The following is a 281,557-nucleotide window of genomic DNA, read 5'->3' on the forward strand; positions in this document are numbered from 1 at the left end:
GCTCAGCACAGGGGCTGGACTAGATGACCTCTCAGAGTCCCTACCTTTCGATATCACTGCATTGTCCAAACAGCCAGTTACACCTCACAGCACCTGCAGGCATTTTCTCCAGGCACAAGGAGGTGAAGTGACTTGGGCAAGGTCACAAAGCAAGTCAGTGGCAGAGACAGGAATAAACGACCCCCCCCCACATGGCTCCTGACTTCCAGTCTCCTGCTCTGTTAGACCCTTTACCTCTGACAGGTGAGGAAACTGAGGCACAGAGAAGGGAAGTAGCTTGTCCAAGCTCACAGATGGAGCCAGTGGCAATATCTGGGAGCCAGTGCAAGAATCCTGACTCCCAGCCCTTTGCTCTTATCCCCAGAGACAAGGCACGCACGTGGTGCCTGCAAGAGAGGATCTAGACTTAGTTTACAGGTAGGCTTGCTAACACAGATAGGTGATTGTTCTGAAACGGGAGCAGCAGCTTCCCCTCCTGCTGGGCTTGCATTCAGAATCCAGTGTTGATGTATTTACACACGGTAGGATGTTGTCTCTGTTCGAAGCACCTTCCATAAGTTCTCTCCCTTCTCAGGCCAGCCCTGGGTGCCTAGGAGAAAAGGTCATGTCACACCTAGGGAAACAGAGAAGTGGAGGAACTTTCTCCAAGCCCCTGACTGAGGTGGGGTCAAGGATTAGAAATCAGGTCTGTCCAGTTTCTAGTCCTATGTTTCCACCACTAGAGCATACGTCTACACGGAGACAGAAGCCCAGGTGGCTACGGATTTGGGGTGCCCATCTTGAAAATCTGACCCAAATCCTCAGCACCCCTAACTAAGCCCAGATTTTCAAGTGCTCAGCACCCATGTGGGCACCTGACTAAGAGCTCAGCACCCAGCTACTCCTTCTAGGACACTTGCAGCCAGATGGTCATTAGAGGTCAGCACACAACACACAGAGCACTTGTGAGAATCTGGTCCTGTGGGGCTGATTTTCAGTCCTCATGAGCGCCCCCCTGGGAGCGGAGGGGGCTCAGCACGCCTAAAAAATACCATCCAAGCTAATACCTTGTGACCTAAAATCACTGGCCTCTTCTGAAAACTTTGATCCTAGTGTATTTACTCTGTCATGCCTGACTGAGCTGCCAGCAGATTAAGAATCCGCATCTCCTCCTTTTTTTCAGATTCCCCCCACACCCCCCCTACCCCAGAGCCTTTCTAATCCATGCCCCCCACCCCTACAAGCCCTCTCGCACACCGCGCCAGCTGCCAAAGGAACCTGCCAATCACATGTACAGATGTGCGTACACATCACATTTTAAAAGGCACCGTGTTCAGATCGACGACGTTTTACATCTCCTCAGTATGTCTAACACCCAGCTAGAACATTCAGAGGCGGTGTGGGCAGAGAACCAGGCACTGGTCTGAACGCCACGAGACCTGGTTTCTATTCCCAGCTCCGGCACTAACCTGCTGTGTGATCTTGAGCAAGTCACTGCCCCTCCTCTGCCTCAGTTTCCCTCCCATCCTTTCTCTGCTCTGTCTATTCAGACTGTAATTTCATTAGGGCAGGCCCCATCTCACTAGGTGTCTGTGCAGCACCCAGCACCATGGGGCTCCTGGGCTTGGGTGGAAGGTCTACTTAATGCCAGCACTGAGAAAGCGGTTAAGCAGAAAGGACATTGAGAAATGACCGCTGTCCTGTGCAGGGCTGCTGTCTGACTTTCTGACATGCCCTTTTTCTCAGTTTGCAGAGATATGCAGTGGGTTGAAGTCTGCATTAGTCAAACCCAGGGACAACTAGCCGAAATGCGACGGTCTGTGCCCTGCAGGAGGTCAGACACCAGGAGCTAATGATCCCCGCCTGGCCTTAATATCTCTAATCAGAGCCCTCAGCCACCCTCTTGGTTCGCCGTTATGTTTCAGTTTCTCACTCCCCAGAAGAATTTTTAAACTCCCACAAACCAGTTTCTTTGCAATTAAAAGTAAAATTCTAGACAAGCCACTCAGTCCCGTGTGTGTGTATGTGCGGGGGAAACGTTGTTCCGGCTGGGTCCTGTCCCCTTGGCAGGGCCCCCTTTCAACCCCCAGAGCTGGCCGCAGTGCTCTGCCAACACCAGGTCAGAGTTAAGCATCGGGCTCCAGCACCAGCTCCAGCCTTTCACCCTCCTGCTGATGGCTGTGCAGGCGATGGCAGCAGACAGGCAGAGCATGGGCATATTTTATTGACTTGTCCTGACCCAGCTACACTCGGGCCAAGGGAAGGAGAAAACAGGCTTTCCATGGGGTGGCTCCTGCCCCACACATCTCTGGGGAGGGAGCAGGAGACTGAGAACCAGGTTTGCAATGCCAGCCTTTTGAGAGCTGCACTTTGCAGGGCCGGGACCCTTCTCTCTGCAACGGGACAGGCTGGGAGCGAGGCGTGCAATGCTATAGCTTTACCGTCCTGCTCTACCCCCTTCATTGCAACAGGTCACCCGCTCCTCTCTCTTCCCCCCCCACCGTGGGCTGCCGGGCTGGCTCAACCAGTCAGACCCACCCCTCCCAAGCACCGAGCCAGGAGCTCCCCCCAGCCACCACTGGCTTCTTTTGCCTAGCATGTGAATACAGAGTTAACATACTCCATCCCTAAGAGCTACAGGGAGGACAGGACAACCTCGGGTGCCCAGTGGAAGATTTTCCTCTGTTGCAGGAGAGCTGTTCCCCGTAGAGCACTGAGGTCTGACCTGGTGGGGGTAGGGGTAGGGGTGAGATCCCTTGCAATCAATACCTGTGCTAGCATCATCCCAGTTACCCCCAGCTTGCACCACCCAGGGGTGTTGAGGGCACCAAGCCCTGCGCTGTGCGTTGGCCTCGCTTTTTGGCTGGGAGGTGGAAAAAAAAAAAAAAAAAATCAGGCTGCGCATTGAGATCCACGCCAGGCTGCTGCTGGCCCTTTAACGTGCAAGGGACAGAAAATAAAGTTGAAGAGGGCAGGAGATTAGAAGTTCCAACAAACAATCTCAGCCTGCCCTTGGCAGAGCAAACACCCCGGGTTTGTGTGTGTTTCCATCGGCCATGTGCCCACGCGACGTGGTTCTTCCCAGGGCTGGAGCGAGGTTCCATGGAGGGAGAGCTGAGGTGCTGGCACTGGGCAAACCAACCCCCTCACCTTCACCCCGACAGCGGGTCAGCCATACAGTGGGGCAGAGGCTTGTAGTGACTGTGATGTACTGTCCTCCCAGCATGCCCGCTGCCCTGCAAGTCCATCTAGCACAGCATCCCTGCCTCCTGCATCACAGAGCTGCTGGGTTGGGGCACCCCAGGGCCCACTGTCCCAGTGGCCAATGCACCCCCAGAACCCAGCTCGGTGACTGCTTAGAGACTAGAACTGGAATTTTCTAAGTCTGGCCACGAATCTGGGGGGAGTCTCACATTTCCTGGTTCTCTGCTTGAGCCACCTCAGAACATGGAAGGGGGTGGACCTCCCCAAATACAGGCCTCAGCACCAATGAGAATCAGGCCCTACATAGCTCATGTTGGGCCCCCAAAGGCTGAGGTAGCCCAAACTAGCATTCACTTTAGAATGGCCGGGCCCAAGCGAAGAGGAGTCGGGAACACAGGCTGAATGGAGCCTCCTGGGGCTGGTCCAGCAATGAGCCACCTCACCCCTGCCTTAGCCACCTTCTTCCGGGACCCTTGAACCAGGAGCCCAGCAGGACTGGCCCGGGCCTGACAGCTGGAGCTCTCATATTCTACCTGCTGTGCAGGTCCCTGCTTCTCTGTGTCTCAGCTTCCCCAGCAGGAAAGCGGGGGATCTAGGTCCCCAGGTGTAGAGGAGGGAGGCCCTGACCTCCATAGAGCCCTGGGCCTCTGGCCATGGCAACTTCCCGTCCCACAGCCTGAGCCCTTTGCTCCAAAGCCATCATAACAAGCCTAGAGCCAGCCAGGAAACTCCTTGTGCTCTCTGCCTCACACCACGGCTGCCCCAAACTGGCCCTGCTGTTGGCACAAAAAACTCAGAAAGCCCACACGTTTAGAGCCCCTTGACCCAAAGGAGAATCTCCCTAGGCAGTTAGCAGTATAGGGCCTATGATGCACAAGTGTCTTACACAGATTGTAAGCGCTTCAGGGAAGGGACTTTTTGTTCTGTGCTTGTACAGCACCTAGTTTGGGACAGAGGAGAGGGTAAAAGGTACAGGGAAGTGGAAGGAAGGCTCTAGAACCCAGTGTCAGAATGCATCATGGGTCCCATGAACAAGCCAGCCATTCCCACCAACTCCTCCCCAGGGACTACTGACCCCTGTCATAGTGAGCTCATGTCACAGAGGAGAGTCAATTAAAGCCATGCCAGAGACCTCCAGCAGGGAAGCTCAACATTCATCAGCGCCTGGGCAATTAGAGCTAATTATTTTAATAAGGCAGACCAGGTCAGCATCCTCCTCCTGTTCAGTGTCCAATGCCTCGCCCAGGGCTTGTAGGGTTGCTAGGAGGAGATGATGTTTGAGCCTGCAACTATGCCAACTCCTGCTGGGAGATTGTGAGCGCCACCAGCTAACCTGGGGCAGGCTGGTTTACTATTTGAACGGGAGACCACCAGCCCCACTCACAGTGGAGATAGCCCTTCAGGGGGGACCTTGCTCTCTCTAAACCAGTGCTGGGGGACCTCATGCCGACAGAGGCATCTGCTTGCAAAGGATCTGAGGGTAGAGTTTAAGCATAGCTGTTTCACTTCATATCCTAAATTGTTGGGCAGTGTTGCTGTATGCTGTTAACAGCTGCCCAGTTCCCCCTAGAAGTGGGTGCATTTCAGCCATATGCAACATGGTTTCCTTAGGGGGCTGCAGTGGTGCACGAATGCTAAGTCAGCAACAGCACCTTTCAGCTGGGGTGGGGGGCTGCTATGTACATGCACCAGCATGCTGACACTGCTTCTTTACACCCCCATTAGGATCAGCATCTACTTAAAGAGACATCAGCCCAAGAATCCTCCACTGTTTCACATATGCTCCATTCAAACAAAGCCAGCAGGTGCCTGCTGGGGCCAGTATCAGATGGCAGAGAACAGCCTTGACGCTCATTAGGAAGAGCTAGTTCTCATGGATCCACGCCCAGGGGAGGAGAAGGTCCTGGGCAGTTAAGCTGTGGGGGTGGATACGACCCGTACAACAGCTGTGCAGAGATCAACCCAGAATCAGGATCCTCCATCATGCAGGTTCTGTCCAGGTTTCACAGAAACCTCCTGCTTCTGACCCACCACCTCCTTCTTCAATCTTCAGTGCACCAGGACAAGTTGTTGCTCATTCTTTAGGGAGCTGGCACCCTCTCATTTAACACTGGACTGAAGGGGAGTCTATCCTTCCCCTTCATTGTGCAAATTGGGGGAGATATGATCACACAGGCAGCAGGGTGGGGCATGAGGCTAGGGTAGTGAATATCGCACAGCCTGGCCTGTCACTGCAGAGCCTAAGGAACAGCCAGGCCTGGAGCCAGCAAGGTTTTGCCAGGGCTGGCCAGACCCCCCAGCCCTCCTGCTAAGCCTGTGAGATACAAGCAGCCTCCCAGCAAACAGCCAGGCCTGGCTGCTTCCAGATTCCAGAAGGCTCCCCACCCCGGGGCGTATGAGTCAGGGCAACTTCGTAAAAGGGAGCTGGGCGCAACACCTGGAAAACCGGTGGAGTAATCAAAGCGCTAGCGCCGTGACCCAAAAGGGAGAGCAGGCAGGAGGCTGCCGGGGAGGGTGGGGTGGGAAGAGAGAGATGGGGGAAGAAAGAAGAAATAGTCCAGTCCCCAGAGCAGGGTCCCACCTGGCTTTGTGCCACTGCTCGAGCACAGATGTCACAGCCAGAGAGTGAGGGGAACAGTCACCGCAGCCCTGAAGAAGGATCCAGGACCTGCTCCAGCACTCCATGAGGACAGGGGCAGGACTCCCCTTGACTCCACCTCTCTGGTCCCTGATTGCTCAGTTGGACACACTTTTCCTTTCAGGCTCTGGCTAGCCTTGTGCCTAAATCACAGAACTGGGAGTCAGGCCTCCTGGGCTCCATTCCCACTGACTTATTGGGTCAACTGGTCATTGCCCTTCTGTGCCTCAGTTTCCCCACACAGAGGCACTGAGTAGCTTAGATTAACATTTTAAAACAGGCTTTGAGACAGAGCTAGAGCCACGTCCATTCTTCTCTGTTCAACTGATACAGGCCCCAAAAGAGACTTGCAGCAGAAAAAGGTTATTGCTCCAACCCCTCTAGCAATATATGATGCTTTATGACAAGGCTTAGAACCCAAGGCCTGGGTCCATTAGAACAAGTGTCTGCTGCCAGGCCTTGATCTTTGTTTTTCCCTGGTACGGCAGCTGACTGATTTATGTAAATCCACTACAGTGGAGTCTACTGCAGACAACTCCCTGTAGGTCACGCCCACACGTGGGCAGAATCAGGGTCAAAATGATCCGTGGGGACAGGCCACTGGAGTGGGACGGAGGAGCCCCGCGTTCTATTACTGGACAGCCAGGACTGAGCACGTCATCAGAAAGTCAGCCCCTGCCCGAGGGCAGAAGGCAGATATGAACACGCTGGCTCTTCCGTTTGAGAGCCTCAACTCAACTGAGCCCCACCAGGAGGGCGCATCCCTTTCACCTCCTTGCGCAGGCCAGTTTGACATTGTCACACTGACAGCAGCAGAACGAGACAGGTACAACAGGCAGAGGGGGATACACCCTAGGAAACTCTGCTGGCCAGCACTGAGTGGGGTTTGAGTTCTAGACAGAATAGCCACATGAAGCTGGGGTTGCCTCTATCTCCCCCCTGACACCGGGAGAGGAGCGGTCCAGGAGGAAGGGAGACGAGAGGATATATTGCACTCCAGGATGATGGTGGCATCGCTAAGGGAGGCTCAGGGCTGGGACACAGATTTGGGCTCATTTCTTGGCTCTGCTTCAGATTCCCTGTGTGAGTGAGTGTGGGCAAGTCACAACCTCTGCACCTCAGCTGCCCCTCCAGTAAAGGGAGGATAACGATTCTCTACCTCTCCCAGCCGTCTTCGGTCTTGGGTGCCTGTAAACACCTTGCAGCAGGGGCTGTCTGATTCCAGATGAGTATAGCGCCTGGCACAATGGGGCCATGTTCTCAGCTGAGGCTGCTAGATCACAAGTAATAACCCTCTGCAGCATCTGCCCAACTTCCCACATGCTCTGTAGCCAGCTTTCTACAGCCAGGATCAATTCAGGCACCCAGGCGATTGGAGAGACTCCAAAGAGCTTGTTTGGATCCTTTGGAGAGGCAGGGTTGCCTCCAGAGAAAATTAGGGATCGCGCTAAAAATAGTTCCGTTCTTCTCCTAAACCCAGTTTAGGGAGCGTGCAGACGGCCCCTAGTTTCTGAGCATCAGTCTGCCCACCTAGCATCAGAGAGACCACACGTGAATGTGCACTGCCATCTGCCGGCTGGAACTCCATCTGCCTCCAGGCCAGCGTCCTGCTGTGTCACCCACCTGCCATGAACATCAGTGTCCCCGGACCCTTACAAGTGAGTCCTGCCTCCTCCATCCTTTGGGCATGCTCCCAGTCTCAGGACTACCCCCTATGGGCCTCGCTCTGCAAGGAACAGCAGCAGCAACTAGCCTGCGAGTGGGCTCTGCAAATGCCAAGCGGAAGGGCCCTAGACTGCTACTAGCTTTGGGTTTGCACTACCAGCTTCAGCTGCAGCATGACAAGGATGCTCTAGGTTACTGCTCATCTTAGGTGCATCAACAGCCCTTGGTGGCGGAGATCAGCGTAGTGCTCCAGTTCCAGAGGTAGGGAAGAAGCAAGATAAACGATGCAACCCCCAGGCAGACCATCTGGCTGTGGCTATTAAAGGGAACGTTTGCAGTACCTAGAGCAGAGCAGAGCAGAGGAGTGAGGAGGGCCTAGCGCCAGCCCTGTTGCTGATTCACATGTTAGCATTTGGCAAAGTGCAGCCAGGGTAACTCTGTTTCCTCAACTGCAGGAGGATAGTATTTACCTACCCACAAGGTGGTGGGATGGCTACTTAAAAGCGCTGCATTGAGGTCTTTGACTGGAAGCTTCTAGAGAAGAGGGTAGAAGGGTCCAAGGTCAATGAAAACCACTAAAAATTAACATTAATTTATTAGAATAGTCATGAAAAAAGATCATCTTTACAGGTGTTTTATACAAGAGAATTTTCATTGCTTAATTATTCCTCCTGGAGGCAGAGTACTGCACACGCCCCCAGAGACAGGCACGTTCCTGTGGACTCCCTGCTTCTAGGCGCTCCGAAGCCATGAGCTGCAGAGACCCCTGCGGCAGACAGATATTGCACGTCAGAGGAAAACCCTGCCGCCTGCCCCCTAACCCTGGCCCTGTGAACGGGCTGGGTGAGCAGGCATGCGGGAGGCTCGCTCTTTGGATGGTGGAATGGATTCACAGATGGAGCAGGCTGGGTTAAGGCATGCGCCCCAGCCAGGCCCACCAAGTCACTGGACACACACACAGCATTTACTAAAGGCAGACAGGCTAGGAGGATGCTGTTTGCGCAGGCAGACATCGTGTGGCTAAAAGGCACAGCGCAGGGCACAGAGCAGAGCGCTCCAACGGGGTTGTCTAAGTGCTACTGGAGGAAGGCAGGCACCAGAAGAGCTCGCTAGGTGGCAGATGTCCTTAAAGCCATACTCGCAGCACGCCCTGGAGTGCCCTCGACAGGAGGGGCAGCACCTACGAGGTCTCAAGAACTGAAGAAGGCTTTCTGCCTGCTCCAGAATGGACAGCCTGGGCCCTTATCCCCTCCCCCATGCCTGCCTCCTCCTGGTCCCAATTTTACATACACGGCCCCAAAGCAGTAGCTGTTCTATGCGACAGCCCCTTGACGGGCAGCCCCAAGGATCCCCCCGGCCACTAACAACCTAGGAGCTCCTCCCTGAATACAAAGGAGGGGAGCAAAGCTTTGCAGCCCAGGAGAACTAGACCCAGACTCCCACGACGGGGGGAGCGTTGCAATAGCCAGTTCCAGATTCTCCCACCCAGCGTGGGAGGAAAGCAGCCTACCAGCAGCACAGGGGTGGGGATGGGACAGCCCAGGGGGTAGTTTGGAGCAGGAAGCTGTACTACATGTCAGGAAGCAATCAGAGATGCCCCTGAACAAGTCCATCAGTGAGGGAGGAGGGATGCCAGCTCTGGGAACGGTCTACAGACCCCAACCTAGAAACACAGGCAAACCCCAACCCCTGGAGCCTGTGCGGTTGTGAGGCCATGGCCCCGTTCCCCTGGACTTTCCCCTTTGGCGGAGAGACTTCCCTGCCTGTCAGAGGCCATTAAAGCTTTACATTAAAGAATGTGCAGTGTGAGGCCACGGAGGAAGCATCCCCAGCCAGGCTGGGGGAGTGGCTTGGACATCCCAAGGCCCAGCCCAGATTCATTAAGTCACCAGGTAAGAAAATATCCACAGCGTTTAAAAAAGCGCATTCTCTATGTACAATAAACCCATCCAACCATCTTTGGTTCAGAAACACTCCTTGCTTTTATACAGCTCTCTCTCTCTCTGTGTGTGTGAGTGTGAGAGAGTGTGTGTGAGTGTGTGTGAGAGAGAGAGTGTAAAAAGAGGCACCTAGATCATCAGATCAGAAAGTCCCCAACCAAGTGGGGTGGGGGTCAGGACATTCCACACGGTGACCATGCCCAGAATAGGGAGGGAATGTGCAGCACAAGGGGCTGACCCTGGAGGGGACGATGGATGGGCTGGGGCTCAAGCTCTCCAGCAGTAGATTACTAGCGATAGCTTTTAAGTGAGAGAGAGAATGCAAAGCGAAAGGAGACTTTCAGGGCATGGAACCACAGTGACCCCCTCTGGCTATATGGGGGTTTTACCCATCCCCCCATTGAAGAATCTAAAATGCTGCATTCGCCCCAACCCTGAACAAAGACATTTAAAAATCTGGCTGCCGGGGAGGAGGGCGACAGCCTAGCAGATGGAGGCACCAGCCAATGCAAGGCGACAGAGGCCACAGCACCGACTGCAGTTCTAAGCCAAGCTGGGCCCCCGCTGAGCTGGGGGAGAGGGTGAGCCGCGCACCCTTGAGGCTGCTGGAAGGAGATGGGCTGCGTGTTAGCACCTGCAGCAGAACACGAGCAGGACAGCGAGGGGTTTCCAGCTCCTCTGCTAAGGGTCACCCTCTGGTTGCAACAGCCTCAGCGGCAAGGCAGGCTGCTGCGCTGGCTCTGGGACAGGGCCGTGAACTTACAGCAGGTAATCAAGCTGGGCAGAGGCTAAGCCCAGAGTCCTGCTTCCCTCATGCAGACCGTCTGGGGAGTAACCCACAGCCACACACGTTGCAACAGTCCCTGAGTTGGCAAGGATTGGGGTTGCATCTGAGGCAGGGTAAACCGCACAGATCTGCCCTTGGGGGAAGTTTCTCCAACAGCTGCGAAGCGCCTGTGTAAGCCAACGCCGTTGGTAAACAGGCTCCTGTCGAGCAGGGCTCCTTTGGGATTCCCCCCCAGTCAGCGAGCATCGCGGCACTACCAAGGGAAAGCAGGCCAGGGTGGCGCATGAAAGTTGAAGAAACAGGCTGGAATGCATGGGCTCCCCTTCTCGCCGAGAGTCACTGGGGTCTTCTCCTCTGCTTGGGCAAGGGATTCCTCGCCGGCCATAGCCAACGCTCACTCGGCAGCGCTGCCCGGGCAGCAGCCCCATTCCACCCTCCCAAACCCAGAGCGTCGCACCAGGGGAACCAATGGGAAAGAAAAGAATCCGTGCGTGTGCAAGCAGCTTCCCCTGCAGGCCAGATCTGGCAACGCACCCACTGCTACTGCCCTTTGCGGATGAACGGCTCGCCCTCCTCGGGTTCGGGCTGAGGCCCAGGGTCACTGAGGCACCGCAACATTCGCTGGTTGCTGGGGCTGTCGCCGGCCCCTGGGGTGAAGACGTCGTCAGTGCCCGGGGAGGAAGACTCCTTCACGTGCATCACGAGCCCTTCCTCGTCCTCCTCGGGCGAGGGGGGGAGGCAGCTCAGGCCCTTCAGCTCCTCGTTCACCAGGTCGACGGACTCCGGAGACTGGGGCGAGGCCGGGTCGATCGTGATGATAGGTAGGTTCCCCGAGTCCGACTTGGGCTCATACGCCAGTGGGTCTGGAGAGGGGGAGCGGGGCGAACACAGTCACCATCTCGGCACCAAACGCAGCTGCCCTCAATTCACTCAGAGGGCCAGGTGCAGTTTTCTTAGACCACTCATTTAAAAAAAAAAACAGCGTGAGGGAAGTGGAGTCTAGAGGTTAGGGCAGGGGGGGATGAGAGTCAGGACTCCTGGGTTCTATTCCCTGCTCTTGAAGAGAATATGATCTAGTGATCGGGGCTGGGGGAAGTGGGGGGAACGGACTCAGAGTACAGATTCTTGGGATCTGTTCCCACTGCTGGGAGTGTGAGCAAGTGGTTGGGGGGTGGGGTGGAGGGCTGGGGAAATGGGAGTCGGGACTCCTGGGTTCATTCCCGGCTTGTTGAGACTCTGGGCAAGTCACTTAACCCATTGCTAGCCTTGCTTAACTTGTACGTAAAGAGTTCACGATACTACTGACCGACCACACGGGCAAGTCTGAGGCTTCAGTCAAGGTCTGTAAAACGCTTTGAGATGACAGTTTTATGCATGGCAATAAATCGTCACAAACCTCATGCCCAGAGCGAGGGCAGAGTTTACTTTCTGAAGAGCGAACACTCAAGGCTTAAAAAAACCAAACGCTGAGGAGACGGGACCCTTTAAGGCAGCCCCACTCACCCGGCTGGCTAGGAAGCCCAGGAGAGAGGACACTGCTAGCTCAGCACAGATGTCGGCTACGTAAAAACAGGGCTTGAGCTGCGTGCACCTTTTCAAGTGTCCCAAGAATATTTGCTCTGCCTGGGGCTTGGGACTGTGTATGGGAATCTACAGCGTATGGTCCCTGCCTACAGGGCCCAGTTTGAGCTGCATGCACAACACCTTCCCCGAGCAGGAGACTCGGTTGCAGACTCAGGGCCTCATCTTCAGGGTGATGAGCACCCCCTGCTCTAACAGAAGTCAGGGGGAGCTCAGCATCCCCAGGAACTGGGCCCTGAACTGCACCTTGCCAGGAACGGCTCGCTCCAGACAGCTGGAAAGGCTGCCCCCTGGTGGCCATGGGTGGAAATTGTCAGCATTCCTGACAATTTCCTCTATACTTAACGTTCTCACTCCAAATGGCAATGTGGGTCTCTTTTCTACTCCCTGGGTGTTTGATTCAGACCTTGCCAATAGAGTGTTCCTCAAAGTGTTGGACATGCTTTGGGGAGGAGGAGGAAGAGGGGGAAACGACACACAGGACTAGCTGGTGGGGGGCCTGGACTGGTGGGCGTGGCAGTTTCCCCAGCACTGTCCTGCTAATGTGACTGGGCCCAAGGGAGGGGCAGCAGGAGTTCAGCTGGATTTTAGGAGCAGTTTGTTACACTGGGAACTGAGCAAGACTGGTCTGGAAGCAAGAGGAACAGGAAGCTGCAGGGGCTGTGTCATCATGACCAGAGCTGGCCTTTAAAAGGGAAGTGTGAAGAGCAGAAGGGGTCATTATCAGCACAAGTGCAGCAGAACAGTTGCTGTAAACAACACCCCATCACCAAGTCCCCCATGTCATCTCAAGCCACCTTTTACCCGCCCCCACGTACCTGAGCCGATGCGTGCCCTGGACATCGTGGGAGAGTCGAGCTTGTGTGCTGGGACTGTCAAGTAATTGTTTATCTGAAATCAGAAGGCAAAGCGGGCGTGAGCTCACATTTCTAAAGGGCCAGGACGGGGGTCTTGCTGGGGGCAGCGCCCCATTGGGGATGGGGCAAACAGAAGCAGCGAGGCTCCCAGTGGATCCACAGGAATCAGATGCACCATCCCCAGCTGCACAGACAGCAGACAGGAGCTCTGGGCCGGCTCAGCTGCTCTGGTGAGGGATGCACCTTAGGAACAGCCAGCGGGGTTACTTAAATGCCCTAAACCCCACCGTTGTCGGGAAGGAGAGCCACGGAAGGTCGCCACAATTCACTGGCTGCCACTTGGGCCCAGCTTGTAACGTCTCCTTCAGCAGGAGAGAGAAACACTCTGTGCAAATGCCCCCTCACCCCGCCCCGCCCACCACAGTCAGCCATCAGCTCCCGCCTCTCCAGCGCACCTTCTGCTCCAGCTGCCGGGCCTTTTGCCTCCTCAGCAGCATCTGGTTCCAAGCTTCCTCGTAAGGGTCAGCCACCAGCGTGTGCCGGTTGTATGATCGCAACTGAGGAGGGACCCAAAAGGGATCAGGGTAAGAAACATGGGAAATATGCAACGCACCCACTCTCAGATGCAGAGCCCTGGATCCTGCCGTGCAAGAAGCTGAGCATGTTCCCCAGCACAGGGACAGGGCTGTCGGCAGGTTTCCAAGGAACTCCCAGCATGGTATTTCCACACGTCTCCTGAGCTGGCCGCAAAAGTCCATAGATTTCATCACAAAAACCAACGAGACTGGTGCTCCTAGCTCACCAAGGAGCCCCCGAGGAATGACCCCCACTCACCCCCCTGGCTGGCAACAATAGCCCAGCCATGATCAGAGTTTGGCAATGCCTCTCCTACAGCAGCTTCCCTCCTCCACGCCCCTCTGGCTGTGCAAGGCATTTGCCCACTACTCCACAGCTGAGAGGCTTTCTGCAAGCCCCAGACTCTTCCCACCTAGAGGCCCCAGCTGAGATCAGGTCACACTGTGCTGCACCAAAACATAGTTCCTGCCCCCAGGAGCTTACAAGCCAAGGGCACGATTATTTTCCCTGTTCTACAGCTGGGGAACCAAAGCACAGTGAAATGACATGACTTGGTCCACATCACTGACCGTGGCAGAGCTGGGGCCTTGAACCGAGATCTCCTGGGTCCCAAACCGGGGCCTTAACCACAAGGCCAGCTTTCCTCCCCACACCAAGTCAACCTCCAGCCCAGCTGTGTGGTTCTTCAGGCCAGTGGGGGTCCCACTTCAGGCTCAGTACAGCCTAACAAGGGAAGGGGAGGAAAGGACTGGGAATTGTGAAGGTAGACAATGGGGACAAGGCAGGTAAGTACACTAATGGGTGGGTAGGAAATGCAACACAGGTCGCAGCTGCCCAAGGGGATGGGCTGAGCCGTAAGGGGGTAGCCTGAGGGTAGATTCGGGTCATTACCCTCTGCCTGGTTTTCTGGAGATTGTTGCGAAGGATTTTCCGGATCTCCTCCTCTTTGTCCTTGGACAGCGCTGGCAGGATGCGCTTCACAGGCAGGGCTTTGGGATTGATGTTCCTGGACAGACAGCAAAGATAAGGGAGGAAGCAAGCCTCAAAGCCAGGCTTTACGGCAGCCGAGGGGGGAGGCGCTGGGAAGAGGAGACTGGGCAGAACGGCTGGAAGGAGGGATTTAGAGCCAGTGGGAGCCACTGACAGAAGTTAGCTACCCCTGTAAAGCAAATAGCAGGGTGTACTCACTGCATGGAGACCGTGGAGATGGCAGAGGGGATCTTGCCCAACCCTCCACTCTCCACCAGCTCGATGGCTTGTTTCATCTCCATCTTGTGGTAGAAGGCAATCAGCTGTGGCTCCTTGGACCGCTCGCCTGCGATCAGGCACTTCTTCATGTACTTCTTGTTGAAGCGATTCAACCTACCCGGGGTGCGGGAATGGGGAGAGAGAAGGAGATGCATCAGGAAGTGACCCTAAAGTCCCCCGCCCCATTTGATTAGCGTCATGCCCAGCATCCTCGTGTCTTTCCATAGAACCAACGAGCCCAGCAGATCGAAAGGGTTCGGTGCTTCTGGGTGCGGAGGATTCTGGGCCCAGGGGTCAGACACGCTCCCCCCGTGCCCAGGGCCCCAGTATGCCTCAGAGACTGAAGAGCTGCACATGCCCATCATTTACAGGTGACACCAAGACCAGAGGGCTACCCGGGACCGGCCGGCGCATCTCCTGCAGCGTTGGCATCGGATCCACTGAGCACAGCAGAGGGCTGCTGGGTCACGCAGCGAAGAAAACAAGAGCAGAGATGCACCCTGCTGCCTCCCTCCACCAAGGAGCTGGTGCTGACCCTCCCATGCCTGGCAAATCCTTCCCTCACTCAGTAGCGAGTCCCCCGCTCTCTGGCAACCCCACTACACAGAGCAGGCAGCCAGGAGGCAGAGCCAAAGCTGAACTTCCCATGCAGTTTGGGTACATGCTCTGGGCTGCAATTGGCTGGGTGGAATCAGAGGGCATCCTGGCTGGTGAGGGGAAGAGGACAAGGAAATACAGGCCTCTGGCACAGCATAGCTCCATGCGGCTGCACCGCCTCCCTGTGCTTCTCACCATGGGCTCCTGGAACGAGGCGGAGCGGGCTTTCAGGGCATTGCGGGAACTGGGGGACCTGAGCTTGCTAGGCCGCATCTAAAACTCTCGCTTCTTTCCCCAGCTTCCCCCCACCGCCCGCATGCCTGCCTCCTGCCGGCGTTGGAAAGCCTGCACACACGGGAGCCGCACTCACTTGTCTTTCCAGTGGTGGTGGCCGTAGTGACCACATATATCCTCGATGCCAGTCAAGAGATGATCCAGGAACTGGAGAGGGCGCAAAGCAAAAAGCGTGTGTTCAGCCTCGGGAGCGTGCACCGGCCAGACCTCTCCCCCCACCCCTCCCAGGTAACCCAGGTCTGGTGGGCTGCCATGCTGAACCTTGCTCAGCTCCAGGAGGATCGGCCTCTGGGTGCAAGCACGGGCCTATCCTGACTGGCTGCTCTGCTACTCGTTACAACAGAAAGGTCTTGGTTAGAGAACGTGCACTAAAAAACAACAGGGACCCAGCAGTGTCCTTTAACTGCCCCCCTTACTTTGGATACCAGTTCTCGGGCAGTGTCCACTCTGCCCGCCTACCTGGGTTACAGCCTCTGGGGCAGGGTAGCAGGAACAGAAGAGGACTAAGGCAGAGAAGCGCAGGAAAGCAGCACCAGGGAGGGACCCTGGGTTGGAAGAGCCATTACCTGGGTGTGAATCTCTTCGTTGATGGAGCGTTTTGTCTCTTGCTTCTTCTTCACAGCCAGCAGGTCCACCAGGGGGCGAATGGTCATCCCCTAGGGAGGAGATTATACCCCCATGAGAGCCCTCACCCGGCTGAGAGCGCGAAGAACTGGCATCAACCCTAGTGGTGGCACTATCCTTACCCTGGAGCAAACCCTGCCCTCTGGAGTCAGTCCTGTTACATGACACCATGGACCCAGGCACTCCAGGTCTCAGGACTGCCATTACTAGAGATAAGAATCAGGCCGTATATTTTCTAGCTGGGTCGTACCCCTCTGCCTGTGAGGTGCAAGCCGCCCTCCTGTTCCTTCGTGTCATGGGAATCCAGCGGTTGGCCCCAAGGAGGCTGACATTACAGGGGGACCCTTCCCTACGATAGGCACCGAAGCACAGAGGCTGGAGCCACTCTGGACTTATCACGGCCTTTGAAAGCTGCTGAGAATCACGAAGCTCAAAAAATGACAAATCTTCAGCACACATGGCGCTTCGCAGCCAGCGATCACGAAGAGCTGGACAAAGGCAGACAAGTGTCACTATCCCATTCTACAGACAGGGCAGCGGAGGCGCAGAGAGTGGAAGGGATCTGCCCACAGTCATGGAGTGAGTCAACAGCAGAGCGAGGAACATCCAGAGTTCCTTGCCCGGATGGGTCGCTGGGCTGTCCCACAGGTCATCCTTGACAGCAGTCATGGAGCCCAACATCTGCTCCTCAGCCAGAAAAACAACATTCCTGACTGACGCCCATCACCACATTGTCAGGGTGCCTGGCTATGCACCAAGGCCAGGAAGGGGAGTTCCGTCTACCTGCACGAAGACCGTGAAGAAGATGACCGTGATGATGGCTGTGAGGAACATGTCTCTCATGCCAAAGTGCTCGTAATCCAGGAGGTAACCCAGCGAGAAAGCAATGGCCCCTCTCAGGCCACCGTAGGCGATGATGAACTGGTCCTTTGGGGTCAGTTTCACAATGCGGAATTTATTGATGAACCAGGTGAGACCCAGGACACCTAGAGAGCGAGCAGGGAGGACAGGACAGACCTCCTCCAGGTTACACAAGCAGAGTCACATTCACACACACACGCCTCGCCTGTCAGCCCCTGACAGATACCAGCCATGTTATTCCATCCGCAGAACCGGCCACATGCAGTACAAATCATTTCCATTGGGGGAAGGGGTGAAACACAGAGCACTCCAGTGAAAGCAAAAGGCTGACACTGCTAGAACCCCCATGCTCTGTGGGGGTCTCTCTCCCCTGTCCCAAATCTTGGCTTGCAACCCCCAGCTCTAACCATCCTAGTCCCCGGCCTTTAGACACAGTATATTGTCTGGTACAGCCTGTGTTAGAAACTCTCACGGGTCTGAGCCCAGCCCAGGCTGACAGTAGCCAGATACCCCCACTTGAAGGCTGCTCAGGGCTTGGGCAGGGCAGGTCTCAGTCCAGTTCTCCATGGACAAATGTCTACAAAGGAACATCCCAGCTGTCCCTTGCCTGAGGGCTTAAAGGGGCCGCGCAGACTGAGCAGCCTCCCACTGGGGGGCTCTGTAGCCCAGGTCAGAGGCAGCGTCAGAGAAGGGAACGGCGACGGGCCGTGCGCTCCTGTTCTGTGGATATGCACAGGCCCCTTTGGGCTCCAGGGGAGTCAATCCAGTGTTCGGCTCACCCAAGGGAGAGCACTGGGTGGGATCTTCCTAACAGCGGGAAAGTGGTGTCTAGGGACCAGTCTGGCCCCTAGCCTGGTTCAGCCTGTGACCAGAAGCAGGCTGGAACCCAGCCCTCCAGGGGCAAAGTGCTGGGCGTGAATGCAGCCTGGCACTGCCAGAAGCCCCAATAAATGCTCCTCCCAGCCCCCCTCCGCAGTGCTGCATGCTCCCTAGAAACCAGACACGTTGCTGGGAGGCTGCAGTTGCTCTACCTAGCGAGGACGAGAATAGCAACAGCCCCTATCTAAAAAGAAAAGGAGTACTTGTGGCACCTTAGAGACTAAAATGTATTTGAGCATAAGCTTTCGTGAGCTATAGCTCACTTCATCGGTGAAGTGAGCTGTAGCTCATGAAAGCTTATGCTCAAATACATTTGTTAGTCTCTAAGGTGCCACAAGTACTCCTTTTCTTTTTGCGAATACAGACTAACGCGGCTGCTACTCTGAAACCAAGCCCCTATCTAGGGCTCCGAGAGGAGCCAGCTTCACATGGCAGTACCACTGCTCTCCGGCTCCGGGGGAGTCTGCGTGAGAGTGACCCCACCAGAAGGGGCAGTCCCCAGGGCCCTGGCGTCTCACCTAACACCCTGGCGATGAGGCAGAAGATCAGCGTGCTGATGATGAAGGTCCAGTTCCAGTAGTGGTTGCCAGCCACGGTGGAGACTCCCAGGAAGATGAAGATCAGGGTCTCACTGACGCTGCTCCACATCTTCAGGAAGTACTTGATGGTGGTGTGGGACTTGTGGGAGATGTTCGCCTCCACGTAAGGGCGCATGACCACGCCGGAGGCGATGAGCCTGCAGGGAGGAGGGGAGAGGACTTAATACACCCATGGAAACCAGCACCCAGCAGGATTGTCCATCAGCTCCTTGCCCTGGGAGCGGCACTGGCCTCAGCAGCACCTTAGGGCTTCTCTGGCTTATCACAGCTCAGCCATGTCAGCAGAGACCTGATGAGTGAAAGGCAGCGCTGCACAGCCTGAAGGACAAACACCAGTGCAGGTGGGGCCGGAGTCTGGGACCCACCTGCAGCTACTTGGAGCCACCAAGGAAAGCAGGAGAGGAGTTCCCGGGCAGGGCATGGCTCAGGAACGTGACTGGACGCAGGCTGGTGCTGGAATTCAGCCCTGCGAGGCACAGGGTGCTTTGTTAGCGGAGGGCCCAGCATGCTGCATCTGGCATGCTGGCCTCTCTGGCAACAAAGCACTGCAGTGACTCACCAGGCCCACAATGCAGCTAATAGGGCTCCATTCACAGCAGGAGTGACAGGCAGGGGAAGGAGGTGGCAAGGCCTCTCTCTAGCCCCAAGGCCAGGGCAGGAGAGGTTGCAGAAACAGCCTTAGTGTGTGTAACACAATGAGAGCTCAAGCCACCTGCAGTAAAAGCAAACTTCAGGTTCGCCAGGATCACTAAAGGTACGGGCTAAGCTGCAATAAAAGACTCACAGCACGGCCACAGCTAGCCCGAGTCAGCTGACTCTGGGAGCACAAGGCTTGGGCTGCACGGCTATAAAACTGCACCATAGACTTTCAGGCTGCAGCCTGGGCTCTGAGACCCTCCTGGCTCGCAGGATGTCAGGGTCTGGGCTCCAGCCCCAGCCCAAAGGTCTACACTGCTATTTTTAGCCCTACATTCCGAGTCAATTGACCTGGGCTCTGAGATTCGCTGCCGCGAGTTCGCAGTGTAGATGTACTCTAAGGGGCTCAGCATCCATCCACGGGTGGGAATGGAGCAGCGAAACTGACCATGCCTACTGTTACAGGCCTGCCACAGAGCTAGAGTCGCTGGAGCAGGAGGCTACGTTCTATTGCTAGCTTTGATTGGTGTGAGCTTGAGAAAGACTTCTCTTATGCCTCAGTTTCCCCGTCTAACATGCCTGGAGGCCTTCTGATGACAGTGCTACCCGAGTGCAGAACAATATTACTGCTGAGAAGGAATTAAGTGGTCCATCCTCAAGTTCACTCTCCAGGACAGCTTCCACTTCTGGAACTAACATGACGGACATTTGAATTCCTGTCCCCATGCAATTTAAAACCCTGAAAAAGCCTCTGATCCCTGCAGGGTTTGGTTCTTGCTGGCGACCACCGTAGGCCCGACTGACTATCAGAAAATTCGCACTCGGGTATCACGGTGATACAGTTCGTAGCTGTCCCTTCCGGCCTTGGAATCGACGGTCACTAGCCTGAGACTTCCCAGAATTACTTCCTGTTTGAACTAGAGCATGCCTTAGAGAAATCCCCAATCTTGAATTAAGAATTGCCAGGAAGGGAGGATCCGTAAATTGCTCTAATGGTTAACGACCTCACACCCTATTTCCAGTTCATTTCCTCTAGGTCATGGGTTCTCAAACTTCATTGCACTGCAACCCCCTTTGGACAATAAAAATTACTACATGACTCCAGGAGGGGGCAGTGAAGCCCGAGTCTGCCTGATTTCCACTGCCCGGGTTGGGGAGCCAAAGCCAGAGCCCCACTGCCCTGGGCGGGGAAGGGGTCAAAGCCGAAGCCCAAGGGCTTTGGCCCAAGCAGGGGGTCTGGTAATCTGAGCCCCATCGCCCAGGGCTGAATCCCTCAGGCTTCAGCCCCGAGCCCCAGTAAGTCTAAGTGAGACCTGGCAACCCCATTAAACTGACCCACAGTTTGAGGATCGCTGCTGTAGTGCAAACCCCTGATATAGATGCACTGCACCGGCATAACACAGGCTTCCCCCAGCTCAGCAAGTCTATGCTAGGGCCCTGCACTAGCCGAATCAATGTAATTCAACTGGGGCAAGCGCATAGCAGGTATCACTTGGGCCAAGAACACGGCCTGATTCAAAGAGGGACTGGAGGTTTCTGCAGAGAACAAGACTATCTGGAGATATTGCAGGAAACCCTAGAGCACGCCGTGAGGGATCGTAACCTGTTGTGTCAGGTTAACACAAGCTTTAACAGGGGTCAGGAGGAGATTTCCCCAAGGGCAGATTATCCCCTAGCTGCCTACTGCGGGGTTTCTTCCAGCCTCCTGTGAAGCCGCCATGAGAGAACGGATATTGGCTTAGATGGATCAGGGGTCTGATCCAGCGTGGCCACTGTTACATCCCTAATTATGTCACTACGGTGCGTCTACACTTAAACTCCAGTGGCCCAGCGGCACTGCTCTAGTGTAGACTCCCTACGCCAGCATAGGTCTCTCCCAGCGCTGTAAATAACCCACCTCTCTGAGAGGTGGTAGCCTGGTCAATGGAAGAACCCTACTGTCAACCCAGGGACTTAACGTTGTTGCTCGGGGGGGGGGGGGGTGAGGGGGATTTTTCACACCCGAGTGACTTCATTATGCCGACTTAGTTTTCTAGTGGGGGCCAGGCCAAATGCAGCTCGACCCAGACAACTAAGCCCGGGCAGAGAGCAGATCAGTCCCGCCCAGCCCGTACTCACGCCATGATGCCAGAGAGGTGGAAGAGCTCGGCCGACAGGTACGCCATGTAGCTGTAGAGGAAGACGAAGAGGGGCTCAATGACGCGGATGTGGGAGGTGAAGCGGGAGGTGAAGGCGGCAATGACTCCATAGATCACACCGACGAAGATGCCTCCCAGGGACACCACGAAGAAGCTGAGGAAGCCCAGGATGATGTCAATAACAGTCACCTGCTCGAAGTTGGCATACTCTTCGAAGAGGTGGTAGAGCACCTGGAAAGGGAGGGGGCAGGTGAGAGAGTCAGGGCTATTTCAAGCAGTCAGCCACTCTCCTGTAAAGCACAGGGAGGGTGGGCTCTCCCCCTCCAGGGGAGCCCTGATCAGAGGCTGCCAGCACAAGATCTGCATCAAAGGGACTAAGCATTAGTCTCTGACATGGCAAGGAAACATAGCGAAGCCCCTGGTTCCATAGCCAGCACCCGCCCTGCTGTGTGCAAACCCTTTGGTAACTGCTGTCCTGGAACATTTGTTCAATCAAATCGAATGCAAAAGTAAGTGGCGCTCGGCTGCGTGCGACACACCAACACCCCAGGGACGCAGCAGCTGGGAAAGGGTAGGGGGGAAAAACCAGCCCTCGGGGCTCCCTTCCCTTCTGATTCGCTGGTGCTTCCCTTGATCTCAGCACCCTGCCTGCAGGGAGCACGGCTCTCCAAAGCAAGCCTCGCAGCTCTTATTGTTTGTATCCCTGGAGGGCCCAGAAGCACCAGCTGTAACACAGGCCTCCTTGTGTCTGTACAGCTCCCAGCACTGAGACAGAGCCCCTGCTCCCAGGTGTTTGCAGTCTAAAACGGACAAGAGAGATTAAGCGTGGGGTCCCCCCGGGCTATGGAGATTGAAAAGTCAGATGCTCCTGTGGGCTGCACAGTGTAACAGCAAGTGGGAGACCGTCAAAATCCAAGAATCCCTGCTCAAGTTCAGCTATCTCGGCTGCAGGCACAAGGTTGCCTGGTTAGTTCATTGCACACTGTGGCTGATCCACTAGCCAAACCCAGTGTAGCCGAGATGCCTTTCAGGGCTACGGGATTTAGCTCCAAGTACTGTGTCGGCTGCAGCAGAGCAATGGGCTAAGCACTGTCAGCTGCAGCATTCGCCCCGGAACAGCGCTTTACCACCAGGCCGCCATGAGTGCAAAGAGCTGGCAAGAGCAGTTAAGAGCCTGTGGGGTAGGGAGTCGCAGGCAGCGTGGGGCAGACAGCGGGACAGTCACGACTCCTCTCTCTCCGCTTGCACAAGTTTCCTCATCACCCTTGGTAGGCTGCTGAGCAACCCATGCTCCGAAGCGGACAGAAGGGACATACAGTAAGAGCCGTTGTACCCAAAAGGAGCACAGAAGATTAGAAGAAAGAGGGAGGCATTCTGCTGTCTGTAGCACTAACCTCTAGACACCGAGGCAAGCCAACGCCTGCACTCTCACAGCCAGCCCTTGGACTGGGATTTCCCTTGGAAACACTCAGGCCAAGAGCCCTACGTCATTCCCTGGGGCGCTGCTATTGCTTCCCTGCCGAAGGCATGCGGGGAAGAATCCGCATCTCGCCAGAAGAGACACTTGCCCCGAAGATTACAGTATAGGCCAGTCTCTTCCTCTTCGGGGCTTTATCTACACAAACCCCACAGGGCCAAGGTGTAGCTTAGCCCCACAGAACCTTAACCCTGCCCCCAAGAGCCTTCCACCGCAGTCATCCTTCTATAGCCAACCCCCTTGCTCAGTGTTCTAGAGCAGCCCAGGGGCCAGGCTAATGCAGATCCCTTTTCTTTCATTTCACACCTGGGACACAGGTGTGGGGCAATCACGCTGCTAGCCAGGGTGGCTACAGCATCAGTCAGGAGGGAGACCCCAGCTTCTGCTTAGCTAGAGCATCCTGATAATTTTTTCCTTTCTATTGCTCGGCGACGCTCCTGTGCCAGTTTCCATGGTACTGGGCTGCAGTTTTACAGCCTCTTCTCCTGAAAGGTCGAGCTGTTTATTCAGAACTGGGCTCCTAAAACAACTTTCTGGAGGGAAGGCTTCTTAAGAGCAATGATTGCAGAAGCAGAACAGGTGCCCCTGGGAGGGACTGGTTCTGCCCTGTGTAAACTGGGGGTGGAAGAGAGCCATGATCCTGCCCTCCAGGCAGTCAGCCGCACCTGGGCACCCAACAAAGGTATAAACCTGTTAGACAAGTTGCTATCTGCAGAGCTGGAGGCCCTTCTCCAATACAGGAAGGGCCAAAAATCTCATACATCCAGCCTAGCCCAGGGTGGGTCAGCAAACCCCATTCCTTTCCTGCGCCTGCCCCCCTGCTGCAGGGCCGGCTGCAAGAGAAGAAAGGCAATGACCAGCACTGTAAAAACACAGCAACCCAGGCCCAGCCGACAATTGGCCCGTAATCCCTTTACTGCCCCAGGCCCAGACTTTGCCCAGGCTGCAGGGAAGGGCAGGGCAGGTAGGCTCCCTGGGTGTGTGCACATGGCAAGCGGCAGGCTGGCAGCCAGAGCTATGGAAGCTCGTAAGAGGCCATGCACACGGTTCTATATAAAGCTAAATGTCGAAAGTGAAAGTGAAGCCTCCTATAACAGGCCTAAGCGCTGGCTCATCCTGAGAGACCCCAGAAAGGATGCAGCCAGTCACTCCTGTATTACACAGAGCTGCCGCAGTCAGTTCTCTTGCAAAATGCACAGTTAAGTGGTTGCTAGAACGCTCCTGCAATCGGAAGGCAAGAGTCTCCCCAGACTCACATCCCTGGTCCAAAGGCCACAGCAGACCTCACGTTCTGACGGATGCACAGGCCACGACTGGTGCCACGCTTCCTCCACCCAACCGAAGGCCCCTGAAATGTTCTTTGCACGTCACACCTAACGCAAGGCGGGAGCGTGCGTGGGTGGTGCATTGATCCTTGCAGACCACTATTTATGGTTAGCCCCCACGGACAGACTGTCTGGTCCCAGAAATGCTTCGGAGCAGAATGCCAAGTCCCAGGTGAGCTATCCTGCATGCTTTATTCACATGACTCAAGGGGAACATTGTGTGAATAAGGCAAGCACAATTTTTGGCTTTGATGGACAGCAAACTTAAGAAAAAAAATTGGGATGTTAGATGGGGTGGGATCTGAGTTACTACAGAGAATTCTTTCCTGGGTATCTGGCTGGTGAATCTTGCCCATATGCTCAGGGTTCAGCTGATTGCCATATTTGGGGTCGGGAAGGAATTTTCCTCCAGGGCAGATTGGAAGAGGCCCTGGAGGTTTTTCGCCTTCCTCTGTAGCATGGAGCACGGGTCACTTGCTGGAGGATTCTCTGCACCTTGAAGTCTTTAAATCATGATTTGAGGACTTCAATAGCTCAGACATAGGTGAGAGGTTTATCGCAGGAGTGGGTGGGTGAGATTCTGTGGCCTGCGTTGTGCAGGAGGTCAGACTAGATGATCATAATGGTCCCTTCTGACCTTAATAGCTATGAATCTATGATGCCAATAATGTAGCAAACTGCTGAATGGTTTCCAAATATCTACCCCCTTCGGTCAGTGTTAAACACCCCACACCCTTCCCTTCTCTCCCATGATCAACCGGCACTAAGATCTTCTGCCGCTACTCCCTTGACTGCTGGGGAGCTCTGTTTGCTCCTGTTGCCACCAGCAAACCCAGCCTATCCCCTGGGGCAAGGAGTACACAGGCAATCTGCTGGGGAGCTCGTGCTAGATGGATGAGACCCGAGCGCATAGAATAAGCCTGCACCAGCTAAGCTGGGCCTCTGAGCCCACGCACAGCCCAGCCCTGGGAGGGGTTTTCCCAGGGCTGCCTATCCAGGTGGCAGTGGTACACAGCAAAGCAGGTCTCCCCTTGCCCTTGTGGGAGAGTTTAGCCAGGCCTGCAGTTTTGCCCTTATCAGAGAGCTCAGCAGAGTTTATATATACACATTAAAATAAATCTTCTGGCACTGCGTGGGAGGGAGGGAGGAATTTGAGGCTTTGCTGAGCGCTCTAAACCATGCATGTCCTCGCTCAAGTTTAAACCAATAAAAAAAAACCCACCGGTCCCAGGCAGCATTGACCTCTCCAGATGAAGAGGTCAGAGCGGGCTACAGGATGGGGATAGGAAAGGAGAGACGAGGCCGCTGCCCTGGGCAGGGAAAGGCTCACATCAGGCCCTGCTCAGACTGGGGTCCTGGGAGGAACTGAACAACTTTATGCAAAGAAACAGGAGTTAAAAATAGTCAAGCAAACTCCAGCCAGAGGAACCTTTGGGGTAGGGTGGGAGAAAGTGTAGCTGGGTTGCTTCATTACCAAGTGACAGCGTGTGTATCAGAGGCCGTTTCCAGTCTGGCTCCTCTCCAGCCCAGCTGCAGCCCGCAGAGAGGGATAGATGCATCACTTCCACCATACAGCGGAAGATCTCAGCTACAAGCTGCCCCCATCCACTGCCCACTTACCCTGACTAGAGGGCATCAGCGCTGCCAGGGATCAGTTCAGAGAGCGGGAGCGGAAGTTGTGGGGGACACTACTATTGATGATTGCTATTATCACAGCACCAAGGAGCCCCAGCTGTGGGTCAGGGCCATGCTAGGTTAGGCACTTTACGCGTGCAGCCCTGCCAATGGAGTCCCGAATTCTACTCTTGCCCCGACACTGACCTCAGGCAATTCACTTACCCAGTCCCCCCCGCTCCTGATATGCTTTACCTGAGATCTCCAGATAAGCCCTATAGACGGGCTAATAGTATCATCACCACATGTAGCTCAAGCTATGTCTACACCAAGGTGGGGGGATTGATTTGCAGCACACAGCAATGAGAACCTGGTGGCACAGACTGCACAAGATCATTTGATACCCTCCCTTCCCCGTATGCACTCACTTGTGCAGCCTGCACTGAAGTTTGCATCATCACGTCCTCACTGCTCACTAGCTAGCTAGAGCACAGCAAGCTTCAGCACCTCTACACAAGCTGCAAGTCACACTCCAGGCTAACCCCCCCCCATCCACTTCCGAGTCAGAGTCTAAGGGGAGATCTAAGTTAGTGTATCTCATATGCCAGGGTTTAGCAAGCAAAGCATCCAATCCAGTGGTTCCCAAACTTTTTATTATTAATTATTTATCATTACAGTATTTTTATTACATTATGAAAATGGCAACACTTCCATAATCTCACTTTCGTAGCTTGTATCACTTGGAATAAGCCTGTTATAAGACAAGGCTCCTATGTTTCATCCAGGAGTATCAGATGTGAAACAGCATGAAGGTATTTAAGAAGCCAACTCAAGAGTTCCTCCTACACAAGCATTTGGGTCTTGAGCAGTCCGACGCACATTAAAACAAAGCTTAAACTTGTTCTTCATAATAATTTTAAAAAACACCAGCTGCCTATTTAATTTTAAAAACAGCAAAAAAAACACCACCTCCCTTTCCATTTCTTATAAGGAGTCTTGAAATTTAAAATCTCCTCAGTGTGATAGATATGCTTGCTTTGATCTGCTTAGCTCTTGGAAGTCCAGGGGCACTGGGCTGCTGGCCCCAGGCTGTCCGGGGTCCCTAGGGACAGCTCTGTTTGCTATTAGGGAATTTCCCCCCCCCTCGAGAACCCCCTGTAACATTTTGCAAACCCCAGTTTAGAAACCACTGATCTAATCCAATCATATCCACCCCGCTCTCCAGTCTAGATTCTGCTGCCCTCGAGGGAGCTCTACCACCAGACCAAACACAGGGCCTTACAAGCAGCTTGACATGTGCTTCACTCACCACAGTGACGGCGTCATTCAGCAAGGATTCCCCAAACACCAGGATGTGCAGGAGCTCATTGATGTGGATCTCCTCGAAGACAGCCAGCACCGCCACCGGATCCACCGCCGAGATGATGCTGCCGAAGAGCAGATTGGCCAGCAAGCCAATGTGACCCAGGCCAGTGCCGCTGATCTGGCACACGGCGTACATCAGCCCGCCCAGGAAAAAGGCGTTCCAGAGCGTCCCCACCACCGCAAAGATCAAGATGGTCCCCAGGTTCTCCGTGAACTGGCGCAGGGGCAGGAAGTAGCCGGCATCCAAGATGATGGGCGGGAGGAGGAAGAGGAAGAAGATGTCTGACTTCAGGATCGGGGGACTCTCCCCGACCCCCTTGATGAGTCCCCCAACCAGAAGCCCCACCACGATGAGGAGGCAGCTCTCCGGCACGATGTTGGACACAGAGGGAATCACATGGAAACCTAGGCAAGGGAAGACAGTTGCAGCCATGTTACAACAGGCAGCCTGCCCCCATGGCAGCGAGCATCAAACTGAGACATGTGTTTGCCGATTAAAGGAAGGGTGGTCTTGTGGCTAAGGAACTGGCTATGGACCCAGGAGACCTGGAGTCCGTTCCCTATTCTGCCACCGACTCAGACACCTTGGGCATGTCACTTCATCTCTGTGCCTCAGCTGTAAAATGGGGATATTAGCACTGCCCTACCTTACAGCTGCAGACAAACGTATGCGAGCGGCTCAGATAGGAGGGTGATGGACTAAGATGACCCTGCAGATCTTTGTTGTTCATTTCCAGGCCAGGGAACAGAAGAAGCTATGAACTTCCACGGGCAGGAGCAGCTACCTGTTAATGGCGTGGCTTTATGGCCACCCCAGTGCTGCCGCACACTCCACCACTGCTAATCTGAACGGCTCAAGCTGCTGACTGCTTCAGCTCTGCTCATCAGACCTACAAAGCTTATACCCAAATATGCCCCTCGTGGAGAGTGCGCTGCCCACACAATGCTGCTACAAAAGACACTAGGCCAGCACAAGTTGGCTTTTGCAACACACCCTTAATACCCCGGCTGCCAGTCTCCTACTCAAGGAGCCCAGCACCTCTAGCATGGACACCAGCCACTGACTCAGAGGCAGATCCTCTGCTCTTTTGAGGCCAGTCAGAGCGGCTCCTTAGCCCTTCCTCTGCAGCAGAAACTAGCTGAAACGTCCAGCTCCTTCCACCATAGAGACGGGAGGGTCGCTCGACATGAAGAACTGGGCAACACATCCTCATGGACCAGGGTCGCTCCTTTGTTTTGGGAGCTGAGTCAGGGACTTGTTTTTAACTTGCAAACTCACCCTCACTTTGGGGCGTAGGGGAACAAAGGCAGGATGTGAGCTCACTATATGCCTAGATCCAGCATCCCCTTCCTCTGGTGTAGGAATCGTTAAACCAGATCCAACCAGTGCTCCAGAGAGGCGTTTTATAATCCTATTTTAAACCATCATTTCAACCAAGTTTCCGGATACTGATGCAATTCACTGGGTTTTACCCAGTGCTTTATTTTTAAGACGCGAGGTACATATGCTACCCTCCAGTTTCCTGGAACAGGAGCGGATTTTAAATGAGAAATCCCATCCTTTTGTTAGTAGCTTGGCCATTTCATTCTTCCGAGCTCTTGGCTGTACCATCTGTTCTTGGTGACATGGCAAACAGGAAGCTTTCCCTAGTGAGGGAAGGGGTCTAAGTTATCAATCGCTGAACCTAGATTTTTTACATGGATTGAAAGCTCTTCGGGACAGGGGACATTTTTGTTGTGTGTTTGTACAGAGCCTAGCACAATGGGGTCCTGGCCCATGCACTACAAATAAATATATAAGAAGTTGCAGCCCTTAGACGGCTGCAAAGATAACTTTCCAAATGAGAACCAGCACAATGCTTTCCTCTTGAATCTGTAGAGACACAGCCCCAGTGCTTTTGGTGCTGCCCATGGTTTCACCTTGCAGTTGCTTGAGGAAAGCTAACAAGGCTCTGGTCAGTTCTGTTATATTCAAAGGGCTTATCATGGGGGAGGATGACCCCCATTCCCCCCCTTTCTTCTCCCCACACCTCATCACCTAAAGTTTGAAGAAAAAAAAAATAGCATCCCCTGCAGGATGCAGGAGCCTTTTGGGCTAAAGGGCCCCAGAGGGGTGGAGGAGAAAAAAAAAGAACACATTGTCCCCTCTGGGGGCCAAAATGGGGAACCTACAGGTGGCTACAGGGAGGGACTTGAAATTTATCCACCCCCTACCAGTCAGAGACTGATATGAGAGCCGGAGCCTTGGGACAGACTCCTATCATGGATCTCAGGACCCTTCTCCTCTCCAGGAGCTTAGGGGGAGTGGAGCTTCTCACCAAAACATGGCTGCTGGAGCTCGGTGGAGATCCCGAGTTGCCTCCCCCGCTCCCCCCAATTGGCTTCTGGCTAACAGGTTTAGTTCTCTGGCTAGCAGACTTCTGATAGGCTTTTCAAGGTAAAAATTAAGGAAGAGACTAGTAACATTTTTAACACCTGCCTTAGGGAGGGAAACAAAATCCAACCCAACTTCATCTCTGCAGGTGCCCTAGCTGCAAGGTAAATTAGCGAGCCAGCAAGTCAGGTGCAGGGAAGACGACATCTGCAGCTTGTGTATCAAGCAGACGGGGGGCTTCCTGCCTTCCAGGGCAACCGTGCGACGCAAGCATCTTGCAGCGTGCGCAAACACAGATCTGGATGGTAAATGCCTAGTTCAGCTGAGAATGCGGAGCTGACAGCCTCTGCTCCGCAGTGACATCCCACTGCTGTCACCCAATTTGGGTGCTGGGACGGCTGAGGCACAAATTCGAACACATGGCTGACGGTCAAGCAGTGAGTCAGCAGTTTGCTCCGATCACCAGACTGGATCACGTACCCCCAAGTTAATAGGATTTACAATGAACAGGCCTAAAGGATGGAAATAGACTTAGAATTATGCTAGCTTCCACCACCTCCAAACTGTAGCCACTCCCCCACTGTGCAGGGGTTGCAGAGCTCTGATATGGGGCAGGGGTTATTTCCATAGCCACAATGTGAAATTAGCCAGTCTGGGGGTGGGGCTCTGGGCTGAACTAGGGGTGTGTGATGCTGCAGAGCTCTAATAGCAGAAGGGGTATTTGCAGACCTCAGACAGAGTTATGGCTAAACGAAGGAGGGAAGGAAAAATGCGTAGCACTCCGGCTTCGTTTCTTAGGGGGCTCGGCCCAGAATGACCATCACACCAGTGCCAACTGGCTGCTCCTAGGGGAGGGGCTCCTGCACACCCCCATCTATTAGAGTGCCTTAGTTGGAGTAAGCAGCCCCCGCGCATTGGTGACTTTTTTGGGGGGGGTGGGAGGGCGGTGGGTGTGCGAGACAGGCACTAGCACCAAGGGACATTTTTTAAATGGGGGAATTTTCGTGCTGGGAGAAAACGTAGGGTTGACAGCCCCAGAGAACAGAATAGCGAAGGCAAAGATTGCAGCCGCGCAAACTTCCTGCCCTGCCCACGAGCCTCAAGTCTGAAGCACATGCAAGCGTGGAACTGTCTATCCGTGAGGGGGGAGTTTGGTCTATGCAGCCCATTCAGTCCATGGCCTCTGCTGAAGCTAGCGAGGGGATCAAGAGGTGCCAGTTACAGTAAATCTGCGTGAGGTGGATACTTGGCCGCTGTCTAATTCATGTCACACAGGCCAGATAGTCATCTGATCATTACAGCCCTGGCTTTTAACCAGAGACCTGGAGGACAGAGGCTCTTAACCCCATTGCTAGTCCCCCAGTGCATTCGGTTACCTCTGGTACCAGCTGCCAAGAAGGCACATCCAGTGGAATTACTGTTAGACAGCTGCAATTAATCACCATGCACCAGACCTGCCATTGTCACACAATCTAAGAGTCTGAAGGGGACAGGAGGACAGAAGGCGTGGAGGATCTGGAGAGGAGGAAAAAGCATCCCCTGCCTTTCGCACCTGCTAGTGGGCAACAGAGGGAGGAGTGGGGGAAATCATTCAGCTCTTATATTAGGCACACTGAGGCAGTAAAATATAGCAGAAATGCAACCATGAAGACTAAACTGGCTTCAGCCTCCCACCCTAGGAAACGGGCCCCTCCCGAGGTGATGCACTATCGGAATTTGTCTACATAGTAGTAAAACACCCATGACGTGGCTGGCCCAGGTCGGGGGTTATAAAATTGCAGTGTAAACATGTGGGCTCAGGCTGGAGCTCTGAGACCCCATAAAGGGGGAAGGGTCTCAGAGCCCGGGCTCCGGCAGAAGCCCACATGTCTGCAGCCTGAGTCCCGCAAGCCCAAGTTAGCTGACCCAGGCTCTGAGACTTGCAGCACAGACACACCCTCAGGAACTGACTGGAGCTGTGGATGATCAGACCTTTGAAAACCAGGCTCTGGGACTTGAAGGCTAAAATCCCAACCTGGTTTCTGCCTTGCACAAAAAGCAGGGGTAGCAGTGGAGTATATCCAGGTCGCTGACCCGGCTAGTTACAGGACACATGGCTTTTGGTGCTTCCATTGCCACTACCAGACACAGCTACATCTCTCACTTACCTGAAGTCGTGTTGATCTTTAATAATGTGTCTGTTTCCCAGGAGAGGCGTTAAAGCAGAGGATTGAAAAGGTTTGTATTTCCACTGCATAGGATATTGGTGTTCCTCAACCTTTTTGATACCAGGGACCAGCTTGCTGCCTTCCTAAACTGTGTCAGGAAAATCTCAGGGAGCGGTAAGGAGGCTGCCATGGACTGGCACTGGTCCACAGACCTTCACTGAGAAACTCTGATCCAATGCACATCAGCCCTAGCCAGATCATGGCTTAAGCTACATGCATTGCAAGAAATCTGCAGTGAGTCAGTCAGGTGTCACTTGCTAAATATGTTCAAGTATTGAATAACGTCCTCTCCCCGCAACAATTCAGTGTCTCACTTTGTTCCTTTCACTCTCAGGATTCCATTAATCTGGAGCATCCATGTGCCAGTGCAAATTAAACATCTACAGCCTTTCTGTGAAGCCCTAAAAATAAACTTACATGGGCTGCGCATTAATTATGCCTTTGATCTCGCTAAATTTCAAACACATTCACTCCCCACCTTCTCTTCTTAAAGAGCGCATGAAAGCTTACTTCTACCAGGCTACTGCTGTGATCCCATGGAGACAATTACCAGCCTCAGCCCATCAACGATGGGAAGCAAGGAGCATTAGACCGCTCATCATGGGGAGGAGAGGGGGTAAAAACAGACAGTAATGGTAGCAGCGTACCCATTGCTGGAATGGAGAGCACACCCACCCTCATACTGCCCCAGGCCGGATGTGAGAAAGGGGAGACAGGGCAGTGAGTGGGAGAGAATGGCCCTTGCAGTGCAGGCTTGTGGCACACAAGCAAGGCCAAAGTTCTAACACCTCACTTCTAACCCCATCTCAGACACCGGCTTCCTGTGAAACTCTGGGCAAGTCATGTGTCTGTGTGCCTCGGTTTCCACATCTGTAAAGTGGGGATAGTATTTATCTCCCTGGACCCTCCGAGTGAAGCTGCAAGGGTTGATGATTTATTCCAGAGGAACTCTGCAGAGGCAGCTTGCTCCCCAAGAGCTAAGCAGCCATATCAGCTGGGGTAAGGCAGCTTTCCGGTACAGTTTACCCCAATAGCATGTGCCAAGCAGCAAGCTCGCCAGGGGAGCTTTGCGAAGCATGCAGAGCCTTGTTCATGCAGTGAAGAGCACCAAGGTATTTCGTGGGCAGCAGGTGAAAGGTGACAATTGGCCTTCTGATCATCCCATTGGAACAGGATTCCCAGCTTAAGCATCCGATGAAGTGAGCTGTAGCTCACGAAAGCTTATGCTCAAATAAATGTGTTAGTCTCTAAGGTACCACAAGTACTCCTTTTCTTTTTGTGGATACAGTCTAACATGGCTGCTACTCTGAAGCCTAAGGACTGCCACCCTCTGAAAGGCAGAGGCTAATCCAATATTAAAACGACTAGAGCAGGCTTTATAAAACCTTGCAGCATCCTCACCTCCCAGCTGGGTGGGGATCGTTCAAGAGAAAATTATGTACATCTTTCTCCCATTAAGTGAAGCAGGCACAGGACACCAGAGCTAAGGTTCCCCAGCACCCATTCACATAATTTGCTCATTGCTGTTACCAAGGGAACCTCCCCCTGCCTCATTAGAGGCTCGTCTTCTCTCAAGCTCTCTGCGTGCCATACGGCGCCGGTGGGAGTACGATACATCTGCGACATACAAAAGGACAGAGTCACTAACTCCAGCTGCTTTGTGCGGCAGAGCTCATTCTCCAAGATCTTTTAAGAAGAGGCAGAAGAGAATGCAGAACCTGGTCTGCTACCAATAGCTTCTGTCCAGAACACAGCCCTGAGCTTCAATGCCAATTCTCTTTTGGCCTCCCAGGACTGAACAATTTAGTCTCTGCTCCCTTCAGGAGAACATGAGCAGTCTAGCATTGCATGGATGGCCTGGTAGTTTCCATGTGGGAAAATTAAAGAATGCATGGACTTGCTCAATTGCTGATGGTGTTGCATAAGGGTTATACAAGCTATTTGTCATCTCAGGGCTGAACCCAGAATGGGTTCACTGGGGCACACAGATGCTACGTTTTGCTGCTCTCCAATCCTCCTGCGATTTCAAATGGATCATGTGTTCTTCACTTCCTGCTCTAAACTGTTGTGTTGTGCGCTCTTCAGCCCCTGTTGAAGCAGAGTCCTGTCTGTACAATGCATGGGCAGTGCTTTGGGACCCTCTGGGATGTCAGCTATGGAAGCACAAAATAGGGTAAGAGAAAGACATGGAACTGGCTGTAAAATGCCACATAACAAATAAAGTCAGGGCTCTATTTATTTTAACAATCCAAATTGAATACCTGGCCTAGGTTAACGCTGTTCTCGGGCTAATCTAGATGTATGACGCACATGGACTATAAGCATACGGAACTGGGCATATCTAGTTCAGGTAAAATATTAATTATTTGCAGTGCTTAATTTGTAATGAAAGACATGTCAGGGCTCAGGCCTTTTTAAAACAAAAAACCTTTCATAACAGAGGTGGCAAGCCCAGCGGTGCTGGGGCTACTAACGGCCAAACCCTGGGACAAAATTAAGCACTGATTATTTGTATTGTGGTAGTATCTAGGAGTCTGAGTCACGGACCAGGGCCCCATGACGGACAGGCACTGTACAAACAGGAAGATGGTCCCAGCCCCAAAGAACCTGCATTCCAGCAGCCCATTTCAAATGAATGAAACTGACATTAGAGACCATTGCTGCTCCTTGGCGCCCTGATTTCGGAAGTAAATCATTTTTTGCTGCAGCACAGGGCAGAAGCCTGATTTATTTATTTTTTAAAGTCTCCATAGGAAAAATCCCAGATGGGAAGGATCTCCCCAGGCAGAGCAGCGTTATTACAAAATGACTCACACAGGATGCCTGAGAAGGGTAAACAGCCTTCATTTGCTAATGAGCTAGGAGCATTAACAGCAAGCCAGCTTACACAGGAGTGCATGAAGCTCATTTAGGCTGCTGGCAGAACTCTGCGGGGGAGGAGAGAATCTCTGGGGCTAGTGACTTTTGTTATCAGACACGTCAAATGCCATAAAAACTATCAAATGCAAGAAAGCTGAGTCAACATTAGTGCTGAGAAATCAAGGAAAAGGAAATCCAAAAGATAGAGGTTTCTATTAAAACACTGACTTGGCCATGTCACATCCTGCATGTGTTCCGGCACATATGGGCAAACAGAAGTTAGACACATTTAAGGAGGCAGACAAAGAACCTATTACCCAGATGCAATGTGGTCAGGTTACAGCTAAGGCAGACCCTAATTTTTTCAAGTTCCCAACCAGCGTTCTCAACATTCACTTCAGGGAAATTGAATGCAACATAATCTCCTCTTGCCCTTAAATGCCTTGCACCTAAAATTTATGATTTTTAAGCAATTAAGGATGCCTCAGAGGCTGTACTGTCGCTGCAAAAACGGTGTGGATTTTACACTGAGATTGGTAACTCAAGATCATTCTCAAGGTAAAACCTTAGTGGAGGCAAGGAACAGGTAGTTTTTACCTGTGTGGTTAGTCAAGGTCAACCCTACACATTCCCAACCTGGCACTTGCCTCGATGTAGCTAGTCAAAGTAATAAACTAGCTGTGCCTTATCTCCACTAGGATTTTGCATTGAGATAGATAGGTGTACTCTTACGCTGAGTTGGCTATGTGTTGCCGTGAAGACAGCCCATGCTGATGAGTTTCAATAGACGCCCCATGTTCTAAACAGATTTACTGTCAGCCTGCCACTGAAAGGCAAACAGAAGCGGCTCTACTGAGCAAGTCCAAGCACTCAATTTTAAAATGTTTATAACTAAGGCCTTGCACCTACATTTGCTCACATGTGGGCAGACTAGCAGTGAGGGACCCTCCGCTTATGCAAAGGCCCATGGGAGAAGCCCACTTGTGTGCTACCCACTGCAGGAGTGGGGCCTAGCTCCCTGGTAAAGCGCTTTGACATCTGAAGATGGAGCGCCTTATAAATATTATTAAAATAACTTTAGCAAGACTGATCTGCTTTTCGACAGAATGGCATGGGGCGTTTTCGCACTGAGAATAAGGTTAAACAAGCCATGTTCAATGGCTGCAGCTAGCTACATCAGCATTATGCAGCTGCTTGATGTCAGCCAACTCCCGCTTTCTTTACTTGCTAATGACTCTGAAAACGGTTATGCTGATATTTCCTCAAACTTTCTAATCAGAAGTCACATTCGGGCTGAGTCCAAACCAGGTGACAAGAGAAGAAATGGGAGGTGAAGAATGAAAAATGGATCTCACGCTTTTTAGTCATGCCTGCTAACAGTGGACAACATCATAAACTGGCCCCTCACTATAGCAGGAGGTGAGTGATGGTGATGGGAGGTGATCTTTTAACTAGAGCTAACATTTGTACCACTGCAGCTAAGATAAAAGTGCTATTGAGGCTTAGTGGGTATTTATTATTGATCAGTAGATCGCAAAGCGCTCCATGATCTTTAACCCTTACAATGCCCTTGTAGGACACAGAGGTGCTATTACCCCATTTTACAGATGGGGAACTTAGGCATAGAGAGACTGAGGCCCAGATCCATAAAGGTATTTAAGTTTCCTAACTTCTGAATTCAGTGGATGACCTTTGTGACTCTAGGCCTGGGGGACTTGCCCAAGGTCACACAGGAAGTCTGTGATGGAACAGGGAATTGAACTCAGACCTCCCAAGTCTTAGGCCTAACCACTGGGCCACACTTCCGCTCTCTAAAGGCAGTCTAGTTGTACATAGTTGCCCATGGAGGGGCGGTCTGGAAGGTATTCTTTGTGCATTCTCCTATCCCATCCATGGACACAGTGTTTGGATCATTTATTTTTTCCTCCACCACCCACTGATGCATTAACAGCTTGCCAGCCACAGTCAGACGCAGCATCAGGATTGTGAACTGGCAGGACATGTGCTGTCTCTTGGGGTGCTGACAGCGATAGCCTGGATTATAGCTACTCATCAATTCAAAAAGAATCCTCCCAGTGCCATGGAACAGGTCAGATCTGGCAACAGACTGAGCAGGAAGAGGTAGCATGGGAGGCTGGAAGCTAAATATTATGGCTGAAGCAGAAAAAGTTCCAAAATCTACAAGGAGGGGGGAGAAACATTCTTTTTAATCTGAGGACAGGACAAGAAGCAATGGGCTTAAATTGCAGCAAGGGCGGTTTAGGTTGGAGATTAGGAAAAAATTCCTAATTGTCAGAGTGGTTAAGCACTGGAATAAATTGCCTAGGGAGGTTGTGGAATCTCCATCATTGGGGATTTTTAAGAGCAGGATGGACAAACACCTGTCAGCGATGGTCTAGATAATACTTAGTCCTGCCTTGAGTGCAGGGGACTGGACTAGATGACCTCTCGAGGTCCCTTCCAGTTTTATGATTCTATGAAATGCCTAGATTTCCTACCTTAACTTCCAAAGCAACTCTTTTGGTGGAATCCCAGAAGACAGCTCAGTAACAGTAACTGATGCTATGTCATTAATTCCAATGTGTTTTACTACTAGATTAGCTATGGTATATCTAGGAACCAGTTCACCCACCACTGAAATGGTACCACCTCTGGGTTGAAAAATAGCAGCTGTTTATATTTCTCTACAATATCCATGCAGTGTTGCTGTTAGACAGTGGGCGTCTATTTATCCTCAGTGCTGTACAAGAACAAGGAGTCCAATGAAATTGAAAGGCAGCAAGTTTTTAACTAATAAAAGCAAAACCTCTGTTTTACATGATGCATAATTACCCTGTGGAAGGTTTCAGAGTAGCAGCCGTGTTAGTCTGTATTCGCAAAAAGAATAGCTGTAGCTCACGAAAGCTTATGCTCAAATAAATTTGTTAGTCTCTAAGGTGCCACAAGTACTCCTTTTCTTTTTACCCTGTGGAACACTCTGCCACAAGGTCTAATTGGGATTAACAGTTTGGCAGGATTTAAAAGAGGATTACTCAAGTCTATTCTTAAAAACATCCACAATTATGTCAGATAGCATAAACCCACACCAGGTGGGCACTAGTCACTAACTGTCTGGGGTTCAGAAGCCATTCCCTCTCATGGCAAGTAAAGATTGTGACTTCTGCAGTTTCTTGCACCTTCCTCTGAAGCATCTGGTATTGGCCACTGTCAGAGACAGGACAGTGTACTAGAGGGACTACAGGTCTGGTTCCTACATACATTTCAGCAGCAAAGAGCACGGTGTCCCAGTGAAGCTGCCTAGGAATTTTAGGCAGGCAGAATGCATATGCTAGGGCCCCACAGTTACCATCCCTCCTCTAATGGAAAAGATTAAGAAACGAGGGAGGAAAAAGCACTTCACATATTCACTCTGCTTTTGTTAGATTCCAAGTCCCATAAAACCAATGTCTTGAAACAAAGCAGAGGGATGGGAAAGGAGCCAGAGTGTGCCAACTTCCATGCTAACGTTTGCATTTACATGGGTTGCTGCCCAATTGAACTGGAACGGAGATGGAGTCAGTCTGCCTCTCTGCATTGGGAAGGATGACCGCAAGCAAGATGGCTCATCCCCAGCATAGGCTGTTGCCCCAGCGCCATGAAGATCCTGCAAATCAGACAGCTTTGATGACTGCCATCCATACCATGGAGCAATGGGGCATCAGTCAGGCACATAGCTTCAGCCCTAGAGTTTCTAAGAGCCTGGAAACTCCAGCCAAGTCCAATGGAGTCTCTCAGATATAAACCGTTAACTACCTTGTAACCCTCCCTTTTCTACCTCAAGCTCCCAAGTGCTCACAGACAACAATGCAGGAGGACAGCAGCACGGGTTTCACTAACAGGACAAAGTGCATAATTGGATGTCCTACCATCAGCCACAAAGGAAAGGGGGCATCCCCTACAGCTAAGGGAAAGTTGCTTGAAAGCTCAAGAGCTTCCTTTGGTATCATACCTTTGGGAGCATCCTCTGACTAAGAGCAAATGTTGGGAGCAAGGGAGAAGAGGGAGAAAGATCCACAGGTAAATCAGGGCTTGATCCTGCTCCCACTGGAGTCACAGAGGGCTAGAATACTACGTCCATTGCAGCAGAGCAGACCCTCACCTGAGCAGAAGATGGAGGGCCATGGGAATTTTACTCCAGTTTTCTGAACTGAGAGGAGTCTAGGACAGTGGAACTCTAGACTGGAAACCTCACTTCACCAGAACTCCAATTGTGATCCCATGGATGGGGAGCCAGCACCTTTTCACTGTTTAATATCCTCTTCTCCCAAACACAGCACCCTGTCTACATTACAGTCAGGCAGGTGGGGATTACAGGGTACTCTAACAATGTCCTTCGCCAAAAACTGCAGGGCTTGAGCAGATAGATCTACTGAGAAGCTCTCTATCCACTTATGGTACTTATCTGGCCTCTGTTAGCATAGCATCTGAAAGCCTCACAGCACGTTTATCCTCCCAACACTCCAGCAATGTGGAGCAAAGTCACCGAGTGTAAGCCACTGGATCATCCTCTCTCTCTAAAGGCAACATAGGCTGTAGACAGACATCCAAAATTTGGAACAATTTCCATTGCCAACTGCAGCCAGCCACCATTAAAATTGTCTGAAACTTGTCATTAAAATTAGGTTCTCTAAATTCAGTGCTCTTAATAACATGCCCCACTATTATTGCAGGGAACACACTTCCATCTCCATACACATCTTACGAGTTACCGTTCCGCTTTCCCAGAACGGGAGAAACTGAGGCACGGGGGGAAGAATCTTGCCCACGACCATGCAATGACTCAGGGTCAGAGTTGGGAATAGAACCCAGGAAATTCTGATGCTCAGCCCACCAGCCCATGCTGCTTTTCAGTAGGTCAGATATTTTACAGCAATAGCCCTTTTTAGAGAGGACTGAATACCAAGGACAGGAAGATATTAGGGGGTTGGACTAGATGACCTCCTGAGGTCCCTTCCAACCCTGATATTCTATGATTCTATGTTGCTCTTTTGTGTAACTTCTGGATGACACTAAGGCACCAGACACAATGAAGAATAAAATCCCTGGGTCATCAAGTTCCAAACCGAAAGTGGAAGATCCCAAAGAGAGGATCCCCCCCACTCCTCCCAATTAACAACTGTGGTTATTCCTTTGCTGTTATAACTAGGATTGTGCCGCCCTTAGTCCCCTGATGGGAGGGTAGTCTGGATGCAATTTTAAAGGAGAAACATGGTTCCCTCTTCCAGTCTCTGCTCAGCCAGCTGATGCACACAGCACAGAACGAAGAGCAAAAAGTTAAGTCTGCAGCAAAACTGCAGCTCCCAGAGCAGCCCAGCTACTTGCAAGGAAGCAATACTCCCAACAAAACCCTGTGGCTCCCACCTCACTGGAGCTACACCATGGAACTAGATCCATTGCTGTTCTTAACACAGCACAGGGGGGGAAAGCCACGAACAGCTGGAAAATAGATTAACACAGGAGGAGAACGGAGCATGCTCAGCTGGGGCTGCCCTTCTGAAGGACACTGCAGATGTCTGTCTTGCTGGAGCAAGTTAGACAGCTGCACACACCTCAGGTCTCTGTGCAACATAAGAGTCTTCACAACAAGGCTACCTTAACTCTTTAGAAAAAGAACAGGAGTACTTGTGGCACCCACAAGTACTCCTGTTCTTTTTGCAGATGCAGACCAACACGGCTGCTACTCTGAAACTTAACTCTTTAGGAGGCTGCAGCTGGCAGGTCAACACCATCCAAAGAGGCAGCAAGAGACTATGAACAAGGATGCTGCTCTTCCTATACTCGACTGAGGGGAGAAATGCTGAAATGTATATGCATTTCAGCAACCAGACGGAACACCCTCTCCCAGTGTTATTTACTGCTTTCAGAGGGATTGACAGGTTCTTGCTCTCCTATACAAAAAGGATCAGTGCAGCTGTACAATTGACTGCGTTGACACCAGAGTCACTTTAGGAGGTGGATAAACTGATCCAGTCACTAGATGCCTGTGGCTGATTAACAGGGGAGCAAGCATGATCCCCTTGTAATACCATTATCCTAATTTTGGTACTTATATGGCCAGCCCCTGTTGCCACAGTAACCATGCACCTAATCCAGCTGCAGTCCTGCTACACCCACCACTTACAAATCCCAGCGTCCTCTTTCATCCTTCAGTTGGCCCTTTGAAGACCACTGTATTCCACGCCCATTTAAACTCCCCCTACCACTTCTATACCAGCTTAATGAAAGTGGCCTGCTCCCCGATGAACTAACCAGTGCACCCATTTCCCCAAAGAGCTTGCCAACCAAACTTTTTGCCCAGCATTAGGCAAAGACACAATTTCCACCAGACTATGTCCAGCTATGAACTTAAAAAGGCAGAGGTTAGAGTGGGGTTGGGGAGCTGCCGCTAGACTGGTACCTTCATTGTCTGAACGGACTAGGAGAGAATGCATGGTTTCTGGGCTAGGCAGGACAGACAAACATTAAGCCGGGTGACGTCTCTGATTGCACACATTTCTTTACTCCTATTAAGCAACTTGTCATACAACAGGGGAAGGAACGGTCTTTGGCAGGTAGAGTGGTGGGTCTGCGAGTCAGGACTCCTCCTGAGTACTATTCCCACTGACTGATTCCAAGGGTACAGTGACTTCTTCTGTTTTCCCATGTATCACCATAAGAATACTGCCACCTCCCAGAGCTGCAAGGCTTAGTGTTTACGAGTGCCTTGAGATCCACAGAAATGCAAGAGATTACTCTTAATTAAAATCCTGTATATCTGTGCATTTTGGAGTGAGGGTTTGTGGAATAAGCATCTGGGACTAATCTACTAGCTCATAGCTAGCATCCGATCATCATGTGGAGGAGGGAAAGCTGATTAGCTACTTCCTCAACTACTTTCCCTCCTGACTAACCCCGCCCTCCAGTTACTCATTTATCCAGACACTGAGTGAGTTTACAATGTCGTCCTTTACTCTGGGGAGAGGATCCTGGAAAATGTCAGTTGAAAGACATCCCCTGCCCCCTAGCTAATCTTCCCCGGACACAGGCGTGGCTATGAATTCAAAAGTGCTTCCTATGAAGTTATGGAGTGTTATACCCAGGTGCTTTAACAGAGTTCTACCTCAAAAATCCCTCCTGGAGCCTCCAGTAGGCAGGTGGGGAAATGGGACCAACCAGCCCACTGAAATGAAAAATAAAAGCCAAAGGAAGACTTAGGGCTCATGCAACCATAGCAGCATCAGGCAGTCAGCAGTAATCTAGATGCTTTGGGGTAGAGACAGAGATTGGATTTGCCCTGAGGAAACTAAACAGCTAGTGGTTTACACTTAACAATAGACCAAAACCAATGCTCATGTCCGCCCTGCAGTTAAGGCCTCAACACTGAAATTATATTTGTTAAACCACATTAGATCACTCAATCACCTGCCCCATCTCCAAAACCCTTATTTAATGAGGGATGAGCACCAAACCACATCATCCTAGAAAGCCATCATATACGCACTTCCCCCCCCCCCCCCCATCTCCAAACTTCTTGGCTTCTCCCGCCACTGCAGCTCTCCTTCCCCAGGGTGATATGAGGACTAGTGCAAGGCTGTTTGCTCCTCCAAAAACCTGTCATTAGTTGAGGGGCAAGAGAAAGTACCAATCAAGGGCTCTGGAGCCAGAATCAACCCAAAAAGCCTCGTTGAGGTGGGTAGTAGGAGTAGGAAAAGAAAAAAAAAAAGTCCTACGGCTCCCTCAGACAGAAGGATGCAAGCTCCATCCAAACTTTCCTTAACGCCCTTGGACTTTGACCTAGGCTGCTAACCAGCAATTGTTATTTCAGCCAGATTCAATCAGCTAAATGAACTGTGAACTCACTGAACCACCGCATGCAGTGGGCCCATTCAGTAGCTAGATAAGATCTACTAGTGTCAACATCCTGGTTTGTAGTTTCTAGCCATTTGCAGTCTGCAAATGGTAGGCATTGTACACATCAGCCTCATTTGCGGACGTTCACACCAACAGAGGATTTGGGTAGGTGAAGGGAAAAATACATGGCTGTAGCCCTGTCTGCAGAATTGCTGCCTGATGAACTTCATTAAACAGCTCTTAATTCCGGAATGGGGTACTGGACTAAAGTCTAGGAAAGACACATTGGCCAGTGTAACTTAGATCTGGACTGAGACCTCTAGGAGACAACCTTCCCATTTAGCTCGCGTACAGACCTTGGGCTCTCTTTTCTCACACAGAGCCAGATCCTTGGCTGATTTACACCGGCTGAGCACTAAACCCACAACATTGAATACAGAGTGTAAACCCACCCAGGCTAACATTAAGTGTCCAACTGGTTTGCCTTGACCAAAGCTACCAGGCATGTCTTGCCTTTGCACTGAATTCAAAAGAATGTCCCTGGAAGGTACCAACAAAGGAGAATGCAATGGTGTTTTCTGTTTAATAGCTAGGAAGATTTGTTGCCAGCTCCCCAAAGTATGATCTTTCCTCTCTTTCATTCGGGTCTCTCACCACTCCTTCCTGGAACAAAAACCAAAAAGTGCACAAATGTGCTCACACAGATCCCATTTTATAACAATAAAATGTTCCCTTGCTTTTCACACCTTTTATTACTGCAAACAAAGCCGCCAACGGATTAAAGGAGGCGGCGTTTCCCATATTAGCAGACTAACAGATACCTGATACAGTTTGCTTAACTTCACACACACTTACATGACTGTCTTACCACCTACAACAAACCAAACCCACATGAGAAAGCGACCCGCCCAGATCCAGTCACTTTGCAGAAGATAAAGAATGTTAATCATATCACACCAGCACCTCATGCTATGAATGAGTCCAAGCTTTAGACCTACCGCAGAACAGGAGAGAACTCCTGTAGATTACTGTAACCCAGCCACCCAAAGAAATGTACTCCCCACCCGAGGCATGTGAAACAGTCTTTTAATGACAGGTTTCAGAGTAGCAGCCGTGTTAGTCTGTATTCGCAAAAAGAAAAGGAGGACTTGTGGCACCCTGGAGACTAACAAATTCGTTAGTCTCCAAGGTGCCACAAGTACTCCTTTTCTTTTTATTAGTCTTTTAAGGAACAGTTATTCAGAGCTTTTGACGAATTCCAGCTGCCAGGATGAGCAAAGGCCACAGGGACGAGCAATAGCTGGAATAGGCAGATTGTATCTTTAAACAGTTGAATTTCACTGGGCGCTGAGGAAGGTCAAGCCATCTACACAGAAGGAAATGGGTACAGGCTGCCGATCCTCCCCTTTCAGAGCAACACAAGCCCCCTAGAAGGAGTGCCGATCTCCCTGCCATTTTTTTGAGAGCGAAAAGCCTGCGGGACCAGGGCTGAGTCAATAAGACAGAGTCTCTGTTCCAACACATTAAAAGCTGACTCCTCACGCTATTATTGAGCCATAGGAAGTCACTCCCTGCTACAGCTTCAGGGCAGGGTGCATCTGGACCACATCTCGGTCACAAGGGCCTTGTCTTCACCAGGGAATTTTTGTCTCAGATTTCCTGCCCATTTTTATCACTGGGTGCAGCTCCACCAATGGGAGAACTGGTGTACATGGGGCTCAAAGGCAGCTGCTGGACATTTTAAGCCCCATGTTGTCTACCACCGCTCAGAGTAGCATACAGCCACTGCCAGATTTGAAGTCCCGTCTATTATATCACTCCCACCAGCAGTTGCAAAGGTGGATAATTTTTAACAGAAAAATTTAGCACAGGACCATGCAAAGCTTAAGAGGGTGGGAAGAGCCTGGGAAACTGCACCATTTCAGCCTGCAAGCTACAACGCTGCCAGGTACCCACAGTGGTGGTCATACCATTTCAGGTAAATTCTGTCCATATGCAGCATCCCGACTGCTCTGCATTGTGGGTACTTATCACACAGTTCCCGGCACAAGACCACTATCCACTGCTTTGTCCAGTTTTCTCTTTGTAAAAAGCAAACTCATAGCAAATGCAATGTAAACAGGGCTGAGCACAGATGTGAGAGGTGTTACAGGTACAGTAGGTTCTTGTGACACCAATTCTCTAGCGTAGCCGAGCCTTTTGAGCTCCCAGCATCAGTTCCAAAATATCTTTATTCCCTGGAGGAACAGGCTCAAATCTCAGCAGAGTTGAATCAGTCCGTTGTCCTTCTGAGGAAGATAAACTGAGATGTAGGCAATTTCTGTGAGCTGTTCCATTAGATGAAATCTTAGGAGTATGTGCTATTTGTGGATACTAAAGATCAGATGGTAGAGGTTTAGCCATGCATCCATGACTAAAATCCCCCATCCCATTCTCTATTCAGTATATTGCATATTGCTTGTCTGCCTGGTGGCAGCCCTCCCACCCCAAAAGCAGCTGAATTTCAATGGCACTGCATATATTTTGTACAGGACTTTGGGATCCTTTAGGATGAAAATGATGTAACTGCAGAAAAAATGTACAATTAAACAAGGTATTCTGATCTCTTCCTTAAAAGGCTGTGAGATTAAGGCATTTTAAAAGCCGCTAGAAGGCTGGAGAGGCTTTGGTGCTGAACAGAACATCTATGAGCCCAGGAATCATTCATTTAGTGTTTGGCCTCAGAGTTTGGGTGGGAGGCTCCATTTCATCTGTGGTAACAGAGCTGAGGGCTTGGCTACACTTGCAAGTTAGAGCGCATTAAAGAAGCCCCAGGTGCCCTAGCTCACTACCCATCCACACTGGCAAGACACGTAGAGTGCTGACTCCACGGCGAGAGTGCTCCTGGTGCTCCATCTCGGTGAGAAGATTAACACTTGGTGTGCCTTGGCTGAAACTCCCAGGCGTCAACGTGAACGAGGTGTTGCATTACTGTGCTCTGATCAGCCTCCGGAAACGTCCCATAATCCCCTTAAGTCAAGTGGCCACTCTTCTCATTGTTTTGGAATTGTTGCAGGAATGCAGATATGCCCTTTGAAAACTCCGTTTGACAGCTGGCTGCTTATCTGATCCGAGACAAAGCAACCATTACTGTGGAATGCTGAGTGAGAGAGAGGCGGGGGAAGAGGGGGGTCTGTTGCTGTCTGAACTTACAAGACAGCATGCCGACATGTCCTCAGCCCCCCAAAAACCCACTCTCTCCTCCCACATACATACAAAACACTCCCTGTCACACTTCACACCCAACCCCATTTGAAAAGCATGTTGCAGCCACTCGCATTCTGGGATAGCTACCACAATGCACTGCTCTCTGCAGCTGTTCCAACAGCTGCTAATGTGGCCACGCCAGTGCGCTTGTAGCTGTCAGTGTGGACAGTTTGCAGCGCTTTCCTTACTGCGCTCTACGAAGGCTGGTTTAACTCAAAGTCTTCTACATCTACAAGTGTAGCCATGCCCTAAGTCTCAACACAGACCGAGACTAGAGGCTGACAGAAGAATGCTGCAGACAAGGTCAGTCAACCAGCCAAGAAAGAAATCCCAACCAGCAACAGATAGATGCTGTGATAAATGAAACTGGGCTGGGGTAGCTCCCTTTTATGGACACCCACCCAGCCAGCAGCTATAAAATCCCTCTTAGTAGCAGTTCTCCAATTGCTGTACCTATAAAGGGTTAAAAAGTCTCACTGATATGCATAGGTAAAAGGAAGCGAGTGGGCATCTGCCCAAAAGAGCCAATTGGAAGGCTAAAACTTTAAAATTGAAACACGACTCCCCTTTTGTCTGTCTGTAGTTCTCCCGGGGAGAGGCGGACAGGGCAGCAACTATGCTGTAAGAGCTTGGGTCAGGTATGAAGAAATCATCGGTATACCTAGAAACTATTAATTTAAAACCCCAGATATGCAAGTAGATCAGGAAATGTCTGGGAAAATGCGATTAGGTTTATTCCTTTTATTTCATTATAGCTTGTGGATTCCTCTGTTCTAACCCCAGCTGCTTTTATTTTGCTTGCAACCTTTAAGCTGGACCTCAAGAAAGCTATTCTTGGTGCTTAATCCTTGTAGTTGCTCTTTTAAAGCAATAGCCTGAGTTCCCAGATATATTTTCTTCCTTTTTTTGTTAATAAATTTGCCTTTAAGAACAGAATTGGATTTTTGTGTCTTAAGAAGTTTGTGCACATGTTGTTTAATTAGCTGGCAACAACAGCTGATTTCTTCCCCCCCGCTTCTCAGCTCTTCCCCAGAGGAGGGGTGGGTGAAAAGGCTTGAGGAAGGAATTCTCAAGTGCACCTTCCTGGGCTCTCAAAGGGGTTCTGCACTTGGGTGGTGGCAGCATCTACCCATCCAAGGTCAGAGAAAAGCTGTAACCCTGGGAGTTTAATACAAGCCTGGAGCGTCCGGTATTAATTTTTAGAATCCTTGCAGGCCTCCACCTTCTGCACTCGAAGTGCCAGAGTGGGGAATCAGCCCTGAAAGATGTCCTGGAAGGCAGTCCTGCTGGGGTGGAGGGAACAAAAAAAGTTAGTGTACATAAGCTTCTTTTAGTATAGGCCAGGGAGATTGCTTCCCTAGAACTCAGGCCAGAGAGGCCTTCTGCTGAATAGCCACATACCCAAGAGCCCCCTCAAATGGAAAGCAAGAAGATGGGGAGGGCGGAGGGGGAAACAATGTTTCATTTGTAACTTGTCATCAGTCACTTGCAACACACATTGTGGCTGTGACCTTTTCCAGGAGCAGGATATGCTAGGACTAGAGGGCCGAGTCGACTATTCCCACGCTCCATCCATCACATCTAACACCATAAACTCTAGCTCCATATGTTTAAAGCCTCACATGCCAAGTGCATACACTTAATCTCTAGAGCTGACAAAAGTCAAACCAAGAGAGATTTGCTTTCCAGCTGTCTCCAATAACCCCTAGAGTGCAGCTATCCCTCCAGTTGAAGTGACGGTAAAAGGCACTCAGGTACCATGGTGATGGGTGCAGTACAAGTGCCTAGATACTGTAGATAGATACTGTATTTCTGTTTCTAAAGCCACCAAAGGATTAGCTGGCTGTTGTGCCCAGAGGAGATGGAGCAATACTTGGCAGCTTTCCAGGATCCAACCACAACATACAGCAACCTTCATCCAAAGCAGCAAGATGGTCTTGAGGTTAAAGCACAGGACTAGGAGACAGGAGCTCTGGGTTCTTATTCCAGATATGGCACCTGGTTTGAGACTCTTTGTGCCTCATTGTGAAACAGGGCTAATACCTGCCCATCTTCAAGGATGTTGCATGGCTGAAGTTTGACGTTTGTCAAGGACATTGAGATCCTCAGACAGAGGGTGCTGAAGAAAGGCAAAGGGCTCTCAGTGGTTAGCAAATGTTAATTAAATCTAACACCGACTATATCCATCTCCATCAATGGGGAAATTGAGGCACAGAGAGCATCAGTGACTTACGCAGTGTCGTGCAGGAGGTCAAAGGCAAGGACAGAAACAGAATCCAAGAGTTAAGATTTCTAGTCTGCTGTTCTAGCCACTCAGCAATGTTAAGGGTTTTGGAGAAAAGGATCTGCTATTAGACCAGCAAGTTCAGTGCAATAATGGAACGTTTCAGTGTCCAAGCTCCTCACTTCCTTTCCTCCATCAAATCGTACATCTAGTGACTACTAAGTCAAAAAGCACCACACATGAACAAATTTCCTGTTTAAAACTAAAGCATGAGTGAGTTCTTCGGACTGATTGCTGTCCCTACCATCCAGCCCTCTATAAACATTGGCCTTGAAGTCAGATAACTGCAGAGTATAGCAGACAATTAAAAAACAAAAAACAAACAAACAAACAAACCATTTCCACCCACACTGGAAACCAGACAGCAAACCTTACTTGTGGTTTGTTCTTACAAGCCTGCAAATTTCCAGGCCAGCACTAAACAGGCACCCAAGTTTCCACCAATTAACATTATTATCCTGACATAGGCAGCTGCTCATCCAGACCAGCTAACATCTCTAAACAGGCCAGGGACAGTCTGACTGCTTCCTTGGTCCCCTGCCTCCAAAGTAATGAATGAATTTGGACAGATCAGTTACTCAAACGCTTCAAGAGCTGCAGATGTGAGCAGCTCACAGAACCACATTTGGTGCACCGGTCTCTTGCAGGAGACCATAAAGAGCCTGACTTGTTTACTTACCAACTCAGCTACACAGTTTTTAAGGTTTCAGAGTAGCAGCCGTGTTAGTCTGTATTCGCAAAAAGAAAAGGAGTACTTGTGGCACCTTAGAGACTAAAATTTATTTGAGCATAAGCTTTCGTGAGCTACAGCTCACTTCATCAGATGCATTTGGTGGAAAAAACAGAGGAGAGATTTATATATATACACACACACACACACACACACACACACAGAACATGAAACAATGGGTTTATCATACACAGCAGATACACATAGACAGACCAGTCCTTGCTTACAGACAGCCCCCCAATCTGAAGCAAATACTCACCAGCAACCACACACCACACAACAGAACCACTAACCCAGGAACCTATCCTTGCAACAAAGCCCGTTGCCAACTCTGTCCACATATCTATTCAGGGGATACCATCATAGGGCCTAATCACATCAGCCACACTATCAGAGGCTCGTTCACTGCACATCTACCAATGTGATATATGCCATCATGTGCCAGCAATGCCCCTCTGCCATGTACATTGGCCAAACTGGACAGTCTCTACGTAAAAGAATGAATGGACACAAATCAGACGTCAAGAATTATAACATTCAAAAACCAGTTGGAGAACACTTCAATCTCTCTGGTCACTCGATCACAGACCTAAGAGTGACTATACTTCAACAAAAAAGCTTCAAAAACAGACTCCAACGAGAGACTGCTGAATTGGAATTAATTTGCAAACTGGATACAATTAACTTAGGCTTGAATAGAGACTGGGAATGGATGAGTCATTACACAAAGTAAAACTATTTCCCCATGGTATTTCTCCCTCCCACCCCACCCCCCCCACTGTTCCTCTGATATTCTTGTTAACTGCTTGTATTAGCCTACCTTGCTTGTCACCATGAAAGGTTTTCCTCCTTTCCCGCCCCTGCTGCTGGTGATGGCTTATCTTAAGTGATCACTCTCCTTACAGTGTGTATGATAAACCCATTGTTTCATGTTCTCTGTGTGTGTGTATATAAATCTCTCCTCTGCTTTTTCCACCAAATGCATCTGATGAAGTGAGCTGTAGCTCACGAAAGCTTATGCTCAAATAAATTTGTTAGTCTCTAAGGTGCCACGGGTACTCCTTTTCTTTTTGCGAATACAGACTAACGGCTGCTACTCTGAACTCTTAGGTCTGTGATCGAGTGACCAGAGAGATTGAAGTGTTCTCCAACTGGTTTTTGAATGTTATAATTCTTGACGTCTGATTTGTGTCCATTCATTCTTTTACGTAGAGACTGTCCAGTTTGGCCAATGTACATGGCAGAGAGGCATTGCTGGCACATGATGGCATATATCACATTGGTAGATGCGCAGGTGAACGAGCCTCTGATAGTGTGGCTGATGTGATTAGGCCCTATGATGGTATCCCCTGAATAGATATGTGGACAGAGTTGGCAACGGGCTTTGTTGCAAGGATAGGTTCCTGGGTTAGTGGTTCTGTTGTGTGGTGTGTGGTTGCTGGTGAGTATTTGCTTCAGATTGGGGGGCTGTCTGTAAGCAAGGACTGGCTTGTCTCCCAAGATCTGTGAGAGTGATGGCTCGTCCTTCAGGATAGGTTGTAGATCCTTGATGATGCGTTGGAGAGGTTTTAGTTGGGGGCTGAAGGTGATGGCTAGTGGCGTTCTGTTTTCTTTGTTGGGCCTGTCCTGTAGTAGGTGACTTCTGGGTACTCTTCTGGCTCTGTCAATCTGTTTCTTCACTTCAGCAGGTGGGTATTGTAGTTGTAGGAATGCACGATAGAGATCTTGTAGGTGTTTGTCACTGTCTGAGGGGTTGGAGCAAATGCTGTTATATCGTAGCGCTTGGCTGTAGACAATGGATCGAGTGGTATGATCTGGATGAAAGCTAGAGGCATGTAGGTAGGAATAGCAGTCAGTAGGTTTCCGATATAGGGTGGTGTTTATGTGACCATCGCTTATTAGCACCAGTGTCCAGGAAGTGGATCTCTTGTGTGGACTGGTCCAGGCTGAGGTTGATGGTGGGATGGAAATTGTTGAAATCATGGTGGAATTCCTCAAGAGCTTCTTTTCCATGGGTCCAGATGATGAAGATGTCATCAATGTAGCGCAAGTAGAGTAGGGGCATTAGGGGATGAGAGCTGAGGAAGCGTTGTTCTAAGTCAGCCATAAAAATGTTGGCATACTGTGGGGCTCTAATAAATTTGTTAGTCTCTAAGGTGCCACAAGTACTCCTTTTCTTTTTGCGAATACAGACTATCACAGCTGCTACTCTGAAACCTGTAGGAGACAGTCAGCACTTATGCCTTGCGTCACAGGAACAGCCACTCTGACCCTAACTGAGAAACTAGGGTCTTCTGAACTAGCTGGACATTTGCGAGTTGGTACAGGGCTCCCATTAGCCAGCCTACAGTGCTTGAACTCCAAGAGATGATAGTACACTACCACTGTCAGTGCAGCTGGGATATTAGTCACCCCCACATATGCAAGGCCAGCGCTGGTCATTATTTCAATAGCACCTTTGTCTCAACAGCACTGATTTAGTGAGTTCAACAAGTCAGGCAGTACAGAGTCCAGGATCAGCTTACAGAGATGACATTTCCATGAGTTACCCTAGGTCACCATCAAATAATCTGCAAAGAGGAGACTCCACAAGACATTTCTGTTAATTTTTCAGGGCAGGGAGAACTAAAGCAACAAGAAGCGTTTACACACATCTCCTTTTCAGAGCACTTGACAGACTCTGAAACCTGTCATTAACAAACCAATGTTATTTAAGCATAAGCTTTCGTGAGGTACAGCTAGCTCACGAAAGCTTATGCTCAAATAAATTTGTTAGTCTCTAAGGTGCCACAAGTACTCCTTTTCTTTTTGTGAATACAGACTAACATGGCTGCTACTCTGAAACTTGTCATTAACAAATCAGTTACTCCCCTGTGGAGTAGGTATTCATTCCCTTTTTACATATGGGGAAATGAAACAGAGGTTAAGTGACTCACCCAGGACCACAGAGTGAGCTGGCACTGGAGCCAGCATTAGAAATCAGCAGTTCTTGGCCCCAATCCTATGTTTACATAATGCCTCACCTTCAACCAGAAGAAAAGCCAACCTCTGGAGGGAAAAAGATACTAGGCAGTGTCCACTTGCCAATATGGAACGAAAACCCTATCATGACAGTCTCAATTGTCACCCAGAGATGTGCCCTGGCCAGACAGGGAGAAGAACATTTCCCCCTAATTTGGAGAGGATCACAGCTATTGGTGGGGTGGGAAATGCAGATACTTGATGCTTCAAGACATAAGCCCATTACCAACTGTCTGGTGTTCAGAAGAAACTTCTCCCATAGCCACCTTATCACAGAATGCTCCACGGGGGTTCCTTGCACCTTTGTTTGTAGCTTCTAGTTCTATCCACTGCTGGAGATAGGACACTGGGTTGGACAGAACACAGGAGTCAGACCCAAGCAGGCTCATGTTCCTACAGCAGATACTGTAAAGTAATACCCCTCACTAAATTATATTTCCATTACAGACACATTCCCCCAAGTCCGCTCCCAACACACAAACTGACATTAGCAAAACTGTTTAAAACCCTAAGGCATGATCTACACACAGTTTTTTGCCCTGGTCTAACTATGTCAGTTGGCCGGGGGAGGGGGTTAATGATACAGTTATATTGGTTAACTCCTAATGTTGACATAGTGGAACTAGTATAATGGTGCCTAACAATCAATATAGCTTATTCCCCTTCCCAGATAGGGCTAAGCTATCCCAGTGTAAGCATGTTTATACTAGTATAACTGCATCCACACCATGGGTCCTTTAAGCATACCAGTATAGTTAAAGCAGTACAATGTGTGTGTTTAGACAAGGCCTAATAAAAATACTCTAGTAAAAAGAGTCATTCATATGTAAGCGGGGGAGGGCTGGATTAGTAAACATGATGGTACAGCAAAGGTCTTAGACGTGACCTACACATTTTTCCCAGATTTCAACTGTAGCAATACATGCCGAATGCCACAAATAACCAGGCTAGGAAGGATCATTTAGCATAGCTGGCTGCAGTTTGTGCAAGTTTTATAATAAAAATTGTGCAAGTTATCCAACCTTTATAGATGTACCAGGTCACCACAGTGCAGCTTTTAACAATCATTAAACAGCTATGGAATGCTGGATGCTACCATTCCATACGCAGCTACAGAATAAGGTGGTCCAATTATTCCTCTTTTAAAGGAATTATTACACTTCCTGGCCTCTTGTCTTCTATTGCACAACACAGGTTACAATCGTGAGAAAGGCACTGCCTGCTGTGTCTTAGTGAAGCCTCCTAAATGGTTAATAGGATCATAAGTCTTGCATCAGTCATATTAATGGGCCATAAATAAACTCACCAAGTCAAAGAGCACAACTGCTCTTCTCAGATTAGAAAGACATATTTACCAAGTCCGGAGGGAGAGTGGGAGAGTGTGGACAACAAAGCTTCTAGGGAAATAGTCCATTGGTTTCCCCACCACCCTGCACTATTATCCTCTGAGTAGGGATGGTGGGAATCACAATGGAAATATTCCTGTAGCTTCCCAGACCAAAAACCAAATAGCACAATTCGCATTGCATATTGGTCCTTGGCTTTCTGGGACACATGAGCCACTTAGTACATTCCACATCAAGATCCAACATCCCTTGCCATTTCTTGAGCCATTTATAGTAGTGGTGACAGAGGCAGTTTTTCAGGCTATACCTACAGAAATCCCCAACACACTATACTCCCACTGGGGGGGGAGAGGGGGGTATATGAGGCCTTGTCTTTAGAGCTGTATTCCGACACAGAATTAACTGCCATCATGCAGACGAATATTGTCTCATTTTTTCCTTGTACCCCCCCATCAGTCTGTCTGTACCCCTCTGTTTGTCTTCTACTTAGATGGTAAGTTGTTTGGGTTAGGGACTGTTTTTTTTTGTTGTGTTTGTACAGTGCCTAGCACAATAGGGTTCTGGTCCATGACTGGGGGCTCCTAGGAGCTACAATATAAACAGATACACTGTTTACAGAACCAACCTTCTGGAGTCACCCTCCGGTGTGCTGCTGGGGACATGTCTATACTGCAACCACAGGGTACGACTGCTCTAATGGATACATTCCCGAGCTAGCCTGGGTCCTGGAACAATGATGTTGCAGCTGCATGAGCTGTACAAACCTGCCGGGAACCCTGGATGATTTCTTGCAGGGCTAGGCTGTGCTGACGCTTGCGCCGACGTGTCTTCGCTGGTTTAGGACCTGAGCCAGCTAGATTAATTTGGGTATGTTGGCTCAAGGTGCATTCATTCACATGCCATGACTGCAGTACACACATCCTAGGATAGAGCCAGTTCAATTTCTCACACAGGTGATCTGCAGAATCACTACTGGCTCCATCCATTTACACTTTGGGTTATGCAAAGGAGAATTAAAGTTTCAAACCCAAAGGAATTCAGATTGCAATGGAAAGAGGCCTCCCAAAGAGAAAGGCCTTAATTTTCTTTTAAGGGCTTATATATGCATAAGAGTATGCCAGTGAGGTTTGTGCTGCTGGAACCTCATGCATCAGGCTCAAACTGCCACTTCACTTGGGTCTGCCGCTAAGATTTAGTATGGCAGGAAAGTGACTGCCAATTTGGGAATATTTCTGAGACTGGAAAAAAAAATCCCACTGCAGATTAGCAGAAAGGACTTTGCTCTAGCAAACATCCCTCGTGGGCTTGGCAAAGCTAGAGAAATTATTTTTTCCACTATTAAAGGGAATACAAGAGCTGTCCCCAGGAGCTTATTGTACTGCAACTTTCACCACCTACCTGGTGACACAGAAGACTGGATGCTATGATGCCTGTGAGTCAATCCTAATTGAGGGAAATGCATTTGTTTTTTTCTAGTTATAAATAATACTTCGCATTTGTTGGACTTTCCACCTGAAGATCTCAAAGCACTTTACAAATAGCAAGTGTCACAAAGGCCCCGTAAATAATATATCCATCTTACAGAGGGGGAAATGGAGGCACTAGATGGGTTTCTTCAGGAGTCAGACCAAGACTGTTGAATGAACTCCCATAGGAACTAAGTACCATCACAAACCTTACCATCATCTCTGCTTTAAGGGCAAGGTACATTTATTTGACCATGCCTTCTCAAACATATTGCTCTGTGTGGTTATACACATGACAGATGCTAGTCACAGGGGTTACTACAGTACTGAAAGGCATTCAGATGCCAACATGAACACAGTACAGCACACTGTCGTATAGGCAAGAAGGATAAGCAACATGCCTAATATAGCACCGCAGGGTGCAGACCACACACTGGGCTTCCAAAGTCAATCAACAGTCAAGACCTCCCTGCTCCTTTAAGGGTGTTTTCCTCACTTTGGTGTACCTAAAGCGGGTTTGTTGGGAGCCTTTCCCCATGATCCCTTTGAAATCAACAGAAGCAGATTCAGGCCCCAAGATGGGGGTGGCTAACCTTAGTCTGAGAAGGAGCCAGAATCTACCAATGTATGTTGCCAAAGATCCACAGTAATAAGTCAACAACCCCCCATTAGCTCCCCCACAGCGCCTCCCACTCACTGGTGGCCTCACCCATCAGTGCCTCCCCCTCCCTTCCCACACCTCCTGCCCACCGCGATCAGCTGTTTTGCTGTGCGCAGGAGGGTCTGGTGGGAAGCGTGGAGGAGCAAGGGTGCTGGAAGGAGTGGGGGCCTGGGGCAGAACCAGGGGTTAAGCAGTGAGCACCCCCGGCACATTGGAAAGTTGGCGCCTGTAGCTCCAGCCCTGGAGTCGGCGTCTATGCAAAGAGCTGCATATTAACTTCTAAAGAGCCGCATGCAGCTCCAGAGCTACAGGTTGGCCACCCCTGCCCTAAGAGATAAGAAACAAATGCTTAAGTCCTTTTCATAGGGACCAGTGGGAGAAGGGAAGGAAAGTACTTCCTTAACTAATGCTACGTAAAGTAGGCTCAGTGAGGCTGCATTCTCACAGTATATTCCTGATGGATTTCAGTTTTTATTTAACAAATTATGCCTCGGGGAGTGAAAGAACCCAATGTTTACAACACTGCTGCAGTAATTCATTCCTCATTATCGTTTGCTTCTAAAGTTTCCTCCCTCAGTACCCACAATCCATTCACCGAGTCACTGGACCAGCTATGTTAAGAAGATTTAGAACTTACCACATTACCGAAAGCATTTTTGGGGCACTCTCCTATGGAGAAGTCTATAGCTTCACACCGGGAAGGGATGTTTTTAAGGGGAGAATGGGTTACAGTAAGGCAAGCCTATTTTTCAACACAGTAACAAAATGCTTGCTGAATTTCTGTTTTGCCTAAATGAAAAAAGTGGGTCCCGTGAAAGAAAAAATTCCTTCAGCATCCAAGATCTCTATCTACTTACAATCCAATGAGAACAGCATTAACTCCCTGAGTACTGGTGCCAATATATAGCTCGTGTTTCCCCTCTGCTCCACTCTCCACTTAATCTGGCCTTCATAGCCTGACCCACCATGTTTAGAGATGCTATCTGAGTGTACCTACTAGCACTCAAACAGTGGTTAACTTGCTAGGGAATGCTAGCTCAAGTGCCTTTGATGATCACAGTTGTGGCAGCAGGGCAGAATATCTCAGATTCATAGTTTTTAAAGCCAGAAGAGATAACTATGATCATCTTGGTTGGCCTCCTGCATAATGCAGACCAAAGAACCCCATCCAATAATTTCTGCTTCAAACCTGTCACTTCTGTTTGAGCGATAGCATATCTAAAGATATCTAGTCTTGGTTTAAAGACTGCAAGTGACTGAGAATCTGCCATGTCCCAAGGTAAGTTGGTCCAACAGTTAATTATCTTCATTGTGATCCTAGTAACCACAACTCTGAACCATTTACGGCTTTATAGGTTAATACCAAAACCTTGAATTCCACCCAGAAACTTACTGAGAGGGAGTATAGATCCTTGGGCAGTTTTGTGACATGCCCTCAACCTGTTCATTAAGAGGAGGCTTCAGGCTAGGACATTCTACACTAGCTTCAGTTTCTGAGTGGTCTTGAGGTGTAATCTGATACGGATTGTATTTTAGCAGACACTGGGGCTCACTGGGGAGTGTTCTCCAAGGGGGTACAGGATACATTTACACACTTGCTCATGTTCTTCCCACTCTGTAAATAACCCATATTTCATGTGAGGAATTTTTTTTTACCGCTCACACCCTAATTACATTAGTACTTTCCTCAGTTCCCTCATGGAAACTGTTTGGATCGTTCTTCTGTCCAGGCTCCAGCAGCACACAGACAAGCAAAAAGAAAAAAGGTCACGGCCAATCTCCTCCTCAAACCTCAGTCATGCTGGCAAACTGTATGAAAAGGCAGGAAAGAAATAGCTGTGTGCATTAGGATCACTCACAGATAAGGAAGTGAGAAAGACCAACATGGCTGCTTCTGAAAAGAGTGTTTATTATAATTAAGAATAATTTGCACTTCTATAGCACCAGCCAGACAAGAACCTCAGAATCATTTACTCATGTTCATGAATCAAGCCTCAATACCCAGGCAGAAAATGTATTATCCTGATTGTCCAGATGGGGAAACAGGGAATCAGCCAAGATGGCACAGAACCCAGCTCTCCTGATCCCCAGTCTGTGCTTTACCCATGAGACCAGGATGAGACCCCCCCAGGAACAATCTGCTGAGGATGCACAAAGAATCTCAAAGTGAACCTGGTTTGGGTCTTTCTAACCAAAGTGGCCCGATGGCAAACATGATAGTTCTAAAACTAAGCGAGGGCCAATTTATGGAGTCCAGCCCCCTCTCACACGTATCTGGCCTGATTTCAATGGGGCCAGATCCCCAGCTAGTGTAAAATCGGCCTTGCTCTATTGGAGTCAATAGGGACAAACTCCCCTGCCACCAAGAGCCTCACTAGACAAACAGTGGGGCCCTGGAAGGGCAAGAGCAAACAAAAATGGTGGAGAGGGATAATCATACAATTAAGTAAGTATCACTGTCTCCAACTGCTTTTCTCTCATGTTTCTGGCTAGTTGGCCAGTCCCTTATAGGTATCATGGCAGCAGCTGGCTTGTTGTCCACTGGTCACATTTCCTGCCTCCTTTCTGGATACTTTTATTGGTTCAGCTAATACAACAACATGAGCATTTGTGCTTCAATTTTTCTTGCTCACCATTCCACTGACACGCAAACCAGCTCTGCTTCCAACCTGGTCAGAAGCTTGTGGTGACATTCAGAGCAGCTCCCTAAATTCTTCTAGGAAGAGAAATTCTTCTAGGAATAAGACTGATACCTTCTTAAAGAAACCTGTGTTACTGCCATGATCAGGAGAGCTCGTCTGAAGACGGAAAACTGGTCACTAGATGCATTTCTTGGATCTTTGGTTTCAGAGTCTAGTAACAGTGAAAGCTCCCCACGCCTGCACAGCATAAGCTCTGCGATGCCTCAGAATGTCCCGGGTCTCCTCCCAGCTGTGAGTCAGTGCCTGCCCTCATGCCCAGAATCCCTTCCCCACTCCTATGCACTATGCAGCCTCATTCTTCTCTTGATTCATGTCTTTCAGCCAAACTTCCCCCACACTGGTTTCTACTCCAGCCTCTTATGCCATGGTAGGTATCTGCACCACACTCCTTACTGTAGTATCTCATCCTCAAACCTTAGACACTGAAAAATCCTATGATACATTAAATACCAATACACACATCCTGTTGGGTCCTCTTTTTATAATGGGTGGGCTTTTCAAAAGTGCTGAAGTCCCATTTCCAGAAGTGGCTTAGGCATGTAGGAACCAAAGGGTAAAATTATCAAGAGCACCTCTGTGACTTAGGAGCCTTAGAATCACTGACAGTGGGAGATTTAGGTACTTTTGAAAAGCCCATCCATTGCAAAAATATACCAATCTTGTTGGTTGCTCTAACAAAAATATCCTGTGATCTTTTACCCTATCCCCCTCTAACTCCACTTGTGTTTTGTCACTTTGTTGTCCTTTTCCTAGCTCAAATTGCAAGTACTTTGGGGCAGGAACCTCCTTCCTTTTTATTCATTGTTACAGTGTCATAGGCATGCATGTTTCAGAGTAGCAGCCATGTTAGTCTGTATTCGCAAAAAGAAAAGGAGTACCCGTGGCACCTTAGAGACTAACACATTTATTAGAGCATGATGAAGTGAGCTGTAGCTCACGAAAGCTTATGCTCTAATAAATTTGTTAGTCTCTAAGGTGCCACGGGTACTCCTTTTCTTTTTATAGGCATGCATGTGGCACTTTGAAAAGGAATTTAAAAGAGTACTGAATATTTGGCTGCAGGAATCAGATGCCATTGCAGGAAGCCGTCTGCTGAAGTTTAGGACATTTCTGAGACAGTAACATAGGATTACTGAAATAGATCTTGTCCTGCATATTGTAAATGGGCCAAGAAGCCTAGCCTAACAGACATCAGAAATGTCTTTAATTCCACTACAGCACTCTGACTATTATCCATAACACAGGGTCTATATGTCTACGTGGAACAAGAGAAAAGCCTGCAAAATGTTATTTTTCCAAATAGATGCTCAGCTCAGATCACTTTACAGTTAATTTAACGTAGCTAACAATTACATGGATATTTTTGAAGTATTGGTTGATGTCTGCTGCTCTGAAGAGACAGGCTGGTGTAGCGGTTATTGTGGACCAGACAACCCTGACCCAGACATTCAGAAAGACCAAGTACTGCGAAGAAAAATCAGCGATGACTCAGTAATTATAACAGGCTCCAACCAAACAGGAGGGCTGCATCAGCTGGTGATTTAATGTCTCTCATGCTAGAGGGAGAAAGACAAGGTGGAAGAGCATACCCAACAGGTACTGCCTCCCAGGGACTCAGCATGGAGGAGACATCTAAGCATCACCACACAGAGTACAGCCTGATGGTCATTGAGCTACGTCTTAGAGGAGCGAAAGGCCGTAACTCCTGCTGCCCTCTAGACCTGCAAGGTGACTTGGACAAAGGTGCTCCCAGGAGCAGGACCAAAAATATTGTAAGCTCACATCCAAAGCCTCCTTCAGTGCAACATGGAAGGCTTAGAGAGAAAGGATCTGATATGCTGCCACACCTTGAACCTGGACAATTCCCAACACAGGGCAGTAATATTTTGCACTTCTATAAAACAGAACAGGGGTCTCCAAGTGCTTGATTGACGCAGTTAAATATCAACACTCCTGCAACATATTTTTACTGCTCAGGTGGGGAAAGTGTGGCACACAGGTGAAGTGACTTACCCACGGCCAAACAGCAAATCTGTGGTAGAGGAGAATCCTGACTGCCAGTCCCTGGGCTATTCTGCGATAGTCTGGCACTGAAAAGAGATGCCACGACAGGCACTATTACTGCAATTTGTTAGTAAGCCTTTATTTGCATTCCTTGCTCATTCTTTCCATTTCAGTGGAAATGGGAGATATTTATTTATGTCTGAACTACATGCCTGTCTCCTGGGGCATTGACGCTGAAGGTCAGCTCCTTCTCTCTAACCTTGAGTTCTGAAGTCACAGGCAATTCTAGTACTACCAACCGATGTTACACTAAGAGAACATTAGCTAACAGCATTGTAAGCAGGCAGGGGGTAAAGACAGACCTAGGAGAAACCTGAAAGAAAATGAAAGGGTGAGTGGGAGAGAAGGTGAATCAACAGCACAAGAATCCATTTTTGTCTTCAGTGAGGCCATGTGAGAAATGGTCTTAAAATTTCTACCCCAAATGTCCTATCAGAGACTCAGTGCCAAAGCCAGGGGAAATAATCTGTGCCTGCTTCATACAGATAGAGGATTCTTTACACGGCAGAATTGCTGGTTAGAAGCTTTGCTACCCCCATCTCCTCCTGAGTGGGTGGTGATCACGGGCCATCTACACAACTGAACTCGCCACACGGCAAATAATGTTACAATAATTCAGTTTCCACTAATACAGTTGGCACCAGATTCCATATAACGAAGCTCCCAAATGAAGATAATGGGTGTAACGCTTCCATAATCTATTATAGTTTAACCATGGTATGGTTCCATCTAGACAAGTGAAGCGAAACTGTTACTACACATTTCCCGCATGTTTGATGGGGCCTAGAAGGTGTTTCAGCTTACATCCCCACAGCCTATTCTGGTGCATTACACTGAGCATTCCATCTTAAAATGCCTCTTAATTAATAAAGAAGTCAGCATCAGTCCTAACCTTAGGTGCTGGGACTAGGTGAGCCAAACAATCCTAGTCTCCATGGCTGGTGGAGATCATGGCCACAAGTGTGTTTGTGTTACACTAGCGCTCACTTCTAGTGCCGGTTACATTCTCACAAGCTGGCAGGTAACTGAAATTTGCAAGATAGCTGCTCTTTGAAGCACGGCACAAGAAGAGCGCGCCAAGGTCAGCCAATGTGTACAGGCCTGAGATCCCAAGGAATCGGTTGCCTCAAGACTGGGCTGGTAGGCCAAACAACTAGGATGCTGAGGCTCCTGCAGCGCTGGCTCGGCAGAGATTAAACCACCATTCAAAGATACCGCAAGGGACTCCTTTAAGAGAGGAGTTTTTAAAATCAGGAAGGAGGGGAGATTGAGGAATATGACAGAATAGCTGGGGTCTGCTGACCCTGATAACAGCCCATTAATTTTTACCCCAAGCTCTTCAGCTTCTTTCCCATTGTTTCTTCAGTGTGCACCGGCAGCCTGTCCATATTGCCACCAGTCAGATACCCAGAACAGCACTTCACAGGATTTTAATCCTGTCCCCTGGAGCTCTGCAATAGCCCAGGCATTATTCAGACTAGCTGTTCAATCACCAATTCCCTGCCTCAGTTGAGAGGCAGCCTGGTCCATGGACTAAATCCAGAACTAGAAAAGGAACAGAAGCTCCTGAGTTGTAATCCCAGCTCCCGGACCATCTCCCTGTGTGGTTGTGGGCAAGTCACAAACTCTCTGCACTGGTTTCTCTATCTGTAAAATAGCAGGAATATTTTTACCCACCACCCTGGGCTCTCACAGGTACAAGTCAAAGTTTGCAAAGGGCTTTGAGAAATAAAGAGAACTATATACAGCACTAAGCACTATTGCTGTTAGCTATTCTGATCCTGCCCTCACTTCATATTAGGCCCTGTGGGGAAAGCAAGCATGAAAGGTTTGGAGGATAAATCCTTGGTCTGGTTAATCAAACCTAGAACTCCCAAGTCCTATCATTTTAGATTCCACTGCATTGATTTATATCAGCCCCCACAATTACAGACTTGTCTATCTGTCTGAAGACAGAATTACACAGCCAGAACACCATGAGCTATAGGGGTGGAGCAAGGAGTGAAGAGTAAGCTACTACCAGTAAGTGTGCTCCTCCCAGAAGCGAGGACTTGTTCCCTAACACAAGGGTTCTCAACCTTTTTCTTTCTGAGGCCCCCCCCGACGTGCTATAAAAACTCCACGGCCCACCTGTGCCACAACAACTGGTTTTCTGCATATAAAAGCCAGGACCAGAGTTAGGGGGTAGCAAGCAGGGCAATGCCCAGGGCTCCATGCCACAGGGGGAACCGTGAAGCTAAATTTCTCAGGGCCTCAGGCTTCAGCTCCATGCAGTGGGATTTTGGCTGTCTGCCCTGGGTCCCAGCAAGTCTAGCACTGGTTCTGCTTGGCAGACGCCCTGAAACCTGCTCACAGCCTCCCGGGGGCTCCAGATGCCAGGTTGAGAAGCATTGCTCTAACAGGTACAACCACAGCAATGATCTTAGCAATTCATTCATTTGGAAGACATTGGATTATATGGTTAAACCACTAGTTTAAGGGATGTAATCGGGAACTATGAGCTAAGATGCAGAAACACACTAAGACAGTTATTCTCACCTGGGCTGATCTGACCCAGCATCAAAAGCCTTGGAAATAAGGAAGAGGAAGTGGATGTTCCATCTTTGATCTACAGCCAGAATTCCCAACAGGAGTAAGGCAACCTAGGCTGTGGTATATGCTGTGTCCCCAGCACTCCACAGTACACCTCAGTTACCTGCAATGGGTTCTCAGACACCCTTGAAAAGCTGCGAGACTGGTCCTCTTCCTAAAACATGTACCCCAAACACCCAGACTTTCACAATCCCTTTGATGTGTAAGAAGCGACAGGCTCTGCTACTGACTAAAAACCTTAAAATAGCACAAACAGCCCTAACCCACAACGTAGAGTTCTGTAGAAACTGCTCTGTGTCGCAGCCACTGCATAGACACTACAGATCACTAGGATAAATGAAGATGCTCACAAAAGAAAGCAGCCAGCAAACCTACTGGAAATTAGAAATTCCCTAACCCCATTTCCCATCCTCAGCACATCACATTTCCTTATAGGGTATTTCTGCTGCCTGTCCTGGTGCTTTTCACCTGCGAACACCAGTTTCACATCTTGCACACCAGCCACAAAGCATGCCCTGAGACACACTAACAGGACTGAAACCAGGTTGTTTGGACTAAAGACCAGAACAAACAGCAGCACCCCCTCTCCCCCCGCTTCTACCAGCACTTAGAGGTTTCCGATTTCCCCACCCAACAGAGTATCAGAGGGGTAGCCGTGTTAGTCTGTATCCACAAGAACAATGAGGAGTCCAGGGGCACCTTAAAGACTAACAGATTTATTTGGGCATAAGCTTCTGTGAGTAAAAAACCCATTTCTTCAGATGCAACTGAAGAAGTGGGTATTTCACCCATGAAAGCTTATCCCCAAATAAATCTATTAGCCTTTAAGGTGCCACTGGACTCCTCGTTATTCCACCCAATAGAATTAAGGAAGACTGTAAATGCAGCGTAGTAACTGAAAGCCGTAACATATGGAACGCATGCCAGCTGAGAGGGGACTATGGCTATGAAGAGAAAAGCAACAGTATTACTTATTTGTCTGGCACCTTCTTCTAAGGATATTTAAGAGCACTTAAAAAGACTTGCCCAGACTTGTGTCAGAGTTAGGGGCGAAGACAGAACCCAGGAGTCCTGATTCAATACCTGCTCTAACCACTAGATCTTCCACAGACAGACACATGGAAGCCTGCTGGGCCTAAAGATTAACATTGTATCCCTAGATTCAAATAAAAGGTTGAGAGGCCCACAGAAAAGTATTAAAAGTTGTTCATATCTACACATATACTCCCTTTCCACACCAACTTTGGGGGGGGAAAACATTTCTGTAATCTCAGGCAGTGATCAGCAGTTTGCCCTGAATTACCAGTCCAGTGGTTGGGGTCTATTACACCAGAACCAGGGCAGATATAGCCAACCATGAGATTTTCCAGCACAAGCACCAATCTTTCTTTTAGCTCTCAGAGTCTGACAGGAGCCTGGTGTAAGATTCAGCAACTTACAGAGCACTACAGAAGAGCCTCTAGTAGTGTTAGGTTTAAAATAATTAATGGTAAGAGTCAGGAACGAAATAAAGGAAATGCAGATCTCCTCCCGCTGCCCCATGACCATCCAAAACAGGAACAGAAAGACACTTCATCTGCACTCTTGGCATTAAGACAGAATATAACAGACGTCACCAGTTGGAGAGCGGCCAGTTTAACCTCTACACAGAGAGTCAAAAGCCAGCTTTGAAATCTAGGCGTGTGATAGGACCAAGTGTGCTCACGTCACATTCTGGAGAATTCAACTGGTATTAATCCTGCTGCAGAAGTTCTGAGAGATTTTTCCATCAGAACCTCAGACCGCGTTTGGGATAGTCATCTCTCCAGGGTATCAAGATACGTATATGCCCCAACTTTTATAGAGTACCTGAGCTCCTCACAATCATTAATATATTTATCTCGCAACACACCTGAGAGAGGGGAAGTGCAATTATCCCTATCATATAGGTGGGGAACTGAGGCACCGAGAAACTAAGTGCCTAGCTCAAGATCTCACAGGCGGTCTGTGGTAGGACAAGGAACTAAACCCAGGTCTCCCAAGTTGCAGGCTAGCGTCCTAACCACTGGACCATCCTTCCTCAATAGGGAGGTTCAGCTGTAAAAGGAAACAGAAGAGATCCATCTGAATATCTTTGTAACAGAATGGTCAACAGTTGCTACTTCTATACCACATTTCATCCACGGATCTCTGAGACCTTTACCAATAAATCTTACAACACCCCTGTGAAGCAAGTTTTATACCCATTTTACAGAGTGGAAAGCATAGAAAGGTTGAGCAATTTCCCCGAGATCACAGGGATACTCATCAGGAAGAGAACCCAGGAGTCCCAACTCCTAAGCCTGCAAGTTTGGGCACTGTATACATACCCTCCACCCACACCGCATGCAGAGAAGTGGTGCCAACATACCCAGTTTCATGAGACATGCCAGCAGTATCCAGAGGGAGATCTCAAACGGTATCCGCACATGGGTATAGTCAATGCCCAGGACAGGGAAGGCTTTCCGGTACTTGGCGTGCCCAGTGCTGGTGTGGTTGGTCAGAGGGCGAATCTCCTGGGAGACATCCAGAGGGGCTGCAGTGAAGTCCCCAGGTGCACTTCCACTGATAACTGCTGGGTAGTGGTGGGGTGGCTCAGAGGCCAGCACCGGATTAGGCTGCAAGCCATGGCTGTGAAGCAAGGGCAGCAGCCCTAGGAGAGCTGCCACAATGAACAAGAAGGGCAAAGCGCCGAGGGAAGGGGCACCACGGGAGCCTTTCGCCTGCATCTTTCTCTTGCCCTCCAAGAGAGAGCTCGGCTGTTTCAGAGGAAGTCTGCCCCCGAGGGCTTCATGGCGAGCGCAAAGGGGCCGCTGCAGAGGACAAGAAAGCGCGAGGGGAGGAGGGGACAGAGCCACCAACAGACCGCTCCAGTCTCCCCCCGGACAGTGGATTCAAAAAATAAAAAACAACAACTCCCGAGACCTGATCTGGGCCGGACGCTCGCCCGGGGAGCGGCAGAGCCTGCAGGCAGGAAAGCGAGAGCCCCGCAGAGCCCAGTGCAATGCAAGACACCCTGCCCCGAGCTGCGGGAGGGCCCAGCGGCAGCCCCCGGGGACAGAGGGGCCGGCGGAGGGAAGGGGCAGAAGCCGCGGGGGCCGCCCGCTGCCGAGACGACGGGAGCAGCCCGCGCCCCGGAGAAGCCGGTTCCTCTCTGCCGGAGAAGGGCTCGCCCAGGTCCCTCCCGCCGGCGGGGGAAGGCCGGCTCCCCGGCGGCCCGCCCCGGGGCTCCCCGCCGCCGCGGGTAGAGGGGATCGGGGGAGGGGGGGGCAGGGAGTCCCCGCAGCGCAGCCCGGCTCCTCCCGCAGCGGACCCGGAGCTCCTGCCCGCCGGCCGGCTCCCAGCCTTATGCCGCCGAGCCCAGGACGCGGGGAGAGGCCGAGGCGCAGCCGCAGCCACAGCAGCACCCGCCGGCCGGGAGCAGCAGTGCACAGGGCCCCGCTGCCGCCGGCCCCGAGGCAGGGAGAGGGGACTGGCCTGGCCCTAGGCCTGCCCACGGGACTCAGGGGGCCACCCCCAGCCTCCAGGGGAGCCGCTCCGCCTGCGAATGACCCGCAGGGCACAGGATCCAGTCCCCTGCCGTCGCCACAATCGCAGATATAGAAATGCGGCCACCTCTGGGGAGTAGGTATCAGCCCCTTAGCAGGAGCAGCAATGGAAGAGGTGGGGGAGTTGGTAGCCAAGGGCAGTGGGACAAAATCCAGCTCTTAAGAAAAGTGCTGTGGGATCTTTAATGGAGCATGAGAAGGAGAGGCGCCATGGTGATGGGCCCCTAAATATATTATAGATATAGAGAGAAAGAAAATGACCACACATAAAACATACAGGAATTTAGATAGGGTCTCATTCAAACAACTTCAGCCCTCAGCAAACTCCCTAGAATTCAAGCTCCAGCCTGTACAGTCTGTAAAATAAACACAGCAAGGAAATTCATGCAACAAAGCATACCAAGGAACACTGGACATTGTGAAAGCAAACCAGCAAAGCCAACTAAGAGAAAGTATAGCCTGCTTTAATTTACTTTTTATGCATGCGTACAAGTAGAAAGGAGAGTACTACCAAGGATACAGTCAATGTACCAGACCTAGCCAAACCTTAAGACCTACATGGCCTCTTGGGACCAGATTGTTAAAGATATTTAGGTGCCTAAAGACAAAGATAGGTGCATCATAGGATTTTAAAAAGTATCCCTCATCCCCAGCCCCACCCCAGAGCCCACACCCCCTGCCAGAACCCTCACCCCCCCCACGCACACACACCAAACCTCTGCCCTAGCCCCTACCTCCAAGCCCCCTCCTGCACTCCAAACCCCCCACCACACATCACCGCCATATTGATGCACAAAGCACATTTCATTCTGCATATGGACATAAAAAATTAGAGGGAACACTCGTGGTGGGTATCATAGGCTGGGGGAGGCTGAGCCTCCCCAGATAGCCAGGCATGGCCCAGTCCACATTCCGCCCCCGGTCCCGCTCCTGGCCCAGCCCTGCTGCTTGTCTTCCCCTGTGCTGTGGCCCCCAGCTTGGGCTGGGGCTGCGCTGCCTGCCAGGCGTTCCGCGGAGGGCTGGGGTGGGGGTAGGCTGGGGCAGGGGCCAGTGGCCTTAGGCAGAAGGGGTGGGGCTGGGGCTAGCCTACCCGAGCCCACCAGTCACACACTACCCATGCTGACTCTCATTGGAGTTAGACAACTAGGTGCTTTTGTAAACTCCCACTAGGCGTCTATTTCTATCATTGGTTTCAGAGTAGCAGCCGTGTTAGTCTGTATTCGCAAAAAGAAAAGGAGTACTTGTGGCACCTTAGAGACTAACAAATTTATTTGAGCATAAGCTTTCGTGAGCTACAGCTCACTTCATCGGATGCATCCGATGAAGTGAGCTGTAGCTCATGAAAGCTTATGCTCAAATAAATTTGTTAGTCTCTAAGGTGCCACAAGTACTCCTTTTCTATTTGTATCATTAGGCACCTAAATACCTTTAAAAATGTGGTTCTTGGCTATTAAGTCCAATCAAAGAGCCACCAGAAAAGCAGACCTGTAAAATAAAACCATGGCAATAACAATGGCTTGTGGTGAAGCAGGTGATTTTCGGGAGTCAGCTGACATGAACTCTGTTCCTGGCTCTGCCACCCATCCCTGGGCACAACACAGGGCCTGTTTCATTGAAATCAATGGGAATTTTGCATTGTTTTAGTGGGAAAACTATACACCCAAATGTATCTGCCAAATGTAAAATGGGGAGAATGATATGTCCCTACTTCACAGGGTGTGGTGAGGATAAATTCATGAATGTTTGTGAGGCACTCAGGTACTATGGGGATAACTCGAACTCTCAGCTTGCAACACTCCCACTGACGCAAACCAGAGTCCCATGCATAGCAGACTCAGGACCCTGGATTTCACTGGAGTGGGTCTTTGTTTTAAATAGGCATCGTCTCCCAGGATGCTGTGCTGCAGTTTAGACAGACAGAAGTGGAGAGTTGAATACTGGGCTACAGGAACTGCAGGTTGAGTATCTATCACTGAAGAATACATCATTGCTCAATAGATCCTTACTCGAGAGTAGGGGGACTAACCGTCTGGCAGTTACCCAAAAGAACCAATGAAGAATAAACCTGACTAATCTATGACTAGAAAGAAGAGAACATTCAAATGAATCACAAGTCTGAACAGGAACAGCCAAATGTGTTAACGTCTCACTTCTGCTTGGATACATTCTGGACAAGCAAACTCATCAGCAAGGAAGACCTGGGCTTTACATTTAGCTATAGGAAGAGCTTTGTCACATGCTCCTGAGTAGGGGCCTATTCCTGAACTATTAACCATGATGAAAGTTTTGCCTTGGTTACAGAAGGAACAGAAACAATCCTCCTCCTACCAGAAATCAATGGGAAAACTCCCATTAACTTTAAAAGGAGTTACAATTCCTAGGATCATGCAGGCAAAGAGACTTGTCACCTGGGCTGGTTCTCTTCTGGAAATAGAAAGATTTGACCTAGTTACTCTGGGCACTATCTCCACAAGGGTGCCACGCTTCATCTAGATCACTCAGTAATTGTGTAAGTAGGTGCAAATTCCCTAGACTCTGAGAATAGGATGTTTGCCAATTAGGACATGGGCTCCAAATTAATTTTTTGCTATTTTGGTCAGACATTTCACAATCAGCTTGACTGAAAGTAACCGTAGCTGGGCAATATCTCCTGGAGTCTATCCACTATGCTGAAGAATCCCACTTTCTAAAATAGTTGTAACTATTAATTCTTAATTCCAGAGATTTATAATGATGTTCCCCGCTGCCCACAATCCCTCTGACAGAGATCATGAGGAACTGGGTACATCCAGTTAAGTCTATGTACCGTTCTATTGCCCATACAACTTCTGATAATCCAAACTCCAGGCTACCCCTACAATGCAGAAACACACTTCCATTCATCAAGGCCCAGCAACTGTCCCAGTGCAGATTACTAGTTATTCATGACTCACATTTTATGGGGGGAGTCAAACTACCTACCGGAGATACCCTCTATGGATTTTAGAACATGCATTTACCTTCACACTAGGAGGAAGCCTAATTAATTCAGTTTAAGCTTCTTTATCTGCAAGAATAAAGAAATGCAACTGTATGGAGCAAGCAAACAGGCCTTTAAAAGTATCCAATCAAGCGAACAACATCAGTCATAACACACTAGATCTTATTCTGCTGTATTCTGGAAAAAAGAAGCTAGTGCCATGAACATAGTCACCTCTACCGTATATCTAAGTTTACCACTGTCTTCCCTAAAAAAATAAGGTGCCACAAGTACTCTTCAAGACTAACAAATTTATTTGAGCATAAGCTTTCGTGAGCTACAGCTCACTTCATCGGAAGGCATCCGATGAAGTGAGCTGTAGCTCATGAAAGCTTATTCTCAAATAAATTTGTTAGTCTCTAAGGTGCCACAAGTTCTCCTTTTCTTTTTGCGAATACAGACTAACACGGCTGCTACTCCGAAAACTGTCTTCCCTAGATTCTGGAAACGCTTTGTTTCTCTTTCTGCCTCTTTCTTCTCTTTGAGCAGCCTGTAATGAAGCTAGGGCCTGTCATCATTCTAATTTCTTTTTCAGAAAGTAAAGAAAAGACCCTCCCACAGCATCCCAAACAAAGATGCACTTAATATTCCACAATCTAGAACTCATGGAAACAGCCAATAGCCTTACATTATGCAAGTTCCAAAAGCCCTTTCTCAGTTATATTTGCACATTGTTCATGCAGAATTCAGCTCCACTGGAGCCATATCGGAGGAATTTGCAACATAACTTGCCTTTCTATGGCATCCTTAATCAGAGGATCTAAAAGTAAAAAGAAAAAAAAAAAAAGTATTTGTGGCACCTTGGAGACTAAAATTTATCTGAGCATAAGCTTCCGTGAGCTACAGCTCACTTCATCGGATGCAGTGAGCTGTAGCTCACAAAAGCTTATGCTCAAATAAATTTTAGTCTCTAAGGTGCCACAAGTACTCCTTTTCTTTTTGTGAATACAGACTAACACGGCTGCTACTCTGAAAAGGATCTAAAAGTGCTTCACAAACATTAATTAATGAAGAGGTAAGCATTTATAGACATTGCACAGATGGGGTAAATGGGAGACTACGTTGTCCAAAAATCACATAATGAGACAGTGACAGATCTGAACACAGAAACCAGAAATCCTGACTACCTAGCCCCCATGCACTGGGGATTAGACCACACAGCTATTAATGACAGGTTTCAGAGTAGCAGCCGTGCTAGTCTGTATCCGCAAAAAGAAAAGGAATACTTGTGGCACCTTAGAGACTAAAATTTATTTGAGCATAAGCTTGGTAAGGTGAGCTATTACCAGCAGGAGAGCTGGGGGGGAAACCTTTTGTAGTGATAATCAAGGTGGGCCATTTCTAGCAGTTGACAAGAACGTCTGAGGACAGTGTGTGGGAGGGGGGGAATAAACATGGGGAAATAGTTTTATTTTGTGTAATGATCCATCCACTCCCAGTCTTTATTCAAGCCTCAAGCCGTCAGGAACTGTATCCCAGATAATGTCATGGCAAACCTGGTAGCTGAACTTTGTGACTTTCTCCTCATCCATAACTATTTCACATTTGGGGACAATGTATACCTTCAAATCAGCGGCACCGCTATGGGTACCCGCATGGCTCCACAGGATGCCAACACTTTTATGGCTGACTTAGAACAACACTTCCTTAGCTCTTGTTCCAAAACGCCCCTACTCTACTTGCGCTACATAGATGACATCTTCATCATCTGGACCTATGGAAAAGAAGCCCTTGAGGAATTCCACCATGATTTCAACAATTTCCATCCCACCATCAACCTCAGCCTGGACCAGTCCAAACAAGAGATCCTCTTCCTGGACACTACGGTGCTAATAAGCGATGGTCACAAACACCACCCTATACCGGAATGCCTCTGCCTACCTACTATGCTTCCAGCTTTTATCCAGATCACACCACACGATCCATTGTCTTCAGCCAAGCTCTACGATACAACCGCATTTGCTTCAACCCCTCAGACAGAGAAACACCTACAAGATCTCTATCAAGCATTCTTACAACTACAATACCCACCTGCTGAAGTGAAGAAACAAATTGACAGAGCCAGAAGAGCACCCAGAAGTTACCTACTACAGGACAGGCCCAACAAAGAAAACAACAGAACGCCACTAGCCATCACCTTCAGCCCCCAACTAAAACCTCTCCAACGCATCATCAAGGATCTACAACCTATCCTGAAGGACGACCCATCACTCTCACAGATCTTGGGAGACAGGCCAGCTCTTGCTTACAGACAGCCCCCCAAGCTGAAGCAAATACTCACCAGCAACCACACACCACACAACAGAACCACTAACCCAGGAACCTATCCTTGCTATAAAGCCCATTGCCAACTCTGTCCACATATCTATTCAGGGGACACCATCATAGGGCCTAATCACATCAGCCACACTATCAGAGGCTCATTCACCTACACATCTACCAATGTGATATATGCCATCATGTGCCAGCAATGCCCCTCTGCCATGTACATTGGCCAAACTGGACAGTCTATGTAAAAGAATAAATGGACAAAAATCAAACGTCAAGAATTATAACATTCAAAAACCAGTCTGAGAACACTTCAATCTCTTTGGTCGCTCGATTACAGACCTAAGAGTGGCAATTCTTCAACAAAAAAACTTCAAAAACAGAATCCAACGAAAAAAGAAAAGGAGTACTTGTGGCACCTTAGAGACTAACAAATTTATTAGAGCATAAGCTTTCGTGAGCTACAGCTCACTTCATCCAACGAGAGACTGCTCAGTTGAAATTAATTTGCAAACTGGATACTATTATTCAAGCCTAAATTAAAGACTGGGAGTGGATGAGTCATTACACTAAATAAAACTATTTCCCCATGTTTATTCCCCAGCCCTCCCCCACTTCCTCAGACATTCTTGTCAACTGCTGGAAATGGCCCATCTTGATTATCACTACAAAAGGTTCCTCCCTGCCCCTCCCCTCCATTCTCTCCCCCATTCTCCTGCTGGTAATAGCTCACCTTACCTGAAAAAAAGAAAAGGAGTACTTGTGGCACCTTAGAGACTAAATTTTATTTGAGCATAAGCTTTTGTGAGCTACAACTCACTTCCTTATAGTGGGTATGGTAACACCCATTGTTTCATGTTCTCTGTGTATATAAATCTCCCCACTGTATTTTGCACTGAATGCATCCAATAAAGTGAACTGTGGCTCACGAAAGCTTATGCTCAGATAAATTTGTTAGTCTCTAAGGTGCCACAAGTACTACTTTTTATTTTACAGCTATTAATGTTTTTGTACCTCTACTACAGTCTATCCCTATATCTGATTCATTTATTTCTCGGTTCCTACTGCTGTTTTCATTCATGAAGAATATCCTAGCATGCCTGCCTCTCTGCTTTTAAGACATTTTTTACATCCTCTCCCTGTTTCTCCCAGCTGATTGTAACTTATGATCAGCTGAGCAAAGTAGATGAGATGCAGCCTTTCTTCCCTGCTTGATTCTCTGCCACATCCCCTTGTAAACCAAACCCAAAGAAGTGTGGAATGGTGTGGCTTTTCTCTTCTCAACCTCTGATGCGTGCAGCAAAAAAAAAAAAAAAAAAAAAAATTGAGAAGTAAATAATGCAAAATTAAATAGTGTATTTCATTATAATTGGTGTGGGCTAACATTTAGCACTTGCGAATGCAGGTTCTATTCCAAGCTCTGTAACCAACTTGCTAGGTGACCTTGCGCAAATCACTTCACCTCTCTCTCTACACTTCAGTTTCTTCTTCTGTATGACAGAGGTGGTAATGATACTTTTCTACCTGGCAGAGTGTTGAGGCTTAAATAATTAACACATAAAAGACTGAGATTCTCCAATAAAAAAGGTGTTGTACAGATGCAAAGCATTATTTAAGTACAGAGGCTAATATACAAATGTAAATGAAAAATAAAGTATAATGAAAATATAAAGCTGATTTTAGAGCTTATACAATGCATAGAAGCAGTCAGATAAGAGAAGATAAATCTATTTGGTTCTCTCTCATGTAAGAGCACTAGATATAGGATCACATGGGACCTGTTATCCTAATAATTCCATAACAGAAGCCCTAATGAGATAATCTCATCTAGTTCATTTTATATTTCAAGCCCTTGTACATTCAGAATTTCATAAATATAAGTCTTCATATAATGCATATGTGGAACATCACTTACTTAACACTGCTATAGAGAATGTAATTTTGAAATTCCCAAATTTCATTGTTTACATTCCCAATTCAAGTTGTGTGTTATTACCCAAAGTTTTTGGCTTTTTATTATTAAAGAAAGAGTGGGAGACAAGGAATTGGGTGTTTATGGAACATTTAATTTAAATGTGATAAGTGTCTTTATTTTAATGCAAGTGTTGTAAAATGGAAGAATTATCAGTTCTCCTCTCAAGGCAGTTTTATTCTATTCTTCCTACACATTGCTGGATTTTCTGTCTTCAGAAATCTCCTTTCAAGTGAGTTGTGTAAAAGACCATGTATACAACATGTAGAGTAGGCAAGTGGGAATGAGACTACTTTGGTTACATTCCCAGCTTTGCCACCAATTTTCTGTGCGACCTTGAGAAAGTCTAAAACTCTCAGGGCCTGACTCTCAGAACTGCTGAAAACCTGCTGCTCTCCTGACTTTCAGTTGGAGGTGTGCATGCCCACCATCTCTGAAAATCAGGTGCTGTTTTCCTCCATTTCCCAATCTGTTAAATAGAATAATGACACCTATCTGCCAGGGGCCTCTGTGGCTTAATTAGTTTTTGTAAAGTGCTTAGAGATCCCCAGATGGAAGGCATTAAAGAAATGAAAAATATCATAAAGAAGGTTAGATTGTAGGAACAGGAGTAATGGATTCTGACTTTAATCTGGTGTTTGCATTGTTGTTGTAGCCATGTTGGTCCCAAGATACGAGAGAGACGGAGGTAGGTGAGGCAATATCTTATTGAACCAACTTCTGCTGGTGAAAGACAAGCTTTTGAGAGGTTTCAGAGTAGCAGCCGTGTTAGTCTGTATTTGCAAAAAGAAAAGGAGTACTTGTGGCACCTTAGAGACTAACACATTTATTTGAGCATAAGCTTTTGTGAGCTACAGCTCACTTCATCGGATATTTGAGGCAGGCAGCGATGATGGCATTGTGAGGGATGTCAGTGTGTAGGGAGGGGACATCCATGGTGGCAAGGACAGTGTTCTGAGTGAGGTTGTTAATCTTGCAGAGTTTCTGGACAAAAGCAGGTGTGTACTGTGGTACCTTCTCAAGAAAGTAGATAGATGTGATAGTATCACCATTTTAATTAAGTACCACAGGAGGAAGCCAAAAGAAGAATGAGAGATTGCAAAAGTAGAGGTTGATCATTGGTTCTATGGCTTCGCTAGGGTTCTGTGTGTGTGTGTGTGTGTGTGTGTGTGTGTGTGTGTGTGTGTGTGTGTGTGTGTGTGTGTGTGTGTGTGTGTGTGTGTGTGTGTGTGTGTGTGTGTGTGTGTGTGTGTGTGTGTGTGTGTGTGTGTGTGTGTGTGTGTGTGTGTGTGTGTGTGTGTGTGTGTGTGTGTGGTGGCAGAGATCTCATGGAGCTTACATATAGTAGCTGTTTTAAGAGGCTGCTGCTCCTTCTGTAGAAATTAGAGAAGGCAGAAGTTTTCTCCTGCCATGTTGCCAGGGCTGAACCTGGAGGCATAGGATTGTGGTTTTAAATGCCCCTTAAACAATTAAAAGTTACTAAATAGTTTAAAATATTTAATGGCAAAATGAAGGATATCTTGATTTTAAATGGAGTCTAGTAATTCTTGGAATTTTAGTAACTAAATTTTTGCATTTGTCTAATCAGTTGACTGTGGCTTAACCTCACTTACCATGACAAGCCCTAATCAGCATTGTACTTCCCACCCCATGCTCTGATCTGAAAAGTGGGGCACAAAAAAACCCTCAGTTGGTAAAACAAAGAGCAATATTTAGTTCTCTCAGAACTGCAGGGATCTGTGCTTGCATGGTGAAGCGAGGGAGCATTTTTGCAAACAGTGCCACCACCTGGAAAAAATACTTTAACACAGCAAAAAGGTCCAAGCCTGTAGCTTCCTAAGATAAGACCAAGTTCCTCATTTGATTTCTAGGACAGTTTAGTATGCAGACCAGATAGTCAAGTTTAAGCATTTGAGTATTCCTGACAAGACTCAGACTGTCCACTTACCTCGCCTGGCTCTAGGTGATTTGAAGTTGCTCCGTGTGGTCTTTTGGCAGAAGGTGGATATAGTGAATACTGCAAGCTGGAGATTCAGAACAGCCTATGCTCTAGAGCAGGCCGAAGGGAGACAGGACACAGCCCTGGTGGGCTGGAACGCAAGGCTGGGGCTCAAGAGGAGAACAACCCTGTAACATGGTAACAGGTGAGACTGGGCTTTCAGGAGACTTAGAAACCATAATGGGTTAGAGCAGGACACTGGCCTGGGAGGAGTCAGAGGCATGGCACCTGTGAGGCTGGGTTTCAGGTGCCCTGGTGAACTAGAGCATGAGATGGGGATTTGGAGCGAGCTGGCTGCTGTGGCATGCGGCAGGACAGGGAAGGGCCTAAGGAAGCATGTCAGACAGGAGGAGGAGGCCATGACTCAGGGAAGTCCTAAGGGGGCTGATGGGTAGGTGGGTGAAAGGGAGGCTGGGGGCTTAGCTTGGCCTGAAGACTTGGCTGGGTGGCGAGGCTGTAAGCGCAGCATGGCCTAGGGACCTGGCCGGCCAGTGGGCTAAGAGGGTGAGGCTGGGGTGGACGTGGCTGGGGCTGCCCAGGAGCCGGGCTGGAGGAGAGCGCCCAGGAATGGGAAGGGGGGCACCGGTTTGCACCGCGCCGCCTAGGGGGGGACTAGCACTTATCAACTCCTTTTATAGTCTAGCCTGGGCCGCCCGCCCTCCTTGAAGAAACTACAATTCCCAGCAGGCGCAGCGGCCCTCCAAACCCCACCCCTCTTGACGCATCTGCGGGCCGATTGGCTCAAACCGCTCGCCGAGTTGGGAATCCCTTTGGTCCGGGCTGCCGTCACTCCGAGCGCGGGCAGATAGACGTTATAGGCGAGGGAAGGGGCATTCTAGAAGTGAATCCGCGCTGTTTGCGTGGCGTAAGGGCTGCTGCGGGGAAGGAGCGGTGGCGCAGTTGGCGTGGCGCAGGCGCAGCGCTGGGGGAGTTTACTGAGCCCCAGACAGCTGGAGGAGATAAACAGAGGAGGGGGCTGGGGAGGGACCGAGTCCCAGCCAGCCGAGGGCTGCGGAGCATGGCGAGGGGCTAGGGGGGGCCGGCCCCACCCGCCGAGGGATCCGCCTGTCCTGGCCCAGGGGCCGGGCTGTCCCCTGCGGGGATGGAGCCTCTCAACTTCCACTCGCTGCGGAGTGTGCGCGCTGAGGAGGCCTGACAGGTAACTGCCCCTCCCCCCGCCCCTACACCCCCCCCCGGCCACGTAACTGCCCGCCAGGTAACTCCCCCCCACACTATACCCTGGCTTTGCCCCCCCCCCCCGGGCCAGGTAACTGCTCACTACACCCCTGCCCCCCCCCCCGGCTAGGTAACTGCCCTTCCCCCACCACTATACCCCTGGCCCTGTTCCTCTGCCCCTCCCCCCACTATGACCCTGGCCCCTCCCCCACTGTGCTCCAGTGGGGGGGCCCCCGCTAGGTAACTGCTCCCTCCCCCACTACATCCCCCCCCGACCCTCGCTCTGTCCCCCCCCATTAGGTAACTACTCCTTCCCCCACTACACCCTTGACCCTGGCCCTACCACCTGCTAGGTAACAGCCCACTACACCCCTGGCCCAGCCAGAAACTGCCCCCCCATGCCCCGGCCCTGTCCCCCCCCACCAGGCAATTACCCACCTCCCCCACTACACCCCTGGACCTGGCAGGTAACTTCTCCCTTTCTCTGCCACTACACCCTCTGCCCCCCAGGTCCTCCTAACCTGGTGAAGTAACTGGCCCCCAGCCCTGCCAGGTAACAGCCGCATCCTTCTCCTGCTACACGCCCTTGACCTGCCATGTAACTGCCCCCTGCCCTGACAGGTGACTGTCCCATCTTCATATTGTCACTGCTGTAGTCTCATGACAAGTAATTACCCATTCTCTTCCCTGCTACACCCCTGCCCTACCCCTCCCAAGTAACTGATCCTGTCCCTACAGTGTCACTCCTTTCTCCACCTGCCCCCCAACAGGTAACTGTCCCTCTGCCTCCACTCCCCCCTCCCCCGCATGTCTGTCTGCCCTTTGCATACCTACTGCCCTTGCATGCCCCCTGGCAGGTAATTGCTTTGCTTGCCCACTTCCTTAACTAACTGCTTCCCTCCCTGGCTGCCCCCATGCCGTCCCTGTTCTCCCCACTTTCTTCTCCATCCCTATCTGGTAACTTTCCTCCCTCCCCCTATTTCCTTTGCCCTGACATCTCTGCCCAGCTTCCTCTCCCTTGACAGGTGATGTGTTGCCATCCCTCCTCCTGACTCCCAGCCATGTCCTTGTTCCTCCCAGGTATCTAGGGTTATTCTGTAGTGACACCCACAGTTGGGTTTGAAGACCTAGTATAAGTCTGAGTTTGTTTAAAAACAAACCAAAGACCCTCCACAAACACTGCCCCAACCAAGCTAATCCCTCTGAGAAGTCATATGCAGGATTTTAGGAGTAGGGAGTGGAGCCCTGCAACATAACCTTAACCCGATGGGACCCAACTGCATGTGTTGGGGTCAGGTCGGAAAAGGACGAGATCAGTTTTGGGTTAGATTAGCTCTCTTCCTCCTCTCTGTAGTGTGATGTAGGTCAGTGTGATGGCAGCTGCGTGCACCGGTGGCAGCCTTTCTGCTGTCCACCATCCCCAGCCGCACTCTGTGTGTTGCAGATTGAGTGTGCCAAGGAGTGGCAGTGCCTTTCACTCTGCAGTGCACACACAGCAGGCAGTGGTCAATGGCAGGAATAGGGCATGCAGCCACCTGCAGGTATAGCTGCCATGCTGACCCCATGGGCAAGAGGAGGTGATGGCAGCTGTGGCGTTGGCTCACCTTTGGTAGGAAGGGTCAAGGTAGGGTCAAAAAACTACTTGACCCTCTCCAGCTTGGGTTGGACCTAAAAATTAGGCCAGAGCAGATTTCTAGTAGAGAGGTTATTTTACTTCTGTGTTTGGTGCTGATGGGACTACTGCTGGAATCCTGCGTCTAAGTTCTGATGTCCACAATTCAAGAAGGATGTTGATCAATTAGAGAAGAGCCACCAACATGATTAAAGGATTGGAAAACATGCCTGGTAGTGGCAGGCTCAAGGAGCTCCATCTAGTTAACTTTCACTTTAAGCTAAGAGGTGGTTAGATCTGTCTATAAGTACCTGCATGGGGGGGGGCAAATATTGATAATGAGCTCTACAGTCTATCAGACAAAGGTATATCAAGAGCCGAGGGCTGGAAGGTGAAGCTGACAAATTCAAATAGGAAATGAGGTGTACATTTTTAACAGTGAGAGTAATTGACCATTGGAGCAATTTATCACTGGTTGTGGAGGATTCTCAGTCACTGGCAACTTTTAAACCAAGACTGGATGTTTTCTTAAAAGATATGTGTTCTAGTTCAAAAGGAATCACTTTGAGGGAGTTCTGTGGCCTGTGTTATGCAGGAGGTCAGACTAGATGGGCACAATGGTTCCTCCTGGCCTTGGAATTGATAAACTGTGCCTGGGGGTTGCCAGGCCTTTGTTGCTCCTCCTGTTGGATCCCTTCCTCTGCCAGGCCAATGAGCCGTTTGCACCTACGGGCTATTGTGTTTCTTAGTCTCCCCTCTAATCCCAAGAGGGTGATTATGCCAGTTCAGGGATGAGTGGCTGTGGAAGGATGCAATTTAAAGTAAGTTTGCAGTATTGCAGCCCATGCTGTGTCTGTTGTGTGGGTTAGCTTCATTCTGGGCATATCCAAGCTCCCCTGTGACAGAAAGCTAAGAACCCTCCATGTTGTGAGCTGGTGCTGCCAAATCTGTAGTTGCTTTCCCACCTGCCTCATCCCATTCTAACCAGCTTCTTTCTCCGATGGCCCATATGTCTGAAGTGTTAGATAGCAGCTCTGTCCCCGTTCTCTCTTTCCCCTTGTTCCTAGGGGTTGACTGCTGCTGACAGCACCTTGTGCTGCATTTCTGCCCCCCACTAGCTTATTTCCCCTACCTTTCTAAGTCTCCTTAAAAGGGAATCTTATCAAGGAGCAATGACATTGTGGTAGGCATGGGGGAAAGAGGTAGGTGGAGCTAGTGTGTTGGTGAGTACTAGTTTGTGTTGGATGGGTGAAAATAGTTTTTCCTTGAGATAAATTGTATTTCTGAAAGGACCATGGGGAGGTAGAAATCAAAATATGAATCTTTCTTTTGTTGGGTGGCCTTGGATTTACAGTCTGAGAACCCTGAATTATGTCCAAGAGGTTTGGGATTAGATCACTCATTTAATGACAACCTCTGTGGTTTCCTAGAGAACTCCTTCCTATTCGCTTGGCATTGGCAGAACTTTTTTGAAGCGTAAGTGATACCAGGTTTGATGTACAAAAACTGTCAAGCTCCCAGGGAACTTTTGTATACGTGTGTGTAACTGCATGTATAAGAGAGGTGTGGGGGGGTGATTTTTGGGGAGGAAAGCTAGTTAGTGGGTTAAACTAAATCTGTTGTTCATACAAAAATTTAGTAGGACTCTGAGATACAAAACAGATCAAGGACTACAGCTATTTGCATTTTGACAGCAGTGACTTCCTGCTGCAGGGAGCAGTTGGAGTTGATCAAGACGGCACAGAGTGTTCTTGAGCAATTAGCAGGACTACTGGGTGAACTAGTCTGGTAAATCTTGTAACTCTTTTGTGGAGTCCTTTGGGAGTGTCTTTCCAGGAAACTGCTGCTGTCTGTGCTCCTAAAGTATTGCAACTCCACAAACATTAACTGGGAGGCTGGTGAGGCCAAAGCCTGTAGAATTCTGCAGATCATTAACTTTTGGCTGCAAACTTTAAGAGATCAAACTTTGCAAAGTGTCAGCTGCCTTTGTAGACCTTGTCTGTTCTCCAGCATCACCCGTACATGACTGTTCTGTTATGAATTATTAAAAAGTGCTACAGAGGATGGGGAAGTTGGGGTGGGGAAGAGTGCAAGGATGAAATCCCATCTGCAGTATCTCCAGACTTTGTGGAACGGTGAGCAGCAGGTAATTAAAGGAAAAATCTGTTCTAGATTAACTGAGTTGATCATAAGGACAACTGCATGAGGTTTGTATGGGAAATATGTTCCAATGTGGCCTAATACCCTGGCCTGTTTATATTGCTTTAGTTTTTTTTTAGTTGTATAAGAGTTCAATGTTGCATGTACCCAGAGTGAAGTTACCCACAGCACAGATAGTGCATCGGTAGTAATAGTGTAAGTTTACCGTAGAATGTGGCACAATGGTAGGGAGCAATCCTTTCTTCCCAAGAGATGCCAATGCCTGCTTGGGGAGGGAGGCTTCCAAATGCATTCGCCCCTTTGCCTCTCTGAGACTACCAACAGGGCGGGGGGAGTCTGATGATGATTTTGTGATGTGGATACTCTACTAGGAACAGATCTGAAACACGCCCACTTGGTTTGCACAAACCATAGAAAAGCCAAAGGTGACTAATTCTCTATTGTCACTGGTTTGAATCCAGCCCAGGTCCTGGAGGTGAGAAGGCTCTATCTCACTACTACTAATCCCTTGACATACCTAGTCCCCCTACCTTGTAGCAGAAAAAATGTCTTACTTTAGAGGGGAGAGATCAGGAAAACTGAGGATATTGGACTTTCTGATCTTGTCTCTGACCGAGATGCTAATACTGAACTGAACTTTAAAGTAACAAAATAATAATTCAGTTAGTGCTTCCTCTCTCAGTGGAGGATGCCATATGGAGTGCAGGGAAAGAAACAAAGTGAATGAAGAGATGGGAATGAAAAGGGATTCCTAGTAAAGGAAAGAAAATGGTAGAAACTAGCTGGAGTCACAGGTGGGGTGAAGAAAAATGTGGTTGTATTAAACCAAGCCTTGTAAAAGTAGATCAGATGCCCCTTATAGTTTTGCATATTAGCTGGCTTTCAAGGTATGGCCTGAGATTCTTCCCTAAGGTATTGGGTCCCACTGTACTTCCTGGAGCACCTTGGTTTTTCCTGCAACGTCTCTGTCCCATCTGAGTTTTTAGCATGATCTGGTTCATAGCTTGAGGTGCTGTAGCTACAGACTACGGTGGGGCATTATGATGCCGGGGACATTCAAGAGACTCCCTGACAAAATACTCCCAGCTATATGGTATAGAACTATATATAAAATAAACAAAATTAAACCAGTTCGCTCTTAAACAGATTCCAGCCGGGGTGGCTCAAAACATGCTTTTTTGAATAACAACTAGGAAATATCTAAAAATGAGCCACATGGGCCAAGAGACCTGCTGCTAGAGAAACATACATTGACTGATACGTTCTGTTGGGGGTAACGAATGTGCATGGCCTTTTAGCATCATAGAAGATCAGGGTTGGAAAGGACCTCAGCAGGTCATCTTGCCCAACCCCCTGCTCAAAGCAGGACCAATCCCCAACTAAATCATCCCAGCCAGGGCTTTGTCAAGCCTGACAGTAAAAACCTCAAAGGAAGGAGATTCCACCATCTCCCTAAGTAACGCATTCCAATGCTTCACCACCCTCCTAATGAAAAAGTGGGACATCCAGTAATCATGTTGGCCAAGAATAATTAGAAGCCCTTAGATGTACTTCCCAGGAGATCCATAAGGTTTAAGAGCCTTAATCTAAACTTTATTTTGGGATCTGTTTCTAAATTAATCGGGGACTATTATCTTTAAATCTTAAGAGTAAGATAGCATAGCTAGCAGAGTGGCAATCCGGTTTATTAATAATGAGCACTTTTATAGTGCTCATTATCTGTAAAGCACTTTAAACACTAATTAGCCCATGCAACGCTCTTGTGGGTTAGGCAAGCATCAAACGTGGCGAAAGTGAGGCAGAGATTGTGATTTGCGGATTATGTCAAATTGCGGGGTGGGGGGTTGCTTTTACTTTGGTGGAGAGGGTCAGAATTCAAAACTACCTTGACAAATCGGAGAACTGGTCTGAAATCAACAAGATGAAATGTAATAAAGACAAGTGCAAAGTACTGTGCTTAGGAAGGAAAAAATCAAATACACAATTACAAAATGGGGAATAGCCGGCAAGGCAGTAGTAGTGCGGTAAAGGATTTGGGGGCTATAATGGATCACAAATCCAATGGCTCAACAATGATGCTGTTGCAGAAAAGGCTAATATTCTGGGATGTATTAAAAGCAGTATTGTATGTAAGACACTGTTGGTAATTGTCCTGCTCTGTTGGCACTGGAGGGTTCAACTGGAATATTTTGTCCAGTTCTGAGCACTGCCACCCTTTAAGAAAGATGTGAGCAAATTGGAGGGAGTCCAGAAGAGAGCAACAAAAATTATAAAAGGTTTAGAGAACCTGACCTTTGAAGAAAGGTTTAAAAAAACTAGGCATGTTTAGTCTTAAGAAAAGATGTGGGGGAGGGAGAGGGGGAACCTGATAAGTCTTCAAATATGTTAAGGGCTGTTACAAAGAGGATGATGGTCAATTGGTCTCCATGTCCACTGAAGGTAGGACAAGAAGTAATTGACTTAATTTGTAGCAAGGGAAATTTAGGTTAGATGTTAGGAAAAACTTTCAAACTATAATGGTAGTTAAGCTCTGAAGTAGGCTTCCAAGGGAGGTTGTGGAATCCCCACAGTTTTTAAAAACAGATTAGACAAACACCATTGAGAGATGATCTAGGTGTCCTTGGTCCTGCCTCCGTACAGTAGGCTGGACTAGATGACTACTCGAGGTCTCTTCCAGTCCTAACTTTCTTTGACTTTCCCAGGACTACAACCATGCCTGATCTAGGATTAGAAGTTGGGAGATCCTGGTTCCCAGTCCCCTTATCAAACCACTAGGTGATCATTCAGGGCCTGCAGTCCAACTGGACAGATTTTAAGTTTAAAATAAGTTCTCTTGAAGAAGGATTTAGGATCTTGCAGGCTTGGTTCTGAAGACCTGTTGAGCAATGAAGGGTAGATGAAGAAAGCAAAAAGCAATTTTTCAGACTTTCTCTCCAAACCACCACCACTTCCAAGACACAGACTTACAGAATTCTTCCAGACCAGTGTTTAAAATCTTACAAAATTCAGAATCAAGACCAAATTCTTACTAGGCAAAAGTAAACTGGAAAGCATGAGAGTAAGCAGCTTGACCATTTTGTCCCAAGCCATTCCCTTCTTGCTCTTGTATCAGTCAAAGGCTTAAAAATAAATGTGCAAATGTCCTTTCTGGGTTAAGGGGCATGGGCGGGGGGTATTTAATAGAACTGCGAATTGTTCTCTTATAGACTTGTGCAGTGATGGTAGTGACTTTAAGTTGGGACAGTCCTTAGCAAAGACAAGTATTTTGTTGTAAGAGTAACTTGCTCTTTTTTTCCCTTTTTTTGACATTTAGTACTACTGATACGCAGGATTGCCAGACCTGAAGACAGAAATTCTTCATATAGCTGCAGAACAGGTACAGCATGGGAAGCGGTGGGGCGTTTATATGCCCTGTCCCACTAATATTCCTAAATCATGCCGTGGAATGACCACCAGTACGGGCAAAAGGGTAGCTGAGCCCTATTGACTGCTCTGAGAATCCTAACAAGGCTTCATTGGTGGTTATGTGGATGCTTGTCACTGAGAGCGAAACTATGACATCCCAAACTCATTCCAAATGAGCTACCAAACTGCCAGCCAGCTGAGCATAACACCCATCTGGTTACAGCAAAACTGGGCTGAGTCTGAATGGTTAAGTGAGTCGAGACGCTCCATATCTCATTACTCAATCCCAAAAGCTGGCTCACCTCGCAAAAATAGCAAATGACTGGCTTGTCTCTGTGCTCTTTCAGCGAACTGGTAGTTCAGGATGTTCAAAATTGCAATGGGGGGGAGATTTATTCATAAATGGAACTTTCTGAGAGACTGTAAATGCTTTTCTTGGGCCACTGTTAACAAGTTGAAGAATTTGGAAAGTCCCCTACTCTTGGCTAAATGTCAGTTTGTGTTGGTCTATGTGGAGAAGGAGGGAGATCCTCATTTTTATGAAGATTTTTATGTACCTCAGCTTACCTGCTTGGCATTCCGACTGACCACATAAGAGTTGAATTAAAAGGGGTTATTAGAACAAGCAGGAAACAATACAATGACTAGAGATAAGATATAGATTCCCAAGGCTGGAGCCAGCACTGGGCATGGAGGCTTTGATACTGACCCACAGGCTGGGTGGCCCACTGAAGTGAGTCGGGGGTGGAGGTGACACTCCCTCTCTGAGCCCTATCAAACATTCCTCCATGCCTCCCCCTAGGGGGGAGTATGCCTTGCAGTTTGAAAACTTGATGTAATCTATGGCCTGTGTTACACAGGAGGTCAGAACTTCCCCAAAATAATTCCTGAAACAGATCTTTTAGAAAAACATCCATTCTTGATTTAAAAATGGTTAGTGATGGAGAATTCACCATGACTGCCGGTAAATTGTTCCAGTTCTTAATTATCTTCACTGTTAAAAATGTATGCCTTCTTTCCAGTGTGAATCGCTTCACCCTCCAGACATTGGGTTGTGTTATACCTTTCTCTATCTCCTCGGGGGATGTGGGGGGAGGGAATGCTTCAAGGATCCTTTAGAGAACTATGGGTGGGCTATTAATTTGGACGTGCCTACATGCTTGACTCCAGCCAAGTAATAGGCTTATTTTTCTAGGTCTGGGATCTTAAGATCAGAAGGACATGAAATTGTTAAAAATCCCTGTCTGGAGAGGAAGAGGGAAATGTGGGGAGTGATCAGTAGCTGCTTAGGGGGAAACAGGGATCGGTCCTGGGTCCAGTTCTGTTCAATACCTTAATCAATGATTTAGATAATAGTATAGAGAGTACACTTATAAAGTTTGCGGGATACCAAGCTGGGAGGGGTGACAAGTGCTTTTGAGGATAAGATTAACATTCAAAATGGTCTGAAGTAAATAGGATGAAATTCAGTAAAGACAAATGCAGAGTACTCCGCTTAGGAAGGAACAATTAATTGCACACATACAAAATGGGAAATGACTGCCTAGGAAAGAATACTGCGGAAAGGGATCTGCAGATTGCAAGCTAAATTAGTCAACAATGTAACACTGTTGCAAAAGAAGAGAACATCATTCTGGGATGGATTAACAGGAGTGTTGTAAGCAAGACACGAGAAGTAATTCTTCCACTTTACTCTGAGTTGATGTGGTGTCCAAAACTGGACACAATAGTCCAGTTAAGATTACAACAAATTGGAGAAAGTCCAGAGGGGAGCAACAAAAATGATTAAAGGTCTAAAAAAAACAAGACCTGTGAGGAAAGATTGGAAAAAATTGGGTTTGTTTTGTCTGGAGAAAAAAAGACTGAGTGGGCATAACAGTTTTCAAAAAAGGTTGTTACAAGTAGGAGGGAGAAAAATTGTTCTCTTTAACCTCTGAGGATAAGACAAGAAGCAATGGGCTTAAATTGCAGCAAGGGCGATTCAAATTGGACCTTAAGAAAACTTTCTGTCTGAGTGGTTAAACGCTGGAATAAATTGGCTAGGGAGGAGGTGGAATCTCTGTCATTGGGGATTTTTAAGAGCAGGTTAGACAAACACCTGTCAGGGATGGTCTAGATAATACTTAGTCCTGCCATGAGTGCAGGGGACTGGACTAGAAGAGCTCTCGAAGTAACTTCCAGTCAAACACTTTTATGATTCTTGCATGGAAAGGGACTGAGGCAGAGAATGCAACAGGGGCAGTTGGTCTGATATAGAGGCCCTGCAGCATTTCTGAGGCAGCCAGGCTTGCCTACGTTTTTGAAGAAGTGATGAGATTTAGGCAAGACCCAGGTGTGCAGAGCTCTTGGGATACTAACCCTTTTATCTGTGTGCTGTGTACCTTGGTGTGAATGGACCATATGTCTGTTTAGAAAGAGTGGTTTTGAAGCACTTTTATCTACCTCTGATCACAGGTTCATGGAGGCCGGTGTCCTGTACATGCCAAAACCTGTTGGGCCTATCATATTATCACTGTTGGAAATGGGATCTGATGCCCCAGGCAGAGTTGTAGAACGGTGGGGTTCTTACCAGAGGGAGGGAAGGTAATTAGTGAAGGCTGTCATTGGGGGGGGGCATGTGTGAGAGACTGCAAAGGGGTATAGAGTACTAACCGTACACTAGGAATAGGGGGTTTTGTAGCCTGGCAAGGCAGTGTAAAGTTGAGTGAACCATGGAGATTCACTCTGGAAGAAGTGCAGGTAGAGACCTGTTGCTTGGAAAGGTTGATGTGGAGGTACTGTGGGAAAGATCACAGGTGAAGCTTACTGCTGAAAAGTCAGTCTATCAAAACTTGAAGCTCCCTTTCCAGAGAGGTCAGTAGAAATTCTCTTATCTTCACTCTGAGCCTCGCAGAAAAGTGACTGACTGGAAACAGTCTTTGCTGGTTTCTCTGACAAAGTAGCTTATTTTGCACATTGATGTTTTTTACCCAGGACTGGCCTTGGGCACAAGTAATGATTTGGTGCCCTGTGCTTCTGGGGCCCTGCAGTTCTGTGTCTGCCTATGAGTTGCTGAGTCAGGCTGATTCCCTTGCCCAGTGTTGGGCATAGAAGGGGAGGTAGGAGCCAACTCCCCATCCCCATTCTGCACAAAAAGTATCTGGAATGGAGTGTGACAATCTTATTTGTTGCCACTGGGTTTGCTGCTGGGCTAACCATAGAATGTATCTGATGAAGTGAGCTGTAGCTCACGAAAGCTTATGCTCAAATAAATTTGTTAGTCTCTAAGGTGCCACAAGTCCTCCTTTTCTTTCATAGAAGATGTGTTATTCCCTTATGGAATTTATCAACATTGTTGATAAACTGGCCTGGATAACCAGAGGTTAGTTTAAAAAAAATCTGATAGTTTAATCATCTTACCTCAAGGTTAGAAATATTGCTGACTCGTATGCATTCACAATGCTGCCTTTTAGCACTGAGTCTGGGAGTGGGATTAATATGGGTAATGTTAAGATCACTTAAAAATGTAAGGCCTTGTAATGGGCATACACACCAGCTTTCTGGTAATACTTCATGTGTAAGCAAAATTTAGATTGAGTAGCGAAGGCCCAGTAGCGCTGGCCATACCTAGATATGCTACAGACATGCTGTCCAAACTCCCCTCTTCTCATCCTGATCTGCAGCACCTTCTTCTGTTCAAACTTTGAACTTTTGATGTGCAGAATTTAACAAAATTTTGTTTTAAGATGTGTGCAAAGAGGTAAGAATAAGACAATAACATTCATTGTCTCTCCTGATTTATTCTAGGAATTGTTCCCAGGCTTCTGGGATGACAGGCTATTCCACCTTGTTTCTTCTTCTTCTCCACAACCCGATTCACCAAGACCTATTTATCTGATCAATGACTGCTACACACAGCTAAAAAGTTCACATTTAGGAGTTCTAACATTCCCTGTTATACCTGAATTTCAGTCTCTGCTTAGCATTTCCTGATTCTTACAGGTTTAAATAAGATCCTTAATGTTACCCTTATTTGGAGTTGTATACTGAGAACAAGCTAGATTAGTTCTCATGAACTCTCGTTAAAGAGAATGTCACGTTTAATTCTGGTAGCCTATAACATAGAATGTATATTAAAACTTGAACTTTCAAAGTTGGGTTTAAAAATGTTGAAACAGTGATAGGTACAGCATCCTTAATAATTGAATGAGGGTAACCTCACTAGGAGCTGATGCTTTATTTATACTCCCATCAGCTGGACCTTCTGTTGGGAACAGGATTGAGACACATGAATGTATTTCACATTTGTATGCTGAGACTCAAATTTCAAAGCCTTTGGGCAAGTTATGTTAGTTTACTCCCTGAAAATTAACCATCTTTACTATCTTGCTTAGTTTGTTCAAAACAGATCCCTCCTTGCATTCAAAAAGTCACCATTTGCTGATCTGAACTGTCAAGATGACAGCAATGTCTGATCACTAATTAGTCTTTATCATATCGAAGGAACACTTGTGCTCTTCTAGTAATTTACTGTAGTTCATAATCAAATGTAGTGGTGGTCAGTTGCATTCAGTTGTGATTTGTTTTCCTTTTAAAATGGAGCCTCCTGACTAGAAGCAAAAGGTTAGAAAGCATACATATGGAAGAGCTTGTACACACTATCTTTTATGTCTATATAATGTCTGTCGCTTTGGGGTGTGAATAAGCCACTCCCTGAGTGATGTAAGTTACACTGACCTAAGCACCATTGAGAGCTTTTCCCACCGACATAGCTACTGCCTCTCGCAGAGGTGATTTTATTATGCTGATGGGAGAGCTCTCTCCCATCGACATGGAGCATCTTCACCAGATGCACTGCATTGGTGTGGCTGCACCACTGTAGCCCTTCTAGTGCAGACTAGCCCAATACTCTTATTACATTGATTGGGTTGGGGGTAGGAGGGACCCAAGACTTGCATCGTTGACAGCCTCAGTACTTCCAAGGTCTCTGCTTCTTACAGGGCTTCCCTAGAAACAATTGTTCTGTCCTTTTACTGTCAGCCATCTCCCTTCTGCCCTTCTGAGTCGCTGCTTCTCACTCCTGAGTTTCGTGGAGGAGCCTTGCACGAGCCTCACAAGTTTATTGTGAAGGGAGCTCAGCACTGCCATTAGTTGGAGACAACACTTAATTAGCCATGTGCATAAATGACCTGTTTAAGTTTTTCTTTCTCTGTTTGTAGGTAATTAAATGTCTTTACCGTGGATCTCTGCTTTGTTGGAATGCTTGGATGCACTGCACCTCCTCCTATAGCTTTCTTTTGTCTCCCTCATTGTGAGAAGATGGCAAAAGTAAACATTACTCAAGACCTCATCCACAGGCAGATCAAGGTATGTGTCATCCAAGACACTTATTTGTGGTTGGTGGATGGGTAAGGAGAGTGTAATGTTCATGCTGGAGAAGTTCTGTGGGGATAGTCTTCACAGAACTGGTATCTGCCATACCCCATCTTGCTGAGATCTTGTTAGCTTTCAGAAGGATTGACACGTGGCTGGGAAACTTTGCTGCAGGAAGTTGTGCTGTGGATTAGGTAGGGGGGCACTTTCCTTCAGAGTAGATATTGAACTAGTGCCCAAGCATAGTGTTGGGGATACTGTACTGATGGAGTTACCATCTTGGATGAAACCCAAGAGATTCTGGTGACTTGTGATCAATTAAAATCCCTTTAGTAGATTAGAGGTGTTAACCTCTGAGCCCTGGCCAAGTTTCAGCTCTGACAAATCTATTCTTTAACTTCCTGAGCAGTTTCCTTTGGCCCCTCGACCTGAATCAAATACTCACTAGCAACCACACAACAAAAAGACTAACCCAGGAACCTATCCTTGCAACAAAACCCGTTGCCAACTGTGCCCACATATCTATTCAGGGTACACCGTCATAGGGCCTAATCACATCAGCCACACTATCAGAGGCTTGTTCACCTGCACATCTACCAATGTGATATATGCCATCATGCCAGCAGTGCCCCTCTGCCATGAACATTGGCCAAACTGGACAGTCTCTACGTAAAAGAATAAATGGACACAAATCAGACGTCAAGAATTGTAACACTCAAAAACCAGTCGGAGAACACTTCAGTCTCTTTGGTCACTCAATTACAGACACAAAAGTGGCAATTCTTCTACAAAAAAAACTTCAAAAACAGACTCCAATGAGAGACTGCTGAATTGGAATTAATTTGCAAACTGGATACAATTAACTTAAGCTTGAATAGAGACTGGGAGTGGATGGGTCATTACACAAAGTAAAACTATTTCTCTTTGTTTCCCCTCCTACTGTTCTTGTCAACTGCTGGAAATGGCCCACCTTGATTATCACTACAAAAGGTCCTCCATCCCCCCGCTTCTGGTAATAGCTCACCTTTCCTGGTCACTCTTGTTACAGTCTGTATGGTAACAACCATTGTTTCATGTTCTCTGTATATAAAATCTCCCCACTATATTTTCCACTGTATGCATCCGATGAAGTGAGCTGTAGCTCACAAAAGCTTATGCTCAAATAAATGTTAGTCTCTAGGGTGCCACAAGTACTCCTTTTCTTTAAACTTTTTTCTTTCCTAAATTGTTGTCATGCTAGTATTTGTATTTCTAAGGCACTCATTACCATTGTGTCTTCAAGTTGTAGTATGGTATTTAAATTGTTTGTATCTTAAATTTGTAAATGATTGGGAACGAATGAGATGAAACATGCAAGATTATAATAATGCCAGCACTGCCTCCTTTCCAGGTATTGGGCTGGGCAGGAGGGCAGAACATCCAATGCTCTGACTTAATTTCCTGCACTATGGCCCTGTGCCCACAGTGGGGAATGCAGTGGAACTTAATTTGTGGCCTGTAATATGGCACCAACAAAGTATAGACATGCTGCTCTGCCACTCTCTAGACTAAAGTGTTAGGTGCTCAGTGGTTTGGGCTCAGGATACCTAAAAGATTGTCTAAAGCTCCAGGGCAAGGACTGCAAGTAGGGTTGCCAATAGTCCTGTTTTATAAGGGATGTCCCTTATTTAAATAAAATACTGGCTTGAGCTGATTTAGTAGGGGACAGACACCTTTTCTCCTATATTTCAACCAGGGTAGTGCTACTTGTTGGCAACTTGATCTGGTGCACAAGGTCCCGATGCCACTCAACTTTGGCCCAGCCACCCCTCAATCATGCCTAAGCAGCCCCTGAACCTCTGGGTTTCTCCTGTATTTTTGAATTAGTTTTGGCAACCTGTCTGCACAGTTCTGCTCTTCAAGCACAATGGAACTATGCACAACAAGGGTAGATCCCATTCGGACATGGAGCGGAGCTTTCTCAAGGGCCGATCCAAAAGCATGGAATGAACTTTCACAGGAATTAACCATCAGACCCTGCAATTTTCTTCTCCAAGTGCAAGGTGCACTCTTTTGATCTTACTTTTGCAAATATAAACAGTGTACATGTATTCTATTAAATTATTTAAAAACACCTTTATCCTTGTGGGGGAGAAAGAACTAATGTGGCTCTCGTTGCTGAATGTACTTCCAAAAGGGGCTCAGATACTATGGTGACAAGGTCTATATAAGAAGCTTATTAGTATAGAGCCTCTCTGCATTTAATGAATAAAGAGCTAGGGTGATATTTGGTGTAACTAGGAATGTACTGCCTCTGCAGTTAGCCTCCCTTCATCTGAGCCAACTACTAACATATCGGTGATCTCCTTAAGGAATATAGGGAAACAACTGTCCTGAATTTGTACTGGCACAGCATTGTGGTAACTGTTCTCTTCTCTGTGGAACAGCCTGTGCTAATAGTACTGCAGTTGTATGCCTCTGTTCTGTTCCTCTGCTGTGTCAAAGAAGGCTGCCCAGTTCAATATCCCAACTATCTCCTGTCTAGCGGTTAAAGATCTCGGGAAGACTGAGAATAGCCTTGGAACAGTGAAAATGCAAGTGTGGATTTTGTAGTAAAATGACACTTAGTTCTTCAGGACAGGGTTGTATGTGTCATGGTAGCTTTTCTGAATAGCGCTAATCTAGTGCTTGCATTTATCCTTCAGCTGTGACTCGAAGCTTCTGGCTTTCAGCCTGTTCTTGCCAAAAGAGCAGGCCTCCTTCAAACTCTTGGGTTATCTTTTTGGCAAAAAAATACAAAACAGGCATCCCTTTTTTTTTTCTTTTCCTTGGGTCACCCTGATTCTTATCTCAGGTGCTGGACCTGTGCCTGGCAATTGGGGTTTTATTGCTAATAGCGGTGAAATGATGGCTTCTCTCTCTTTCTGAACTGGAGAATACAACATACCCTGTGCATGAGTGTTCTTCAAGCTGATAAGAAAACAGAGGAAAGGCATCTGGCTGGTGCCATGGCCCATTTTGGGAGGGAGTTTGTGTGTTTTTTCAATGATTGACTCTCCTTGGGATAAGGGAGTGTTCTGTGCTTGCTGTAGTAAGTGTGGTGGCTTTTCCTTCACATAGGAGAAAGGCGCCCTAGGCTTTGAGCGGCACTATCATGTCACTGACCCATTCATCCAACGCCTGGGCCTAGAAGCAGAGTTGCAGGTAAGTGAACATTGCAAGAAGAACAAAACTACCTACCTGTTCCTCATTAAACTGCATAACACACACCTGTCTGAGCTCCACAGACTTATAAACTCCCATAAGAGTCCGGGTTTGTCTCCTCAACACGAAGCACTTCTAGAGCTTAGTGCTAACTTACTACACCCTACAACATCAGCTGTCTTGTACCCAGGACAGGCACTAATCCTATTCATAGTTGTTTTTGACATAGGCAAACGGCCTGACTTCTTCCTATGACATTTGTGACTGCAGTAAGTTCCTTAGAAACTAACAAGCGAATTGTCACACTGCAGTCTGATGCTCCCGAAACAGATTACAAATCTTTGAGAGTTTTTGTCTTCCCATTGGTACAAATTCAGTTCCTGCCCCTCCACACCACTCTTCAAATCTGTCTTCCTCTCCCCACTAAATCTATTCCCCCCCCCCCCCACCTCCTGAAATGCTGACTAGGCACTCCAGCCGTTCCTTTTGTAATCCTTTGTTAGATAGGCTGAAAGTATTTTGCACATTCACCCAAATGCAAGATGCTTCTCAAAGGGAGAAAGTGTATGAAATGAAAGTGTATTCCCCCAAGGATCTGTGCACATGATTCTCAGCCTAGCCAAGAGCTTTTGAAACAGTCACCTTTCCTTGTGTGCAGCATTAGCCTCTAAGGCTGAGCTGCTCTTGTATCCAGTTGTAAATTATTTTCCCAACAAGCTAGAGCATGCCTTTCTTTCCTGGAGGTGCCTATTTGAAGTGTGGGTAGGGGTGTCTGAAATGGAAAGCTGCTTATATCAGAACAAGTTGTGAGTGGTGCTTGCTATGTCCTTGTTTCATAATAGTCCTTGATAAGTCTGCAGTTTGTGTAACGTTCTCTTCCCTTCTTTGCTCAGGGTCACTCTGGATGTGTCAACTGTCTAGAATGGAATGAGAAAGGAGAGTAAGTATGTGTCTCGATTCAGGGATGAACAAACTGATAGCCCAAGCTCTCCCAGGAGTGGGCTGAGGATCATCTTATCATAAGGGGTCACTTCCTCTTCCTAGTGAAGTAAATGAGGGCTCAGGTTAAAGGTTTTGAACTATAAATCCAGGTTTTGGAAATGAGTCTTATTTTGTTGGCTGCATCTGGAAATGCTCCTCTTGTGAGTTGGTAAAAGAAACGGGGGCTGGATGGCAAGCGAAGGATCCTCTTCCATAGAGGACTAGAGTCCAGCCCTGGAGCACCCATGGCGTCAGCGCCTATGCACACACTTATGAATTGCTGCATGGATTCTGGTGTGGGGCACATTTGAGGACCAGTTGTGAATGACAGGATGTGGGCTTACAGGAGGAGTAGCTGAGCAGCTAATCACAGCTGGGAATGAAGCAATGCTTGTAGCACTCTCTCCTCTTGGTTTTTTTCAGCTTGCTGGCATCTGGCTCCGATGATCAGCACACCATTGTCTGGGATCCCCTGCATCACAAGAAGCTTCTTTCTATGCACACTGGGCATACTGCAAATATCTTCTCTGTCAAGGTGAGTGAGGCCCCAGGTGTGTGCGTTTGAAAAAGAGAGGTGTAAAGAGGGCACAGCTGGATGGGGCTCCATGTTTGAGTTGCATGAAAATAACTTCTTGTTTAAATGTTGCTGGGGAATATTTTTCCATAAGCAAGTTCTCCAAAGAGTACTAAATGTAAAGACTTCCAGTATTAGGAAAAGTTATATTAGATGTAGTATTCTGCATCTGTCTATGCAGTCCTCTGAGCTTGGCCACGTATCCATATATGTACTGGCAGTGGTGGTTATATCAATCTAGGTGGGAAAAAAAATGCCGTAGAGAGAACTGCATTGTATGTCACATTGCTAGAGACTTGTTCAGCAAGCAGATGCAAGGAACATACGTAATTACAGAAGGTTACTCCACATGCATAGAGAAAGGATGATCCAGTGGTTAGGGTGCTAGCCTGGGACTCGGGAGACCCATGTTCAGTTCCCTGCTCCAGCAAAGACATTCTGTGGGGCCTTGGGCAAATGATTTAGTCTCTCGAGTGTGCCTGAGTTTCCCCATTTTACAACTGGGGATAATAGCATTTCCTTACCTCAGCGCGGGTGCTGTGAGGAATAAAAAGATTGAGGGGTGCTCCATTATTACATTAGTGAGCACCATATAAGCACCTTCCACAGATCTCTGGCCACGTGGCTTTGATCTCTACTTTATTGCTGTTGGGAGTGGCTTACATCTGCCTGTGAAATGTAATAGAAGTCTTTAAATGGAGGAAGAATTTGCTTTCAAACAATCCCTCCTTACTGAAGGAAAGCTGGAGACTGGTCACTTGTCATGCTGAGCACAAGCAGTGGTAGCCAGAGTTGGGACTGCATGCAGAGCCCTACAATCTAGACTCAGTCTTGCCTTCTCCGTAAATGCTGCAAGAAGGCAAGAGTTGCTTTGCCTCTTGCAAATAAGAATGACCTGCTATCAGACAAGCTTTGATTTCCCAGCTGGGAGCTCCTGTTTTATTGCATTATTGCCTGTTTCAGAGTAGCAGCCGTGTTAGTCTGTATTCGCAAAAAGAAAAGGAGTACTTGTGGCACCTTAGAGACTAACAAATTTAATTTCTGTAGCTCACGAAAGCTTATGCTCAAATAAATTTGTTAGTCTCTAAGGTGCCACAAGTATTCCTTTTCTATAATTGCCTGTTGTGATCCAAGCTCTTTCAGGATGTAATTGTAACTACAGCAGCTTGTTGCAAAGGGAGATGCAGCAGTGGCTAGACTATAACTAAGGTTGGATGACTGTAAATGGCAGTTGAAATGTCTGAAGCTCGTCCAGGTTTGAATCTCTTTTCTTCCTTCCACAGTTCTTGCCACATTCAGGGGATCGGATCCTTCTCACAGGAGCTGCAGACTCCAAGGTGCATGTTCATGACTTGACTGTCAAGGAAACCATCCACATGTTTGGTGACCACACCAACAGGGTCAAGCGTATTGCTACAGCTCCTATGTGGCCCAACACCTTCTGGAGTGCAGCAGAGGATGGGCTAATCAGGTAAAAATCAGGCTTGTTCTGGGGAGTAGCTCTTGGTGCTGTGAGAGACCTTTATCAGAGGAGTCTTGCTTGAGTGGTCACTGACGCCCTTAGTTCACTCAGTTCCATGCCCCTTCCTGTTGGGTTGGCACAGTTCAGTTAATAAATGAAGGGGAACTTTGGTTCACTGGTTTGACTATTACAGACCTTGTCTGTCTGCTTCTTGTGACTTTATTTATTATTTGTATTGCCATAGTGCCTAGGAGCCCTAGTCACTGACCAGAACCCCATTGTGGTAGACACTGTACTCGGAACAAAAAGTTGGTCCTGCCCCACAGAGATTACAGTCTAAGTATAAGACAGACAACAGATGGATACGGACAGGGATGGAGGGGGTACAAGGAAGCAATGAGGCAATATTGGTGATAGGGCAGTGGTCTCAGCACACCAGCTGCTAATGGTTGTCAAGTTTTTGGTAGGCCTCGTGGCAAAGGAGAGTTTTGAGGAGGGATTTGAAGGGTGGCTAATGAGGTAAGCTTCTTGGATGTTTCTGGGGAGCTCCTCCCGAACATGAGGGGCAACGTGGGCCGGGAGACTGCAAAAGTTGCTTGTTTGAAAAATTAACAACTGGGCAATGGAGGCTGGTATTGTGGGCCAATTAGTGGTGAGTGTTGACAGCTCAATGGTGAATGAGAGAGAAGTAGGGTGGGGACTGATTGCAAAGAACTTTGAAAGTGAAGATACTCAGGGCTCGTTTACACTGGCACTTTACAGTGCTGCAACTTTCTCCCTCAGGGGTGTGAGAAAACATCCTCCTGAATGTTGCAAGTTTCAGCGCTGTAACGTGCCAGTATAGACAGTGCACCAGTGCTGGGAGCTACACCCCTCATGGAGGTGGCTGCTTTTTTTTAAGAGCGCTGGGAGCACTCTCTCCCAGTGCTGTGCCGTGACTACACAAGCCATATTAAAGCCCTCGGCTTATGTTTTGAGTTAGAGAAAGGGGAGGCAGTGGAGGGATGCAGAGAGGGCTGATGTGACTGGCTAGGAAAATTATCTTTGCAGCGGCATTCTGAATGGATATGAGTGGGGCAAGGTTGCATTTGTCAAGGGCAGCAAGAAGGATGAGCACTTGGAATTGAGTTTTAACTGTGTGGATATGAGAGGCCATATCTTATATTTTTAATATTTATATTACTATAGTGCCTAGAGGCAAACAGGTTAAGGCCCCATTGTGTTAGGAGCTGTACACATATATAGTGAGAAAATTCCTGCCCCAAAGAGCTTGGTCTAGTCTCTCTCCCCCTTACTTCCCCCCTGCCCCCCCCCCCCAAAAAAACCCCTGAATGGTTCAGCTTGAAATAAAGGGCATCTTTTCATAAACAGAGGAAATGAGGAGGGCATTTCCTGTTACAGAAAATGAGAGATGAGAAAAAAATAGTCCTATCTCCATCAGAAGGAGCAGAGGAAGGCAGATGCAATGTCCTGTGAGATTCCTCTCCAGAACCCTCATTTAGACTCTAGAACAACTAAAGATACTACCCTCAAAGAATTTATTTATTCCAGGCTTAATACTGGACCCTGGGTGTGTGGTAGGTCAAGACTCTGGAGGTCTCGTTGGTGCTAAATAAATTCCCATGTAATACAGACTTGTCAGTAGAAAATGTTGGTTATTCTGATGTCAAAGCTTAGCTCATCAAATCAAGGAGCTCCCAGTAGCCCTGGGACACTAGAAGCATTAGTGTGACTGGAGGGGAAGGGTGTCCTCTTTCCTCCTCAGACACCATCCAGTCCTCTGTAAAATCAAGGTCACTATTTAGCAGTAATAACATGGTTGTATCTGAATTCTTCCTCTGCTTTCCATGGTGATCAAGCTAAACTCCCTTTTGTTGCTATGTTGGTTCTTCCTGGGCACTGGTTAACTAACTCTCTCTCCCTTCTTCCTTGTAGACAGTATGATCTGCGAGAGAACAGCAAACGCTCAGAAGTCCTGATAGACCTGACTGAATACTGTGGGCAGCTGGTGGAGGCCAAGTGCCTCACTGTCAACCCCCAGGATAACAATTACCTAGCGGTGGGAGCCAGTGGGCCCTTCGTACGGCTCTATGACATACGCATGATCCACAACCACAGGTAATGGCCACCATCACTCATAGGACCAGCTCAACAGGGAAGTGAGTAACACGAGACCTGAAAGAGGCCTTGCATGGTGGGAATGGGGCATCCAGAGGAGCTGGCGATCATCCTTCTCAGCTATGCAATGGTACTAAGTTTTCCTCCCCCAGCATCCTTTACACACAGGTAAGTGGAACTGCCTAGCACTCTTGTAGTGACTTGGAGCAGGTTTGCAATTGCTCAACTGTCACACTTTCTTACTTGCAAAGAAAGAATGTGGATCTCAGGGCAGGTTGAACTCGGGCAGTTCAGTGTTTGTAATCATAAAACCACTTTCCTTTCTGGCTAGAAAAAGCATGAAGCAGAATCCCTCAGCAGGAGTCCACACGTTCTGTGACCGGCAGAAACCCCTTCCAGATGGTGCAGCGCAGTACTACGTGGCAGGTACAACTACTGTCCTGATATAACCATTATTTCTATCTGGCAGGGCCTAGGAGCTAGGCAGCAGTGGGCAAACTATGACCTGCAGGCCACATCCAGCCCACCAGCTGATTTAATCCGGCTCTCAAGCTCCTGCTGGGGAGCAGGATCTGATCAGGGTTCGCTCCGCGTGCACATGTCATAGCTCCACGCGGCTTCCGGAAGCAGCGGCATGTCCCTCTTCCAGCTCCTATGTTTAGGGACAGCCAAGGGGCTCTGTGCACTGCCTCAGCCCCAAGCGTCGCCCCCACAGCTCCCATTGGCCAGGAACTACGGCCAATGGAAGCTGTAGGGGTGGCACCTCTGAATGGGGCAGCATGCAGAGCCGCCTGGCCGCACCTCCACGAAGGAGTTGGAGCAGGGGACGTGCCATTGCTTCCGGGAGCTGCTTGAGGTAAGCGCCGCCCAGAGCCTGTACTCTGAGCCCCTCCTGTGCCCCAACCACCTGCCCCAGGCTAGGGCCCCCTCCCGCATCTTGAACTCCTCATTTCTGGCCCACACCCCCAACCAGAGCCTTCACCTCCTCCTGTACCCCAACCCCAATTTTGTGAGCATTCATGGCCTGCCATACAATTTCCATACCCAGATGTAGCCCTCAGGCCAAAGTGTTTGCCCACCCATGAGCCAGGGTCACTGATCAAATGCAGCACCAGAAAAAACCCAGTCCCTGCCCAAGAGAGCTTACAATCTGTTGCATGTGCCTCCAGGCCTCACCGGCTATTGCGTTACAAAAACCAGGATTGTCCTGCTCTGCTATCCTGCAAGACTATAAAATACTGATGCATTAATTAACCTGAGAAGGGACTGGATAACTGTAGATCCTCCTCTCATTTCTGGGTTGAGTTCACACCTGACATAGATTGCTAATGAACTTGGTCTACTGACGTATGTTGGCTGGCCTACGTCACAGCTGTCCCCTTGTAGTCGGCTTCATTGTGGAGTCAAGAACTGAATAAATGAGAGACTAAACTCTCCTCTCGGAGGAAGCATTTGTGGTCCAATGTGAGGGGAAACTTGGCCTTATTCAGTACCTGTCTTGTGGAGAAATGGGCACCTGTTTTTCTGTGCCCTTCACCAGCACTAATAACTCTAGTTAGTTAGTTATTTTCCAAGTTCTTAATATAGATTGGTCTGAACCACTGCCCTGAAACAGAGTGAATACTACAAGTCCGATTGGGAAACCAATCCATTAAAAAGGATCAGAATTGTGCCCTGGAAAGCCTTATTTGTAATAAGGTCCCACCATAGGGTCCCTTAATGTTCTTAATCCTCCTGTGTTGGCCATTCAGTCCTTCTCTGGTCTATCTGAAGCAAGAGAACCCATGTGTGGGCTGAGCAATTAATGCACAATGTGTTCAAGAAGCCCGTGTTCTGCTGTGCCAATGAGCCAAGACACTGAAACATTATTAGAGAGCTGAAAAATAATGAAGTTCAAATGGAGTCTTTCACTGGAGTCAGCTACTATGATTCATGGATCACTGGAGCTTCAGGATAGTCTCACTGAAGCAGTGTTTGGCTGCCTTTGGATCCTAGCTGGATTGCAAACACTAGTCTTCAGGGGCCGATTCCTTTATACCTGGGCATAGTCATGCAAAAGGGCTCCTTTAAGTTTGAGGGCAAGACTTCCTGCCTTGGATTAGAGCCCCTCAGAGACTGATGTAAAGACTTATTATATACAGCAATAGAAAACTGGGAAATGGCTTGAATGTGACTGCTGAAAGAGAGCACATGAATGAAATGCAGTCTCCCACAACACATGGTGGCCAGTGTGGAGCAGAAGATGTCGAGGGCTACCAGTTAAGCAAGTAAACTGTCTTTCTCCTCTGCAGGGCACCTCCCAGTGAAGCTACCGGACTACAACAACCGGCTGAGAGTTCTAGTAGCCACGTACGTCACCTTCAGTCCAGATGGCACGGAGCTGTTAGTCAATATGGGAGGGGAACAGGTAGGATGCTAACTGAAGTTCAGGAATAAGAGCATTACATAAGACTGTATTAGCTGGGTCATGATGTCTTGACTCCCCCCATATATTATTCTACAGAGTTTATCATGCCTTGAGCAATTTGTGTGTGCTGTAATACACTTTGATTCAAGTGGCTGTTGTGTCAGGGATGTAATTGTTACCCTCTTACATCAGAGGTCAGCATAATGTTAGATTTGAGTAGCATTTTCACTCTGGTTTTGCAGTTGACATTTCTTATCAGGAAGACCTGCAGAAATTGTTTCATGACTGACCTGGGAATGAGTTGCTTTTGGAAACCGGCACGAATTCCTATACTGGCATCTCTGGCTAGTTCTATAGTAGAATCTAATGGAGGAAGAGTTGTCTTTTCCTATAGAGACAATGGCTTGCACCTGGGATGTTTGACGGGCTTCAGTCTAAGCATTAGGTCTTTGTAAAGCCTATTGTGAATCTCTTCCTGGTAGAAATCAACTGCAAATTGAGGGCTGGTTTAGATTGCAGTGAGACAAGTAAATCCTGCTGGCAGAGTTAACTTCTAAGGGTTAGAGGGAACTTTCCTTGTGGGCAGGTTATTTCATAGAATCATAGAATCATAGAACATCAGGGTTGGAAGGGACCCCAGAAGGTCATCTAGTCCAACCCCCTGCTCAAAGCAGGACCAAGTTCCAGTTAAATCATCCTAGCCAGGGCTTTGTCAAGCCTGACCTTAAAAACCTCTAAGGAAGGAGATTCTACCACCTCCCTAGGTAACGCATTCCAGTGTTTCACCACCCTCTTAGTGAAAAAGTTTTTCCTAATATCCAATCTAAACCTCCCCCATTGCAACTTGAGACCATTACTCCTCGTTCTGTCATCTGCTACCATTGAGAACAGTCTAGAGCCATCCTCTTTGAAACCCCCTTTCAGGTAGTTGAAAGCAGCTATCAAATCCCCCCTCATTCTTCTCTTCTGCAGACTAAACAATCCCAGCTCCCTCAGCCTCTCCTCGTAAGTCATGTGCTCTAGACCCCTAATCATTTTTGTTGCCCTTCGCTGTACTCTTTCCAATTTATCCACATCCTTCTTGTAGTGTGGGGCCCAAAACTGGACACAGTACTCCAGATGAGGCCTCACCAGTGTCGAATAGAGGGGAACGATCACGTCCCTCGATCTGCTCGCTATGCCCCTACTTATACATCCCAAAATGCCATTGGCCTTCTTGGCAACAAGGGCACACTGCTGACTCATATCCAGCTTCTCGTCCACTGTCACCCCTAGGTCCTTTTCCGCAGAACTGCTGCCGAGCCATTCGGTCCCTAGTCTGTAGCGGTGCATTGGATTCTTCCATCCTAAGTGCAGGACCCTGCACTTATCCTTATTGAACCTCATTAGATTTCTTTTGGCCCAATCTTCCAATTTGTCTAGGTCCTTCTGTATCCTATCCCTCCCCTCCAGCGTATCTACCACTCCTCCCAGTTTAGTATCATCCGCAAATTTGCTGAGAGTGCAATCCACACCATCCTCCAGATCATTTATGAAGATATTGAACAAAACGGGCCCCAGGACCGACCCCTGGGGCACTCCACTTGACACCGGCTGCCAACTAGACATGGAGCCATTGATCACTACCCGTTGAGCCCGACAATCTAGCCAGCTTTCTACCCACCTTATAGTGCATTCATCCAGCCCATACTTCCTTAACTTGCTGACAAGAATGCTGTGGGAGACCGTGTCAAAAGCTTTGCTAAAGTCAAGGAACAATACATCCACTGCTTTCCCTTCATCCACAGAACCAGTAATCTCATCATAAAAGGCGATTAGATTAGTCAGGCATGACCTTCCCTTGGTGAATCCATGCTGACTGTTCCTGATCACTTTCCTCTCCTCTAAGTGCTTCAGGATTGATTCTTTGAGGACCTGCTCCATGATTTTTCCAGGGACTGAGGTGAGGCTGACCGGCCTGTAGTTCCCAGGATCCTCCTTCTTCCCTTTTTTAAAGATGGGCACTACATTAGCCTTTTTCCAGTCATCCGGGACTTCCCCCGTTCGCCACGAGTTTTCAAAGATAATGGCCAAGGGCTCTGCAATCACAGCCGCCAATTCCCTCAGCACTCTCGGATGCAATTCGTCCGGCCCCATGGACTTGTGCACGTCCAGCTTTTCTAAATAGTCCCTAACCACCTCTATCTCTACAGAGGGCTGGCCATCTCTTCCCCATTTTGTGATGCCCAGCACAGCAGTCTGGGAGCTGACCTTGTTAGTGAAAACAGAGGCAAAAAAAGCATTGAGTACATTAGCTTTTTCCACATCCTCTGTCACTAGCTTGCCTCCCTCATTCAGTAAGGGGCCCACACTTTCCTTGGCTTTCTTCTTGTTGCCAACATACCTGAAGAAACCCTTCTTGTTACTCTTGACATCTCTTGCTAGCTGCAGCTCCAGGTGCGATTTGGCCCTCCTGATATCTTTCCTACATGCCCGAGCAATATTTTTATACTCTTCCCTGGTCATATGTCCAACCTTCCACTTCTTGTAAGCTTCTTTTTTATGTTTAAGATCCGCTAGGATCTTTATGTTTAAGATCCGCTAGGATTTCACCATTAAGCCAAGCTGGTCGCCTGCCATATTTACTATTCTTTCGACTCATCGGGATGGTTTGTCCCTGTAACCTCAACAGGGATTCCTTGAAATACAGCCAGCTCTCCTGGACTCCCTTCCCTTTCATGTTAGTCCCCCAGGGGATCCTGGCCATCTGTTCCCTGAGGGAGTCAAAGTTTCATAGCCATTCTCTGCACCTTCAAAAATTTGCACTCTGCACTCGTCAAAAATTTCATAGCCATTCTCTGCACCTTCCTATGAAGCATCTGATGAAGTCATTTTGAGAGAGAGTATTGGGCTAGATGGACCTTGAGTCTAATCTGGGCTGGCAGTTCTTATGCCGAGATACTCTTGTTCAAGAGCTTTGCGGGACAGAATCTGGGCTTCTCTAGAAAAAGGGAGTCTTCCTTTGCTTATAGATGGTTTTCCCTCAGTCTAGTGTGACCCACTTGCTTCCCATTCTCAGCTGCTAATTGTTTACAGTCAGGTCATGAACCCAAGGACAAAAATGGTTCAGTAACCTGTTTGTACAGGCTGAAGTAAAATTTGTAGGTTGTGTGTGTGTGTGTGTGTGTGTGTGTGTGTGTGTGTGGTGGGTTGTGTTTTTTGTTTTTTTTGTTTGGGTTTCTTTAACCCTATTAACATTGTAACTGGAACTTTTGCCTTTTCTAACTATTCAGTCACTGGTCAATTCTTGCTTATGTAGTATGTTTGGTATCAAGGGGGCTTTATTGCCATTAGTTTAGTAGGACAGGTGTCTCATTTCTCAGCACAGTTCTTTCTGTACTTTTTACCTTGTCCCAGTGCAGGTACTGCTGCCCTTTGTCTTCTTGCTGTATGTGTGTCAATAACATTCTACCAAACTCTGTAATACTGTAGATGGAAAGCAAAACAGTTGGCTGGGTGGGTATTCTATCCTGCTCATCACCATGGTGTCACTGGCTGTGTGTTCAGTCCTTGGTCTCCCTCTCTCTCCCCCATTGCCTTGTAGGTCTACTTGTTTGACCTGACTTACAAACAGCGGCCGTACACTTTTCTCCTGCCAAAGAAGTGCCACTCTTCAGGGGGTAAGTGTGCTGCTGTATGGGAAGTGAGAGCAAAGCCCAGTGCGATTCTGCTTTTCAGCATGATATCTGAGCTGAGCGGGAACTAGAAAAGTGAATGAGGGCAGCATAGTAGCAAGGCTATTTCTGCAGTGCTGTTAATGCTCTGACTTCCAAAACCCTTCTATTGAGCAATAAAACAGGTGTCTCGGGTAGAAGGAACTGAAATACCAAAAGGTGTGTGGGGAAGGGGGTTCTTAAAACTGTGCACAAGGAGTAAGGGAGGACTTAATGGCTTCAAACAATATCAATATGAAACTGCTGGTCTTCCTTTTTTCTTCCCTACCCAAAGGTACCTCAAACAACTGAGCTTGGTGCCTGGAGAGTGGAGAGATTGAATAGTCTCATTCCTTAGCACAACCCCCTGCCCTCTGCTGCACTTATAACAAACCAACTCCACCGTCAGGGAACAGAAAATTGAGGCAAAGGCTATGCTATGGCAGACTGCCAGGAGAGGGCACCTATACATGTGGTGGAATACCTGCCTGTCTCTCTCTTTCCCTACCCAACCTTTTGGCAGTCCCAGGGCAGTCTGTACTGTGGCACGTAGCCTTCCCAGCCCTTTCCTTCTCAGCTTTGTTTAGCCTTCATAGTAGTAGGGGTGTTGGTCGATGACACTCACACACACTCACACACACTCTCTCTCTCTCTCTCTCTCTCTATCTTTCTTTCTCTTTCTCTTTCTCTTTCTTTCTTTCTTTTTCTTGTGATATCAGTTGGTTGCTGCTCCTATATGCAACTAAACTACTTGGGCAAGTTGGCCAGGGAGCAGAAACTAAGAGGATCATTTAGTACTAAGTTAACCCTTAGGACTGCTAGCCAAGCGAAAAACATCTGTGGAGAGGACCGCTAGAAGTGAGTGCAGGACTGAGAGCTAGGCGCTCATGAGTTCTAATCCAAGTTCAGACACAAATTCCCCTCTGTGACTTTAGTGATGTCCCTCCCTAGCCCATTTTCCCTATTTCTAATGTGAGGCAAGCGTTCTTCTTTACATATTTGTCATAGCTTCTAAAATGGGAAGGTGAAGAGTTAAAAGCATCAGGTGTGGTGGTGGTGGTGGCTGTTTTGCTCTTTGCTTCCAAAGGATTAATGGTAATGAAACTTCATCTCATGCCTTAAAAGGATCTGAAAGCGAACATTCCTAGCTAGGAGCCCAGACAGGATTCCAATCACCTTGCTTTCTTCTGTTGCTTCTCACTCAACATCCACCTTCCTTAGCTCTACAGTGTTTTGCTTTAACTTAATTTCAGTGTGTCCTAGTCACTTATTAAAAAGGTAAGGATGTCTGGGGATGGGGGGTGTAGTTCAGTGAGTAGCTGATGTAGCCATTCTATAAACTTAAAACCTCTAGTAACCTGAGGAAAATACAGTGGGTCATGGCTTATGCCCAAGTCCAGTCTGCTGAAGGTGACATTGAATGCCCTTCACATGGTCTTCCATTTTCTGTGGGAGGCAGGAGAAGATTGGAGAAGCTCTAGGTGTATTCAGCTTTCTTGCTTGGGAGATCTGTTGTGATGGATCCTGCAGAGTATTTGTAGCTGATGTCCGAGGGGGTCAGCCAGCCCTGCCAAATGTGTATACTTCCATATACTTTGAGGTAGGAACCAGATTCACTGAAGTCCATGGGGTTGTAGCTACTTACCTCTGGTCTGAATTGGGCTCCTGCTAGCCTGACTTTGTGTTGGTGGAATAGAAAGCCCAACCCCACAGAGGAGAGTCTGTGTAATCCGTTGCGGGATTTTACTCTTCAATTTATTGAGTTTTTTACAACCCCCCAGAAGTGCAAAATGGAAAGACATCAACCAATGGAGTGTCAAACGGCATCCATCTCCACAGCAACGGATTCAGATTGTCTGAGGGAAGAACACATATCAGGTGAGGTGACAAATTCGTTTGGATGAGGTGCCCCTCTGTGCCCCGTGCTCCCAGTGAGACCTGAAGCTGCTGACTGAGGTGTGAAGTGGAATTCTTCTTCACTTACTAACACAAAGATTAACCACGAAGCTTTGTTCTGGGATTCGCTCAGCTGCTGGTGGTAAATGGGCTGCAAACCGGAGCCAGTTTAGGCCAAGAGCATGATGGGGAAATCCTGGCCATCAGGATCTTTCTTCTTTTATGGTTGTTTGAATTATTGCTGATTTAAGTCAGCAACTGCCTGTCACGTGTGGAAATTGACCTCCTTTACTTATCCACAGCACAGTCTCTCCTTCCTAAGCTGAAGGGAGTGCCTTTGGGGGGGTGGAGAAAAAGATGACTGTCTCCATGCCTCATGGTGCCCTTCTCCCCTTTGCTGGCAAAGGGATCCATTGTGATCTGGGCACCTGTTTGCTGTGAAATGATTTGACAGCCTCAGTTCACAGATCCCAGGACAGCCCTTGGATGGTCATGACTCAGTCATGATCATCTTGGCCTGGATTTGAACTGGTGACCGGGTTGAATGGCTCTTTGCCATTACCAGCATCTACTCTACTTCTCCCTTTGTACAAGGACTAAGTGTAGTTGGGGAAGCAGAGGCAGACGTGAAGTTGAACATGTCTGTTTTTTTGGGGTTCCACTAGCTTAAGGTGCTAATTCATCAGAAATCTTTGAAATATCAAGAGACTTAGTGCAGCCATGTGAGCTAGCTTATTTGACTCTTTAAAAAATTGTGTAACTGAATGCAGATTTAAAACGGATTTAAAAGAAATATTGCTTACACCACACAACCTGTGGAACTTGCAGGTGCAAGGTATCACTGAAGCAAAGAGATACGAGTAGAATTCAGTGAAGAGTTAAGCACTTCACACGGATAACAAAAGCACCTATTGTTACATTACTTAATGTTAAAAAAGATGGGAGTTTTCATGCTCCAGGGCATAAGCCAACTCCTAGCTGACAGGGCTTCTAAGGAAACTTCCCTAAAATCAGGTTATTCCATTATGTGGCTTCTTGTACCTTTGTGAAGCATCTGGTATTGGACACTGTCAGATACTGGACAAGATGGACCCTTGGTATGACTGGGGTGGGCTCTATTCCTTTGTTTCTTGGTGTAATGGAATTCTTCTATTAGACTTCCAACAATTTGGTCTAGTTAAATCTCTTTAGTGTTACCATAGTGATTGTAACCCCACACCTGTCTATCCCTGCAGTACCCAGATTGAGCTGCCTCCATATCTGGAAAAAATTAAGCAGCAAGCCAATGAGGCATTTGCATGCCAGCAGTGGACTCAAGCCATCCAACTGTACAGCAGAGCAGTTCAGAAAGCACCCAACAATGCCATGCTGTATGGAAACAGAGCCGCTGCCTACATGAAGCGCAAGTGGTAAGTAAGGTGGACTCCTTTTGTGGAAGGCTAACAAAATGAGTGTGTGCTGTCAAACAAGTGTACCACAGGGTTTGGGCATCAGTACTGCTAGGTATACAAAGTTTTGGGCTCCAGACTTGGGTGTGACCCCTCCCCCCCCGAGTTCCTTTCTCTTGGGCCCCATTGCTTGGGCTCCTAGCCACATTTGTGCAGAGTGGGGCTCATCTAATCGGATAAAACCTACTGAAGGATACTGTGAAACATAGAATGGGTTAATCACAGAATTGTGTATGTTAGAGACTGGTTACAGATGGTGTCTGATCTTGAGATGCTGTTAATAACTCACTTCATTGCTTACTGATACACACTCTGTAGCTTTCCGTTTCTTTATAACGTTAGAAAAAGTCTATAAAAAACCCATGTCTCTCAAGCAGCATCAGTAGCTCTGTGATCTGGTATAGGGAACGTTCCAGTGGAAGGGCTTGTAGACATTCATCCCCTGACGAGGTAGTGGTTCTACTGCTTATCTGGTTCAGTCCTTGTTACATTCCTGAAAGCCTAAGACCCCCTGCAGGTCGGTTGTAACTGCTCCTACAGCTAGCTTAATCCAAATCACCACCATTGGCAGATCTACCCAGAGCACATCTAACATGAGGTGTATTAATTCTCATACTACCTGACCTAGCCATGTCCTGCCATACTGGAAACTCCCTGGGATCCTTTCAGTAACACTGCAGGATTATGGTTAATTTTTGGGCGCTGTGGAAGGCTGCGTCTGGCGCATTGCTGAATGCATACTGCTAGCATCTGCAACAGTTAATGTCCCTTCTGACAACAGCCAGAGCTGCTCTCACAAAATATGGCAAAGCTGTTTTAGGTGCATGTGCGCTCGCTCCCTCTCTCCTTGAGTAGAGTAGGACCCTTGGATAATGACTTGCTATCAGCATATGTAAAATAGCTGTGATCTCTTGCATGTACTGCTGTTTGAGAGAAACTCCCTCCTGGTAGGAGTTCTCCTACCCTCTTGCCGAGATGCAGAACTACCAGAAATTTGATCTGAATATTGGTAGCCGGCCAGTGGCTGGTATTGCAAAGCCAGGACGAAGGCTTGGGAGCAGCCTCAGAAGGATGCAACAGTCAAGAAGGGAGAAGACTCTAGGGTGAGGCAATAGGATGGAATTGTGAAAGGGAAAACATAGGTTGAGTGTCGGGGCAAACTTCATTCATGAGATGTGAGGAAAAATGATTCCCTTTACTAAAGAAGTGGTCTTGGCTGGTACATCTGAAACTATACTGTGCTAAGCACTAGAAGGTGAACAGCGGGATATTTCTTCTGATGAGAAGATGAACAGTTAAAGCTCCAGCAGGTTTCTTTCATATGTAATTGTGACGAGGTCCCCAATCTGGACTGTGGGACGACTGAACCCACCAAACCCACTAGCCTGGACTGTCTTGCGCACTGTGGTGCTAATGTCAAGTTACAAGCCGCTGATAGGTACTGCAATTGTACAGCTATCTACAGGCAGGGACACACCCAGCTAAGTTACATGAATGATCACGCAGCCACTCATGACCCATCAATAGAGGGGCCTCAGTCAATTCCCCCCATTCCCTAGCCTTGCACCCCAGAAATATACTGTCTTGCACTGTTCAAGGTTCCCTTTGACCGTGCAAACTCAATAAGTTTGCCATTTCTTCATAGGAAAGTGGACATGCACCAGCCTTTGTAATCTGAGTTGAGATTCCCCAAGAACTTCAGCTAAAAACACTGTTTTAGATAAAATGTAAAACTGATTTATTAACTCCAGAAAGATAGATTTTAAGTGATTATAAGGAACAGTCCTGGAGATCAAATTTGGTTACTTAAGAAATAGAATTTTAGACTGCAAATTTATTTTTAACTGGAACAGACGAAGCAAGATTTTAATCAAACTGTCTTTTACCCTAACAGATGGTACAGACCGCTTATAATTCCTCAATACGCAGATTGGTCCTAGGCTGGAAGGGGGTCCAATCTCCCTAATTCAAAGTCTTTATCTTCCAGATGATTTCCTAGGTGTTCAGATTGGGGGTGGGGTGAGAAGTCAAGTGATGATGTCTCTGCCTCTTTTTATACATTCTTCTAGCTGCTAGAAAGATCCTTGCTGTGATGTAGGAGCCAGACAGTCTCCATTGCCTACATGAACTTTCTGAGAAGCTTCTGGGAGAGTGGATTCTCTTTGATGGGCCGTCAATGCCTGTCTGGCCCTCGTTTCTTGCAACAGAAAGGCTGGCTGTGGGCATCTCTGTATCTCACACATTTCAGTAGCACGTACAGCAATACTTGATAACTTCACGTACAATGATAGTACATGCAGTCCAACAGGATATTAAGGTTCAGCAGATTAAGACTTTTTTTTTTTTTTTTTAAAATGATACCTCATAAGGCATGCATTGTACAAAACCTATCCTAATCATATGACTGTGAATATGGGGGCTCCCAGGTGCTACTTTGAGATACAGAGTGTCACAGTAATCTTTGGGGTTTAACTGAGGGATATATTAGTAACTTGCCAGGAGTACAAAGGATGTGGTTGGCTCCTTTTTCTCCTGCCAAGGGCAGCTACTACCATCCCACAAATAGAGGCTGGGGTCTCACATGAGACAATGCATTGTATCCTGGCTCCTCAGCCCATGTTGGGACATGTTATCTCCCTGGGCTATGTCCTCTATACTCAAGATGGGGACAGCTGCAGGCCAAACTGCGCGTGATCTGTAGCTGGTTTTCAAACATAAATGTTCTGTCACTTAAAATCTGAAAATGCCCCAGTTTGCACTTGCAGGCAAGGTTTCCTAAACAATCTTCACTGGCTGTAATTAAACCACTTTATATCTAAAGCTTTTGAGCTCACATGATGTCAAATCTTGTAACTCTGGGAGAAGGAAGCTGCTGCTTTAGAATAGCAAATTCTTGATGTCCAATCTGTCTGGCTGTTTCCAGTTTGACAGTGGAGACTGAAGTCTTTTTGGGTGTGTCAAAGTAGTAAACAGCCAAACTAACTCTTTGAAATACCAAGAAAGCCACATTCTGTCTCCATTTCACTTAAAGCTTTGCTTGTGGTCAAGTCTCTTCTTGGATATCAGCTGCATAATAGAAAATTTGTTTTTTAAAGCCATGATTTGAGCAGGGGAGCCTGCATCCACACTGCTGCATTGATGGTATGGTGCTTTTGAAGGTGTATAAATGTGTTAAGTACTGTGTGTGTGGGTGTGTGTTTATATGCTGGTTCTGCCACTAATTTCACAGACAAACCACTTAACCTCTCACTACCACACTCTTCCAGCTGTAATGTAGGGCCAGTATTCACCTACCTCACGAGTTGACACTTACTGGGCTAAATTTAGGCAGGTGCAACTTCATTGTTTGAATTCATTTCAGACTTAATGTAATGTTTGCAAAGTGCTTTGATTTTTTCTTTGCAGTAGAAGGTGCAGGTGATGATACAGCTGGCTGAACTGTTGGTCTGCAAATATATTTCCATAAATAAAAAGCCTCTGGGCTGATGACCTGCTTTGAAATTCCATTCTGTAGAGATAAATCTGCTTTAACTCATACAATCTTCTTGTGATTCACTAGATTTGGACTTCCGGGCTGAATAGGACTCTTGTGGGCAGTGCTATGCTGTTATAGCAGGGATGGCAAAAGACATTTCTAGCGTTGGGATAGTCTCTTAAAGCCTGGTGGCCTCATCACACACGTATCTTCCTTCTGGGGTCAAGTTGATGTGGGAGGGGGAGATAACCATGCTCTTCCAAGTTCCACCCACATGAGTCCTTGAAAACAAGGCATTGCTTGTAGACTATGCAGATGTTCAAAAACCTGCATGTGTTCGCTGGGCTCATTGGGTGTGGCTCCATTCATTGGGGCCCAGATCGCCTGCTTGACTTGCTGATAGTGGAGGGAAAAACAAATGGTGATCTCCCCCATGGCTCCAAAATGAGGAATTGCTCAAAGCAGTTCTGTACTTAAAACACCGCATTGGTGCATCTGCTGCTGTAGCCCTTAAGTGTAGCTGCTCCCTTCGGCATAGTTTATCCGCCTCCTAGAGAGGTGGTAGCCATATCATAGCGCTGCCTACATGGAGGGTTAGGTTGGATTTTTCACAGCCCTGAGTGATGCAATTATACCAATTATAGGTCTGTTGTGTAGAGCTGGCCTCAGAGTTCCCCCTCTTTTCTTATGTACTTTCATGAGCAGTGAAAGAGCTAACAATGTTAATGTTCCCAAATATCAAATGGGGCACCTGAGTTACCACATCACTGAGATATGGGGCAGTTCACGCTTCTCTGAGAGATTATTCCAGGCTCTGGCAGATCAGTTTGCTCTGTTCAGTTTTGAGATTATCTGTTGCAACCCAAACTCTGTTTGGGGGGGGGGGGGGAGTTTATACCCCTGAGTGACGTAAGTGCCAGTGTAGACAAAGCCTTAGGCCAGGTCTACAATACAGACCTACATGTGTGTAACTATATTCCTCGGGTGTGAAAAATCCATATCCCTGAGCTACATAGTTATGTCGACCGCTGCTTAGATAAACTATCTGTCTGTCTGTCCACAGGAGAGCTTCTCCCACTGGCATGTCTATGGCCTCTCGGGGAGGTGGATTAACGGCCAACAGGAGAAGCTCTCCCATTGGCTTAAGAGCATCTCCACTGAAGTGCTGCAGCTGTGCTGCTGAGGTGTCGTACATGAAGAAAAGCCCTTGGCCTTCACTTTTAAAAATTCTGAGACTGGCACAGGAGGGCAGCTTGGGAGTGTAGCTAATACTGTTGCCTGCCAACCCAATCAAAACCCTGGCTTCCATCCCCTCCTTCAGCCCACATCTAATATAACTAAATACCAGAGTGAAAGGTTTGTCATGCATCTGCTTCTGGGATGCATGCTGAGACAAGTTGGCATTGTCCTCCACTTCCTCCTATAACCTTGGAGTACAGGGCAATTCAGCATGCTTTAGCCTAAATATTTTTAAACGTAATCAGTTGGATGTTATGATTTGGATCAATAGGTACCAATCAGGGTTACAGAAGACCTTTTTTAAAAAAACAGAACAAAACACCTCAGGATGAACATGCATTGCAGGAGGAGAATGCCACTTTGGAGATATATTCCTGATGGGCATTTAAAATCCTGATGGTTTTATATCCCCCTGCTGGGCACCTAACTTGGCTATTGGAAAGGGAAATGTGCTGCTACACTGTTTCCCCACAAGAGGGAACGCTTGAGCTACTCTGCTCGTGGAAAGGTATCTGTGCCCTAGGACTCTCTTCTGCAGGCTTGGCCTGGGGACTTGCTCCTCTGGGGATGGGGAATCCCCACCACTGACTAGCTTTCAGCAGTGAGGCTTGATCTGTAGGACTTAAAATAGTAGCACAGAAAACTGTTGTGCTGCCACATTAGGGTGGGAGGCAGAGACCTGGTCCTGAAACAGGAGGTGGTCTCTCGCCTGTGTGGAGATACATTTGTCAGCTGAGCTCACAAGGAGTAGCAGGGAGATGAAATGAGAGCTCTTGTGAGAAAGGAAGTACTATTGGAGATACTTGAGCAAATGGGAAGCCCATAGGTACAGGGAGAGCTGAGAAGTAGATGACAAGCTCTCGTGTTGCACAAACCCTGGAAGAGGGTAGTGGATATTTAGGTCCCTTCAGGGTCTGTTCTTCTCTCTGCAGGGATGGGGATCACTATGATGCTTTAAGAGACTGCTTGAAGGCCATCTCCCTGAACCCAGGCCACCTGAAAGCCCACTTCCGCCTGGCCCGCTGTCTCTTTGAACTGAAGTATGTGGCAGAAGCACTGGAGTGTCTGGATGATTTCAAAGGGAAGTTCCCAGAACAGGCGCATAGCAGCGCTTGTGATGCACTGGACCGAGACATCAATGCAGCCCTCTTCTCTAAAAGTGATAACGGTGGGTGCCAACACTCAGCCCTTTGGGTTGGATTCCAGTATAACCCAGGATGGAAGTCTTTCCATAAATTACAACCCTTCTATAAAGTGAGGCTCATTGAGATGCAGTTTGTCCATAGATTTATTTGATCTCCTGGCTGAAAGCTGTCTCCATAGCTGCACCAGCTATCTTGTGACTTGCAGCTGTTACTTGGTTATTTACGGAGAGTTCTAAGTTTTGTAGTATTTTATGGTCTGTCCCTTCTTGCTGAAAATTATCCCTTCACTTTTAAAAGTGAGGTTCCTGAAGCTTGTGCTCCTGAGACTACAGGTTGCAGGGGGAGGGTCCCAAACAATGAATTGATGCTTTATATAAAGTGTTTGGATTCACAGCTCTGGAGGAAGGTCCTTGTGCCACAGAACAGGTACAGTATGGGCAGTTTAAGTGCAAGCTTCCTGCCAGTATCCTTCATCTCTTGGCCAGAAGGCACCTCAAGGGGAAACCTCCCCCAATGGCTTATTTGATTCTTGGTTTTTGGAGGCTACCACTACCAAGGGGGGCAGTTATGAGATGGACATCTGCCCTCAGAAATTGGACTGAACTTGCACTGAAGAGTCATAATCACTTTTGGTTTTAAGCTGCACATGGGCTCTAGGATTGGTATTGCAAGAAGAGGGTTGAGGTACAGAGGTGGGACAGTGAGAAGGAAGTGTGTACTCTAAGTACCTGTCCTCTGGATAAACTGGCCTTCACTCTCAACTAGACCTGGCAGCTGAGTACCTCTCGCAACTAAACTTGCTGGAGAATTCTCTGCTCCAGCATGTGATGTGTGAGGAGGAAAATATCTCTGTACTCTTTATCCTTCCAGCTGAAGACAAGAAAGGGGGCGGGCCAATTCGGCTGCGAGCAACTGGGCGCAAAGACTCCATCTCGGATGATGAGATGGTGCTGAGAGAACGCAGCTATGACTACAAATTCCGGTACTGTGGCCACTGTAACACCACCACAGACATCAAGGAGGCCAACTTCTTTGGCAGGTACATTGACCTTGCATGGTAAAGGTGCAGCATTTCAGTTGCACGGAACAGCAGAGTGCTGCTGTCCAGTGGATATGTCATGATGTGCAGCCCTAGCATGGGTGGCAATGAGAAGATATTGTTGCTTCTAGTCTGCGGGGTTTTTTGACCACTGCAGGAACAGCAGAAGTGGCGCTCCTCCGTGGATCACTGGTTAAATGGTAGGTCAGCATAGAGATGACTGTTCATCACAACTTTCAGTACTCCAGCACTTAGTGCCTAACCATGTGGGCTCTGAGGATGGAGGGAAATGACACGCAAGACTATCTTTGTCACTATCTAGAAATATCCCTTTCCTTGGGGCACTGGGACAGTGCTGTCTGAATCTGGAGGTGCTGGAGGTCCATCTGGTTTTGTGAGATTTCCCTGCTCGGTACAGTGCTGGGAAAGATGCTGATGAGCCTTTAAGTGCGTGGTGAAACCTAAGTGCTGGATCTCAGAGTTTTGTCACTAGCTGATTCTCTGAGCTTGTTTTGTGTGTTGGTGAGAATAAGGCTAACCAGGCAGTGGCTTCCCTACCTCTCAGCCTAATGGACTTACCTGCTTCTGCCTTCATCCTTCAAACCCATGAGAATAGCCACCTCCTCTGAGTGTGCAGTGTAATAGAGAACAGAGCCCTCCTCCACTCTCTCCTTCAAGGCATGACTGCTGGCTTCTCTAACAACCCTGTGATCTCAGCAGAGCCCTTTGTTCTTCCCTTCCTAGCAATGCACAGTACATAGTCAGCGGCTCAGACGACGGGTCTTTCTTCATCTGGGAGAAAGAAACTACCAACCTGGTGCGGGTGCTGCAAGGGGATGAGTCTATTGTGAACTGTCTCCAGCCCCACCCAAGTTACTGCTTTCTGGCCACCAGCGGCATTGACCCAGTTGTACGGCTCTGGAATCCCAGGCCAGAGGTAAGAGAAGTAGCAGAGCATCTATAAAGAGGTGGGTCCTGGATGATGGACTTCAGGCCAGAAGCCATGTCCTGATGCAAGCAGAAGATGAAGACTGATTACGGGGCGCTGGGATAGTTGGATGGATTCAGAGTGAGACTTCTGGGTTTTGTTCCTGGCTTTGCCATTGGCTCACTCTGTGTTTGCCTCACTGTTGCAATTTGCAGAAGGATAGATGACCCTGACAGCTGTCAGTATTACTCTGAGAGTAAATCTGTGTGTAGCAGAGTAGTAAAAAGATGCCCAGGTAGAACAAACTTTCAACTTCTTGCCAAAGCACTTGTTTTCAAATGTCATCCTGTGAGCTCCAGGTTAGGCTGTGGATGACCTCTTCTGAGCCAGGCCAGGGATGACTGATCATGCAAGAGGCTGGGGAAGGCCTGGTATTGGAGGGAGGCTTGGAACAGGGAAGATGCCTTTGCTCGTAAGTGGAGCTGAGGTCTAACTAGAACCAGACATAGCATAATACAGGCTCTGCTCACCAACATTTCCTGTCTCCTTTTCGCCAGTGCACCTCTCCTGACCTGGAATAAGCCTTGCTTTTTCAGCACTCGTGAGATGACTTTTTTTAAAAAACCAAGCCTCCTTTCTTAATGCTTCCAAAGGAAGGATGATGTCAGGGGATTGCCCAGGAGAGGAGGGGGCACTTGCAGTGTTCCCTCTACTTTTTCCCACCTATGTGCAGAATGAATGTTTATGTGCACCAATATGGAGTATTGAATATTGATGCATTTAAAATTCATGTGGCGGGGTGGAGTCAAGGGGTTTGGCATGTGGGAGGAGAATCTCTCCCCTGGCTGCAGCAGGGCTGGAGCTGGGTTGAGATTGGGGAAGGGGCGCCACTCCCCTGGCTGCAGTAGGGCCCAACTGGGTTGGGGCTGGGGGAGGGGCACCTTGCCCCTGGCCACAGCCTTAGTGCCTGCACAGCGCTTAATAGGCGGCTGCGTGGCCGCGCAGCTTAGAGGGAACTTAAGGAACTTGCCACAATGGGCACCTCAGCCTTTGCTTTTCTCCTCTTTCCCGCCCCTTCCCAAATAATAAACCTGCTGCGACTCTGTGTGCCACACAGTGCATCTTGCCTGAACAGAGAGTCATGGAACCTCAGGGTTGGAAGGGACCTCAGGAGGTCATCTAGTCCAGCTGCCTGCTCACAGTAGGACCGATCCCCAGTTTTTGCCCCAGATACCTAAATGGCCCCCTCAAGGATTGAACTCACAACCCTGGGTTTAGCTCAAACCACTGAGCTATCCCTCCCCCGGTCTCAGATGCCCCAGCTTGCACAGCCTAGTTGGAGGGCCAGCAGGCAGTGCAGCAGGACTAAGTGCAGGCAGCTGGGCAAAGAGTTCTTTTAAGGATGACATGAACATACACCCATTAGGGAGTGGACCAGCCCGCTCGTCTGGTGTCCTATGACATGACTTTCACCCAATTTTCAGTCCAGAAGACCTGAGCTTAAGGCTCCAGAAGGGAGCGGTAGAGATGATGCATCCCTCTCCGGCGAGCAAAACAATTACAGTTCTAGCGTCCCCTCTTGCGACTGCCCTCCCAAAGCGGTCTCTTTTCTTGTTTGCAGAGTGAAACTCTCAATGGACGTGTGGTGGAAGACATGGAAGGTGCTTCCCAAGCTAACCAGAGACGAATGAACGCAGACCCCCTGGAGGTGATGTTGCTGAACATGGGCTACCGTATCACAGGACTGACCAGTGGGGGGGCTGGAGGCTCGGATGATGAAGACAGCTCAGAGGGGCAAGTCCAGTGCCGGCCCAGCTAAAGCAGAACTGCTTGTCCTTCCTGTAATTGTTTTGTTGAAGGGGAATCTGGTTTCCTTGGTTCCAAACTTCCTCCGACTGCACTGTTTCACACTATGCACAGAGTAGGACAAGCTGGCAGGGGCAGGAGCGGCCTTCTCATTAGACCACCGCCACCATCTCTCCCCCTTCCTCCTCGTCACACTACTGAGCAGCATGGCAATGCAGTCTGGGTTTTGCCTTTAGTGGAATTTAGTCCCTGCAGGGATTTTGAGTTGTCTGTGAGCAGTATAAATTGGTGACCTTCTCCAGCGTGAGCTGGAAGAAGGGGCATTGGCTACATTCATGCGTTTGCAGAGGATTCTTAACGTCCCAAATAAAATGTAAATCTAGGGCAGGGATTATGGAATGACTTTACTGCAGTGATCTTGGTCTCTGAAGCTTGACTTAGCTGCTCTGCTGCCGGCCCTGGGTCCCTGGTCTGGGGCTGTTGGTCATAAATGGAGAATCTCTTTGGCCCACTGAACATCTCGCTAGCGTTCATCAGGTCTCCATCTCTTACCGTATGGCCCTTGAAGGGGCCAGTGTTTGTGTTTTAAAAATGGGTGATGGCCAATCCTTGTCTCTGGGCATCTACCTTAGTTGATGAGTAAATGGAGACATTGAGTACATACAATTGGAGGGGGGGAACTGCCTTCCCAGCTTTAATATCCATTATTTTCCTCTGTGTGGCTTGTGAACCTGTAGAGTAAAGATGCAGTAATGGGAGGATCCTTGGCCTGGGGTATGAGGCTTGGATGACTAATGTGGATAGAGCTACCAAGGAAAGTGGCTGCTAATAGCACTCTTCCAAAGCTTCCATCTCCTTCAACCAAAATACTTTAGATCCATTTACCTTCTCCTTTCCTAGCACTCGTGCCCTGGTCTTGGGAATACTACTGCCATGTACTATTGCATCTGGAGTTTGAGCTTTTAGTGCAGTCATCTACTAAGAATCTCCACTCCTGGCCTCAGCTGAGGTGATGTCTCCCTGCCTCCTCACCATTGTGACCTCCTTCCTGTGCAACAAGTAGAGGAGGTACTGCGGGTTAGTGATACTCTCAGGAGCAGGTGTTGCTTTCCCCACTTTTCCCTTGCTAACTGTCCACAAAGCCAGGACTGGTGCTTCATATCTTTAGAACATAGCACTGTATTTCCACTCTTTTTTCCCCAGGTAATTTGCAGCCCTGTGTCCCCTCTTGCACTTGCCAAACAGTAAATGTACAATTGATCTTGCACAACTGTGCTACAGCCTAAGCAGAACTGTGTTTTCTATGACTATCAACTAAAACCAAAGAGCCCCTGGAGATCTTACTGCTTTCTTGCACTCTTTATCTTTTGCTGCTGAGGATCTAAATATGCTAACATTGGTCCCAGGAGTGTGGGGGTCGTGTGTCTGGGCATGCTGCCTTAGGGCTGTTTCCCCACATGGCAGAGTCTCTGGTCTTCCTGTACCTGTTGTGGAAGGGTGAGTGGCCCATCCTTCCTTCTCTAGCAGCTGTGTGCTGCCACGCATTGAAGGGAGGATTGGCAGGGTGTTGGCTGATCAATGTGACTGTCTTCCCTCCCACCACCGCAGCACACTCGACCTGCTATTCTGTACAGCAAGGATGAGCCAAGTATGATCTAAAGAGGTCTGTGGTGTGTCCCAGGGCCTACTCCCTTTGTAGTACAGTATCTACACTGCAGTATTCGGCAGACCCCTGAAATCAATGCTCAACCTCCACCTGCTGCAGTCCAGTTGAAGCTAGCTGGGACCGTATGGTCTCTGCCTGCTGCACCTCTGCCTTTAAGACACAAAAGCAGCTAATGTCTGCTTCAGCTTACACAGGTGAGGCTCAGCCCTGATGTGCTCTGGGTCACTTAGAGATGCACCCTTGGAAGACTGAGTGCTCCTGTGCTCTTCAGAGCCTCAAGAGACTAGGACAGATGGTCTTCATAGTCCAAGCAAACGTAACCTTAGATCTTCTTCCATCCAGACAAGACTTTCCTAGGACAGGCCATCTCTTGGTGGGGGAGGGTGCTTATGCCTTTCCCATTCTTGCCTGGTTAACCTTTTAACATACCACCAATATGGTACATGTGACTCTTCACACAGTTGTGCCCATTTAGTTGTGTACAAGCTACTCCCTGCACCAGTGTGCCAAAATTCCCAGGTGCTCAGTGTTTAAAATCTAGTGGCAGCAGAAAATGACTCACTTGTTTGGGGTTGTGGGTGGTTTTTTTTTTGTTTTGTTTGTTTGTTTGTTTGTTTTTTAAAGTGGCTTGGGTTTTTTGCCTAAGATTTTTCCAATAGACACATCTTTCTTTCTCCTCCCTCTCCTTTGCAAGCTTTTGCTGGAATACCTTTTTAACTCTCAAATCTACTGAGACTAGAGACTCTGAAAAGAACAGAACCACAAGCTCTCCTGGGGTTTCTCTTTCCATTGAGCTTATGCCATGGCAGCTGTTTTTCTGAGTGCCAGTGTAGCTCTCCTACCTGCCAGCTGCAGCGTGAAAGTTACAAGACTTCTTGTCTCTGCAGTGGATAGCTGCTTTTTTTTTTTAGGGCTGCTTTTTTTATTAAAAAGGAAATAATAATAGTGGGGTTGGAGGGAAGAGTCCCTCTGGCCCCAGCCCCTCATTTTGGACAGATTCTGTCTGCTTTACCGCTTGTTAATGAGAAATTCCCTATTTATTGGTGAAGGAAAAATGTACTGGGGAAGAGATGTTGCTTTATTTACCTCTGCTGTTTTCTTCTACCCTTCTCCTTGAAAAGAAGCCCCTCCCGTTTTTGGTTAACTCTTTCTAACTGAGGATAGACTGAGATTACTCCTTTATTTTTGTATTTTAGCAGTGGGAATCTCCTTAGAGCCTCTAAGATTCCTTTGGATGTTGCAAAGACAACTGCTCATAGCTTTTTAAATATTGGAGGACAGTCTCCCAGCCTCTGCCCCTGCAGTTGTAGAGATAACACACAAGCCTTACTGTCCTCATTAACAGGAGCAGAATATTGTTTCTCTGGTCCCTGGAAGAGAAAGGGTCAAGCAATTAAACAGTTCTTTGTTCTAGTTCTCTTTGGTGTCATTTGTTCAGGGGATTATGCTGCCCCTATTTCTCCCCCCCCCCGCCATTAACCGTGCTTGGCGGGGAGGGGGAAAGAATCAATGACTGGAGGGATGACTATTAAATATGCTTATTAGGGTGCACAGGCTTCTGCAAAGTCAGTGCAGTGGGTGTCTATAACAGAAGCTTTTATAGGATGACCTGCTGGTACTGACTATTTTCAGTAGTCCTCCACGGATGGAGTACTGACTTTGACTGACCCAGGGGGGGGGGAGGAGCTATTGCTCTCATGCAGTGTGGGGGATGCGTCTGACCTTGGGAACAGAAGCCTCCTGCCTACACTTATCTCCAGAAGTTCTGTCAAAAATATCCTGGCTGGGGTTTGGACTAGATTGGCTGCCCAGGGCATTTAGTGGAGGAGACAAACTAGCCCGCCGGTGTGATTGCCTTGTGTAAGGATGTGGGATTAGTTTAGTTTACATGTCTCTTTAGAAGAGAATCTCTAGGGAAAGGAGAGCTCACGTGCTCCATGGCCACTGGAGCTTGTGCCTAATTCAAGGATGTGGGGGAAGGCCCTCCTGTGCAGCCACGGAAAGAAGATTGGGGGAGGAAATGGAACTCTTCCTATTGGTAAAATAGCCCCTCTTAGGCATGGAACTCTTCTTAAATTGTCACCTGTGTCTGAAGGAATAAGCACTGCACAGCACAACTGATCCAGGTGTTACGGGTTGCCTGCCTGACTCCTTCTACTGCAACTGAGCTGGCTTTGCTTTCTGGCGAGGGAAACACCCTGTAAAAGCACATTGGCCACCTTGAGAAATATTTGTACCTAGTGCATTAATGCTGGGTACAGAGCCAGAGCTGTGCCCTCTCCAGAGAACATTGCAATGTTTTTTCCCTCAGACCGTGTGCAAGCTATTCTCCTACCTCCTCAGCTGTGCTGTCGAACCACGGCCCCTAAATAATGGAGTTGGCTATTACCAAAAGGGAGAAACAGCATGTTCCAGCGGACTCAGTGGAGTCCATTAAAACTCTCTCAGGGGAGCTCACCGAGTTAAACCTGCTGCTCTCAGCACTGCTTTGCAGCCACCCCCTCTGTGCAGTGTGGCTGGGAATGACAATACCAGCTGAGCATTGTCAACTGCCCTAAACAGAGACCTTGCCAGCAATCTCTTGATACCTTAAGGGCCCACTAGTTTCATGCTGAATCCCCATGCTTATGTTGTGAGCCATCTGAAATGTCATAGTCCTTTTAATATCCATCTCTGCTTTGACAAAGCCGTGACAGCTCAGTTGCATTCCAAGTGGCAGCAGCAATCCTGTTTGTTATGGATGAAAACTTCCCTGCTGCCTTCCACTGCTTACCCAGCAACTGGATTATACAGGAAAGCCGCTTCATCTCCTCCTTACTACTATGGTAGCAATCCTGTCCTGCTTACTTTCCTGGGGGAAATTCCTAGGAATGCAGCATGTAGATAGTGTCAAGAGTTGGAGAGTGCCTTCCTTCACCAGCAGACTTCTGAATCGCCATCTAATGTGAGGGCTTCTTCCTCTGTACGTCTTGGTTTACAGGCTATAAATGTTCCTGTATGGTTTAATAATTCAAACCATTTTGATGTTACTGTGGACAAGAAGAATCTGTCACAAGGCTTTTTCTTACTGTGCTCCTACAGGAAAATATCTGAGTGCTTAAGTTAAACTTTGTGAGCAAATCTACAGCTTTCTGGGGCCTGTTCCTGAGTGAGGTGTGGTATCCATGACTTTCTACCAGAGTTGTGGGTGTTCAGTTCTTCGCGGCATTCGGTGTTCAGGCACCTCAGTCCTGCTGTGAAATAGCTGTCCAACAACCTGACTTTCATTTTTTTCTGTTCATGTCTTTTACCTGTTGTTAAAAGATACAGCTCTTTAATACTAATCTTAATAAGAAAGTTCTTGGAGGGTCTGGTTTCCCAGCTGGCTGACCAGAGAGTTGAACCTACGAGAACCGTGCTGTTAGTCAACCACCAGTCTCTACTCAATGTGAGATTATTAAAATAACTTGAATCTTGAGCTCTGGCAACCTGCTACTAGATGACAAATCCGTTCCATTTATCTTCAGCCTAGCACTGCTCATTCGGTGCTGTTTTCTCCCCAGCTGTATAAAAGGGTAGTTTGCAATAAAGAGGGAACCAAGTGTTCACTGACTGACCTGCACAGGAAATGCCCTGTGTGTTTCTGAATCCATCACAAAGGTGCAGGCTTTGCTTTCATCTCTGCTGTTAAACCTCCTCTGGCAGAGTGTCTTCAGAGGTGAAAGTAACTCTGGCAGGAGGTTTCTGGCCTGCAGTTGTTCCAGTTCATGCACTTGATCACACCAGCAAATGCACTCTATCAACTATGCCATTATTAGTATGTTTTAATAATTGCATCAGCTCTTGCACTGAATTTGTGGGCAGAGAGGTGGTGGTAAAGATGGAAGGAGCTAGTTGGAAGCAATTAAGAACAGGGAAAGGTTAGGTTGTGTATCTCTAAATGCTAAATGTAGGCCCCCTGCAGCCCCATGGAAGGGAATAGTGATGAATAGCTCTTAGGCTGAATTCAGCCATGAACGTAGGTAAACCACCCCCCCTCCTGCCCCCCACCTGTGAAATGGTAGTGCTTCATTGCTTGATTTACATTACAGTCTCGTGGCTTAGCACTGTAGGGAACAAGCCTGAAGTGACACCCGGTCAGCTGGACTAAGATGTGTCTCATCTCTAACGGGAGGTGGGAAGAAGTATTGGAAGCACACTACAAAGAAAGCTGCTTTCTGATGAGGGAAATCTCTCTTCTGAAAGTAGCGCCCCTACCCTAGTCCCCTCAGGAGTAAGACAGGCCTGGCTTACAGTCCTCACTGTCACATGAAACGAGGCTGCCTCTGGACTACACCGGTGCCAGCCAAGAACGGGGATGAAGAGCCCTGTATGGGGCTCTTCAGTGTGTTGGTGTCTACTGAAATCAGTGATGGTTGTGGATGAGAGAGTTGGATGATCCCACATCTGGCTTCCTGGGATTGTTTCTCTATCATGGCTCCACTGGAAACACAAAGCTCTTTTCACACTTGCTACACCTACAAGCTGCCACATGGATGGGTGAGCACCAATTTAAGAGAGAGGCAGGGAGGGGAAAGTGTGGCTCTGAAATGGCATTGATCCAGAGAAGCCTCATTGTTGAAGGATGGGATGAGGGAGCAGCCTGGGTTTTTGTTTTTTGGTACGTGTCCCTGCTTGATATCGCCACAGCCAGAAAGAAGAATCTGAGATTTCTGCTCATGCTTAGAGGCTGTTAGATTGCAGAAGGCCCAGGCCACCAAAAAAAAAAAAAAAAATCCACCCACCATAGCTTTTCACAGCGAAGGGAAGTATTTTTAGGTGTCCTCTGTCAATTTTGCCTAATTGACATTCCAAACCGTTTCCCCAGCCTCTTGCCCACGGCATCAGCTGCCCCTTTGTGGCTGCTGCTTCATTTGTCAATGTCGCTGCCTTTTTTTGCTGAGTGGTTTGTTTCTGGCAGCTCCTATAATGCTTCAGCTGTCACAACAGGCAAGGCTCAAGAGAAGCCTGCTTAATGAACAAGAGCTGGCTGCATGCCTGCTTCTTTCAAGCCTCTATTATGAACATCTTAGCGAGTGCTTGAAAGGAAGCAAGCAAGAGATGCACTTGAATTCCTTGCAGCCTGGGTCTTGTCTATGAAGAAATGCCACCTGCTTGGATGAATCCAATCTGATGCACTCCTGGGGCTCTTCCTTCCCAAAATGGATGGGCCTGATGTGTTCTTCTCTGAAAGGTCTTGGAGCCCCTGGTGAGCAATGAGCCTGTAATCAAGTGTGGAAAGATCACTTCTGCTAGTAAATTCTAGCCTAGGAGGAGGAGAACATTTCCTAATAACATGAGACCAGGGTCACTGGGGGTAAACCCACCAGCATAAGAACAAAGGTGGGAGTGGGGAAATGAAATCAGATATGATGCTGCTATCACAATGCTGCTTGTGTATGACCGATGTTCCATCCGTATGGTGATGCACGGAACCTGCTGGCAGCTATTTTGTGTCAAACTATTTTCCCCCATACTAATTTTATGCAAGGAAGAATTCCTTGCGGCTTCTTTTTCTAACTGCAACCACTTCCGCCTGCTGACTGTTCCTATCCTATGCAGATTTGTGGGAGAGGAATGGCAACAATGAAAGCTTGACCTGTCTACCAACTGTCACTAGGCAAGGCTTGATATCGCTGCAGCTGTCCCCTCCCTCCACTTCAAATAGATGGATTTCTACCTGGGGCGGCCCTCCTGTAGAGTCTAAAAAAGAAATGTGATCTGCTAGTGTGGGTTATTTCCTGTGCTTGTGGGGGGGCGGGGGGAATTAAAGAGCAGTTCAAATCCTGCCCCAGGACAATCAGGCTCCTACTGTTCTCTGACAGCTCGATCCACACCACTGCAAGTGAGGGCTGGTTGTTGGCATGCTCAGCAGGGAGCCAAAAAGCCCAGATTGTCTGAGGACGAAACTCTTTTATTGCTAGAAGCGGTCCTGTCATATTCCCCATTCCCACTGAAGGCAGGACAAGTAGTAATGGGCTTAAGGTGCGGCAAGGGAGAGTTAGGTTAGCTATTAGGAAAAACATTCTAACTAAAGATCATTAAGTCTGGCATAGGCTTCCAAGTGGAGTTGCTGAAACCTCCAGTGATGGGGATTCCACAGCTTGGACAGACTCCTGCTAGGGATGGTCTTGGTCCTGGCCTCAGCACAGGAGCCTGCATTTGATGACTTCTCGAGGTCCTTTCAGCCCTATATTTCTGTGATTTTTATGACACTGCCAGGGAAGCTTAGCCTGCTGATGCCACCGTGGCCGCTCCTGATCTGTGCCTGAACAGAGGGCCTGGGCCTCCGTACTATGCAGCAGGCAGCCTCTATCAACACTAACAACCACCCTGTTGACTAATATGAAATGGGCATACTAGCTCACGTGGGCAGTTGTACCAGAGCAGAGGACAACGTGCGAATCTTAACAGCATCCCCTCACGCTCTTGCTAAGTGCTGCAGCCAATGATTATTCATCCTTTAACTTTTCTGGGTGGTCTAGAACAAAACAAAGTCTTTTAATCAAACACTCAAGGGTTTTGTGTTTTATCGTCTGTCCTGGATGTGACCATACAAACTGCATGAAAGAAGCTTGGCCTTGCTTGCTGGTAGAGGAGATTTATTAGGGCAGGAACGCTCTCCCTTTGTTTTTTCTTCATGAGGTTTGGTAATGGAATATCTCAACATTTACCTCCAGGTTACCAGATTGAAGCCTGGCATGGAAGAAGGGTGTTACAATCTGAAGGTTTCTCTGTTGTCTGGGAAATGGATTGATGGGTGTTGACCCAGTTCATACTAGATCATTCTCCACATCAAAAATGCCCTTGTGACAGTTGGCTTCCTTATGGGAAACATTAGTAGAGATATCCAGGAGTGAATGAGCTGGATAGACTGAGTGTAGCTCTCTTACCCGAGGGTAGTTGTTCTAAGGCATTGTTTAGTCCACCATTCAAGGTAGGATGTTTACTAATGTGCTAACTGCCATGTTCTAATAGGTTTTAGTGTGGGTAAGGCAATGTAGACTGACATGCTAAGCTGGTTGAGTTGCACCCTCAGTCTCCGTGGACAGATTAGCACAAAATGTACAGTGCCTTGTCTACACTAGTCTCTCAGAATGTGTTAGCTGACATCTTCCTATAACACATCTTTAAATCCTAGTCAAGGCAAACCCTTAATCAAACCTGATGGAGCAGGGGGGAAGCTTGCAGTGCTCGTCTTTATACTGCATGTGCTCTAGGGCTAGAGGATCTCAGTTGCCAAGGTTTTCAAACTGAAACTTTTCACCAGCCTGAAATACATTAAAACATATAAACAACCCTCCCTTCCCTACATTTATGTAATGTAAAGTTAATTTTAAGGCAGGAAGGGCCCCACTAATTCAGTTTAACAATGAGATGTGTAGGCCACAGCAAAAACAGAGGCATGGAGCTGAAATGGGAAAATCAGCTATGAAGGACATGATCTCCTACTTGAGAATGAGCCCCATGGTCTATGAATTTATACTCTGCTAGCTATTGGGAATTACACTCTCAACCTTTCTTAATAACAAACTGCATCCCCCAAAACAACCCTTGTATTAATGCAGTGCTTTGGATTGCACTGCAACCCCTTGGTGTTTTAAAGAGACGTTGGGCAGAATGAAGCCAGACATACAGGCATAGGAACTAGTCCAAGACTTTTACTAGCAGAGCTCCATCAGCTGGCTTCTAACTCTGCAACACTTTAAACATTACTCATTGCTCCCAGGTGCTGTGGCAGGGTGCTGGTATTACAGCTATCTTCTAACCTTGAAGAGAAATAGTCACAGATCTTGGTGTAAGGTGGAACCAAGGACTTCTAGAAGCATAATAGGGGTACATAGAGGAATGTGCTGTATGTGATGCTCATCCAGGTAATTCATCAGCTATTGGTATGAGCTAGGATAAAATGTCCTGCTCTTAGGATACAAAAAGAAAAGGAGTACTTGTGGCACCTTAGAGACTAACAAATTTATTTGAGCATAAGCTTTTGTGAGCTACAGTGAGCTGTAGCTCACGAAAGCTTATGCTCAAATAAATTTGTTAGTCTCTAAGGTGCCACAAGTACTCCTTTTCTTTTTGCAAATACAGACTAACACGGCTGCTACTCTGAAACCTCTCAGGATACAGTGAGCCAATGAGAGTGGTTTGGACAAGGTAATTAATCCATTTTCTGGCTAGTACAGCAAGTTATCCCTCAGTATCCTGCTGAGAATGTTGTGGGGGTGGAAGTTGGGAATAAATAAATTTCTTCTTCACCTTCCTCATGTAGTTGAATTCAACTTCCTAATAAAGGAGTTATTTTTCTAATTTGATTATGGATTTGTAACTATTACTCTAAACACAGTACCAATCCCTACTGTACTTCAGAGGAATGTGTCTGAAACTCGATTAGTTAATATTTATAAAATGCTTGGGATCCTTGGCTCAGATTCACAACGGAAGGGCCAGGGATGTGTTATTTCTTCCCACAGTTATTCTTGTATTTTACCTGATTTTCTGTTCTCTTCTTGATTGATGGTTACCTATTTCCCTCCTCCCTCAGGTGTGCTGCTGTTGTCCCTACATGTTCTCCCATCTGTCCTAATTTCTTTTAACTTTTGTACCTCATATAAATGTCCTCAAGTTTTCCTTACAGATTCCTATCCAGGACTTTGGAACAGCAAAGAAAAGACCCAGCTAACCATTCCTGAGCCTAGAGCATGCAAAAGAGGGTTAGGTTTGCTGGAGTTTAGTCAGTGCTGCTGAGTGGATACCCATGTGATACAGACATGATCAGTAAAGGTTATGGTCATCCATCACGATCAAGTCTCATTGCCTTGATTTATGGGTCTCCCAGCAACTGAGAAAACAACACCCTAATCTGAGGGAACAAAAAGCACTACTGTGATAGTGGCATTAAAAAAAAAATACCACCAAATCTCCTGCAACAATGGATGAATAAATTCTCAGCATGTCCCAGAAAGGAAGGATTCTGAAACCTTGGACGAGACTTGCAAAGAGAAGGCAAAGCAGAGAAATCTGTCATTCCTGCAGAGGGGACAGCTTGTACCAGCTCCAAATGGGGGAGTGCTCTAGCCATCCGTGGGCCTGTCACAATGCAAATGAAACATCAGTGATGCAGACTTTCTATCAGGAGAAAGAAAGAGATGATCCCTCAGGGGCAGCTCTAATGAACAATACATAGCTATTCCTGCTGCTTCAGTTTGGCATCATTAGACACAAGCTGTTGTAGGTTGTGCTTTGTTAGGAAATGAAGAAATTCCTCTTTTTGGGCATCCAGCCAGGGACTTTGATATAACTCCCAATTCATATAAATTTATAGCATTTCCTTTCCACAAGGAATCAGCACTTAAATCCTTCAAAGAAATATTGCACCACCTTGTAGGTGTAGGGGAAATATTTGCTTTTAAGAACATAAGTCTGTTTGGGTTTTTTTTGAGGACTGGGCCACCCTTTAAAGGACTGCTCCTTTAATGGCACACAATCCTTATGGCTGTTTTTTCATTATTTATTCTAGACTCTCCACAGAGCTGTGGTGAAGAGCGGTATGGAAAATAGCAAAGTCCCTGTCCTTTGAAAGGCAGGTATGGTTCAGTACAGCTAGAGCAGGGCCTGGTCACAAAACTCAGATTTAAATCTGAGCTGGTAGAGAGTCTAGGGAACATTTGGATCTGGAGTTTTGGTTCAGGCTCACTGCGGGGCTGGTTCATACAAATATCTCGTCACACCCCCCAGCAGTGGAAACAGGAGGCCGAAAAGATGCAAGATTCGATGCGGATGAGACGCCACTAGCAGGCACCAGCTTGTGGGCTGACATAACTTAGAAGAGGTGGCCTGCCAGGAGCGAGGGGCTTGAATCAGCACCTCCGACACCTGTGTGGACGAGTCTCGCTTGGGAGGTTGCAACCTCCACTCTCCTGCTGCAGGAGGGGCTGGAGGAAACGCAGGGGCCTGACCCACATCCTCAAAGGGGTTTAGGCAGGAAGCAGGCCCAGATCTCCAAAGGTGTGTAGATGACACAGCGCTTCCCCCCCCCCCCAGCAGGGGTGGGATCTGTGGCCCCATGTGCACCTTGGGGCCCAGTTCTGGGGCAGGGCCCAACGGGGGGCTGTCTGGGGAGCTAGGCGTAGGCGATGCTGGGGCTGGGGGCGGGGTACGAGACCAAAGGGCCCAGGGGAGGCCTCGGCAGAGCTGGGCGCGCAGGCCCCGCTCTCCCTAGTTACCGGGCGGCCCCGGAAGCGCGCGCGGTCTCCAGGAAGTGACGCGCGCCCCGGCGATGGCGGAAGCGGAGGCCGCGGGGGGGAAGATGAAGCAGTTTAATGGCGGCGGGGGGGCCGGGCTGGAGCCCGAGCGGGGCCGCTTCCCCTACTGCGTGGTGTGGACGCCCATCCCCGTGCTGACGTGAGTGCGCCGCGGGGCGGCTCCGGGTGGCCAGGGCCCCCCGCTCGGGGTCTCGGCTGCCGCCTGCCAGGCCTGGCTCCGTGGGTCCGGCTCTGCCCTGTCCCCGGGCTGCTTTGGGCGCCCCCCCCCCCCCCGCGCCCCGCGTTAGTCGTTGGGCGGCCGTAGCCCCCTCCGCGGTAACTGGGCCAAGGGGCGCCCCCTCCCCCCCCCCCGTAACGCTTCCGCGGCTGCTTAGCCTGGGCAGTGCCCTCGGAGCGCGGCGCTGGGGCCGGGCCAGCCCCGGGCTCTTCTCTCCTCGGGCTGCCAGATGCGGCTCCCCGTGAGCCCCCCTACCCTGCACCTTCCTGAGCCCCGGAGAGCCAGGGCTTCCTGGGGTACTTATCCCGGGGGGGCTGGCTCCAGGCTCCGTTCCAAGCGACGTAAGCTCGGCGGACAAGGGACACTCTTCCCGCCGCGTAGGGATCTTTGGGGTGGGTGATAGTGGCCTAACCATCGCTCTTTAAATCCCTCCCTTGGGCGGTACCAACCAACCAACCAAAAATAAAACACCGTGGCCTAGCGAAACTCTTCAAATTCTGCTGAACAAAATGTGTCGTAAAAACGAGGAGTCCTTGTGGCACCTTAGAGACGAGCAAATTTCTTTGGGCATAAGCTTTCGTGGGCTAAAACCCTCTTCATCCGCTGTGGGTTTTAGCCCACGAAGGTTTATGCCCAAAGAAATTTGTTCGTCTCTAAGGTGCCACAAGGACTCCGCGTTGTTTTTGCTGATGCAGACTAACACGGCTGCCCCTCTGAAACCTGTAGTAAAAATGTTAGCTGAGGTACCAGTGCCGTCGTTTAAAAGCCATGGTGCTCTGCGCTGCTTGTGTGGAGACCTGGGTTTGAATGATCCGTGTCTAGCTCCCTAGCCCTGCCAGAACGGTCAGTGCTGCAGAGGCAGTGCATACGGCCCATGTCAGGGTGTGGATAGTCACAGGACAGCCTGCTTGACAGGGAGTAGCTTGATGAGGTCTACAGAGAGTCCTGGCCAGTTATCCTAAATACATATCGTAGCTGTGAAGCATGGCTCTGGTTCAGGGAGTAGGAGTGGTGGATCCTGGGGGTACAATTAGGAACCATGGAGGTTGTTTTTTCCCCCACCCTTGTCTCTCCTCTGCTTCAAATCTAATAGGTTTCCCACTACAATGAGCATGGATGATCACTAGGGCAGCCAGGAGCCGACTCACAATCACTACTTTCTCTGTGGCTTTTCCTCGCTAAGACCATATAACATGTACGTTTGTCGAGTGCAAACCTCATGACTTCTTAGGTTTTTCTATAAGAAGGCATGGTCTCTTGCTTCTGAGCAGCTGCACGAATTTTTACAGTTGGCTTTAGGTATGCCCAGTGTAGCAGCATGGTGATTTATTAAAAAGTTTGAAACAATTTGAGAAAAAAATATTTATAATTCCTTTATAATGATGGCTGGGTTATTTTTGGCATACCTTTTCCAATTGTCTTTCATGCAGTTGAGGAAACAACCCAAACACAGCCATCCCTAGTGATGACTAAACAAGTATATGCAAAATCAGCACACTAGGAAGAGGCATTTGTAAGCAATATAACCTTTTGTTGCAATCTGACTAAAATATCTAAAGCCATAACAAAATTATTTTGATTTGTTTGCTAGTTCTTTTAGTGGCCAGGGACTAGTTGTAGCAAGCTGAGATGGGGAGAAAAGAAATTTTATGCAGTGTACCAGAAATCTGAATGATAACCCTTCAACCTCTGGTGGAGAAGAAAAACCATATTACAGCTTTCATGTTAATGAGTGCTCTAAGGTTGCAGACCAACTTTCATTGTAATTCCTGTTTTCACCTGCTTAAATGTTCCAGGCTTCATCTCATCTCATCTTGTTTAAACAAGAAAAGTGAAGAAAAATTTTTTTTCAGCTTTTTAATTAGCTGATTAAGGAGTAAGACATGTATCCTTTTAACAGGCCACTGGATATCTTTTCTTTCTCCTGGATTTCCCCTCCCATGTCAGTATTGACAACTTCCTGCAGAATCATCAGAAATCTCATGAGATGGTTGTGATGCTGTGAAATTTCTTGTAGTTTGGCCCAATTATCAAATTTTCCTCCTCTCTTTCCAGTCACATGGGCCATTCAGTCCCAATATCTGAATTTAGAGTTTAAAAACTAGGTAATCTTTTTAATGTAGACATGTCTTCTGTAATGTTTAGAACTTCAGACCCAACAGCATCGTGGCAATCAAAAAATGAAATTGACTATAAAACTCCCCCTATGTAAAAGTGAAACTGTCTGGTTTGTTTTCATTGTCCAAGTTAGTGAAATGCAAAGAATAAATAGTGTAAATAGTGAAAAGTAAATAAAAGTTATTAGGGGGTTGGGGAGATTGGCTTAGCCCAGCCTATAAATATTTAGCGCTAAACAGCAACTAAAGCCCGGTCCGCACTTGAAAATTAGATCAACCTAGCAACAGTTGCTCAGGACTATGAAAGTAATTGCACCCTGAATGCTGTGGTTAGGTCAACCTAACCTCTGGCTTAGACGCAGCTAGATCTATTACCTTGTGGAGTGGTGGATTAATTACAGCGAAAAAACCCCTTCCATTGATGTGGGAAGCGTCTACGCTGCAGTGGCGTAGCTGCCGTGCCGCTGTAGCACTTGTAGTGTAGACGTAGCCTTAGGGTGTGGGGACGTAACTCTGCTAGTTCCTGAACGCTGTAAATACCGAGGAGGAGAAGATTTTAGGATAGCACAAGATAATTGGATAAAAATATAAACTGATGTCAAGAAACCTTTGGAACAACAGGACCATTTAGGCTAGGAAATATTCTTTCTAGTGGTGGGAACCCATTGTCTGGGGGACACACAACAAGTTTTCAATGAAAAACAGCCCTGGTGTCTCTTGTCCTATACTTAGATTGTAAGCCCCTTGGGGCAGGGGCCGTCTTTTTGTTCTGTGTTTGTACAGTGCCTAGCATTGTGGGGACCTGGTCCGTGACTAGAGCTCTTAGGTGGTGGTGTTGAAGTATTTGTATTATTGTAAGTATTGGTATAAAGATGGGTTAGATGACCTAATTTTTTTCATTGATAACTTATGAGATTCGCAAAAAGAAAAGGAGTACTTGTGGCACCTTAGAGACTAACAAATTTATTAGAGCATAAGCTTTCGTGAGCTACAGCTCACTTCATCGGATGCATCCGATGAAGTGAGCTGTAGCTCACGAAAGCTTATGCTCTAATAAATTTGTTAGTCTCTAAGGTGCCACAAGTACTCCTTTTCTTTTTGCGAATACAGACTAACACGGCTGCTACTCTGAAACTTATGAGATTCAGTTTGTCTTCAAGAGAACTTCCTTCTAGAGCCAGTGCATTTATCCAGAAAAACTAAAATCGGGTTGCTTCAGATAAAGATTGAACTGCTCATTCCTTCCTGGTCTCAGATGGCGTGCACAGTGGTGTATTTTGAGAGCAGCCTCAGGCCCCGAGACTCCTGTCTTTGTAATAACTACAATTAATCAAATTAAAAGCTTAAAGTCTTGGTGCCAATGCAAAGAAACCTAAATTTGTGGAATTGCTTGTCCGGGGTCGTGTGGGTTTGGACATTATCTGCTTTCATATTCTCCTACCTGTATGTGTGTATCTGTGTGACCTAGCCTCTGCCAGTTTGTGTTCAGGTCTGCTTTACCAGCTGTCATGTCTCTTCCCCCCACCCCCAGCACCTACATCTAACTTGCTTGCTCTGTCTGTCTGTTTTGTCCCACACAGTTCATTGTAAGGAGTACTTGTGGCACCTTAGAGACTAACACATTTATTTGAGCTTAAGCTTTCGTGAGCTACAGCTCACTTCATCGGATGCATTTGGTGGAAAATGCACCAAATGCATCCGATGAAGTGAGCTGTAGCTCACGAAAGCTTATGCTCAAATAAATTTGTTAGTCTCTAAGGTGCCACAAGTACTCCTTTTCTTTTTGCGAATACAGACTAACACGGCTGCTACTCTGAAACAGTTCATTGTGTAGCCCATTAATTCTCAAACTTTTGTATTGGTGACCCCTCTCACACAGCAAGCCTCTGAGTGCGACCCCCCCTTATAAATTAAAGACACTTTTTAATATATTTAACACCATTATAAATGCTGGAGGCAAAGCAGGGTTTGGGGTGGAGGCTGACAGCTCGCAACCCCCCATGTAATAAACTTGCGACCACCTGAGGGGTCCCTACCCCCAGTTTGAGAACCCCTGGTGTAGTCATTCTAGCAATTTCCTGACGGGATGTGTGATCAGGATGAGACATTTGACTCCGACATTTCATTTGTTATCTTGGTAGATGGCTCTTCCCTATCATTGGCCACATGGGTATCTGTACATCAGCTGGAGTCATTCGGGACTTTGCGGGCCCTTACTACGTCTCCGTGAGTAGATGATGGTTCTGGTTGATAAATGAGGAACCTGAAGTTGGCCTGGTGCCCACCCTCCTCAAATGCTTGTGAACAGTTGGAAATGCGAAACATCGAGAGAAAGTGAAATGAAAGCTTGAAATAATTGCTGCATAAATCCCTGAAGAGCAGAGAACTGCTGTGTGTTTAATTTTTTCCATTGGCTAACCTTGTATTGGATTCAGGGCAGATACAGCAATGTTAGTCACCTTTGTGTTGACGGCTGGCCAGTACAGATAAGCTGGTTACTGCGATCAAGGATGCGCTAATTTGTTTTATTGAGCAATAAGGGAAGGGTGTCTTTTGACCTCTTGTACTTCCAGAGAAGCATTAGATTCCAGTGACAAGGGTTAGTCTGATGTATCCCACAATACAGGTGAATATTTCCATTTTTGGGTCAAAATCAGGAGTCCAATATTAGTGTAACTTAGAGATTGAGGGGCCTAGGAGAAGATGCATGAGTTGAATTTTGTGTGGTCTGTAATCTCCTGAGAGATCTTTCTCCTTTCTGTAGGAAGACAACATGGCATTTGGGAAGCCGGTGAAGTAAGTGCTACTGTTTTTTTATTCAACTTTTAATAAATTCACATGGAAATGTCCTTAATTAACTGAAATCAACATAAATATGTAGTAAATATAGGTAACATTCTCAGAGATCAAAGGCCTTAATTCAAAGGGGCAGCTAGTATATCTCTGCATCTCAAGAGAGAACATTAAATTAAATCTGATTTAGAAGTATGACTTCAAAGTTATGGTATGAAAATAATGAGAGAGTCAATATTTACATGACTATTACGGCAGTTAAGACTTTATATTAAAGTAGAATTTGTGGCAATCGGTTGCTGAAAGTAAATGATATCAAAAACTGAGTGATAAACAGTTAATATTCACATCTTGGTTTTGATGTTTTTATTTGCCATGATGCAAATCAAATATTTGTACATCAGCTCCTGATTTTTGTACTTTATTCAAATAAACAAGTATGTGGATGGAATTAGGGTTTTAAATTCCACATGAAAACTGGAGTTCAGAACCTAATTTGTTCCACATGTACAATAATCCCTTGCTAGCCGAGGTGTAACTGCTTTAGGTTGGAGGTGGGGGGCAGGGTTCTCCTGATGCCCTCTTATCACATGCACCTCTCTAGAACAATGCAGTTCCTTGAGTTCACTGAGCCTCATTAATGAATGACTGAGGGTTTGTCTGCTGACTCCTGCTTTAAATAGCCCCCTAATGGGGAAGGAAAGGAAACTGAAAGAACAGAAGGTCTAGTGATTAAACTAGGGGTTCTTGTGTCTTCCTTGTCAGGTACTGGAAACTGGATCCAAAGAAAGTGTACTCCAGCAGTCCCAATGCTTGGGATATGGCTGTGCATGATGCCTCTGAGGAATACAAGCACCGAATGGTAAGACTTGCAGCCCCGCCTGCTTATAGGCTTGTCTTGATTTAACCAGGTGCAGTGAAACAAGGCAAATCCTGTATTTTTTTTTTCTTAATAAAATGCTTCTCTTATAGAGCTTGGACAAATCTTGTAATGTTTCTTGCTCTTCTCCCATCTGTGAAATGAAATTTCTTGATGGGCTGATCCCTTTTTATGAAGCAGTTGATAAGAACTCTGTGATCAAAGCCAGTTCTTGACTGTTTTCTGTCATGCTCTATCCTCATGTCTCTCTGCATCTTCACACTTGCCTTGTGAAAGGCTTATGTTCTTGCACTGATCCTCCCTCTCTAAGGAAATATGGAATCAGAAACCTGCTGCTTACTTAGTGCTAAACTGAGAGTAAGCCATGGGGAATATACCCTCTCAGCAGTTTGTTCTGAACTAGCATCCAAAAGGACCAGTGGGATTGGGGTCCTGTTGAGTTCTATTAGAATGTCTCCCTGCCCTGGAGAACTTATTATCTGGCTAATTTTAGGGGACAATCATGCCCCAGACAGAAGAGGGCAGACCTAGAGGAACCTAACGGAGACCGAAAAATTCTAACTTCATGTCCCTTTCTATTATAGCACAATCTTTGCTGTGACAACTGCCACTCCCATGTGGCTCTGGCCTTAAACCTGATGAGATACGATAACAGCAGCTCCTGGAACATGGTCAAACTTTGCTTCCTCTCTCTCCTGTATGGGAAGTATGTAAGGTGAGCTGCTGACCAGTCCAGATCCTGCAGGCGAGGGGATCTGTTTACTGAAGGGCTAGCTTCTCAGAGTTTCTGATCCTTCAGTGTTTTTCGCTACCCCAGGGAGAAGGGGTTAAGCTTTCACACATATGTCTTCCAATTGTATACTGAGGACTGAAGGGCTCAGCTGATAGCATACCTGCCCTTGGCTGGATGATTGTAGGCTCAGTGCTTATAAGGAATCCTGACACTAGCACACAGCTAAGTTGGCAGAGTTGCTGTCCTTTTTACCAAGATGTTAAGAGCAGATTCCCATGACTGCTGAAAGCTCAAGAGGAAAGAGAGATCACCAGTGTCCTGAGCAACCCTATATTTCCGTCAAAGGCCAAGGTGTGGTGTGTGAGGTTTTGCTGAGCTTGTGATCTCCTGAGATACTCGTGTTTAACGTTTTGCTTTGTGAAGTGCTTTTGGGGGCTTGACCTATGAAACGTGTAATCTAAAACAAATCCTAGTCTATTGCTCCCTATGAAGTCTTTGGCTGCCTGACCCCTGGGTCTGGCTACTGCTTGTAATGTTCATAACTGTGACCATACTTGGCAGTGGCCTATGTCAGCCACAGATTTTCTTCTCTCTCTTTTGTGTTTGTAATAAAGTGAGTCCCGTTTTTTTTATTAGGATGTCCACCCACTGCTCTTTGGATTTTTCTCCCAGACCTTTACCATCAAAATTGCTTTCAGCCCCATAATAGAGTTCACCTGGGCTTTGTTTAAAAAAAAAAAAAAAAAAATTTAGTGCCAGTTTCTCAGTCCTGGAGAATGAGATCCTCTGTAGACCCAGAACAGATAGAGCAGGGCAGTAGAGTACAAGCTTCCCCAATACTGTCCTGCCAATGTGTTTTACCCCTGTTCTGGAGGAGCCTCTAGGGACTTTTAGGGGAGTTCAGTTCCTGTGCCTTAGTCAGTATTGGCCCTTCTACTCAGGTTGCCAGCTGTAATATTTCATTGCATTTTTGTAACATGGGAATTTATGACCTAGGACTGATTTGATGTGACCATCCCCTTTCATATAGACACCAAATAGCCAGCTAGTGCTAACTGCTGGGCTGGATTTGAACTGACAGCAGAGATCAGTCTGGGTCCAGTTCTGTTCAGGATCTTCATCAGTGATTTAGATCAGGGTATAGAGTGTACTCTTATGCAGTTAGTGGGTGATACCAAGCTGGGAGGGGTTGCAAATGCTTTGGAGGATCGGATTAAAACTCAAAATGAGCTGGACAAACTGGAGAAATGGTCTGAAGTAAACAGGATGAAATTCAATAAGGACACATGCAAAGTACTCCACTTAGGAAGGAACAATCAATTGCACACATACAAACTGGAAAGGACTGCCTCGGAAAGAATACTGTGCAAAGGGATCTGGGGGTCATAGTGGATGACAAGTTAAATACGAGTCAACAGTTAGGGTGATGGTTCCTCCCTTTCTAGCCTGCAACTCTTCAAATATTTCCCAAACATTTCTCTCCCTCCCTACCCCCCCATACACACCCTCATTATCCCTTATCAGCCGTATCTCTTTTTAATCCTCTTTCTCTCTCTTGCAGCATAGGGGGGTTCATGAAGACCTGGCTTCCCTTTGTCCTTTTCTTGGGGGTGATCCTGACCATCATTCTGACCCTTCACTTGCGGTGATGGATGCCATGCTTCCCTTCCCATTGGTGCACAAGGGATGAAACTGTAATTGCTGGATCCAACAGGTTGGGGACACAGGACCCTGGGAGTCACTACAAGAGAAGATGGCATCTTCACTCGATAGTTAACGACTCTCATTTTTGCTTCCTGGGACTGATGTCTGTCTTTCTGTTTTATTCCGTCACTGGGGTCTCCCAGTATTTGGGGGCCTGGGGCCTCTGAATTCTGCTGCTCACCCCCCCCCGCTGGTTGGTTTTGGGAATGTACCCTGTAAGCAATGATCTCAACACAGGGTAATGTTGCAAGGGCTAAACCTGCCTCTTGGTACCTGGGCTGCCTCCGTAGCACAAGCAAATGCTCATTGTAAGGTTTTCTGTGATCCCAGGCTGCCCTTATATTACTACTTATTTCCTCTCAGTCAACTTCATCATATGCTTCTTAACTGTTACACTGCCCAGATATGGTGCGAGTTCTGAATTTCTGAGGGGGAGAGGAGGGATCCCCTTATTGCACAAATCTCCTATAGCACACATTTTTAAGTGGAGATTCAAGTCTGTTAGTGGCCATGTTCACCTACTGTGGTATGTAATGCCACTGTGCTTGTGTACACTCTCCCTTGTAGCTGGTAGTGAAACAAAAGTGCTGGTGGCAAAGCATTCCTCTGATAACATTCATGAGCATTCTCCTGTGGCGGGATAGCTCTGCTATAAATTAGGAGCCTCAGAATGAGGAGCATTGCACTAAAGCGTGCATGGATGGAATGTCTCGTAGCAGTCTGTGCACTTCCAGTAGCATATTACTGCAGAGATCAGAATGTGCACATCTAATCCAGGACATGCACAATGGAGCCCCCTTGCTCCTGTCTTTGCCACGTCTTCCTAAAATTGCTACTCTCTTCCTGCAGCAGTTTACTTTTCTGGAGTCCCTAACACTTGTGTGCCACAGCTTAGCCACGCCCTTGCAATAGACTTGGTGATGTGACAGTGGGACAGTATGTTTAGCTGTGGGTCTCTAAAACATCTTTGCTCTGCTCTGGAGTGAAATACTTGAATTCCAAGCCAGCTGGTGAGTATAAAACCTTTATTAAAAGAAGTGTTTGAAGACACAGAGTTCCTCAAGTGCAGTTAACCGCTTCCCTTAGGCCTGGGCCTATGAAAGGATCTGTCCCATAGTGCAGGGTGGTGGCAGTTTTCCTACAGCTGGTCTCAGGTTAATGAACATGAAGATCTATTCGCTTCCGAAGTAGATTCATTATTGCACTTTGAAAAGATGGGTGTGCTGCGTTACAATGCCATGGCAGCACTAGACTGTGCCTCATGGGGCCCCTTATGAAAGCTAAAAAAAAGATTATTGGTGAAGATGCCAACTTGATAGCCCTAGAATCTGCTCACGCACCAGAGCAGAGACAGCACAGATGTGGGCTGCGCAAGCTTCTCATAGACATTGGCCAATAAATGTGCCTCAGTCCTGAGCTGGAGGCACTTCCTGGGAAAATCCATTTGTTCATTCCTTGGCCTCTCTGCTAAGGGTACCACCCAGGGTATCCATTGTGGTGGCTGGCTTCGAAAAGGTGGCCATTTGTTTTCTGTGAACTGGGGCAAGCACACCGCCTCAATCACAGAGCAGGGATTCATTTTTCAACTCTGATGCTTTAAAAGGACAGTTCTTTACCGCAGCCAATGAATTCCAGCCTCAAGTAACTGTGTCATCAGTAGCTCTCTAAATCCCTTGCTTAGCTGCATGCCATTTTCACTGGTTCCTATGCCTCTTGAAAGACGATTTCAAACCACACTGGTGGCTTTCAGAACTCTCCATGCACTCTCCTCTAGTTCAGGGGGAGGAAAGGGGCTTCTCTTTTGTAGCTCCATCTCTCCTCGCTGGCATCCAACTCTCTTTATCACCAAACACTTTCCTTTCTAGCCTAGGAAGGAGACTGTGTAGACGCTGCCATGTCTTTCCCTTACACCTGGAACTGAAATCCTCATCTCAGTGTCTCTCCGGCATTGTTATTTCAAGCATGAGCAGAGAGCAGGCTGCTGCTAAATAAACTCTAGGCTGATTAGATATTAAAGGTCTCACCTCAAAGTGAACCTTACAATGAGCGTGTGGCGTATTATCAAGTTACCTTGTGCTGCTTCAGTTATTACCTGGCAAAGTTACTACTGAAGTAACAGGCCTAGCCAATTGAATAGGAAAGATTCCTACACTGCTTTTCTGTGTTATTGCTTGAAGTGACCTGCCAAGAATGGCATCAAGGAAGACCTAGAAATCTCTGTGACCAGAGCTAGAAGCCAACCTGCTTTGTGCGGTCGTAATAGTCCTGATACACATTGGGTCGACTTGTAGGAGTGCTTCCTTGATGTCTTAAGTATACAAGTGTTGCCAAAGTTGAAGCTTTAACACTGTCAGTGGCTGAAGCAGGAGCAAGTCTACTGGCCCGTGTATTCCAAAAGCATGTATGCTACCCTGACCATCCGCACCCTCCCACCTGTCGAATCTCCTCCCTGTCAGGAGCATTAGAAACACATTAATAGCTCCAGACCAGAGGATTGTAGGATCTGACGTGGGGATTGTCCAGTGCACCAGTCAAGTCCTTGAACTGATTCAGGCATCAGGCTGGGAATGAATGGGTGAGCACTTTGACTGATGCGGCAGTGACAGAGCTGCGGTCAGTGCTTTGTACTAGTCCCAGCTGAGTGACCAGCTCCCACTCAGGCCTTGACCCTGGTTTCACAGATACTGAAGGAGTGTGCAGGGGTTATGGCCAGCTGTGCAGGGCAGCCTAAGGTGGTTACGATCTAGGAGAAATTTGAAAGTTTAGGTACACTGCAGCCAGCGGAAATATCCTGCCCTTGAATGTGCCAAGTTGCCCCACTCAGGAGGGCTGGCCAAAGGAAACTGGGAGCAGCAGAGCTGTGTGAAGAGACAAGCAGAAAACCGGGGGCCTGTGTCTCTACTGGTAAAATTCAGACCCACCAAGCCCCAGAAGCAGAAGTGCCAATGGAAGCTATGGCGTGGATGGGGGGGCAGGTGGATTTTTATGACCATCTTGCCTAACCAGGAGCTGCCCCTGGAGGGGGCTACACATCTGACATTTTCCCTTGGTGTAGACGAGGCTGAACTGGGTGCCCTGGGCTGGTGGGCAGTGAGTGCCCGCTGCGTGCAGCTTTCTTTACGTTGCCTACAAAGTGCATGTTGCCCCTTTTAGAATAGCTGTGTTAAAGTTGAACACCCCATGGTAAGGTGTTGCCATTGGTCTATGTATCCCTCTTAAAAACATTCTCCCTCTAGGGTCTAGCCCTTCCCCACCACTCTCTCCGCTGCTTGTCTCAAGCAGGTCTGCTGCAGAGCTTCTTGGATTTGCCTCTGTTCTTTGTCGGGGCCCCTGTCCTTGGGGTTTGCTCTCATTATCTCAGAGGGATGTTGGGCTGCTTAGTCAATATGGAAGGCTGCTGCTGTGATTTCATAATTCCAGTGGTGGGGAAAATAAACTCCTTTCTGTGTATGTCTCCAAGTGCCAGTTCTTTTGTTGTTCTGTCTCCTTTTCTTCCTCTAGCTTTCAGTGAGCAGAGAGGTGTGTATTCCCTGGGCCCAACTCACTCTGTCCTCTCCCTATCCTGCAGGTCTCAGGGCTGCAGTCTCCAAACTGTGTGTTAGCTGCAAGTCTGTGATTTTGCCCCACTTCAGGCATCCTGACCCATGGTCATTCAAATGCCATCTCTGAGTGCTCCAGCCTGCCATCTATGATGGGAGAAAATGGGGTTCTTGGCAGAACTGAATAATGGCCCAAGCATTATCCTGCCTCAAACAGAGGCTCTGGCTTCCTCTTCAGAACCGAGCTTTGGGCAGAAGGTTGAGCTTACCGTGTGCAGGGCTCCAACTTCTGGTGCTACATAAGCAGGGAGATGCTGTCTTCTGTGGTCCTGCAGCTGGCCCATCTGGTGCTCAGCACAGGTATGGTCTCTTACATGGCTTGTGCTTCAGGCTGGGGCTCTTCAGGCATGTGTCCTCTCCTCCCCATCAGCTCAGCATCTCACAGTCTGTCCTAATCACAGTTACAACGAATCTGAGGAGTGTAGTTACGGCCAGATTAAAATGAGGAGTGTAAATGGGCCCTGTTCTGGACGAGCTCAAAACTTGATTGTCCCAGGCTTCAGTGCAGTTGCAGTCCCACCTACCCTGTCCCCTCTGCATGCTGTTACCACTCAATAGGCTTGAACTGCTAATCCTTGGAGATCACTGACAAACTGATAGAGCAGGCACTGAGCCAAGCTCCTGGGAGAAGAATGCTCTCGTAGATAAGCTCCCTCTTGCTTCGGCAAGTTTAGCCCACTTAGCTGTGAATAGATTCCATTTTTCATTGTTTAATTCTTCTGCATCCCTGTTTTCCTAGAAGCCATGTGAGACTCTCCAGTTCCTTATCCCGCTGCAGAACCATCCTCCAGAAAGACAAAGGTCCTGGCTCTTTCATTTCACCGAAAGGGCAGCACTTGGGAAGGAGGTTCTCACAGTTGTGCAATGTGAGCTGCGGTCTAACCACCCTGTGGAGGGGCTGAATGGAATTGTAGCGTGCAAACAGGCCTAATATTGCTGGGTGCATCCCCCATCTAAACCTGTGGGGTAGCAGGGTTTAAAACAGGCCTTGGAATAGAAGGATTGCTACATAACAAGCAACCAGTTGCCCATTTAATCTGCTATCCAGTGGCCAAAGCTGGATGGTGGAAGAAAGGGGGGAAACCTTAAAAGTCAGTCATGTCTACTCTTCCTGGGTCTTTAAAAATTCTCCCCTAATTATAAAATAGCACCGCTGCACAGAGTGAAGTCTTTTCTGCCCCAATCCCCTTATTCACTGTCACGGGCCGTGGGGTCTGAAGCCCCCACCTGTGGTCACGTAGGGCTGCATGTATCCAGGGAGCCCATAGTCCACTGCCAAACATTGACTGTACGTGCTCCAAAAAGAGTGTTGTCTAATGGCTCATACTTGCCTTCTAGTCCCTGCTCAGCTTCACTTCCTTTCCCTAGTAAGAGAAAGCCCTGCTCTGCTCCCTGCATTGCTGCTAGCTGGCTTCTCTGTAACTTTTTTCCCATGTACCATAGAGATCACAGGGCTGGTCATATGTGCAAAGGGATCTGTGTGGGGCTTCATAAGTCCTGCTTTGCAAAAGGCCCCATCAAAACTAGGACCAGTCCTGAAGTTCTAAGCTAGTTTGAGATCCTGGTGAAAGAGGGAGGGTATGAGTGTGCCAGTATTGAATAAGGCCCTTGGAGAGAGGGGAAGCACACATGGAAACTCTCTTCTCTTTCCTCCAGAGCTCAAATGATTACCAGCTGCACATTAACCTTTGATTCCCCTCGCTCAAGGAACTTCACTGATGCGAAGTTTCGGTGTCCCAGTGATGTCACTTAGCTTTTGGTGCTCTGTTCTGCTTTCTGGTAACCTATGGCTGCCCTTTACGAAGCAGCAAAACTCGGAGCATTTGAAGCGGCAGGGGAAAGACTCACCAGATGTTACCATGGGCTGTTTGGTCTTGGTGTAATGATACGGTTTCAGTCCACTTCTGGTCCTCTGGTTTACAGTCTCAGCAAAGGGCAAGGACTGTATGGGCCATGGGCACTGCCCTCTCCTGCATTCTGAGATCTGTTCTGAGGCACCTCAGCTGGGAAGCTTGCCCTGCTACTGCCCTGACATAGCTGTTCTGTGAATGGTAAAAGGCCTTCAGCCCCCAGGGCTGCCAGTCTAGCACCGTTCCCCAGTGCTACTCTCATTAGCTTGCATCTTTAAGGCTGAATAATTTTTGTGGCTAGTTCCTTTCTCAGCAGGAGCAGCTGATCCTGGGTCTGGAGAGTTTGTCCTTTGTTGTTTGTCACAGGGTGTTGTCTGCTTTATGTGGCAGAGCCCACAACAAGGTGGAGGAACCTCACCGTGGCACCAGGGCTTAGACATGCTTGAGTGGGCAAAGTTACCCTAATGAAAGGCAGCTCAGTGCTGCAGGGTCATAGGAGAGGCGCCTGCCTTGATCTTCCTTTTATTAAATTCTTCTAAGCGTTGTTTGTTTTGACTGGCACCATCTCTACCTCTGCTCCTGAAGCAGCGCTAGTTGTGATTTCCCCCAATGACTGAGTGCGCTGCTGGCTTGCTCACCCGTGGTGAAGCCATCCCAGTTGCTGCTCCCATCCCCAGCTGTTGTTTGTGCTGCTAGAAAGACACTTCTTGCATTTCTGGGGTCATCTTTCTCTCGGATTGAACTGTCTCAATCAGACACGTCCGACATTTCAAACTGCAGGGAGTGGTGCAGCGTTTGCCACCGGAGTTAGTGGGCTGGTACTGGGCTTGTCGGATGGCTAACCAATTTGGCTCACAGCTCGGATTGTAAGAGGAAAGGATGCGGGTATTTTAAGTCTTTGCTTTGAGAAATCTCCCCTCTACTGTCTCCTGTGTGCTTCTGGGCTGCTGCAATAGAAAGTGGCGTAGCAGTATTGGGAATGAGCTATACCACTCGAAGCACCTTTATACCGGAATAACTGAGTCCACGCTAGGGGATTGTACTGCTCAATCGAAATTTCTAAACCAATAAAGCCATACAACACCTATGGGTGGATACGCTTGAATTCCGGGGGAGTGCTAGCTTCAGCCTGGTTAAAGAGGAGACAGGCTTTATGTTTAATAGGTGCTATTTCAGTGTGTTCTCACATGCACGTGCCAGGGTTTTAGACACTGCTGGGCCATGTCTGGGAAGGAGGAGAGGTAGTGGAACAAATTTGGAGTCATTTGGTCACAGGACTTCTGAGATACAGACCGTCCCCCTGAAATGTACATGCCTAAAATCATGGACGGGCTTGTACTCTGGCAGCTAGCATAAGCTGCCATGGCTACCCTGTTGTGTTTAGTGCGCTAGCTCTATCACAGGTAGCGCATGTACCTGAAATTATCCCTCTAGTGGCAGTGTAGATGTTCCCTCAGTGCCTGACCTCTCCGAGGTGTCTCTGCTGAGAGTCCCATTTGTGTGATGATCACTGGGAACAAATAATAAAAAAACCCCAGCCTCCTATCTAGCACTTGTTCTCAGTAGACCCTCAAAGTGCTTTACAAAGGAGGTTGGTATAGTCATCTCTATTTTACAGGTGGGACATTGAGGCACAGGGAGAAGTGACTTGCCCTGGATTACCCAGGGGGTTGGTGGCTGAGCTGGGAATAGAATCCAGCTTTCCTGTGTCTCAGTCTAGTACTCTAAGTCCTTTAGGAGACACTGTCTCCCTGGCCTGAACTAGATTGAGAGCTAGTTGGAGGAAGTATGGCCTTGTGACTCAGGCTCTGGACTGGAACTCATGAGGTCTGAGTTCTATTCCTAGCTCTGCTGCAGGCTTTCTGTAGGACCCTGGGCAAGTCACTTAACTTCTCTCTACCTCAGTTTCCCATCTGTACTGGGTGATCAAAATGCTTCCCTACATCCTAGTGTTGTGAGGCTGAATACCGCAATGTGTGTGAGAATCACGGACACGACACAGAAGAAATCTATTTTAAAATATCCTGTAAATAAAATCTCTCTTCACAATTACCTTCAAATAACTGATCATTAATTTCAATCATTACAGCCCTTAGCTAGATTTGAACCGGCAATTTACAACTGGAAGGCTCTATACATAGTTTCCAAATGAGAGTGAAAGGAATGAATGGGCTGTGGTGAAATTCAAGAAAATAAGACCATGGAGACATTGAGATGGCATGATAAGTCTCCAGAGCAATGTTTGAGTGACTTATGTCATCACTGGAGACCCCACTAGGGAATTCATTATTTTTACAACTTTAATATATGGATCTATGAGTCTCCATGTATTTCCCAAGCACTCAGGCATGTACTGCAGTGAGCATCAGACTCAATGGTAGCTATTAGTGCAGTTACCATCAGGATACTAACAAAGGGATTTAAAGTCAGTGTGAATCAGGCCATTTGGACTACATCTCCCAGGGAATGTATGGAACTGGATGTGCTAAAATAGCCACACTCCATTACTGCAGTGTCAGGACATGGGAATGTGACTTTCTGATGCTAGGATGGTGTAGCTGGAGATTAGTGGTGGCAAGTTACCATAGTGGTGAGCCTGGGGGAGGACAGAGGACACACATGATTGTTCTGATTTCTCTCTTGCCCCCTCTTGGAGAGGGACTAAGGTATTTAGGCTCCTAACTCCCATTGATTTCAATGGAAGTTATGAGCCTAAATATCTTTGTGGATCTGGCCCGAAGTGCGCTCACGTCCACTGGAGCTCAATGTGAGTTGAAAGTGCCAACCAACACCACACGGGATCGGGTGCCGACCTACCAAACTCTCTTTGTCAAATCAGCAGGGGGGTTCTACCACCTTGGCGGGCTTGTACTTGATGGCAGTGTGAGAAATTCACCTTGACAACCATCAGTCGCTGAGGGATTTTCCAACACCAGACAGTGGCACTAATCAATTAGAGCGCAGTTTACAAAATGAGCATGTAAAAAGCATTGGGTTATTTTAGGAAATTATAAGGGCCAGATTCTCATTTATCCTGAGGCTCCTTTACTCTGCCACAGTGGTGTAAAGGGACCTTAGTGAAAATGAGATGACCTCCTAAGTCGTTTAGAATACATGTCTGTAAGTGAAGCATTTACGCTCAGATCCTCAAATTTATTTAGGTGCCTAAAATACCTAATTTATTTAGGTGCCTAGTTCCCATTGATTTCAGTGAGAGTTCCTTTGAGGATCTGGACCTTGGAGAGTAACATGTAGGCTCACCTCTTTGAGGAGTACAGGACCCCCCAATAATAATAATAATAATAAATGCTTAGCTGTTATTGGTAAAAGTAACTTTCAAAGGTAAGTTTATGATGCACATAGAAAACCTGGAAGGTTTATTATTATTATTATTATCATTAATGTTTAAATTGGGGAATGTTCTACTTATCTGTTTTTTGTTTGTTTGTTTAAACCTTGTTTCTTTTTCTGGAAGACTCTATGAATGACTGGAAAGCTAATAGAATTGTGAAATCACAAGTTCCAAGGAAGCGATTGGAAGCAGAGAGAGATTTGCTACATGCACGTTGGGGTTTTTTGTTTTGTTTTGTTGAACTCAATTGTCTGACAAACAGGGGCAAGATGAAAGATTTAGCACCCCAGCCCCTTCGGGAAGACCTCAAGAGCCTTCACACCAGTTCTCTAGTCCCTCAAGGAGACCTCCAGCCATGCACTTGTGAAGTCACCAGCATACTAGTTCCCTAGTCATCCATAAAGTCTTCTGGGAAAACATGGTAAAAAAACACAAACACACACCCAAACCCTGAATTTATAGTATTTAAAAAATAAAACCGAGCCATATTCCCCCTTCCCCTGTAACATTTTTTAAACAAACTTTAAAGCTTTTTTAATCACAGCAAAATGAAAAAGGCCTAAGCCTGATTTCTTTGTCCTTTGCAGATCAATTGGACAATGGTGTTATGGGCATGAGCCAAAGGCATTACATACTCTTTGTCTGTCTCCTGGAATGTGTCTGCCCTGAGTCCCTGAGCCTGAGCTGTGACTCTTGCTGCTGTCCTCATCTGGCGAAATGAGGCAGACAGAGGCCTTGTTTTTTTAGTGACTTTGAGGGCCATTTAGACTGTGACCCCACGTTATAAATCATGCACGTTTCAGCACCCTCCCTTGCATCTAGCCAGGAAAGGGAGGTTGGTCACAACCCACCCGGCCCTGTTTGTGTCCCCCTGGGCATCATGTTGCCCAGACTGAGAATCTACATTGTAGAATCAGATTTTGCTGGAGATGAGGGGGGATAGAGGGGCAGGTTGAGATTAGATCTTTATATATCCCTGCTGGAGCTCAGAAAAACAAATTCTAAACTAACCCCTCTGATTTCCAGAAAGGAAACCATCACTTAAACTACACAGAACTCCATCACTTGCACCAGCTTAGATGCCTTTAACTAGAATTCCCTTGGCTTTGATTGAGCTGAGGTTGGTCTCTGCATACCAGCTAGCCAGCTGCTGCCTGTAATAGTTGACTCCAACCTGAGCTGTGGCCCTGCTAACTTGAATTGCTAACTTGCCACGCATGGCAGCGAGACGAAATCCGCTCAGTTCTGTAGCTGGAAGTTTCCATGACCAACAGGTCTCCCGTGCATCCCTCTAAACGTTCAACGCCCTGCTGTATCCTTGGGACTGTAGGTCCGATTCCTTGCTGGAGAACCCCTGACATTCCCCATGTGAATTAACATTCCTGGGCAAAAGAGAATTTCTTTCCGGTGGGGGCAGGACAAAACACACCCAGCGGGAAAGGCTGTGAAAGGGAGGGAGGGCGCTGTGTGCACCAGTGGTCATGAGCGTAGCTGTGGGGTTAGTTGGAAGGCTGGCTTTGATGTGGGGTCATTTTGCCACAGCTGGATGGAGGGGGTTGTCTTTCTCATCCAGTTAGCAGCCCCTGCATCAAAGGGCTCCCTGGTGAATGGTATCAAATTGCACTTAAGCATTAGCACATTAAGAGCTTTTGAAATGACAGCAGCAGAGTCTGGGCTGCCTACGGCCCTGGTGCCTCATGGGCTGCATCCCCCCTTGTCATGCAGGGCAACTAAATAATCCGTTTTGTTTTCAGGGGAGGGAGGAGGATGGAAGCCCTGGGGCAGGGAAGGCCAAGGAAGGCTGGGGTTTAGGGCTGCCAGCTGTCTGGATCTCACCAGGAAGGTTTCAGACTTCATCCCTGATCAAAAACATGGCAGAAAAGCTGAGAGATCCCGCTTGTCCATGTAGCTAAAACCCTTCAATTCCCAGCACACGTGAGCTTCCGTGCTCCAAATCCAGCGCAGAGGGAGAACTCTGTGATCGGCACATGAAAGGAGATAACAGGGCAGAGAGCACTGGGAATAGCTCTGGTGGGAGGAGATGAGGGGGAGTTTGGCCCAGATGGCCTTATGGAGGCTTAGTCTCAATCTGCCATTTGAACTGAAGTGATGACAGTGCTTAGCACAGCCCCGTTGCCTTCCACTGGGCCCTAGGGCTCGCATTAAAGACATATCACCACACCCCAGTGAGGTGGGTAAGGAGTCACTTCATCCAGTGTTGAAATGCAGCCACTTCTGGGGGGGTAGGGGGGGTGGAAGACAGCAACTGTTTAACAGTCCACATCAACACTGTATAATAATAACACTCCCTACCTCTTAGTGCGTTCCAGCCCTAGATTTCAAAGCACTTTACAAAGGAGGTCAGTATAATTATCCCCGTTTTACAGATGAGGAAATTTGCCCACGGTCACCCAGCAGGCCAGTGGTAGAGCGGGAATTAGAACCCAGATTTCCTGCATTCAAGTTTAGTGCTTGATCAACTAGGGCAGGCAGTGAGGGGAAAGCCTGTATCTAGGTGAAATGGAAAGGGGGATGAATGTTAAAGTGAGCCCGGCACCAGGCTTAATGGCCCTACTCTTAAGGAATGTTTGTTTGATGGCTGCCAGTAGTTAGGCTCTTGACTTTACAGCTCATCCCTGGGCACCATGTGGGACTCTAGCTCCATGTTGACTCAACAGGAAGACTGTCACATCATCTGCAGCAACTACATTCTCCTTGGTGGCCGCCCTTCCAACTCCGTACCCAGCCTGGTCAGCTTGTGAGATTTAGCAGGATCACGTCAGCACAAGATGGGAGGGCAAAAAAGCTGTCAACCATTAGAGCATCCGAGAAAGGGGGCTTCATATTAATTAGATCATACTGATTTGTACCAGTCCAAGCAATACTCTGCCAAATGGTCCCACCCTCCCAACTGGCAATTTAGCACATGGGTGCAAATAGGTTTGGCAACGAATCTCTCCTGCTGGGTTATAACCCCTTCATCTGTGACACAAGAGTGAAGCGCTGACACCTGTCCCCTTCTTTGCAGAGGGTGGAGATGCCCTCTTTGATCCTGGGGGTCTGGGCACCCTGGGTTAGGGTAGAAGTTGCTCTTAGAAGACTGAAGTCCTGGGTGGTTGTTTTTCTGTTGGTCACAGATAACTAGTGCAAGGTCCTTGGGTTGAAGACCAAGGTTATAACTCAAGACCAGGTTGGCCATGTGTCAAGCTCTGCTTCATTAGCCTGGTATGCAGAGTCAGCAGAGCTGCTGCCTGGTGACCTACAGCCCTGACTCCACTCAGGGGGCAGGCATGAATCTTGGTTTTAGTGATGGAAAATCGAATACATTCACTTTTATTCTAGGGGAGAGGAGCAATCACTGGTAGTAAACAAGACTTTGAGAAAGTCTGAAACCATCATTCTAACACCAAGAAACCCTGCTCTGCCCACTTGGTACCTGCACGGTGCATTGGCTGCTTTCTCGGTTGCTTTCTCAGTTCCAGGCGCATTCCGGGAATTGCAGATCAAATTACCTTTATCAAACCTTTTAACTTGAGGAAGACAATAATCCCCCAAGTACAGGGGAAGGAGGTGAGTATGGGTTCACCGTCCACCCCCCTGCATGCCATAGTGTCCAGCTCCATGGGGATCCCTGCATCTTGGTGCATAGGTAGGCCTAGGGGCAGCAGTGGCGGAGGAGGAGTGAAGGCGGAAGCACTGATCCACTGGTCCTTGCTGCCTGTGGCAGGTGTTGGGGGTGGCTACTGGCATGGCAAAGGTTACTGATTCCATTGCTGCTCTGTGGGCTGGTCAGGATTCCACCCCCCCACCCCCCCAACTTTGTGGGATCCCTGTACCAATCCCACCTATTTGGGCTTAAGGTAGGAATTAGGATTTCCTCCATCTTTTCTAATGTTAAACTCCTGCATCCTTGGATTGTGTTTCAGAGTAGCAGCCGTGTTAGTCTGTATTCGCAAAAAGAAAAGGAGTTCTTGTGGTACCTTAGAGACTAACAAATTTATTTGAGCATAAGCTTTCGTGAGCTACAGCTCATTTCATCGGATGCATTCGGTGGAAAACTTATGCTCAAATAAATTTGTTAGTCTCTAAGGTGCCACAAGTACTCCTTTCCTTTTCTTTTCTTGGATTGTGTGTTCATTGCATTCACTCCCTGGTTCATTTCAAGACCCTGTTTTTTAAAACCTTCCACAAACTTACACGGAGGCTAATGGGACCATTCATGTGAGAAAGGGCTGCAGGATTGGGACCCTTATTTCACTCTGCTTTCTTTTCTTCAATCATCTAGCACTGGCCTCCTTTCTGTCCCTCCCAGGGTGGTGGAAGAGCATTCTCCTCTGCAGCTCTTGCCACCTGGAACAGCTACCGTGTCATGTCTCTCTCCACCTGATCCACTCTCCATCTGTTTTCACATCTCAGCTGAGCACACAGCTTGTCTCCCTTGCTTCTGCACCTTCATTTCTCTCTCCCTCTGCTATTCTTTCTTAGCTGTGAAAGGCGCTATACAGAATGAGGTTATAGTGTATTACTGTAAGGTGACCAGATATCCCCATTTTATAGGGACAGACCCGATATTTGGGGCTTTGTCTTATATAGGTGCCCATTATCCACACCCCGCACCCGATCCTGACTTTTCACACTTGCCTTCTGGTCACCCTATATTACCGGCAGGTCTGATCTGTTTCACTGAGTGGGGGAATTCAGATCAGGCTCTTGGGCTAGGAAGCCAAGTCTCTCGGCGTCCCCGCAACCAACTTGGCATCACTTTCTGATCTGAGCAGAGGTGAACCTTACCCTGATTTATAAACCTGGCAGGAAACAAAATACTTGTAAAATTGAAAATGTCATTCATCTTTTCCATCTTCCTGGGACAGTGAGTCACCAAGGAACTATCTGTGACTCCTACCGACCCACTGTGCATGGGGCCTTTGTTCAGAACGAGAAATCAAATGATATTCAGCCCACTCACTAATTCATTGGGCTGAAACACCCTTTAGTGCTTTGTCATAAATCTATGTAACTGAGGGGTCTGAACAGCTCGGGGGATTAGTAATCCTCTCTCGGAGACCAGCCTGAGTCCATCCTGAGCTGGGAGTGATTGAAAGTCATTCCCATCACATGGCTGTTCGGTGACCAAATGAGTTTGGTGAGTCTGACTCCAATTCAGCACATCTCCATCACAAAAAACACAGTTAGAATCAACACTAACTCGTCTCCTGCTTGGCACTTGTTGCAGAAAAGCCAAGGGCTAAATGACAAATGGAAACTGAGCTCCCCTCTCGCTCCCTCCAGGGCAGGCATTAGGCACGCTGGAGGAAGCTTGCCCTGCCTTCTCCTTTGCTGTGCTTGCATGATGCATGGAGAAAGAGAGGCCTTCAGTCTCCAGGGCTGGTAAGTAGTTCCATGCAATTCCCTGTGCGAGGGAGACTCTCTGGGTGAAGCCTTAGAACCTTCTGGCCTGTGAGGGTCTGTAAAGTGCTTTTTGATCCTTCAAGATGAAAGATGCTATGAAACAAAAATAGTTATTAGATGCTGCTGCAATGACTTACAAGGAATTCTTCTACCTCTGGGGACTGTGGGTCACACCAATAAAATGTGCGAGTGGAGACCTGAATTACTGAATGGAGTTGTTTTCTCTAAAAAAATGTTGTAATCCAGCAATCTGTCTGTGGTGTAACTTCCTAGAGAGAGTATATAGAGTCATTCATTACCAAATATTTTGTAGTTTGTTTGTCTGGACAGAAGACAGATTGAATTCTATCCCCCATCTAATGCCAAAGTTAGCAATGATTCTATCTTCATTTGGACAGCACACAACACAAAGTGTGTGTTACAATAATACAAATAATTTCATCCATTATCAATCAGTCTTTCTTTCTTTCTTTGGTTGTGTGAAATTTCTCATTATGGGTTTTGTCTTTTAACCTAATCTTCAGATGATGTTAGATCTTGGAAGAACCAAATTTGGTTCATGGTCTAAATTATGACCATGGTCCAGGGACTAAACATAGCAAAATGCAGGGGGGAGGGAGAGGAGGTGAACATGTCTCTACGTGCATCTGGTAGTTTAAATCATTGGGATTTTTTATACTTTAACCTGTGTTGTTTCTGTGTGTTCAGCCAAGCAAGAGGATGAGGAGGATGGGGGAATGTAACTTCTAGCTATGGTACTTATCTAGTCTCCTTAACTATAGTATCTCAACATGTCACTATTTTTAATGTATTTCTTCTCATAACACCTCTGTGATGTAAGGCTGTGTTATGATCACCATTGTATTGATGAGAGACACAGAGAAGCTAAACAATTCCCCCAGTTACACAGGAAGTCTTTCTGTGAAAGAGCAGGGAATTGAATGCAGGTTTCCTATGTTGCAAGCTAGAATCCTAGTCATTAGGTTAGGGTGGGGGTAGTCAATTATTTTTTGTCAAGTCCAAATTTCTTGACCAAGGTATAGTCAAGGTCTGGACTCCAGAGAAAATAATAATAAAACAACAACAATAATGAGAATAAACAATCAATAAATAAAAAGATTTTGGGGTCTGCTCAAAAGCATCTGGTGGCCCGGCTTTGGTGCAGTCTACTTGCTGACTACCCCTGGGTCAGGGCTGTCACTAAATGACACTGGGATACAGATGCCTGCTCTGGTGATGGCCCATCATCCACACAGCAGCTGCATTTTGCCATGTAGAACCTGTCACTGAATCAGAAACAGACCCAGGGGATAAAACTCCAAACACAGGATGAAGCCATGTCTTGGGCAGGCACATACTTGTACTGTAGCTGCTGCTGACAGACTTGGGCTCCCTGTACCTTTATCCTTGGGGATCCCCTGGGGGAGCTTGTCCTGCTAATCAAGCATTTCTGACTTGGGCTAAATCATGTGGTGTGTGTGGATGTGCCCATGGTTTGCCTGCCTGGCTCTGCCAGACTCTGTGCGTGTGTTGTGTTAGGTCTCAGAGGAGCAGCCGTGTTAGTCTGTATTCGCAAAAAGAAAAGGAGTACTTGTGGCACCTTAGAGACTAACAAATTTATTAGAGCATAAGCTTTCGTGAGCTACAGCTCACTTCATCGGATGCATTGAAGTGAGCTGTAGCTCACGAAAGCTTATGCTCTAATAAATTTGTTAGTCTCTAAGGTGCCACAAGTACTCCTTTTCTTCGTGTGTTGTGTGTGGCTGTACGGTGGCTTAGCCTCTGCCGGTCTCTCTGTATGCGGTGTGTGTGGACCTGGTTTGTGTGTGTGACTTGTGTCAACCTGTGTGCGATCTGCCTGTGACTGATTTGTCACTCGGTGTGGGTGTGTCTGGGTGGGGGGCTGGCTGCCTGGCGGTGGTTGCCTGTCTCTGGCGGTCCGGCCCTGCGTGGGTGGGTGGGCGACGTGTAGCCTGGCAGCCCACACCTGGCGTTTGTCTCCCCCTGGCAGCACATGGCAGCCCCGGGCCGCCCAGACGCTGCGGGCCGGAGGGATCCTTGGCTGCGGGGGGGACGGTTTCCAAAGGGCCCAGCAGCAGGTACAGCGGGCCGCGCAGGGGGGCGAAGGGGGCCGGCTGGAAGGAGGCGGGGGGCCGGGCAGCGGGCGAGTCTCCTCCCCGCCGGCCCCGCCCGCTGCCTTTGAATCCCGTTCAGCCCCTTGCGCGCTCCCGGTGGGAAGGGGAGCGGACTCCTGCCCGCGGCGAGGACACGGTGAGTACCCGGCCAGCCCAGGCTGGGGGGCCCCGGCCCCGGGGGAGGCTCCCGCCCACCCGGCCGCAGGGCAACTTCTGCGCCCCCTGGTTAGTCGGGGGGCGAGATGCGGGGACCGGATCGGGACCGGCGGGGGGATCCCAGGAGAGGGAACAAAACGCCCAGAAACTTTGGGGAGAAGCGGGGGTGGGGGTGTGCATAGAGCGGGGCAGCTGGGGTGCAAGGGGCGGGGAGGGGGCGGGGTGCTGGGGGTGCCAAGACGCTTGTGGGGAGTGTGTGTGCAAGGGACCGGCAGAGGTCGGGGTGTGTGTGCAAAGGAGCCTGCAGCGGTGGGGTTGCAAGGGGCTGGGGGGGGACTGGGGAGTGCAAAGGTGCTTGCGGGGTGTGTGTGTGTGTGGGTGTGGGTGTGCAAGGGACTGGCAGAGTCGGGGTGTGTGTGCAAAGGAGCCTGCGGTGGGGGATGCAAGGGCCTGGGGGCGGTTGGGGGGGACTGGGGAGTGCAAGTGGGCCTGCAAAAGGCAGGTGGGTGGGAGCAAGGGGGCCCTAAGGGAGAGGTAGGGAAGGGATAGAGATCGTGGGGTATATGAAAGAGGGGAAGAAGGATAGTGGGGGATGGGATACTGCTTAAGGGACCAGGAGTGGGGGGCAGGGAGTGCTGACCAGGGTGCAGTGCCCAAGTCTGGGGTGCAGAGTCTCTTTACAGACCCTGGGCTGAGCCGGTGGCATGTCTCTGTTAACAGCTCTCAGAGGAGGCTTTGGGGTGGGTTAGATGGTTTAGCATCATGCTGGATTCAAGTGGCCCCCTTTGTCTGCAGGCGTGTTGGAAATGTCCCTCCGGGAGCCCCCCCCTGCCAGTCTGGGGTCCTGGGGGCTCCTGCTCCTGAGCCTTCTCCTTGCCCCGCTTGCCTGCCAGGCTTGCCCAGCCCCCTGCGAGTGTTCGGAACCAGCCCGGACTGTCAAGTGTGTCCTGAAGGAGCTGAACACTGTTCCGGCTGAGATCCCCAAGTACACCCGCAACCTCTTCATCACCAGCAACCAGATCGCTCTCATCAGCAGCCAGGACTTCCAGGGGCTGCCCAACCTGGTCACCCTCTCCCTGGCCAACAACAGGTAATTTCCCAGACTGCAGGTGAGGCTGGGGTGGGGGATGGTGCTTGGGGCAAGGTAAGATTCTCTCTCCTCCACTTGAGGAAATACTCTTTATTTTTGCACTGTGGAACTCACTGCCACGAGATGCCCCTGCAGCCAGAAGCTTAGCAGGATTCCCAAAAGGATTCGATGCTTATAATCAATAATGAACATCCATGTAACCCTCTTGCATAAGGAAAGATCAGTTTATTTCAGAAGGGATCTAAAGGCTCATGCTCAGGGCATGAATCAGCTGCTTGCTAGAGGGGGTTAGGAAGAAACTTCCCTTATGGGCAGGGCATTGCCAATTATGTGGTTGTTTGCACCTCAGAGATGGCACAGCAGGCTAGATGGAGCACTGATCTGGCATGGTTATTCCAGTGTCTGTAACCCATTTGTAAATGGCTATGGCTGCAGCTTCTTGGCACCGTACGCCCCTGCCGGTGCATATTTATACAATAAAAATGTGTATGTTGATAATGTGCACCCTCAACTCTCCATCCTGCCTCCATGTGCATCCTGTGGGAAATCTGCAAGTGCCTTTGCGCTCTTTCTAGTTTTGCTGCATTCAGAGCCCATTGGCCCCTTGAATTAACACAAGGAGCTGACCGCTGAGTGTCTGGACTGGCTAAGCAGGTCTGAGAGCTTAAGGTGGCCGTAGCACCATAATGCAGCTGATAAAGATACTATTGCATCTGACTCAGATAGGAGAGAGGCTTCTGCTGCACTCCAGCTACTCTAATGTGACTTTTCTGCAGGCTTCCACCAGAAAAACTTCTTGTGAAAGTGACTTGAACTGTTCAAATCCAAACGCAAAGGAGTGGCCTTAAAATAGTTCTACTGGGAGTTTGGGCTGGGTATTGTAGGATGCTGAGCATGTCCTTCCACAATTGTTGGGTCCAGGTCAGGACTTGGGGAGACCCTGTGTGGTGACTAGCAGCACAAACTGTTAGTCCAGGAGCCAGAGGAAACCACAGGACTTGTCTTTGACTCCAATGGGTCTGAGTAGTCACACCTAGAAACCTGGGCCCTCTCAGCAGGGAGCTGCCCCTGAACCTTTAATTCTCTCCCATGGGACTCAGTGGCTCTAATCCTCAGTCTATAAAATGTCTAATTTTCCCGTTGTTATAAATATTAAAAGTGCTGCTGGATCCCACGGGGGAGCCTTTGTCTCCCGCTCTCCTGAGCCAGAGAAATGGGGCTCCCACTGGATTGTGCCAAACCTTACATGGCCCAGTCCTGGATGAGTGAGCCCGTAGGAAAGCAAAGCTCTCTTTGGCCTTGCAGAGTGCCCATTGGCAGTGCAGCATTCTGGCAGGTATTTGGATTTTGCACCTGCAGGGCACATTCAGGAGGCTGTTTGTGTCTAGCAATCCTAGGACCTGTAGAGGACCAATGTTGAGGAATCTTTCATTTTACCTTGGTGTGTGCAGGAAGCCAATGCAATAAAGTATCTGGGGAGCAGTAGTGGGCAAAGCATTTGGGGGAGCCCAGATAGTGGCCTAGATCAGTGTGGTATAAATGGGAACCCTGAGTCCCACTTCCCACCACCTGCAAGGTTTGATGAGCGCAGCAAAGCTGGCACGTGCAAAATTAAATCTGAACTTGTCCTCAGCTCAGTGTGTTGGGAGCCCTTGGTGCACAGATGGCAGGCAGGGAATGCTGCTTTTTGGAGACCCCTGCCCCGTGCACTGTGATGGATTTAAGGCAGAGCTTCAGCTCAGCCTTGCTGGGAATGAGTTGGCTTCTGGAGGGTGCGGAGCTACTCTAATGTGACTTTTCTGTAGGCTTCCACCAGAAAAACTTCTTGTGAAAGTGACTTGAACTGTTCAAATCCAAACGCAAAGGAGTGGCCTTAAAATAGTTCTACTGGGAGCTTGGGCTGGGTACTGTAGGATGCTGAGCACGTCCTTCCACAATTGTTGGGTCCAGGTCAGGACTTGGGGAGACCCTGTGTGGTGACTAGCAGCACAAACTGTTAGTCCAGGAGCCAGAGGAAACCACAGGACTTGTCTTTGACTCAATAAAGAATCCCCTTTCTATCTGTTATAACTAAGTCCTCTCCCTTCCATGCTTCAGGGAAAGAACCAACCTCTAATCTAAGGGGTTAGGAAGAAATTTCCTCGGTGGGCAGGTTAGTCTAGAACCACCCACTGCAGAGTTTCTTGCACCTTTGTCCAGGATAGCTGGTGCTTGCTGCTATCAGAGACAGGATACTGGGCTGGCTGGACCGTGGGTCTGATCCTGTCTGTCCTTTCCAATGCTTTGACCAGGAGGGACACTGCAAGTACTTTGCGGGGTCACTTGAGACTCGGGTTTGTCTGTCAGGTCTGGTCCTGGTTTCACTGCGCGTTGTGAATATTTGTACCTGGTATTTCTGACGAGGCTGATTGAGGTGCCTTGGCAGTGCTGCCAGGGGTCTCTCGTGGACTTCGAACAGGGATGCCTTGTATGGCTGTGCTCCGAGTATCAGCATCTGCGTATGCTTGGACTTGGCCGTCTGCACCAGAGAGAGTGTGTGAACCAGAGGAGGGTGGTGTCTGTAGCAGATGGACAAAAAGGAGCGAAAATCAGGTACGTTCACTTCCTGGAGTGTTATCTACCGGGAGAGGCCTGTGCAGTGCAAGGGAAGTGAACTTAGTGCAGCGTTGACAACCCTGGAGACTGGAGCACTCGATTTAGCCACCGAGCAGGCAGCAGCAGGAAGCCAGCTACCCTGCCAGTCTCAGGCATGGTAAAGGATGTGCAGATTGTCCCCGCTCCTTGAACTGTTCGGCATGACAGCCAGCAAGGCACCGTTTGTACCTTTTGTGGTTTTGTGGTTTTGTGAAGGAATTGGGCTGAGATCCACCAACTCGTGTCATGCCGGCAGCTGAATGCTGTCAGATGTCAGTACGAAGCTTGGGTGGATGCAAACCAGCATCCTAGGGGAGGAAGGCTGCTTACTGGGTCCCTGAGCCTTGGTATGGAAGGCTGAAAACAGGTGGGAAACCAGGAGCTGTTTTGCCAAGGGACTGCCAGACTGGATCAGACTGTGGTCTATCTAAGCCACTCTTGTCTGCCAGTGCTTCAGGGGAAGGTGCTAGTAACTCTCCAGAAGGCACAGGTACTGAGGTCAGTTTCCCCTCTGATCAGACATCACTTGAGTATAAGCCCATCTACATGCAGACCTCCTCTACCATCCGCGCTCCAACTCCCCTTCCATACGGGATCCCAGCAAGGCACAGAGCTAGCCTTGATGATGCTGGGGCTGGAGGGGGGAGGAATAGGAGGCTTGCATGGATGCTTCACCTCTAATGGCATCTGCCAGATGCTGCCTGGGTGGACCAGTGTCTTGCTGGTGCAGTGTTCCCATTCCCTACTGGGCTGTAAGGTCTAGAACTATGAACAGAGCCTGCTAGGCCTTTCCACAACCGGTGGGTTTCTGAAGAGCCTGCGGCTGTTTGGTTTGGTTCAGTAAATTGGGGTCAGGTCCTCCTGCAGCATGGAGGCGAAGGGACCACAGAGCCTTTCTCCAGAGGGCTGGAGAGAGCGTGGCACCAGCTCCACTTCAGAGGTCTGGCGTGTAGCTCTCCAGTGCCCCAGGCTTTTTGGCTGATACTTCCTGCCTGTCCCAGACCTAGTGCTTAGAACAGTGTTGGGCAAGGCTGGCAGGGTTTAGAGGAGCCCTGGTTCTCATAATCCTATGTAGGATGCGCCTGTCTCTGGGTTTGGGGATGAGGGGGCTCATATCCTCAGGCCAGGCCTAGCTGTGGAATTACAGGACCATGATCAGGAGCTGCCAGAGGGTGGCAGTTGGAGACCAGTACATGGGGAGGAAAGGAGCAAAAGGGCAACTCTCCCTCCCACATGGGGAAGAGCCAGGGCGGTGCAGTGGGGAGGAAACATTTTGTACCAACAACTGCAGCTGGTGTAGGAGAGTGGAAGGGAAAACCCACCATTGTGCTCCTGATCTAAAGAACGTCTTGGGCTCCATCTAGCAGGGATGGCTGCAGATGTTCCCTGGGAATTCTGGCCACCTCCTCTCGATGCTCCTTTCCTCTGCCCCTCTCTGTTGTTCACCCAGCCCCCCAGCAGAGTTTCCCTGTTCTCACTGGCTAGGACAAAGAGGCAGGAGCAGCTGTCTGCAGGGAACAAAGCTGGGAGCCAAGCAGGGAATATCTGCTGTCTCTTACCAACGCTTCACCCCAGCAGCCCAGTTGGTTCAGCTGAATGTGGGAGGGGGTCTGGGAAGTGGCTTTGTTCTCCTGCAGGAGCTAGGTGCATGGCATTCATTGTTACCCAAGACATCCTGCTTGGTCTGGCATAGCTGTCCTGCCCTGAGAATGTATTGGGGCCCCACTGATCAGTGATATGTTCTGGTGCCTTCAGTCGTGCTGGAGCTGGCGTCGTGTGGCCCTTGTTCCTGGATTTCTCCCCTCGGTCTTGGTCCTGGGCTCCCCACATACAGGTCCACTGGTGCACTTCAGTCCTGACCTGTTTCAGTCTGGGGTGGTGATTTTTGTGATCTGACCAAAATATACTGGGAACTGAGCTGAGTCCATCCAACTCGTGTCACTTGTGTCCTCAGTAACGTTTCAAAGCAGGCCTTTGGAGGAGAAAAGCCCTTGGGTTCGACCATTGAATCAGTCAGCCCCTTTTGCATGGGCCTCTTTAAAAGACCCCCTTGGTATCTACTGCCAGATCAGATACGTTCAGCAGGGGGAGGAAGGTTTCATCGTGACTTGGGGACCTGTCTCTGCCAGGCTAGGGCAGGCAAGGCTCCGGCTAGCCGCATGTGACTGGTGCCTGATCCCCATGTTCTGTGTCACTCCCACCTGGCCAGTTCCACGGGATCGGTGCTTCTCACCCCACCGCCAGGGAAAAGAAATGCTGACATTGCCATGGCAACAAGCTTACAGGAGACGCAGCTTGGAAACACTCTGGCAGGGCTGATGCTGTGGGAACCTCTCTCTTTCTCGACTGAGACCTGCCAGTGCTCTGCGACCTGCCAGGGAGGAGGTCGGTACCACTGCCTGGTAATCGGCACCTGGGTTTTGATTGGAACTGACTGGCTTGGGGAAGAGGCAATGGGCTAGCAAGCCTGGATCTCTAACCCACAGCCAGCCGGCATTGGTGAGCGCAGGCTGTACTGTCAGATGGCCAGTCAGTGGCTGATGCAGACGGAGTCTGCGTAATTCCTGTCCTTAGTGGGCAAGTGTCCACATCACCAAAACCACCTGTCCATTAGCACTAACAGGCCCCGTTGTTGGCCAGTTCAACCAAGGGGCCCAAGGCTGGCTGTACTATGGGCTTTGCTCTCCTCCCACTAGAGCCCACTCTGGCTCAGAGCCAAGGCATGCTGGAAAGGCTGTGGGGAGCAGGGGGGCTGGCACTGCTGCCCATGCTGTAGCTGTTCCCCTGGATAGAAGACTTCAGCCTCCAGGACCTTTTACCAGCACATGGTCCTGAGAAGCTTCGGGATCCAGCACTGGCCTGAGAAGGAAAGGAGCAGGTGCCTGATGTGGAGCAATGAGCCCACCATGCTTCCGTGGCAGATGGACAGCTGCAGCTCAGCCTGGAGCAATTCGCAGCGGCCACTGGCCTCTTTGAGGGGCAAAACTGCAGCGCATTTGCTTGCACAGAGGCAGCTGGGGGGTGGGCTTCCACCAGTCACAGGTGACCCTGCTCCACCCCACCACTGTGATATTTGGAGAAGGCTAGATAGCCCCCTAGAATAACCAGGCCTGCTGCTGCCCAGTCAGATCCTGTTTCCGCCCTCCTGGCAGGGGAACAATACAAAGGACTTGGAATTGATTACATTCTTTTGTGTCTCTATTCACTCTCAGTGTGGTGTGAGGGCATTTGAGGCACTCTGGATAGTCTGCTTGGAGCAAGGAACTTTGAGCCAAATTCCTGGGTTCTATAGCTAGAGTCATAGAACTAGGGGGTTAGAAGGGCCCGCAAGGGTCATCTAGTCTAATCTCCTGCCAAGGTGCAGGATTCGTTGTGTCTAAACCATCCAAGCCAGGTGGCTGCCCTGGGTAAGCCATTGTCCAATCAAGTCACCAAGGCCTACATTTTTTCAGAAGTAGCCTCTCATTTTGGCTTTACTCTCTGTGTCTCAGTTTCCTTCTCGGAGGATGGTGGTGAGGGGCCGATGGTACTTCCTGCTGAAGGAGGATGGTGAGGGGTAATGCATCAGCGTTTGCAGAACTCCTCGAAAGGTGCTAGGAGCCTCCTTAGTAGTATCCTCTTGGGATGCAAGCCCTGTGGCGGCTGGTGGCAGAGATGGAGTTGAGTGACTGGCATTGTTCCAGCCATGGGACTCTCGGCAGGAGAGCCAGGCTGGGCTGGGGCTGATGGGGGCGAGGGAGCGTGTTCCCGTGATCATGTTGATGGGTATGTGCAATGTTTAAAACTGTCAAATGGCTTTCACATCACACACAACCTTGTGAAAAGACAACTGGGAAGCTGCGTCTGTGTCCTGCTCCTGGAAAGTGATCTGCAGCCCAATGAGGTCAGTGAAAAGACTTCTGTTGATTCAGTGGGGTTTGGATCAGTGAGCCCTTCAGAGCAAAGACTGTCTTCCTATGTGTCTGTACAGCGCCTAGCACCCTGATCCTCTGATTCTGATTTAGAGCCTTTGGGCACCACTGCAGTATAAATAAAGCAAGTTCCATGATCTCCAAATACGCAGCTGATTAAAAAGAAAAGGAGTACTTGTGGCACCTTAGAGACTAACAAATTTATTAGAGCATAAGCTTTCGTGAGCTACAGCTCACTTCATCGGATGCATTTGGTGAAAAAAACAGAGGAGAGATTTATATACACACACACAGAGAACATGAAACAATGGGTTTATCATACACACTGTAAGGAGAGTGATCACTTAAGATAAGCCATCACCAACAGCAGGGGGGGGAAAGGAGGAAAACCTTCCATGGTGACAAGCAGGTAGGCTAATTCCAGCAGTTAACAAGAATATCAGATTTCGGAGTAGCAGCCCTGTTAGTCTGTATTCGCAAAAAGAAAAGGAGTACCCGTGGCACCTTAGAGACTAACAAATTTATTAGAGCATAAGCTTTCGTGAGCTACAGCTCACTTCATCGGATGCATTTGGTGGAAAAAGCAGAGGAGAGATTTATATACACACACACAGAGAACATGAAACAATGGGTTTCCCATTGTTTCATGTTCTCTGTGTGTGTGTATATAAATCTCTCCTCTGCTTTTTCCACCAAATGCATCCGATGAAGTGAGCTGTAGCTCACGAAAGCTTATGCTCTAATAAATTTGTTAGTCTCTAAGAATATCAGAGGAACAGTGGGGGGTGGGGTGGGAGGGAGAAATACCATGGGGAAATAGTTTTACTTTGTGTAATGACTCATCCATTCCCAGTCTCTATTCAAGCCTAAGTTAATTGTATCCAGTTTGCAAATTAATTCCAATTCAGCAGTCTCTCGTTGGAGTCTGTTTTTGAAGCTTTTTTGTTGAAGTATAGCCACTCTTAGGTCTGTGATCGAGTGACCAGAGAGATTGAAGTGTTCTCCAACTGGATTTTGAATGTTATAATTCTTGACGTCTGATTTGTGTCCATTCATTCTTTTACGTAGAGACTGTCCAGTTTGGCCAATGTACATGGCAGAGGGGCATTGCTGGCACATGATGGCATATATCACATTGGTAGATGCGCAGGTGAACGAGCCTCTGATAGTGTGGCTGATGTGATTAGGCCCTATGATGGTATCCCCTGAATAGCTATGTGGACAGAGTTGGCAACGGGCTTTGTTGCAAGGATAGGTTCCTGGGTTAGTGGTTCTGTTGTGTGGTGTGTGGTTGCTGGTGAGTATTTGCTTCAGATTGGGGGGCTGTCTGTAAGCAAGGACTGGTCTATCTCCCAAGATCTGAGAGAGCGATGGCTCGTCCTTCAGGATAGGTTGTAGATCCTTGATGATGCGTTGGAGAGGTTTTAGTTGGGGGCTGAAGGTGATGGCTAGTGGCGTTCTGTTGTTTTCTTTGTTGGGCCTGTCCTGTAGTAGGTGACTTCTGGGTACTCTTCTGGCTCTGTCAATCTGTTTCTTCACTTCAGCAGGTGGGTATTGTAGTTGTAGGAATGCATGATAGAGATCTTGTAGGTGTTTGTCTCTGTCTGAGGGGTTGGAGCAAATGCGGTTATATCGTAGCGCTTGGCTGTAGACAATGGATCGAGTGGTATGATCTGGATGAAAGCTAGAGGCATGTAGGTAGGAATAGCGGTCAGTAGGTTTCCGATATAGGGTGGTGTTTATGTGACCATAGCTTATTAGCACCGTAGTGTCCAGGAAGTGGATCTCTTGTGTGGACTGGTCCAGGCTGAGGTTGATGGTGGGATGGAAATTGTTGAAATCATGGTGGAATTCCTCAAGAGCTTCTTTTCCATGGGTCCAGATGATGAAGATGTCATCAATGTAGCGCAAGTAGAGTAGGGGCATTAGGGGACGAGAGCTGAGGAAGCGTTGTTCTAAGTCAGCCATAAAAATGTTGGCATACTGTGGGGCCATGCGGGTACCCATCGCAGTGCCGCTGATTTGAAGGTATACATTGTCACCAAATGTGAAATAGTTATGGGTCAGGACAAAGTCACAAAGTTCTGCCACCAGGTTAGCCGTGACAGTATCGGGGATACTGTTCCTGACGGCTTGTAGTCCATCTTTGTGTGGAATGTTGGTGTAGAGGGCTTCTACATCCATAGTGGCTAGGATGGTGTTTTTAGGAAGATCACCAATGGACTGTAGTTTCCTCAGGAAATCGGTGGTGTCTTGAAGATAGCTGGGAGTGCTGGTAACGTAGGGCCTGAGGAGGGAGTCTACATAGCCAGACAATCCTGCTGTCAGGGTGCCAATGCCTGAGATGATGGGGCGTCCAGGATTTCCAGGTTTATGGATCTTGGGTAGCAGATAGAATACCCCAGGTCGGGGCTCCAGGGGTGTGTCTGTGCGGATTTGTTCTTGTGCTTTTTCAGGGAGTTTCTTGAGCAAATGCTGTAGTTTCTTTTGGTAACTCTCAGTGGGATCAGAGGGTAATGGCTTGTAGAAAGTGGTGTTGGAGAGCTGCCTAGTAGCCTCTTGTTCATACTCCGACCTATTCATGATGACGACAGCACCTCCTTTGTCAGCCTTTTTGATTATGATGTCAGAGTTGTTTCTGAGGCTGTGGATGGCACTGTGTTCTGCATGGCTGAGGTTATGGGGTAAGCGATGCTGCTTTTCCACAATTTCAGCTCGTGCACGTCGGCGGAAGCAGTCTATGTAGAAATCCAGGCTGCTGTTTCGACCTTCAGGAGGAGTCCACCCAGAATCCTTCTTTTTGTAGTGTTGGCAGGAAGGTCTCTGTGGGTTAATATGTTGGTCAGAGGTGTGTTGGAAATATTCCTTGAGTCTGAGACGTCGAAAATAGGATTCTAGGTCACCACAGAACTGTATCATGTTCGTGGGGGTGGAGGGGCAAAAGGAGAGGCCCCGAGATAGGACAGATTCTTCCGCTGGGCTAAGAGTATAGTTGGATAGATTAACAATATTGCTGGGTGGGTTACGGGAACCATTGTTGTGGCCCCTCTAAGGTGCCACAAGTACTCCTTTTCTTTTTGTGAATACAGACTAACACGGCTGCTACTCTGAAAACAGCTGAGTAAGGAAGTGGAACCTGTGTCCCATTTATCTACCAAAGAAATTAACACCAACTGCCAGCCCTGCTTAGTGTCTTTACTTCTCTGCTGTGTGCAGTCAGGGTGCAGGAGCTCATTGCAAAAGGACTGGAGGGAAGGGAGACCTGTGCAGAGGACAGCCCCAGTCATCGTCTCTGTGCGTGTCATGAGGCTGCAGTTTTCTCCTGGAGTATTTCTTTAGCAACTGGACTAGGCAGCTGGGTGGCTTAACGTCTAGGCAGAAACCTTGCTATAGCTTCTCCTTCCTGGGTGTGCCTGCGTATGCTCCCACAGTGGCTACAAAGCCCTGCAAAGGGGCTAAGGCTTCGGAGCTGTGTTTAGCCACAGTGGCAGAGAGCCTGGCCACAGAGTGGGGAGAAGTGGCTGCCATCTTAACACAGTTTAGTATTCAAAGGGTGGCCAAACCCTGGCCTGGATGAAGTCAATGGGGGTATGTCTACAGGGCAAGTAGACACCCGCGGCTGGCCCGTGCCAGCTGACTCAGGCTAAGCAGCTGTTCAATTGCAGTGTAAATGTTTGAGCTCTGGGCCCCCTACCTTGCAGGGTCCTAGAACCCAGGCTTCAGCCTGAGCCCGAACGTCTATACCGCCGTTAAATAGCCCCTTAGTCCAAGTCAGCTGGCATGGGGCAGCCGCAGGTGTCTAACTGCAGTGTAGACATACCCTGTGCATCTTGCCATTGGTTTCCGTGAGAGCAGGATCGGGCCCCGTCATCAAAATTCTAGTCTCGTTCTGTCTAAGCCAGTGCCTGAGCTACCAGGATGTCTTGGCTGTAGGGCAGAGAGACTTGAACTTGCTGCTTGCGTCCATTTAAGTAGGAGGGGTGCTTAGCTCAGGGCTCGCGTTCCCCCTTGGTTGCATCTGGGTTCTGTAAAAATAGCTCCTCTTCATAATAAAAATGCCACCTTCGGAGCCAGGGGTGCCTGACAAATGGCAGTCAGTTAGCCCTCCCACCGCGCTGATAGGGGTCACGTCAACCACCTCTAAAATCCAGCTGCCGCCTGGAAACACCCCAACACATTTGCCTCTAGCCAAACAGAATGGGTTGGATTCCGACCCTACACTGGCGTCCGTCAGGAGGAAGTGAGTGGAGCGAGACGAGGTAAAATCAGTGTTGGGTCAAGTAACTTCCTCGAGAAGCGGCTCCGACTGCAGGTGTCGGGGTGGGGGAGCGGCTGAGTTCTAAGGTCTGTTCAAACCCAGATTTAAAGGGCCAGCATGCGGCAAAGCGCTGCACACACAAGCCTCAGTGTCTGAGAAGTCATTTCCAGCCTCTGCCTTTGGCCAATATTTAGCAGAATGTTGCCTGAACCTCAGGCATGGCAGGCGCCTGAAACTTCAGGCGTTGCAAAGGAAAGGAAGCGTCAGGGCTGAAGCTGTCCTGAGCTGCTCCTCTGGCTTGTGACTCGGGAAGGTGGGACTGAGACAAACCCCTCCAATTTCCCTCTAATAATCCCATGAGCCACGAGGAATTGGGTCTCTTACCAGTGCCTCAAGCAGCCGGAAAAAGGGCCTGACTCCCCAGTGGCCTGGCTAACTGCAGTGGAGTTTCTCCTGATTTACACCCAGCTGAGTGGGAGGAGGATCAGCCCCTATGTTTTTATTGTATGGAACCAGAATGGTCCAAGGAACATCCCAAATCCACATTAAAGACCCCTCTGGGATCAGTATGTTCCCAGATGTCACAGGAATGTTACAGGCCTCCAGCCAACTCTTTTGTGGGGGGAATAAGGCCCTGTGCTAATAGAGAACTGAGCACCCTCACCTCCTATTGAAGTCAGTGTGAACCGCAGATATTCAGCGGTTTGTAGGATCGGGCAGTTAAGGGCAGGAATAATTCATGCTCTTGAAATTGACTGACACTAAGTGGCATCACCCTGCCCCCACCTCCCTGGGAAAGGAGGAGAGGAATAAACAGTGCATGCAAAGGCCTTTTGGCCACCCCGGGTCCCTTTGTCGCTCACATGTGGGAGGCATGAATGTTGAGGAGCATCTGGAGTTAATCACCTTCTCGGAGGGTGGCTGACTCCTGCAGATCCTCAGGGATGTGTTTCCACCCACAAACATTTGCATTTTGGAGACCAGCATATGCACATCTGACAGTGGAATTTGATTCTGTGGGTGTGATTTAAAACTCTGCTTCCCTTAAAGGGACAGTGGCAAGTTCCAGAATAACACTAAGTCTTTCTGTGGTGGTGATCATCCCTCACCTCTCAAATCACTTTACAAAGGTGCAAATGGGGAAACTGAGGCCCAGAGGAAGTGACATGACTTGTCCAAGGCCAGACACTGAGTCAATGGCAAAGACGAGAGTAGGAAACTTTTTACTGAAGAATCCAAGAGCCGGGCACACATGACCTGTTGCATGAAATATCTCCAAAGGGAGAACAAATACGTCCTTGAACATGCAAGTTTCTTGAGATCTATGTAGTTGCAACTGGAGTCATTTCCTTCGAGATTCAGGTGTTCATGGAAGAAGGAAAAGATATAAAGGTTCTTGTGTGTCCCTCACAAGCAGGAGTCCTAGCATTGGTACTGAGAGCATGAAGGCTTCTCTCAGAGGAGAGACCCCAGGTGGTTAATGATATTGTCTAGGCTTTCTAACCAATGGTTGGAAAAGCATCCAAAATCGGATCCCACTGGGCCCCACACTCTTGTTAAATGTGAAGGGAAAGTTAGTGCAGGTAGGCAGTGCTGCTTGCCATCCCTACAGGCTGAAATCTTCCATTTTCCCAGGGCGCAGTTACTACGTGGACCTCGCCAGTGTATCTCCAGCTTGATGCAGAGGGGAACACCCTTAGAGGTGCAAAAGGAATTCTTTCTCCAGGGCCCATTCACACCTGCCCCCTGGGAAGTGGACTTAGACCCAGCAAACTCATTGCATGTAGGCATTGACTAGTCATCGGGTGGTAACAGCTTTAGATCTGGGTGGGAAGGGCGACCTAGAGGTGAAAGGCCCCAGTTCCGAGGTGCTGGGCCATTGCCAAGGGATGGAATTGGGGTCATACTTTCTGTTGGGTCTCCTGGGATATTTGACATGAGCCTGACCATTTCTCTCCCTCCTCAGGATCAGCGTTGTGGAGTCCCAGGCCTTCTCTGCCCTCCCCAGCCTGCGTTACCTGGACTTGAGCAATAACCGCTTGGCCACCATCCACCCCGATGCTTTCAGCTCCAGGAACAACTCCATCCGGGAACTGAACCTGAGCCGCTCATTCTACAACTCCTCCGCCATCTGGCCCGTGGCAGCTGCCATAGTCCAGGGTGGCTTCCGCAGCCTCTCCAAGCTGGAGCTGACCAACAATGAGATAGTCTACCTGCCGCTGGGCATGTTCTCCAGCCTCCACAGCCTCCGGCACCTGGACTTGAGGAACAACTCCCTGGTGGACATCAAGAACTCCACCTTTGCTGGCCTCCACCTTGAGCACCTCGACTTGACCTTGAACGCCCTCAAGACCCTGCGGATTGAGGCGCTGGCTGAGCTGGGGAGGCAGCTGCGCCTTCGCCTCTTCCTGAGGGACAATCCTTTCGTGTGCAACTGCGACATCGAGGACCTGGTGAGCTGGCTGAATCAGAGCCAGCAGGTGGCCGATGTGGAGAAACTGGTCTGTGTCTTCCCCCGGCACCTCCAGAACACATCCCTGATGGACCTGGCCGGGGCAGAGCTGGGCTGCCACTCCAGCCAGCACAGCAAGAACACTCTGCACACCTCCTACGTCTTCCTGGGCATCGTTCTGGGCATCATCGGCATGGTCTTCATCTTCGTGCTCTACCTGAACCGCGGGGGCATCAAGACGTGGGTGAACAGCACGCGGGATGCCTGCCACGATTTCATGGAGGAGTATCACTATCGTTACGAGATCGACTCCGACCCCCGCGTCACTCAGGTCGCCACCTTGGACATATGACCACATTCCTCTCGGGAGCCCACGTGGGGCTCTTTGGATGGCTTTGTGAGCTTCCAGGGGTGGCCTGGTGCTGCCCATCTCCCGAATCTATTCATCTGCTTGGTGATGAGCTGCCACACTCCTTGTGATGGAGTTGGAACTTATTTCTTCTCCTGTCTGAGGGACCTTGCTGGGGGGAAGGCGCAATCTCCCCCTGCATGGTCTGTCTCTTGCACTGCATTACCGGCCCTAAGGAAACCCCTCTGGCAGTGAGACTCAGCCTTGGGCAGATCTCTTTCTGGGCATTATAAAGGGGACACAGGAAGGGGATTTCTGCCTCCCTTTCACTTCAGGCTTCCATTTGGGTATTTTTGGGGTGGGAGGCTCTATCCAATGCAGGGAGTTGCTGCAGTGGGAACACAAGAACTGCCCCGCGAGACCAACCCACTGGCTGTTAGTTCGGCATCCCCACTCTTCTACAGCATCAGTGCAAACCTTTGATATAATGCAATAATAAACCTTGGGGGTACATGGGAGATTCCTTCCTAACCCCAGCTGATGATCAGCCTACGCCCTGGAGCATGTGGATCGAGAGCCCTGGGAATGGTTAGTTTAGCTCTGAAGCCACTGCTGCCAGTGGAGGGAATGAGCTGTGAAAACCCAGGGCTGTGTTTCGAACGCCTGCTAGGGGGCCCCAGGCCAGCAGTGGCAGGACAGCTGGGATTTCACAAGTATCCTGGGATGAAAGGGCTTGTGTGATGGACTCTCTTCCTGCTTTCTGAGATGCTGGCTGAATCCTGGGGACGCCAGCAAATCCCTCCTCGCGCAGGCGCCCCACAGGAGCTGGGCTGGGAGGGAGGGGAAGTTTTACACGGCAGGGGGGAGGGTTCTTTTAGGGGTTTTAGTACTGTACATATTGTAAACCAGGGGAATGGACGGGGGGGAGGGAGGATTTTGTTTTTCTCAATGCACTGAGCGCACAGAATAAGTGTCCCGGCTGCTGGCAAATTCCTTTTACGACCTAAGGCCCAGATTGTTAATGCTACGGCGGCGGTGCTGCATGCAGTCACAACGCCCAACTGACTTAGGAGCCCGATCGCACTTTCCAAAGAGATTTAGGCACTTAGGCTCAAGGGATTAGGCTCCCCAGGCAGCCTGGTGTTGGGCTCTGAGTGCAGCAACATGATAGCGTCATCGGGCTGGGATCTTCCATGCAAACCTTCCTCTGGGGTGTCAGTTCGGGAAGGGACTGACCGTTGCACTCCAAACGGGACGGCGGTTGCCTTCCCCCCAAGGTGGGAATGTGCTCCTATTGGTTTTGTTGCCCGATTCTGACCAATAAATGATTTCTCAAACTGTGCCTTGACGTTGGTGTGAAATAAAAGGTGTCCCCGAGCCCTGGGGGAGCTGGGCTGCAGCTGGAGAGCAGAGGTCCCTTAGCGTGGACTCTGGGCAAAGTCCAGAGCAGGCGCTGTATGGCTAGACTGTGCCCCTAATTCCAGGCTGGAGCTGACCCTCCTTGTGGCCTCTTGGCAGGAGCCTCTAAAAGCCAGTCAGGGGCTCTGGCCATGTTCCTTGGCAGCTGGACTGACTGAACTCCTCCTGCAATAAGAGACTGTGATCTTCCTTTTGGGACAGCCTCTCCAGCAGCCACAGGGTGTGAGGGTGAGGTGGGTTATGGCATACAGTGACACACCGAGACCATGACCCGTTAGCTTTATGCAGGGGCTGATTCTTTGAGGGGGAACGCACTGTAGTGCAGTATTCCATCCTGTTGGATGCCTAGGGAAACTGAGGCACAGACAGCCCGACTCACCACTGCCCTGCAGGGCAAAGGGGACGTGAAAGGCTGCCATTTTGCTCTGCTATCCTGTGTCTGCAGCAGGGGGATGGTGAACTGCAGCCAGAGAGGTTATGGCCCATTGTGATAGAAGGGTAAAGTGCCTCAGCTCCTGGTGGCCATCTTGAGACAGCTAGTTGCTGCAGGAACCCAGCCCCTCTGAGCAGCAGGCCTCAGGTGTCCTGGGATGGAGACACCCTGGGGCCAGGTCCCTCTAGAAAGTGCCGGTCTAAGACTTGTTACAAGGGCTCTCGGCTGCAGAAGTTGCATTCCCATGTTCCAAACAACCACCCCATCAAGTTGGCAGCTGCTGGATGTTAAGGAGCGGGTGGCCAAAGCGTGGCCACGTCCTTTGGACAGAATCGATCCATCCTTTTCCTCAGCCCCTGGCCAAGTGTCTCAGGCTCTCCAGCACTGCCTGCTCCCGAGGGCGGTGGAGGCAGAAGCCCCAACTATCCCCAACGCTACTCTGTCCCACCGTGAAACTCCCGCTGGTTTCATAGCCTCCCTCCAGCCCACAGCCAAATGATGCGTCTTCTCGTGCCCTCAGAAATCCAGAATCCCACCCCCTGGGCTCCCTCCTGTGATCTCATTCACAGCGGCTGCAGTGGAGGGTGGATACACCCGTGTGTGTGTTTGTGGCATCTCTTTCAGCCCTCTGGTTCCCGGGGTGTGTCTACCCTAGGGGGAAGAAGTGTGTTTTCTCCACTGGGGAGCTAACACAGGGTGACGTCCTAGTGTGGACAAGGCCTGGTAGTTTCCACACCTGTTGGCTTCCCCCTTGACATAACAACAATTGGTGTGAAAATGACATCTATCCAGTCTACATTAGGATGTTACCACGGCCCAGCACACCTTGTTTCTTAGCCAAGACAGGGCGGGCTTTCGACTGTAAATTGCCTGGGCTGTGCTGGACTGGGATTAGCAGTCGGAGGTGTTGTCAGGCGCTGGGAGACTGGGGCGGGGGGGGGGGAATGTTGCTACAGTTTAAAAACTCCCCTTTCGAGGCCTGACTGAGACACTGCTGGTAGAAAAAATGGGTGGGTGGAGTGGGGGGAGAATGGTTCTTAAGGGACAGTGCCCAAGGAGTGTCTCGTGGTGTTGGTGGGGGAGCAGAGAGCTCTGGAGGAAAGCAGCAGCCCTTTCCTGGTGGCAAAGAGCGAGCAGTGGAGACTGTCTTGAGAACTAAGCTCTGGATGTCTTCCAGGAGGTGGGGAGCACCTGGGCCTCCCCGGCCAAGCTCTCTGCCTTGCCGCAGGGCAGCAGTGAGCCCCTGGCACCAGCTCTTTGCAGAGACTCCCTCACCACAAGCCCCGGGGTGTTTTCCAGCTGTACTGGGCATCTGAATGCCATTAGTCACTAGGAGCAGACTGCCCGGCTGCTGAGAGGGACGTCAGCTGCTTCCTTCTTCCCCAGTTATCTCCATGTAAATCGAGAGGACGACTCGCCCAGGTTGGGTGAGCGTCTCCGCTTTGGGGGAACCACCTGCATGCTGGCACAAGGGTGCCAGCACGGAGGTGGCACTGCCAGGAGAATTCTGCACAGCTCCCAAATGGTTCTGATGCACCTGATCCCCTTGGTCTTTCTTTTAAAGGCCGGGATTGGGGAGGGAGGTGCTTTTGTTCCGAGAGGTATTTCCTGTGACCTCGAGCAGGAAAATATCCCGGTAGCATTTTGGGGGCAGTGTGTGTGTGTGTGGGGGAAGTTCACACAGCTGGAGTCCTGAGAGATATTGCCAGGGCACTGCTGGGAGGAAGCTCACACTGTGTGTGTGTGTGTGGGGGGGGAGAATCTGTCATTGTGAGGGCACTGCAGAATGGACGATGGGTTCTGCAGGCTGGACTGGACGGGGGGTCACGCAGTGCCCCCGGCAACCTTCAAAAAGGGGCCTCTCATCCCCCCCACAGCAGTGAAACTCCCCCCTTCCTGTCAGAGGCTGCTGAGAAGTGGAGGCGCCCCCGGGGAAGTGGTCCCCAGATGCACTGGCCCTGTCTGGCATCTCCCCTAGTGGCCAGGGCAGGAGGGCGGCTGATGGAGCAGGAGAGCCCGCGGGAGGGAGCGGGGCTGGAGACTCTCAGGTGCAGTCAGGCTGGTGGGCGCTCGTGCCTCATGGGCGCTGGAGCCTTCACCAGAGCTCAAGCGTGCCCCCTTGTGGCCACAGAGGACTGGAGCCCAATGCCCAAGGGGCGAGGCCTTCCTGGGAGGGCTTGGGTGGGTTTGTGCCCACTGCTTTGTGCCCTCGCAGCCTGGCCGAGTGGCAGAAAACGAGCCGGGGCGGGGGAGAGGCAGGTACCCAGAGGGAGGATGCAGGATCTGAGCAGGCCCTAGTCTGTGTCCTGCAGCCCTGTGTGGAGCGAGGAGCTGTCTGTGAGACTGGTGGAAGCCAGCAGGAGACCTATTGCTGGAGACGGTTAATGGATCCGTTAGAGAGAGAGAGGCAGGGCCAGATTAACGCAGGGGCTTTAGGGGCTGCAGCCTAGGACCTTGGGCTAAAGGGGAGCCCTCCAACAGGCCTTCTGACATGGGGGGCAAAGGGGACAATTGCCCAATTGCCTGGGCGACTTAAAAGAGCCCAGGGGCCCTGGCCACTGCTGGCAGTGCAGCGGGGCTAAGGTAGGCTTCCTGCCTGCCCTCGCTCCGCGCCGCTCCTGGAAGCGTCCAGCACGGTCCCTGCAGCCCCTGGGGGCGGGGTGTGTGGGTCTCCATGTGCTGCTCCCGCCCTGAGTGCCGACTCCGCAGCTCCCATTGGCTGGGAACTGCTGCCAATAGGAGCTGTGGGGACAGTGCCTGCGGGCTGTGGCATGCCACAGAGACCTCCCTGACTCCCCCGTCTAGGATCTAGAGGGGTGTGCCGGTTGGTTTTGGGAGCCACCTGAGGTAAGGGCCAACCCCTTGACTCCCTCCTGCACCTCCGCCCCCTGCCGCAGCCTACAGCCTGCACCCTCTCCCGCACCCAAACTCCCACCCAGAGCCCACATCCCCTCCCACATCCAAACTCCCTCCCAGAGCCCACACCCACTCAGATAGGGGCCCCACAAAATCTAATAGCCCTGGACTCACAGGAGAATTAATCCGGCCCTGGAGAGAGGTGCTGACCGCTGGGGTTAGGGGATTCTGGATCCTGACCCCTGCCATGGGACCAGGTACTCGGGGTACTCGCCTTCTAAACAGTGAGACAGGAGCCACAGTCTTCAGTTCTGTGGCTTCCAATAGGGCCCCAAAACCACCTGCCGAGGGTGGGCAGAACTCTCCTCCTGAACCCCTCAACCATGGACTGCCCCAGGGTGTGCCGAGGGGGCGAAGGACCTGGCTGCAGACACCAGTGGGGCTGCATCCCCCTATAGCCGGAGGGGGAGAGAGCAGTGGGCCAGGGGCACCGTGGCCAGCTGCGTGTCGAGGCGACGCGAGCGACGCTCCGGCGGGCATGGCCTGTGGAACTGAGCTGAGGCTGGCTCATAGATACCTCCCGTCCACACCCACACGCTGGGATGGCAACGGCTCCCTGGTGGGGTGGTCAGCTATGCCCCATCTGGGGGCAGCCAGGATGCAGGCTCAGCTCGGTTTATCCCCAGCAGCCCTGGGGCTGCTGGGTTACTCCTTCCCCAGTGACCACGCTATCCTGTGCCCCCAGCCAGCTACTGGGAGCGCCCCCCAGGGCCTGGCCTGGTGGGGAGGCTGGGCAACGATTCAGAAGGGAAGGGATGGGGGGGGGTCTCTGTATGGTGCTGACACCCAGGGCCTCCCCGTCAGGATCAGGCCCCCTCGTGCTGGCTGGCGGCCCATGACCCTGCCTTGATGAGCTCCTGGTCCAGCCAGGTCTCTCTGGGTTGCGGAGACTCCGCAGTGTGCACGGCTGGGCTCTTCGGCTGTGCCACCCCCCTCGCGTCTGACACCGCCCAGTCCAGTCCGGCGGGCGGCTCTTGCTCCAGGCCCTAGTTTCCTCTCGGCACTGTGGGTAAGTGTTTCCTCCCCTCTGCGGTTGACTCAGCTTTAGGTTGGCTGCTGTGTAGCTTTGCAAACACAGCAGGGGTGGGGGTGACGGGAAGAGAGCAAACTTCTACTCCTCCAGAGGAGGCTCAGGGCCCCTGGAGAGTCCCTGCGAGGCCCTAGCTCACCTGGCCGCCTTCTCCTCCCTCCAGCCTAGACGCCTCCTGGACAGGTAACGCACCTCCTGTGCTCTCCACCTGTTGCCAAGATTGGCGGGGTTTGGGGAGCCTGATCCTCCAGGGGTACGATGCAGCCACCCCCTCCTGCATGCTCTGCAGGCCTTGGACCTCACCCCTTGCCTGCAGAGGGGGAACCCCTGGTCCCGGTGGGGTGGCTGGTCGGTATGGGGAGGCAGTGCTTCGAGCTGACCTCATAGTGCCAGCTGGCAGGTATTTCCTCTCCTGGGTCCTGTTCAGACACGAATGCCTGGCTGGTCTCTTGGGAAATCTGTGGTGTGTGGGGTGGGGGGTGGGGAGCTGGCTCCGGGGACTGCCCCGCTTTTCTGCAGCATGGCAGGGGTTCCCACCCCATCTTCCTCCTTCCTGCCTGGAGCACTGGCTGTGCCACTGCCAGGGGGCCAGGTTACCTGGAGCCCCAGCCCCTGGTCTCATCAGCAGGAGGTGTGCTGCTCTCCCAGGCAAAGAGGCTGGGGTATAGTTGGAGGGTGCGGATCCATAGTCACTGGGGGTTGGGAGCACTCGGCTTACTGGGCCCGAAGGCGCCACTTCGGTGGGGACTGGATCTGTGCAGGAGTCAGCGTAGCTGCCATGCTGTGGGTGCTGTCCTCTGGCTGGGATCAGAGACCACGGTCCCACTCCTGCGACGGCGAGTGGTCAGGGTGGAAAACAAAGACACAGAGAACTGGATGGAAAGCAGGGATGTGCATATCTCTGTGCACCTAGTGGTGGGGTGTGCTATGAAACAGCTGCTGCGTTTCACCCCAGAGGTGGCCGCATTGCAGTGCTGAAGCATAGAGAGCCTGGTGCCTGGCCGAGAGTCGTTCAAGCTTGGGAAGTGCTCTGGGTGCGGTTTGTGTTTCAGCTCGCAGTGCAGTGCTCTGGAGGGACGGGAGCGGGTTTGCATGGAGCTGGAGGGGCGTGCGCCGGTTTGCCAAGGGTGTCTGCGCGCAGCGACGGGGCCGAGGGCACAGGTGTTCGTGGGTGGAGGAGCACTAGAGCCGGCGCTCCCTGGTTCAGCCGATTTTATTTGGGGCGCTAGACGGAGTCGCTTTCATAAACAAATGGGGCTGGCTTCCCCCACCTCCAGACTCGCAGTGTGTGTGTGTGTGTGCCACCCACCAGCGTCCCAGCCGGGCACGGCAGCAGAACCGCAGTGAGCGCGTCTCTAGCGGGATGGTCAGACCTCAGCCTCTATCCTGATCCCTGGTCCAGCGGGCGGCCTCTCTGGAGGAGAGGCGCGTGGGCTTCGTTCGCAGCAGGCAATAAACAGGATGCTGCCCGAGGTGGAGATCGGCTTGCAGCCCATGGAGGCAGAGAGCTGCGTGGAATTAACAAGACAGCGGGAACCTCCTCCAGAAGGTGCTCCCGGTGTTCTGGGCCTCCCCAGCTCCCGCCCCAACTGCTTCATTCACTGCTGAAATGCAGCCACCTCTGGGGTGGGGGAGCAGGGCTCAGCCAAGCCCGCTGGCCAGTGCCTCCCCATCCTCTTTCTAGGTGCCATGAAATCCCGGACGGCCGGAGAGCGCAGGCAAGGCCTTGGTTTGTTCGGTCTCTTCCCAGAGACCCCAACTTCTCTGTCTTGGAAGGGCAAAAGGTGGAGCAGTGGGCTGGGTCAGGAGTCAGCCACTCTTCTCTGCAGTCGGCTTTGCTTTCACCAGTCTCAGGATCTCTATGCAGGGGGGACCTACCCTCTCCCTGACTTCTCGGCACCTGTGGGACTGCAGCTCCCGGGTCGCTCGATCCCGGGGGCTCCATATAACCCAGAATCCTTCAGGTCCGGGGCTTCCGCCGATGGGGAGGAGGGAGGGGCAAGGGGCGAGGGGTAGGGGGTGCTTGTGCGTCTGGGGCCAGGGGGAGTGCAAGGGGAGGGCAGGGGCTGCGTGCTGTGTGTTGAGGGGATGTGGAGACGGGCTCCTGTTCTGTGGGGGCCTCCATGGACCATTCCCCGTGGGAGCAGGGCCTCCCCAAGGCCCAGGAGGGACCTGTGTAGAGCTGAGGGGAGACTCCACCCTGGGCTCGTCCCGGGGGCAGTGCGGGCACCAGGTCCCTATGGTGTGCTCAGAGACGGGGCAGACGGGCTCCGGTGAGAGCAAGGCAGAGATGCCCCCACTCCTGGGGGGCTGGCAGGGACTCCCGAGGGGCAGCTCCTGGCTAGCCCCAGAGGGCGGGGGGCATGGCAGGGGAATCAAAGCCAGGTCTCTGCCCTGGAGCTGGGGGGGGACATGACCCTCTGAGAGGGAGGCCTCAGGTCCGGCCATGGGGACCCCCGGCCTGGCAGCGGGGCTGGAGGGGGAGTTGTGCCTCTCCCCTGCCCTGCTCCTGCCCCACCACTGGAGGGAGGATGGAGCTGGCATGCCCGCTTCCCGGTGCCATCCAGCCCGGGCCTGCAAAGGGTTGAGGCGGCAGGCAGGGACCTGCTGCTGGCTTCCTGCTTTCCTTGTCCACCCCCTGCCCTGCCCCCAGGCAAGCAGTATGGGGCATGGGGGCAGGGAGAGCCTGGCAGCTGGTAGTGGGCCGCAGGGACGTGCTGGCGATTCTGGGGCTGCCCAGAGGTCCCTTCTCCCCACCCCCAGGTGGGCCACACACAGCTCCTGGGGGAAATGCCAGCTCCCTGGTCCTGCCCCCGCCAGGTGAACAACCCAGGCTGCACCTCCCTGCCTGGCACGGGGCCCAGTGGAAGGCAAATCCTGCACTGGATTCCTCGTTTGGGCTGGATCCCAGCCCTGCTTCTCCCTATGTACTGGCTCAGTGCCCAGCCCCCATAGGCTGGAGGAGGAGGAACTGTCCTTGCCCAGACTAAGTTGTCGGGGGGCTCGCCTTGGTGCTGGCATTGGCGCATTTCAGTGCCCTGGTGGTGCCACGGGCCTGGCGCGCTCTGCATGACAAGGGTTGCTCCTTTGACTGCAAATGTTTTCCTTCTGGGAGGGGTGCTACACTGGTCCCAATCTCCCTCCCCTGCTGGCTGTCCCATTAAATCCCAGCTGCTCAGGACTGGAGATGGCACAGAGCCCAGACTGACTGGTGCAACCCCCGCCCCGGCGTAGCTGGTACCCTTCCACCAGCAGCTGGACACCTGGCACCCGCCTGGTCTGCGCTATGCCTGTGGGGGCCTGCCATGGGCCTCACGCTGCCTGCTCACAACTGGCCTCCACCTCTACTCTGGGTTCCAGGCTTACACTGCATGTGCCAGTGGAGCCAGCCAGGGCTTGCCGCCCCCAACCGTAGACACCAGGGGCGCTAATTGGCAGCTCTGGGCAGCATCCCGTCAGCCAGCTGGAGTCCTCGGAGCAAGCAAGCCCTCTGACTGGCCCCCGGGCTGCCTCCCCGAAGCCCTGCTTAGCTCTGCTCCACCGGCGGCCAGAGGCCATTCTCCGTGGCCCTCAATTAGATGGGCCCAGTGAGGGGAAGGGTCACGCGGCAAGTGGGGGAAAGAACTCTGGGGGTTTCTGGCTCCTAGCCTCATGCTCAGTCCACTAGGCCACGCGGGGTGAGCAAAGGCCAGGCCGCTGGCAAGGGCATATTCGGAGCCTGGCTCTGTTGCTGCCCCTTTCCTGCCCAAGTGTGACATGCAATCTTGTTTCCTCTTCGCTCCACTCCCTGGCACGCAGCAGACTGGGCGATGCCCCTTAGCCCCCACAAGCTGCTTCTGTTGCAACCGCCCTCTATCCTGTCATTTCAGGCTCTTTCTCAACGCAAATTGCAGGGACAGGTCTGCGCAGGTCTCTTGCTGTGTGGCAACAGCCAAGTGCATCTGCAGCCCAGGAGGTAGGCCAAAGTCAGGGCTTGGCTCTTGGCGCTCTGTGTAAGATGAGTTTGGGGGGGCTCAGTCCAGTTCCTGCTGGCCAGTTGTCCCCATCTCAGAAACCACCATTGCACCTGGCACCAACTAGCTCCTACGTGGGCGGTCTTGGAGACTCAATGCCCCTCTGGCCCCCAAAGGGGGAAGCCCCAGTCCTACCGTGTGCCCTTGAAAAGTCCCTCTCCCTGGTGTCATGCCGCTGTGCTGCAATGCTACCGGAGAATGCACCAGCCCTTAAAGATACAGCGAGACACTTTAATGCGCCAGGAAAGGTTCCCCGTCCTGCTGCCTCATGGAAAACCCCGGGGATGACTGGCACGCTCCGGGCCATCACCCCCCAGGGCGCGGCCCTAACACGGGCAGAGCTAGCTTGGAGCAAACACCCTGGGCAAACACAGACATAGCTGGCTGCGAAGGGGACTGGCTCCTGACTGTTGAGTGGGCTGGCCCAGAGGCAGGGACAGCGGCTACTGTGCTGTGTCTGGCTTGTGGATTTAGTGGGGACCCAGGAGTGGGCTGGCTGTGTCGCCTGGTGCTGGGATCTCTCACCCATGTGGCTGGCCAGGGCTCAGGGTGCTACTCTTGGGCTGATTCTTGGTTTTACCATTTGGGCCACATAAAACCCTGGTGCAAGCTGGGGCGACTCCTACTGACAAGGGTGGGAATTGCACCCCCCCTTCCTCCAGGCCTGAGTCCTGCCCAGCACCATGTCGCATCCTCTGTATTGCGAATGTCCGGAGAAAGCTGAGTGGGGACAGCGCTGCGGGGACCCTGCTGCCGTGCGGCTAAGGCGACAGTGAGTGACCCAGGAGATCGCGGTTCTGTTCTTGGCTCCACCACTCCTGCTCTGGGGCAAACTATTGCCCCGTTCTGGGCCTCAGTTTCCCCCTTTGCAATAAGACCCCCCCCGGCGAGGCTCTGCTAACCGATGGCTGAGGTGCCATGAGCTCTTCGCCTGGAAGGGGACTGAGAAATTCCAGACGTTTTATTATTATTCCTTCCTTCAGATCTGGCTCGGCGGCTGCCCTCGTTGTAACCGCAGCCGGCTGGACAGTCCGTCCCCGCTGGGAGACCAGGGGCTGCTGAGCTCTTGCTTTGCCAGACTCCCGAACTAGCTCGGAGCCAGCACCTCGAGCCCATTCCCCACAGCGCCTCCTGCTGGACGAGGCCGAGGCTGGGCTGGCTGCGCTTTCCGCCTTGCGGCCGATTCGCCTGCCCCGTTGCCTCCTGCGGGGTAGCGGAGCAGCTGGGCGGTTACGACACCCGGATGTCTGGTTGGGGCGTTTGCTGCAGGCCGTTGAAGTTGCTGGTTTGTGTGGGTGGGTGGAGGCGGGGAAGGCATTGCATCAGGCAGGAAGGCCTCTGCTGTGGGCAGATCTGCCCTGCAGGTGACGGGTTACGTCGCTAACAGAGGCTCCTCCATCCCCAGGAGGGGGCCATGTGCCTGCAGGGGGTCAGAAGGCCAGGCCGGACATGCCCTTCTGCCCCCGCAGGGCCGGGCTTGTGCAGGGTGAGCCTGGCGAAGCTCAGGGCATACCTGGCTTCGACTGGCCACAACGTACCCGGCAAGCCCTTGCGAGGGGAGTCCCCGGTGTCGGAGGGCTGGGCCACAGATGCTCGGGCATTCTGAGCCCAGGCCGGGTGCCCGGGACCTCCTGTGGGCTGACTGCCTGGGCAACTCGCGCCTCGCTTTGCCGGCTAGCAAGGCGTTCTGCATAGGGGGAGGGGGAGGTCACTGATCGGCAGCGAGACCAATACGTTGTTATTGACCTGCCTCCAGCGGGGGCTCCTGGAGACTCGTTTAGTGGAGGGGAGATGGGGGCCGGGGGCGTGGGCAAGGGTGACGCTGCAGATGAGCGATGGCTGGGGGCAGGGACGCCAGGCTCTGTACCTGAGCTGGGAGCCCTAGACACACCCTGCAGCTCCAGCTTCCCCTCCCTGGCTGCGGGCAGCCGAGCGAAAGGAGAATGGCATTAGCTGGCTGTGGGAGTTAGCACATGCACACCCCAGCCGTGGGCGCATGGGAGACCCGGACTAAGCGTGTCTGACTTCTGGGTTTGCCCGGTTCTGCTGCCAGGGTCCCTCAAAAGCCAAGACCCGTTCGGGAGGTGGTGGCTGGTCCCCAGGCCCCTTCCTTCCCCGCACGCCCCTGCATCAAGAGGGGATCTGGGGTGGTCCTCAGCTCTTCCGGCCTTGTCTCCACAGGCGGTCGAGATGGAGCGTGCCCTGCTGGTGGGCCCATGCAGCGGTTCGGGCCGGAGCTGAGGGCAGCCACCTGCTTCCCCGCCCCCGCGTTGGGCGTGCCGTGCTACCTTTGGGCCCTGGCAAAGTGGCAAAATGGCTCTAGCGGACGGCTGCCCGCCATCCCCCTGGTTCTGCGGCGGGCAGTGACGGGGTGAAGGCGCTGGGACAGAGGGGCCAGGGCTGAGCTCGCGGCTTGTCCCTGGGCTTGCTGTGTGTTGGGAGGAGAGCCCCGCTGGGGGAGGTGCGGCTCTGCCCCGGGCAGCACCAGTCCCGCTCCCCGGGCACAGCCAGCCTCACCATGGCCCAGGACATAGAAACCGATGCGCTGCTGGATCTGAGCTTCTTGACAGAGGAAGAGCACGAGGCTATCGTGGAGGTGCTGAGCAGGGACTCGCAGCTCAGGGTGCTGGAGGAAGGACGCATCAGGTGAGCCCCGGAGATGCTATCGGGTGCACGCCAGGTCTGCGCAGGCATCTGCGGTGGGTTAGTTCAGCTGGGGCAGGCCCCCAGGAGGAGGCTTTCTTTCCAGTTTGAGCAGCTTATTTCTTTTTGGCTTAAACGGGTCCCCGGTTGGCTTAAGCTCGAGCCAAGCCAGCGGGAAGCCGAGCGGCCACATAGCCGTCAAGCCGGGTGGGTTAGAGCTAGGTCCTCATGGCAGAAAGATGGGATTGTACATAAGCCTGCCTGTGTCCCTGGGGCCCCAACGCACAGGGGGTCTTTACCTTGGTGTGTCAAATAATAATACCTGGCTCTCATCAGCAGAGCTGAAAGCCATTTACAAAGGACATCAGCATCATTATCCCCCTTTGTAGAGATGGGGAAACCAAGGCACGGAGCGGGGCTGTGACTTGCCCACAGCCACCCGGCAGCAGAGCCAGGAATAGCACCCAGGTCTGCTAAATCCAGTCTGGTGCTCTATCCATTAGGCCACATTGCCTCCCAAGTCAAGGGCAACACTAGGCCCCCACCTGGGATTAACCTCAGCTAGCTCCAGGGAGGTAAAATCTGCAGCCCCTTGGTGCCACTCGGATTGTGCACTGAGCTGGCGCTCTGGCTGTAAGGACCCACCTCTCTCTGCAGTGAGGAGGCACAGTTGTGCTGGTATCTTCGCTCTGCCCTCGCTGGGAGAAGGAGCCACGTATCACTGCGTGTTTACTAGCATATTCTCGGCCCCTCTACTTTATTCACCACTTGGCACCTTGGCTGTGTCCTCACGAGGTTCAAACGTTCATTTTTAGGATTCGCTTTGACCAGCCAACACACGTTAAAACTGCAACTGCCTGGTCCACGCTGGGATCAGGGAACACGTCTTTCAAAAGACACCTTGTTCCCATCGATGGACGGAGCCCTAGTCTAGACAGGGTTTTGTGATCTTAAGGTTTTATCCTGCTGCCCGTCACCTTGGTGTCTGAGCATGTAAAATCAATGGCATAGAAGTCCCTAGGGGCTTTCCTAGAGACTCTGACTCTCCTCTCTCTACAGGTTAAAAACTCTGCTTGGGGGAGAATTGTTAGTTTGTTTTTTTAAGATTAATTTTCTGGTTTTTTTCCATTTTGTTGTTTGGTGATAGGAGTTTGGGGTGCACGGGGTGGTCAGGTTTGGGGTGCGGGGCAATCAATGTCATGGTTTGGGGTACAGCAGAGTCAGCATCATGGTTTGGGGCACAGGAGGGTCAGCATTGGGGATTGGGATACAGGAGGCATCAGGGTGGGGGTGCAGGGGATCTGCATTGGGGTTTGGGGTACAGGGGGTTGTCAGTGTTGGGGTACAGGGAGATAAGCATTGGGGTTTGGGGTATGGGGATACCAGCATTAGGGTGCAGGGTGATAAGCATTGGAGTTAGGGGGATCACCTTTGGGGTGTCAGTGTCAGGGTTTGGGGCAGAGAGGGGATCTGCATTGGGGTGGTGGGGGATCAGCATTGGGGTGCAGGGGATCAACATTGGGGTTTAGGGTACAGGGGGTGCCAACATTCGGGTGCAGGGGGATCAGCATTGGGGTGAAGGGGATCTGCATTGGGGTTTGGGGTACAGGGGGTGCCTGTATTAGGGTGCAGGGGTGTCAGTGTCAGGGTTTAGGGCAGAGAAGGGATCAGCGTTGGGGTGCAGGGGGATCAGCACTGGGGTAGAGGGGAATAAGCATTGAGGTTTCGGTTACAGGGGATAGAAGCGGATGCCAGTGCTGGATGTGTCATTCTTACCATGGAAAGGCTTTAGCAAAGCAGAAGGATTTACCTTTACTGTATTTCTTTAAGCTGCTCAGACTCTGTGGCCTGATCCCCCTCTGGAAGTTTGCTCCGTTCGCCTACGGGGCGTGTTGGCTGGCCGGGTGGGACCTTGGGGGAGAGTCCGGGGCTGGCCGTGGCAGCTAATGTGTTTGTAGTGGGGGGGTCAGCCCTCGTTGAGTGCTGATCATGTCTCCTGGCCCACAGGGGATGGGTAAAACAGACGGTTGGGGGGAAATGGAAGCCCAGCTGCTGATCTGAAGCAGGCGGACACCCGCAGTGGACTGTGGTTGCTAGTCCCTCCTGGGTGCTCTGATGGGACGAGTATGTTTCCGGGAACTGGCTCAAATATTCCCCTTCTCCTCGCCCCCAGCAAACTGCGCGAGTCTGTTTCTGATCCCACCCAGCTGAAGATCCTGACCGGGGACTGGTTCTGCGATGTCCGCTCCAAGCGGCACCGGCACAATCACTTTGGTTCTGATCTCGTTCGGGCCTCCATCCGCAGGAAGAAGAAACCCAAAGGTAAGAGCTGGGAGAGGGTCTGGCCACTGGGATCTCAGGAGAGCTTCTGCTGGGTGCCTGATGGAGGAGAGGGACCCAGCACTGAACTCTGCCTAAGCTGGTGCATGCTGGTCAAATCCTCAGGGAGCCTTGCTGCAATCCCATCATGTGTTGCACTCCCTTGCTGCAATTCTAAAAACAGGGGGAGGCCCTGCCCACCCAGGATCAAAGAAAGTCTTCTGCATCTGACCGATGGTGACCTGCCCAGCCCGAAATCCCAGGGTCAGCTGCCTGGATGTCCGTGAGCCTCTGCCAGGCTAGCATGGCAGAGGTGCCCTGACTCTCACAGCTGCATCCAGTTGTGTGCCAGCCTGCCCTGGTGTGGGGCTGTCCCCATCTAGTGGCTGCAGCTTGCAGAGAGGCTGGCGAGGGACTCGGCTTTGTCCCATGGGGACGTCGTGCCCTAGAGGCCCCGATTTCAGTGAGCCGGGAATTCGATGCTGGGACAGGACAGGGAGGGGGAGATGTTGCTTCAGTCCCTTTGGATTTCCATGATCCCTGTGAGCAGGTGAGCGGGGGCTGAAGTGCAGTGCCAGTGTGGGGGACCTGGAGGTGATCAGTGAGCCAGCATTCGAGGAGGAGGGTACGTTTGATGTGCCGGATGCTGAGGACAGGTGAGAAGCTTTTTGGCTTAGAGGCCCAAAGTGGAGAGAGGATGAATCGTGTGTGTGTGTGTGTGTGTGCAGGTGTGTGTGTGTGTCTGCATGCCTCTTTCCAGTTGTGTGAAGGGAAGGAGTGTGCATTTGTGGGCATCAGTTTCCTGACGCCACGCACCCTTTAGCTGTGTGCGTGATGGGAGCAGCCTTGGTAGGCTGGTAGCGAGCGGGAACGGCTGCAGGCGGTGACTCTGGTGCCGGGGAGAGGAGTGTGGCTCATTCATGGGATGCAGGGAGGGTTTTGTGGGCGAAGGAGAATCTCCACTGGCCGGCTGGGAGCAGGGTTAGCGAGGGGCCTGCTGCTGCTTGCATCCTCCCTGTCTGTAAAGCTGGCTGTTTCCTTCCATTAGGGGGACAGGGAGAAATGGATGGGGCAGACAGGAGGGAGGTTGAAACAGACAGCTGGGCTGATACGGGAAAGAAGCAGAAACAGAGGGGGAGATAAATAAGTGGGAAGCCAGTGAATGGGAGCAGGGAGAGACGGACGGATAGCCCCAGCCGGAGGCCGCCCCACTTTTGGAAGAAGGATCTATGAAGAGCGGGGCGGTGCACAAGCTTCTTGGGGGAGGAAGCCAGACATCTTCGTAGCCTGGAGACTTGTCCAGAAAGACTAATCGTTTTCTCCTCTCGCAGGCTTCCCCAAGAAGCTGCTCATCAGCTGCCCCATCCCATAGAGACTCAGGTCAGTTGTGCCAGTTGTGCAATTTAGAGATGTCTTCACAGGAATTACTGCCCCCCATCCTGGTTCAGACCCGGCCCTGTCTAGTGAGGCGCTCACCAGCAGCCCGAGGCCACGTGTAGGCGTCTGGACCTTCGTTTTGTGTTAAATGCTGAAGCAGTGACATGGGGGCTGCCTGGTTACAATCGCAAGAGGCTGGGAAATGCAAAAGCCGGGCTGCTGGGCTGCCTGGCTGCGTGGAAGTAACATAAGCAGCTGCACATTTAACCAGAAAAGCAGGCTCAGAAATGTCTGCAGACGTCCAACCCGCTGGAGTTACTGTTATTGGCGGGATGTGCCTTGACTTGCCCTTTTCAGACTCTCATTCCTTAGCCAGTCTCCATTATCTTTGCAGGAAAGGGGTTTTGCCCTGAATGTCCTTGGTTTCTTCCCCACCGCTCCCAAAGGCAGTGGGTGGGGAAGGACATTGATCTGATACATGGAGGCATTCCAGCGGGCTTTGGAGTGTATCAAATAGAAGCCAGTCCCAGGGAGCACAATTCTTCCCATCAGTGGGTGACCCCAAAGGGTTAATAGTAGAGCTGGGCTCAGATGCGGATCTGGATCAGCGCGTTCCCAGAGTCTGGGGCACAGAGATGGAGCCCCAGGCCCAGCCTGGGCCCCAGACCCTGGCCTGGCCATGGCTCTGCTCCTAGCCCCAGAGCCAACCCCAGCCTCAGCCACCTTACCCCTGTCCGTGCCCCTTCCCCACCAAGCTACGGCCCCACGCCTGGCCCTGGGTCTTGGGCGTGTGTGTATGTGGACAAGGATGGTGGGGGGGGAGGGGGGACCATGAACAGTTTGGGGACCACTGCTTTGAAGAGTATAAACTGCACTTCCAGAGCAAACCTTCCTCAGTCTGCAGATTTAAATTTACAAGGCAGCTGTTTTGAATATACAAATATTGAAAGTAGTGTGTGTTGCTTTTTGCTGCTGTCATTGTTACTTGGTGAATTTTCTAGTTCTGCGACATCACGGTCCGAAGATCTTGGGTAGTAATTAATGTGATTTGCATATGCAGATCAGCCCAATAAGAATGTATTTCCCCAAAGAGCCCATATAAGTGGAGTTGGCCTATTTCTTTAACCAGTTTTCTTGTCTCTGTAGGAGGACACAAGTCAGTCTAGCAAGCAGGAGGCTATGGGCAAGCCAGGTAAATGTCCCTGCAGCCTGTTGCAATTGTATGGGGAAATGGGATGTTGTAGGGTCCCCGTCCTATAGGTCTCCCAGCCCGGTGCCCCGCGTGCGGGCTGCGGGCCCCAGGGTATTCTGACCTCGTGTCCCACAGACCAACCCAAACACCTCCTCTTTGTTAACGCAGAGAGCACCAACCCGTTCTACCCATTGAACGCAGAGGAAGAAGAGGTAGATACTGATCCGTCCCCAGACAGCCTCATCACAGGGCAGGTAGGAAGGTGCTTGGGGCTGCCCCTGGGCTTTTTATGTTCTAGACAAACCCCAGTACAGAAATCCTCATGCCCCAGTCCCTGCTCTCCATCCCCACCTGCATCACTTACTGACAGGGCCAGTCATGGCTGGGGTCCCTCCCACATATTCTCCCCACCTCATAACTGGGGCAGTGAAAAAAAACCAGGTGTCTTACAACAACTTGCTGATTGGCACAGAGCGGGCTGGCACTCACCCACACAAGAGAGCATTAAATCAGCTTAAAATGGCTTCAAAACAGTTATTTTAAATGCAGCTCATACAACAACCTGTGAGGCTGGCTGCTGTGGGGGGTGAGTTGCAGATGTCCCTGTGCCATACTGGGGGTGGGGGTGTGTGTGGGATGCTGCATCTGTCCCTGTGCAGGGGTGTGTGTGACACTTTTCGGGGCTATCTGAGATGTCAGGAGTGAATCACCACCTGCTTATAGCCAGAGGGAGCCCTGTCTGTACCTACCAGTGCTCTGCTCTGGGCTCTCCCTGTGCAGGCTGGCAATATATCCCTCCTGCTCCCTTGTCTTCTGCACACCCACAGTGCACCCCGATCAGCGGCCTCCAGGGACGCCGTGCACCCCAGTTCAGAGCTTTCACCTCAGTTCAACGCTCTCCTTTGCACAAGGCACTTAGCCAGGTCTAGCACAAACCCAAACTGACGTTTCTGTAGCGAAGCGTCAGCTTCAAAGAAACACAGGTCTCGGGGTTGAGAAGCACAAGGTTACAGGTAAAAGGAAAACGAACACACAAGCTAGAGCCAGGACTTCATAGCAAGGTCCTGTCCTGGCAGAGAAGATGTTTCTCACCGTGCAGCACTCGGCCAGGCCTGAATGCCGGGAGCCACCTTACCTGAGTATATCGAATGTTTCCTTCCTAACGGAGCCCAACTTTTGCTCTTTCTTCGTCTCGTATCAGTTCCAGCCCCTTGTCTCTTATCCTCGGGGTCCCTTAGTCAGAGACTTTCCTGGGAGGTCCTTTTGTCGCTGTAATGCCAGCACCTGGTCCAGACAGTCCGACCCCGGCCAGCTTCAGGGGTGTCCATTGTTTTTGGTGTTGAGTGAATTACACTGAAGACCCCCCACCTCGTCTCAGGTGACATGTTTCACTTCAGCTGCTGGGACACCTGAGCTCCCCCATGTCCCATACCTCTCAGACCGGTTCCCCTACAAACACTGCGCACTAGGCCAGGCGGGCCAGCTGTTCTTAGCTTTCAGCTGCCCCACCCCATGACCCCGTCAGTGAAACAGGGAGGCGCTGGTTGATACCGGGGTAAAACACCTGCCTGGGTCTGTACTGGCATGGGCGCTGCAGCCCGTTCAGGCAAAGAGCTCAGTGTAGCTCCAAACAAGAACCGGCCCTGCAGTGACCCAGCTCTTGGCCCTACTGCTACAGGCACGGGCTGGGTCAAGAAGGCCCCTCTCCCTGGGGGGTCAGTAATGCCCCGGTGGCCCCTGCTCAGGACGCACGAGGGCTACTGAAACAGCCAGCACGGAGCAGTGTGGGAGTCGGGAGGCTGGGCCATTGCCCTGTCTTGGCCCTGGTCCCTGGGCTGGGGCTGGTGGGGGGAGGGGCATGGCCGGCTCACAGCTCACTCGGGGCCGGTTTGCTTTGTGTTCCCCAGAGTAACGGGGCCTTTCAAAACGGCCAGGAAGCCAGTACCGGGTCACCCCCAAAGAGCAACAGCGCGGCCCCCGGAAATAAACTGATGAGCTCCTCTGTATCCAGCCTCAGCTCGTCCACGGTATAGGCCAGGGCTGGGGACGAAAACCAGGGGTGGGCTGGGGTGGCAGGCTGTTGGCAACTGGGGCAGAGCTGTTGCCGACCAGTCATTGGTTGGCAGTTGGAGCGGGATGGCTGAGTACTGGACCTCTGTGTACTCTGAAGCCTACTGAGGTGTATGCCAGGGCCTCTGCTGGTCCATTGGAGAGGCCCTTGGCCATGCAAAGGTCGCTGCAGCTGGTCGGTCAGGAGTGAGCTCAGGGCTTGGCCCCTCGGGCTCTGTGGCAGGGGGATTTTTAAGGCCGCATCCCTGTCACATGATGCAGGATTTTGCCGCGTTTCAAGGGGCTGTTAACGTGGTCCCAGCGTGGGCACCCCTCGGCATCTCGCCTCCTGTCTCCACTTGCATTCCACCTGCTCTGCCGGGGGGGGGCCCCCATTCTGCCCTCCTGTTCTGACACCCCCCCACACACCTACAGCTGAGCGGCAGCATGATGAGCTTGTACAGCGACAGCGACGTGGGGAACGTGGAGGTGCACGGCTGCATCCAGTTCGCCCTGCAGTATGAGGCCAGGAAGAAGGAGCTGCAGATCCGGGTCATCCAGTGCCAGGACCTGGCCGAGGCCAAGAAGCAGCGATCGGACCCGTGAGTGCCGCGGTGGGGAAGGGCCCGTCAGGCTCGGCCCTCCCGTTCTGATCTGCTTGGGCTCAGATGGCCCTGCCAGCGCCCAGACCGAGGGCACGGTCACAGGGGCTTGCCACCCCTCCCCCAACCCCCCTGCACCATGGCGCTGGGCAGCCAAACAGCCCCTGTTGGTCAGAGTGCCCTGCCCCGGGGGGAACCCCTCCCTGCCCCCCAGCAGAGGAACTAGGTGGCCTTAGTCTGAGAGCTCCCTGCAGGATCAGGACTCCTTGATTCTTTGCTCTGCCCCACCCGCCCTTTGTTGCCTGCAACCCCCCCACTCCCAGACACCGAGCAGGGCTGGCTGCCTGCCCTGACCCCAGACCTGAGTTGGGGGGGGCCCTTTACCCCCTCCTAGCTCTGGGGCTTCCCCAACCTGCTTCAGGCCTGAGCAGCCCACACAGCTCAGGGGCGCTGAGGCTACAGGACCCATGGGAGCTGGCAATTCAGCAGGGCGCACGTCTCTGGGGCTGCACAGACCAGTGACTCAAGGAGGGGGCAGCAGGCCTGGGGAGTGAGAGGTAACAGCCTGGCCAGGCACCATCCTGCCTCCCTCTCTTCCTCCCCCCCTGCCCCTGCCTGCAGTTTCAGGTGTTCAAAGGGATTCCCCTCCATGTCCTGGCCTAGCAGCTTGTGCTGGGCGCTGTTCAACAGCTGCCTGGCTGCCGCAGAGAGGTGGCTGCATGTCAGTGGTGGGTGAAATGAGATCAGTAGAAAGCCACCAGTCCAGACTGCTAATGGCCAGATGCAGATGTCAAGGCGCCCCCCCCCCAACCCCCATTAACTGTGCTGGGCCAGAGAAAACAGCCACGCCCATAGTCTGGACACAGTTCTACCGGTGTAACGATCCCACAGAGCAGTCCAGCTGGACGAGATGTACACTGTCCGTTAGCCGCATACCTGTGTCCACATTAGGGGCTGCTCCAGGATAACTGCCCCTAACTGCCAGAGCTACACTGGGATGGAACTGGTACATGCCTATCCGGGAGCCTGGGTCAGCGTCTGCCCCATCTCCCCGGGAGCCCTGGGTCAGCATGTGCCCCCCCCCCCCCCGGCTTCTAGGTATGTCAAGAGCTACCTCCTGCCAGACAAATCCAACAGCAAGCGCAAAACGACTGTCAAAAAGCGGAGCCTGCACCCCATCTTCAATGAGACCCTCAAGGTAAGCGGGGTGGGGGTGGGGGTGGGGGCTGGGGCAGGGCATGGGCCCTGCCCCCTGGGGAAACCGGAGGGGCTTGGCCAGGAGCTGCTGTCTGGCTAAGAGGCACTGAGGGGAGAACAGTGCAAGGGGCAGGTGCGGCTCCTTGGAGGCTGGGGAAGGGGGGTTGCTCTTAGGAAGTGGTCGGGGTCTGCCCCCCCCCCAGTAGCTGCTGGAGGCTTGGTCCTTTGGGCAGTGAAGCTTCCATGGACTGCATGATGTGGAGCGTTGGCCTGGGAAGCAGGGGGGAGGGGTACATTCCCCCCCACCCCAAAGGGCATCTACTTTGCACTGGGGAGGTGGGTGCTGCAGTGTAGGGCCGGGTTGCCCCTTAGCACTGCCCACTAGGCACCGCTGTTCCCAGCATCTTCTCTCTCGCCGTCACGCTGCAGTACAAGATCGAGCAGCTGGAGCTCCAGGGCCGGATCCTGAACCTGTCCGTCTGGCACCACGAGCCCTTGGGGCGTAACCTTTTCATGGGGGAGGTCGAGCTCGAGCTCAGCTCCTGGGACTGGAGCAACACGGGCCCAGTGTGGTTCAACCTGCAGCCCAGGGTGAGGGACGGCCAACAGGCCCCGGATTCTCCTTTGCCCCGTTACCTCCACTGCCCTCCCCCCCCACCGTGCTCACACCCCGTTAGCTCCACTGCCCCCCGCTGTGCTCACACCGTTAACTCCACTGCCCTCCACTCCCCCGCCGTGCTCACACCCCGTTAGCTCCACTGCCCCCCCGCCATGCTCACACCCCATTAGCTCCACTGCCCTCCACCCCCCCGCCGTGCTCACACCCAGTTAGCTCCACTGCCCCCCCGCCATGCTCACACCCCATTAGCTCCACTGCCCTCCACCCCCCCGCCGTGCTCACACCCCGTTAGCTCCACTGCCCCCCCGCCATGCTCACACCCCATTAGCTCCACTGCCCTCCACCCCCCCGCCGTGCTCACACCCAGTTAGCTCCACTGCCCCCCCCGCCATGCTCACACCCCGTTAGCTCCACTGCCCTCCCTCAGACCCAGGGATTAGCGTGTGACCTGCCGAGCCGAGCCCACCAGCTGCCAGCCCCCCGGAGCCTTGCTGGGGCCCAAGCCAGATGCGCTTTAATTAAGACACACACCCCACCCCTGGGACCAGAGAACAGGCGCTGCCCAATGTCTTTCCCTGTTGCACGGGTCCCCTCCAGCTGGTCTTGCGGCTCTCAGCCATAGGCCTCTCCTGCTAACTCTGCTTCTGCTCCTTCCCCCTCAGATGCGGGTCTTGCCCGACCTTCTCGGCAGCAGGGGCAAGCTGCTCTTCGCGCTAAAGTTCATCCCCGCTGGCACTGAAGGTGAGACTGGCATGTCCCTTGCCTGCATGGACCTCAGGCTAGTGTCCCCCGAGGTGTAGGATCTGTGAACCCAGTGACTACCGGGTCCCTCTCTATTTACTGAGCCCAGCCCTGAGCGGGAGCCCGGCTCACACCCTGAGCTGGGGATTACTCAGCTCTGCCGTGGTAGGCAGCTAGTGGCCCCGGCTGGAATGGGACTGTCCCTGGGGCAGGGCAGGTGCCATGCCCAGGAGCCCCCCTCACCCTCCCCAGAGGCATGCACAGGAATAAAAATGTGGCCACCTTTGGAAGGGCACTTTCTGTGCCACCCTGCAACCGGAGGAGCTGACCTCCACCTCCCCCCCGCTAGAGAGCTGCCTTCCCCCACACCAGCTGGAGGAGCTGGATCTCCCCCCACAGCCCCAAGGCCAGAGTTGCTGTCATCTCCCCCACCCTGGCCCCAAACCAGTGGAGCTGGCTCTCCCCTCTCCCCCCACGGCCAGGATAGTTGGTTCTCACCCCTCCCCCTGGTAGCTAGAGGAGCTCGCTCTCCTTGCCCTGACCCCAGAGGAGTGCTGTGTCCCCTGCCCCTTTGCACACGTCCTTACCCCCCCGTCACTGTGCTGTCACCTCTCTTCCAGGGGCTGGGCTCCCTCCCACTGGGGAGCTGCACATCTGGGTGAAGGCAGCTCAGAGCCTCATTCCCAGCCGGAGCGGCACCCTGGACTCCTTCATTCAGTGGTAAGGGTGAGGGGCTGCGGGCAGCAGGGTTGTGCCCATGTGGGGGCAGGCAGGGCTGGAGCGGAAGGAGACAGGCTGGAGGTATGGGGTGCCCGGTAGCCATGCCACGCTGCAGTTGGGCTCAGGGTGGTGCCAGGCTCTCTGCTGCAGAGTATGGGGCCTCTACCCCTCCGCTAACACCACCCCCTCGCCACCTCTCAGCCCCCCCCTTCTCCCCTGGCCTCAGCAGTTCACAGGCCAGAGCAGCAGGGGACCCGCTTTCTTCCTGCACCCCCACGCCCTGGGCTCTTGTGCAGGGGAACCACCCAGCAGCCCCCTCCTGCCCGGTCACGACCCCGTGCCCCCCCCTCAGGCTGCGCTTCCCCCCCCAGCTACGTCCTGCCCGACGACAGCAAGACGAGCTGCCAGAAGACACGGGTGGTGAAGCGGAGCCTGAGCCCCATGTTCAACCACACCATGGTGTACGATGGGTTCCAGGCCAAGGACCTGAGCGAGGCCTGCACCGAGTTCACCATCTGGGAGCACGAGACCTTCTCCAAGCAGCAGCTGGGCGGCATCCGGCTCAGCCTGGGCACAGGTGAGCAGGCTCCCGTGGGTGATGCCACGCAAGGTGCATTCCTGGCCCTGGAGCGGGGCGGGCACGTGGGTCCTGCATGCCAGGGCAGGGAGGCACCTGCAGAGGGCCAGGTTAGGCTGTACGGGCATGGGCACCCTCTGCCCTACAGTGTGTGCGTTCCAGGGGTGGCGAGTGGCACCCTTGCCCCGAGGCTGTCCCAGAGCACCAGCCCCTACTGCTTCCCTAACCCTCCTCCTCGTGCTTTCATCATCTCTGGGATTTCCCGAACAGCAGCCCTGGACCTAGGCCGTGCCCATGGTCCCTGGTCGACTCGATTCCTCTGCTAGGGGCACATTACGCCAGGCTGTATCCGCACCCAGGGCCGGGGCTAGGACTCTCTGCCCAGGCAGTCACAGCTTGGTCTGTACCTGCCCAGTGGAAGGGGGCTGTGAGCGGATACAGGAAGGATGGAGGGGGCTGGCCCCAGCTGGAGGGTGGGGTGTGTGGGAGAGACCCCTGCTCCCCACCCGGAGCTACGGCGGTCTCAGAACCTCCCGCGCCCAGCCCCTGAGGGTGCCACTTTGTCGTCACACAGGAAGCAGCTACGGGCTCCCGGTGGCGTGGATGGACTCCACGGAGGAGGAGCGGCAGGTCTGGGAGAGCCTGCTGGTGGAGCCCCACCAGTGGATAGAAGCCCTGCTGCCCCTGCGGACGAACCTCACCCCCCGGACTTAGCCCCTCGCGCCGGTGCTGGCTCTGAACGCCTCGCCCGGCCCTTGCTTCAGGGGGACGGCGAGCCCAGCGCGCCAGGTGGCAGCTGCCCCCCGGCTGGGAATTGCCGAGCCTGGACGTATTGGCTAGAGAGGAACTGAGCTGCCGGGACACAGGCCTGGCCTCTCCCTGTGTGACTGTACAGAAAATAAACCCCACTGCAGCTGTGGGGGCCTGGGCGAGCCGCCGGGCTGGGGGAAGATCTGTGTGCACGTGGCTGGTGCTTTCGGCTGATGCTGCTGGCGGGAGCAGGCCGGGAGGGGCTCACCGCCACCTTCTACCTCCCCCCTCACCCCCAGCGCAGGGCAAGAAGGGAAGGGGCTGCTGGATGAGCTGGATTCAGACAGCCCTTGGGGATGCCAGCCTGGGCTGAGGTGGGACAGGGCTCCAAGCAGCTGGGCCCAGAGCCTGCCCCAAGGCCACCACCCAGGGTGGGAAGAACCTGCTTTCATTTTCCCTTTGCAGACAGGTGCTGCCCCCTCCCTCAGTAAGGAGGCAGCCGGGGACACAGCTTAGAGGCTGTTTATTACAGGACTGGGCACTTCCCTGCTTCCTGGAGCTCTCAGTCACTGGGGAGGAGGCTGAGGCCCCTGTGGTCCCATTACTTTCACCAGCAAAGCCCCATGGTCCTGCTGCAGCAGCCTCCTCTCTCTCTCCTGCAATGGCAGCAGGGTGGGCACCTCCTTCGCCAGCCAGGGGTGGGAGTCACATGGGCGCGATGGGCAGGGCGGCAGCCGTCCCTCAGCACATGCCCCCGCTCTCCCACTTGCTACGAGACGCGGGCCCAGGGTCAAGCAGAGCAGTGGGTGGGAGGCTGCTCTGGGCCATGGTGCCCAGCGGAGCGATGGCAGAAGCCACCTGCCAGCTTGAGGGCAGAGGCGGCGTAGGCGGTTGGCAGGGCGTGAAGGCAGCAACCTGCTGGTCAGCTCCGGCTGAGCGCAGATGCTCATTGCAGCACGGTGAAGCCGATGCCGCAGGGGAGGCTACGGCTGCCCCGTCTCTCACAAGGCTTCCCGCTGCACCTGCTTGGCCAGGGATTTCCGGTGCTCCTGGATGGCTCCCCATAGCTTGCACACCAGCCCCCGTCTGGCAGGGAGAGATGGAGACGAGTGAGACACGCTCCAGACCCCTGCGCCTCTTCGCACCGGCTGCAAACAGCCTCAGTAATGCCTCGCCCTCCGTCTGGCACCCAGGGGAGGGGACGGGGGCCACACAGAGGGGATGGTCTCCATGGGCCCCACGCCCCACTCAGCGCAGGGACTTTCCTGGGCAGAGCTGCTGTGAAACGCACCCAGGGCAGAGTCTGCTCAGGCTCCCAAGACGGATTCATGGTTCACCAAAGCAACTTGCTCCCATTGTGGCTGGGCTGGGAGGGACAAGCCCTAGGCGTGGCCTCGTAGCCCAGCCAGCAGTGCCCCTCCGGGGACGAGGGCCGAGGCAGCGGCACTGGCCCCCCTCCTGCCACCCTACCTGATGCCGGTGTAAAGCAGGTCGTCGCGGGTGGCGCAGGTCAGCAGGTCGGGCAGGGTGAAGCCGTGCTGCAGGAACTGGGGGAGAAAGGAGGGGTGCTGCAGGCAGAGCTGGGATGGGGCAGCCCCGTTGGCTCCATGGGGAAGGGAGAGCTGGAGGGCGGGGCGTGTGGAAGGGACACCCCAGCCCCCTCTTGCCCTGGCACCTGGCCCCCACCCCAACAGGGCCTGGGGGAAAGGGGGCAGGTTTGACACTGGAGAGCAGGGCCCCTGCAGAGAAATTTCCCCGGGGCCGCGCTTCTCGTCGGTGCCAGCCGTGGGCACCGAGACTGGGCTTGGAGCAGAGCTCCGCCTGCCCCCCCGAGGAGAGGGGCTGGAGCCAGCCTCTCCTGCTCCCAACATTGCTAAGGCTGGGGCCGTGGCGGGGCCCGGCTCACGTGGTGCAGGGGACGTTACCGTCTCGGTCGCAGCCTCATCCGCTCCGTGGCTCTGTAACCAGGCAATGAGGGCGTCCACCGCCCCCTGCTGGGGCCCCTGGGCGTGCGCGGCCAAGGCTGTGCAGACAGAAGGGTTTGGACTCGGGTCAGCCTCCCCCAGGACTCTGCGGCTCAGCCTCCCCCATGTCTCTGGGCTCCGGACGTGTGGCCTGAGGGAGACAAACCCAGCCCCTCGCTGCCCCAGAGACGTGGGGCTCGGAGGGAGACCCAGCCCCTGCCCAGATGTGGGCAGCTGGGGGCGAGACCAAGGTGTGTTCCACCCTGCCATGCCCATCTCCCCCTGCCCCCAGCAGCCCCACAGAGCTCCCCCAACCCCTCTCCGGTGAGTCCGGCCATCGCTCACCTAGGGGCTTGGATCCCTGCACAGCCTTGGCATCTTGCTCCGCGGCCCGGAGAGCCCCCTGCAGCTGCCTCTGCCACTCTCGCTCCTTCTCCAGCAACGCCTCCAGCAGCCTGCCACGCACGCCGGGGGGACAAGACGGAGAGCCTGGGAATCGAGGGCCACGCTGGAGGGCGGGGGGGGGGGGGGAGCAATTGCTACTGCACCCGCCCCCCTGCCCAGCCTGAGCATGTCAGTCCTACTGCACAGCTGGAGTCCAGCCCAAGTGTGGATACTAATGCCCTTGGACTGGAGGAGTGGCACCGCCCTGGTATGTGGATCCAGGCCGGGAGGGTGGCTGTGGGGTGCTGTCCTCTCGCGGGCAGAGGCTGGCACAACTGGCACTAGAGCGCGCCTCTCGACCCCTTGGGCCCAACAGCTGGCTGAGGGCCAGGCTCCTCGCCCTGTCTCCCCTCCACGCGGGAGATCAGCCGGGTGCTCCTACCTGCCTGTCTCCGTGCGGAGGTGGCTGAGCTGCAGCAGGAGTGGCAGGGAGTCCGCCGGGGGCGGACGGAAGCCCAGCTCGGTGCTGGTGCCGCTGCCAATACCAGAACTTGGGGTCTCCATGCTGCCCGTCCCCACGCTGGGCTGGCTCGGGGGAGGAGGCGCCCCCTGCGCCTCTGGATCTTCCTCCACCTCGTCTTCGCTGCCACCTTCATGGGCTTTGCCCAGGAGAGGCTGTGGCTTCACCCGGAGTTCTGGAAGCGCCGGGAGAAAGGTGGTGAGCGGGGAGGTGGCTGGCCTGGGGTAGGGATGGTGGGCAGAGAGCAGTGAGCTCTAGGGACGCCTCTGGGCATTGGGACCCGAGGGGTCAGTGCAACCCCACGGGCACCAGGCAGGGGTGGGACTAGCAGTAGCATCCTGCTGCCTCTGTTCTCCCAGGGCGCTATGCCCGGGCAGGCACCCCATGCTTCCTGATGAGAAACCTCCCTGCTGGAGTCGGGGAGGGCAATGCCCGGCGGCCTCGGGCTTGGAACTCCACGGGCAGGGGCCCAGGGTTTCTGCCAGCTGACGGGGTGGAGAGAGCTGGGTCTCCAGGCCCTGGCCGGCGGCCTCTATATACAGTCCCAATACGGAGAGTCACCTTAGCAGCCCCGCAAAACACTCCAATGGGACCCCCATCCCAGCCGCAAATCCATTGCCATTCTGCTAGGGACCCAGCTGCCGCCCAGCCAGGCCCCAGTGCTCCATGGGGCTGGATCCAAGCGGAACAGGAGCCAGGGCCACCAAACAGTCTCGTGTCCCCCCCCATCCCCCCACTAACGCACCGGTCACGAGGATGGTGAAAGCCGCCTGCACGGCCTGGCCCATGAGGTTGTCCAGGGCGAACATCCAGTGCGGCTTGATCTGGTGCTGCCGTAGGAGCTGCTTCACCTGCAGGGATGGGAGAGGATGGGCCGCGCCGGCACTGGACCTTGCCACCCCGACCCCGAGGGACGACCCCCGGCTCTCTCTGGGGTCCCCACCAGGCCTGGGTTACAGAAGCCCCCACACTTTGTTCACTGACCACATCCACCATCCTCCTGTGACTGCCCAGGTGAGGCCAGCACTGAAGGAGTTAGAGGCAGTGGGTGCTCAGTACTTGGGCACTTGAATTTTAAAGGTCACCGGCCAGGTTGGGGGGGAGAAGTGGCCTGGCCCAGCCCGGCCCCTCCTGGGAAGGGCCGAGTACTCACCGTGTCCTGGAAGCTGAAGAGCGGCACCTGTACGTGGCGAAGGCTCAGGCCCTCCGCCCATAGCAGGGCCTGGAGCCCCAGCAGGTCCTGGCTGAGCTGCCGGCGGCTGGGAGAGCGGATGTAGCTCTTGAGGCAGGACACCAGCTGGGAGATGTGCTCCGAGGACAGCCTCCCTCCTTCCCAGCTCTGAACAGGGAAGGGAAAGGCTCAGCCCGGGGATGCGAGAACCGACCGGCTCCCATGCCCGGAGCTTGCAATGCTAGGGCAGCCTCCAAAAGGGCACCCGGGCAAGGCTGGGCTGGCAGAGGGAGGGGTCTCAGACGCTGCCCAGGCCAGAGCTAGTGAGTGGATGGAGGTCGTACGTGACAGGCCCCAGGAAAAGGACAAAGGCCGTAAAGCTACTGGAGACCGCCCTCTCCAGGGCCAGGCTAGTCCTGTGCTCTGTAGCTGATGAGCGGCCCCCAGCCCAGTGCGGGGAGTTTAGACCCTGACCTGCTGTGGAGGGGTCTGAGCCGCTTGCTGTCTGCCCCATGCAGGAGAGGGGTTGGGCACCACTCACGCTGCAGCTGGAGCGGCCTGGCTACCGAGCCTTCGAGGGGCCAGCACTGACCTGGCTCTGGGCCTCCACCAAGGAGGCCATGATGCTGGGCTGCTCCTCCGTCAGGATCTGGTGCAGGGTGGCCCTGCGCTCGCTGTCTTTCTTCAGCAGGAACGTGCCGCCGTTCTCCTCGGGGGTGGGGGAGCTGCTGCAATCCAAGCCGGCTGGCTCCTCGGCAGCCCTGGGGAGATGGGAGTGGAGGGCAGCCAGCAGGGACATGTAGTGAAGTCTGGGCACTTGTGGGGCGGGGGGCAGCCCCTGTGCTAGAGAGAGGATCCAGGACAGTAGCTGACCCACTGCAGAGCCTGGGATGGGAAAGATGCCTCCCTTACATGCTCCAGGGGGAGCTGCCCCACGGCGCTGCAGGCCCTTCGGGCTGGTGGGACAGGGAGACTCAGGGTCACCCACCCCTGTGCACTGCAGCCCTTATCCTGAGGAGCGAGGGACACCCGGGCCAGCGTGGGCGACACTGAATCGTTGGGACAGCTGGGGGGTTTGTCATTCGATCCAAATCTCCCTGGACCAAGAATCCCCAACACAAAAAACCCTGAACAACCCCCTTCCCGAGGCCCCTGCCATCGGCTACAGCAGCAGCTTCCGGCTGCCAGCCGGTGAATCGGGCTCTGGGAACAAGCCCTCCTGCTCCCAGGGAGCGGCCGCTCAACGGATACCCCGCGTCACGGGGCTGCGGGGAGCCGGGCGCTCAGGAGAGCGGGGTCTGCGTTCCCCACTCGCCTGCCCCATCCGCCCCGTGGGCCTGGAGCGGGAGGTGAAATCGCATAAAACTCAGCTGCAGGGTCAGCTGCTGACCACCAGGTGTCGCCCAATCCCTGCCCTACAAACCCACCCTGCTGCCTGGGTCAGGTCCGGCCCTACATGCAGGAGGGGCTGGGGGAGGCCTTGGGGTGCAGCCCGGGCACATCTGGCTGCTTGATCCCCTAAGGCAGGGGGCTCCCCTTCGACTTCAGCGTGGAACAGCCACCGCCCCGAGACCGTGCACCCTCCAGGAAACCCAGCCAGGGACAAATGGTTGGGCATGCGGCTGCTGCTCACTAGGGGGCGCTAGTGGGGAATGTACCCATCCGGCTGGAGGCGCAGTGTCCAGCTGTGTCACTGGATGCAGTGTGTGGCCCTATGGCTCCCTTCCCCCCACCTCACCCCCCAGCCCGAGAGATCCTCCGCCTCCTCCCGAGCCTGCCCCTCCTTCCCCCAGAAGAGAAGCCATACCCCAGGTAGCTGCATCGCTGGGCCACCTTGCTGGAGCTGTGGGCTGGCGAGCTGGTGTCTGCCTTGGCAGCTGTCCTGGGAGCCTGTACCGGCAAGGGGGGGTTCCTGGCCTCGCTGGCCCCCTCTGCTGCAGGGGCCCACTCAGAAGCAGGAGAGCTGGCTGCAGAGAGACAGGGTTGGTTACTCAAGCTCTTCCAGGGAACGCAGCCCACCTGCGAGATACCATGTCCTGCCCCCCAAGCCTCTTCCTGCCCCCCCAGCTCCCCTGGGCTCCCCCCTGTCCCCAATATCCTTCTTCTGCCTCCTAGCTCACCTGCCCCCGGTGTGCCTCCCTCTGCAGCTGGCACAGCCTGGCTCCTGGCTTTCTTCCTGCTGGGTGCTGTCAGGAAGGGCTCCTGGAGCAGGGCTGCGGCGGGCGCCCGCTTATCCGGATCCACCTCGAAGCATTGGAGGATGAAGGCCTTGGCTGCCTCCGACATGGAGTCAGGCACCTCGGGGTGCATCTTGAACATTCCCACCTGGTGAGGGAGATGAGGGAGGGGCCATCACAGAACCCTAGCAGGGAGAGGACCCAGTACCCCTACAGCCAGGCACTGCCCAGAGAGGCACTGCCCCTTGGCTCACCTCCCCACAAGGTACCGCACTGTGTGAGCGGCACCAGTTTCCCCCATGTCACCCAGTGGGCCTCAGCGCAAAGCCCAGTCAGGCCTTGGTCTCTCTGCTGAGGCTGCCAACGAGGGGCCAGTCAGTGCCCACGACAGCTGGACGGGGGCAAGGCCACCGGTCCACTGGGAGCCACAGCGAGACTCACCCTCCCCTTTTGTAGTGGGGAAGCCATAACCCACCCCTGCCAGCCCCCACGCTCAGAGAGGAGCCCAAGCAGTCAGCTCCCACCCCACCCTCCCCCAGAGGTATCAGTGAGCCCCGTCCTCACCTTGAACATGGCGGCCTGTGGGCTGCCCAGCTCATAGAACGGGGGGTGACCTGTGGCCATCTCGATGATGGTGCAGCCCAGGGACCAGATATCAGCCGGCTTCCCGTAGCCTCGGGGGCCCTGGTCGATGATCTCCGGGGCCATGTACTGCAGGGTGCCTGGAAAGAGACCAGAGCAACTGAGGGAAGCCAGCCCACAGTCCCGCCTGCCTGCCCCAGATCAGCCAGTGCCCCCTGCAAGCCAGCGAGCCCCTCCCAAACCCAGATGGGCTGGGGACCCCTTCCCTCCCTTCCTGCCAGGTCTTGAGGATGCCCCTGTGCATGGTGGGGAGATGGCAAATGGCCCTCTTCCCACAGCCCAGCATGCTGTAACCCAATGGGGCGGGAGGGTTTGCACAAGAGCCTCTCACCTGTGAAGGTCTCGGCGCTGGGGCTCATCCCGGCCAGCCTCTTGGAGGTCCCGAAGTCAGAGATCTTCAGCACCCCGCTGTAGGTATTGATAAGGACGTTGTCTCCCTGTCGAACGCCCCCCCAATCAGAACAGCTCACAGCTGTGGAGATCCTCCTGGGGTGAGTGCTCAGAGACAAGGTGTGCTCCCCCCCTCCAGATCTACTAATGCCCCTTGCTCCCACTCTGTCCTATTCTGGGGGTCGAGGGTGGAGCCACCCTACCTGTGGGGCCAGGAGAGGTGGAGGGGCCAATGAGACCATCTGCAACCAGATGCCCTAGAACTCCCAGAGCGGGGGGGCAGGCCGGGGGAGACTCAGTGCAGAGAGCCCAGCCCCCGGCTAGCAGCCTCGTGCGTGGCGGAGTCCCTAGATTAGCCCAGTCCGGGGAAGGCCCCGGGCCCCATAAGCTGGGTGGTCCCTAGTCAACTGCCGTTTCTCCCACCCTGCAATCGCACAGGCCGGGGAACGCCCTCACCTTGATGTCCCGGTGGACGATCTGGTTGTCATGCAGGTAGCGCAGGCCCTCCAGGATCTGCTTGGTGTAGAACACGATGGTGGGCTCGTTGTCCTTCAGGGGGCCCCACTTGGAGCGCAGGAGGGACGAGAGGCTCCCTGGGGACGGGGCAGGAGATGGGAACCCCACTGAGCCTGTGTGCCCGCCCCAAGCCCCCACGCCCCAGAAAAGCGGCAACCCTGCCCCATCCCGCCCTGCCGAGCCCCAGTGTCACATCCCAGTCCCAGAGCTGGCACAGAACAGGGCATTATGGGCAGGGCAGGAGTTGTAATGGGCTATGGGGAAGCAATGCAAGGCCTTTAGGAACCCCCTAGAAGGCCCCAGGCCGCATTCTGGGGCTAGAGCCATGGACCGCCAAGGGCAGGAGGCAGCTGGTCTGGGACGTGCGATAGCCCAGACAGGCCAGCTGGATGGCAGCACGTCCCCAGACTGGGGCACCCTGCTCCATGCAGGAGACCCCAGGTTCGGGGCAGGCGCTCACTCGACCTACCTCCCGGCACCTCCTCCATGAAGATCTTGATGAAGCCGTCCTGGCTGAGGGAGCCCAGATACTGGACGATGTTCCGGTGCCGCAAACGCTTGTGCAGGGCGATCTCCTCGTGCAGGGGCTGCGAGTACCTACACGGTGGGAGCCGGGGGAATGAGGGTAAAGGAGCCAAGCCGGCCTGCTCCCTCCCCGGGGGCTGGGCAATGGGGCTGCAGTGCCCTGCACTCAGCAAGGCCATCCCCTCCTAGTGGGGCGGGAAGGGCAGGTGAGAGCCACGCCAAGGACCAGGCAGGTGCACATCTTGCACATCTGTTCACACTCATCTACCTCCCGTGCCCCCACCCCCAGATCACCATGGGCAGGCGAAGTGGAGGGCGGGACCCACTGCCTGAAGGTCACTGGTATCAGGCATACCCCAACTCGCTAATGTCGGATCCGTACCTAATGGGGGGGTTGTGTGAGGGGTCATCGGAAAGCCAACAACACCCTGATCTCGGATATTCTAGTGTGGGGCATGTCGGTAACACCCCAAAGGAAGGAAACAGGGAACTAAAATGTGTTCGAACCGGACACGGCTGGGGAGCGGGGAAGCCAGCTGCTGCCCGACGTTTCCATCCAGCTGCAATCACAGGCAATTGGCCACTCGCTGGCACAGAGCGGGCTACAGGGGCAGATCAGTATCGCGGAAAGCAACGGTAGGGGAGAAACCAGCATGGAGCCTTCTCCATCGGACTCCCTGGCACCTTTCCACACAGCGGGGACACTGGTCTCGGAGGAGACGACATTGCCAAATGACATTCTTGGCCTAGAAAAGACCCCCAGGGATCTCGCGCTGGATTCAATACCCTGGTTTGACTTTACATACTGACACGCAGGGCTTGCTCGTCTGCTGGTTGGGAACGACGGGCACTCAGGGCAACACAGTCTCTGACCGCTCTGAACCCCAAAATGTGATAGAGGGGTCCACAGGAAGCACTGCCCCATCCCCCCCGTGGCTCATACCTGCTGTCCCGCTCCGGGATCTCCTTGATGGCGATGCGCACCTGGTTGCTGAGGTCCCGCCCGGCGTAGACAACCCCGTAGGTCCCCTTGCCCAGGATCACCCTGTCGCTCGTCTCCGTATATTCGTAGTCGTACTGCACAGGCCAGAGCAGGGTCAGAGCCCTGCCTAGCTCTGCATGCACCCCCAACTCGGCGAGCTGCGCTGCCCCCTGCACCATGCCCTGGGGCTGCCCCCCAGCATCCCCAGACACGCTTGCTCTGAGTGCAAGACCGCCCCCACCCCCGGCGCTCACCTCCAGGTCCTCATCTGGGCCGTCGCCCGCCTCCTCGCCCCCCACTGCCAGCTCGGCCACGAAGGCGTGAATCAGCTTGCAGAACCTGCCGGCAGAGCAGGGAGAGCGTGTCTGGATGTGGCCCCACTGCCTGGCCCCTCCGGGGGGCTCCCAGGCTGGCGATGGGCCCCAGAGAACCTCCCCACCACTGAGCCACCACCCATGGGCTCAGCAACCCCCCCAGCGGAGCTCCGCCCCTGCTGGCTGGCAGAACCACAGGATCCCTGGGCAGACGCAGCAAAGCCATAAGTGGGGTGGGGTCTAGGGCAGCCCCACAGACAGGGCACCACCTACCCGGGTGGGGATGAAGTCTCTTTCGGCTCTCTCCTTGGCCTGGCCCTCCACCCCTCAAACCCAGCCCAGAGCAGCTGCTCCCTCTCCCCAGCAGGGGCTCTGGGTCAGGGGACAGATCTTTTGTCCCGTCCCCACAGCTCTCCAAAGCCATGGTGCTAGGGGGCCCCTCTGCCTCCCCATCCTGCCCCATCACCAGCACCCCTGACCCACCAGTGGCAGCGGCATTGGGGGTCCCTGCCCCTCCCCCACCCCAGTGCCCTGGTTCACCAGCGGCATTGGGGGGTCCCTGCCCCTGCCCCACCCCAGCTCATTAGACCCAACATTGACAGTGGTGTTGGGGGGCCCTGCCCCTGCCCCTCCCCCACCCCAGCGCCCTGGCTCACCATTGGCAGTGGTGCTGGGTGGGGAAGTACAGCTGGAAGTCCTCGGCCGTGTGCAGCACATACAGGAAGCAGCAGCGCTCGTCACACTTGGAGATGCTGGAGAGAGAGAGGCCAGCCCCACACCCCACAGTGAGCATTGTGTGGGGGTGGGGGTGTAGGGGGGAGAGACTCCCACCTGAGCCTCACCCGAGGAAACCCCTCCGGCTCCAGTGTGCTCATGGGCTGCTCTGCCCCTGTGGCTTGTCACTGGGCCCCTCACCAGGCCAGCAGCACCAGCAGCAGGAGCCATGGGGCTGCATGGCCCTGGGGGAGGGCGGGGGAGGTGGTTGCAGAGGAGGGGTGCGGGCGCATCCAGAGCTCTGGGGCTGGCACTCCAGCTAACAGGGCTCCTCCCTCCACTAGGGAAGCCTCCTCCCTGCCACGCCAGCCCCCTCGGGGAAGACGCTTATAGAGCGTTCGGGGCCAGCCGTGCTCCTTACCCCCCACTCCACCCCTGCGGGGCCGGGGAGCCTCTAAGAGAAAGCTGCGGGGCTGGTCACTGAACGAGCCTGCTATGCCCTGGCTCTTGGAGTCTGCTCTGCCAGGATCTCCCCAGCTCCTGCCTACGGGCAGGTTCCTCTCTGGCTCCTTGTGCCATACACAGCTGGGGAGGCCAACACCTACTATGGGACCCACTAAGGGCCGGGCACTCAGCTGTGGGAGCCAGGCCTACTCTCTGCCAGGCTTACCCCCTGTGCTCCAGCTAGCCCTGCGCATGGGAACCAAGATGGACCCTTGCCCAGTGCAAGGAGGGTGCTCGGGGAGGAGGGTTCTGCTGGGGACACAGAGAAGATTTCCAGGTGGACGCAGGCTAACCAGGGAGCGCCAAGGCTGACTGAGAGGCTACCCCAAGGGGCAACAAAAAGTTAAACTCCTCACCTAATTCCACGGATGGAAGAAGCCAGAAAGGTCCAGCTGGAGATCCCTCTCTAGGGGAAAAATAAATCCCCCCAAAAACACGCAGCATGAACAACGGGAGCCCAGAAAGTTGTCGCCATCGGGGGCAGCAAAGGAGTGGGCTTGCTCCCTGGGCTCCAAGCCGCCTTACCTCCTCCGGTGGGCAGATGTGGCACAGCATCACCGACTTTTCAGCCTCGCAATTGCGCACCATCAGCTGGGCTGGCTGCAGGTCTTTGGTCAGCTCCAGAATCAGCACCTGGAAGGGAGGCGGAGAGAGAGGCTGGTGTGGGGTGGGGGAGTCTTTGCCCCCTTCCATTGCATCCCCAGGGGGCTGGAGGCAGAAGACCTCATGGCAGGGCTGAGGGTGAGGGCCCCAATCAATGCTGATAGTCTTCTCCTTTCACCCAAGGATCCTGCTTCCTCCCCTGAAGCCCCCAGTGTCCCTCCCTGATACACCCCGCCAAACCCCCAGCCCCAGGGCACATTTTAACCTGTAAAGGGCCGACTTCAGGTTCTGCTCTCCCCCTGCTGCCAGGAGCTCGCTCTGGACCCCTAAGCAGCAGCACCGGTGACTGAAGCCAGCTGACATCATCACCCGCGGCTCCTGCACACTTGTCTGGTTTGTTACCAGGGTAATGGGGCAGCGGTAGCCTCCGGGCCTGTCTTCACCACACAGCTGGCTGGGCTCTTCCTCGGGTGTGGCCCCAGCTCCCTCCCCTCCCCACCCATCCCTCCCATCCTACGCTCAGACCTGGGTGCCAATCACTCGGGCTAACTCTGCCCTCACCATGCCTTATTGTTGGCATGTGCCAGGCCGGAGGCAGCTCTAGCGGCATGATGGGATGGGACTCAACACACCAAGCCGACCCGCCGCACTGAGCCAGCCGTGCCGAGCGCCCACGGGCTCCTCACCGGGCAGCACTCCGTGGAGACGAAGGGCTGGCAGGATGCCAGCAGGAAGCCCATCCAGAAGTCAGCCTGCTCCTGCTTGGGCGTCTTGATCTCCGGGCAGGTCTTGAAGTGTTTGTACAAGAGGAAGGTCTCCATGACGGAAGCCAGGTACCTGCAGTGACAGCCAAGGCAGAGCGCGAGATGGAAGGGAGGGACACCCCACCGAGGAAACAACTTCTGGGCGCCGACAGGCCTCCCGTGCCGTCCCCCGTGTGCCCAGGACGGACAAGCTCTCCTGCGGTTCTCTGCGAAAGACCCATGGGGCGGCCCATGCCCAAAGGCCCACCTGAAGCCTCCCATGCAAGGGGCCGCTAGGGGAGACCCTTGCCCCGGAAGCTGGCCAAGGTGAACCCAGCCCAAGAGTCAGTCAAATGCCGATCTGCCTGCCCCTTGCAGAGTTCCGCTCCTGGAGGCACTGGCAGGGTGCTACTGTTTGGGGGTCCCTGATGGGCTCGGGGTGGGGGGGGGGGAGCTGGCATTTCTGCCACCTACCAGATGGGGGCATTGAGCTTGTAGAGCTTCTCTGAGGCCCGGATGACTTTGCTGAGGTCGTTGGCCAGGATCCAAGAGCCCAGGTAGAAGCCCACATCCCAGTAATGCTGCATTTTCTCCACGCTGCCCTTATTGCCCAGAAGGCAGCTCAGCTTCACGGCTGGGGGGCAGGAAGGTTCCTCTTCACCGCTGAGGTCAGGGCAGGCCCACCCAGACACCGCCCTGCCCCATGCCACCTTCCCCCGTCCCCTCAGCTCACCTCCACGCTTCCCCTGCTCCGGCCCAGCCCCGCCCAGTCATAGCCCCACTCCACTCTCTCCCCTCTACCCCCATGGGTCAGCTCTCCCACCCTTACCCCTTGCTCTCGCTCCACCCCCACCCCAAACCAAAGAACTGTCCCCTGTCTCTAGCAGATGACGTTCCCCCCCCTTGCCACTGGAATTGCACAGGACAGGGGAGAGAAGTCAGGACAGACAGGCCCCCCCCCCAAATTCCAAGGGACCCCCTTAGTGACTCATCTCCTGGCCACAGAGTGCAAGAGACACAAACCCATAAATCCCACCCACCTCACAGCCCTTCCTTGGGCCATCATCCAGGCCGTGCCAGGACTAGGGGAGAGCCTGTTATAATCAGTGCTTTACACACGCACGCCAGGGGCAGGGGAAGAGCCACTCACCTATTTGCCTGAGCTCCACGGAGGTTTCAAATTGGTGCCCGGCTGCTATGAGCAGGACAGCAGAGTTAATCCCAGAGTGGAGGCTCGGCTCAGTGTCAAAGGCTTTGCTGTACCTGGGGAATTCAAACATGCAGAGATGCCAGTGACTAAACAGTCACCCGGCCAGATCCCAGGCAACACCACTAAAATGCAGCCACTTCTGGAGTGGTTGGCAGCAAACAACCGATACATGGCAGTGCAGGGATGGGGCATTAATCCCAATGCCAAGGGAGCCAGGACTCTCAAGGTGCCAAGGGCAGGGAGGGTCTCTAATACCCAATTGCTGCAGACAGATTGTAAGGTCTCATCTGGAAGACTCCATAAACTCGGCTTATCTGCCTCTACATTGTCCCTTCCAGGAACTGAACCTGGGACCCCAGGCGTCCAGAACCCAGTGAAGCCAACAGACCCACGCACACGCTCAGGAATGGCTGCACACTCAGCCCTTCGCACACCCGGACAAGCACAAGTGTGTCTGTGCTCAGAACCCCGCTGGCCCAAGGAGCCCACCCCAGTCTCCCCGGCAAGGGCCCCCCCTCACCAGTAATAGGCCTGGTCCCTTTTCTCCGCGTCCACGAAGCCGGAGTCGATGAACAGATCCTTGTAAATGCGGCCGCACATGCAGTACAGGTCGGGTGCTGCCCCTTCTCGCCTCTCCACCACTGGCAGGAGCACGGAAAGCGCCTTCTCCCGGTCCCCGGGCTGGTTCCGCCTGCCCAGATATTGTGTGTGCTCAGCCGCGACGCACGCTGTCCCGGGCGCTGCCAGGCGCAACGAGCCAACGCCCCAAAGAGAGCTGGGGGGCCAAGTGCCGTTCCCCAGGCCAATGGCTCTGGGCCCAGCAGGATAAAATCCCCACTTCGTGCTCTGTCGCTGCAGACCCCGAAGACTGAATGGACCCCCGAGACTGATCTCCCCTCTTATCCGCAGATTGGGCAGGGGCAGCCTGGCGGAAGCTTGCTCGGATGCTGCCCGGTGGAGAGAGGATTTCAGGCTTTGATCCTCTCAGCCCCGCACCACCCCCAGCCAGGTGGCCCAGCAGGACGGGTGCCCACTGGCAGCAGAGGGCGCTCGGACCCTGTAGGGCCGGGAGCGGGGCCTGCGCCTGCCCGAGGAAGCATCTCACCTTTCTAGGGCAAAGGTGTAGTGGAAGCAGATGTTGTGCCGTTCGGCCACGTCGCAGGTGGGCAGAGCCTGCAGCGTCTCTACCAGCCTGATGATGGCGTCGTAGTCCTGTCGAGGAAGCTGGGGCTCAGGTGGAGCAGGCTGCCGTCCGCATCCCGTGGGAGGTCCCGGGGAGGTCGGGCGGGGGGAAGAAACAGGCCGGGCCTGACGCAGCACAGGGGGCTTGGCAGCGGGACGGGCAAACCACGCCACTCAGGGTCGCGGCTCCTTCTGCGCCACGCATCCGGAGGTCATGGTGCACTCGAGGGCAGGCGGTGGGGCTTGCAGAACCCCAGTGTCCTGTGGGAGACCTTTCCTCCAGCATGGCCACGCCCCCGACTTAGTGACAGCCAGGCCTGCTGGGCAGCCGGTGGCAGCGACACACCCGCCAGGCGCTGCGATTCTGCTGGCCCAGGATGGGGGCTCTGCACCGGGGACCCTGGCGATCCCCCATCAGCTCCCTCTTGGGGAGCCATGTGCCAGTCCTGCACATGCTCGTGTCTGTGACCCATGGCCAGCAACCTCCTCGGAGAGCCACAAGCCAGGGCCTACCCCTGGGCACCTCAGGCGGTGACCCCACCACTGCAGCCATCTCCAGTGACCTTGGGCCGGTGCTCCCAAGGCCACGCTTCCTTCCGAGGACCCAGCCACCGCCCACCTCACCCATCTCCCCACCCACCCTGCTGGAGCGGGCGGGGGACGACTCACCTGCACATCCCGATAGGACAGGAGAAGGTTCATGATGATGTCCAGGCTGAGGAGCTCCACGTTGTCCAGGCGCTGCTGGATGTTGGCCAGCTCCCGGCTCAGCTGCTCCCCGCTGTACATCTCCCGGGCCTTGCGGATGTCCTGGCGGATCGTCTCCCGGAAATAGCTGCTGGAAAACAACCATGCTCGGAGCCGAGTACAGCTCACTCCTGGATCAGAGGCCTGATCGGGAGGGAGCCTTTGACCTGCACAATTGCCCACTCTACCCTGGGGGGCACTCAGTGGTAATGGAAGGGGCTGGATTGACAGCCCTGGGGTCTTAGGACTCTGGTTATCTGCAGGACAGATATCCCACGTGAGAGGTGACTTCCCATGGCCCACTCAACCCTCAGCCCCTCCACCAAGATAGAGGACAAGGAAGACCATGTATCTGAAGGGCGCTACCTCTCACCAAGAAGGAGGGCTCATCTGGGGTGGTCCAAAGGGGGTGGAATGAGCAGCAGATGGAGCTGAGCTGGGCTATGGAGAACAGACTAGGAAGGTCTCCTCCCAGCAGTGAAGTCTCCTGGAAGGTGGAGTTGCCTCCCTACATGGAAAGGGGTGGAAGCCCCATTGCCTGGCGCAGTCCTGGGGCAGGACAGACCCTGGAGAGCAGGTGGCAGGGAACTGGCCCGGCCCTGGGCGTGCCCAGAAGGGGTCAGCGAGGCCTTTGCCCAGCTCTGGCTTGTCTTGCTCTGGATTTCACTGACTGAGATGTCCCCATGGGCGCTGAGGGGCCAGACAGGCTGCACAAGGGGAAGGGAACTGCATGGGAAGTGTCGCCATGCAGGGGATGTGCAGCCCCCACCCTGCCGTGGCGGGGACCCATGAGCTGGCGGGGGACCTCAGACTAGGGTGGGGCCGAGCCGGGAGGGGTGAGGACCTGGGGGAGGGAGTGACACAAAGCCCCTTCCCCCCCAGTTTCACTTCCTTCAAGTCCCTCCCTAGCTGCAGGGTGGCCCCCCATGCGCTCAGACAGCTGCAGACCCCACAGCCCAGCGCTGGGGCTCCCCAGGCCTTCACAGCTATCTGGCTCCAGAACACCACTGCAGGTCTTCCCCCACCCAGTAGCCATCATCGTCCCAGAGCCCTGCGCTGGTCCCCCTGGGCGTGCACCACACCTCCAGCCTCAACCGACATCTCAGGCGTGCAGGAAGCATGCAGCAGGCCCCTGTGCTAGCGCAGCCCGCAGGCTCCGGAAGGCAGATTGCACCAGCCTGGAAGCACCCACTCCCCCTGCAACATCTCACAGCCCTGGGCCTTTCCTACTACACCCATCACCCCACCCCCAGCCTGCATTGCCATGACTGAGAATCCCCCAGCAGGAGGCAGACGGGCCCCTTGTTGCGATCTCCGGAGGCTGACCCATCTCAAAGGCAGGAAATTGCGCCATGCCTTTGTTATTCCATTCAGCAGCTCCAGCCCCACATATAAGTCTTCCTCTTCCTCCCCCAAAGGATCAGCAGAGCTGCGCTAGAGACCAGATCATGGTCAGAACCAGCCCTTCCTGTTCCTGCAAACTAGATTTACTGGGCCTTTCAGTGTTGACCCCCTGCAACTGAAGTGAGATTTCTAGGAGCAAAGCTCTGAAATTCAGGCAATTTAACTGAAAAGGGGATTGCCACCCGCTTGGGGAATGGCAGGGAGCCTCAGTCTTTAGAGGTTTCCCACCCTCTCTTTTTTGCAGTGTGGATGGAGGACAGAAAAAGGAGAAAATACCTTTAAGCAGCTTTAAGTGGCTGCAGCCCATTGGTTTGCTCCTAGCTTGCGCCACTCCCATATGGGCAGGGGACTGAGGAGTGCACGGAAAAACCCAGTTTGCAGAATACATAGCTCCTCGGAGTGGTCATATCCCGAACTTGTATGGTGCCTGCTCCAATCAGCGACTTCCCAGGGCGCAGAGAGCCCAAGGAAACGCCCGAGCTTTGAAACACCACAACGGCTAGCGGCCATGGCATTGCTCGGGGGAGCAAGTTTTTACTGCCATTGGGATAATGGGGCTAGTCACCGAGAACAATGCAGGGGAGGGTCTGAGCCAAAGGCCGGTGAAATTAATAGGAGTCTTTCCATTGCCTTCCGGCTGCTTTGGCCCCCCCATGCTCAGAGCTGGGTGGTGCCATCCCACACCATAATCCGGTTCTAACTCCCCAGCGCTGCATTTATGCCCCTGTCTCTAGGTGCCAGTCAGCCAGAGGCTTGTGCAAGCCCCAACTGGGCCCAGCAAAGGCTCCCCTCAGTGGTGGTGGGAAGTAAGGGCTGGTCCTCTCAAGCTCACTAATCGGGGGGCACTGCCACTCAACCCCCCAGGCTTCGGCTGGAGCTGGTTTCCAGGGGCTGTGCCCTGCCCTCGCTGAACACCCCTCCCCCGGGTGCGCTCGGCCGGGCGGTGCGGTACCAGGAGTTGGTGGGTGTGCCCTCCAGCAGCTTGGCGAGACGCCCCACCAGGGGAGTGAAGAAGGCCTCCACGTTGAAGGTGGGCTGGAAGAGCTCAGTCAGGCACTTCATGGTGCTGGCGTCACAGCATAGGACTTTATTCTGGGCCGTCACCACGTAGGGGATGAAGGTGTAAGTGCCGCAGCAGTCCTGCCAGGAAGAGACGGGGCGCCAGGAGTCAGGGGACTGGGATTCTTCCCCCCCACCCCCATCAGCCCATCCATTCCCTGGGATCTCAGCCCAGCGGGCCAGCCAGGGATACCACGTGGTCCCCATATAGGTGGTGGCGTTCGTGACAGAGACGCTGCTGGCCTGAGACCCCACCAATTCGTCTCATGTAACGTCCTCCAGACAGCAGGGAAAGGAAGAGGAGTGGGATCTCCCCAAGCTCCATCCAAACCCCACCCACTCAACGACAGGCCCTTTTAATGCAATCTATCCCACTCCTTTGTTGCATGCTCCAATCAGCAGCGAAAGACTTAACAACCTTGGTATTTACATAGCCATTATTAAGCTCCAGAGTTAACGCCCCACTGAAAAGCACTGAGGCCACTCACTAGGGCATAGTTGTTGCCACCTGACAGCAGACAGCCTGAAACAACTTCCCCGAGCCGGCAAGAGACATGAAAGGCTTCCTACCCCATGCCCTCTCCAAGCAGGTTCCTTGGGCTCAGGGTATTGCCAGGCCCATGTGCGGGGGTGGGTAATCCATAGCTCTCAGGCCGAGGGGAGTTTGGACACCTGAGCAGAGGCAGGTGGTGGTGAAGGAAGGTGTCCACACCCCAGCAGGAGCCTGAACCCACCTCGCGCAGCCAGAAAGCTGCAGCCTTGTTTTCCCAAGCTAAGCTTGTGTCTCCCAGGGGTCTGCAATCATCAGGCTGGGGAGGCCGAGAGCAGCTGAACCTAGACTTTAGGTCACAGGCAGAAACACATTTGGGGGCTTCAGGCATATTTAGGCCCCTCCCGGCCATCTCTGCCTGACAGCAAACCAGGTGCAGAGAGCAGGGACCAGCTGTGAGATTCAGCTGGGCATGTCCCATGTGATCAGCTCCCTGCTACCGAGTCTGGGGGGAGCTCTGTCCTTCCCAGCCTGTTTTTGCTCCTGCTGGAACAGCAGGTGGGTGGTGGTGGGTGCATAAACCAACACTAAGCCACACTGACTAGAGCTGTTTGCAAAATGCCCGGACTGGAACAACAGGGGGTGCAGCAGGCCAGGGCTGAGAGGCACAGCCCAGAACTGGAATGACAGGGAGGCGGCTACAGGTGAGGATTGAGGAGAAAGGAGCATAAACAGACAAGGTAAAAAAAATAATTGATTCACAGAAAGTAAATCACACTTACTGAGTTCTTCTGGCAGATATCCTCCTACAAAGGGAGATAGGGTGGATATTTAGCTGTCCATTCAACTGACACAGAACACGTTAGCCACTAAAACTAGCCAATTTGGGAATCTATTTTACATGGTAGGTGGTGAGACATCATGGTGATGGGCAGCAGAACACACCGAGACCGAGAAATTCACTAGGGCCTCAGCACTTCCAACGCAACTAGACCTTTCCAGGGACATGCTCAGTTCTCTCCCCGCAACAGCCGAACTGCAACAGAGATCAGGGGAATGGAAAAGTATCTATTTCTGGTGGGATCTGGCTGGGTTTTAACGCTCTCCCTGTACAACTGCAGCACCAACTTCGGAAGCAGGGGGTGTTTGCCGAATAGGTTATTAGTTGGGATAATTTCATTCCTGGGAAAAACAAGACCTGTAATGTTTTGCTAGCTCAGAGTCCCTGAGTGGAGGGCCTGGAAAGGAGGCAATCTGCATTTTACAGCCAAGCAGCAGATCAGTCATTTGCTCTACGCTTTCCCCCCTCCTCTGTGGCCTGGCACTGGAGTCCCTTTAATCCCTCCGTGGGTCAGAACCGCACCCTAAATATGGCACTTGGGTCACTACTGCCTAGGGAGGGGAGGTCATGGGAACATGGTGGGCTTAGGAGTTCATAGGTCCTGGGGCATTTTTTCCTAAAAGGACCAAGGCGTGATTCCCTATACCTATAGGGAATCACCTATAGGTCCCTATACGCTAGAGACTCTTAAAAAAAAAAAATCACATCATGCCGATTGCTGTCTTGCACCCTGTTTCTATAGTCCCATGACTGCTGTAGCAGATCTCTCCCACTGCTACGATTAGAGATGGGGGCTTTATCCCTGGGAAAGGCCAGACTCCAGGACTTGGAGCAGTGGAAAGCGCTCCTGTCTAATGGTTCCTGAGACTGCAGCAGCAGTTTCCATGCTGGAAACAAAGAGAGAGAATGAAGCATGTGGGTAATTGGAAAGACAGGGATTTTAAGATTCCCAACATCCCACTAGGGCTAGATGCACTGGAGTGGCCCAGAACAGATGCATTCAGGGACAGTAAGCTTTCCTAAGTGCATGACCAAGGATCAGAAATAAAATGTTTAGACCCCCAGCACCCAACCGATTGTTGTTCAAAATCCCATTTGTTTTTCTGCCATTTAGATTAGCTGTTCCATTCCGGTTCAGAACTGTGCTGTTTGTACAGGCATCATTCCAACCCAGGAGAGGAAGGATGGGCTTGGGGCTAAGGCACCAAACTGGGCCTCGGGAGATCTGCGATCAGTTCCCTGCTCTGCTACTGACTCCCCAGGTGAGCCTTGGGTAAGTCACTTTGTCTCCGTAGGCCAGTTTCCCACCCGTACCAAAAAAAAAAAAAAATATATACTCTCTTTCCGCCACCCTGGGTGCTGTCTGTTTGGACTGTCAGCTCGGTGGGGCAGGGACTGTACACTACACTCCTGTACAGTGCCCAGCACAATCGGGGCCCCATCTCAGTTAGAACTTCTAGGTGCTACCGTAATACAAGTAATAAGCAGCAAGTTCAAAAAGTCCAGTGTTTGGATCAGCTGAGCCTGCTCTTGCCAGTTTCCTCTTGCCCGGGCGTTTCGTTATCACAGGAGATGGACGATGAGGAGGAGTAACGCCACGTTGCAAGGCATCTGGAGCCTCCCCCTGGTCTGAGGATCCCCGCCGAGTGCCAAGGGCTCTGCAGAGAGCTCACCTTCAAAGCGGCCCACAGGTTTTGCAAAGTAACAGGGGTGCTGCATTCCTCTTGCACTTCCTAGCTCAAGACCTCGGGCCTCTGAGGGAGGGAAGTATTGCCATTCCGGAATTACCAATGGGGAAACTGAGGCACAGAGAGGCGACATGATGGGGCCAAGCAATGGCCAACGCAGGCATCCTGGCTCCCAGTCCGCTGCTCTAACCACCTGATTTTACCTCCCTAAAGCTTCCATCTCCCATGTGTAACCAGAGACATTTCCTGGCTAACTTGGCCATTTCTCGCACACGTGGTGGCTAAGAACTCGGACGCAGCTTATGGGACAGAGTGGCCCCGGTTTCCAATGCCAAGGGGCACCACCCCCACTCACCTTGAGGGCCTGCAGGTCCAGAAGGTCAGTGTGGCTGCTCAGGAGGACATTGTTGGTCATGCTGAAGCTCTCCCGCACCCCAAGGTGGTAGAAGAGCGTGGGCTGGCACAAGGAGTTGTTCAATTCCACCACGGCCACATCTGCGGGGAAGCAACAAGGGACCATCAGACATCAGCCTGCATTGCTCGATTTGCAGCTGAGGACAGGTCTAGGGCACTGGGGAATCTCCCTCAATCCCCTCCCCTGAGCCCTAGGGAATAGCAAGGAGACTCACTTTGAAGGTTTGGAATGTCCTGGTGATGGGGATACAGGTGACATGATCAGGTGACATTGGAGCGAGGGATAGCTCAGTGGTTTGAGCATTGGCCTGCTAAACTCACAGTTGTGAGTTCAATCCTTGAGGGGGCCATGTAGGGATCTGGGGCAAAAATTGGGGATTGGTCCTGCTTTGAGCAGGGGGTTGGACTAGATGACCTCCTGAGGTCCCTTCCAACCCTGATATTCTATGATTAGCCCACGGGGCTAGTGACTAGGCATGTCCCTCACCCTGAATGCTGGGTCTCACAGGCCAGCCTGATCACTACCTCTCCTGGCCAGAGACTGCTCAGTGCAGCTCCACCACTCTCCTTCATCCCCTGCAAATCCCATTGCCTGCCCTGGCCATTGCATAGACCACCATGCCCAATTACTCAGCACAGTGAAAATACTTCCACACTGCATCCCCAGCCAAGGGCTCCTTCAGGCAGCAGTGTCAGGGCTTCATCTCTCCGTCCATCTCACATTCCTTCCAGGGTAGCCGAGCGATAGCTGACAGAGGGGACCGAACCCGCCACAGGCTGTTTAAAAGCCCAGCCCCATCTCCCCTGGGGTAGGCAGGTGGGCTGATCGTTACTACACATACGTGCAAGCAGGTTTTACAGACCATGTCAGCGGACCAGGAAAAGCAAGAGCTTCCCCGGACCCGCAGCTAGAACAGAACGGGATGCGAATAACACAGATACTGTGAGGCAAGGTCTTTGGACCCCCAGTGACCATGCAACAACTCGCTTTGCGCTTCACCATCAGAGGGGTAACAAAAAACAGCAACACTTCAACCCTCGCACCCTGCCTGCACTCTGAGGTCCAGCTGTATGACAGCATCACTAGGGGAAACTGAGGCACAGAGAGCTTAAGGGCCCCATTTCCTGAGGCGCCAAGGACCCACACTTCCCGTTGACTTCAAGCAGAGTCACAAGTGCTCAGCAGCTCTTGAAAAGTCAGGCCCTGGCATGGTTTATCCAAGGTCAGTAGCAGAGCCGGGGACAGAACCCAGGACTCCTGAGTCCCCTGTCCCTGTGCCCACCCCAGTCAGTGACTCTGTTCAGCAGCGTAATCCTAGAGGGCACATGCCAGAACAACTGACTCATTCAGCTGGCCAGGAGCATTGTGCGTGGGTTAGCCAGACTCTCACCTTGGGATCTCTTTGTCTCACAAGGCTGCCAGCCAGCCTCCTGGCATTATCGATAAAACAGTGCGTTTCCTCCCCCAAGCCTGGCTGCCTGGGTTGGAGCCAGAACAGAGCAACAGAGGCTGAAGGTGAGATGGGACCATTCAGATGGAATAAATCACATTAAGCAGAGAACATCCTCCTGCCTAACCTCTCCTAGGGGGAAGGGAGGAATCTTTTCCTCCAGCCCCTATAACACACTGCCAAGGGCACAAATCCAAGCCATACCCCCCCCCCCCCCAGGCCATGGGATGCGGGTGGCTGTGGTCCCTCCTCTGCTCCAGAGGAATCGGGAGCATCACAGATGTCGGGTGAGGAAACCCTAGACCGACAGGAAGTCGGTGACCACACTGCACGAGTGTGTGATTTCTACATCATTTGACATCCTTCTGCTCTAGTAGCTTCTGGCCCCGGAGTCCTTCTTAAAGGGCCAGGCTCTCCCGTCCGATTTGTGCTTGAAGGGCGTGCACGGAGTGTGACACCCCTGCGGTGGGGAGTCTAGCAGGCCAGCAGAATGGGGAGCAGAATAAATCTGCCTCCCCCCATGGCAGATTTAAGAGTCATTCATCAACTATAAAGCCAGAAGGGTCCACTGTGATCACCCAGTCCACCTTCCTAACAGGCCTGAATTGGCTCCTGGTGGATCTAGAAAAATCTCCTTTAGAAAACCAGCCACTCTTGACTTAAAAATTGCCAGTGAAAGGAGATGCTCCAGCAGCTTCTCGGACACGTGAAAATAAACGAGAAAAGAGAAAAATCCACAGTCCAGATAAAGTGACAGAACCAGTAGCCGCAGCAGAGTGGCCAGGGAATGATTAGTCCATTGACAAAATTTGATATCCACATCCGATCTGCACACATAGTTTGTAGACATGTACAGATTTGCAGATCCACTGAGACTGAAAGCCCTCTGACACCTAGTGGGACATCCCCTGCCTGGTCAGGATTGGGGTAGCTGGCACTGCCAGTGTTTATGTTGCATCTGTCCTGGTACCTTTCATCACCAATAAATTCTCTGTGTCTCACACACACACACACGATGCAAAATATCCACACTCCCACACACTCCCCTCCTGGACTGTGAGTCTGTGACCCCATTTTGCTGCAACTCAAACCCCATTTGCACAAACAACCCTATTTGGAAGGGATATTTTATTGTCTGCTTCCAGGCAGCGCCATCCCGCAATGCTAATTGAGCAGAGAACAATCAGAGATGCCGGGATCCGTGTAATTGACAAACCTTCATGTCTTTGTCATTCTTCCCCCAAGATGACAGGGGGCCAGAAAACAGGACAATAAGGAGGAGGAAACAGAGGCTGGAAGGCAGGATGGTCTGGTGCTTAGCACACAGCACTGGAAGTCAGGTGAGCTGGGTTCTAATCCCACTTCTCACACAACGTTGCTCACTGATCTCTCCTTGGGCAAGTCACTTAGCCTCTCTGCAAACATTCCAACACCTGTTACATGAGGGTAACAGAATATAGACAAACCTCATTATAACAGTGCAAGACCCTAGGTGCTGGAACTAGGGGCGTGGGGCGGCACAATTATATCCAGGTTTTACAGTTTGGTTCAATGGCTCTCAGCACCCGCACGATACAAATTGTTCCAGCGCCCCTGTGCAAGACTGTTCATGGGTGTTAGAAATGGAAGGTGCTAAATCTTACACAGAATCTATCACTGTCTAGGGACTTCACAGCAACCCTCGGGACAGAGCTCCGAGCTCCCTGTTCCAGAAGGCCCAGGCTCCTGCCATGGGAGCGAAGGAAGAATCTCCACAGGGAGATAACACAGGGCCTATGACACACAGTTGAGCAGTTCCCACGCCACCTGGTAGAGGTCAGTGGTGTACACACACACACACTCACTCCCCAGATGATAACAGCCCTACTGAAGATCGCTCCAGGGGCCGGATGATTTCAAGGAAGGAGAAGGCCCATTTCATCGGCCAGCAGCTGGCCGGGGGGGGGGGGGCATGCCCAGAAGCAGCCCTGCTCTCCCCCCCAGGGCTGCAGCAGCTCCCAGGCTGGGGGCTGAGACACAGAAATGAGGCGCCAACACCCCTGCCTCCCACGGCCTGGATCTGGGGGGCGGGGAGCTGATGAATGCTGCAGCCTCCTCCCCGTTGCACCCGCCCCGCCAGGAAGCCGCCGGACTCGTTCGCCCGCTTTCGCCCCCAGCCGCGGCCCCGCGCCGGCGCCCCCGCAGGCTGAGGCCGGCCCCAGCTCATCGCACGGGCCGGGGCTCACCGGCGCTGTAGAAGCAGTCCAGGGGGCCCGTGTCGCCCAGCGCCAGGGTGCCGAAGGGCACCGTCTCCAGCTCCGCCCGCGCCTCCCGGCAGGCGTCCCGCAGGCAGCGCAGGGGCCGGGACTCGGCCGAGCCCTCGCCGAGCACGTAGACCACGCGGAGAGGCCGGCTCCGGCTGCTGCTCCCCCGGCGGTCCGGGGCGCCGGCCACCGGCTTGCTGGGGGCGATGGCCATGGCCAGGGGGTCCTGCCAGTAGCTCCCCGCCCGCTCCGCCCCGCCGGCGCTTGCCAGCCTGCTCTCCCCGTCCATGCCGGCGCCTCGCCCCCGAGGGAGTGGGGGGGGGGCACGTGCAGCGGATCCCCCAGCCCCCCGACCCGGGGCCGAAAGCCTGGCACGGCCGTTTCCGCCCGGAGCGCCGCAGATCCCCAGTTGGGTCAGTTGCAGCCCACGTGGGGCCCCCGAGCCCCACCCACCAAACCCGTTCTCCGTGTGAACTCCAGAGAGTCCGGGAGCGGCGGCTCCCCGGGTCCCACGCCTTCCTGTGTAAACGCAGCCGCCGCCGGGCTCGCAGGGGCGGCTGCCCTACCATGGCCTTCTCGCCAGGAGAGCGAAAGGAAAAGTAAAGCCATCCTTACCCTTCCTGCTGAGGCCCCCCTCCCCTGGGCTTTAAAAACAATCCAGACCCGGGGTACATCTCGCAAAGCGGCCTCAGGAGGCGGGTGGAGGGATTTATGGCCAAGGTCGAAAGCTGTAAAGGAGCATGGCTCCCACCGGGGGGGGGGGGATTGACACCAGCTGAGGAGCTGCTGGCCCCATGTTTGCAAAGAAAGGCCCCGATCCTGTAAGCTGGCCCCCAAAGGCATGCCTTTGGACCTGTGCCCAGGGTGCAAAAGTGCATGGATCCAATTGCGGAGTTGAGGCCAAAAAATGAAACCTCTAAGTATCGGGGTAGCCGTGTGTTAGTCTGTCCCCACAAAAACAAGGAGGGGTCTGGGGGCACCTTAAAGACTAACAGATTTATTTGGGCATCAGCTATCGTGGGTAAAAAACCCACTTCTTCAGATGCATGGAGGGGAAATTACAGCTGCAGGCATTATTATTATGCTGACACATGCAGAGAAGGGAGTTACCTTACAAACCTCTACGGTTTCTTCTCGCTCTGAAAGGCAGCAGCCCAAAGTGCGAATGCATCCTTTCACACAAGCCAGCATTTCAAATGTGTGTGCACAAAGGCACAGTGCAATGATGGGAGCAAGCGGGTTCCTGCATTACAGATGCAGATGTGTGCAGGACAGATGCACCCATGAATTTTGCAGACGCATTTCTGGAAGCGCTGCAAGCACTTACGTCACATACAGTCTCAAATGCGGCTAAAGATATTTAGACTCCAGTGAGTCTATTAAGAACTCGAGATAAATAAAAAGACAAACGTGCAAAGACTAATGTGCAGGAAACATTGTGCAGTTGAACTGCCATTATCTGAATATCTGAATTTGGGTAACTGAAGTTTTGAGCGAATTGCCAGTACAATTACCATATATCAGGGGAGACAAACCTGTAATGGAAAACAGGGGTGGTTCAGACAAATGAAGCTTCAGTTAATTGAGGTTCAGTTTTTCCATAGCGAGAAATGTGGAGGAAAATGAGTCTAGCCAAAGCGTGGCTTTCAGCGTACATGATGGTACAAACATAGAGTCTTTTATGACCGGGGAAGTCTTTGAAGGCAGTAGGCAGAGAGGGATTCCCTCTACACTCATCTTGTGGTGTGACATGCTATCGCCTTCAGAGTTCAGTCCTAGATTTATAAAATATCTTTCACTCTCTTCAGAGAGGGACTTAGGTTGTTTCAATCCACCTGATGTTTGTCCAGCTTTAGGGATGGCTGCCCTGGACTGCAAAGCTGGGTATAGGAATGTGTGTGTGTGTGAGAGAGATGGAGAAAGCAGCGCACAGGCAAGGCTCCAGGAAAAACACAGCTTTCGGCTCCAAAAAGCTGCACACATACATCAAACGCTGTTTTGACTAGCTTCACTTCCTTTCGCCCCTGCTTCATGCAGAATGGCCATCCCCACTTGCTTCCCTCTTTACTCAGTACTTCCAAAAAGCAGCGAGTGCAGGGCAGTTTGGCTTTAGAAGGGCCGACTGCGGTGATGGGAGAAAGGACATTTTCTTTCTCCGGAGCTCAGAGATTTAGTGGGTCTGCTGGGAATGAAGTCCCAGGCTGGGAGTCTGTAATGGGCCAGAAGTCACTTGGCCCAGGGGGCTGCTTTCCTGGAGCCATTGTTGGTTTTTAATTTGGGGATTAATCATCCATTCACCTCCTCCCATGCTGGGATAAAGGGCAGAGGGGCGGGGAAGGAAGGGAAGCCTCCATATGGTGCTTTCAAACTGCACTGAATTGCCTACTTCTAAAGAGACTGGGAGCCATGTGCAGCATGAACTAGAGCTCAGAGCTATTCTAGAGCGGGACGCTTGGCTGGGCAGGGCGTTGGGATGGCATCACTGAAAGGACGTTTTATAAAGGACCCAACAAATACATTGAAGAGAATGGAGGATGCTCCTGCCCCAGCCTAGGACCTGACAGATCCATTTGTGACTAAGAGAGGACTAACTGGGTAGATTCTCCCCATCTGGACAAAGGAATAACATAATATTTACTGATCTCCTGTGGGCGTGGGGATGCTGACTTCATTGTGCAGCTCTTGCAGATCCCTGAGGGAAGGGTGCTGAGCGACATGTAAATGTTTGTAATCACACGTGGTAATGAGTATGACCCAGAGGTGCTAAATGAGCTTGATCCAAAGTGGGCGTCTCTGCATTGACTTTAATGGGCTCTGGATTGGGTCCAGTGTTAGCCTCATGATGCACTTTTGCCCTTGCTAAATCCAGCCAAATCGCCCCGCAGTCGTTCCCATGGGAAAGCAGCTCCCCTCCCGAGCCAAGTCAGCTGTTCCTGCTTCCCAGGCCAGGGGAAACATCCGGAACTGTTCTGCTCATAACACCATGGGCTGTGGCTTGAAAGCCGGGCCCCCTTCCGGCCCTCCCTGGGCTTTAGGGAGTTCTGGCTGCAAACCTAAGAAACCAAACCAAACCGATCACCCTGAACTGGCCCCAAAGGGCCCTTGGAGGTTAGTGCATTGGAGCCGCTGACCTACAAAACCAGCAACATTGACTTCAGTGAAATTGTTCCTGCGAGTCACTGCTCAGCAATACCAGTAAAGGGTCTAGTCTGGCTTGTAGTGACCTGGGGGCTCCTTCTGAGAATAGTGTCACGCATGGGCCTCATCCCGGGGGTCAAAGCATTCAGGCCCCCTGAGCCAAGAGGCTGGTTCTAAAAAAGAAGCAGATACTTGCCCCCAGGGAGTCAGGGACCTGCCCCAGGTTTGTGGCCATGTCGTCTGCGTTTGTACCTGTGTCGGCCGCTTGCCGGGACCGAACCCTGGAGCTAATGCACAAGCTACTACTGCTTGAGCTACAGTGCCGCAGCACTCGATAGGAAGGGTGGCCCAGTGATTAGGGCCTGGGCTTAATTCCCTCCTCTGCCACAGGCACCCTTCCTGGCCTTGGGCAAGTCACCGAGGGCCAGATTTTTCCAGGATTTAAGTGCTTCACAATGCAGAGAGGCACCTAGTGAGATTTTCCCTTAAGGACGTGTGTAACGTCACTCAGGTGGACAGGCCGATTGGGGTCAACAGGATTACCAGGTGCATACAGCTGAGCATGTGCATAAAAGTCAGCAGGATCTGGGCCTTAGGGTATGTCTGTACTAGAGGCACTGCAGCATAGATGCTTATTACAGCAACGGAAAGGGTTTTCCCATCAGTGTCGTTAATCCACCTCTCCGAGAGGCTGGAGCTAGGTCAATGGAAGAATTCGACATTTTTCACAACCCTGAGTGATGTTGCTAGATTGATTTGAGTTCTAGGTGTAGACCAGGCCTTAGTCACAGGATTGAATCCCGCCCAGGTCAGCTGTGATCATAAATGGCCATCATTTTGGTGAGATGTGAAAATAGTGTGATGGGTCTCAGGCCAAGGGGCCGGGGCCTTCTCAGAGTAATGCCCCATTCACAAAAACAAACAGCAAGGGAGAAAACTCAGACACATGAATTAAACAAAGGCCTGGACATGCTGACTGGAAGTGGGAGAAGATAAACAGATCTTTTCTATGTACCCATTATAATTTGGAGAGGCACTGAGCTACCAAAGCAATGAGAATTCAGGAGCCATATAGCCATATAATGCATTAGATCGATTGATAATCATAAGCTTGCTCTAGGCTGGCTCTTTGCAGACTGACTATTGAAGAAGACTCAGATCACATGCTTCCCTACAGAGCCCCTTAGCCTGCAAGCAGGACCAGGAAACTGCCTGAAATTTCAAGTAGTAGCTCAAGACATGGTTGTAACACAGTTTTCCATATACCACATATCACTCTTGCTGACAGCTTCTGCAGAGAAGCCAAGAACTGAACGATCCACAAATCCATGTCCCCCCATTAATGGTCTTCTCTGATCTGGGTGAGCAATGTATTGCCTGGGCGTTGTGTGCAGGAGTGGGAAGGGAAGTGCTTACATTGTCACTGCCTCATGCCATAAGCTCCCAGGGTGAGCAATCCAGCACCTTGCTCCAACTCTAACCTCACTCGTGGATAACACAGGCTGGAAAGGGCATTGCTCTGATCAATAACAAGGAGTTGAGGCAAAGTGACAGAGAAGAACAAAGAAAACACAGCACAACCGCTTAGACACACACACACACACACATATATGAGGAAAAACACACAATGTGCAAATATACTATAGGCTTCAGAGAGGATTTTCCCTGTCCCCACAAATCGCAGGTACTGGACACTACAAGTGGCATCGTACCAGACTAGCTGGACTAGGCTAATTTGCTTAAAAACTCCGGACAAGCTATGGCCTCTGACCTGGGATGACAACTCCTATGGGCCTCCGTTCTCTTGCAGCCTGAGCCAAAGGCTCCTGCAGCCAGTGGGAAGTTTCCCCAGTCACTTCACTGGGCTCTGGACCCAGCGGTAGGTGTACAGACCTTGCTGCAGTTATTTCAGGCCAGCTGACAAGGTCACATGAAACTGACTAGCCAATGTGCTTGAACAAACAAAACAGGTCGAGGAGACCTTCAGCCCTCCCGAGTGCTGTTAGCCTGGGATCAAAGCCACTGCCACAGCTGGGCAAACTCAGCCGAAGCTGCAGAAAAGCAGCTGCAGAACGCACAGGGAATGTTCAAATGAGAGCGATTTCAAACCAACAGCCGGGAGTGATGCTTTTATTGGGAGCACAGAACACAGCCGCCGCAAGTACAGCAGTATTGGATGACATACATGCCAGATCAACCCTCGACATGCGCGTAATTGGGTCTGACATGCATACACATGCACAATGACATGTATGTACACACACAAAATCTAGATCATTCTGTAGGCCTGATTTGGGCAACTCTATTTGAAAGCTGTTTCTGCAGAGAATCGCATGCTACCACGTTGTGTGGGGACATGCACTGAGCTCACCTATTTATTTGCCTCTGAGCATGTGATGGCGCTAAGCAGCCTTCAGACAATCTGGACACAACATGACAGGTTTCAGAGTAGCAGCCGTGTTAGTCTGTATTCGCAAAAAGAAAAGGAGTACTTGTGGCACCTTAGAGACTTAACAAATTTATTAGAGCATAAGCTTTCGTGAGCTACAGCTCACTTCATCAGATGCATAAGTGAGCTGTAGCTCACGAAAGCTTATGCTCTAATAAATTTGTTAGTCTCTAAGGTGCCACAAGTACTCCTTTTCTTTTTGGACACAACATGACTCAATGCAATGTCAGACGGCGAGGCCAGGAGAGCAAGGATCTGCTCCATTGCCCTGGGAGTGAGGGGAGTGATTGCATCAGGAAGGCTGTCCTCATGGGACCTTAAGGATGCACTGGGGGCTTGGATGATCCCAGGAAGGATCCCTTTTATCCCTCCAGAGATGGGGTGTGTGTAATCATTGGAGGCTCCTGGAGCTGCTGCAGGGGGAGAGGAAGGTGGTTTGCTGCAAGGGGATCTAGGAGGCGACTCAGTCCTGCTGTCTCAGGCGTGCCCCAGATGCACAGGTTGGACGGGGCTCCCGTCTAGCGGAGCTTCATTTCCGTGCGTTTGTAGGGGTTGCCGACGCCCTGGCCAGAGACCCAGTCAATGCCATATCTCTGCTTCTTCTGCTCCCCCACCGCGTAGCCCCCGTTCAGGTTGGCACGGTAGCAGTTGACGTACCACCAGGCACCATGCACAGTGATGGCACAGTTCTGCGTCCCGCTGTCATTGTCGCGATCGTAGGTGGAGAAAGGCTTCCCGTTGTGGAGGCCCAAGGAGTCACCTGCGGGACACACGAGACCTCAGTGCCACAACAGGACACAACCGCACCAGGGCATGACCTTGAGCAGCAGAGAAATGGGAGCATTTCCCTTGCCAGCAATGTATCCCTGGAGGCAGCCTGGGCTCGTGGTCTGGTTTGAGCACAGGACTGGGATCCAAGCTTGTGAAATTTAATTCTATGGCTGTGTCATGCCAGAGAGCAGACGAGAAGTGCTTATCACGGAGCCTTTCGGCTTTAACATCTATGAATCTGGGAGCCCTGGGTTTGCCTAAGGCACTAGGGAGCCACATTTTCCCCCAAGGCGCTAGACTAAGTTTTCAAGGCCTCAGCACCCACAATCGGGACCAGATTTCCACCGAGCTTAGCGTCCACCGTGCTGCCGATGTGCTGAACTCGGTGACAAATTGGGCCTTTCATGTCTTTGCCTCAGTTTCCTCAGCTGTGAAATGAGGATGATAATCCACGCCTACGCAGTAATGCTTAGCATGTCAATAGCACATTACGTAATGAATCCTCATACACCCCAAGTGGTAGGTAAGGACGTTATCCCCATTACATGGTGGGGCACAGCAAAGACCCTGATATTCTATGCTTCTATGAAAGGCTGTGACCTGCCCAAGGTCATGCAGTGAGTGTCAGAACCAGGATTAGAACCTCAGGGTTCCCTGAGTCTGGTCCTGCTGTCAGTCCCCGGGAATGGGGGCGGTGGGTGGGTTAATTAGCTAATGTCTGTAAAGTGCTTTGAAGATGGGCAAGTTCCAAGTGTTACTGTTAGCAAAGCTGAGCTGGCATTTGGGTCAGGTTTCCCCTGCCAGTGGCGCTCTCGGGGAAAGCGTGCAGAGCCGGACAGGGTGCATCTGTGTAATTCAGGCCAAGGAAATGGATTTCCGAGGCCCCTAGGGTTTAACCACCTTAGTGCCCGAGAACCCTGAGCCAGCAGGAGCCACGGCAGAGGAGACAGACCCATTGCAAAGTGGGCCAGGATGGGCTGTCCTCCTGCACCGCTTTGCTGGCCCCCTACTTGGCTGGTTTATGATGATTGTTAACCCCTAATGCTCCATGGATCGGTTTGTAACGGGATGCAATCTTCAATGCCATCACAGGCCCGTGCTGCATCCCCTCCCGCCCTCCAGCGAACATGGGTGCCATCCACGGGAGCGTTGTGCTTCCCTTGGTAGCAAATGGGGTTAATGCCTGGAGAAGGAGGGTGGGGGTTTGGTGCTGGGCGCAGGCGGCTGCATTGGGGCTGCCTGGGGTTTTGGATGCAAAGCGTCCTGAGAGCATGCGATCTTCTCTGCCAGGAATCAGAGGCTGCAGTAGATGGGGGAGGCCACTGCCTGAATTGTGCATCCCTCCCTGCATCCATGCGCACCCCTGAGCCCCGCCTGGCCTTTGACCAAGATCCCAGCAAGGAGACAGACAAGGAAGGATCTCTCTTTGCCAGATGTGGGAGCACCCCACAATCCGTGTGTGCTTTGGGGGGGCAGCCGGGTTAGGCATTGTATTTGTGTGTGTGATCGTTTGAGACCTAGATCTGTCTTTTGCCTCTCTGGCTGTCTCTTCCAATCCTGTTTTGCCTCCTTAAATCCGGTGTGACAGTTTGAGCCACATGTGCTGCTCTTCCGCCTACTTTAAATTGCTGGATAGCGTTGCTGCGTTCCTCCTCCCCAGAAACAGCTGCATTTCAGTGCTGGGTGCCTGGCTCCCCAGAGACCCTCCATCCTTTACCCCCCTCACAATAGGGTTTTTGGGGCATAATCCGTGGACATACACAAAGTGCTCTGAAACCCACCGGGGAAAACAGAAGGGGCGCAACGAGGGTTAAGTATTAATGATGACCAGTCATTATCAGGTGATTACAAATGGCTCAGGGACCCTGGAGAAACACAGCCCCTTTCATGCTTCTCTGCATCCCTTGCTCTGGGAGGTTGGAGGCACATTTCTTTGTAGGAGAAGCGAAGGGAAGTGGAACATGTGCTGTCTCTCCCACTCACACACACAATGGGACAGATTCTCTCCCGTGCCTTGGCCTCTTTGTGCCGCTCCTGCAGCGTGCAGGGGCCCAGATTGTGCTGCAAGAGGCTGGGGTGTAGTCCCTTGGAGGAGGCACTGTGTAGGTCTCCGATAAGCAGCCCATAGGCCCCCCATGGCACAGGGACAGAAGGGGGTGTCTCCACAGTATATGGTGCTATGGAGACTCTGAGCTGCTCTGGACTGCGGGGCAGCCCTCTGGAGTTTGCTGGTAGAGCATCCCTGGGGTTGCTCTGATTTACACTGGGGTCTGTTTGAGCCCCAGAGCAGCCCAGAATCCTAAGGCTATAAAAGTGGCCTTTGCCCTTCGGGCTGCCCCTTTAGGTGGCGCAGTGCAGAACGCCAGCCAGACACGCCCTCCTCACCTGCAGAGCCGCCGAGGAATGTCCCCAGAACAAGCTCATACTTGTCCTCTTCCCCCTTGAGTTTGAAGGACCGGTAGCTGGCAAAGGAGCTGCTGTCATTAAAATTCACCAGGTCCACACGGAGCTGGAACTCGCCTGAGGGAAAGGGACAGAGCCCAGCGTTAGCCAGGGGCCCCTTTTTGGCTCCCGCTCACCTCCAGGAGGCAGATCTATCTAGGCCGGGGCTTCTAGTCACAAAGCAGGGAGGCTTGCCCACCGCAACACCAGCACAGCCAGGGGTGTCTCCATCTCTGTGAGCGATGCCATGTTTTTGCATGGCAATAGGGCAGGACAACCAACAGTGGGAACTGGATGAGAGGGAGGGGAGGGGATCCCCTGGGGAAAAGGAGGGGATCGGGGAAAGGGATATACCCATCCAACCTGGGCATTTCCAGCCCCTCAGCAACACCCTCCAGAATCCAAGGGCTGGGTCTAAAAGGCCTCTCATGGGTAATGGCTGCTCGCTTTTGCCCCCTGGAGAGGCCCTGTGGAATAACAGGCCAGAGCTCCCCCAGGACAGCTGCTGGGCTTCCTTACCGTCCTGGGTGAGTAGGTGGAGGTTCTCGTTGCCCAACCAGAACTCGGAGAGCTGGTTCCCGAAGCCCTTCTTGTAGGAGCTCCAGGTGCGGTAGAAATCCACCGAGCCATCCATGCGTTTCTGGAACACCTGGAGGAGCACAGAGAGAATGGGGGCTGGGAGCTGACCCGGCAGCCAAACTTCAGACAATAGCTGCAGCCCTGACTGCGCTGGGCCATGGAGGATCCAGAAGAGCAGCTATGGGGACACTAGCTGGAAGTAAAGATCAGTTGGGCTGTCCAGTCTCAGGCTTCAGGGCATGAGTTTGTCTCTGGCTGGGGTCAGGAAGGAATTCCCCCACTAGGGTAAAATGTTGCACAGTTGGATACAACATGGGGTTTTGATGCCTTTCCTTCCCCCTCTACCCCCAAAGCACCAGTGATAACTATGGCGGGAGACAGAACAGAATGATCTGTCTGGAGGTGGATCTGTGAAGCAAAACCAGCTCCAATTCCCACTCCCCATGTGCTGGGGAAGCACCAAGCTAGAGCGGCTCCAGCCTTTGCAGCTTGGACCCAGCCCTAGCACTTTCAGCGCTGGCAGTTAACCTTGGCCGAGCCTTTGAGTGACATCCCTTTGTGACAGCCCCATGGCCTCCTTCCCCGCCACTCCCCCCACAAGTGCACAGCCAGCCAGGACGTTCTGGCACAGCTATCAGAGGCAGAACAGTGGTCCGCATCCCTCCCATCGTCGTCCTGTCAGGGTGTCAGCCTTGCACACTGCTAGCCACTGGGGACTCATACTACGCTTGAGTGAGCGACAGAAAACCTTACAAACCAGAGAAACACACATGTGTAGGGCATGCCTGCAGTCAGGGAAAGGTGAGAAAGATGCATCTGCCTTCCCCCAATCTCTGCTCCGCTAATTCATGGATTGATAACCCCAGCTAACGCCACAGCCTGGGTTAACTTCCTCTGCCTCAATCCCTCCTTCTGGTTCAGGGAGACACAGCGATCTTCTTTGCTTCCTGCCCTGCACTGTAGCTTTACTGTGCACTGTGAAACAGCTGCCCCATCCCTCCCCAGAGGTGGCTGCATTCCAGCGATGTGTGACGTGATTCCCCATGTAGACGGGTTGTGAAGCACTTGGCAGCCCTTCAGGGTGAAAGGCGCTACTGTCCCGCTATATACGGGTAAGGAATGATTCTCTCTTTACCCCTCCCCAGCCACATCATGGCCACATTCTGCTACCCATGGGTAAATCTCTCACACTGCACTGGGCGTAGGCAGCTCTGGATGTGACTTGATTCCATCGCTCTGGTGCTAGGATACTGCGCTCACCAGCCAGCCTCCACCGTCAGTGTCCATGTCGCAGAAGACCCTCAGCGGCCGGCAGTCCAGCAGGTAGATGGTGTGCCAGCCGCTCAGGAACTCCCCTTTTCCCAGAAGCTCCTTGCAGCTCTTTGGCCCTGGAATCAAGGCAGAATCTGGTCCCTGGAGAAACGTGTCTGAGGTCTCGTCTCCTCCCAGAGAGAGGAGCACAGAAGTGAGGAGGGGATGGGACTGAGTGGCTGCCAAAGGAACTCTGAGATCACCTCGCAGTGACGGGGTTACCATGCTACCAAGTTAGCGGCCACAGCAGGCTCCAGGAACCTGGTTTAGGCTAAATGTCATTTCAGGAGGATTTCATCTCCATGTAGTGCTTAGAGCAGGGACAGCTGGGAGTCTGCACTGCTGGGTTCTAGCTCCAGCTCTGGGAAGGGAATGGGGTCTAATGCTTAAAAGAGGGGGAACTGTCTGTCAGGTTACCTGGATCCTAGCTCCAGCTCAAGGAGGAAGTATGGTCTAATGGTTAGAGCAGGGGGAAATGGGAGTCTGTACTCATGGGGTCATCACTGACTCTCTGTGTGCCACAGGGCAGGTCACAACTCCTCTCTGTGACTCAGTTTCCCCATGTGGGGCTGATAATACTTTCCCGCCTAAGTGCTTTGAGATCCTTGGAGGAAAGGTGTTATTGGCATGAAGGGTGCTATCATTCCTGTATTACTGAATAGTGCGCTTTCCCAGCCGAAGGAGAGTTAAACCTTCTAAAGCAAGCAGACAAACAAACAAACACAGCCTGCTTATTCCTTTGATGTAAAGGCTACTGCAATCGCAACAGACCAGGACTAAACTGCTCCGGTGAGTAGTTAGGGGCTGGTGCCTGAAAGGGGAATATTCACTGCTCCGGAGTGATGGTCTTTTGGTTAAGGCACTGGAGGAAGACTCAGTGGACCTGGGTTTCTAACTCTGCCATAGACTCCCTGTGTAACTTGAGCCAGTCACTGCATCTCTTTAACTAGCTCTGTGGGGTCAGTCCGATGAGCGTGGGGTACCCCACGCAGCTCTGTGCTGCATCGTACCAACCTCTTCGTCCGTCAACCCTTCTTGGACCCTTAAGACCTCCACCTGTAAAATGGGGCCAGAGCTGCTCCCTTGGTCTGTCTTGGCTATTCAGACTGTAAGCACGCTGGGGCAGGGACCGTCTCTCGCTCTGTGTCAGCACATCCCCTAGCATAGATTCATAGATTCATAGATACTAAGGTCAGAAGGGACCACTCTGATCATCTAGTCCGACCTCCTGCACAGCGCAGGCCACAGAATGTCACCCACCACTCCTATGAAAAACCTCACCCATGTCTGAGCTATTGAAGTCCTCAAATCATGGTTCAAAACTTCAAGGAGCAGAGAAGCCTCCCTCCAGTCAACCATGCCCCATGCTACAGAGGAAGGCGAAAAACCTCCAGGGCCTCTCCAATCTGCCCTGGAGGAAAACTCCCTCCCGACCCCAAACATGGCAATCAGCCAAACCCTGAGCACATGGGCAAGATTCACCAGCCAGATACCCAGGAAAGAGTTTTCTATAGTAACTCAGATCCCATCCATCTAATATCCCATCTCAGGGGATTAGACCTATTTACCCTGAATATTTAAAGATCAATTACTTACCAAAATCCCATTATCCTATCATACCATCTCCTCCATAAACTTATCAAGTAGAATCTTAAAACCAGATAGATCTTTTGCCCCACTGCTTCCCTTGGAAGGCTATTCCAAAACTTCACTCCTCTGATGGTTAAAAACCTTCGTCTGATTTCAAGTCTAAACTTCCTGGTGGCCAGTTTATACCCATTTGTTCTTGTGTCCACATTGGTGCTGAGCTGAAATAATTCCTCCCCCTCTCCTGTATTTATCCCTCTGATATATTTATAGAGAGCAATCATATCTCCCCTCAGCCTTCTTTTAGTTAGGCTAAACAAGCCAAGCTCCTTAAGTCTCCTTTCATAAGACAAGTTTTCCATTCCTCGGATCATCCTAGTAGCCCTTCTCTGTACCTGCTCCAGTTTGAATTCATCCTTTTTAAACATGGGAGACCAGAACTGCACACAGTATTCTAGGTGAGGTCTCACCAGTGCCTTGTATAACAGTACTAAAACCTCCTTATCCCTACTGGAAATGCCTCTCCTGATGCATCCCAAAACCGCATTAGCTTTTTTCACAGCCATATCACATTGGCAGCTCATAGTCATCCTATGATCAACCAATACTCCAAGGTCCTTCTCCTCTTCCGTTACTTCTAATTGATGCGTCCCCAACTTATAACTAAAATTCTTGTTATTAATCCCTAAATGCATAACCTTACACTTCTCACTATTAAATTTCATCCTATTACTATTACTCCAGTTTACAAGGTCATCCAGATCCTCCTGTATAATATCCCGATCCTTCTCCGAATTGGCAATACCTCCCAGCTTTGTATCATCTGCAAACTTTATTAGCACACTCCCACTTTTTGTGCCAAGGTCAGTAACAAAAAGATTAAATAAGATTGGTCCCAAAACCGATCCCTGAGGAACTCCACTGGTAACCTCCCTCCAACCTGACAGTTCGCCTTTCAGTAGGACCCGTTGCAGTCTCCCCTTTAACCAATTCCTTATCCACCTTCTGATGTTCATATTGATCCCCATCTTCTCCAATTTAACTAATAATTCCCCATGTGGCACGGTATCAAATGCCTTACTGAAATCTAGGTAAATTAGATCCACTGCATTTCCTTTATCTAAAAAATCTGTTACTTTTTCAAAAAAGGAGATTAGGTTGGTTTGGCACGATCTACCTTTTGTAAAACCATGTTGTATTTTGTCCCATTTACCATTGACTTCAATGTCCTTAACTAATTTCTCCTTCAAAATTTTTTCCAGGACCTTGCATACTACAGATGTCAAACTAACTGGCCTGTAGTTACCTGGATCACTTTTTTTTCCTTTCTTAAAAATAGGAACTATATTAGCAATTCTCCAATCATTCGGTACTATTCCTGAGTTTACAGATTCATTAAAAATTCTTGCTAATGGGCTTGCAATTTCAGGTGCCAATTCCTTTAATATTCTTGGATGAAGATTATCTGGGCCCCCCAATTTAGTCCCATTAAGCTGTTTCAGTTTCGCTTCTACCTCTGATATGGTAATATCTACCTCTATATCCTCCTTCCCATTTGTCATGCTACCATTATCCCCAAGATCCTCTTTAGCCTTATTAAAGACTGAGGCAAAGTATTTGTTTAGATATTGGGCCATGCCTAGATTATCTTTAACCTCCGCTCCATCCTCAGTGTTAAGCGGCCCCACTTCTTCCTTCTTAGTTTTCTTCTTATTTATATGGCTATAGAACCTTTTACTATTGGTTTTAATTCCCTTTGCAAGGTCCAACTCTACTCGACTTTTAGCCTCTCTGACTTTATCCCTACATCTTCTGACCTCAATTAGGTAGCTTTCCTTGCTGATCCCTCCCATCTTCCACTCCCTGTATGCTTTCTGCTTCTTCATAATCACCTCTCTAAGATGCTTGCTCATCCAGCTTGGTCTACAACTCCTTCCTATGAATTTTTTCCCCTTTCTTGGGATACAGGCTTCCGATAGCTTCTGCAGTTTTGATTTAAAGTAATCCCAGGCCTCAACTACCTTTAGATCCATAAGTTCTTCAGTCCAATCCACTTCCCTAACTAATTTCCTTAATTTTTGAAAGTCAGCCCTTTTGAAATCAAAAACCCTAGTTGCAGATTTATTTTTATTAATCCTTCCATTTAGTTTGAACTGAATTAGCTCATGATCACTTGAGCCAAGATTGTCCCCTACAACCATTTCTTCTATGAGGTCCTCGCTACTCACCAAAATTAAATCTAAAATGGCATCCCCTCTAGTCGGTTCAGCAACTACTTGATGAAGGAATCCATCAGCTATCGCATCTAGGAAAATCTGAGCCCTATTATTATTACTAGCACTGGTCCTCCAGTCTATATCTGGGAAGTTAAAGTCTCCCATGATCACGCAGTTTCCATTAGTATTTACTTTATTAAAGACATTAAAAAGGGCTCTATCCATATCCAAATTAGATCCCGGAGGTCTATAGCACACCCCAAGCACTATCGTAGGAGAGGCTTTACTAGTTTTCTTCCCCAATGTAATTTTTGCCCAGACAGACTCTGTCTTATCCATTGCATCGCTTCTTATTTCTTTACATTCTAACTCATCGTTGATATACAATGCTACTCCACCCCCTTTACCTTTGTTTCTGTCTTTCCTAAACAGCACATACCCTTCAATACCTGTAGTCCAGTCATGACTACTATTCCACCATGTTTCTGTTATCCCTATAATATCTGGTTTCACTTCCTGCACCAGTAGCTCTAGTTCCTCCATTTTGTTACCTAGACTCCTCGCATTGGTGTACAAACATATTAATTTTTGCTGTTTGGCCTCGCTCACATTTTGTACCCTATTAGGCACAGTCATTCTACAGCCAGTATAACCTATTAGACTAGTATCCACACCGCCCTCGCTCCTTATATACATTCTCCTACCCATGGCTGTATCCTTTCTTACTTCATCTTCTTCCCTCTCAATGCTAAAATCTGGCGTGGAGATTTTCTGGACATCTCCCATCCATCTCCCCCCAATTCCTAGTTTAAAGCTCTCTTTATCAGTTGTGCCAGCCTCGATCCTAGAAGTCTATTTCCTTCCCTACTCAGATGAAGTCCATCCCGAGAGAACTGACCTCTGTCCGTGAATGCCTCCCAGTGGCCATACATTCCAAAGCCCTCCTTATAGCACCACTGCCTAAGCCATCTGTTGACAGTCATAATCTTGTCACACCTTTGTTGCCCTTCTCTAGGAACAGGAAGGATCCCGCTAAAGATCACCTGAGCCTCAATTTCCTTAAGCGTCTTCCCCAGCCTAGCATAGTCTCCCTTGATACTTTCCAGCGAGAATCTGGCTGTATCATTTGTTCCCACATGAAGGATAATTAGGGGATTCTTTCCCGCTCCCTTGAGGATCCTTTTCAACCTCAGGTCTACATCCCGTATCTTAGCACCCGGAAGACAGCACACCCTTCTATTCTCAGGATCAGCTCTAGTTACAGGCCTGTCTATTCTTCTCAATAAGGAGTCCCCGATGACGGGGCCCTGATCCTTCTGGGTGCCTTGAAGCAACGGTACCATAATGCAAACCAAAATGCAAACAACGGTAGGTCATTTTTTAAGCACCAAGGAGGCAAACTCACCGTTCTGGCAGAGGAAGGAAGGGTCTGGGTGGTCTCCTGCCATTCCGAGAAACAAAAAAAACCGCAGTTAGAAAGCAAAGCTAAACAGTCGTCAGCAGGCGCCCTGTAGAACTTGGCTGGATGAAGAGTGCAAGGTTCCTGGTTAGCTGCTTTTCCTGCTGTTCCACAGCTGCATCTCTTGTTTGAAAGGGATGCGTATTACTGCCCTCCCGCCTTGCAATGTATGGAGGGACCGCGGCCGTGTGCTTGCAGTGTCTGTGTGCAACATTCGCGGCCACCTGCTCTCCGGGGACCTGAGCCAAAGCCCACTGAGGTCGGTGGAAAGGCTCCCTCCCACAGAGACCCTGATCGGCCCCCTGCGCCATGAGAAGAGGTGGAAATGCTCCAGAGAGAGTCCATTTCACGCCAGCATGGGGGGGGGGGGGCGATCCTGGGCGCCGTCTCATCTCCCTGATGCTGGATGCTCACCCCAAAGCTTCATGCTGCCCCGGGTTCTGAGTGCCTGGTCCCAGTGCCCATTGCAATCAATGGTAAGGACCACCGTGACTTGGGGTGGGAGTGGGATCAGGACCTGGAGCTCTATTAGCAGCCCCGAAGGCCCCTCTTGAAAGCTACAGGAGAATTTTGGCAGGACAGACAAAACCTACTGAAGCCAGAGCAGATAGGAGTGGACCCGAGCCCAGGCACCAATGCCTCTTGAAACAGAGGGCCACAAAGCCTGGCTCCCCATCTGAATGCTAAGGCTCCTGCTTGCCTTGACTAACAACCCCCCATGGGGTGTAACCTACACCCTCACCACCCCCAAAGAGCATTGCTGCATAGTTACCTCGTTCCCCCTTCGGTCCTGCTTTCCCGGGCGGCCCCCCGGCCCCTGAAATCCAGAGCAGACGGAGAGACGCAGTGAACGCAGGCAAGTGCTTGAGCGCAGCTAAGGCGCAGAACATGGTCAGGGCGGGGGTCCCCCCGCAGGCTTCTTTAAAAGGGGACAGATGGACAGACCCAGAGGAAAAAGAAGGGAAGCTCTCAAGGTCCATCACTACTTGTTCCCACCGGGTCACACCGGGCACCGCACAGCAAAGGGCCTAGTTCAATATGGGGTTTGCACCCTTAGCCAGAGATTCCCTGGTTCAAGAGACACCTCTGAGCCAGTGGACTCCATCCTCTTCCGATGTAAACGGGGCTCAGTAGCTGATGGAGTCTGATCCCCTCCTTGTGACCGCTGCGTTCTCCACCTTCCCCACTGACCCAATGGGAGCGGGCCCAAGACCACCCCACAGGCCCAGAGGGGCACTGCTCCAGCTTGGGGCAGCACCTGTTGTGAGAGCCCCTCCCTCATCTCTTACCTCTCAGGCCAGGTTGACCATGTGCCCCCTTTTCTCCAGGGCTTCCTGCTGCACCTGGCATCCCGGGGCATCCCTGTAATATGGTGAGTTTCTCAGCGCCGGAGAGACCCACCACCTTCACCTCTGTGGAAACACAAAGAGATGCAGGAGAAGACACGATCCCAGCACCTGCTCCAGCTCGGCACCGGCGAGTCAGCTCATGAGATGGTTCCCAGCATCGCTCCGTGCTTGGCCTTATCCTGGCCCCTCTGATAATTACCGCGGGCCCCTTGGTCTCTGTCTCTGGAGGGCTCTGTGGAACGAAGGCCTGGTCTCACAGATCAGCACAGCCCAGTAAGAGAGAGGAAAGGGACCCAAAAGGCATTTACCATCACCACGTTGGTGTTGCCTCCCTGCTCTCAGCGATCACTGGCTCTAAGATAGCCAGCATCTTCCTACTCCACTGGCTCTGCGCCATGGTCCACTCCACGCGTAGGCTCCGCATCCCCGGCGCCAGGCTGGTCTAGGGTGGGGGACTGATCCTGCATTGGGTGCTCAGAAATAAATGCTTCCCTGGGGCCCCAAGAGGGTGGGCGGGCAGGCAGTTGGGGAGCTTTCACCCCATTCTTCTATCCACTCCCCACCCCCTGTTCTTCTATCCACGTCCCCCACCCTGGGCTACCCATCCCACCCCAGCCACGTGGCCTTCACCTTTTTACAGCCAGCTTTAGCCTGGGAGGTAGGGATTCCTGGCCTATGTGACATTGGGGTGCATCATCCAGACATGCTCTCTCCATGACAGGCACTCCCCTGAGGTCCAGCCTACATTCCTCCCGGCTCAGCTCCAGCCCATCACCCGCTTGGAGCACCCACACCGATCCCTGCAGCCAGCCCAAGGGGATCAGCCCCCAGGACTCCAATCTCAATGCCCCGACTCAGATACTCCAGAGCTGGAGCCAGCTAAATAGCTATAGAACCCCCCTGCCATCACTAGGCAATGTGGGTGCCTCAGAGCTCAACCTAGCCCCACATTTACAGCCGCAAAACAGAGATGCTCCTACCTGGGCAGCTGCCGGGGTCCCCAGTTATCAGTGTCCAGGTGCAGAGCCAAAGCAGGGCTGAAATAAAGCTCCAAGGGCCGACTGGCCACATCTTCACTCTGTTCTCTTGTGAGCGCCTCCCTCCCCAACTCGGCTTATGTACATTCCAGGAACAATGCCCTGGTGGGGAGCTTTTCCTGGGAAGTAAACCGGGCTTCCCACCATTGTCCCAAGGCACAAAAGCTTGCCACCCCCAACTACCATCCCCCAGAGGCCATCTGGAGAGGTGGCGTCAGGCCTCTTCCTCCAGCACAGCACAGCACAGCGTGTCCTACCCAGCTCTGGCCACGCAGCCCTGGCCTTCAGCCATAGGGCTTCAGATGCCAGCTCGTGGCCACACGGCAGCAGGCTCTGATCCTTGGCTCTAGCCATGTGGCGCCAAACCCCAATCCTGGTGGCAGCTGCTGGCCCCAAGCACTGACCGCCGTCCGTGCACTCCAACTCCCAGCCCTGGCTGCTGACCCCAGGGTGCAGATCCCCGGCGCTGGCCTTGGGCTCTGGCAGGTGCTGGCTCTGGATGCCAATCCCTGGCGGCAGCAGGCACAGATTCCAAGTGCCAGCCCCCAATCCCAGTGGTGGCCGAGCCCTGGTCCCTAAGCCTGGCCAATGCTCCTGGATGTCGACCTGGGTTCCGGCGGGTGCCGGCCACGGGTGCCAATCCCCAGCCCGAGGTGCAGATCCCCAGTCACATGGCAGCGGGCACCAACCCAATGCTCTGGCAGGTGCTGGCCTAGGATGCCGACCTCCAGTCCTGATCACGCTGCAGCAGGCTCCGGCGGGTGCTAGACAAGGATGTGCAGCAGCGGGCGCGGACGCCAAGCGCCAACCCTGGGCTCTGAGCCCCGGTCCTGGCCAGTCAGCTGTGGATGCCCACCCTGGGCTCCAGGGAGTGCTGGCCCAGGGCACCAACCCCCAGCTTCAGGCGCCGCCCCCTGCATCCATCCTCCCTGGCCCCCACTGCCTTGCCCCCCACCCCTCCGTCCAGGTCTTAACTTGCCAGGACTTACTGTGAAAAGTGATATTAACAAACATACAAATATCACTTTTCTCAGCATTATTGAGTATGCAAAAAACCCTACATAAATAAATGACCATGGACATGTGCACATTTATTTGTTTTTCCTAAAGCTAATTAAATATTTCAGGAAAAAGTGTCAGTGCAACCACCAGCAAGAGTTGGTGGCCGCACTCTGAGACCCCCTGTCCTAGGCCATGTGCCATAACAACGCCCTGCAAAGGGGAGACACACGAGCTAGCTGGGGCAGTCCCACTCTGTGCCGCGGACTGGGTCGGGCTGACAGGTGTAGTGCTCACATGCGAGGTGCGGCCGAGCACAGGGCTGGGAGCCAGGAAGTCGTGAGCTCAGTTCTTAGCACTGAAACTAATGCCTTGCTGCGGCCGCCTTTGTATGCCTCAGTTTCCCCATCTGTGAAAAGGGGATAACACCATCCCCTCACAGTGGGGTCCAAAGCTCACATCCCTAAATTGTTTGGTTTCTCTTCCTACGAACAACAGGGAGGAGGGCAGAACCCAGACCAAATCCTTCACTCCCAGTGGGGCTAGGCAGAGCCAAACCCTACACTTGGAACATTCCCAGCCCCGGCCATTTACAGCCACCCCAAACGCAGCACCTCCCCACTGCAACCCCATGTCCCTCTCCACTCGAGCGCCAGTTGATCACTGAGCGTAGCAAGAGGATCCCATTGCAGTGGCCAGGGGCTTACGGCTGCTTAGGATCAGGGCTTAGGGGCTGTGGGCCAGGCCCAGGGGCAGCCGTGCAGTTCGTCGGCCTGGCTCCCTGCTGCTGGCCCTGGAGAAGAGCAGCTGCGGGGAAAGAGGAATGCACCTGCCTCCGTCGCTGAACAGCCCCAGTCAGCAGGCAAGGGGGAGAACTAATCACCGCAAGCCCAGGTGCACACATGGTGTAGAGGAGGCAAAAGTTAAATCCATAACCTTCCTCCCAGGACAGCCCAGCTCCCCACTTCCTGTCCCAGGTGTATGCTCCAGACCCCACCACCAGAGCAGGGGGCTGCCAGCTGCAGGAAACTTGCTAGTCAGGCTACCGTGGCGCTGGCAGCTCCCTGGATGTAACACAGTCCCCGTCACGCCCACACACGACCCAGACACCAAAGATTCAAGAAAAAGAAAGTGCTTTTATTTGCCTCCTCTGCGTGCAATGACTCCATCCCCCTGCAGCGCTGCATGGCCAGGGGTTGGAGCCTGGAGTCCCACCAGCCTGGCTCGGGCTGCAGCCCGCCCCGGGGAAATGGAGCCAGCGTGGGGAATGACACAACCAGCCCCCTCTGAGAGCAGATAGGGCTTGGGGAGGGGAAAAGCCAGCTGGCAGGCACCAGAGAGATGAACTGGGGAACATCTGGGGGGGCCCTTAGGCCACCCTTACAGAGGAAACCAGCAGTGGGCTGTGGGTCCCTTGAGATCTCCAGAAGGAACAGCACTAGGAAGCTCACCTGAGCCTAGGGGAGACTTCTCCAGCCCCTGTAGCCTGGGAAAGCCCTTCTGTTGGAGGATCAGTCGGCAGGACTGAGCAGGCGTTACAAAGATAAAGGCTGGTGAGAAGTTATAGGCCAGGGTGGGGCAGAGGGCTCAAGGCATGTGCATGGGGGTGGAGGGAGGCATGTTCCTCCAGCAGACAGAAGGTGAAGGCCAAGTGGCTTGCTGACCGCAGGCAAGTGGCTGACCCAGCTTTGCCCCCCTCACCCACTGGAATTATAGCAGGAAACGGGAGCTCGCTACCCCGGGCCGCAGGGCGGGGGAGAAACGAACAATCAAACAGAGCTAGAGCTGCACCGTGGAGGGTCCGGCAAAGGTGGTTTGAGCCCATCAGTCCCGGGGGTCCATCCATCCAGAGAGGGCAGGGCCAGGAGGGCACCCTGAGCTTCCCAAACAAGGCAGCAACCTTAGGTCTTGCTGGGGACTGGCCGGAGTCTGGGATGGAGTGTGTGGCCCCGGGGCTAGGCCTCCCCGTGACGAGTCTAATGGACAACATGGCTCCGCGCCCGGAGGACCCGGCCTGGCAGTGCTTTGCATAGCTCCGCGGCACCCAGATCTCCTGCCCCAGCAAGCAGCGCCGAAGGAGGGAGAGGGGCGCAGCTGCGAGCAAGCAGAGCAGCTGGAGCACCGACCGCCTCGTCTTCCATTCCTCCTCCCACAGGAAACCACTTCACCGCGCCGCCCCGGGCACCAGCCGTCAGATCCTAATGCGGTGGGACAAAGCAGAGAGCTCACCAGCGAGGGCCGAGTCCAACCGCAATCGCTGCCCGTCCCTGGCGTAGCCACTCCCCACCCTGGCGCAGGCTGCTGTCCCAGACGGGCCTGGATGCCCCAGGGGCTTGGCAGCACAAAGAACCCTTCACAACCAGGTCGCTGGTTCAATCCCAGCCTAGGGAGGCAGTGGCTGAGGGCCCCTTTGAAGCGTCAGGGCTGTTCCTAGCAAGGAGTCTAAAACCGGTGCCTGTTTGGGCCGAGGAGCCACAGAGTGAACTGGTCACGTCTCCAGGGGACAAGGTGGCTTCTCCCTCCAGGAAACGGATGTGAGAAGTTGGCGAAGGGGACCCAGACTGTCACTGGGGCAACGGCTTTCAATGTACCAAAGCAATCATGCTCCTTTTAGGAAAAGGCACCGATCCCAAAGCAGCTTCCACACTGCAAGGACCTGCCTCCGCCCCACTTTCCATTCTCAGCTGAGGATCCTCCTTTGTCCCTAAACCAGGGCTGACACCATCCCGCTGTCGATCTGGCCCCAAGAGGGTAATGTAGTTAGATGAGCAAATAAACGGTGGGTGAGGGACGGACAGACAGACACAGGGCTGCTTTTAGGGAAATAGGCCAATTATGCACTGCAGCTGCTCCTATCCCCCCAAAAGCCATTTCTCAGAGGCTGCCTGAAGCCCAGGGACATGGCTCCTTGCTTCCCATGAGCAGGTTGTACTGGCCACCCCTGTCCTTGTCCTTGAAAACCCAAACGTTCTCAGCCTCTCCCCGGCCCCTTAGGACCTAATGCACACAGCGGGTGCTGCAGATGGTCTCCCAGAGACCTTTCTATGGGAGCGCCTGGCACTATAGCAGGGGCATGGGTGCACGCTGGCCTCAAGGGCCCTTCACACACCTGGAAGACACAGCTGGACAGACATCCATTCGCCCTCACAGCCCAGCGGGGCAGGGGAACCAGACACCTGCTGCGGCAGCACCGGCCCATGCCCAGGGGGTCAGCCCAGTTTGCCTGGGCCCATGTAACTCTGCCAAGGGATTTCCATGCCTTGAGTTGTCCTCAAACCCCCTTCCCCCCGCCCCCCCCCCGCTGGGATCTGCCCAGCAATAAAGAGCCACCTTGGAAAAATCAAACCATGCAGCTTTAATTCCGCCCCTGCGCTCACAAGGCTTCGGCCCACTGCACACAGCATGCCCCCAGCCGCCCCTCAGGGACCCACACGGCAACAAAAAGGCACAGCAAGAGCACGCGGACGGCTGGGGGGGAGTGGGGAGAGGGAGGCGTACAGGCCCCGTTAACCATCCCACCTTTCCCTCGCAACGGCTTCGTTGGGGAAGGGGGGATGAAGCGATACTGGCAGACATGCTGCTGGCCCAGGGAGGGCGGGGGAGAGGGGGGTGTCAGAGCCATCTGCCGCTAAGCTGCCTCGAGCAGAGACACAGCTCATAGGGGGCTGCTGCCATCCAGACAGAGCCGGTAGCTGCTGGGGATGCCAGTGGCCAGGAGCACCCTGCATTTTAGAGATGGCCCCACAGTGAGCCAACATAGCATCGCCTGCCCTGCCACGGGGGGAGAACAACAATTACAGGGGGGATGAAAAAAATCCTCCTCGGGATTCAGCAATCAAGTGAGAAATTAAGGGACAGGATTATTTGGAAATTGCTCCTGGGGGGGCTCAGGAAGAGGACATGAGGGGCAGGTATCTCACTGCCTCCCCAACTAGCCCCGGCAGCAGCAATCGCTGGAGGGAGAGCTTACAAGACTCGCTCTGAGCTGGAGCCAGTTTTCACACAGCTGAGGGTGGCGGATGGGCTCGGGGATAATACACCGGGCTGGGATTCAGGAGACCTAGATTTGATTTGTGGTTGTGCCATCGAGTCCGTGCGGCACGCACTTCAGGCCAGATTTTCAAAAGAGCCCAGCGTGCGAGGGGCTGACCTCATTGGAGGAGTCTGGCCGATGAGCTCGCAGGGACTCAGTTCCCTCTCTGTAAAACCGAGATAATCCTTCCTCTCTCCCACCCTTTGTCTTCCCTATTGAAGACAGTCAACCTCTTGGGGCGGGGTCTGTGTCTCACTCTGCCTCTGTACAGCCCCTGGCACCAGGGGCCTGATCGTACTCAGGTCTTCTAGGCGCTACAGTATTAAGAGAACGGACCTGGCCTGCTCCGTTCAGCGTACTTGGGAGTGCAGGGGGAAGGGCCGCACAGAATTGCTTCCAGCAGGACACACTCCACTGCAGATTTCAGAGGCTCTTCTCATCGTTGTATGACCTGCTGCTTCACCCCTGTAACAATGTCTCTGGTGTCTTCCAGCCAAGGACCCCACAGCGTATTACAGGTAGCTATTACTACTGTACAGCCAGGGAAACTGAGGCACAGAGGTTCTGCAGGGAGCCCAGTGGCACAGGCAGGAACAGACCCCAGCACTCCCACTCTAACTCCCCCACTACACTACACTCTCCCTCACCAGGGCCACGTGAGCACTGGGGAAGCCAAACAGGTGGGGCACGAGCAAACGCTTTCCACACAGCCTGGCTGCACAAAGCCAAGCTGGAGCCAGACTGAGGATGCTCTGTAGGGAGGAGTGGTGGGGGAGGGGGGGTTGATTTCCCAGTCCACAAAGGGGGTTGATTGGGAACTGCTCTGACAGCAGAGAGCGTTGCTGTAGCACACAGGCTGGGGCGGGGGGGGGGGGGGGGGGAAGAGACGGCCGGACGCCAGCCAAGAACACACTTGTGACCGCAGTGGGCCGTGGTGGTGGATGGGAACTGGGTAGTGTCCCGTTAAATAGCTGTGGGGACATCACCCAGCTTCATCCCTTGAGTAGAGCACTCGGCCCCGCCTTTGGGCAAGGAGACAGCATTTTAACACAAGCGAATGGGCTAGCCAAGGCCTGCGTGCCCCCTCCGTGCAGCACACAGCCAGGGAGGGAGCAGGCTGGGCTACCATGCTGCCCTGGAGACACCCCCATCCCCACCCCCAGTGACGGGCAGCTCCAAGGAAATGTGCCGTTCTCTCTTGTTGCGGACGTGGCCCATTTCCTGTCGCCTTGCACACGCACACAGCAACACCTACTGGTTCTCCTCCCTGGCGCCGGGCAGCGTGCAAGGGAAACACAGAGAGAGGGGACGGCCCCTGACATTAGACACAGGTCCAGCTCCCTGCCCAGAGCGAGACTCTACCCTCCACGCTCTCCTATGGGGGGTGAAGGGAGGCAGGGGCCCTACTCCCACAAGAGAGAAGGTCCCTGAGCCAGGACTGGGGCTGAGAGAGACAGGACCCCAGGTGAAATGAGGCGAGCATGTGCCAGAGGTCAGTCCCTGCATGGTGTATGGTACCTTGGGCAGGGGAGTCGGGCCAAGTGGGTTCCTCCTGGAAAGGGGAAGGGGGCTTTGGATGGGCCGGCAGGTCGAGGAGCGCATAGGCTGGGGAGAAGCAGAGGAGTGTGGGTGTTGGGGGGCTTGAATGGGCCCAGCCCAGAGCCTCTGGAGATGCCCTACCCCAGCACAGGGAGAAGAGCGAATGAGACCCCATTTCATCCAGCTTCAGTTACTCTGGCCCAGCTTCCCCTCTCGCAAACAGCCACTTCCCAGCTCCGGTCCATCCCCGCATGCCCCGGCCAGACCACAATCAGTATGAGGGGTTTAAACAAGGAGGGCTCCGGCTCTGGAGCAGAACGAGCTTTCCTAGGGACCGAGTCCCTGGATCCCGTCTCTCTGCTGTGAATGGCAGGAGATGGGGGATGATCCAGGGAGGGGAGAAACCAGCTGGCTGGCACCAGAGAGATGAACAGGCGACAACAGATGGATGAGGAGGCAGAAAAACAACCAGATGAGAAACACATGGAGGACAAGTCTCTACCAGAGGGAAAGCTGGGGTTTATTGCTCACGGAGCGCGCACATCTGGGAGACCTGGCCTCCGCGGGGCAGGGAGAGGCGGAGCGGATGCCCCAGTGTGTATAAGGGGGACAGGACAGGGGAAAAAGGGAAAACCCGGAAAGTTTCACAGCAGGGCCCGCATGAGCGTAAACCAACAATGCATGGCCATGAGCAAGAGAGAGGAGCCTGGATGAGACGCCACACATGGCCACGAACACACAGCTGCCAGAGAAAGACACACAAGGATCTCACAGCGCCCAGGGGAGCAGGTGCAGAAACCCCAGACGTGCACAACTGCCTAGCTGTGGCAAGGGGAAAACATGCCCACGGCGGTTCTAGACAGATTGCAGTCAGTGCTTTCTAAACACGGGTGGAAAGATGGTAGCTAGACAGCGCTATGTTCCCCGCCAGCCCCCGGCTGGATCTAGCAGCTGCCCCGTGTACAGCTATGGGTGGGTTAATACCGAGCCTATGGCACCAGTGGGTCTCCCTCTATGCCCCATCACACACAGCCCACGTGGCAGGACTCGCCCCCAGCCGCTCCCAGGATCGGAGCTGTCCTCCAGCCCCAGGGCCAAGCCTGGCCAAGGCAGACAGTGTGTGTGGGGGGGGGAGCTTACAGTGTCTGGTAGGTGCTTTCCTTGGACTTGAGGAACTTGACGATGAAGTAGAAGACGGCCTGGATGCTCAGCACGAGGACGATTCCCCCTACGAAGCTGGCCGAGTTGAAGCCAGGCGGGCGGAACTCGGGGGTGGCCGTCAGCGGGGGGCCGGCCGTCGTCCCTGGGGGGGAAGCAGCAAGGGCGTTACTGGGGCCTGGCACCACGTGCACCCCCCTGCAACACCACACTCCCTCTCCCAGCATGCCACCTGCTCCCTAGTTACTGGCCACCTGAGCAGGCTTCTGGGCCCTTGGGGCCCCAAGCCCTGATAATGGGGATGTTGTCCTTGGTGCTGAAGGCAAGACCCCTCTCCTGCCCCTGGCTAAGCAGGGCTTCCCTAGGCAGTGATGGAGGGAAAGGGCCAGGAGGAAGAGATGGGAGATGCCCTAGGCTCTGTAATAGGCTCACCTAAAGCTCTCCAGGAACCAGGAGGGGCATTAGACCTGGAGAGAACACTGCCCTCTCTGCCAACGCACCAGCATGGTGCCAGGGGGACTGGGCCATCAGAGATGAAGCTGAGGTCCTGGTTGTTTGGGATGAAGGTCACTCCAGATCCCATGGCACTTCCCCCATTCTCTTTGGCCAGCAGCATCTCTTCTTCCCCACCCCACCAGTGGTGCAGTGTACGAGTGGGCGGCTGCCCTCCTCCCCAGAGGTGGCTGCATTCCAGCTCAGCCAGCATGCTCGGATTCCTATCGTGATCTAGTCTCCCAAGCCCAGATGGCATTTCATGCACTGAAGCTGATGGTGACACAGCAGCCGGTTGACTGACGAGGAAGAACTAGACCCATCTGTAGGCAGATGTGAGAGGAAGGGGCAGAAACACAGAGCAGCAGCACTCTGCATCCTGATATGTTTTATAACAGAGTGAAATGCAGAGGGTAGGGGGAAAGCTGCAGGTCCCCCATACACACTACAGACCCCAGAGGGGTCACTGTAAGGAGACTGTTTAGTGAATGGAGTTTAACTCTTTCAGTGTTCTCCCTATGCCAGCCTGTTCCTCTGTCCACAACACCTGCTGTAACAGAGAGATTACTGCAGAGCAGAGACTGTGTGTGTGTGTGTGTGTGTGTGTGTGTGTGTGTGTGTGTGTGTGTAGAGCGAACCAGCTGCATGCGGAATGGGAAGAGAAGCCATCAGCTGCTCCGCTAAAGAGAGCGACTGCCCATCAGAGCCTGGGCTGGATCAATAATTCACAAAGCTCTGGGATAAAGTTACACGTTTTAATTAGCTGAAAGCTCTCAGATTCCTGCTCCTCCTTCCTGGAAAAAGGCTCCTTCTCATAACACTGCCATCCTGTTCCCCATCCTCCCTCCTGGTTACCCTCCTCACCCGCTCTAGCGGCAAGAGTCCATTTATGAGCCAGGAACTGGAAAGAGCATTTGTGCCCATTACATGCCGCCTGCCTTCATTTCCCCAGGCAGGTTCAGCTGGATACAGTATCCTCCTCCTATCCCATGCTGCATCCTGTCTCACAGGTGCTGGGGTCCGCTCCACCCAGGGCTCGGCTACATTTTAGTGGGGAGCAAAGCAATGCTTGGAGAGTCTCTACATAAAATCAGATGGCGCGCTCTCTCTCAGGCCTAATTTTTCCAAACGTTTGGACCCCAAATACACACACAAAATGAGTGTGCAAGTTGATCAACTTGTGAGACTCTGCACGAGCGATGACCTTGTTTGCACGAACAAATCACAGTTAACTGTGCCTATAAATTACTACACAGGTGCCTCACACCCCCTTTTAAAAAAAAAAGTCAGGCCCATCGTTCAGACATAATATATAGCGCTGGATACTTCACAAAAGGCACAGGGCACTGCACACAGCCCTGGGAGCTCTGAAGGGAGAGATGTCAGCCACCCCTGCCTTAGTACCTGCTAGGCTTTCACCACCAAATATTTGGAGATCCCCATAATGGGGCTCTCCCCTATGTGACAGTGCTTTGATTAATAGACTACTTTGCCCTTGTATAGCACCGGGCATTAACCTAGAAGCACTTCAGGCAGTGATTAGTAACCCTCCAAACTCTCCCTGGGATGGAAGTAAAAGAATGTCATTATTCCCCTTTTCAGTACAGATGGAGAAACTGAGGCACAGAGCTGGGGAGGGAGAAGAGGACTTTCCAGAAGCGTCACAACCAGCGCTGTCAGTAGAACCCAGGAGTCCTGAGGGCCAGGCGTGTTACAGCACACGCTTCCCTTCCCGTTTCTGCAGGAGAAATTCTAGAACAAAGACATTCGACTGGCTGTCTGCTGCGGGAGGAAAGAGTGAGTATTCTCACCAAAACAAACCCTGCCAGACTCCTCCCCGCTGACCTGAGCCTGGTGCAAGAACTACAAATTTGAACTTGCCTCTTCTCCAGCCTGCCACTGCTGGTCACCCTAGATCCCCAGCTGGACACTCCCTCCCAAGCCCACCTGGGTGCCACTTGCCTGGCGTGAGGATCTCAGGCTCCTTGGTAGACGCTCGCTGAGGCTCCTTGGTGGACGCTCGCTGCGCTGAGGGGGCAAGGGTGGAAGAACAAGACAAGGCGCTTAGAGGCCAGAGTTCCTCTCTGGCTCTCACCATGGCTGGGACTGGAGCAGATGGGACTGGAGCTCCTCCACCATCACTGTTCCTGCCCCGTACCCTACAGCGCCCCCTTCTGGGAGCGGCTGGGTCTCATGTAGCTGGGGACATCAATTGGCCGTCAGACATATCGAGTTCCCCAACGGGCTGAGCCCATGGAACTGCGCTTTCTTCTCCCAGGACAGGCGGCCCTGCTTATACCCTATGCGTGCAATTAGCTGCAGGCAGGGGCTCCTGCACACATTTAGTCAGAGGTGATTACAGGATCCTGGAAGCAGCTAGGACAGGAGTAGCTAGCAGCTGCCTTGATAGCCAGTGCTCCTGCCACGTTCTCCACAGTGCCTCCTGCAGGGAGAGGCTGGGGCTGGTTTCACAGCTGCCGCTCCTGCAATGGAGTGTGGGTTTTCTTACGCAAAAGCAGATGATAAACAGCAGCAGCAATACCAGGCACTTACATGAAGACCATCGGCTCGCATAGCGCCTTGCAAAGAAGGGGGAATATCATCGCCGTTTGACAGATGGGAAAATAAATCAGCACCTGAGCCAGGGATAGAATACAGGTCTGCTGAGACCTGGTGCTGCACTCCACCCAGAGCCCACGCGGCTGCGTTCACCCAGGAAGTTACCTGGGCACATAGCCGTGACATTGTAGATGGAGCACGTCTCCTTGGTGGCTTCTCCCTTCCCAATACAGTCCCCAGGCCCTGAAGGAAACAGGAAAAACCTTTCACAAAACTCCCCTGAGCAAACCATTCTAGAAACCCTGCCATACCCCCGCGAGGAGGGCTCTGAGTGGGGGAGGCCTGGCTGGCGTGGGGAGACAACGAGCGAGATCATGTGGCCAGCCTGGTAAGCCACACACGAGTGCTGGGGAAACAGATTCTAAGGACTCAAAGTCCAAACCTGCCCAACTGAGCATCCTTTGAGTTTGGCACGTTCCGACTTTGCCTCAGCTCCCCCAGGCCCTGCCCAGCATCACGCCCAGAGCTTGTGCGGACGGCGTCGCGCTTGGAACACAATCTCCCGCTGGGATGTGTTCCTGGATGGCGTTTCTTGGACGAGCGGCAAACCTCTCCCCCCATCGGATCCATGCAGCTTTCATCAGGGCCCATGGTTTGTACTGACAATTCTCCCAGGAGCTGCAAGTCCTGGGAGAGCCCCATCGTGGGCTGAGATGGAGACCGGCTCTCACCCTTGGGGATATTTCAGTTCCTGAAGGGTGGAAGAACAGCAAGGAGATCACATCTCCCATTGTTTTGTCCCTATAAGCAGCTCTCTCCAGCATTAGACACCTAACCACAAATTCCAGCCTATTTGGGATCTACAGACCCCTAGATCGATGGGATCCGGTGGAACTCAAATCACAACTCTGGTGTCAGCTCAGCTGCATTAGCCCCATCCCCTTTGGAAAGCCAGTTGTTATTTTACCATTTCAACTATGGACCCTTACATAGCTTCACTCCAGACCCCAGTAACCTGGCAGGAGCCCACCCTGGCACATAGCAGCTGGATGAAGATAGCTGGACCAACAGGCAGCTGGACTTATCACGGCACACAGGAAACCCATTCCTGGAGAGCGAGAGGCAGACAAGCCATTCAGATGCCACTTCTGGAGCAAGAGGTCATGGTTGAATTGCAAGCAGAGCAGAATCTGAGACATCTCACCCCAGAAATGGCTGCATGTTATCAGCAGGTGACGTGATCTCCAAACAGACAAACTCTGGTTACTCTAGTTAAAGTCACCGAAGGAGCCTGGGCTTCCCAAAAGAGTTTAAACAAGGTGGTAGGTATTTTTAAGCTACTGGGTTTTCTGCAGGTCCAAGTGCTTGGGCCAGTGGGGTTGGCTTCTTCTTGCCACACGTTCTTCTGTCTCAGTTATCTGCCCCACCCATTGGAAAGTGGAGGATTTTCTATTCCATTATCTCTGCTTTTCTCTCCCCCCACACTCCCAATGACATCAGTTAGGTAGCAGCAGAAGCATCCAGAGCCCCCTCCCAAAGCAACAGGACACCCACCCAGAAAACAAAGATGCCATGTGCTGTTCTGTTCAGGGCTGGCTGGGCCCTGGGCTTTAAAGCACCGGGGGAGACTTGAAAGAGACAGACCCCCTAGCAAAGACCTAGTGTCTTCCATGGGTCACAGAGCAGGGACTTAGCAAAGCCTCCAGCTTAGAGAGCTCACACAACACTGCGTAGTGGAACAGAAGCAAGAGAATGAATTACACGGACGCGCGGGAAAGACCCTCACGCAGTCACCAGTCTGTCACTTTTCCTTGCTCTGCTCTGAAAGGGACAACCCAACTCCCCTTGCCCAGCTGGGCCTGATCCCCTTGGTGCCCTCATCAGAGCAATGGGACAGCGGGCATGGCAAGTGGCTCTGCTGGCCACAGTGTGCATAGGGTGGGCCAGGGCGTACACACCACAACAGCAAGCAGAGTTTGTCCTTTGCTCACTGGGGGAACTGGGCTGCCCGGCCACCGGAGCTTAATTTGTGCCTGGGGTTGGCAGGGCTCAGCCCCAGCCTCTCGGTGGCACGTAAGGCCATGCTGGGCAGAGGACGCCAGGGTTACTGCTGGAGCCCCAGCATTTCTGCCTTTACAAATTAAGCACCGCCAGCCGTGGCAGACTGAGCTAACAACCCACCAGCCCTGAACACGATGCTGCTGTTGGCCGGCGGTGGGGCTGGAGGCGTGAGGCCTAGAGCCAGAGGTCTTTAAGGCGGAGGTGGGGGAGCAGGCTGCACCCGCCAGTAGAAGCAGCTGGGGGCGGGTGGCACTCAGTACTGGGGAGCGTGATTCACGGGGCCGTGGGAGGTGATGGCTCAGGACAGGGTGGGAGGATAATGGGATTTTTGGCAGGCGAATGTGTGGGGGATGCGGGTAATTTGGGGAAGCGATGATGTAACTGGGGAGGGGCCCCCCCACTAATGACTTGTCCCCTTCCCCCCTTAATCAGACCACAGCAGGCCAGCTGTTGCCTCTCCACTGGGTTTAGCAGCTCCCTGTGGGCTGGCTCCTCACTGCACCACAGAGGCTTTCACAGCAGGCAGCTGGGCCTGATTTGAGTTTGGCTTTTGTGCAGGGCGCTGCAAGGGAAGAGGTGGCCAAACTAGCAGCCAGGGAAGCCAGGCCTCAGCTCATAGAGCCAGCCAGGGCCCCTCTGCATCCTCTGTCTATCCCACAAGGAGGAGAACTCTGCTTTCATCGGGATGGTCACCTCCGCTAGAGGGCTGAGCCGGGGTGGGGTTTGGGTTCCCCAGCATCCCCCACCGAAACCAGCATCCAGAGACAGGGAGATTTCTCCAAGAAACCAGCATCCAGAGACAGGGAGATTTCTCCACGATGGTCTCCGTAGGGAAGCAGGACATGACTAGGTGGACAATGAAGAAACCTTCTGTCACTGAATCACTTAGAAAGCTTGGAATTCAGCTGTCAAAGGGCAGCAAATGCCCTACTGCCCTGCCAACATGAGAAGAAGCAGCTCAGCCTAATCCCCCGCCCAGCTAGCCGCGCCCAATACAACCAGCAGCGCCCTGTCCAGCCCGGGGACAAACCCGCCCCAACAGAGAGAGAGCGAACGCAGACCCCTGCCGGGAAAGGCAGTCAGGAAATCTATCCTGAAACCATTCGCAGTGGAACCCTCTCCCGATACCCCGTGACAGGCATAGCGTCCGACCCATCACAGACATTGGCATCGGGAGAGAGCACGTGGCCTGACCAGAGTAAAAGTGCCCACTGCCCGGGCTCAGCACCCATTTGGGCACCTGCAGAGAGGGCCAATCTTCCCAAGCGCTCAGTGTGATGCCTACAGACGGTTTTTCACGAGCGCTCAGAAAACCAGACCCCAGTTGTGGGTGCATAGACTCTAGCTATAAGGAACAGGGCCCACTAACATTTAGGACACTGGTAATTTCCAGGCCACCAGCAGATCAATCCTAGTGCCTGTTTCTAGCCATTTCCTGGGCCCAGGGCAGGTCTGAAAACTGTGCCATGGATTCGCCCCATACGGATCGTTTGGGACATGGTTTTAAGATCCCTGCTGACAGTGGAAGCTGTGCTGATGTTTGAACACACCTGGGTACCTCCTGGCCAGCAGGGCCCATGGGGCCAGGCTGCAAAGGGTTAACACAGGAGAACTAAAGGTGCTCCCCCAGCGTACCTGGCTCCTCCAAGGCTCCGCAGTGCATCCACACACAGCCTGTGATGTTCCGGGAAGCGTCTCCTTCAATGCACCTCTCACAGGGCTCCAGCTGTTTGCACTCTCCTGCCAAAACCCAGAGGACGCCAGATGTCAGGTCACAGCAAGCAGCCGGGTAACTAGCTCCCCCCCCCCCCCCCGCCGTCTTTCCGCTTGGAGGACGGGGCACAGAGCCATGAGATGTCAAGGTTGAAGGGCACCTCAGAACTGCTAAGTGAAGCCTTCACAGACACAGAACGCTCCCCAGACCCGAGCGGGGGTCTTCTCGGGAGCCTGGCCAGCATCCCCCAAGGGCGACTCGGTACCATGGCCTCTGAGAGACACTCAGACCCAGTGCGCCATGGCCCCGGCGAGCGTCTGGAGAGTCAAGACATTCCAGCCCTTGCCCCTCTTGGAAGTTAGGTGGATTAGAGTCTAAGGCTTAGACCCAGGAGACGCAGAGTCCCGTGGTCTGAGCATGGGACAGAGTCAGAGCTCTCCAACACCTACTGCCTCCCTGGCCTCAGGCAAGTCACTTCAGTACCTAAATACTTTTGAAAATCTGGACCTCAGTTTCTCCATCTCTGAAAGCAGGACATTCATTTTCACGAACCTCACCCGGCTGCGGCCCTGAGCTACAGGTGTCCCGTGTTGAATGCCCTCCCCAGAGAAGCAGAGAACACCCCAGTGCTTTACACGGAGCGGCAGCCATGCCTTGCGCTGACCTAGCCCTTTTAATCACAGATCTCAAAGCATGAATACACAGAGCTGGGCTAATGGCTGATTTGTTTGGATCCAAGCCAGTTCTGAAAAACCTCACATCAGGATGAACCAACTGAGGGGTTTTTGAATTTTCAGTGAATTGAAAAAGTCCATTTTGGGCTGTTCCAGAGCAGGGCCTTGGCCCTGGGTTCCCTAAATCTCCGGTGACTGCCCAAAGCACCGGGCTAAGAGCCATAAGGGTGTGTGGGGCCATGGCTGTATCACCTCCTCCTGTGATTGTTTTTGTGAAGGGCCCAAATTATTTGGGTCAACTTCCCTGTGCTACCCCTGGGCAGTTCCCTCCAGAGGCTGGAGCACTGGGACAACCCTGCAGCACTCCTCACCTGCACCCAGCTCTGGGCGGAGCCACGTTCACCTCGCAGGATTCATGTAACCAGCCCCACATTCTGGGGCTGCTGTCCTAAGGCGACAGCCTGCTTCCTCCAGCCTCCTGCCTAGTTCACTTGCAAAGCCTGGTCACGGGAGAGCCAAGGATTCGCTGCCGCTGTGGGTCCCAATCCTGAAATCAGTGACTGAGAATGCTCAGCACATCCCAGGAAGCAATCGGCACTTGTCAGGATTGGACCCAAAAAAGCCATCTGGGGTGGATCATTCACAGTTAAAGGCTGGTCTCCTGGCTAGCGCATTGCACCGGGACTCAGGAGAGCTGGGTTCTATTGCCAGCTGGGTGACCCTGGGCAAGTCACTGAAATAGCTCCATACCTCAGTTTCCCTACCTATAAAATGGGGGTCATTCCTTTGTCTTGTCTACTTAGATTGTAAGCTCTTTCGGGCAGGACTGTCCGGATCCCAGTCCACACAGCCCCAGGGAGCCCTGATCTGTTCAGTTCACTAGAAATAATGTTACAAATAGCAGCCTTCATGCTCCGTGGCTATTCCTCCAAACTGGGCCTGCTTGCTAATGGCCAGATACTTGCTAACGACCAGGGTCCATTCTAGAGAGAGAAGCTCTCAGGGTAAAGTCCAACCAGAACCTGGATGTCAGTGCAGGATAAAAATCAGAGCCCACCCTAGCTCCCAGCAGCACGAGCCTAGCAGTCCCCAGTGTTTGCCTCCCAGAACTGCAGCCAGGCCGGGCTTTTTTCTAACAGGGATTTGCCCCTTCCCCAGGCCCTTGCTGGCTTAAAAACACTGCCTCCCCCACACCCACCCCCATCTGGATAGGCGTTAGCAAGTCCAACCACTATCACCAGTGGGATCCCACTATGCCTGCCCCCCGCGTTTACTCATCACCACCCCAACATTTTAAAAAATAGCCCAGGGGAAAGTAAAGTGAGTCACCCAGGTATCGAATGGACATCTCGTTTTTATTTTCGGAGGAGAACTCTCCTCCGTTATTGGTTCGAAATGGAAGCAACATTAGCCAATAAGGAGGGAGTAGAGGGGAGGCTGTGTGATCTAGTGGTTAGAACATGCCCTTTGGCATCACAACAGCAGGATTCCTCGCCAAAACCCATGTGGGCCTGGGCTGAACTTGAAGCACAGGAGTTGAGGGGGCTACTCGTGCGGCGGAAGGCACGCGGGTGTTGGTCAGTGTTTGTACAGGAGAGGTTCATTGGCTCCGGGCACCCCGGGCTCTAGGTGTCCAACTTGTGCCCTCGAGGGCCTGTTGTTCAGAGGGACGGAGCGCCTGCTGGCCTTGCTGATAACAGCCAGCGTTGGGGGCACTCAGCACTGTCATGAATCAGGCCCCAAATCACAAGTTGAGCACCCAAAATTAGCAATTACCTTGGAAAAACCTAGGCACCGATCCCACAGTGAGCTCCACTCGGGTAAATCCCAGCACACCCATAGAGGTCACTGCCAGTTTGGGGCCCTGGGGGACCTTAACCTCCGTGCCTCAATTTATCCCCTTGGGAGGGACTCCCACGCTTGGAAAAGCTGGACTGAGACACATTACAGGAGCAAAAAGGATGATTTTGGGACAGCTAACGAGCAGCTTAGGGTCTGAGTTGAAACAAAGAGTCCTTCAAACCAGCTGGCCATTAACCGCTAGGCAGAGCCTGACCTACAGGCCATTCCTGCTATTGCAAACCATGAAAAGAGAAAAGAAAATAATTAGGCAATTACCTTCCTGCATTAAGTTAAAAGCTGAGCCACACATTGCCATGGATACAGTGTTTTGGTGCTAACACTTGTCTTTGCCTAGCAGTTAAAGACCTGTACAATAACCAATGGGAAAGCAGGACTTTGTTCTCAGGGTTTCAGGCAGGTTTAGAATTTAAGTTATTTTTATCCTGCCAGGCACAGAGACACAGAATCAGACATTTTGCTGAATGCTGCCTATTCCGGTACTTTACACGGGGATCGGGCAGCTGGTGGGAAAAAAAACAACAAACAGATTGTTGCTAAGCCCTGGTGAGAGGTGGATTCAGATCCTAGAGCACCACAAGGTCCCAGCTGCAGAAAGGTGAGCGAATCTGCAAGCACTCGCCCCAGACTGGCAGGCAATCAGCTGAGCTGGAGAGCTCGGTGAGGAATGATTTAGGTCTCTTGTGGGCCATGGCCCTCTCTGAGCTAGAAATCTCTCTCCAGCATTTTGTTTGGGAAATGAAACAAGTGCTGGATTTGCCTGGTGAGAACACAGAGATCATGCGAATCCCCAAGGAGGTAGGGAAACACAGGTGCACAGTTTAAGCTGGAAGTTATAGCAAGGAAATTGACCCTGCACAAATCGGTTCCAATCCCCTAAAAAGAGAGACCCCCGCAAACTGAGGGCTGGATTTTGAGCTCAGGTCATATCCCCATTTGGGAACATTGTCCATCCCAGTGCTGGGAGCTTACCACAAGGGCTGCTCTGGGCACCAGCCACAGACCTGCTCCGAGCAGGGTCACAGCATAGTGGCGGGCGGCCAGCCATGGGTCACCACTAGCCCGGAACTGGCCAGTGGGGGAATGGGTCATAGAACCAGGCTAGCGCAGCCCCAGCCATGCAGCCCAGGGGGCTTCTCTGCCTTACCAATGGAAGTGAGAACAGCAGCTGAACACAAGCCCCAGGCTGGATTTGCTGCCCTGCAAAGGGCTCCCCTGAACCCCAGGACTTGGAAGGAGCCTGAGCCAGGACCCAGCAGCATCCCCAGGGGTAGGAGACCCAGGAGGGCTCAGCCAGGACACCTGGGATGGGATGGGATGGGGGGGCGGTTGTTTTGTAAACAAACTCAGCGCTGCCCTGGCAAGCTGCACAGGGCTTGGGGGGAGAAGGGGGCAGAGACCCTCGTGCTCTGAGCTTCCCTTTCCAACAAGCCCAGACCGTGGCTCCACCCTGGGAGCAGGGTCCCTGCTGGAGGGGTCACCCCGGGGAGAGGGGGACTCCTGGGGGGAGCACCCCGGTCCCACTGCGTTCCCCAGAGGCGCTAGAGCTGGGGATGGGGAGAAGCTGCCACCCCCCCCGGGCCCCCACCTACCTGCCCAGCCGAGAGGCAGCCAGGGAGCGCAGAGCAGCGCGCAGCAGAGCGCAGCCCGCCGCGCCCAGGTGCGGGGCTCACCCATGTCTCCGGGGGACAGGAGCGAGTCCCCAGCTCCAACTGTTCGTCACTTTCGGGGGAGCGAGCGGGGCGCCTGGGAAGCAGCCGGAGAGGAGCGAGCTCATGCGCGCAGGGGCGGGGAGCTAGTAGCCAGTGTCCCGGCCGGGGGCGGGGGAACAGCCAGGTGCGGCCCCACCCAAACCACGGGCTCCTTCGGGTGCTGCCCCTGTCGACCCCGTGGGGGCGTAGCTCCTTCTCCAGATAAGCCCCCATCTTAGCCAAAGGGGGGCACCCCCCGAGATGCGACCTCCCCATATCCAGGACAGAGGCGGGGGAGTCAGAAGCTCCCCCAGGTGCACACAAGCCCTTTCTCTACCTGCTAACAGAAATCCCACGGCTCCTCCCCAAATAGCCCTCCAGCCCTTTCCCCAGGAATCTACCCCCCTTTGGGCAGGGATGTCAAAGGTCTTAGCCAAGGGGCAACTGTGGGTGACCAGTTTGCACCATGACTAGCGCCCAGTGAACCTTCACCAGCAAGTTCCAAAAATTTGCACCCACATTTGCTAAATTCCTGGATTTCCTCATTTAGGCTGGAGCGCTGAGCCCTGGCACCAGGGCAGAGAGCTCTGGGCTGCAGGTGCAGGTTGGCAGCTGAGCTCCTTTAAGAATCTGGCCTTCAGTGTCACCGTGGGTGCTGAGTCCTTTGGGGAAATGTCACCTCTTCTATAAGGGCCTAACCGGGAGCGTCTGAAAAGCTAGCCTGTTGGCCCAGGCTCGTTCGCACAGCTGTGGGGGTGGTTGCACTCCAGCGCACAAACAGAGTGGCCAGGATGTACAGGGCCTAAATCAGGAAGTTCACAAAGTTCCTCTGAACATGTTTGCAATGCTACCTGCTGTTCGCATTTTGTGCCGTGCTTGCTATTTATTGCGCCAACCGTCAGCCACTTGCAGCTCACTAAAGTGAGTCCTGACAGGGAACTTGAGGTGTGCAAAGAAGGATGAAGGTTTGAAAACAAAATCCAAACTTATTTGCAAATGCTGCTGCCCAGTTGGCCAGAGGGGAGCCTACATGAAACCTGCAGAGGATGGTCTTAATTCTCCCCTACCCTGCAAAGCAGCTGTATACGTGTGTAAAGCTACCAGACCAGAACATCAGCACATTTAAGCTCACTTTGTACAGGAGTAAACGACACCAACGCACAGTCAACCCGTGGAACTCGATGCGCGGGGAGTTGTGAAGGCCAAAAGTGTAACTGGGCTCAAAACAGAATTAGATACATTCATGGAGGATAGGTCCATCAATGGCTATTAATTAACCAAGATGGTCAGGGATGCAGCCCCCTGCTCTGGATGTTCCTAAGTCTTTGACTGCCAGAAGCTCTGAGTGGGCAACAGGGGATAAGAACGGCCCTACTGGGTCAGACCAAAGGTCCATCTAGCCCAGTACCCTGTCTCCCAACAGTGGCCAATGCCAAGTGCCCCAGGGGAATGAACAGAACAGGGAATCATCAAGTGATCCATCTCCTGTCACCCATTCCCAGATTCTGGCAAACAGAGGCTAGGGAAACCCTCCCTGCCCATCCTAGCTAATTGCCATTGATGGACCTAGCCTCCAGGAACGTATCTAGTTCTTTTTTGAATCCTCTTATGGTCTTGGCCTTCACAATGTCCTCTGGCTAAGAGTTCCACAGGTTGACTGTGTGTTGTGTGAAGAAATACTTCCTTCTGTTTGTTTTAAACCTGCTGCCTATTCATTTCATTTGATGGCCCCTAGTTCTTGTGTTATGAGAAGGAGTAAATAAAACTTCCTTATCTACTTTCTCCACACCAGTCATGACTTTATAGACCTCTATCATCTCCCCCCTTAGTTGCCTCTTTTCCAAGCTGAAAAGTCCCAGTCTATTAATCTCTCCTCACAGGGAAGCTGTTCCAGACCCCTAATCATTTTTGTCACCTTTTTCTGACCCTTTTCCAATTCCAATATATCTTTTTTGAGATGGGGCAACCACATCGGCACACAGTATTGAAGATGTGGGTGCACCATGGATTTATATAGAGGCAATATGATATTTTCTCTCTTTATATAGAGGCAATATGATATTTTCTCTTCTTTTCCCTTTCTTAATGATTCCCAATATTCTGTTTGCTTTTTTGACTGCCGCTGCCCATTGAGTGGATGTTTTCACAGAACTCTCCACGGTGACTCCAAGATCTCTCTTGAGTGGTAACAGCTAATTTAGACCCCATCATTTTGTACGTACAGTTGGGATTCTGTTTTCCAATGGGCATTACTTTGCATTTATCAACACTGAATTTCATCTGCCATTTTGTTGCCCAGTCACCCAGTTTTGTGAGGTCCCTTTGTAGCTCTTCACAGTCTGCTTTGGATTTAACAGTCTTGAGTAGCTTTGTATCATCTCCATCTGGGATGGATCACTTGATAATTGCCTGTTCTGTCCATTCTCTCTGACGCACCCGGCATTGGCCACTGTCAGAAGACAGACCAGCTAGTCGTATGCTCAGGTTAGAAAGCAGCATTCCCACATGAGGGTCCCCTCCTCCATGTTGCCGACCAACCCCCGCCATTCAAAAATCCTGAGTCAGCCCCCCAAATTACAAGATTTGCTTAAAAATCATTAGATTTGAAATAATAATAAAAGTTGGATTCTTTTTATTTGCCTTCTGGTTTTGAGCATTTTGACACTTTTCTCAGCAGCCATGAGAGCGAGAAACTTAATTTCTTTTGTGAAACATGAAATTCTCATGTAATCAGCTGACTTGGGGAGCTGGGGCTCTAAGAAAAACCTGGAATATCTCAAGACTTCCAATAAAATTGCAAGAGCTGGCCACACAGATCACCCATGGAACTCACTCCGTGTGATGGGCTGTCTGTTCTAGTCAGTCAGGCATGGTGGATATGAAAGTAAGGATAGCCCACTGGTTAAATCACTAGATGTACCTTTGAGACTGGTCCAATTCCCAGCTCCAACACAGACATCCTCTGTGACTTTGGCCACCTCACTTACCTTTTCTGTGCCTCAGTTTCCCATCTGTTCAGTGGGAGTCACAGCACTGCCCTGCCTCATGGGGCATAGCGAGGCTAAATACACTAAAGCCTGTGAGGATCTCAGATGCTATGGTAACAGGGGGGCCGGAAAAGAACCAGAGACAGATTCATTTAGCTCGGTTGCTCTCTCAGACTCGTGTGTCATTTCATACCTGGGAAAATGCCAAAGTCGCTCATAATGTTTCTGTGGGAGGTGCCCGTTCCCCAGCACCACAGGCTTGCTCAGCCCTACTCTTGCCAACAATCCAGTGGAACATCTGCGACATCCTTAGTTGCATTTACTGTCCAAACCAGCTGCTGTATAATTTTATATATGGTGCTTAAAGTGAATATGGCGGGGGGGGAGGGGAGTGAGCAGGCCTCAGAGACTTGGCCAAACCCCCCAACACTTAGATCAACCCAGGTCACGGCAGGGCACACTTTTATCACTGTCTCACTTTAATCACTGCTGCTCCCAGGTTAAGACAGACCCTCCCTTTTCGCCAGAAGTCCGGTAAGGGCTTGACCCAAGTCCAAGGGAAGCCACTGCATGTTGGATCAGGCCCTAAACGAAAAAGCTCCCCTCTTCCGCTGTCTTACAAAGCCACCCAGCTCTTTCTGTGTCTCTGGCTGGGCTGAGCGGCATATGTGTTTGCCCACGGTGCTGTCACCATGACACCCGTAGGACATGCCCCACAGTTCTGCTGCCCTCGGGGGCTGCTTCGCTGAGCACAAAGTTGCCCGTTGAACAGCACAGAAAAGTTTAAAAGAAGGAAAGGATGAAACCCTGAGCCCTGCCAGTCCTGGGCCTTGTGACTGGCTCTGTGTAACCTTAGCTCTGAATGCCACCTCCTGGTCCAGCTGGAGATTACAGCCAGTAGTTCAATCCAAACTCCACCACACCCTAGTTTAGGCAGCAGGAGGGGTGAGATTTTTTTTAAAATGCCCAATATTTCCCTAACGCTTCCAGATCAGCTGTAACCCTGTCCCCTTCTCCAGACCCAGGGGGACAATAGGGCTTCTCATTACATTGTAGCTTCCGGAGATCCTGAAGGAAGAGATCACACAGGCTTTGAAAGGCCGACAACCCTCTGCTGCCCCTCACATTGCAGTGGCTGTGTGCCCTAGAACGGGCAGGATCCCCAGCCCACTTTACCTTTCGCTTTCTATAACCTCAGTCCTTCTTGAAGCATGCCCAGCAGGTGGGCAGGGGAAACCCATTGCAATGGGACACGACGCTAAACCAGGAATGCAGCATTGCCAACTCTCACCTTTTTTGGTGTCTTCCCAAAAGCCTCGGCTCCTGAAAGTGCAGATTAGGCAAGAATCTCAGCTCTCATTGAACAACAACAAAAAAAAGGAAATAGCTAGCCGCTGGTTGCAGGGAAAGCACAAAAATGTGACCCCCTAAAGGCTAAAAACCCAGAAGTCAAAGAGAAAGAATGCAAAATGCACTGTGGGTTTTTTTAATCTCACAATTTTTGGAGGCCAAACTCATAATTTTTGCATGGGTGGGGTTAGCAATACTGGAATGCCAAATTCCACTTCTGCAGATGTAAGAATCTAGGGAAAGGGCCCATTTAAATAGCAAATAGGATGCAGCATAATTGATTTACAAAGAATGATCCCAGGAGCCGCACGGATAAAAGGAGCAGCTTTTCCATGATATGATGTTGCCTTGACCCTTCTACAATTTATCACAGCACCCTGGTTAATCATAGACTGTGAGGCAATTTATTTGAGTTCTACTTCTGTTCTGAAGCTCTAAATTTTGTGCAGTTCAAATGTCACTCTATGTACACACCACACACACACAGAGACACACACATCTCTTTTATATGTTCTTGATTAAGGAAGACACATAAAGGGAGAAAATAAAATGAAGCTGGAGATTTGCCAAAGCTGGCTTGCAGATTTAGCCACTGAGATCCGGGGGAGAGATATTGCTAAATTTCCCTTTGAAAATCACAACTGAATATTTCAGAATGTGAAACAAACAACAGCCCCACTTAGTTTTATTGGAATGCCTGAAGTGCAACAATAGTCACATGGATTCCCCCACCCCACACACACACACACACACACCCACATCCCAAATGTTCCTCTTTGGGGTGAGAACAGGGGAAGGGTGAGACCAAAGAGTAATTGTGCGGGTGATGAAGGTCTCATCCTGCTTGTCACGTGATGCAGCGGGCAGGCAGAGCTGTAGGAAAGAGATCTCTATGAAGGGTGCAGAGTGGCTAGCAGCACATGCTGGGGGGCTAGTGTTTGGCAGCTAGCAGCCTGTATTCCTGAGGGCCTCAAGTCACACAGAGCGAGGTCCCTTCTTTTGAACCCTGGCCTCGTTCTCCAGCGCTGCGCTACGCAGCTCCCCTTCCCCAGCCGACGCTTTCGACTGAGTTCTCTGCTCAGCCCTGACTACAGGTGCCTGCACCTGGGAATAATGACACCTCCCGAGGTGGACACTGGACTATAAGACAGCACCCAAGTAAGCGAGCAGCATGTGAAGGGTTAACCTTCCCCGGGACAGAGCCACTGCAGCAAGAAACCGCCCAGGGGTTCCTCAAGCAAAAGCTGAAGAAGACTCTGTGGCAGGGTCTGATCCAAACCCGATGGAGTCCATGGAGCCTCCCAGTCATTTCAATGGGCCTGAGGTCAGACCCAAAGCATCCTATCTGAGCAAGTGGCTGGTGTGTCATTGTGGGTCCGTTTCCCCCTTGGCAGTCGCCTGCTTGTGCTACTTTACAGGCCTCACCCTGCTTAGCTTTCCATAGCCACTGCCCCATTCAAATCAGCTCTGGCAAACCCACGCGAACGGAGGATTTGCCAGGGCTGCCATCCCAGCTCCATCTAACGTAGCCATGTGGGAGTTTAATGTATTTCCACCTAGCTGTATGATGAAGCAGTCGAGTAGATTGGAAATCCTACGAACTCTTGTGCAGATGGCAGGTTGGAAAGTTAGGCCCTGAGCCTACAACTGGGTCTGTGCTGATCGAAGTCAATGGGGTAGCAGCACACCTGCACTGGGGTCTGCTCACCTGGATCCACCTGGCTTGTCACAGGGCAGCTCCCCTTTATGGGGCATTACTCTTTAGGGCCCAGGCTGCCTGTGACTGCTTTATGAAGGCTCCACCTGGGGGTCATAGACTGTCCTGGGTAGCTGATTAGTACAAGCACCTGGACCCAAGCTCAGAGGGAAACTCCAGAGGGATATAGGAAGCTCCTGTGGAGAGGAGCTCCCAGAAGAGGCCTGAGCCAGAGGTCTAAGCAGGGAGCCTAGAGGGTGAATTCTCCAGGGAACCCACCAGAATAAAGCCTGTCAGAGGTGCACCTAGAGCAGGGAACCTCCTAGACAGGGGTCTGCACGCAGCCGACATCCACAAGGGTCCCGTCTCAGACAGGGGTCCCCTAGACACTGGCTGGAAGCCCAGCCTAACAAGGATCATCCGCTGTCCCTGGAGAAGAGTCGCTGTGGATGGACCTCCCCAGATCCCTGAGAAGGATCTTACTCCAGTAGGGGCAGAGCCCAGAACCGAGAGAACCCCTGGGGAAGAGCCTGGCAGAGGCGAGCGCAGGACTCAGGTGGGGACAGATGGACTAAGAACGACCTGGCCACCCCGCAGAGATGTTGGGGTGAAAATTTTGTTTACTTTCTGCTCTGGCTTTTCTGTTAATCAACAAGACTCTCCACTCGGCAGGGTTCTTGAGCACCTAAGGGTCTGTCTTGACTTGTTGATACCCTGGGTGAGGGAAAAATCAAGTACGGGCTCACCTGCAATGACATGCCCGCCTGCAAGGGGGTGCACTAGGTCAGCCTGCACTGATGCTGGGCCTTCAGGATGACGGCTGGAGAAACAGGGAGTGTTGATCACTGCTCATCCCCTATTAGAGAGTATAGATGGTTACACAGGAACTGCTGGCTGGGACCAGACCCCAGGTCCATGTAGCCTGTTGTTCTGTCTCCACAGGGGCGAGCACCAGCTGCTCCAGAAGAAGGTACGAGAACCCCGCAGTGGACACATATGGGATGCTCTGTCACCCATGAAGGGCTAATCCTAAACCTTGTGAGGCCCCATTCTGCACGACACCTGCAGGAGTGGCACACGCTGAGTGGGGCATCTCTCCTGCCGCATGTTCCTAAGACATCCAGGCCTGAAAGCTCGGCTGGTTACTATCACTGCCAGAGGCGGGGCTGTACAATCAGATGCACCTCCTGCCCCTGCCCCCCCCCCCGGTGAGTACTGTGAGCGTCATCCCTCAGCGTGGGCCACGAGGTGAAGGCAATTGCATGGTGGCTGCCAGTCGCAGGACTCCGGCCCAGCAAGGCACTTGAGCACATATGTAATGTTAGGCGCATCTTTAAGTGCTCTGCTGGATCAGAGGCCCAGCCTGTGAGCTCTTTGAAAGGGTCTGTCTTTTTGTTCTGGTCCAGGACTGGTTCTCCTAGACTCTACCCCAATACAAATAAATCATAGTTTTCAAATATTCATAATTTAGCTGTGTTGCAAGGCAAAAAATACCCCCCATCCAGGGCAAAGCCAAGACCTCATCTGGGCCAAGGCTGATTTTCTGAAAGCAAAGCTAGAGTTTTACTGAGTCATCCATACACTTTGCTTTTAAACCCTTCAGAAGAACATTTCCTCCACGTCTGATTTCCTTGCTCTGCTCATTCAAACAAAAAAATCACTCCATGATACATCTCCAACCATTCCAAAAGATTCCTCAAGTAGGAGACCTTGTAGCCTGATGAATTGATGCTTTGAGAAAGCGATAAGCAACTGAAAACAGGCGTTTGCACTAGAAATGCCCCGAGACCACTGACGGAGCTGTGGGAGAGCGCCCAGCAGTGGAATACAGAGCAGAGCAGGGGAGACTTGGATCTGCAAGGCTGGAAAAGTGAAAGGTGCTGCAGATCAGGAATGAGGGGCCTAGTAGGGGGGCTGCAGGACAGGACTGAGGGGCATTGGCAGAGCTGTGATGGGGCAGCCCAGGGCTGGAGTAAAGGGGTTGCTGCAGGTCGGAATTGAGGGGCATGAGCAGAGCTGGGGGAGGAGAGGCCAGTTTACATAGTGCTGACCCGGCTAAGTCTGGCGCTGTACAATGCTAGTCCCAAGACCACTAACCCCAGCATTGCTGCGATGTTCACGTGAGGCTGCTTCCTGCCCGTGAGCAGCCCTGATGCCAGGGAGATGGGTCCTTAGCGCCTCACCCCCCTACCTCGAAGGCTCACACAAGAGATTCAGGCCCAGCGCCCAAGCTGTGGTTTCAGGGAGCGCAGACCTGCCTTTGGCGTTGGGGTGGGGGGCATTATCACCAAGCTGCCTGTTCCGGTAACCCAGACACATTGGAGGCTGCTGGAGAGAAACGCGGCTGGATCAGCTGATAAGGCCCCTGGCAACCCATCTGCAGTGAGTGGAGCCAGACTCAAGGATGGTTGCCATGGAGATGCAGCTTCCAAAAGACTGAGAGCAACGCTGGAAAGTCGGGGCCAAATGCTCCCCCTCCGTTGGCTCCTGCTAGGTTGCTGGGGAGACAGCCTCATAGTCAGGGTGCCGCCCATCCCATGCACCCCGAAATCCAAGCCCCATTCTGTCCCAGAGAGCAGCACCTGCCACTGCGCCTGCAGCCAACGCAGGGAGATCCCAGCCTCTCGCTCACCAGCCTCCTGCCGCTTTGCTCCCAGCGAAACCAGTTTGGAGGCCGCAGCTGGTGCCGAACTGGTGTGTAACGTGGCCGTGAGACGCTTATAACAGGGATAGCAGGGGGCTGCAGGCCAGGACTGAGGGGCATCGACAGAGCTATGGGGGGCAGAGGGGAGCCCAGGATTCGCAGCTGGCCGTGGTTTCCCTCAAAGCTCCATGCATTTCAATAACCCCTTGGGTGCCTTGGGGTCTTTCCCCTTTATGGCCCAGCACTGGTTTTGTTCCATAGCCTGGTCAAGCACTGGGAGATACAGATGCCCCTCTGCTTATCCTCCAAGCAGGGATAAGGGCGGGAAGTGGTGCTCTCCGGGGAGCTGGTCCTGTGTGGGAGTTAAGGGCCCCTCTCCACCTGGCAAGCACTCAGCCAGCATCCAGATGGCTGGCAGATGCTCCACCCCAGCTGGCACCTGAGGGCTGGGCTCATTAAACCCTGGCACAGGGTGGTTGGGAAGGGGATGCTGGACCATCTACCTTCCCATGGACAGCAGGTGGAGCCCGCTCAGCCTCACAGCACAGCTCCTTGCTCACAAAAGACGGAGCCTCTGATAGCGCCTGTCTGGGCAGCCAGGGCTGCTCTGTCATGTCACTGTTGCAGAGGGAGGGAGTGTAATGCAAAGCCCACCCCACACCCATTCTGCATCTGGTGCCGTGGGGCTGGCTGGGCTCGGCTCCCACTCCAGGCATTGGGACCCGGTGCACGGGGTTGGCCCAGCTGCCCCTCCATCATGACGACGAGGGGCTGGCTGGGCCAAATTTGAGTGAGTGGTGCTCCGATCCAGATCACAACACCACTCTCAGAAATTTGGCCCATCTGGCCCCCTATCAGGGGAGCCGGTCCAAACCTGAGTGGCACCGTGATCCCGGAGATCACAGTGCCCAGAGCAGGGAGCCAAACCTAGCCAGCCCTGTGGGACAGGCGCCACATGGGAGCTGCCGCTCTGGTGTGCACCGTGTACTCATTACATTAATGTGCATATTACATATCATGGGTAAGAACTATTTCATGAGCCAGATGTTTTTGGCACTAAAGCTATTTCCTGGGTCACGACAGGCTATGAAGGTTTTCACGAGTCCTGAGCCCAAAACAGGCTGAGAACTGCTGCTCTAGATGGCACGCCGGGGTATTGGCTCAGTCCTGAAACACAAAAGAGGTCTCCTCCTGCTCTCCTGGGGGAGGGGGTGCGGCACATGGGGGTGGGCTTGTGGAGAATCAAGCGCTTCAGGCGGGGAGAGACGCCCCCGCCCCGTTATTTGGCTCCTTTGGTTGGTGGTTGTGACCCACAGGTCAGCAGCACCGGCCCTCCCGGAGGCTGTTGTAAATCCGGAGCGGCCCCACTGCAGCTGGGGGGTGGGGGGGCAAGGGGAAGGGGACACTGGCGGAACCGGGAGCAGAATCTGGCCTGCTGTCTTTCCATCAAGATCTCCAGGCTGCAGCGGAATTCCTCACCCCTGGGCAGAACCACAGCGCTGGGCCAGCCACCCTGTCCGGCGGCTGGGCTGGCAGCTGGAGCGAGAACCGTCTCCTTCGCCGACGGCCCAGGGGCTGTCCCACCCGCGCCGGGGGTCGCTGGTCCCGGGAAGAAAGGAGCCACGGCAGCAGCGGGGCTGCCACAGGCGCTTGGGGCCGCTAGCTCAGCTCTCATAGATCGTCAGAGGGGAAGGGACGGTGCGGCCCGGATCAGAGCCGGCCTCAGGCTGGGGCTGCACGAATCCCCCCCCCCCCGCCGTGTCCCTCCAAGGGCGCTGGGCGGGGCTGAGTACAGAGACAGGGCAGGGAGGGGAGAGATGCAGACCGACGGTTGCAAGTTACGGGGGGGAATCGATGCACGGCGGCGCAGGAGCTTTGGCTTTTGGAAGCGCTCAGCTGCTGCGGTCCCAGCCTCTCCCGACAGGAGGCGCCGTCGCCCCACTGGTGCCAGCTTCTCCCAGCAGGAGGCGCTGCGACGGGGAGCTGCTCGGGTCCAGCGCGGGCCGGCAGGAGCTGGGGGGCTCCCGGCCCGTTAGCGCCCAGCAGGGAGCGGCGTAGGGCGCCCTCCGCTTGTGCCCTCCCAGCCTGAGTCGCCGTGGGGTCCAGGCCGTGCTGGGGGAGCCCCACACGGGCTCCCGGCTGCCGCAGGCCCCTGCGGGGCTCCTCTCCCAGCAGGCGGCGCCCAGCTGGGGAGCCCTGGCTGGTCCGGCCGCGTGTTTGGCTGGTGCCCGGCGCTCCCCTGCCTGCGCGGGGATCTCTGCAGCCAGCACGAGTGTCTCCGGCCTGCTCGGTGGAGGTGACCGGAGTCCTAATAAAGCGCCATGTGTTGATTTATGTTTCCTCGCCTCTGGGTGGGCCGTGGAGGGGCACAGGCCAAGCCCCTCCTGGGGAGGCAGGGGCGGGCGGAGGCGCCCGCGTTGGGGGGGGTGTAGCGCGGAGGCTGGGCTGTTACCCCTTCGGGGCCTCGCCCTGGGGGATCGCAGGAGGGGCCCGCCGGTGGCCTCCACCCTGCCCGCGATTGCGGGAATCCGGAGGCCCCGTGGGCCTGTCCTCCAGGCCGGGCGACAGCCAGAAGAGCCCGGCCCCAGGCCTCGCTTCACGGCAGCGTGGCGGCGGGCGGCGTCCCGGCGCGGGGTGGCTGCCCCGATACGCCTGGCAGGGCCCCGCGTGTCTGCGGCGCCGTGTCCCGACGGAGAGGCGCGGGGGCTGCAAGGCCACGCCACTGGCCCCCGCACGCAGACAGTCCCGGCCGGGGGGGGTGGGGGGTCAGCGGCAGCCCCCCTCAGGGCAGGCGGGAGCGGAGGCGCCCGCATCCAGGAGCGGCTGAGCCGGTTGCGGTGCCCTCCGTTATCTGGGGCGCCCCGCTGCTTTGGAGCCCGAGCGGCCCCGGCTGGAGCCTGGCCACTGGAGGGGCTGCTCCTTCGTCTGCGCAATGAAAAGCCGCAGAGCGTGTGGGGTTGGGATGACAAACGCCGAGGGGAAGGGGCTTTGCAGCGGCCTCTCCCAGCCCGATCCTGGCCTCCCTTACCTTTCAGTTTGCCACCGAGCCCAGTTTGTTCAAGGCAGGTTTGAGCGGCTGCTGGCACAGCAGATTGTGCCAATGTATCAGTGGCCGCTGCTGGCCCGGTTCATTCCAAAGAGACAGTGAGGTTTTTTCCCCTCCTCTTCCTCCTGTGTGCCACTGTCCCCGCTAAGGACAGGGGCTGTGCTGTTAGGCAGTACCACTGTCCTTTAACAGGAGGCATCTATTAAAACAAGCTACAACTACAGGCACATACAAAGAGATTCCCACACAGCTTGAATCCCTGCTTTGTCTCCCTTGTTTACCAGGCTCTGTCCCCTGCCTGGAATTTTATTCAGCACAGGGGGATACCTAGTGGCTGAATAATATACAACAAGTAAAGACATCCACTCCTCATACCTCCATTCATACTTGGTAGGCCACTGCCATGTGGAGATGGAGATTAAACTCTAGATTCCCCGCATCCTCCCATGTTCAGTTGGCCTCCTGAGGGGGAGAGAGCTTGGGAGCCTCTGTGGGATCATCCAGTCTGAGCCACTCACTGGTTTGACTTTCAGCACTGGAGTGGGAGGGGGTTGAGCGCACAGCAGAGCTCCTGGGGGGGGGTGGACATACACAACTAGGACAGACAGGAGGAAACATACAGACCACTGAGACCAGCCTGTCTCTCCTTCCATTCACAGGGCCCTGGCTACCACTTGGCTCCAGTCACATCCATATTCACTAAAGGTCAGATTCTGAGGTCCTCGTTCTCAGTGCAGCTGAGCACCTGCAGGTCCCATTGCCCTTCCTAGGAGAGACAGGCACTCAGCACCTCTGACAAGCAAGTTCCTAATGAGCCCACAATCCTATGGCATCACTGCCTGCATGAACACCGAGCAAAGGAGAGCAGGACGCCATACCACTGGATATGGTGAGGCTTTGTTGAGCAGCTGCCGTGCTCTCTAGCACGGGCTGGTCAGCGCCAGTGCCCTGAAGGAAGAACTGGTGCTGGGGGAGGGCCAGACACAGGATTTGGGTCAGATTGAATTGTGTATCTGATGGACACAAATGGACCTTCGAACCACACTCGATCCCCGTTGGTGACACGGGTTCCTCCAGCTCCATCCATCTGTCTTGGGGATCAGGCTTCATTGGCCATTGGGAATGGCCTTCCCCAGCCAAGCTGTCTGGTCACACCCAGCTCCTTTGGCCCAGAGCCCCACCGGAATTTAGGCGCCTCACTGCCATTGATTAGGACCGTCTGGTGTCTGTGTGAAATGAGTTTGCTGGGCTTCAGTCCAGTGCCTACAAAGCAAGAGTTGTAAAAACCCAACATCACAGCTGTCCCGAATCCCCCATCCCGTGATGACAGCCTCAGCACTGAGGCCTGAGATGGAATAGGCCCAATGGAGACTGAAGTTCCCCTGACCCCTACAGGTGCTTCCCCGGGACAGGCAGCAGCAGTGTTTGTGTGGGGGAGGCGCTCTGGATACGTAGAGGCCCATGGTTACCAGAGCTCCCAATCTGGCACCTTTCACCAGAGCTAAACTCAGACATCAGGGTGGGAAGCAGCCATTGTGTAAAAGTGAGACCCTAATTATTATTAATTATTAATTGTTATTATTATTAAAAGCAAGGCATTGTTGGAGGAGGCTGAATGGCTGTGTAATTAGGCTTATTAGGGGGTGGTTACATTTTAATAACTGCCTTAACATCCAATTGGTATTTAACATATAACAATTCACCATAGACATTTGAACTGGCAGCTCAGCCAGGACAGCCTAGTGCAGCTCAGGGCACCTGGGTCTGGGATCAAACACGGGAGGAAAAGTCCAACATGCAGAGTTCCCAGCAGATGCAGACACAGCCCCTCCTCCTCACACCACAGCCTCGGCAATCCATTTTCCGGTTGCTATGAGACCTCACATATGTTTTTCAGCCATCAGACCTGGGCAAAGAAGCTTTCACCAACCAGGCAGGTTCAGAGCTCCAGGGGGTCTGCAGAGGTGATGGATGGCTCCTACCAGACTGGATGAGCAATGCCCTGCCAAAGCAGAGTGCAAACCAGCTACAAGGAAGTCAGGCAAAGGGGTAAAACTTCAGCCCGAGCAGGACCAATCAGAGACAGTAGAGATGGATGAGACTGATGTGCGTTACACACCCATACCCACAGCAGTGTTAGAGCACAGCAGTATGTTCCATTGTGGAAATTCCCATGTTCCTATTGCATCAAATGAAAACCAGCACTGGGCATGGCAGCCACTCGATGGCTGAGCCTTTGTTTCTGAGACAGGCTGAGAGCAAGTGACGAGGGCATGTCGTGACATCAGTAAGCAAAGGGAGCGAGCCCACAGCAAGCCAAAGGGTTGTGCACAGTGGAGCAGTGTTAATCGGCGTATCCCCATAGGCAGGGACGCAGGGAGGAAGGTCAGTTCTGCGGTTAGTATGTGTGCCAGGGACTCGAGAACTCAATGGTTCTATGCCCTGCTCTGCCATAGATCTCCTCTGTAACCTTGGTTCTGTCTCATAGTCTCTCTGGGTCTCAGTGCTCCCGTCATACAATGGACATGCTGTGAGGATAAATGTGTTGAAGATTGTGAGCTGCTCAGAGACGAAGGTCCCCCCTTTTATAGTTTTTGTGTGTTCCTCCCCCCCGCCCCCAAAAACATTTCCAGTGGAGTTTCAGGAGACAGTGTCTAAAGGGAAGGATGTTCCCTGCTGCTTTTCCTCACCTTTTGGAGCATCTTGTTTCCCTTTCTTCCCTCTCCTGCAAGTTAAGCCGAGCACATGCTCCTTTGAGACAGGCGTATCTGCCAACCTCAGTTTGGAACATGTGTTAAGAACCCCACAGAGTGGAATCCTGTAACTTCACATACAACGTTGCCACACATATTTTATCAGGACAATACTGACCAGCAAATTATGAGTTTTCAAATGATACCTCACAAGACCTGCTTTGTACAAAGATTATTATAACAGTGTATAAAGTGCATACACAGGATACACGCTATCACACAGGAAACTGCCCATGCTGTAGAAAGCTCAAATGAAGAGGAAAGGGCAGAGGAGAAACAGAGTGAAACTGAGTGGGCTCCCGCTCCTGTAGGGCTAGGCCTCTGCTTAAGTCTTCCCTTTTCATTGAGCTCACTTTACAATGGACATATTCAGGCTGGGAGTGCCAAAGCAGCCCAAGGGAGTTAGGTGCCAAAATGGCATTGAAACTCAACAGGAGCTGGGCACCCAAGGCCCTTTGAAAAGCTCAGCCTCAAATTATATAACTCCCTCCCCCACTCCTGGGCAAATTTTGGAACTAATCAAGACACCTGTCAATCATGCTACTCTCGCCACTTACTGTCCTTCTGCTTCCCTCTTGGTCTAGGCATGTCTAACCCATGCAGCACTGTGGTGATGCTTTGTGGGAGCTGTCTCACCTCTCCAACGGGTGAGAGTACTGCTCCACAGGAGGACCGTGAAGGCTCATTAACAGAGATAATTGTAAAGTGCTTTGGGATCCTCAGCTGAAAAGTGCTATAGAAAGGCAAAGCGGCAGGCTCAGGACAATTCCTGTTTGGGGCCTCAGGGCTTACGTTTTCAAAAGTGACAAGTGATTTTGGGGGCCCATCTTGAGCCAGGAGGCCCAATTCTCAGCAGGCAGGTGCTCAGAGCTTCCTGAAAATCCAGGGCCTCTTAAAGTGGCCTCACCCTGGGCACCCCAAAATGGAGGCATCCAAAATCACTGGTTGCCTTGGAAAACAGAGGCCTGGAAGTGGTCTTTAAAACACCTGCAAACAAGTATCCAGCTTCAAACCAGCCTACTTGATTGCTCTGAAGATAGATTCATAGCTATTAAGGTCAGAAGGGACCATTATGATCATCTAGTCTGACCTCCTGCACAATGCAGGCCACCGAATCTCACCCACCCACTCCTGCAATAAACCTTTCACCTATGTCTGAGCTATCGAAGTCCTCAAATCATGGTTTAAAGACTTTAAGGTGCAGAGAATGCTCCAGCAAGTGACCCGGGCCCCATGCTGCAGAGGATGGCGAAAAACCCCCAGGGCATCTTCCAATCTGCCCTGGAGATAAATTCCTTCCCGACTCCAAATATGGCAATCAGCTGAACCCTGAGCATGTAGGCAAGATTCACCAGGAAATAATTCTCTGTAGTAATTCAGTTCCCATCACATCTAACATTCCATCACAGGCCATTGGGCCTATTTACCATGAATAGTTAAAGATCAGTTAATTGCCAAAATCATGTTATCCCTCCTTTCAGAAGACAGGTTTTCCATTCCTCCGATCGTTCTAGTAGCCCTTCTCTGTACCTGTTCCAGTTTGAATTCATCTTTCTTAAACATGGGAGACCAGAACTGCACACAGTATACCAGATGAGGTCTCACCAGTGCCTTGTGTAATGGTACTAACACCTCCTTATCTCTACTGGAAATACCTCGCCTGATGCATCCCAAGACCGCATTAGCTTTTTTCACAGCCATATCACATTGGCGGCTCATTGTCATCCTGTGGTCAACCAATACTCCAAGGTCCTTCTCCTCCTCCGTTACTTCTAATTGATGCATCCCCAGCTTATAACTAAAATTCTTGTTATTAATCCCTAAATGCATGACCGTACACTTCTCATTATTAAATTTCATCCTATTACTATTATTCCAGTTTACAAGGTCATCCAGAGCCTCCTGTATGATATCCCGGTCCTTCTCTAAATTGGCAATACCTCCCAGCTTTGTATCATCCGCAAACTTTATTAGCACACTCCCACTTTTTGTGCCAAGGTCAGTAATAAAAAGTTTAAATAAGACTGATCCCAAAACCGATCCCTGAGGAACTCCACTGGTAACCTCCCTGCAGCCTGACAGTTCACCTTTCAATATGACCCGCTGTAGTCTCCCCTTTACCCAATTCCTTATCCACCTTTCAATTTTTATATTGATCCCCGTCTTTTCCAATTTAACTAATAATTCGGCATGTGGCACCATGTGGCACCATATCAAACGCCTTACTGAAATCTAGGTAAATTAGATCCACTGTGTTTCTTTTGTCTAATAAATCTGTTACTTTCTCAAAGAAGGAGATCAGGTTGGTTTGGCATGATCTACCTTTTGTAAAAAGGGAGGGAGATGTAGTAGAATCTGGACAGATAGAGGTAGTAGAATCCAGATAGACAGACAGATACTATATACAGTTTTTAGGCTGAGACCTTTGTTGCCAAATTAATCTTGGAACAAATGTTTATGGCCAAGTTATAAGCCCTGTGGAAGAAATCAGATAGGCTTTGTAATGGTGAGATTGATGCAACTTTAATGGTGGCAGTTCTTATGACTGTAATTCAGTGGATGCAGCTCATGAGGAAGGCTTAAAGAAATTCTATTCCCCCGGGGGTAGGGGAGAATGCATGGTATCCAGTCAGAATAAGGGCAGGGAACTTGTCCAAAGCCTCACAACACATTGGCAAAATCTCTTGACCCTCACTCCTTTGCCCTAACAGCGAGATCATGCTCCCAACCTGTTAATTAGCGACCAATATTGACGTAGAGCCTTTTAGCCAAAGATTCCAAATGGCCAGTACAAATGATACAGGAATTGCTTTGCACCATACAGGACTGAAATGCAGCCACTTCTGGGGTGGGATGCTGCAGATGGCAAACAGCACAAAGCAACACTAAATGGTTGAGGGAAGGACGTGAAAAACAAACATTACTGTGTCCAGTGGAAATGCCCGGGGAACCTTTAGGCAGACAGAAGGCAATTATTCAGCTGGAATTTGACCAGAACCTCGGGATCAGCATTCTGACATTTGGGACCTTTCTTGGATAGTGAAAGCAGCAAGAACATACTGTATCAGGTTGCTTAGTGAATGGCTTGGAAACATGGGATCCATCTAATATGCTATCCCGCCTCTGACCACGGCTACTATTGCCTTAACAAATGTGCAAGACTCCCAAAATGGACAAAGTTCTGACAAATTTCTCCCTAACCCCAGCAGTCAGTGGTTGGCTGAAGCATGAGAACCGATACCAATGTTTATCTTAGAATTACTGTCACGTTGGGTGGTATTCTTATTAATTACATTAACATCTAATCCCTTCTAAAAAATCCTGCTCATCTTCTTCTGCCAATAATTATCTTCTATCAAGAAAAGAAGGACTTGTGGCACCTTAGAGACTAACAAATTTATTTGAGCATAAGCTTTCGTGAGCTACAGCTCACTTCATCGGATGCATTCAGTGGTTTTTCCACTAGTCTCTAAGGTGCCACAAGTACTCCTTTTCTTTTTGTGAATACAGACTAACACGGCTGCTACTCTGAAACCTATCTTGTATCAGTGAGTTCTGATGGCTAAAGAGGTGTTAAAGTTCATCTATGCGTACCTTATACCTCCTGTTCAAATCTACCCAGTCCTGGCTTCCCTGCCTTGTAATGCCTGTAAATTATCTTCTCCCTCCTGACCAATGTGTGACACACGTCTATAGAATTTGTACTAACTCCACCTTGAAGCCTTTAGGGGTGGGATGACTAGCCACTGATCATATTGTCCCGGGGGCAGAGACCTTTCTTTATCTCCAATCCATCAATTCTCCCTGGAGGAGGGATCCGTGGCGCGTGGGGATGAGATGCAGAAAACCCTACGGATTGTGGAGGTGTAGAAGCTGCTTTGCTCTCAAGCATGTCAGAAGGCGATTGCCTCTGCAGCAAAGTGAGTCACCAGTCCGGTTTATCCTACACAGGTTGATTCATCACACAGCTTTTCAGTGCTGCTGTCATGGGCTGCATGTTTAGCTTCTCATTCTATGTGTGTGGATCTGGATCCAGGCCTTCCTCACTCCACACACTGCAGGGTCCTCTTCCAATTCATTTGGCCACAAACCTTAGCCCAGGGCCATTCAGAATTCCCAGCAGAGCCAATCAAGCCAACCATCTCTGCACCTGGCCCATGTGGGTGGCGAGGCACTGAGGTAATTGAGTGAGGAACACAATCAGATTGAATCCTGCTTCCCAACGTCAGTGCAATGCCTCACGTACACCCACATGCACGCAAAGGCTTTTCCAGCCCACCTCCCCACAGTGGGGAAATTGAGGAGCAAGCACATTTTAATTGCCTGGAGAGACTCGAAAGGTAGGACGATAAGACTCCTGTTCTTTGGTTTAAGATCCAATCTGTGCCAGAGAGGGCAACACACCTGTGCCGACAGCACCGGGGAAGGCATGCGTGGGGGCAATCATAGCGCTGCGAGGATGGCAGCCCTGGAGATCAAGGTCCTCTTTGTAAACACAAAGGCAGGGCTGCCTTCGCCCACACATCTCGGTCCTGTCCTGCCAGGATCCCCTCTAGTGATGACAGGGGAGATCAATCGCCACGGCTGAGACCCACTGACTAGGGTTTATTTATTTCACGTGCACAAAGGCCCATTTCCCATCCTCACCAGGGGCAGATCATTCCGAACACTCCATATGGTAATTAACATATGGGAGCATCCCCTTGTCAGAGCAGAAGACCACGAGCCAGGACTCTTGGGTTTCCTTTCTGGTTTACTGCAGGACCTTGGGGCAGTCAGGTAGGCCCAGATTTTCAGAAATGGCTGCCATTCTTGGGTGCCCAACTTGAGACACCTTGGCCGTGATATTCAGAGGTACTGAGCACTGTGATAGGTTCGGACCAGATGGCTACAGGAGAGTGATTGAAAGCAGATATATTAGCCCCAGATTAAGCAAGTCCCTTTTCCCTGGGTAAGATAACAGGGGTGGTTCCAGAACAATCAGGAACTTGCTGGAACCAATTAAGGCAGGCAGGCTAATTAGGACACCTGGAGCCAATTAAGAAGCTGCTAGAATCAATTAAGACAGGCAGGCTAATCAGGGCATCTGATTTAAAAAAGACCTCACTTCAGTCAGTGAGGGGTGCGCAAGGAGCTGAGAGTGAGAGGGTATGCTGCTGGAGGATTGAGGAGTACAAATGTGATCTGGCATCAGGAGGAAGGTCCTGTGATGAGGATACAGAAGGTGGTGGGAGGAGGCCATGGGGAAGTAGTCTAGGGAGTTGTAGCTGTCACAAAGATGTTACATGAAACATTTTAGACAGCTGTGATCCACAGGGCCCTAAACTGGAACCCAGAGTAGAGGGTGGGCCTGGGTTCCCCCCAACTCCCTACTGGATACAGGAGGAGTTGACCTGGACTGTGGGTTCCACTAGAGAGGAAGGTCCCTGGCCTGTCCCCCAACCCACATGGTGGATCAGCAGAGACGGTGGGGATTGTTCTCCTTCCTTTTCCCCATGCTGGCCAGTGATGAGGTTAGCTGAGTGAACGGCAGGTTTGAGCCACGAGCAAAAGTGGCCAAACTGAGGGCTGCCTTGAATCTCTGAGGCGAGCAAATCCGCCAATAAACGCAGGACCCACCAAGGCAGAAGAGGAACTTTGTCACAGCACCCACAACTCCGTGAGCTGCTGGGGTAAGTACTGCCTCTTACCTCAGGGGGGAGCCCCTACTGCTCCCAAAGGGAGGGGCCCTTGCTGGAGCGGTGGGTGCTGGCAGGGGCAGAGGTGAAGTCACAGGGGAGGGGGTAGCTGTGTCATAGCATGCCTAGGACACCCGATTGCCTTAAACCAGCCCAGGTTTGAGGACAGGGACAGAGGAAAGAAGGGGGCCAACAAACTCCTGGCTACACAGACCCGCACCCAGCTAACCTGTTACTGAGCACAGGGGGTTGGGCAGCATGGTGATGCCATAGTTTAGGAATTATGATTAATTTCCTACCCCTTCTATCTCCAGAGAACTCCCCCTGCACTCAGGATTGGGCCCTGCCTCACCAGCCAGCTCTGCATGCAATCCCCAGGAGCAGTAAGAGAGTGACACATCTGCCTCCAGGCACTAGAATACTGATGCAGAGCGCATCCAATTGCAGACGTGCCGGGGGTGGTTTTGTAAAAACACGTATAACATGCAAAAGGAAAGATAAAAGCCCCATCGCAAGGGCTTTGGATTAATTTAGCTCTGAAAACACTGCAGCAGGTAGGGGATTGATGCTGATGGAAAGCTCCACAGGCAGGAAAGGTTTACTCCTGCCTGGGAAACTCAGAACAATCTGGACAGTCCCTGCCCTCAAAGGGCTAACAATCCATACAGGCCAGCCAAAGGCTGGGAGGCCCAGGAAGGGGAAGTGACTTGGGCCAAGAGTCAATGGCACAGCTGGAAATTGAACTGACAGCTCCTGAGTCCAATCCAAGACTTTTGCCAAAGACCAACCTTCCTGTCCATAAAGAAAAGGAGTACTTGTGGCACCTTAGAGACTAACAAATTTATTTGAGCATAAGCTTTCGTAAGCTACAGCTCACTTCATCGGATGCATCCGATGAAGTGAGCTGTAGCTCACGAAAGCTTATGCTCTAATAAATGTGTTAGTTTCTAAAGTGCCACAAGTACTCCTTTTCTTTTTGCGAATACAGACTAACAGGGCTGCTACTCTGAAACCTTCCTGTCCATGTTGATGTTGAGATGTAGCTAATGCTTTGAAAAATGTACCATGCTGTGTAAGTGCTAAGCACTATTATTTGACATGTCTCCCCAGAGAGACACCTACATATGGCTGCCAGCCCTTCCCTTCACATACACATCTGCCCCATCCATTAAATGCGGTTACCTAGGCACATCAAGAGGGCAACGTATCCTGAAATCTCCACTGCAGTCGAGAAGCTGGTTTGACAGAGAGTCCTCTACCCACTCCAGGGATTCTGCTGGGACTGTATAAAGCAGCACCGGTAACCCGATGATGGTGGGAGTGACATGCCGAAGCTACTGAGCACAGTTCAGACAATGGTGTTAAGGATCTGACATTCGCAGACAGCCTGTCCTTTGGGTGGGTCCCAAGTTGCTTCTCGAGTGTCTCCATCTGTACAAACCACATGCGTGTGAATCTCTCTGCTGAAATGCAGCCAGCTCTTGGGTGGGCAGGAAGCTGTAGCACCCAGCGCAATAGCTCACGTGGAGCAGGGACCATGAAAAACAAACCAGGGTCTTTTCCGAGTGCAGATCGCAGGGACAATGAAAAACAAACCACATGCTCTTCCAAGTCCAAATCACACTCCTTCAACCTGGCCTTCATTAATAAAAGCACAGATGACATCATTGAAACACACATAGGCAATTTCCTTGTGGAGAGAAAAAAGGAGAAGGAACCACCGATGCTAATCACATTGCTTCGAGCATCATTAAGAGGTGCACAGATACCAGGGTGATGGGCTCAATATAAGAACCTGAAAAGATACACACCCAGGGAGAATGCTGATCCCCTGTTGTAAATAAACAGCCATCCCAAATAAAACTAGCCAATAAAGCCCCTACAACATGCCTTTGTGTTATGTCAGTATCGACCACAAGCATCACTCCACATTGTTTATTACAGTCCACAGGAGCTTTTCGCTGCGCCCACATCCTCCTCCCTGTTCATTTGTCAGATCCACCACTCGTGTTTAGATTGTCATATCTTGGGAGCAGAGATTGCTTATTATTGTACAAAGGTACAGCTCCAAACACCAGCGGGCCTTGATCGCTGGACAGTGCCACAACACAGAGAGAGGGTACAGCTCTCAACCACGTCATTGCCTTTCACTGAAAAGACTTTGAAAATTTGCAACTCATCAACACCAACAAGCTGAGGTTTTAAAGCCCTGGTTAATCAGTGTTGCTGGAGGAAAAGCCAGACCCCAACTCCCGGGGGCCTGCAGCTCTCTGGCCAGCCTCTACCTGCAGAAGTGCAAGAGTGAGCAAGAGTTTTTCAGCACCATTAACAGCTCCTTGCCCAAACACCCCTTGGGGTAACGGGAGCCTAGCACTGATCAAGAGCAGGTTGTTTTGTTGGGCCCAGAAATAGCCTGGCAGGTGGCACCTATGGCTGGATCAAATTTGCATCCCTTTTGTTATTTCAGGACAAAAGTATCCATTATTCAGCGGGTGCAACTCAAGAATTTGCCCCTAAATACTTCAAAGAGGCTCCTTCCAGTGCCTGCTTGCTCTACCAGGATCTAATTACAGATCTATGACTGGCACTGGGCTATTATATAACTTCAGCTGCTTGCTATTCCACTAGTGAAAGCTTCAGCCATAAAGGGAGGACAAACATCTTCTGTTTCATTTGCTATAGTGTGCTAGGGCTGTCACATTTGGAACGTGCCTTTTGTATAAAAATACAACGAATTTCCTTCGGGGTTTGTTTGCTGTAAATAACCCCCAAATGAGACATTCTTGTAATTTAACTGCTCTCTGCCCGCCCACCGCAGTGGGGATAAAAACTTTTGGTTTAATTCAAACATCGTTCCTGAGAATAAAAAGAAATGTACTACAAAAAGGCAGTATGCTGCTTTGGAGAGAGGCACCTGGAGATAGCTGAACTGTTGACAGTGATTACAGAGCTCAGAGCTAGGGCCATTGTGAGCAACAAATGACCCAAAGCAACTTCCCAGTATGTATAGTAAAAAAGCAAAATCACTAATGTCCCTTTTAAAAATATAGGCCCTTCAGCCCAGATCCTCAAAGGTGTTTAGGTTTCAGAGTAGCAGCCGTGTTAGTCTGTATTTGCAAAAAGAAAAGGAGGACTTGTGGCACCTTAGAGACTAACACATTTATTTGAGCATAAGCTTTCGTGAGCTACAGCTCACTTCATCGGATGCAGTGAACTGTAGCTCACGAAAGCTTATGCTCAAATAAATTCGTTAGTCTCTAAGGTGCCACAAGTCCTCCTTTTCTTTAAAGGTGTTTAGGTGTCTCACACCTATTGATTTCAATCTCACTGATTGATTTCAACAGGAGTTAGGTGCCTAAAGACCATTGAGAAAGTCCACTATATAACAATGATACCAAACTCTCACTACCGGCTTGTCTAAACCTACAGCACCACACTGGTGCAGCTGCACGGCAGTGTGCTTTAGCGAAGGGAGGGATAGCTCTGTGGTTTGAGCATTAGCCTGCTAAACCCAGGGTTGTGAGCTCAATCCTTGAGGGGGCCATTTAGGGATCTGGGGCAAAAATTGGAGATTGGTCCGTTGGACAAGGTGATCTCCTGAGGTCCCTTCCAACCCTGATATTCTATGAAGACGCTACTATGAAGACAGGAGTGCTCCCACTGGCATAGTTAATCCACCGCCATAAGAGGCAGTAGTTATGTTGATGGGAGACATAGCACTGTTGACAGGCGGGGTTAGGTTGGTCTAACTATGTCACTCAGGGCTGTGAATTTTTCACACCCTGGGGCGATGTGGTTTTACCAATGTAAGTTTGTAGCGTAAGGCTGGCCTAAGAGACACAAGGTGGGTGAGGCGTTATCTTTAATGCACCAACTTATGTTGGTGGAAGGAACAAGCTTTTGAGCTTCACAGAGCTCTTCTTCAGGTCTGGAGAGCATCCAAGCTAAATACAAGGCAGGACAGATTGTTAAGCAGAAGGGTTCACAGGAGTTGCAGGAGATCACTTAAAATGAAGCAGGCAATTAATATCTCTGAAGTGGGAGGACAATGGAGGGTTAGTAGTCAGCAGAGTGTGTTACTAATTGTAATGGCCCATAAAATCAGCGTCCCTGATTTTAGTGTCCAGCAGAGTTATGAATTTAAGTTCTCAGGGTCATCTTCCGAAGATGTGGTGCAGTTTTCCTTTGAAGAGGAGGACTAAGAGATCAGAGATGGAGCAGTCGTCAGGTGAAAAGTGTTTGCCCACAGGTGACAGGGCGTTTTTGTCTTTTATCCTTTTTCTGAGTGAATTCATTTGAGAGTGCAGTGATTGTCTGGCTTCACCATGGCTGCTGTTGGGACAGCTGGTGCACCCGATGAGGTACAGCACATGTTGTTAGAGGCATGTGTAGGAGCCATGGATCTAGAAAGGTGTGAGGTGGGGGCTATTGATCACCATAGCTCTGACACCATAGCTGTCCATCAAACTCACTGGGCTTTGGATCAGGGCTTTACAGCCAAGTTTTAACTGCAGGAGAGGAAGGGATCCTGCCTCAGTTTGTTGTGTCTGTTCGTAGCCCCCAGCCCTCTGCTGTGGCCACAACCCAGGAACACTGAACAATTACATGTGGGGGGAGAGCGAAGCAAAACCAGGATCCCCCTCCTTGGAATCCATCCATCTGATTTCCCCCCTCCCCACTCAGTGTTCCCCATGGAGTTGTGGCTCAGCCCGATCAAACCAGCTGACACAGCTAGCTGGGCATGGACCGATGCAGCCGCAGCTGCTGCCTGTAAAGCCTCCTGCAGCGAGAGCGATTCAAGGAAACACGCCCCCAGCCTGGGAGTGCAATTCCCACACGGCACACCTCGAGCCTGCTTCCGCTGACACGTGCTTTGGGGGAGGGATGGGGGGAGCTTCCTGTGAAATACCCCCCCCCCCCACACACACACTCTCCACCTAATGGCTCGATGCCTTTCCCCCTCCCCCCCAAAGACACATCAGGGAGAGGAGGATTTCTCTCCCCTCCCCCATAAAAGCCACCGAAGGGGCCTTGCACCCGACGCCCACTTCCCTGCAGCAGCGTGGCGTTTCTCGGCTCTCCAAGCCCTGGCGGGAAGGGCTGTCTGCCCGGAGCTCCGGTTCCCAGCCCTGCTGCTGGGCTGGCATCGCTTATTCTCCAGGCGATGAATTATTCAGCGCTTGCTTGTGACACCCTAGCCTGGGGGGAGGCAGAGGATCACTTCTGCCCCTGGACCAAGGGGCCACGTTGGGTGTGGGTGTGGGGGGAGTGCTTCCCTCCTCCCCACCCCCAGCCTCCCCGGATGTGGGGGGCAGTTTTGCAGGCTGGATTGCAGACCCCAGCGCTGTGGGAGCCGGAAGCTATGTCAACCCACGTGGGGAATGCGCCCACGACCCCCGCTAGGGCTGGAACTCGCCCCCCCCCCCCACGCCTCCTCCAAGATGGATCACTGCGACATGCGGTCCCGCGTGGGGATCTGGCCACCCCCCAGCTCTGAGCCACTGGCCCTGTTGGCGTTACGTTGACCCCGCCCCCTGCCCCCCCCCGAAAGCTTTGGGGTCCCTGCCCCACTCAGTACCAGTTGGCAGGAAGCAAGCAGCCCCCCACCCCCATGCCAGGACCCCACCGCTCAGCCTCGGCGGGGGGGGGGCACCGCCCCCAAGTGGGGGAGACCGCAGAGCAATGGCTTGGCGGGGCTGCCCCTCGCTTGCACCGCAGCAGCGGGCGCTGCAGGGAGGGGGGGAGGCACCTGACCGCTCCCGCGAGCCCCGGGCGTGGGGGGGGGGCGGTTTATGAATGGAATTCTCCAGCGGGAACCCAATTACTATGCCGCGCGCCGCTCCTCGCCCCACAGGTGATTGGCTCCTGCGTCTCATTGACGTCACCCAGCCCAGAGCCAGGAGGAGCCGCAGGCTCAGACAGCGGCAAACCGACCCCCCCCCCAAAAAAAAAACAGGGAGTGAGTCACCCCCAAAAGGGGCTAATTCACTATAACTCCGCGGCGTCTCCCCCAAGCCCCGTCTCACTGCAGCCGCCCATGGACCGGAGCCCTCCGCCTGCATCCTGCCCGCAGGACCGGAGCGTCCGCAGAGGAGCCGCAAAGGATCCAGGCGGACTTCCCTGCCCCGTCGCACCAGGTGAGCAGCCCCTCTCTGCATGGGGGGGGGGGCGAGCCCTTTTTGCGTCCCCTTCCACCGCAGCTCGACGCAGCTCAGACGCTCTGGGCCCCCGGGCGCGTTGGAACTCGCAGAAGAGCAAAATAAGGTTTAAAAGAAGAATAGGGGTGTAATAGACATTGATTCTTCCTTCCCCCCCCCCACGGCGCCTTAAATGTAAAGCAAAGTCCCGCTCCACGAGCTGGCAAGTCGGAGCAGAAAAGGTTCTCATGTTCATCTAGAGACTGGGGTTATAACTGATCTGAGGGTGCAGCTTTCGAGGTAGAGAACTGCATTAAAAATTCAAAGGACACAAAGGAGCAGTAAATAAGTGTTTTCAGCAATACTAATGCAAATTAAGATGCATGGCAGGATTGAGAAAGCAGCTCTTTGGCGGGTGACAGAGTAGATCGGCCAGAGCCCAAGCAAGGGATGCAGCATTAAAAGAAGACCAAAAAAAATGCAATCAGGCTAATGGTCAGAGAAGCGATGCCCACCCTGCTCTTTCCATTAGTGAGATTTAGCTCTGTAAACTTTACAGCATCAGCAGGTAAGGCTAAGTTAATAAAAGCCCCTGTGTGGCAAAACATTTAGCTCCAGCTGGGTGTGGAGTATTTATCCACTGCAATTGTACAATGCATACAGCTCCGTGGAAGCAAACACAGGCAAGGAGACAACTGGATGAGGGATTTTCCTGCCCCCTCACCCTCTCCACCCCCACTCTTTTTTTTTTTTGCCTGCTCAAAAAAAAAAAAAGTGCAAAACTGACCAGAAATATCCTCCCCGGAGGAGCAAATCGTGAGCATAATGCACACCTGGTAGCTTAAATCAACTGAACCT

The 281,557-nt window shown here is 51.7% G+C and overlaps 9 protein-coding genes and 1 long non-coding RNA gene across 18 annotated transcripts in view; 5 read left to right on the top strand and 5 right to left on the bottom strand.

Moving 5' to 3' along the window:
• Positions 1-8,062: 8,062 nt before the first annotated feature.
• On the bottom strand, positions 8,063-65,666 carry SLC9A1 (solute carrier family 9 member A1). The gene is made up of 12 exons (XM_038377922.2): positions 64,695-65,666; positions 26,829-27,289; positions 21,084-21,334; positions 18,249-18,466; positions 16,774-16,976; positions 15,933-16,022; positions 15,443-15,513; positions 14,416-14,589; positions 14,119-14,233; positions 13,107-13,208; positions 12,613-12,685; positions 8,063-11,076 (listed from the first exon to the last, which is right to left on the bottom strand). Exons 1-12 carry the CDS (start codon positions 65,050-65,052, stop codon positions 10,754-10,756), a joined length of 2,439 nt encoding a protein of 812 aa, XP_038233850.1. The 5' UTR covers positions 65,053-65,666; the 3' UTR covers positions 8,063-10,753.
• Positions 65,667-67,714: 2,048 nt separating this feature from the next.
• LOC122458277 lies at positions 67,715-75,198 on the bottom strand. Its single transcript, XR_006278249.1, has 4 exons — positions 75,079-75,198; positions 74,744-74,790; positions 68,871-68,917; positions 67,715-67,772 (listed from the first exon to the last, which is right to left on the bottom strand). It is a non-coding gene; the product is annotated as an uncharacterized LOC122458277 (long non-coding RNA).
• On the top strand, positions 74,958-119,306 carry WDTC1 (WD and tetratricopeptide repeats 1). Of its 5 annotated transcripts, none has more exons than XM_043506102.1 (18): positions 75,983-76,288; positions 83,391-83,453; positions 85,937-86,065; positions 88,681-88,828; positions 91,934-92,017; positions 92,911-92,957; positions 93,422-93,533; positions 94,856-95,043; positions 96,970-97,152; positions 97,484-97,578; positions 99,444-99,559; positions 103,143-103,218; positions 105,033-105,129; positions 106,383-106,556; positions 112,242-112,477; positions 113,325-113,493; positions 114,238-114,430; positions 116,043-119,306. In XM_043506102.1, exons 4-18 carry the CDS (start codon positions 88,721-88,723, stop codon positions 116,238-116,240), a joined length of 2,076 nt encoding a protein of 691 aa, XP_043362037.1. In that variant the 5' UTR covers positions 75,983-76,288; positions 83,391-83,453; positions 85,937-86,065; positions 88,681-88,720; the 3' UTR covers positions 116,241-119,306. The 5 variants fall into 5 exon arrangements, with proteins under 5 accessions (XP_038233854.1, XP_043362038.1, XP_038233853.1 ...); XM_043506101.1 differs by lacking the exon at positions 85,937-86,065 and adding an exon at positions 87,717-87,791 and having other exon boundaries at positions 88,679-88,828; XM_038377926.2 differs by lacking the exons at positions 75,983-76,288; positions 85,937-86,065 and adding an exon at positions 74,958-75,274.
• An 8,807-nt stretch (positions 119,307-128,113) lies between these two features.
• Positions 128,114-140,070, top strand: TMEM222 (transmembrane protein 222). The gene is made up of 6 exons (XM_038377572.2): positions 128,114-128,315; positions 132,652-132,736; positions 133,275-133,306; positions 134,069-134,165; positions 134,768-134,898; positions 136,478-140,070. The coding sequence occupies exons 1-6, from the start codon at positions 128,191-128,193 to the stop codon at positions 136,563-136,565; spliced, it is 558 nt and encodes a 185-aa protein (XP_038233500.1). The 5' UTR covers positions 128,114-128,190; the 3' UTR covers positions 136,566-140,070.
• Positions 140,071-149,542: 9,472 nt separating this feature from the next.
• Positions 149,543-169,157, top strand: LOC119845436 (trophoblast glycoprotein-like). 2 transcript variants are annotated; one of them, XM_043506104.1, is made up of 3 exons: positions 149,543-150,809; positions 153,917-154,211; positions 166,981-169,157. In XM_043506104.1, the coding sequence occupies exons 1-3, from the start codon at positions 150,776-150,778 to the stop codon at positions 167,816-167,818; spliced, it is 1,167 nt and encodes a 388-aa protein (XP_043362039.1). In that variant the 5' UTR covers positions 149,543-150,775; the 3' UTR covers positions 167,819-169,157. The 2 variants fall into 2 exon arrangements, with proteins under 2 accessions (XP_043362039.1, XP_038233635.1); XM_038377707.2 differs by lacking the exon at positions 149,543-150,809 and adding an exon at positions 152,950-153,101.
• A 4,483-nt stretch (positions 169,158-173,640) lies between these two features.
• SYTL1 (synaptotagmin like 1) lies at positions 173,641-192,620 on the top strand. The gene is made up of 15 exons (XM_038377435.2): positions 173,641-173,796; positions 179,808-180,272; positions 182,443-182,591; positions 183,139-183,244; positions 183,920-183,968; positions 185,112-185,157; positions 185,326-185,411; positions 187,065-187,184; positions 187,642-187,808; positions 188,907-189,006; positions 189,435-189,596; positions 190,287-190,365; positions 190,986-191,085; positions 191,457-191,662; positions 192,237-192,620. Exons 2-15 carry the CDS (start codon positions 180,145-180,147, stop codon positions 192,374-192,376), a joined length of 1,638 nt encoding a protein of 545 aa, XP_038233363.1. The 5' UTR covers positions 173,641-173,796; positions 179,808-180,144; the 3' UTR covers positions 192,377-192,620.
• Positions 192,621-192,918: 298 nt separating this feature from the next.
• On the bottom strand, positions 192,919-217,837 carry MAP3K6 (mitogen-activated protein kinase kinase kinase 6). 4 transcript variants are annotated; one of them, XM_038377426.2, is made up of 29 exons: positions 217,273-217,830; positions 213,538-213,677; positions 211,436-211,459; positions 210,057-210,244; positions 207,623-207,788; positions 206,877-206,983; positions 206,292-206,462; positions 205,712-205,824; positions 205,036-205,195; positions 204,505-204,655; positions 203,741-203,848; positions 203,572-203,621; positions 202,654-202,749; positions 201,938-202,022; positions 201,645-201,778; positions 200,646-200,773; positions 200,117-200,253; positions 199,602-199,707; positions 199,193-199,350; positions 198,572-198,776; positions 198,259-198,418; positions 197,044-197,212; positions 196,434-196,619; positions 196,026-196,131; positions 195,203-195,455; positions 194,722-194,831; positions 194,338-194,435; positions 193,883-193,959; positions 192,919-193,498 (listed from the first exon to the last, which is right to left on the bottom strand). In XM_038377426.2, the coding sequence occupies exons 1-29, from the start codon at positions 217,577-217,579 to the stop codon at positions 193,414-193,416; spliced, it is 3,978 nt and encodes a 1,325-aa protein (XP_038233354.1). In that variant the 5' UTR covers positions 217,580-217,830; the 3' UTR covers positions 192,919-193,413. The 4 variants fall into 4 exon arrangements, 3 of the variants coding, with proteins under 3 accessions (XP_038233354.1, XP_038233353.1, XP_043362040.1); XM_038377425.2 differs by having other exon boundaries at positions 207,623-207,791; positions 217,273-217,822; XR_006278250.1 differs by having other exon boundaries at positions 193,433-193,498; positions 194,722-194,865; positions 207,623-207,791; positions 217,273-217,836.
• Positions 217,838-223,087: 5,250 nt separating this feature from the next.
• FCN3 (ficolin 3) lies at positions 223,088-235,997 on the bottom strand. Its single transcript, XM_038377439.2, is given in 9 exon segments — positions 223,088-223,637; positions 226,034-226,168; positions 226,610-226,739; positions 227,930-228,057; positions 233,189-233,224; positions 234,015-234,059; positions 234,532-234,654; positions 235,572-235,668; positions 235,671-235,997. Coding segments are annotated over 9 exon segments (1,248 nt in total). The 5' UTR covers positions 235,983-235,997; the 3' UTR covers positions 223,088-223,395.
• Positions 235,998-237,743: 1,746 nt separating this feature from the next.
• On the bottom strand, positions 237,744-254,518 carry CD164L2 (CD164 molecule like 2). Its single transcript, XM_043506106.1, is given in 7 exon segments — positions 237,744-238,825; positions 243,340-243,502; positions 245,812-245,877; positions 246,574-246,651; positions 250,105-250,209; positions 254,310-254,404; positions 254,406-254,518. Coding segments are annotated over 7 exon segments (603 nt in total). The 5' UTR covers positions 254,495-254,518; the 3' UTR covers positions 237,744-238,818.
• A 25,892-nt stretch (positions 254,519-280,410) lies between these two features.
• GPR3 (G protein-coupled receptor 3) overlaps positions 280,411-281,557 on the top strand; it is a 3,373-nt gene continuing 2,226 nt past the window's right edge. Inside the window, exon 1 of the mRNA XM_038377666.2 lies at positions 280,411-280,699. The gene's annotated coding sequence lies outside the window, so the exon portion shown is untranslated. The remainder of the gene's footprint in view (positions 280,700-281,557) is intronic.

The sequence above is a fragment of the Dermochelys coriacea genome, chromosome 19 (assembly GCF_009764565.3).
Source record: "Dermochelys coriacea isolate rDerCor1 chromosome 19, rDerCor1.pri.v4, whole genome shotgun sequence".
Taxonomy (NCBI): domain Eukaryota; kingdom Metazoa; phylum Chordata; order Testudines; family Dermochelyidae; genus Dermochelys; species Dermochelys coriacea.

Excerpts from the sequence above, each read along its gene's own strand:
- SLC9A1 (XM_038377922.2), bottom strand. The coding sequence starts at position 65,052 with ATGCAGGCGAAAGGCTCCCGTGGTGCCCCTTCCCTCGGCGCTTTGCCC. Across the intron at positions 21,335-26,828 it reads TGAATGACGCCGTCACTGTG|GTGCTCTACCACCTCTTCGA; the intron begins GTGAGTGAAGCA and ends CTCCCTTTCCAG. Across the intron at positions 15,514-15,932 it reads ACGAAGAGATTCACACCCAG|TTCCTGGATCATCTCTTGAC; the intron begins GTAATGGCTCTT and ends CGCCCTCTCCAG.
- WDTC1 (XM_038377926.2), top strand. The coding sequence starts at position 88,721 with ATGCTTGGATGCACTGCACCTCCTCCTATAGCTTTCTTTTGTCTCCCT. Across the intron at positions 92,958-93,421 it reads GAATGGAATGAGAAAGGAGA|CTTGCTGGCATCTGGCTCCG; the intron begins GTAAGTATGTGT and ends GGTTTTTTTCAG. Across the intron at positions 112,478-113,324 it reads CTTCTCTAAAAGTGATAACG|CTGAAGACAAGAAAGGGGGC; the intron begins GTGGGTGCCAAC and ends TTATCCTTCCAG.
- TMEM222 (XM_038377572.2), top strand. The coding sequence starts at position 128,191 with ATGGCGGAAGCGGAGGCCGCGGGGGGGAAGATGAAGCAGTTTAATGGC. Across the intron at positions 133,307-134,068 it reads GCATTTGGGAAGCCGGTGAA|GTACTGGAAACTGGATCCAA; the intron begins GTAAGTGCTACT and ends CTTCCTTGTCAG. Across the intron at positions 134,166-134,767 it reads AGGAATACAAGCACCGAATG|CACAATCTTTGCTGTGACAA; the intron begins GTAAGACTTGCA and ends TTTCTATTATAG.
- LOC119845436 (XM_043506104.1), top strand. The coding sequence starts at position 150,776 with ATGGAGAAAGAGAGGCCTTCAGTCTCCAGGGCTG. Across the intron at positions 150,810-153,916 it reads GCCTTCAGTCTCCAGGGCTG|GCGTGTTGGAAATGTCCCTC; the intron begins GTAAGTAGTTCC and ends CTTTGTCTGCAG. Across the intron at positions 154,212-166,980 it reads CTCTCCCTGGCCAACAACAG|GATCAGCGTTGTGGAGTCCC; the intron begins GTAATTTCCCAG and ends CTCCCTCCTCAG.
- SYTL1 (XM_038377435.2), top strand. The coding sequence starts at position 180,145 with ATGGCCCAGGACATAGAAACCGATGCGCTGCTGGATCTGAGCTTCTTG. Across the intron at positions 182,592-183,138 it reads CAGGAAGAAGAAACCCAAAG|GTGAGCGGGGGCTGAAGTGC; the intron begins GTAAGAGCTGGG and ends CCCTGTGAGCAG. Across the intron at positions 189,597-190,286 it reads GGTTCAACCTGCAGCCCAGG|ATGCGGGTCTTGCCCGACCT; the intron begins GTGAGGGACGGC and ends CTTCCCCCTCAG.
- MAP3K6 (XM_038377425.2), bottom strand. The coding sequence starts at position 217,579 with ATGGACGGGGAGAGCAGGCTGGCAAGCGCCGGCGGGGCGGAGCGGGCG. Across the intron at positions 200,254-200,645 it reads CATGGAGGAGGTGCCGGGAG|GGAGCCTCTCGTCCCTCCTG; the intron begins GTAGGTCGAGTG and ends CCCCGTCCCCAG. Across the intron at positions 198,419-198,571 it reads GGGAGGCACACCGGGGGCAG|CCAGCTCTCCTGCTTCTGAG; the intron begins GTGAGCTAGGAG and ends GTCTCTCTGCAG.